The 284,902-nt window shown below is 46.7% G+C and overlaps 5 protein-coding genes and 1 pseudogene across 20 annotated transcripts; 4 read left to right on the top strand and 2 right to left on the bottom strand.

Annotated features, from left to right (window-relative positions):
* Window positions 1-117,067: 117,067 nt before the first annotated feature.
* Window positions 117,068-146,716, top strand: ARAP3 (ArfGAP with RhoGAP domain, ankyrin repeat and PH domain 3). 8 transcript variants are annotated; one of them, XM_074380933.1, is made up of 33 exons: window positions 117,068-117,152; window positions 118,835-119,378; window positions 119,519-119,580; window positions 119,687-119,798; window positions 125,608-125,811; window positions 125,954-126,023; window positions 126,259-126,400; window positions 126,492-126,676; window positions 126,757-126,863; window positions 127,116-127,315; window positions 127,420-127,505; window positions 127,649-127,831; window positions 128,005-128,140; window positions 128,778-128,894; window positions 129,340-129,487; window positions 129,598-129,700; window positions 133,050-133,269; window positions 134,306-134,369; window positions 134,598-134,761; window positions 138,124-138,336; window positions 138,590-138,695; window positions 140,094-140,241; window positions 140,540-140,608; window positions 141,369-141,443; window positions 141,543-141,657; window positions 143,150-143,278; window positions 143,359-143,492; window positions 143,721-143,803; window positions 143,898-143,933; window positions 144,065-144,128; window positions 144,239-144,376; window positions 144,595-144,633; window positions 145,455-146,715. In XM_074380933.1, exons 2-33 carry the CDS (start codon window positions 118,852-118,854, stop codon window positions 145,938-145,940), a joined length of 4,665 nt encoding a protein of 1,554 aa, XP_074237034.1. In that variant the 5' UTR covers window positions 117,068-117,152; window positions 118,835-118,851; the 3' UTR covers window positions 145,941-146,715. The 8 variants fall into 8 exon arrangements, with proteins under 8 accessions (XP_074237034.1, XP_074237045.1, XP_074237039.1 ...); XM_074380944.1 differs by having other exon boundaries at window positions 117,069-117,646; XM_074380938.1 differs by having other exon boundaries at window positions 117,069-117,679.
* A 1,984-nt stretch (window positions 146,717-148,700) lies between these two features.
* Window positions 148,701-161,487, top strand: FCHSD1 (FCH and double SH3 domains 1). Of its 4 annotated transcripts, XM_010338261.3 has the most exons (20): window positions 148,701-148,793; window positions 149,019-149,116; window positions 149,712-149,757; window positions 150,140-150,207; window positions 150,541-150,697; window positions 150,784-150,920; window positions 151,072-151,135; window positions 151,997-152,125; window positions 152,563-152,685; window positions 152,866-152,961; window positions 153,372-153,491; window positions 153,929-154,033; window positions 154,196-154,357; window positions 155,352-155,480; window positions 155,558-155,641; window positions 155,810-155,927; window positions 156,058-156,278; window positions 157,397-157,484; window positions 159,020-159,075; window positions 159,209-161,487. In XM_010338261.3, the coding sequence occupies exons 1-20, from the start codon at window positions 148,773-148,775 to the stop codon at window positions 159,272-159,274; spliced, it is 2,088 nt and encodes a 695-aa protein (XP_010336563.1). In that variant the 5' UTR covers window positions 148,701-148,772; the 3' UTR covers window positions 159,275-161,487. The 4 variants fall into 4 exon arrangements, with proteins under 4 accessions (XP_010336563.1, XP_010336556.2, XP_010336552.2 ...); XM_010338254.3 differs by having other exon boundaries at window positions 150,562-150,697; window positions 159,020-161,487; XM_010338250.3 differs by having other exon boundaries at window positions 159,020-161,487.
* On the bottom strand, window positions 159,711-163,834 carry RELL2 (RELT like 2). 5 transcript variants are annotated; one of them, XM_003920536.4, is made up of 8 exons: window positions 163,037-163,833; window positions 162,390-162,629; window positions 161,929-161,994; window positions 161,768-161,834; window positions 161,140-161,325; window positions 160,485-160,872; window positions 160,335-160,368; window positions 159,711-160,109 (listed from the first exon to the last, which is right to left on the bottom strand). In XM_003920536.4, the coding sequence occupies exons 2-7, from the start codon at window positions 162,571-162,573 to the stop codon at window positions 160,336-160,338; spliced, it is 924 nt and encodes a 307-aa protein (XP_003920585.1). In that variant the 5' UTR covers window positions 162,574-162,629; window positions 163,037-163,833; the 3' UTR covers window positions 159,711-160,109; window position 160,335. The 5 variants fall into 5 exon arrangements, with proteins under 5 accessions (XP_003920585.1, XP_074237001.1, XP_039333835.1 ...); XM_074380900.1 differs by having other exon boundaries at window positions 160,335-160,872; window positions 163,037-163,834; XM_039477901.2 differs by having other exon boundaries at window positions 159,711-160,368; window positions 163,037-163,834.
* A 68-nt stretch (window positions 163,835-163,902) lies between these two features.
* On the top strand, window positions 163,903-181,279 carry HDAC3 (histone deacetylase 3). 2 transcript variants are annotated; one of them, XM_010338240.3, is made up of 15 exons: window positions 163,903-164,028; window positions 164,135-164,217; window positions 165,746-165,888; window positions 171,818-171,899; window positions 172,030-172,086; window positions 172,208-172,263; window positions 172,663-172,796; window positions 173,307-173,387; window positions 173,757-173,830; window positions 173,976-174,040; window positions 176,249-176,338; window positions 176,461-176,519; window positions 176,754-176,833; window positions 177,152-177,339; window positions 180,663-181,279. In XM_010338240.3, the coding sequence occupies exons 1-15, from the start codon at window positions 163,974-163,976 to the stop codon at window positions 180,730-180,732; spliced, it is 1,317 nt and encodes a 438-aa protein (XP_010336542.1). In that variant the 5' UTR covers window positions 163,903-163,973; the 3' UTR covers window positions 180,733-181,279. The 2 variants fall into 2 exon arrangements, with proteins under 2 accessions (XP_010336542.1, XP_003920568.1); XM_003920519.3 differs by having other exon boundaries at window positions 163,904-164,028; window positions 177,152-177,309.
* Window positions 181,280-183,125: 1,846 nt separating this feature from the next.
* On the top strand, window positions 183,126-284,191 carry DIAPH1 (diaphanous related formin 1). The gene is made up of 29 exons (XM_074380862.1): window positions 183,126-183,314; window positions 216,831-216,857; window positions 217,882-218,037; window positions 221,829-221,930; window positions 222,438-222,568; window positions 222,761-222,847; window positions 223,684-223,747; window positions 225,123-225,262; window positions 226,476-226,584; window positions 227,049-227,159; window positions 227,644-227,762; window positions 228,399-228,515; window positions 229,093-229,208; window positions 230,000-230,064; window positions 230,824-231,003; window positions 231,734-232,519; window positions 233,649-233,763; window positions 234,255-234,263; window positions 265,639-265,737; window positions 271,239-271,333; window positions 271,662-271,763; window positions 271,980-272,219; window positions 272,331-272,460; window positions 273,231-273,356; window positions 274,208-274,371; window positions 274,495-274,630; window positions 276,372-276,458; window positions 281,731-281,792; window positions 284,063-284,191. The coding sequence occupies exons 1-29, from the start codon at window positions 183,198-183,200 to the stop codon at window positions 284,099-284,101; spliced, it is 3,831 nt and encodes a 1,276-aa protein (XP_074236963.1). The 5' UTR covers window positions 183,126-183,197; the 3' UTR covers window positions 284,102-284,191.
* On the bottom strand, window positions 205,038-209,137 carry LOC141581780 (small ribosomal subunit protein eS10-like; annotated as a pseudogene).
* Window positions 284,192-284,902: the final 711 nt, after the last annotated feature.

Here is a 284,902-nt window from a genome sequence, read left to right as displayed (position 1 = left end):
GGCAAGTTTTGTTTAGAGATTAACCAGATAGCTGCCTGCTGAGTCTCTGAGAAGCCAAGAACCCGTTGGACAAGTTCAGTATTCCCAGAACTGCCGCCCAAGCCCAGGTCATCAGCTTGGAAGGAAATGAAATGAGGCGAGTGGGGAGGGATGATGGCAGTTTAAACTGGCCTTTATCTATAGTGTCTTTATCTAGTACTTTATTTACATTATCCAGTGTGATCTTTATATCAACCCTGTAAGGAGGTCCATGTTTTACAGACAAGGAAACTGAGGTCAGAGAGGTGAACGCCTGGTCAGAGGCTGCCTAACTAGTGAGTGGCAGCCCTAGGACTCAAACTCAGAACTGTCCCAGAGCCTGGGCTCTGCAGTTAGCTCAGCAGTTTCTGAGCTTGGGGGAAGCTCAGAATGGGGGAAGCTATATTGAGCAGGATCCCCCCCATGCCCAATTCTGGAGGTCCAGAGGAATATGAAAATTGGACCTGACTATATTAGCAGCCCCCCTCCCCACCTCCCCATTCAGATGCTGTTGATCCAAGGACGGCACTTGGAGAACTCTGCCCAAGACCAGTGGGGAAAGGCCCAGGCTGGAGTCCAGCCTGCAAGGGCATTGACTGGACCTTGCAGCAGTGTGGGTGCAGCAAGGGCAGGTGATGGCCCCGCCCCTGTGTTCCAGATTCCAAGGTCTCTCCCCACCTGCCTGCCCACCCAAAGAAGTAGTCCAGGTGCTTTGAGATAAGGAGGAAATCCAGTCCCAAGCCTGCCAAGGTGGCTGCTTTGGGGTAAATATAAACCTGGACTTCCTAGGCCCTGGATCTCAGCAAGCTGGGCCCAAGGTGACCCCCTCATTGGTTGGTGGAGAAGGTGGAAATCAAATCAGTGGTACCCAACTCCCTGGAAGAGATGCTGACCTAGCTGCCCTCCCTCCAGCTCCAACACAGGCTTTGGAAGAGGAAGCCACGCTGCATCCCCAGAGCCCAGCTCAGTCAGCTGAGTACAGCAGCAAGAGCATGTGTTGTCATGGGCCTGGGTTCAAATCCCAGCCCTGTTACTTGCTGTGTGGCCTCAATCCCAGTTTTCTTCTCTGTAAAATGGGGATAATGGACTCTACCTCTGCAAAGATTAATAAAGAACATTTACAAGGAAAGCACAAGCATTCTGCAAATGTTTGTTTTCTTTCCTCTCTGGCAACTGAAATCCACCATTAGCAGCAGAGACGTCCCCAGACTCCTCTTTAAAATGCACAGAGCCAGGAAGAGAGGGACAGTTATTAAGTCCACCTGAGATGAAGCACGTGCAACGCTCTGACTTTCACAGCTGTAGGATGCAAATGATTATGTTGTTCCAGTTATTGAGTTACTGACACCTGAGAAAAGCAGGGAAAGCGGGCCTTAGAAAGCAGATTCTGGTCCCACTCTCTTATTTCATTTTATTTTATTTTTATTCTTTCCACTCCCTTATTTTTAAAAGGGGAAAGGCAGAGAAGAGGAGCTGCTAGCTCAAGGTCACTCAGAGTCAGGGACTGGAAGAGTCAGGCTCACATCCAGTTTGCGTGTGATTTTGCTTATGCGAGGATAGACAGGTCCTGGGAGGTGGGCCCAGGCCACTCTGGGATGGGAAGGGCCCTAACAAGGTAGCCCTGCTGCTGCTGTCCACTTCCCTAGCCCTTGGAACAATGCCTGGCACATAGTAGGTATTTATTGAATGAGGGCACCCAGTAGGCATTTATTAAATGAATAAATGAATGAATGTGGTGGTAGGAAGACGAAGGCGCCCTCCCAGGACAGGAAGGTGTCTCTGTGAGAGACTGTGGTCACCTTGATAAGGGGCCCTCAGGGCCTTCCCAGGGCTGAGCCCACATGTCCATCTCGTCTCCTCCAGATGGCAGCTATGGGGGCAGAGGAAGGAAGATTCCAAAAGGAGAGGACTGAAGCTGCAGCCAGGTGGATGGAGGTTAGACAGCAGGCGAGCTACGGGAAGGAGCACAGAACAGACCCGGGGATGGCTTCTTCCATCAGAGCTCTCTGGGGGAGGAGGAGGGCTGTGTCTGTGTCTGCAGGGAGGCAGGGGAGCTCTGTGAGGCTGTGGGCTGCCTAAGAGGGTCCTGAATCACACGCTCAGAGCCTGAAACACCTGGGGTCTCCACGGGCAAAGGCCACCTCCACTCCTCAGAGGCAGATCTAGCTCCGCTCTGGCTGCAGAGAATCTTGTCGCCATGGAGATGGGGAGCCAGCTCCTCTAAGAGCATTGGCAGCACTGGGCGTGGCCTGCCCTCAGCATGATTTGCAGAGGGGGTGGGCAAATTGGGGAAGCAAAGGGATTCCATAGGACCTTGGTTTTTTTGTTTATTTGTTTTGTTTTTTTTGAGACGGAGTTTCGCTTTTGTTACCCAGGCTGGAGTGCAAAGGCGCGATCTTGGCTCACCGCAACCTCCGCCTCCTGGGTTCAGGCAATTCTCCTGCCTCAGCCTCCTGAGTAGCTGGGATTACAGGCACGCGCCACCATGCCCAGCTAATTTTTTGTATTTTTAGTAGAGACGGGGTTTCACCATGTTGACCAGGATGGTCTCGATCTCTCGACCTCGTGATCCACCCGCCTCGGCCTCCCAAAGTGCTGGGATTACAGGCTTGAGCCACCGCGCCTGGCCTCCATAGGACCTTGTTAGGCACAAGGTTGACTGACACATGCAATGTGGCTGCTGCTGGCTTTAGAGTCCACCGACCTGGGCCTGAGTCCCGGTTACTAACTGATGGCCCTGAACAAGGGCCACAGCCTCTCTGAGCCTCAGTCCCAGCATCTGTAAAATGGGGTTGGCAGTATTGTTCACAGGGTAGTGGTGACATTCACTCAAGCCTGTCTGTGGGGAGCACAGAGCTGGGGCACAGTGAAGACTCAGTAACTGGTGACTATGACTTCTTAATTGGTGTTAGGATGGTGCTCTGCAGGAGCCCGCCCCAAGGCAGCAGCCTCCTGCCCTCAGCCTGCTCCCTGGGACTCCCAGGTGAGACTGGAGAGAGGTCTGACTCCTTCTCCACAGACAAAGGTGATCAGGAGTCAGGAGTTATGTCATCCTTTGAACATGGGCCTGGAGGCTCTGCCGCAGGCACATTTGAAAAATAAATAATAACAACGTGAATAATTCACAGAATCTGTGTGAATAATTCACCATGGCTTCCCAAGCACCAGCCGATTAGTCACCGCAGACCCGGCTCCAGTCTTGTCTGCCTCAGGCTGCCCCACTGGCCCTAGGGAGTGCGGCCTGGCCGCAGGGGCAGGAGGTGGAGGGCATTCGGGGACACTTGGAGGGGCCCTCTGGAGGCTGCAGGGTCCTGGGGGGCAGCCGGGAAGTAGGGCTGATGGTTTTTCTGGGTTTTACAGAGACCCACAGGCTGGGAAAGCCAAAGGGGACTAGCCTAGGGTCCCCAAGCGAGTGGGACCCTGCATCTGGCCATCTCAAGCTGCTTTCCTCTCTGGGCTGCATTTTGGAGACTTGGACTTACTATATTTTAGTAGCCAGTAACCAGCCCTGGCTGGGCAGTGCTAATGCAGCCCCATCTCTACAGGGACCCAGGCTGTACCTCTTAGCTCTGAAACAGATCTTGAGAAGCCCACACAGCCCTGCCATCTTTCTCTTGGGAGTTAGGACAAGGTAGGGGTGAAACGCCTCAGCTCAGGACTCAGACATCAGTTCAGCTCTCACTTGCCTGTTATGTGACCTGGACAAATGGTTCAAATATTCCAGGTCTCCATGTCCTCATCTGTAAAATGGGGACTAAAAAACACCCACCTCATAATATTATTGTTCTGCAGATGAAATGATGTAATGACCATAAATTGCTTTGTGCAATGCCTGGCACATAGTAAGTGCTAAAAAGCAGTGGCTGTTATAGATAGATATTTGTTATCTTTCCAAAGATAGCATATTGGGGATTCAGGATAAGAAGAGGGATGCTCAGACATTGCAGATGTTCATATAAAACATGATCTGCAGGCCCAAGAGATGGGGATAGGCTGCCAGGCTGTTTGTTAGAGTGTAGGGGACTCTGAGATCCTCCAAGTACACACTCCACTCAGAACACTGAGTCTCCTATTTCCTCTTGAGCACCTGCCACCTTTGTAATTCTTTTCTTATTTACTATTTTATGATCTGCCTTTCCCACTTGACTGAGCTCCACAAAGACAGGGCCCTCTTCTCTCTTGTTCTCCATTGTATCCCCAGTCCCTAGAATATGGCCTGGCACATAGTAGGTGTTCAACAAATATTTGTCAACTGAATGAATGGATTCATCAGGAGGCATAAGATCATGATGGGCTGCAGGAACAGAGTCTTCATCACGGTGGCAGGGTGGGCCGGTGGGGAGAGGGAGCAGGAGGGCCTCTAGGACAGTTGCTGGGTGTGCAGCTCAGAGAGGGGAAGGTGGTTCTGGGCTGGCCTCTGCCAGACTGGCTGCTGGTGATGCTGAGGGCTGTGGTGATGCCCATCTGTCCCCTTCTTCCCCACCTCCCAGGTAAGCTCTCTCAAAACCAACAGTACAAGGGAGGCTTAACGGTGGCACGGGCCCGCTGTGTCTTCCCCAGTAATGATTTAATCACTCGTTTAGAATTTCCTGTGGCATTAATGATTATCCCCCAGAACGAGGGGAATAATTGGCTGTGTTCTCGTGGTGAGTGAGCTCCATGTTAGCGGGGAGCTGAGCCTGTTCTTCTATATTCTTCCTCTCTCACCTACCTGCCACTCACTTGCTGGGTGATGGAGATGGATGCGCTCATGTGTGTAAAGGAGCTGGGAGGCCACCTGGAGGCTGCAGGGAGTGGGGAGAGACTGAGAAAGAGATACACAGAAATGCAGAGACCGTGGAGAAGTAGCAAGAAGCAGAGACCGAGAGAAAATGATATTGCGAGTCTGTGTTTTTAGGTCGAATAATCCCCAAACTGAGCTCATGGCTTCAGTTCTTCCTAGTAGCTTCACTCATTGTTTGCAAAACCTTCTGTGCATGGACGCATACTCTACTGTTGTGCACACGTGGGCAACTCTAGAGCAGTGGTTCGCAGAGTGTGGTATTTGGGCCAGCAGCATCAGCAGCACTTGGGTATGTGGTTGAAATGCACATTTTCAGGCTCCTCCCCAAACCTACTGAATCAGAAACCCCAGAAGTGGGGCTTTGCACTCAAATAGGCTTTCTGGTGATCCTGGTGCACCCAAATTTGAGAAGCCCTCTTCTGATGTATACAGTGTGTAGAGACGTGTGAGGTGGATGCATGTGCCATGTGGATGTGCCACGTGGACACACATGCGGGTGTCTGAGCATTTGGAGCTCTGTCCCAGCCAGGAAACTGCAGCAGCAAAGGCCCAGGCAGAAATCAGGCCCCCACCAGAGGGCTCAGGGCTGCCTGCTACTTGGAAGGAGGGGCTCAGGTTCAGCTTTCAACTCCCCCATCATAGCCACCTACCCACTGGTGGCCACAAGACTCCCCTAGCTGGGATAAGAGTGGACTGATGTCCCTGCCAAGCCTTCCATAAAGTTGGCCTGTCAGCAGGATCTGCGGGGAGCTGCTGGTCTCATCCCTGACACTCCAGTGTGGCTGAAAGAAGGAGCACATCCTGGCTCCCGTACTCTAGGGACTTAGAGTCCTAGGGACCGGTCTCGCTCCTCCTGGCTGCTGTTAGGCTTGAAGAAGCGAGTTTTCAGGGATTAATTAATTTAAGGAGGATTATGCAGGGCCAGGGGGAATGAATTATCAGTGGAGAGAACCGCAGCACCCACCTGCTGGAGCAGCGAGCAGTACAGCAGCACTGGGGCCTGTGGGTGACATTTCAGGAGGAGGAGGTAGGTGGGGTGAGAGAGACCTTGAGGCTCTGATGGTAGCTCCAGGGTGTGAAGGTGCTGTGTGGGGGAGGGGAGGGTAAAGGATGGGGAGGAAAGGAATCTGGGGAAGGAAGGGGCAGGCAGATGGAGGAGGAGAACAAAGAAATTGGTTAAGTAGAGTGGGAGGCCACAGGAGGGTGGACAGACGGATAGAAGGAAGGAAGGGAGGGAGGAAGAGGGGAGGGGAGGAGGGAGAGAGCCCAGAGGGAGAAGCTCTGGATGGAGAGGGGAAGATAAGGAGAGGTGAGGAGGCCAGGACAGCCGAATAATGCAGTGGGATCCCAGTGGGGTCTATGGCGGAGCTGGCTGGAGGGAAGTCACTAGGGAGTGGGGGCTCCATGCCCAGGGAGGAGGGGTCTTGGGGGCCTCTCCCACCCTAGGCAAACCTGAGGGAAGGGGCATGGGCTTGAAATTCACAATGAATTTGAAACAGCTGAGAAAAGTGAGCTGCTTCTTGAGTTTTGTATTTAACAAGACAAGTAAGTGAAAGGAATATGAATAATTAGGAAGTAACGAAGACTCTGCAAAAATAGCATTTTCTTTTAAAAAAAAGAGCAAAGAAAATACTGAGAACATGTGCAAACTGGCCATCTTGGGCAGGTGAGTGAGTCAGCAGCCCAAGACACAACCCCTGACAGCCCAGCTGGGCCTGGGGATGGCAGGAGAAAGCGGCCAGGCAGCCAAATCCTGCCAGGGAGTGGGCAGGGACGTTGACATCATTCACCTCCACCCTGCTTCCCAGCCTGCGGCTTGGCTCACTCTGCCAGGGCACCCAGGACTCATTTGGGGGAGACCACGGCCGTCCCCAGCATGATGCTGACCTCAAACGTCTAGGCCCAAACCCCCAGCATCTCTCGCTTCCTTTAATTACCACTGGGGACCTGTCATCCATTAATTTTGTGCAACCCTTTCTGAACTCCATTCTATTTTCAGCTTGTGAAGACCCCTTGGGGGTAACAAATTCCAGAAGTTGGACAGCAGCTGTGTAAAGCAGGACTTCCCTTTAGAAATCCTAAATTAAGTAACAACAGCTTTAGAAGGGACCTACTGGCTCTGGGCGGATGCTGTCTTAGCAGTAATTTGGGAGGTTTGGGTCAACACTGCCCCCTTGCTGGGCGGGGTGGCTCATGCCTGTAATCCCAGCACTTTGGGAGGCTGAGGTGGATGGATCACGCTGTCAGGAGTTCAAGACCATCCTAACCAACATTGTGAAACCCCGTCTCTACTAAAAATACAAAAATTAGCTGGGTGTGGTGGCGCATGCCTGTAATCCCAGCTACTTAGGAGGCTGAGGCAGGAGAATCGCTTGAACCCAGAAGGTGGAGATTGAGGTGAGCCGAGATTGTGCCACTGCACTCCAGCCTGGGTGACAGAGTGAGACTCCGTCTCAAAAAAACAAAAAACAACACTGCCCCCTCACCCCTTGGTAAGGGAGCCCCTTTGCTCCTACATTCCAAATGTTCTGAGCTTTGGGGTCAGACAGATTTAGGTCCAAACAGGGACACTACCACTTCCTGGTTGTGTGAACTTTAGCAAGTTACTTATCTTTCTGTCTTCAGTGTTTATATCTGAAAAATGATTAATAATTATATCCTCTACTTCCAAGATTGTTGGGACATGATAAAATAATGTATGCAAATCATCTCAAATGTTTCTCAGCACATGGTAAGTGGGATCTCTGTGGAGCACCCACTCTGTGCTGAAGGCCTTTCTAGGGGCAGGTGACAGAATAAGACAGGGAGGTCCCTGACCTCAGGGAACTTCCATCCCAGGAGGATGCTGGAATTGACCATAGGCCAGGAAGCAAATCAATGGGGGGATTCCAAAGAGTGATCTGAGGTATGAGGACAATGAAAAGGAGACGGGCAGGTAGGGGACAAATGGGGCTCATCAGAGAAGGCCTTTCTGGTAAAGCGACATTTGGGCTGAGACATGAGCTAGAAGCAGCCAGATGAGTGTGGATGTGGGGGAGGCATTTTTGTGAGTAGTCTCAGGATCTGTAGGTAGTTCAGAGCCACATGTTTTGCATCCTGCATGGTTTCATAGAATTTGCCTCCCTGCCCCTCATCCCACTCTTTATCTCAGGTTTCCCCTGTCTCTGAGTTTAGAGTCTTCCTGTCTGTTAATGGGTCCTGGGTCTGGGAAAGTGGTAGAGCAAACAAGGCTAAGAGCCCTGCCTCCTCCTTCCCTCACTCCCTCACTCCCACACTGTTCCTCCCGTGGTTCTCCCGCCTCTCTGGCTGCCCAGGGTGATGGATGCCTCCTAGTAGGGCTGAGTCATGTGCGCCTCTTGCAAGCTCTGGGCAACATCCCTGCTACTGCTGCACTCCCTGCTCCACTCCCGGTCCCTGTGGGAAGGCTGATTTATAGGGGCTTTCCCCGGGGAATGCACCTGCATCTGCTTTACCCTGGCTTGGAGGAGCAGGAGAATGGGCTGCTGCTGCTCAGATAAATTTTCTTCAATGCACAGATGGGGAGACTGAGACCTGGGAGGGAGAAGAGGCTCCTAAGGTTGTGCTGCCACCGAGTGGGGGCTGAGCAGGGGCTTGAGGCCAGATCTCCAGACTCGGTCCAGTGTTCTCTTTCCTGGCACACTTGGCTGTTTGCCCATACTTAGGTCTCTGTCGGGATCTTAGCTTCTCAAATTCCAGACCTAGGTCTGTGCAGCCCTCTCTAAGGAGCCCCAGCCCAGGACTCTGTGTAAGTAGCCTCCATGAGCAGTGATGGCCTGGAGTGCTATGTTGAGGTTTTTGATGCTGCATGGGGCTTCATAGGAAAGTGTTATACAGTATTCCAGTGCTTCTCAAACTCCAAGGTGCATCAGAATCACCTGGAGGACTTGTTAAGCCCCAGATTGCTGGCTTTCACCCCCAGAGTTTCCCATTCGAGGGGTCTGGTGTGAGGTCTGATGATTTGCATTTCTGAGAAATTCTCAGGTGATGTTGACGCTGCTGGTCTAAAGAACCGTACTTTGAGAACCTCTGCTATAATTGATTAGTGCTGTCTGCTCTGGGCATGAGAATAGGGCATCGTGACAAGTCGGACATATATTTGCCATCCTTCTTCCAGTAGGACTGTGGCATCTTAGTGTTATAAATCTATAATTAAATTATAAATCTTTATTCTGTAGACAGCCAGAGTAATTTTTTCAAAATGCAAACCTTATCGTATGACTTAAAATCCTTTGAGGACCCTGCAGACAAAGAGAACATGACATAGCATGGCTTACAGAGTCCTACCAGTGTGGCCACTGCCCACTGCTACAGCCCATCTCACATCCCAGGGCCGCTATGTCTCCCCTCAGTCCATCTCATTATCTAGTGTAGCTTTGGCCTCAAGGCATTTGCACATACTGTTCCCGCTGCCTGGAATGCTCCTACTGCCCACTTAGGCTCCTTGCCTAACAAACTCCAACTTGTTTAGAGATCTCAGATCAGTCATTGTTTCCTCACGGACACTGTCCCCAGCCTTTGTGGTCTGGTCAAATTCTCCCATCATGTGTTCTCACAACCCAGTGAGCCACTGCCGTGACGTGTTTAGCACAATTATAGTTACACGGAAGTGGTTATTTGGTTAATGTCTGTCTGGACCAGACTATGGGACCCCACTCTAGGAAGGACAGAGATCATATATTCTTTCCATTTATTATTGATTCCATAGAGCCCAGCATGGTGCCTGTGATATATTAGGGGCTCTGAAAATATTTGTAGAAAGAGAGCAAGAGGGGATGATGTGAATTTCCACTAGGCTTCTGTTTAAGATTTTGCTGGAAGGGGAAGGAGGGACGTGGTCAACCAGAAACCAGCAAATGTTTACTGAGCACTTACCGTGTTTAGAGGTATTTAGCCCTCAAGGCCTTGCGATTCCTTTGCCTTAGCCAGGAACAAGCTCCAAGGTAGACAGTGAGATGGAGGAAAAGAAACTTGAACTTACTGTACCCTCTCTGTGGGCTCATCTTTTGCTCTATATATGCTATTTTGTTGCATTCTCAGAATGGGTAAGCATGATTCCCATTTTCTAGTCGAAGAAACTGAGGTTCTGAGAGGAGAAGTGGATGGTGCGTGAGGCCTGTGCATGAATTCCCTTCTTCCTTCCCCCCTAGTAAAGTCTGAGGGGGCCCAATAAGGAAAAGCACAGATGTTAGGGTGGCTAAGAGGAGAGACTGTACGTTCTGGTCAAGCAGTTCAGGCTGTTCTTTTTTTTTTTTTTTTTGAGACAGAGTTTCGCTCCTGTTACCCAGGCTGGAGTGCAATGGCGCGATCTCGGCTCACCGCAACCTCCGCCTCCTGGGTTCAAGCAATTCTCTTGCCTCAGCCTCCTGAGTAGCTGGGATTACAGGCACGCGCCACCATGCCCAGCTAATTTTTTGTACTTTTTTTTTTTGGTAGAGATGGGGTTTCACTGTGTTGACCAGGATGGTCTCGATCTCTCAACCTCGTGATCCACCCGCCTCGGCCTCCCAAAGTGCTGGGATTACAGGCTTGAGCCATCGCGCCCGGCCTCAGGCTGTTCTTTCACCAACTTTACAGACCTTGTTGCTGGAGGCACAGGTCATTCAGCAGTGGAAAGCCAAAGCCCCTGCTCTCATGCAGCTTACATTCTAGTTACAGGAGACAGAGAACAAACAAACAGATAAACAAGGTACTGTCAGATGGTTTAAATTCTCTGAAGGAACTAAATTGGGATAAGGGGCCAGCAAGTGGATATGGGAGATATTATTGTATCTTTGATACAGAGTCTCACTCTTGCCCAGACTAGGGCTGGAGTGCAGAGGGGTGGGAATTGTAGCTCACTACAGCCTCAGACTCATGGACTCATGTGATCCTCCTGCCTCAGCCTGTAGCTGGGATTTCAGGTGCAAGCCACCATGCCCAGCTATTTTTTAAAAAATATTTTGAGGCCGAGGCAGGCGGATTGCCTGAGCTCAGGAGTTTGAGATCAGCCTGGGCAACATAGTGAAACCCTGTCTCTATTTAAAAAACAAGAAAACATGCCCACCCAGGAGATATTTTATTTTATTTTATTTTTATTTTTATTTTTATTTTATTTTATTTTTTTTGAGACGGAGTTTCGCCCTTGTTACCCAGGCTGGAGTGCAATGGCGCGATCTCGGCTCACCGCAACCTCCGCCTCCTGGGCTCAGGCAATTCTCCTGCCTCAGCCTCCTGAGTAGCTGGGATTACAGGCACGTGCCACCATGCCCAGCTAATTTTTTGCACTTTTAGTAGAGACGGGGTTTCACCATGTTGACCAGGATGGTCTCGATCTCTCGACCTCGTGATCCACCCGCCTCGGCCTCCCAAAGTGCTGGGATTACAGGCTTGAGCCACCGCACCCGGCGCCAGGAGATATTTTAAATGGGGGTTCCAAGGAAGGCCTTTTGGAGTAAGTCAGTGGTCCCCAACCTTTTTGGCACTAGGGACCAGTTTCATGGAAGACAATTTTTTCACAGACCCAGGGTGCGGGCTGGGTTGGTGGTGATGGTTTCAGGATGAGACTGCTCCACCTCGGGTCATCAGGCATAAGGAGTGCGCAGCCTCCATCCCTCACCTGTGCAGGTCACAACAGGGTTCCGCTCCTGTGAGAATCTAAAGTGTTCTCTGGCAGGAAGCAGAGCTCGGGTGGTACCCAGACTGTGGCCTGGGGGTTGGGGACCCCTGGAGTAGGTGACATTTAAACCCAGGCCTAAATTACGAGAAGGCTCCAACCTGGGCCAACTTCTCCATTAGGGACAGTAGCACAGCGCCCACAATACTTTTAGGGGCCCTCAAAATATTTTACTTTCTTTAAAATAGGAAGAAAACAATAAGCTTTTAGGTTAATGAAACTTTATGTTAAAATAGGTTCTTGCCGGGCGCGGTGGCTCAAGCCTGTAATCCCAGCACTTTGGGAGGCCGAGGCGGGTGGATCACGAGGTCGAGAGATCGAGACCATCCTGGTCAACATGGTGAAACCCCGTCTCTACTAAAAATACTAAAAAAAAATTAGCTGGGCATGGTGGCGTGTGCCTGTAATCCCAGCTACTCAGGAGGCTGAGACAGGAGAATTGCCTGAACCCAGGAGGCGGAGGTTGCGGTGAGCCGAGATCGCGCCATTGCACTCCAGCCTGGGTAACAAGAGCGAAACTCCATCTCAAAAAAAAAAAAAAAAAAAAAAAAAAAAAATAGGTTCTTTTTCTCTCTCTTTTTTTTTTTTTTTTAAGACAGAGTCTTGTTCTGTTACCCAGGCTGGAGTGCAGTGGTGCAATCTCAGCTGACTGTAACCTCTGTCTCCAGGTTCAAGCGATTCTCCTGCCTCAGCCTCCCGAGTAGCTGAGATTAGAATCACACACTTCAATGCCCAGCTAATTTTTTGTATTTTCAGTAGGGACAGGGTTTTGCCAAGGCTGGTTTCGAACTCCTGAGCTCAGGTAATCTACTCACCTTGGCCTCACAAAGTGCTAGGACTAGAGGCATGAGCCACCGTGCCTGGCCAAAATAGTTTCTTTAACATAACCATGCTTATACCAATGCAGTGCTAAAATATAATTTGTGTAGATTTTCATGAAGAAGGGACCCACAAAAGCAAAAGTGCCTAGGACCCACACAAATCACAGTGTGGCTCTTGTTCCAACCCTGGGGAAAGCCACAGAAAAGCATTCCAGACAGAGGGAATGGCAGGTGCAAAGATCCTGAGGTGGAAATGAGCTGGACATGTTTGAGGAAAAACAGTAAGAAGGAGCTGGAGGGAGGTAAGTCGCTTGGGGAGAGTGATGAGAAATGAGTTTGCAGGGTCAGATGGTGGAAGGTCAGTGCGCGGAGATGCAGGCCCGGGTGGGGAGGTGAGCTGACGACTGAGGGGCTGCCACTGACTGCTCTTAGGGACAGCGGGTACTGAGCTGCTTCTCAGTGTCAGAACAGCTAGGGCCGTACCTGGCCTTGCGAGGTGACCAATGTGTCCCCTTTAGGGGAAGGCTTGAATACAAACCTGCCTGCTGCATCTCTCCAACCAAGATGCAGGCCCAGGGAAAGCCTGTCTACTGACAACCCACAACCCCTAAGAGATTTCCCGGACCTGCCTGCTCCCGAGAAAAAACCTGAGCTGTGCCTCAGGCATAGTGTGGAGCAGGTATTGTTTGGCAGGTGTTTCTGAGTTGGGGGCTGAGCCCCTCTGTCTTGGCCTCATTTCTGGGGCTCACAGCCCCTTCCTGGGAAAACCAGTCTTGGAGGGGGGGATGGGACTTCAGCAAGTGAAATACAGTGAGGAGCTATTTAAAGCTGCCGGCAGCTCGCCCCTTCTGTTCGCGGCTCTGCTGGGTGGGAGCTGCCATCGTCACGCACCCACCGGTGCCTCAGGAACACAGCAGCCCAGCGCACCCACACAGAGACACGTGGGGAGGGTCTTGGTGCACCTCCACAGGCTGGCAGGGGTCCCGCAGCTTGTAGGGCAGGGCTGATAAAGCAGGAATAGACTCTGGACAGCCCATAACTCTCACCCCAGGTTTCTACCTACAGCCCAGAAAAGTGGCCTACATTTAGGTCACCTGCTCTCCGTTGGCTACAAGGGCACACAATTAATGCCTTCCTGAGGGTGCCGGTGGAGGCAGAGGGCTCCTTGGGCCTTGAGGGACTGGTAGGGCTTCTTGTGCCCTGGAGGTGTTCGCAGGCCTGGGAGGAGGAGCTACCAGCACCCAGCCATCCCAAAGCTGGAGCCTGGAATGTTCGGGACCGTCCCTGCCTCACTTCACACCTCCCAGGGCCCCACCCCAGGACATTGCACAGGGCTGCATAGGGCCTGCAGGGTTAAAAGTGCAAGCTGTGGAGGCAGGTGGGCCCTGTTATGAATCCAGGCATGCAACTTGACGTCTTTGAGCCTCAGTTTTCTTCTCTGTGAAGGGGGTAAGGGGGCATTGGGTGTGATGAAGGCGACCTATGAGCCTTTTTGTTCTCTGCAATATGGGTATAAAAACACTGTCCACTCAGATGGTTGGGGAGATTTTGAGTTAAAAATGTCCAGCCTTCTCGCAGCCTAGCAGAGTGAGCAATCAATGAGTGAAAGCTTTTACCTATAGTATTGTTGTTACGTGTATTTGAACTTGCTCTCCTCTCCCTCAAACCAAAGGTCATAGTGGTCCTCTTCAGGACCCTATGGATACAGACACGGGCTGCAGGGTGCTGGGGAGGGGAGGCAGCAGATGAGTTTGGCCTCCTGGTGATTGTACAAGCCGTCTGTGGCGGGGACACACACTGGCCCCTAGCACTTACTGGGACTCCCTGTGAAGTCATCAGCCTGCCCTGATGACTGCGGGAGGCTCCATGCCTGCTCTGATGCTTACCAGCAGGGCATCCCGCTCACAGACCCAGGTTCAGGAGCTACCGTCAGCTCCTCTTCAGGTGAGAACTGCTGATCAGCCAGACCAGGGCAAGGGGAAATTTGGGCTTTTCTTTTTGGACTAGAGAGATAGACAGTTCTATGCAGGGTCAACCCTGAAACACAGAGCCACCTGCAGGGCCAGACCACAGTGATAAGGGGATCTCTAAGGGGAATGTCCTAAACACGGGGGGGCTCTAGTGACTCAAAACTACACAGGGAAAGGAGAGATGGAGAAGCCTCGGGACTGGGAGGTGAGGGCTAGAAGCAGCAAAGTGAGTACCAGGAGCAGAGGCCTGGCATTAGGTGCAGTCGGGGAGACAGGTGAGGGGCGGGTAGACGGAGGTCCAAGGAGCCCCCCCAGTGGTCTGTCACCATATCCAAGTTTCTCCACCTCCTCTAATGACTCCTTCTGACCCATCCCCTTCGTCCACATTCACCATCCCTTGAATCCTCATGCAATGTCCCATCACTCCAGCCAGTGTCCCCTTCACCACACCCAGTGCTCCCTTCTCCCCTCCAGGCCATTTTCACCGAACCTCCTTCACTTTCATCCCATTCGATTGCATCCCAGGTGATACGACCCCCACCCAACCCCTCCATTATCCCACCCAGGGTCCTCTCCAGCCAGCCCCAAGTCCTCTGCCAATGTCCCAGGACTCCAACTCCAGCCCAGCTAGTTCCCTTTTCCGGGTCCTCATCACCCCCACCCCACCCTCCATCAGCCGCCCCGGAGCTGAATCAGAGCCATAGAACTAACATTTTGCACACGAATCTCTCCAGATGACAGGCAAGCTGGGCCTCCTGCCCTCGGCCCACACACACCCGTGCTCAGGAAGCACAGAGAGCCAGGGCTGCACCCCACATGAGTGAAGAAGAGGGCTGGTGTGGGGGTAGGGGCCCTTCCCAATCGGAGAGCTAGCCCGGCCCTGCCCCCTCGGGCCTTTGTTCAAGGCTTGGGACTCACCTTTTAGGGAGTAGAATGTGTGAGATGGAGAAATACACAGGGCTGGCAGACAGGCAGTGAAAGAGCGCCTATCAGAGACAGGGACAGGAGAGAGCAAGGCGTGACAGGGAAACAGGGAATGAGAGAGAGGCAGGGATGGAGGCTGAATTAAGACAGAGATCGGAAACAGACAAGGAGAGACAGAAATAGGAAGAGAGAAAAGGAGAGGAACTGAGGGAATAACCAAACCCTCACAGGGAGGGAATCCAGAGGAAAGGAAGCAGAGATGAACAAAAGGAAGAGGAGGCACTTATGAGCCTGAGGGAGGGAGAAGAAAAGGGGCCCTGAGAGAGATCGGCAGCTCAGATGGGAAGGAGCTGTCAGGAGCCTGAGCAGACCCTGAAGAGGGGCCTCGGAGAAGCTCAGGGGAAAACAGAACCCAGGGCTTCTGCAGGATGATCCAGGGCTGTGCCTGGAGCAGGAGAGCAGAGGCAGCTCCCAGGACTCAGAGGGGAGCTGCTGGCAGGTGAACTGAAGATACTGGGGAGGACCATGTACTCCCTGACCTGGCATAGCCTGGGCCCAGGGCTCCTGCCAGGAAGGGCTGGGCTGATCCCAGAGCAGGCCTCCTGACGCCAGCCAGTGTGCTGTTGCTGCCCAGCATTGCTGCTGCCCAGTCATATGGCTGATAGCACCCTTTACTTGAGAACCTACTATGCACCAGGTACTTACAGCCATGCTCTTGTCCAATCCTTTCACACAAAATGCATGCAAAACCAACATCACTGTTACCCACTCTTGACGGATGCAGAAACTGAGACTCAGAAACATGAAAAACCTTGTCTGGATCAGACTGCACCACGTTACCTATGAGCCTTTTTTTCTAGCGGGACCATGAAGTCCCATCCAAGCATTAACATTTTGTGAGTCTGCAGTTTCCCCATTCACCAGCACATATACATGGGTGGACCCCAGGAGACACACACATGCACACATACAAGGGTATCCCCAGAGGGGGACTCGGTATCTGTCCTTCATCTGTCCCATGGCTTCCCCACCCCCAGCCACAGCTCCTCTTGCTTTCCCTCCACAATATCTCAGATCACCTCCCTCTAGCTCAGCAGCTAAGGATGACGTCATTCCTTTTATTTAAAGAAAAGGGCTGGGCTGGAGCTCAGGATGGGGGACCATGTGGGAGCATGAGCCAAGTGACTGGCCTCCCAGCTCCTGGCCTCTTCTGTCACCCGACCTGCAGCCTGCTGAGCTGCCTCATGACCCCCACCACATCCCCTTGAGAGCACCCTGAAGAGGGCCCTGCTCAGCATGAGAGCAGTTTGGGGAGACCAACGGGTTAACAAAGAAACAAGGTGCCCGAGGTCTGTGAGGGTGCTAGCAGCTAGTGTGTTTGTCAAGGGTTCTCTGGAGTCCAGAGACATGCTTTTGTTAAAGGCATCAGGAGAAACTGAGGCTCCAGGACATTAAGCCATCCAAGGTGGTTATCTGTGCATGGTATTCCAGTAAGAGGGTGCCAGCGAGGAGGACTGAATAGAGAACTTATTACCAGAATCACTAGGTCTAAGTTCTTTTTCTTTCATGCTCTGCTGATCAGAGTCTAATCACCTGTTTCTTCCTGGAACACCCGAGGGGGGGCTTCAGTACAGAAAGAGCCCCTGGCCCAGGAGTGGGTCTGCTCAGCTACCATGGCCTGAGTTCTCATCCGTGCCAGGACCTCTCAGCAATATCTCCAACTCTTTCATGCCCCAGCCTCACTCCCTTCTGGAAGGTCCTTTTTTGAGGGGTATAGAGCATTTAGTACCTCATTTAAATCTAACAACATTGCTAAGAGATTGGTACAACTATTACCCCATTTTCCAGACTAGGTAACTGAGGCTTGGAAAGGGTAAGCAATCTCCCCAAGTCACAGAGCTGGTAAGCGGCAGAGCCGGGGTACAAACCCAGGCCTGTCATGTTCTAAAGCCATTGTCTTCTGCTTCTCACTATTCCGTAGGACTCTCCCCCAAGAAACCCTGCGCTCCCCTGCAATGGACTTAATGTTTGTCTCCTCCAAATTCATATATTGAAATCCTAACCTCCAAGGTGGAGCCTTTGGTAGGTGATTAGGTCAGGAAGTCAGAACACTCACAAATGGGATTAGTATTCTAATAAAATAGAGCCCAGAGAGCTCCTGCTCTCCTGCCACGTGAAGACACAGCACAAAGTCACCGTCTGGGAGAAGTGGGCCCTGATCAGACACTGAATCTGTCAGCACTTTGATCTTGGACGTTCCAGCCTCCAGAACTGAGAAATAAATTTCTTTCTTTCTTTCTTTCTTTTTTAAAGATGGGGTTTCACCATGATGGCCAGGCTGGTCTTGAACTCCTAACCTCAGGTGATCCACCCACCTCGGCCTCCCAAAGTGCTAGGATTACAGGTGTGAGCCACCGCGCCCGGCAAGCCTGAGAAATAAATTTCTATTGTTTTAAAACTACCTGTTTTATGATCTTTTGTTATAGCAGCTCAAACAGACGAAGACATCCCTCAGTGAGGTTAAGAGGTTTATCTGCAAGCCTTTCTTCTCTTCAACCTTATCCCAGCAAGAGTCTCTACACCAGGGGACTGGGACCACTCTTTTCTGTTCCCCCATCAGTTCCCAGAGTCTCTAACTCTGGCAGTCTTCAGTGAGTCCCTGCCAGAAACAAGCAGAGATGCTCGTTCTATATTTTATTTAGCCACTAATTGCCTGCATTTAAAAGGCATCACAGTGCCATCCACGTCCTCTGCTTCATGCCCTGATGCGTGTTTCTGCCTGAAGGGACACTGGGGCAGGGGAGTGAGGAGGAGAGGGGCCACAGTCTCCCCAATGACAGCTTTAAAAGCCTGACCCCAGCGCTGAGTGCTAGAGGATGTCAGGTTGTCACCCTGAGAAGTGAGAGAAGGCATGCAGGGGCTGGGGCCTCTGCAGAAAGGAGGAGAAAGGTCAGGGCCCTGGTGAGGGCCAGGAAAGAGTTGGGGAGGGCACTCCATGTCTCCACTCACCCCTAGGATGAAAGCCTGGCTGATAGAGAGCTACCCAGAATACCTTGTTTTCAGCTCCACTTTCCAGCCTGGAGGACTCTGCAACAAGCAGCTGCCTAGAAAAGGGTACGTAGGGTACGGGCCTCAGACAGTCTTGTCTGCTGCGATCTGTAAGGAGGCAGCATTTGAGCCTTGGCTTTGCCCAAGAACCAGAGAAGGAAGTCAGGGGAGACGGAGGTAAGGGTGGGAAGGTGGAGGAAAATGGATGAGACAGGTGATAGGTAGATGTCAGCTAACTTTTGAGAAGGGTCCAGTGTTCTCTCTTTGGGTTTTCCAGCTGCTCAGGACGTGCACACCTCGATAGATGAAGAGGAAACTTGCTTCCCACCCTTTCCCAATCATTTACAAGTCTAACTCTGAGCCTAATATAACCTCGCTCTGACACCAAGGCTCATACCAACAGCAAACCTACAATCAGCCACAACCCTATTGACCTTCTCCTTATCTCTAAATCCAAGCCTCATCTAACTGCAATTTCAACCCTAATCCCACCCTTTATACCAAAATCAAGCCAAAGTGCTCCAACTCAAACCCTAATAGCAATTATAATTCTAATATCATTTCCAACCCCAACCCCCCAATCTCATCTTTTTTTTTTTTTAAATGGAGTTTTGCTCTTGTTTCCCAGGCTGGAGTGCAATGAGGCAATCTCGGCTCATCACAACCTCCGCCTCCCAGGTTCAAGCGATTCTCCTGCCTCAGCCTCCTGAGTAGATGGGATTACAGGCATATACCACCACACCTGGCTAATTTTTGTATTTTTAGTAGAGACAGGGTTTCTCCATGTTGGCCAGCTGGTCTTGAACTCCTGATCAGGTGATCTGCCCGCCTGGCCTCCCAAAGTGCTGAAATTACAGGCGTGAGCCACCTTGCCTGGCCACCCAATCTAATCTTAACCAATCCATCACTCATCCTGGACTTCAACCCTAGTTCTTACTGTAATACCATCTCAGAGGGAAGTCTACCCCCAACTTCCTTCCCAGTCCTTATTTCTCACCTGACCCAACCCCTTCTCCAACAACAATTTGACCTCCAAACTGCCATTGATGCCCATCACTTGCCCTGGCACCCCATCTAGCCCCTGACTTGGCCCCATGGCACCTAGAAAAAGCTGATTGAGGGTTAGAGGACTGCCATCTTGAGCCAAGCCACCAAGCCATGGCAACTTCAGGGTGGTGTCCCCCTTTCTAAGTGCTCAAGGTCCCAGCTCTAAGGAGCTGGGCTCTTCCTGTTGTGTTCAGCTCCCAGCCACCAGCCCCAATGACACCAGCCGTTGGGCCAGAGCTAAGAAGCCATGCTTCTCCGGAGGAATGGCAGGAAATTAGCACTTGGCTGGGCTGCCCCACCACTGCTATTCCTCACACCTCGCTGGGTAATTTCTACAAGACCAGAGCCTGAGCCTAATGGGCTGCCTGCTTCCAGCCCAGTGGACACTCAGGGAAGGCAGCCCCCAGGGTCTCCTACAGACGAAGGGGCTCTGCACTCTGCTAAAAGGATGGTGCTTACAGTTGTCAGGAGAGAAGGACACTCTGGAAGCTTGGGATCCTACAGCTGTTGGGAGAGAAGGAGCAAGGTTAGAGGGCTCTGCTGAGACTAAAAAGCAGGAAGACGTTGTCTGTGGCGATGGAAAAAGGAGTCATATCTATTAGTGACTTGAGTGCCAAAGAACCATGTCTGGGCTGGGCACACACCAAGTGATGAAGCCTCCAGCATGTACAGACATCCAAGCAGCCCCACCGAGAACAGCTCTGTGTACCATGCCCTGTTCTTGGGCCCACCACCGTCCACCCTCAAGCCACCCGGTGACGAACACCAGCCATTGCCACCGCATGGGCTGGCACCCCACAAGTCCGCTGTCATCACCCACCCCTCTTCCTGGGGTCGGTCTGTCTGCTCAGATGGGGAGCTGGATGGCTGGGCTGGCCGCCAGCTCTGTGTTTCCTGCCGGGCCCAGTGTGCCGTGGTGGCTCACCAAAAGCTAACTGAACGGTCTGAACTTTCTCCAGCTTTGTTTCCCAGCAACTTCCACTTCCTGGGTGGGTGGAATGGTGACTTCTGCTCCATCCTACAAGGAAGGCAAGATGGCCTGGTGGTTAAGAGGCATAGCTCTAGAAACAAACAAGCATGCCTGAACACTAACCAAAACTCCAGCTCTATCATTTGCTATCTGGGTAGGCTTTGGGCAAAGCATCTTGACTTCTCCGAACCTCAGTTTTCTGTTCTGTAGAAAGAAGGTAATTATGGTACCTGTCTCGAAGAGCTGCTTTAAGAATTCAGGAAGGTAGCATACAATAAGAGTGTATGTGTGTGTAAGTGCTGAGTGTAGTGGTAGTGGCTGACACACAGTAGGTCACCAGTAGCCTAACTTTAAGACCAGGTCCCAAGAGGAGGCCAGCTTGGTCATTGTCCTGGAGGAAACCCTAAACTTGATATGTTTACAGTCTTGTTGGAAGCACCCGCTTTGCTTTCCCTACATCCCACCAGACATTCTCCTTTCCGCTGTCCCACCCTGGGCCAGGGAACCCAATCATTCCTTCATTCACTCATTCACACGTTCACTCATTCAATATCCAACACATATTTATAGATCGATTATTCTAATCTAGGGCCTGTGCTGTGAGCTGGGAGATAAGTAAACAGGTCATGGTTCCTACTTACATAAAACTCATGGCCTAATGTGAAGTGGGCTGGGTGCTTTATCAGTGCTAGGGTAAGGGGCACACAGAACACCCTGGTCTAAGGAATGGCTTCCTGGAGGTGGAGTTGTATAAAAGAGTGTCCCAGGCAGAGGAAAACAGCCCCAGCCAAGGCCTGGGTGGGAGAAGACATGCAGGCTGTGGGTGATGAGAGTGTCCCGAGTTGAAGTGGAGTTATAGGCAATGGTGCACCATGCAGGCTGGAGTTCGTTCTTCTTCCTGGGAGCTCTCCCTGCTGGGATGGTCCTGCTACTTTTCCTTCTCAGCCTCCACAAGGAGACATGTCCTGAGCCCCTGCCTGGTTGTTGGGGAAAGGAAGGAGAGAGGGTGAGACCCAGGAGAGGAATTTGCACCCTGGGAGGGCCCGAGATGGAAAGAAACCAGGAAGGGTGATTCCTCAGCTGGAGATAATATCTACAGTAACCAGCACCACTGAGGCATTCCCTCCATTTTCTTGTTCCATCTTCGTAACAGCATTACAAGGAGATACTCTTATTAGTTCCATTTTGCAAATGGCAAGACTAATGCACTGAGAGTTTTAGTAACATGCTTCACACCTACAGAATATGGACCTGGTGTCAGTCCCCAGAGCCTGTGCTCTTAACCCCCGGCCACCCTGGATATGGGCAGCACAGGGGTGGGGCTGGGGACCAGGGACAGGAGGGCAGTGGAGGGAATGGTTCTTGGGGTGACTCCTCTGGGCCTCTTGACCAGCCAGTCTCCTAGACACAGACCGGGAAACAAGTGCCTGCCCCAGCCTGACAGGACAAAGTCCCCCATTCAGAGCTCGATGATCTCCTCTCCCAGCTGCTCTGCTCCTTGCAAAGCATTTTCCCTTAATAGCCTCCCATTCAGCAGGATGGCTGCAGCCCACATCTGTGGAAACCAGGCCACAGCAACTCCTCCTACCAGGCCAGCAGGGCTGCCAGGGCCGTGGTCACCATGTCCTGAGCTTCTCCTTGTCCCTCCAAGTAAGGAAATTTTTGAGCCCCTTCCACTATCCCTGCTGTTTCCAGGACTCTGAGCTGTCTTCCCTCAGATCAGCCTGTCCTTAACTTTTCTCTGCACAATGATGTTCAGGGTGAGGTCGGAGAGCAGGAGGATGGGTAGAGCTCCTGGGTTCTCATCCCCCCTCTGCCTCTAACCTTGGAAAAGTCACTTCACCTCTTTGGGCCTCCCGTTTCCTCAACTGTAGAATAAGAAGAGGGCCCAGCCTGAATTCAGAAGCCCAGCTTTGAATCCTGGATCTACCACTAACAAGGTAAGACCTTTGACATACCTCTCTGAACCTCAGTTTCCTCTTCTACATAAACAAATCGACCCACCAGCTGAGAGGATTCAAAGAGATAACCCGTGTGAGGCACTTAGCATAGTGCCTGGCTCACAGTAAACAATCAATAAATGTTAGCTGTAATTATTGTTATTACCATGATCATAATTAGTGTTTGCCAAACTTTTTAGCTATAGACTTTTTTTTATGTCCAAATGCAAATTTTTAAGCAGAACCCCGATACCAGATGGAAAAGGTGACGTGCTGGAGGAGTTGCTTACCACCCCTTTTGCCAGCTCCTCCCAGCGCTGACGCGCAGGGGCCTCTGCTTTTGACCAGTAAGTCCAGACGGAGCTGATCACCAGACCATCCTGGGAGGATTGCAAAACCAAAATCCCAAGCCCCACCCCTAGATTCTCACTCAAGAAGTCTAGAGCAAGCCCAGAGAGCTTATAGAATCATCCAGGTGGTTCTAATGATCTCCCAGGTTGGGGCACCATTAAGGACCGCTCTGGATCTGACACCAGGACTTTGAGTACAAGGGCCTCCTTCTCTGTGGTCCTTTCTTAGGCTGAGAAATAGTCCACGCAGGCCCGGTGGGTTCTAGCTGTTTCTATGCCCTCTTTGCTGGCCTTCCATCCGGGTTCCCTTCTGCGAGTTCTTGCTCTTGGAGTCCTGACCAAAAGGAAACACAGAGGAAGGGCTCCTTGACTTCCCTCCAGGCCCAGCCCACAGCCACCAGGTTTCTGCTCCTCCTTCCCAGGCCGATCTGTCTTGAGGGCTTCCCATGTGCCAGGCACTGTGCCAAGTACCTTACGTTTGCCATCTTGCTAAGTCCTCCCAAAGCCCTGCGAGGTATGAATTTTCATCATCCCTGCTTGACAGATGAGAAAACAGAAGCAGAGAGAGGTGAGGCAACTTGATCAAAGCCACACAGCTATAAATAGTCAAGATAAAACTCTGCCCTAAGCCTGCTTGACCCCATAACTTATGCTCTTACCTGTTCTGCTGATGTCCTCTCCTCTGAGCCCTCAACTCCTAACCTTACTCTATTAGCCTCTACTGCCTGCTTCCCACATCCCCAGGAACCTGCGAAAGCTTCTCCCAAGGACATGGCTTCAGACCACAACTCCAATGGCAGGCAAGAGGCACCACAGCAGGGGCTGACCTAACTGGCATCTGAAAACACCCTAGGTCCCAAATAGGGCTAGAGAGGCCAGGCTCTTGCTTGGGAGATGAGAGATGAATGAGTGAATCCAGCCATCCAGGTAGTCTCTCCTAAGTGGATCTTCCATTTGCCATGTGCCATTCATCCGTCCACCCAGACACCAGGTCGGCCTGCATTTACCAGCCCTGGTCATCCATCAGTCTTCCTTCTGACATCAGAGGCACCCGACGGTTCCTCACTTGCCATGTTGCTCATCAATTGGTCGGTCCATCTTTACAGACAAAGGGCCTTGGTTTGTGAGATTCCTGGGTGGAGATCCCTGATCTCAGTGAGAACAGACCTAGCCACTGTTCCCACAGACCTCATAATCGGACACCCACAGAGCCAGCATCCATCCAGCAGCACCCCCAGGTCATGTGACGGAACAAAGTCTCCCTTTCTGCCCCTACCATCACCTCGTCTCCCCTGGGCTCAGCTGCCCCCACTGCTGGGGACCTTTCCCTTTGTGACCTGTCTTGGTAATTTGGAAGGTGATTAACAGCAATCACGCTTGAGTTTGACATCCAGGCACGGCCGCTAAATTGAGGCTCACAAAGCCTCCTTGACATCCAATATGTTATATGCTTTTCCCCTTAATTAGGAGCTAAAGTGGATAAATATGAAGTTGCCATGGCAACAGCCTCCCGGGTTGGTGGAGAGATGCAGCTCAGTTTCCGTCGGCTGGCTGGCTGACATGTTGGCTGATGGACCAAACCTGCTCCTGGGAAGGGTGGGATGGAGCTCTCTCCGGCTTTCCTGGAACATGCCCTCTTAGCCCCAGTACTAGTTTCTCTCCACATCACTGCTCATCAGACTTCACAGAGCCTGATAATGCCCCACCTGGTCCATAGATCTCAGCTGGTCTAACTTCCTCATGGAATAGCTAGGGAAACTGAGGAGGTTGGTTGCTGCCCAAGAAGTGAGAGGCAGTCAAGATCTAACACCCACATCTCCTGACTTCCAGACTAGAATCAGTAGTGGTTCTTAACTGTCTGGAGGACCTAGATCCCTTGAAGAATCTGTTGAAAGCTATGGATTTTGCAACATAGGCCAGAGAGCCACACAGTGGGGTTCCGACCCAGGACTGCAGTGAATCTGCTTTTAAAATTTCATTAACAGTTGAGCACTTACTGTGTGCACTTTCTCACATGGTCTAAATTAATCCTCAGCAATCCTATGAGGTAGGTACCATCATTATCCCCATTTTACAGAGTTTCAGAGAGGTTTAGCCATTTTTTCCATGTCACACAGCTAGCAGGCGGAGGAGTCAGGATTTGGATCCAGGCCTCTCTACTGCCACCGGGACGGCCTTTCTCTGACCCACAAGTAATGACTATAGCAGCTATGGGGATTCAGCCAAGGAGTCCTTCTCTTGCCTAGGGAAGTGAAAACACTCTGAAGAACTCCTCCCTCTCTTCTTCTAGTTCTACAAAAGGATGGGTGGAGGAGAATCTCTTGGCTCCTGTCTCATACAAGTCACCTGTTGAGGAAGGGCCAGCCCCAAACACTGCTAATAGAGGTCAAGATGTTTATATCTTGAAGGAAGAAGCCAGGGATCCATTCAAAGAACCTACAAAAGAAAGCAGCTCAGAGCTACCAAAGTCCTATTTTTGGGAGACCAAACTGGGTCTTCCTCCTTTCCCACCTTCTCCTTCTTTGCCAAAGAGACCGACTGCAGAGCCCTGTGTTTGGGCAGGGAAAGGAGGCAACATTCCCTCCCCAGCCCCCAGCCCACAGCATGTCCCCTTGCTTGGAGATCCATCAGGCCCAGGTCTTGCTGGCAGGTGGGAGGGGAGCCATGCCTGCCTCCCTGAGGAGCTGGGACTCGGGGCTCCTCCAGCACCCCCGCACCACGTGGCGTGGGTGCTGGCAGCGGGAGCTGGGGCTGGTGGCTTGGCCCCCGAACTTCCTTTCCTTCCAGTTCTGACTAAAAATAGAGACAGCAAGGACGCATCTCATTCTGTCAGACAGTGTAGGGGGGACGCCTGTGCAGACATAGGCCCCCTTCTTTCTGAGCATGTGAGATCCAGCCCCCAGTTCTCCCTACATACGCCCCTGCCTCACAGTCTGCCTCTGTAGCAGCAGCCTTTGCCCAGGATCCAGGGTTAGGGTAGGGGATCTGTCGCTTTCCCCAAAGTCTCAGCGAACATTCTCATTGGTCTCTGACTTAAGGGAGGGGTCTGGGTCAGGGCTGTAGCCCAGTGGAGTGGAAGGCCTGCCCTCATGGGTTTCCTCTCCCTCTCCCTTCAAGCCATGCAGGATGGGTGGGAAAAGCCTGTCAGGATTGGGCCTCTTCATACCTTTCAGTACTGGAATTAGGCACAGAAGTCCAGGCAGCTGAGTGGAGCCCTAGGGTGGTAGTGGTGGGTGAGAGAGAGCATGCGCCTTAAGGATGTCTTGTATCTTGCACTTCTCAGGGAATATGACTGTCAAGCCCCAGGGTCCCTCCTACCTCTTGGCTCCCTGCAGGTTCTCTCCCCAGGTGATTGAGAGAAACCACCGGTCTCCTGTTTGGGTGCTGGGTTCCTATAGGCAGCCCCACCCATCAGAGAGGCTCAGGTGGGGTGAGGAAGGAGTCTGAAATCATCTGCTGTCCTCTTCTACCCAACTTCCCACACCCAGCTGCCCAGTTCAGAGCTCTGCTCAGGGAGAATGCAGCCTCTCTGCAAAGTCCCTTTTTGAGATCAAAACATACACACACACACACACACACACACATACACGCACACACACACACCTCTTCCTGGGCACAGGATGAATTTATAAGACTATGCCAGGTCCTGAGGGCAAGAAAAGCTGAAGAGGTGGGGCTAAGCTGTGGGCGGGCACAAAAATGGTACCTCTACCATGGCTCCTTGTCACTCAAGGCGATGGTTTCTTCCTGGGGCACGAGCCAAGCTCCAGACCTCTTCTGATTCACCCCCACCCAATCCAGTCCAGGCACACAAGATTCTAAACACCTACTGGTTTAATCGCACAGGAGGTGGTGAGAAGCTGGAGAGAAGCAGTTTGTTGTTTATTGCTAGTGCCTGGACCAGTGCCTAGCACATAGTGGGTGCTTGAAAACCTTTGTTAAGTAAGTGAATAAAAGAATGAATAAATGAATGAATGGGATGCAGGCATGAGCAAAGACAGGAAGGGAATCATTAAATCCATCATTATGGTACTTTTGCCACGGGGCTGGACCGAGAAATTGAAGCCAAGGGCAGGCTAATAATTGAGTCTCTTCAAATCAACACTCTTTCAATATTTGTTCAATATTTATTTGGAAGAGAGGCTGTGCAGGGACTGTGAAGAGAGGGGGACATGCTTGCAGCCCGCAGCTTCTCCTCCACCTGCTGAACAATTCACTGCTGGCCCTAACCTCGCTGAGCCCTTTGGTTCTCCAGGACTCGTCCCGCTCAGAAGGGAAGGGAGTTTAACGTACAATTGTAGCCCAACTGCCCTTGTGGATCTCACCTCTGTACCTAGCAGCTTATAGAAGTGTTCCTGCCAACACCCTCCACCCCCACGGCAGCTTGTGCCTGGTAAATCCTCTTTTCTCCAATTCATTAAGTGACCAGTGAAGCTTTAGTACCCCTTAGAGATGAGTGTCCCTGACAGCTGCCTGGTGGGCCCCCCTCCATTAGGCCTCTTCTCCAAGTGACTACGGAGGGCAACGGCATGGAAGGGGATTTCCTCAATGCCTTCCTCAGCTCTTGGCCATCCCACTACCATATTTAGGAGGAAAGGTCAGGATGGGGAGGGGGTGTGTGTGCAGGGGTCAAACCCCGTTGCTTCTAGTTCGGAGCAGGTGAGAGGAGAGGAAAGTGACCAACTGGCTGCCAGAAAGAACTCCCACTTCCTCCCAGTGAGCTCTCAATCAGGCCTGTGGCTCTTGGTCCCCAGTGTGCAGGGGAACATCCTGAGCCCCATGAGCAGCAGCCAGCCTGAGGTAGATGGCATCAGAGCTGCTGAAGTAATACTGTCTGACTTCCATTCCCTGGGGATGCCCAGAGAAACCAGATGTCTGGCCAATGAGGCGCTCATCAGAGCAAAGTCTTTAAGTAAATATATAGCCACTCACTTCCGTTTCCTCCACGCTGCTCACCTCACCCTCCCCTGCTTTTTGCATGCAGGCCCCAACTCCCACCTCAGCCCACTGGCCTCCTGCGCCCACAGCCTCCCTGCAGCTATCTTCCCATCTCCCACCCCACAACCAGCCTCTCCATCCCCTCTTCAGCCCCCTACCACCTGAGCAGCCATAAAATGAAACCTCTGAGCACCTGTGCAGATGAATAAATAATAAAAACATAACACTACTTCTTGAGCACTCACTGTGTGCCAGGCACTAGGCTAAATACTTTGCTGCTGTTGTTGTTGAGAAGGAGTTTCACTCTTGTTACCCAGGCTGGAGTGCAATGGCACGATCTCAGCTCACCGCAACCTCCGCCTCCCAGGTTCAAGCAATTCTCCTGCCTCAGACTCCCAAGTAGCTGGGATTACAGGTATGTGCCACCACGCCCTGCTAATTTTGTATTTTTAGTAGAGTCAGGGTTTCTCCATGTTGGTCAGTCTGGTCTCGAACTCCCGACCTCAAGTGATCCACCCTCTCCGGCGTCTCAAAGTGCTGGGATTACAGGTGTGAGCCACTGTGCCAGGCTCTAAATACTTTCTTATGTGCATGATATCATTTACTCCTCATATATCCCCTGTCCCCTGAGATATGGGTACCATAGGCTATTCAGGGCAAGGCTCTTAGGTCAGACAGTCTCAGCCTCCCTGCCTACTAGCTGTGTGACCACAGGAAAAGCACTCAACCTCTCTGAGCCTGGTTCCTTGTCGGCAAAATGGGGAGATTAAGATAGAGTTGCGTGAAGACATAAAGAAATAAAGCCTGGACATGGTGGCTTAGGCCGGACATGGTGGGTCACGCCCTTAATCTCAGCACTTTGGGAGGTTGAGACAGGCAGGCCAGTTGAGCCCAGGAGTTTGAGACCAGCCTGCCTAACATAGCAAAACCCCATGGTGCCTGTAGTCCCAGCTACTGATGGGGTAGGCGGTGTGCTGAGGTGGGAGGATCACCCGAGTTGGGGAGGGCTAGGCTGCACTGAGTCTTGATCTTGCCACTATACTCCAGCCTGAGCAACAGCACCAGACCTTGTCTCAAAAAAAGAAAAAGAGAAAGAAAGTTCTTAGCACAGTGCCTGGCACAAAGGCTGGTTCATGCCAGCTGTTATCACTATTATTATCCTCTTTTTAGATGAGAAACCAGGGAGGTTGTCATATGCCGGCGTCACATGTGGCTAGAACACGGCAGTGTCAGGCTTCTAACCAAGGCCTCACTAGTCCCGTCTGAGGGGCTGCAGGTTGCGGCCACATCAGATATTCTCTCCCTCCCTGGCTCCCTCCTCCCCTCTAGGGTCACAGGCTTCTCTTTTTCCTTCCTTGACTGTGGAAAGGAAATCTCGTGGCTCCCTAGTGACAGCCAACATCCCACAATGCTCTCGGGAATGTGTGCACACGCCCACCTGCCAGGCCCAGAGGAATTCAGGCTTTAGATTTGAAAGGTAATTCAATCCCCCCGTGCTTCCTCCCCTCCCCCGTAGCACTGGGTGTTGGCGACAAAGACCCAGTTTCAGAGGAATAAGCCCGCAAGTGCAGAGCCTCAGGCACGCGCTCAGCCTGCTCACAGGCAGCCCCTTGGCTGTAGGCACACGCTCTGCACCTTGCAGCAGTTACTGGAGACACAGCCCACCCCTGTGCAGCAGTCGCCCACCCCTAACCCGCCCACCCCTGCCTCTCAAACCCACGGGCTCTCTGTCCCTCCACCTTGCCCCATCCTGAGGAAGCTCCCCTTTCCCTACCCATTTGTTTCTCTTCCTTCCAGGCCCCAGAGGCTACTTCTTGGAGTGAGCACTCCGTGACTGCCCCTTCACTGACAGTGGGGGCAGTCCCCCGCAACCCCACACCCCCACCCCTGTTTCTTTCCACCATTGGCTCAGCTCAGCCCAGGCTCTGAGATTGGTGCCCAGCACTTGGGGCTGGGGCAGGAGGAAGCCTGGAGCTGCTCAGCGCTCCTGTTTAATTAATAATGGGTAATAAGTCAACATGTAATTAGAGGATGAGGGCATGTGGCTGTGCTCCTCGGGCTCTGCCCAGGGGGAGTGAGCTGGAGCCTGGCCACACATGCCCCTGCACTGCCCCGTCCTCACCAGATTAGCCCCTTGTTTCCCCTTGCTTACGCTGGGTCCTGCTGCCAGGTGTCTCACCTGTGGTCCCTCCTTTATTAGCCTTCAGGGGCTTCTCCACTTACTCCTGCCATAATTTCCTCCCTGCCTTCCACACTGGGTGGAAGGAGCCCATTCCCTGAAGTCCTAGGGATCCCAATGTGTCTCTGGGTATCACAACTTCCTGAGGTGCCAGGCCAGTCCCTGACTCGAGTACAAGAAGTCCCTGGAAGGAATTCACAGCAAGTCGAGCCTCACACCTCTCCTGCTGACCCCATTTGGCTCCTGCGCTCTGTCCTCTCTGTCCCCCTCCATTGACATTCTCCCCCTTCTCTCCCACTCAGCAGGGACCTAGTGAGAGCCCTCCAGGTACCTCCCCGTCCCACCAGTAGCCTGTCCTCTTCCCTGCTCCAGCACCTAGAAAAACCTGTCGGGTGATGGAAGGCAGCTCCCTTTCTGGCCCTCCACACTCTACTGCCCACGGGAGAGAGTGTGTTGCCCTCCAGTAGCAATGGCTGGCAGCAGCCTAGGGAGGAAAGAGTGTCCAGGCTCCTTGGAGTCTCAGGTTCAGTCCACGTGAGGGTGGGAGGTGGGGAGAGAGAGCACCACCCCTGTCAGCTCACCTTTGTCCACTCACCACTTGCAGGTTGGGTTGCTGACTACCTTTCCCAGCAGCCTAGTTAGCTCTTACCCTGTTACTCTGGCCCTGTGGACCTGTGCTATCAAGTTCACCTCTGACCCCTTTCCCTAAAGTATCAGTGAATTAGTAAACGGCAATAAACATGATCAACACTCCTGGGTGCCAGGCAAAGGGATTTGCAAGCATTGGCCCACTCAGTCCACACAGCAATCCTGAGACAGGAGCAGTTGTCAATGCCATTTTACAGATGAGGAAACAGTTGCAGTGAAAACAGTTAGGAGGCTTTGAGCTAGGATTCTGACCCTACAGCTGGGCTCTTCCCCAGGAGATATTTGGCCTAGGGTTACTGGTGGAAGGCTGTAAGGAGGTGAGAGGGGGGTTAGGGATGGGAAAGGGGTGTGGTATGCACAGGGGTGCAAGGAAAATCCTGGGGGGTGCAGGAGTGTCAGGAGCAGGACAGGATTCCAAAGAGTGACTCGAGGGGGCACATGAAGCGTGGGGGAGGTGTGTGAGAGGTGGGGGAGTGTCAGGCATGTGAACAGGTGTAGAAGGTGGAGTGGATGGGGTGGTGGTGTTCCCAGAGCAGGTGAGGGGTCAAAGGGCAGGGCAAGGATAAAGTAGGAGGGGAGGGGAGTGTCAGGTGTGTGGGGTGTGTGAGGGAGAGGTGGAGGGGGAGGTGGGAGGGGTAAGCAGGGTGAAAGGCAGTGAGAGTGAGTAGGTGGTGGGGGTGCTAGGTGTGGAGGGGGTGTAAGAGTGCATGGAGTGGTTAGGGAGAAAGTGAGAAGGGCAGAAAAATGTGTGAGGAGTGAGCAGGTCCCTGAGGGCCGGGAGGACCCGAGCAGGGGAGGGGTGAAGGGGGGGCTGGGTGGCATGGAGAAGGGTGGATAGGCCTGAGAGGCTTTGACAGTTTGGCTTTCGTCCCTACCCACGTCCCCAGCTGCCGCAGCCCCAACCAGACCTGGCCTTACTGCCAGGCTCATTTCAGGGATGGGTGGAAATTTCCATTTCAGCAAAATCCATTTGTAAAGCCCTGGAGCTTTGAGCCTCGTTCTGCTCTGCCCGCCTGGCTCTGGCCTGCCCAACTAGCCCCACTCTCCACCCTAAACCTCTCTCTTCTCTCCCTCCCCAGCAGGCAGAGCTTGGGCTCAGAGCCTGGCCTCCTTCAGCCCCACTCCAACCCTAGCACTGCAGCCTACAAAGGACCACCCTCTCCCACCCTCCAGCTGAGCGTCTTGACATTATAGGGTTCCGCAAGGACCTGGGCAGAAGTGGGGGATTGATCAGTGCCTTGCCTCAGTTAGGGGACCATCAGCATGCAGTCTACCCCCCTAACCCAGTCCCAGTACAGAGGTTGGTTTCGATGTTACAACACAGCAAAATGGGAAGAGCCTTTCAAGACAATGCTATTTAGACCCTTTTGTTTTATAGATAGGGAAATGGAGGCCCAGAGAGGAAAAGGTACCTACTGGCCCAGAGCCACACAACTGGCTGGTGTGCAGAACCAGAATGACTATATTGCCTAGAGGAAGAGTTGCAGAAAAACAGAGCCAGGCAAACTTCAAACGGGCTCTGCTAAAGAGGTGTGTCTTCAACCTGTGATTTTACTTCTCTGTGCCTCGGTTTGTTCATCTACCAAGTGGAACTTTTGACCATTCTCCCAGGCTGGTGTGATGATGATGAGCTGATCACAGCCAGATGCAACAAAGCGGGGGTGAATCACAAAAGCCCCAGGGTTCTCGAGTTCATAGGGGAGGCAGGAGCAACATCAGTTCTAGATTCATCCTGCCATTAGCATCCAGATGCTTTTGCCTTGTCCCACTGCTTCCCAGGAACTACAGAAACATTAGGGAACAGCAAGGATGACATGGCTAGGGATTGAGGCACCGGGTGGGAGGTGAGCTTGTCTCCCGGGGTAGAAAATGAAGGCACAGTGTGGGCCATCTTACTCAGGCCTCTGGGCAATGAAGGCTTCTCTTCTCCAGCTTGGAAGGAGTGGCCACTCTGGCCTCAGGGTAGAAACATGGGTTGTCCGGGCCAAAGTCAAAGCCCTCATTAGGGGAAAACACTAAACTCTTCTAGGACAGGGGCAAGGTCTATCTTGCTCAATTCTGTATTCTGGCACAGCACCTGGCATGGAAGATATACCCCTCAGGCCTTGCCACAGCTAGAGGTAGCGCAGGACAGATTTTAGTAGCTGGTACCAGGGAATCACCTAGGACTATCTGACCTAGACGGCTCTCTGCCCAAGCCCCCTGTTTAGGCACACACTGTGGCACATGCTGGAGCCAGCCTTAGCTCTGGCACATGCCCCAGCATATCCTCCAGCTGCTGCCCTCCTTCCCCGGCCCCCACAGGAATCCCAGGCCCCATCTGCTCCACTTCTCTGAATTTCCCCTAAACATCTGGACTGCTCCAGAAATCTGGCTCCTGGTTCCACCCAGAGAGAGCTGCTGGAAGGAAGAGAAGACTCCTGGGTCCCATTAGTTCTGAGCTGGGGCCAGGGAAGGCCCTGCCTGAGCCCTACTCCCATCCTGCAGCTGCCAGAATGAACTAGCCTTACAGAACCCTGATTCCTGTCTCCTATTCTTCCTACCCTTGAGCAACCCCTCAGCTGTGGGGTTGTAACATGCAGCATACTCCATATAGCCTCCCCAACATCTGCCCGAGGGTCACATGGTTCTCTGGGCCAGAATCTGCGCATGTATTTATATTTGCACTCTGCACACAAAGTTATTAGAGCTTCCTGTCATGGGCTGTGCTCCAGAACCACACACTCTAAGGACAGGCTGCTCCTCTCCTTCCCCACCCTGTGGTGGTGGTGGTTGAGGCCGGGGAGTTAGGGGTATGAGGGAACAAAGGCCTTTGGTCCTTGGCAACAAAAATTCTGAGTCCTACTTCAGAGACATGCATCCTAGGAGGGCCAGGCTCGGAATGACCTTGGCCCATACCCTTCCCGTTTCCCCAGTACCCCTGCCTTACTTCTACTTCATCTGCTTCCTTACTCTCCGCAGGCGATCCAAGGTTCTTGTTTTGTTTTTGGAGAGGCTCGCGCCCCTGCAGGATGCTCTCCATGGTCCTGAACCAGAGTCCTGGGGCACAATTACTTCTTAAGCCTGAACAAGCGGTGGCTCCTGGCACGCATCTCGGAGGCATTCTGACCCGGGTTAGAAAGGAGATGATAGTGAAAGGGAAGTCGGTGGAGACAGACTGAGAGAGTGTGTGCAAGACACACAGGGGTAAAGAGACAAACGTGAGACTGCCAGGAGGAAGAAAAGGTGATTTTGTTTTTCCTTTTAAGAAAGGTGATCTTCCCCCGTACTTGATTTCCTCACTCTGTGCTAAGGCCAGCTCCTCGCTCCCGTTTGTCCCTGCAACTCTCTAGACGTCCCACTTTCCGTTTCCTTTTCTCAATCCGTGTCCCGCCTCTCCCTGACTTGGGGTCTGTGTGCTTGGGAACAACCCAAAGCCCCGGCCCTAAAGGCTCAGCTGTTTTTGCTTCCTCCTCGAAAATCTAGAGAAAGGACTCCCCTCCAGGTTTCTCTTATCCCACGCCCCTCTAAGAGCAGGTCCGGGGCTCAAGGGGCCTGCTCAATCGCCCTAAGAGCGGCCCCCGCCTCAGCCCGTTCCCCTTCCAGTCGCGGGATGCCCGCGGCGCTGCGGGGCGGGAGGGAGCAGGCCCGCACAGGCCGAGCCAGCCCGGGAGCCCCCGGGGCCGCGCTGGAAGGAAGGAGCTGGGGAAACAGAAGAGTGGCTAGCGGTTTCCCGCTTGGTTGTGGCTGTTATTATTTATTTATTCATGTGTTTTTTATTAAGGAGGAGTTGTCGGCCTAATGAGCGGGGAGCCTGGGTGGCTCAGAGGGGTGGAGCTGGGGGTAATGGGGCACTATCTACGCACGCAGGGCCTCTCTCCAGCTGCGGGGACCCCCTCTGAAGCCTCTGCTCGGCGCCCCTCCCTCACCCTCTGCACCTCGCTTCTGCAGTGCCGAGGGCCCCCAGCACACTCCTGCTTCCCCTTGGGAGGGATCTTCCTCTCTCCGCGTCACCTCCACCGGGTGCTGCCGGCGGCGGAGCCAGAGCTGGAGCCACGGAAGGCGCCTCTGCTTCTCTGAGGAGAGCCCCTTTCCAGCGCCCCACCCGGCCATCCTCTCACCCAACCGTCCCCTCCCAGGCTCCTTCTCTGACTACAGAGCCAGCTCCCTGCCTTTGACAGAGAAGGAAATAGTCCAGTCCTTGTCCCCTAGTCCTTTATCAAGGACCAGACTTAGCGTCAGCTTTCAGCCAAGAGCAAGCTTCTGACTGACCGAGGCACGCTTCAAGTCTTAAATCAGTTCTCAACATCGGGCTAGCCTCAGACCTAGACTAAATCTTCAGGTCCTGAAAGTGGACACAACTGCAGCCTGGTCCCAATTTTGAGGCTTTATCTGAGAAGCTAGAATCAGACTAAGAACTCCCTCCAATGGTAGGGCTAGCCTTAATCTCGGTTTATATTTGTGTAATAGCCTCAGACCCAACCTCCAGCCCCTAACCCAGGCCCAGAGTTTAGGGTAGTCAAGAAGCTGGAAGGTTTTGGAGTTCAATGGCAAAAACAGTTGGGTGAGTACGACCTGGGGAGAGGGGACAGCTGGTTGCTCTCTTTGGCTCAGACCACTACAACTTTACTTCACTGGTGGAGGGTCACTTCCTGCTTATTGCAAGGACCTAGCTGAGGGCACACTCTGGTTTTATGGGGGGGCATATGAAGGGGGGCTCTGGGGACCTACACCTATGTGAGCACAAGGCCGCAGTTTCCGTCATGCTTCCTTTGACGTCCAGCAAATGCTAGACCAATGGAAATAATTTCTCCAGCAAACATCAGTAGAGCCCTGCTATGTGCCAGGACCTGGGGACAGAGAGAACGTCTCTCTCTCTCTCTCTTTTTTTTTTTTTTTGAGACAGTCTTGCTCTGTTGCCCAGGCTGGAGTGCAATGGCTCAGTCTTGGCTCACTGCAACCTCCGCCTCCCAGGTTCAAGCGATTCTTCTGCCTCAGCCTCCCAAGTAGCTGGGATTACAGGTGTGCACCACCATGCCCAGCTAATTTTTGTATTTTTAGTAGAGACAGGGTTTCACCATGTTGGCCAAGCTGGTTTTGATCTCCTGACCTTGTGATCCACCCTCCTCAGGCTCCCAAAGTGCTGGGATAACAGGCATGAACCACTGCACCCACCCTGAGCCACTGCACCTGGCTGAGAACATCTCTAATAAGCCCACTCTGTCTAATGGTGGCTGGGGGTGGAACAGCATAAACATCTTAGCAGCTCCTAACTATTGAGCATGTACTTATGCCAGGCCACGTTCTTTGCAGCATTATCTCACTGCATCATTACAGCCCTACAAGGTACACAGTTATTGTTCCCATTTTATTTAATTTATTTTATTATTACAGAAGTAATAAGTATGCATTTTGCAAAATTTTAAAAGTACAGAAAGCAAAAATATAAAAATAAAAAGATCATATTCTTACCACCATTAACACCTTCATGCATATCCCTCCAGGTCTTTTTCTTACATACAAGTATCTTTTTACCAAAATGTGACTGAATTATACATACTGCTTTACGATCTCCTGTTTTTTAACCAACAATCTTTACCTTTCCTATTTCAGTAAAGTTTTATCCTTTTTAATACCCAAAACCTATAAAAATTTCCCCAAATGACCCCCAAGAAGTCCTTTACAGTTGGTCAGAATCCAATACGGGGATAACATCTGATCATTATGTGTATTAAATTGTTTAATATGGCACATTCCCTGGGTTTTTTGGCCATTAATGCATTGAAATATTCAGGTTAGTTTTCCTACAGAATATTCTTCCTTCCAGCTGCCTGGTTACTTCCTTGTACTGCTGTTGAGCTTGCGAAACTATCCCAGTGTTTCCTATAAACAGGAAGTTAGATCTAAAGGCTGGAACAATTAAAGGTCTACATTCTTGGCTAGAATACATGTGATACGATTTCATATAATTCACTTTGCACCACGTCAGAAGACATAGAACATTGAATTCATTCACCATAAGAAGTGCTCAGATGGACCCCGGCTGATGAAGCACATCTTAAGTCTTAAAGCAATTCTCAACAGGGGGCTAGCCTCAGACCTAGACTAAATCCTCAGGCCCTGGAAGTGGACACAATGGCAGCCTGGTCCTAGTTTTGAGGCTTTATTTGGGAAGCTAGACTCCCCATCTTCCCTCTAGTAAATTATGTTTGTGGGTTACTCTGACACCACGCAAATGTCCATTTCCCCATCAGCCATTCACCTAATGGTTATTAATACCAATACATAATCCTTGCCTGATTATTCTCATGTTTAAAGATGAAAAAAACTGAGACTCAGACTGGGGAACAAAGTCATTCAAGCTCTCACAATCAGCAAATTAGGATTCTGACTAGAAATCAAGTTTTCTTTCTCTTTTTCACTATACTAAGTTGGGAGCATGTTAGGTGCCTGGCACATATTTAAATGTGTAAAAACCTTCTGGGCAGGAGTATTTCCCCTCCTTATGGACTAGGCTGACCAGAGGTGGAAAAGGTTCTTGGTGAAGCCCAATCCACCTCCTGGTTGAGCGCTGATGGCACTAATACAGTTATCAGTGAAGCAACTCAACTCAGCAACTGCTATGTGACAGCTCATGCTAAGTGCTTTAAGAACATTAGCGTCTCGAATTCGCCCAAGAAACCTGCAAGGTATATATTATTACTAGGCCCTCACTCTTTTACAGATGAGAAAAATGAGACTCAGAGAGGTTAAGTATTTGCCTAAGGCTGTACAGCTAGTGAACAATGGAGCCAGGATTTGTTCTGACTCCAAAACTCAGGCACTTTACCATCTCAAGCTGGCCTCCCTCTCATTCCTAAAGCTGAAGAGTGAAGCTAACGAACAAGGCTTGGGGTCTCCTCCCTGTGGTTCTGACACTGCCCACAGCTCTGTGACTATCTGTCAGCAGCAGCAAGAGCATCACAGGGTTCTCTGGGTCCCCTCTGCTGGACTCTACTCCCCATATGGCTCTTGCCAGAATATGACTTGGTTCTCCAGCCTCGGCATCCCATTAATCCTTCCAAGCTCTGCTCCCACTGACCACATCCCTGGGCCTAATGCCTCCATCAGAGCTCCTCACACGTGCTTATGAAACCCTCTCCTTTGCTCACATGTATATAGTTGGAATCCCAAGACTACCCTTGAAGGAGGCAGAGAAATGTGTTCCATTTGATAGATGCAGACATTGAGGCTTGGGGTGAGGAAAGCTCTGGGCCCAGACATGCTGCATCCTGTCCAAATCAGCATTTTCAGGATGGGTTCTAGGAGGCCCCTTAGCAAAGTCAGGACTAAACCCAGAGTTGGTGCCTTGCTGCTATTAGGAATGTGAGGCTTGTCCTTCGGTGGGGCCTGTGACAGTGGATTTGGGATCAGCTCTGTATCGTCTAGCCCTGCCAGGGAGCAAGTCTCTGAAATGTCACAAGCACAGAGGGCATCCTGAGAAATGTCAACAAATGCTGATTTGGGTCCCTTGGCGGAGGGGTGGAGCCAGCATTCTTCTGCAGAGCCTCCCTCCACCATCTCCCTGTTCCCAACTGCAGAAGAGAGAGAAGCTAAAGAACCCTTTAAAGTTTGCCTGATTCAACCCCACCAACTTATAGATGGGAGAACTCAGGCCCCAGAACTCATAGAGCAAGGCAGCAGCTATTTTTTTCTCTTGAAACATCAAGAATTAGTCATGGACCTCCACCCACCCACCCTATTCCCCATTCCCCACCACGGTCTATCTTCCTCCAAGCCTTGGAGTCTGGATCCCCTTGAGTCAAGACTCTGGTTTCCAGAAGCCATGGGAGCAGTGGGAAGGCCTAAGGAGCCAGCTCAGGGCTATGGGCCCAGTGTTAGGGGCTGCAGGAAGGAGAACAGCCTGAGCCAGCCACCATACCACCCTCTGCCCTCCTCACCATAATACTAGATTGACACCTGGACCAGTTCTACCTGAACCTCCAAAACGGAGAAAATAAAGATCCTACCAAATGGTGGAGGCAGTGACACAGTAGCCTCCACTTGCTCTGGGAACCGAGTGCCTTCTCCAGGCCCTGTGTGGCTAGCGCGTCTACCGTTTTGCACCTCTTTCTGTGACAGCCCCTTGCTCCATCATCCTTCTTGCCCCAGCCCAGTGAGCCCTATCTAGACTCCATCCTTTCATTTTTTTTTTTCTTATTGTATGGAGAAAATATAGAAAACATCTTCATTCTAACTACTGGAAAAATAATGTGAGCCTTAAAGAAGAAGGGAATTTTATACTATGATAAATAAGGTAGATCATTCTCATTTCTGGAATCCTTTTTGGTATCCATTTTGTTTGCTCCAAAGTATCTGTATATGGCTTCTAATAGGTACACAACTAAGTTACAGATTGTGACCCTAATGGCCTGACCACCCCCTAGGCTTCATCTCTCCCTTATTTCACTTCTGTGCATACCTAAAGACTTCATGTTATCAACATACCACTTTATCTTTCCATTTAGGATATCTGTGAGTAATGAGAAGAAATGTGAGAAGAAATTAAATTGGAGGCTTTCCTAGTGAAAGGAGAGATACTCAGAGGTGTCCAGCCTAGGATTTTAAGAAGTTTAGAAAGATTGAGCAGGGCTCTTGAGAAGAATATATATATATATTTTTTAATAAGAAAAAGAATAAAGAAGAGGAAGAAAGAGAAAGAGGAAGAGGGAGAGAGAATGGGGGTATTGCTTTGCTGCCCGGGCTAGAATGCAGTCTAAATATGGGTATGCCTATAATTGTCCTTAATAATGGAGACATGAAAGAAAATGAGGGAAGAGAGTAACAAACAAGGAGCCAACCAACATTTCGTTTAAACTTCTAAGTTGATATGATGTGGTACTGATAAGAGTGTATATTTTGTGTAAAGTGGAGAGTTCTATAAATGTTAATTACGTTTACTTGTTCCAAATCTGAGTTCAAGTCCTGGATATCGTTGTTAATTTTCTGTCTCATCGATCTGTCTAATATTAATGTTGAAGTCTCCCACTATTATTGTGTGGGAGTCTAAGTCTCTTTATAAGTCTCGTATGTCTGGGTATTCCTGTATTGGGTGCATGTATATTTAGGACCTTTAACTCTTCTTGTTGTTGCATTAATTCTTTTATCATTATATAATGTCCTTCTTTGCTTCTTTTGGTCTTTGTTGCTTTAAATACTATTTTATCAGAGGCAAAAATTGTAACTTCTGCTTTTTATTTATTTATTTTTGCTCTCTGGTTGGTTGGTAAGTCTCTCTCCATCCTTTGTTTTGAGTCTTTGTGTATCCTTGAATGTGAGATGGGTCTGGATGCAGCATACGGTTTTGGTTTTTTGTCCAAATTGCCTGTCTTGGAATTTAGTCAATTTATTTTTATTTTTATTTTTATTTTTATTTTTATTTTTTTTTTAGACGGAGTTTCGCTCTTGCTACCCAGGCTGGAGTGCAATGGCGCGATCTCGGCTCACCGCAACCTCCGCCTCCTGGGTTCAGGCAATTCTCCTGCCTCAGCCTCCTGAGTAGCTGGGACTACAGGCACGTGCCACCATGCCCAGCTAATTTTTGTATTTTTAGTAGAGACGGGGTTTCACCATGTTGACCAGGATGGTCTCGATCTCTTGACCTCGTGATCCACCCGCCTCGGCCTCCCAAAGTGCTGGGATTACAGGCTTGAGCCACCGCGCCCGGCCAGAATTTAGTCAATTTAAATTTAGAATTGATGATGATATATGTGAGTTTAATACTGTCATTTAATATTATCTGGCTATTTTGCCCATTAGTTGATGTAAATTCTTCATTATATTGATATTTTTTACTTTTTGGTACTTTTTAGAAAGGCTGATACTGTTTGTTCCTTTCTATGTGTACTGGTTCTTTCAGAAGCTCTTGTAAAGCAGGCCTGGTGGTGATGAATTCTCTGAGTGCTTGCTTGTTCACAAAAAAACTTTATTTTTCCTTCACTTATGAAGCTTAGTTTGGCTGGATGTAAAATTCTTGGTTGAAAGTTCTTTTCTTTAAGGATGTTGAATATTGGTCCCCACTCTCTTCTGGCTTGTAGGGTTTCTGCTGAGAGATCTGCTGTGAGTCTGATAGGCTTCCCTTTGTGGGTAACCTGACCTTTCTCTCTGGCTGCCCTTAGTATTTTCTCCTTCATTTCAACCCTGGTGAATCTGACGATTATGTGCCTTGGAGTTGCTCTTCTTGAGGAATATCTTTGTGGTGTTCTCTGTATTACCTGGAGCTGAATATTATCCTGCCTTACTAAGTTAGGAAAATTTTCCTGAATAATATCCTGAAGCATATTTTCCAGCTTGGATTCATTCTCTTCGTCACATTCAGGTACACCTATCAAGCGTAGATTAGGTCTTTTCACATAGTCCCATATTTCTTGGAGACTTTGCTCATTCCTTTTTATCCTTTTTTCTCTAATCTTGTCTTCTTGTTTTATTTCATTGAGTTGGTCTTTGACCTCTGCTATCCTTTCTTCTGCTTGATCAATTCGGCTGTTAAAACTTGTGCATACTTCACGTAGTTCTCGTATTGTGTTTTTCAGTTCCATCAATTCACTTATTTTCCTCTCTAAATTTTGTATTCTTGTTGACATTTCGTCAAACCTTTTTTCAAAGTTCTTAGTTTCTTTAGATTGTGTTACCATAAGTTCTTTTAATTCACAGGAGTTTCTTATTATCCACGTTTTGAAGCCTGCTTCTGTAACTGGGGCACACTCGTTCTCCATCAAGCCTTGTTTCGTTGCTGATGAGGAACTGGGATCCCCTGCTGAGGGAGAGGCGTTCTGATCTTGGGTATTCTCAGCCTTCTTTGGCTGTTTTCTTCCCTTCATTGTATATTTATCCATCTATGGTCTTTATAATTACCGTCCCTGCATCCTTTCATTTTGACTGCTGTGGAGTACAAAAGACCCCATCTCTCCATCTCAGGCAATCATCCAAGGCCCTGAGATGTCTGGACCTCATGTTTTTTGCTACAGAGTCTGCATTCTCCACTCCTCTGGCCCTCCCGCTGTTGTCCATATAGTTGTAGTATAGACTGTTCAGAGTCATCTCTGTGCTTTGTGTGTCTCTGTGCTGAGAACAGGAGTTGAGTGAGGGGTGCTGGTTCCATCCTTACCTTCCATGCCTGCCATATCATAGGTGCACAGCAAATATTCATTGAGTAAATAAATGTGGAGGTTCAAGATCAGGCCAGGCCTGGCCTCAATAGTCTGCACTTCTACCTCGAAGCACTTTGAGGGTGATCTTCCCCATAGACTGTAAGCTGCTCCTTGAGGGTAGGGACAATGTTTTCTAGTTCATGTCTGCATCCTAGTGATTAATCCAGTACCTAGCTCATAGTAGATGTCTATTAAATCTTCATGGAAGGGAATATGTGAATGAATGAATGAATGATACATACATACATACATACATAAATGAATGAGCAACCTAGGCAGAAAAGGACTTTTATCCTATTATTATAATGAGGAAATGAGATTTAGGAGAGAACAGAAACCTGACTTTCACTTCCCACATGTTAAGTGGTAGAGCCAGGATTTTAATGTAGGGAATGCTGGCCCAGGAGGTTTGGAGCTACTGACCAGGGAGTAGGCGATAAAGGTGGGTGGAAGGTGGGATGGGCAAACCTCAGGGATGAAGTCCAAGCAGATGGAGTGTCTGCCCAGGAGGAAGGACTTTCCTAGAATTATCCTGCCTCCAGGTGGAGAAGCAGGGAAGCCTAATTGGTTTTTTCAGCTCCTGGAGCTGGATCCATAAATCATGGCTCCATTGAAGGCACAGGTGCCTCCTCTCTAGGGACCTGGGGTGACTTGATGTAAGTTCCCAGTGACATGAAGAGACTTGCAGCCTCCACGTGCAGGTCCCCATGCCACCCTGCTCAGAATAGAACGCTCTGCTTGATAAGGTCTGCCCATCAACTGCAGTGTTTGAGGTATGCTGGTACCCAACGGAGGAGCAGGGGAGGGAAGGGGCCCAGGAACAGCAGACGAACACAGGGAGGGAGAGTGAGAGAGTGATGAAGACCCAGATAGCCTTCCTTCAGTGAACTCCATCCCATTCACCATTTATTGAGTACCTACCTTGTGTCAGACCCTATACTGGGCACTGGAGACCCTGAGAGAGCTCAGATGCAGGAGAGAGAGGGGGAGAGGCAGCTACAGAGACAATGATCACAACATGGGTGATAAGTGCTTGAGACGGATGTACAAAGTGCTCTGGGAGCTCACAGCACCAGGCCATTAATTCTTCCTCTGGTGGGGAGGATTTTGGAAGACTTCGCTGAGGAGGAGGTGTTTCAGATGCGTTTGGTATGCTTTGAGGTTGGCGGAGGAAGGGAAGGGCGCTTCAGGCAGAGGTGAGCATGTGCAAAGGCAGTGGGTATGAAAGAGGAACTAGGAGATTTCTGTGTGGCTGAAGTCGAGGGGGAGGCAAGAGGAGACACTGGATGGGAGCCTCAGGCCAGTATTTGAAAGGCTATGAATGGTCCTACTAGAGAATTTGGATTGGATCCAGTCGTGGGCAAAGGGGAGCTATTGAAGAATTTTAAGCAGGGGTGTGTTTTAGAAAACCTTGTCCATGGGAGATGGAACGAACCAGGATGGTGGCCAAGGGGCAGAGAAAAGGGAATGGAATCCGGGAACATTTTGGGGGAAAAATGGACCAGACCTTCCCTGGCTCTGTCATTCTTTTGGACTTTTCTTGCCTTTCTAGGCAGGATCCAAGTTCCCCTGGGGATGGAGGCTGCTCCCTCGTTTCTCTGTGTCTGGTGCAGGCTTCTGCATACACAGAGCTGAACCTACAGGGTCTCACTGACTGACAACAACAGAGCAGCAGAGCTGACTCCCAGTGGTCAGGGAGTCCTGCTCTGCAGATGAACTGGTGACTCCTCTCCAACTCAGTCCACAAGCCCCAGAGCAGGATGAGGCTTAGCCCAGTCCTCTGGGGAAGGCCCGGTGGGTCCTCCCCTCCCTCTCTTCTTTTCTCTCCCTCTTCTCTCTCCCCCTCCTCCCCTGAGCCCAGGCTTTCTTGCTGGGAGGCTCTCAGAGCCAGCAGAGCTGGGGATGAAATGGTTCGGTGGCTCCAGCCCAGCTGCTGCCATGGAAACCAGGCTGCCTGCCAGACCTAGTCAGGAGCAGGCCCAGCCTTCCTGCTCAAGAACTACAATTCCCAGAATACAAAGCACCTGAGGCTGTGAGAGAAACCCACCTCCTAGATGGTATCCAGCCAGAGCCTTCCAGCTTGGAAGGTGCATATGGGCATCCCAAAGTGAGCACAGTATAGAACATGGGCACCTGTGTGTGTGAAGAGACCAGGGGATACTTCTCGAGGAGGCCTGAGAGCCCCTCCTGATGTTGGCCCACTAGACATATCAGAAGGAGGCCACTGGCTTCAGGAAGGGTCAAAGGCTGGGGATGGGTACTAGTCCTGCTTTTGCCACTAACCTGTGATGTTGCTTGAAAACTGTCTCTCAAAACTCCACTACCCTCAGTCTCTAACACCACCTTCACAGTCCAAGCCTAGATGGTTGCAATGCACCACTAATTGGTCTCTTTGCCTCCTCTAGACCCCCTCCCTTCCTTCTTCATGCTGAAGCCTAAGTGACCTTTTCAAAATGCAGTTCTGATCATATCACTACCTCTGATGCTCAGCCCCTGCTGTTTAAACTCCAGTGTTTAAACCTTCGCTCTTAAATGAAGAAGCAAATTCCCTATGTCAGCTGACAAGGCTCTGCATGGTCTGGTCTCTGTCTAGTTTTCAGCCTCCTCACTTGCTCCATACACTCCAGCCCTTCTGGACCTTCATTTCCCTGCAGAAGTCATGCTCCCTCCTGCTGCAGGACCTTTGCACAGGCTGCTCCCTCTCTTCCTCCAGAACACTTTTTCCTCCACTATTGCTCTACACAAACTTCTCTCTCTCACAAAAATAGCTTATTCTAAGGAAGCCTCCTCTAACTTTCCTGACTTAACCAATTCTCCTTTTATATATTAGTGTTGGCACCATGAACCTCTCCTTTACAGCACTGTCCCGGTTGCACTTTTACATTTATTTGTACAGGCAACCATGCACCTCCCCACCAGATAATAGCCTCTGTGAGAGGAGAGAGAGCGCCTTTTTGGATATGACTGCATCCTCAGGGTCTAACACCGTATGTGACACATAGCAGATGTTCAAGAGCCATTTATTGAAATAAATAAATCTTTAAGTCTCATTCTTCCCACCTGAGGGCCCCCCATGTGTCAAGCACTGTAGGGCGGGGCAGGGACACAGTAGTGGACACGACACACAGGCATGGTCCTTCCTATTATGGCACTCACAGTCTAGTGGGAGACAGACATTGAATATATAATGACCAGAGTGTTGAATGGTGCAAATGGCGAAGGATATAGAGCCACGGTGGCATAGAGCCCTGGGATCTGGAAAAGTCTACCAAGGAAGAGAAGAACGTGTCACCAGACAAAAGGGATGACATAATGTCAAAGAATGTTTCAGGCAGAGGGAATGGCACGAGCGAGGATACTGTGAGGCAGAGAGGGCTTGGATTGTTTGAAGCATGAACTAAGGACAGAGTCACTGGAGCCTAGAGTGAGTGGGAGGTGGTGGTAGCTCCATCGACATGCTTTGATTATCCTGGCTAGAAGTGCAGATGGGCTGTCTTTTTTATCTGGCTGGATCTTGTCTTCTATACTCCTACCCTTATTTTCAGACCAAGCTGAGGTCCAGCGTCAACATACCCAGGCTGACCCACTCCTAGGTATATGGCCTTCACCCCTGAGTACCCACTGCTATATTCGGGTGTCTGGTAGGGGCCCTGCCCATGTCCAGTCTGATGGGCCTGTGACATTTGTGTGTGTGTTAGAGGGTGGTATGCTGGGGTAGCAGTCAATCCTGTAGCTTACATTGCTGACAAGTCTAGGGGAGATCCCCTGAAAAGGGAGACTGGCCTGGGGCTTAGGGGTAAATGTGCAGCTTGCCTGGGAAATGAGGCATGACTTACCAGCTGCAGAGACTTCAATGGGTGGGGGCAGCAGAGGCCCCTGGGCACAGGGCAGGGAGAGCTCTTCTCACATCTGTTGCTGTCCTCCTCATTCTCAAGGGCCCTGGGTAGGGTGGGAAAACTCTTTCCAGCAGGTTTAACTCTTCCTTTGAACTTGGTGGCTCCCCTCCAAGTAGCCTGAATGTGTGTGTGTGTGTGTGTGTGTGTGTGTGTGTGTGTGTGTGTGGTGTGTAAAATGAAGTGGCACCTGAGGGCTAGAAATAATGGACTTTAGCTTTCTTTTCTTTCTTTCTTTTTTCTTTTTTGAGACAGAGTCTCACTCTACTGCCCAAGCTGAAGGGCAGTGGCTCGATATTGGCTCACTGCAGCCTCCACCTCCTGGGTTCAAGCAGTTCTCTGCCTCAGCCTCCTGAGTAGCTGGGATTACAGGCACACATCACCACACCCGGCTAAGTTTTGTATTTTTCAGCAAATTTTTGTATTTTTAGTGGAGACTGGGTTTCACCATCTTGGCCAGGCTGGTCGTGAACTCCTGACCTTGTGATCCAACCTCTTTAGCCTCCCAAAGTGCTAGGATCACAGGTATGAGTCATCACACCCAGCCAGCTTTAGCTTTCTTATTCCATTGCAGGTATTCCAACCACTACCCTTCTAACACACACACACACACACACACACACACTGCAGCCCAGATCCCTGATTTTGCTGAGGTTTCCCTGTGGGCAGGAGCCGCTGGCTTACTCATTTCTCAGAAGAGTGTTTTTCAAAGTATGAGCTTCAGACCCACTGCCTCAGAATCCTGTGGAATGCTTGTGAAAATTCAGGTTCCCAGTGGACTCTGATGCATGTAGTTCACAGATTACATTTTAAGAAGCACTGTCCTAAAGGATACCTAATTCTGCCCAAAATAACTACTGAAGCATACACTCCCCCCACCCCCAGAAGTGTCTCTCCATGGTGACCCATCCCTGGACTCTGCATTCGTTCACTCACCTCCATATCTCTGTTAGGAGGGCAAGCCAGCCCTGTCCCTTCAGACTCCCTTCCAGATCTATGCTGTATCTTGAGTTCTGTAAACATGGACCAAGAACTCATTATGTGCTGGATGCTGGGGTTCTGGGAAGAACCTGGCTGCCAGGATCTCTCTCTACACTCATGGGTCTTATAATTTGGCAGTGAAGACAAATACTGTAAAAGCAAATAAATAAATAAATAAACAAGATAATTGTGGCAGGTGCTCTGAGGAAGATAAAAGAGCTATCTGATAGAGTATGCCTGGAAGTGGCTGCTTAATTTGAGGGTTCAAGGAAGGAGGCCACCTTGGTGCCTGTGTTTTAAGGAAGGTTCTAGAAATAAAAGAAATAACCCTTCTCTCTCTTTGCTACTGTTTTTATCTCTCTTCTTTCTTTGGCTCAGCTTGGCTCTCTGTTTCTGTTTCAACTCCCTCTTTGTCTCATTTATTCTCTCCTCCACTGCTTCCCTCCCTCCCTCTCCCATCGCCTTCCTCTTCTTCCCACCCTACCTCCCTCTCTTCTGCTCCCTTCAGAGGAGCTGAAGAAACTAGATCTTCCTGCCTCTCAAGCTAGATAGCAGTAATTGAACTGTGGGCTTGCTCAGCAGCTGGACCTAAGAGTAGGGCTAGAGGAGGGAGCGAGGAGGTCAGAGGGGAGTTGGAGGAGTGAGAGCAGGGAGGGGCCTGGGAGGGCGAGGGCACTCAGAGGGGCTGGAGGTGGCTACTGAGCCAGGTAATCTAATCAGGGGTTGAGTCATAAAGATCACTTACTCCCGAGCACAGGACCAGCCTAGGAAATCACATTAATTTAAAAAGGGTGTAAAATCCACAGAGAATTCCCCTCTCTCCACCACACACATGAAGATAAACTGTCTTCAGCTTCCAATATGATCTTACAACAGCTTGTCAGTGACAAAACAGCCTCAAATCCTCCCATTTATCAAACGGCCAATCCTGTTAGCAGCTTAAAAGAGACATAATTACCTGCGGCCTTTTGTGTGATTCTTTATGCTAACACCGCTTCCTTCTTTCTGGCAGCATTCCAGAACGTGAGCTCAGAATTCATTTCTGGTGACGGAGGGGAACTTCAGAGATGTTAAAGTTGGGGGGCAACAGGGGTTGAGGTGAGAAGTTCCGCACTGTGGGCGAGTCTCGGGCAGAAATGTGGGTTAGCACCATGGACAGTGCCAAGGGCTGAGGGAACCTGGGAGCGGCTTTAAAGCGGGCGCCAAGCCCCACTCACGTTGGCAGACACCTGGGGATCAGCAGATACCTGCCAGAGGCTGGCAGGCATCTGGAGGGCTAGGTGCCAGTTGCCTTTAGCGAGAAGGCAGAGTGGAAGCCTCTCTGCCCAGGGTGCATAAGCACTGACAGTAGGGACAGATCGACGTGGCTTAGCCTGTAGATGGTAACTTGGGTAGAGTTCTCTACTCAGGCAGAGCCAGGAGTTTTTGAATCTGCCATGCTGCTACCAGGGAGAATGCTAATGTTCTCAGCTAATATTTACTGAGTGCTTGCTATGAGCCGGGCCCTCTGCTCAGCACTTTACACACACGATCTTAATTAATATAAACCTCATGCAACCCTGTTCTAACATCCCATTTTATAGATGAGGAACCCGATAGTGAGTGAGGCTGTCACACAGGCAAGGTCACCCAGAGGTGATTCAAACTTGTGGTCTATGAACTGGGCTGCCTCCAAGGCAGGCTGTGGTCGTGAGGAGAGAGCAGTTCTGTGATTCTCTGTTGGTCCCTCTCCCCATCTGCTCTTGTTCCTCAGGGAGCTTGGTTGGGGCAGGTCTCTGCTTTCACTACTTTGGGGAATAAGAGAACCCCATGGCATGACCTTGCCTTCCATGGAGAATAAGATTTCCTAAAAACTGGCTTCTCTCTGGCAAGAGCTGCTCTACAAACTCTCATCTGCATTCCCTCAGCTCCTCCCTCTCCTGGCTGGTCCAGGTCCCTGCTGGGCCTCATCCCTCCATTCCAGGAGGTCACCTTGCCCCTCTCCTCCCACTTCCCACTGCCATGGCCCTACTCGCTTCCAGCCTTCCCCACACTCTTCCACTTCCCAGGAGGCCCAAAGGAATCCTCTCCTAGGAAGAAACCATCAGAGTCCATTTGGAAGCCAGATAAAGAGGCAGACAGTGAGACAGACAGCAAGAGACAGATGAGAGACAGACTGAAAATGAAATGTGGAGCACTGTTGAGTCAATGATTATGATCAAACCCTGTTGAGAGACGAGCCCAAGATAAGCTATCCAGGGGTATCTCACAGGGTTTATAGACTCACTTTGACTCGGCTGGCTCCCCCTGCCCTCAGCCCTCCATCCTTGCCCCTCTCCCTCCATGGGCTGCCTCCCAGACCAGCATCATTCCCCTCACCCCACCCAGCCTCAGGGCATTCATCACTGGGTTAGTGATTTATCAAAGGCTCTGACAGTTGCTGTTTGGCAAAATCAATCTGTGAAGAATGGGACCAACCCAAGGCTCCCTGTTCTCCTGAGCCCCCACTATCAATCTGCCCCAAAGGAACTTCATGGCTTTGACATCAGCACTGCACCCACTCCTACCCCAGCCTTGAGTGGGTCTCTGGATCCCTTCCTGTCCCTAGAGAGAAGGGAAAGAAGGAAGGAGAGAGAGAGAGATTGAGAGTGTGTATGTGTGTTAGTGCCTTCTCTTAGATGTTTATTTTGTTGTTTTTAAGTGAGAAAGTCCCAGCTCTATTAAATGCAATCAATACTTGGCCCAAGAGAAGCTTCCCTTCTCTGAGACATTTGAAACCTGGTCAAATCATTTTGCCCCAATACAAAGTAATTTATCAATTTCAAAAGCTTTCTATTCAGTAGAGGCTGTGGAGTCCCCATTCCTGCTTGCCATCTTCTGCTGCAGGACGGCCACACATACATGCAAACACACACACACACCCAGAGTTGCGCATAAACTCCTTTTCTCTCTCTGCAAACACCCTCCCTCGTTCCCGCCTCCCAGAAACTGCAGAATGTCTTCCCCTCAGTTCAGCCTCCAGGCTAGGTGCCATCCTCAGCATCTTCAGCTCAGCCTGTGTGCTCCTAGCCCAGAGAGGTTGCAGGCCCTGCACGTCTGCAGTACTGAGCCCTGGGGAGATGGAGGCAGGCACAAGTCCAGCCACCGTGCACTAGTGAGTGTGCTCCTCTTCACCTGGTGTGTAAACAGTGGGGTGGGGCAGGGATGAGAACTCTGGTTCATAGGCAGGGTCCAGAACTGGGGCCAGGAGGCTGGAAGGAGCCCCAGTGCCACCAAAGTTGTCCCTTAGGACCTTGGACCAAGTCTCCAAGGGCCAAGCAAGATCGGCTAGCTGGAGTGAAATGTGCTGGCTGAACCTGAGGATGATGTCACAACACTCTCCTGCCTCTAAAGCTGCTATTTTTGCCCTCGAGGACAGGCTGTGTCTAAAGGGAGATGGTGACAGCAGCAAAATCACCTTGCAACTCACCCGCCCACTCCCAAGAAGAGTGGCTTGAGCCTTTACCGCTCCGTTAGATTAGCTTCTCGGCAGTATTCTTGGCAGGTCTTTTGTGGCTGCCAGCTGTGGTGGCCAGATAGGCCACTGACCTTTGAGGAGAGGCCACCCACTGAATGGCTAATTTAAATGCTCTCCTTACAATGGACTCTGCACATTTGGCCCTCAGAGAGTGACTGAGAGAAGTGACTCAGCAAGCCAGAGACCTGGCTCACAAGGGAACTCAGGAGTGTAGATGACATATGAACTTTCTGAAACCTCTACCCACAGAATAGTCAATCCAAGGGCCTTACCTTAGCATTCAAGGCCCCTTCATCTGACCTAACCTAAAATCTCCAGGAGACCTTTTATGCCTGCTGTTCAAAAGGTATTCTGTAAATATGTGTGCAATCAACGAATGGGTGAACATCTCTGTGTAGCTCTGTCCCCTATTTTGTGCCTTCCCTCCCCAAGTCTATCATAGCTCTTCCAGGGTGAGAACCAAGGACTTTGCATATCTTTGGAGCCCTCATAGCTCCTTGCCCAGGGCTCTGCACAAAGTAATATTAAACTAGAGTGAGCACAGTGCCCTGTGGTTTACAAGGTATTTTAATATTAACTGTCTAATTTAATTCCACAATAATGCTGGGGGATAGACATTATCCTGTTTTATGCTGAGAGGACCCAAGGTTCAGAGAGGTGAAGTCACTTGTCCTCCATTACACAGAAAGTAAACAATAAACCTGGGATGCCAATGCAAGTTATTCCAATCCAGATCCTAATATCTTTCCACTTCATTCCTTTGTTCATTTATTACATAAATAGTGAGCTTCTTCAGGCCAAATGTTAAGATTTCTTCATGGCAATCTGAAACTAGGTGACATTGTGCCCTATTTGTAGATTGGAAAATAAAAGTGAAGTGATTTGCCCAAGATGACACAGTAAATAAATAGGAGATGGAAGTAGATTGAACCCAGATCTTTTATTTCAAATCCAGAGTCTCCTGTTACACCTCACAGAACGGTTTTTTTGTTTTTTTGTTTTTGTTTTTGTTTTTTGAGACAGAGTTTTGCTCTTGTTGCCAGTCTGGAGTGCAATAGTGTGATCTTGGCTGCAACCTCCTCCTCCTGGGTTTAAGCGATTCTCCTGCCACAGCCTCCCAAGTAGCTGGGATTGCAGGCATGCACTACCACGCCGGCTAATTTTGTATTTTTAGTACAGACAGAGTTTCACTATGTTGGTCAGGCCAGTCTCAAACTCCTGACCTCAGGTGATCCACTCACCTTGACCTCCCAAAGTGCTGGGATTACAGGCGTGAGCCACCATACCTAGCCTCACAACATATTTTGTAGTAACATTCATGAAGAACCAACCAAGCACTATTCCGTTTAATATTCACAACATCTGACATGGGTTCTATGATCACTTCCTTCTTAGAGATGGAGAAACCAAAACTTTGAAAAGTCTGGTACCCAAGCGTGGTAGCTCGTGCCTGTAATCCCAACAATTTGAGAGGCCAAACGAGGTGGATTGCTTGAGTCCAGGAGTTCAAAACCAGCCTGGGCAACATGGAAAGAACCTGTCTATACAAAAAAAACACACAAAATTAGCTAGGTATGGTGGCGTGTACCTGTGGTCCTAGTTATTCAGGAGGCTGAGGTGGGAGGATCACCTGAGCTGGGGAGGTCAAGGTTGCAGCAAGCTGTGATTGTGCTGCTGCACCACTCTAACCTGAGTGACAGAGTGGGATACTGTCTCAAAAATTAAAGTTAAATTAAAACTGAAAAAAAAAGAAGAGAAAAGTCTAGTATCTAGTAGTCAAGCTAAGAGTTGATCTGTGTTTCTCTGACTCCAGATCTGAGCTCTAGGCTATACCAGCTTACTGATGGTAATAATAAACACTCATTACACATCCAAATAATAAATAATCAATATTTATTGATTGAATGACTGGTCACTGTAGATATTATGTTCATGGCATAGCTAGGGAAAAAAAGCTGTAAATTCTGGGCTTGCAAGCCAGCATCTAGCCCTTGGTCTGCATTGTGACTCACGAGCCCTCTGTACCTAATAATAACTGCTCCTACTTCTTGAGCAATCACTGCATGTCAAGTCCTGTGCTAGGCCCCTTACATGCACTCACATAACCCTATGTAATCCTCACATACGGCATAGGTATTACCTTCCCTTTCTTTTTTTCTTTTTCTTTTTTTAAGACGGGGTTTTACCATGTTGGTCAGGCTGGTCTTGAACTCCCGACCTCAGGTGATCCATCCACCTTGGCCTCCAAAATGCTTGGATTAGAGGCGTGAGCCACCACGCCTGGCCTACCTTCCCTTTCTATTTGAAGGATATAGAAACCAAAGCTCAGAGAGATTCAGTCACTTGTCCCCAGCCACACAGCATAGCAGAGAGATACTATTGTAAAGATGCTACCTCTTTCCTTGATCCTGCAAACCATCTCAGCACAGCTGCTCCAGTCCCAGCACCTCACCATGATTGCCAGTGGGGATTATAAACATCATTTCTCTGGGAGTTTGGGAAGAGAGTAAAATAGTGGTACAAGGGGCACTGCAGCTGAAAGTGGTCGCCAGTGCTAAGTAGAGAGACATACAGATCCAGGGCTAAACTCTGCTGGGAGACAAGTAGAAACCGGGAGCCAATGAGGAAGTGGTTGGGAGGGTAGCTGACTTCTGGGAAGACAGTGCCCATTACTAGCTTTGATCCTTCAACCCCACCTCTCCAGAGCTGAGAACTGCCCAAGCCTCCTCTTGGAGAAGACATCCCTCCCTTTAAGGAATGGCTGCAGTGCCACTTGGCCCCACCCCTGCATCCCACATTGATGGATGAATGTGCCTCTGCAAACTAGAGAAAGAGCTAATGTACTGCTCCTGGACCCTGCTGCCTACAGGTGGAGGGGGGTCTTCTGGGTTAACTCAAGAATGGGAAGGAAATCAGTTCCTTGAATAACAATCCAAAGCAGCAGTGGGGAGAGGCTTCCAGCCTGGTGGGGGTGGATTTACATTTCCTACAGGGTATTCTCGGTGTCACCTCTCATCACCATAATATTTACATCAAATGCAAAAGGCCTCCTCGGAATACAGCCCTGAGGTTGTAAATGCCAAATCCAAGAATGTCAGTGAATGCAAAAGATCAAGTTCTTTGAGCAGCAGTCTCCCCCTGCCAGGCAATGCCTGCTGCAACCCTGGGAGCAGGCAGGGTGGGCTCCAGAGCCACTGTGAACCTCACCCAAAAATGAAGAAAGGCTGCGAACATGTAGGGAGCCCGAAGACATACATCTCTGGTTCAGGAACACCAGGCAGCCTTGTCTCTTTCACTTGACTTCACTTGAAGTCTGAGGAAATGTGTTCACACATGTTCCTTGTGCTGGAAGGGAGGCCAGGCCACCTCACGGACAGGCAGACAGCTGGACGGATGGACTCTCTCTGATGAACCCCAGGGCCTCAGTGATCAGGCCTCAATGTGGTCTGTAGTCCAGGAGCTGACTCCTCTACCCAGCATGTCCTTGTTCCTCTCGCTGCCCCCTTGGGGCCTAGTGAAGCTTTTCTGAAGTCACTCATTCATCAAACATTTATTGAACACTTATTAAGCACCAGGCCCTGGGAATACAATGGTGAACCAAAGAGACACAGTTTGTACCCTGAAGGAGCTCATGTTCTAGTGGGCAAAACAGATAATGAACAAGTGAACAGATAAATAACTTCAGATGCTGTTAAGTACTGTGGAGAAAATAAATTGGGATGAAGGGGTAGAGAGGGAAGGAGGGAGGCTGCTGGTGCCTGGGCAGTCGTGAAAGGCCTTCTGGGAGGTGGAGTTTGACCTGAAGAATGAAAATAAGCCATCCTAGAAAGATTTGGAGGAAAAAGCTTCCAAGCAGACAGATCAGCAAGTGCAAGAGCTTTCAGAAGAGATGGGCACACGTGCTAGAGGAGCAGAAAAAGGCCTGGTGCTGGGGCAGAGTGAGAAATGGGGTGGAGGAGAGGGGCAGAGATGAGGTTAGAGAAGGGCATGGTCTTGCTGGCCTTGGAAAGGAAGAGGAGTTCTTGCTAAAAGCACTGGGAGGCCATGAGAGTGATTTGGGCAGAGGATGGTACTATCTGATTTGCATTTAAATTTTGCTCAGATTATAAAAATCTTGGTCTAGTTCTGGCCTCACAAGTTACTCACTGTGAGATCTTTAGCCAGTTGCTACATTTCATTAAACCTCAGGTTCCTTAAGAACTTATTGGGGTGTCAGAAGAACACTGTGTGTCTAGTTCAGAGCCCAGCATCAACAGCCGCACAACCTATGTCCCACTTTGTCTCTCTCCCCTCTGCCTTTCCTCTGAGCCCCAGCCTCTCCCCAGTTAAGTGCACCCCAGGGCCTAGCTGGGATCCTAGAGTGGAAGAAAGGGACTCATCCACAAGCATCAGGACCAGCTGAGGTGGCCCCAGTGTTTCTTTTACCAGTGCCCCAGCATTTGAAGAACCACACCTCAGGGTCCCAGGAGATCAGACCCTCATGGGTACACCCAGGGGTCGCATGCTGCCAGGGAAGTGGCCAGGATGTCTGGGCCCATTTGCATGCAGACACTCTGCATTTCCCTGTATTTCCATGTCATTTGCTACACCAAAATGGCAGGCTCAGCATGCAAGGGAAAGGTTATCACTGCTATCTGAGATCATGCTCCTCTACACTCACCTGCATTCCTTCCCTGTACTTTGCATTCAACCTTCGATCCTAGAAGTAGCCTGGGGGAGAAATGGGGGAAAAGAGATGCTGGAGGGAGCCAATGAGGAAGGCAGTTTGGAGACTAAGCCAGGGCTGAGAGCAGACAGGGTGACCCTCACTTCTCCCGGAAGCTGGGTCCACACTGCAGCCAGCTCCAAAGTGAGGAGGGGGTGGCTGCCTGAGAGAGAATCCCCCCGGCAGCTGCCTGGATAGCCACAAATCCACTTGACTGGCCTCAGGGGACAAGGCAATTCTGCCTCTGTCCTAGCACTGGGATCCACAGAAAGGATGTGATGAAGTTAATTAATTGCTTGTAGAAAGTTCTTTGGAAGGAAAAGAGCCATCATGTCTAGGAGCCAGAGGATGGCAGCAGCGAAGTCCTGCCAGTTACGACAGGGCTGCAAAGGGCAGGGCTGTGATGGTGCCAGGCAAGGAAGGGAGTGGGACAGCAGAAAGAAGGGACATGGGACAGGCCTCAGAGAATAGCCTCAGGGAAGACTCTGATCCTGGAAGGTTTGGGGAGCTGACAGGGGGCGAGAGTTTGGATGGGGAAGGGTAGTAAGGCCCAGGCTGGCTCGTCCCAGTACCTGAGATAAGAGGAAAGAAAAACACATCTGAACTAGGGACTCTTCCTTCTCCTCCTCACCAGGATGCTCTTCCTCTTCCTTCCCACCGGCTGAGTTTGAGCCAAGGGTCCCCTCAGCATGCCTCCTGGCCACCACCGCCCACCCAGACTCTGGAAGATCCTCTCCTTTCATTCTTTTGGGGCTCATTATCCCCTCACGACCCATGAGAGACCCTCCTCATTCACATCCAGCTTCTCAAAAATTCCTGTGGCCCCGACAAGGCCCCCAACTATATCCTGAACTTTATATGTAGGTTCACTGTATTCAGCACCTCCTCTATAGCCAGAGGCATTGAAATAGGGCAGTCTGGAAACGTGCAGAGAAAGCGGGTGCTGCGGAGCCCAGGGGGTGCTGACCAAGGTGCTGAACAGCCTCAATTCCTGCTACAGAGAAACTTCACAATGCTCCCTGGGGACTCTATTGTCCCATCCCCACCCACACACCCACCCTGGCTCCACCTCCAAGGCTTCATCCTGAATGTGAACCATTTAAGGGAGCTCCTCCAGGTTACAAGCCAGCCCTCCCTATAAAGCCGCAGCCTCTGTCCCTCCCTTTTTGTCCTTAACACTGGCTCTGTCTGTTCTACCAGTCCTGTCAAGGACAGCCCCTGCAATCTGACCACGCAGCAGCTGGCAGGGCCCGGGGCTGCACTTGACATCCTGATCCAACCATATTCTCAGAGAGGAAGCAGGTTGGGAGTTCCGCATGCTTGCACACACCTGCACATATCATGCACACGCTCACACTCTCAATGTCAACCTAGACTAGCGAAGTGCTTTTTAGATTTCCTGGGTCACAAACTATCTGGCTGTGATCTCCTCAGAAAAAAGGTGCATACGTACCCAACCCTTTGCACATCCCATCAGGAGGGCCTGGGATAGTGGTAGCCCTTCCTGATTCCTGCCCTCCACTGAAAACCTTGCCCAGGGAGTGGGGCTCTACCAAGAAGACATTCTCTGGGCAGATGCAGTGAGTTTGGGCACTCCCCAGGAGCTGTGCCAGTGGGGCTGGGCTGAGGGACAAGAGGAATCAGAACCATCTCCAAGGCCACCTCATGAGAACTCAGGGGTTCTCTATCACACATGCCTCTTACTAACCAACGCAGTCAAGACATCATCCACTCTGCCTGATCTTTCTTTCTTTCTTTTTTAAGATGGAGTTTTGCCAGGCTAAAGAGCAGTGGCACAATCTCAGCTCACTGCAACCTCCACCTCCTGGGTTCAAGTAATTCTCCTGCCTCAGCCTCCTGAGTAGCTGGGATTATAGGTATGCACCACCATGACCGGCTAATTTTTGTATTTTTAGTAGAGACAAGGTTTCTCCACGTTGGTCAGGCTGTCTTAAACTCCCGACCTCAGGTCATCTGCCATGCCTCAGCCTCCCAAGGTGCTGGGATTACAGGCATGAGCCACCGCTGCCGGCCCTTGATCTTCTTGAATCAAGACAGACTAGCTCTAAGCTACTGGTGTCTACCGGAGTCATTGCACAGTCTGACCAAGTTTTTGCCATTTACAATGAGCACCAACCCTATAGATGAGGAAACAGGGCTCTGCCTGGCTTCAAATCTTTCTGTGATAAAGCACAGACCAACTTCTTTGGGTTCAATGCACACACCTGTAGACTATGCATATATATGCACTGACAGGCAAGACACACACACAGGTCAGGACACACACACACAAGTCATTCAAGAGCATACAGAAACACATGAATCATAAAAACAGGCTGAAACATGCAAAACTCTGAAAAGCGCATGCATGTACAAACTATTCACATACGTATAATCACAGTCCTGCAAACCGTATGGACACACGTACATGCTCTAACAAGTAACCCCCCCCCCCCCGCTTCTCCACCTCCTAGGGACTATCCCAGCCCCACGGAACTTTCCACTTCTCTCTGCCATGGTCTCTCACACCCCTTGCCTTTGTGTAATCTGTTCCCTATGATGGAATCACTCTTCCCTTCTTTTCCTCACATGGTGGATTCCTAGTAAGCTTCTGTATGAGGTACCCGGGGCTGCCATAAAAAATTACTACAGACTGGGTGGCTTTAAAACAGCAGAAATTTATTCCCTCACACTTCTGGAGGCCAGAAGTCTGAAATCAAGGTGTCAGCAGGATTGGTTACTTCCTGGAGGCTCAGAGAGAAAATCTGCTCCATGTCTCTCTCTGAGTGCCAGAAAGGTTCTAACCTTTGTCTGAGTGCACTAGAAGAGGCGAAAAGCAGTCAACTGTGGTCTCCTTCCCTCAAGAGCTTCCGGTGGATGCTATCCTCAGCTTGTAGACATACCAACCCCAACATTGCCTCTGTGGTCACATAGCATTCTTCCTGTGTCTGTGTCTGTGTCCAAATTTCCCTCTTCTTAGAAGGACACCAGAGTCTTTCAATTCAGGTGCACATTAATCCAGTATGACTTCATCTTAACTTGATGACAGCTGCAAAGACCCTATTTCTATAAATGGTCACACTGACAGGTACTGGGAGTTAGGACTTGAATACATTTTGGAAGGGGTGGGACACAATTTAACCCTCAACAGACTAAGTCTTAGCAAACTTTTCCTTTCTCCATGAGTCCTCCCTGATCTGTCTCCCTAGACTGGTTAAAGTCAAGGCCCGTGGCATGTGCCACTCCATCATGGCACTTAGCTTACTTACTATTATTACTTCTTTAATGGTCTCTCTTCCCAGGTCTGAGGGGCTAGGACAGTCCATTTCTTACTCACCATCATATCCCCAGCACCTGGCATAGTGCCCAGCTGTGACAGGAGCTCAATAAATGCTTGTTGAATTAATTAAATCATGTATTTACATAGTGCAGTACATGAACCATAATTCACATGCATGAGCACACATACCTTACATATGTGTGAAAACATGCAAATCAAGGGTACATGCAGACACATGAAAACTACATACAGTATACACATACATGCCAGGCCCTGAATACAGTTCAGCAGATTCCAATTAGCCAACCAGTCCTGGATGAGTTCCAAGAAAGTCCAACCCTTCTCTAAGTGCACTGGGAGAGGCAAAAAGGGGTCACCTATGGTCTCTTGCCCTCAAGGGACTGATGGGCTAATCAGAAAAACAAGACTAATATATGATGAGAGATACTGTAGAATTTAGTTCTGTTCTGTGAGCTGTGAAGGCTCAGAGGAAGGTGTTCTTGTTGCAGGCTGGAGTAGTCCAGAGAGGTTCCCTGGGGGAGATGAGAGTTGAGCTCAGCCTTCCTGTGTGGGCAGGGTTTGGACAAACAGATAGAAGAGAGAGGGGCGAAATGGAGAGAAAAGGAGACATAAAATCAACACGTACTACAAAGGCCTGGGGGCCAGCTCATGGGATCAGTCTGATGGAAGGAACCCATGCTAGCAGCTGTGTAAGGAAGGGAGCTCTAGAGGCCAGACGCCCTCAGTGCCAGGTGGAGGTTCCCCAGCTTGTCACAACCCCAGGTCGTCCAGGCTCTTCCTGCTAGGCACGGGGAGCTATTTCTCCAGAGCTATGTGACTCTGGCTTCAAGGGGCTGGGGGAAAGGCAGGAACAGGCTGACTGTGTATCTCAAGTCATGGGAGCATGGGCCCAGACCCTCGCAGGACTCCTCCTCCCCAGGAAGCCCTGAGCGGCAGCAGTACCTGCTAGAAAGGCAGAGTCAAGCCCAGTGACTCCCTGCCTGGGAGAGGTATGTGACAAAAAACAGAAAGCTTCAGGGACACCTTTGTTGGCAAAGCAGCCCCTGTCAACCCCCAGTGACAGGGTGGGTGGGTGTCCATCAAGTGGAGAGAAAGCCTCTCAAAGCTCCTTCCCAGCCCCAGAGCCCTGACACTAGCAGGTCCCTGGAGACAGGCCTTAGAACTCCTGGCTTCTCATTACTGCAGCTCTCTGGCCTCAGATCCCCATGGTGACAGTGCCCAGCTAAATCACTGGGATGAGCTGGGAGAAGTGATAAGAGCCCTGTCTACGAAATATTTTGCAACATTTAAGAGCAGGAGCTCTGGATATTTGGATTCAAATCCCAGTTCCATGCCATTCTTGCTGTTTGTTCTTGGGCAAGTACTGAACAACTCTTGAGCCACAGTTATCCCCATTTTACAGCTGAGGAAATGCTGCATTTCCTCAGCTGTAAAATGGGGATAACTGTAGCTCTCTCCATCAAGATTATGACGCCTGAGTGACTCTCACTAAATTCAGGAAATGGGAGCTGTATGTATTTGCCTAAATACTTCAATTCCATCTGCATTAATATTCATGGCTGATGTGTACTCAGAGCTCAGGACATCCAATCTCAACTCAAATGGTAGATAGGAGAAGCTCCCAGGTTGCCCAGGCTGCAGAAGAGCGCCTTAGTGTATGGGCATCTCAGCACCCTTCTCAAGTCCCACCACAGAGCACAGCATTGTCCCCTGTCCCTCTCCCATGCCTCCCACAGCCCAGGAGCCCACAAGAAGACAACATAGTGAAAGCTGATGAGGTATCAGTTTCATGGCCATAGCATGCCCCGCCCAACTGGGCCTGAGCCTCTTCCTTACTAGGGTATATCCTGGGGCTTTAGCCTAAGCTCAGATAAGGCCAAGTAGAAGATGGTTAGCAAGGCAGAGGGGGCAGCAGTATCTGCCCCTTATAAGGGAGGCTGTGGAGATGGTGAGCTTCTTTATTTCAGTACAGAAAGATATGATCATTTGTCCTCTAGGTTTAGGAATCCTGCAGCAACAGAGAAGGGCTGAGTCTGGAGCTTGGGAAGCCAATATAAGGCCTCTAACAACCTTCAGGCCTCTGCCTGACCTTGAAATTGTCCATGTTCAGTGTCATGGGAAGTTCCCACGTTCTCAGTGTTATGGGCAGTTCCTGCTCAAACTTGGGCAGGGAACTTGGAGAAGCCCCCAGGAAGAGAGTGGAGACTGCAAGGAAGAGAAGAGGGGCCAGAGGTTCAAAAACAAAATTTGGCTTGGGCCTGGGACCTTCTTACTGTGGACACCACCTTCCTGTCCCTTCATGCACTGCTCAGAAAGGCCCCAGCAGTGAGTAGGGGAGAGGTAGGCAGTAAGTCCTGTGTTTGAAAGATGAAGTGATGTTCCTGAATCTATAGTGATGGGGTTCTGGAAAACAGTCCCTGATGCACCTGGGTGAGTCACTGAAGAACATCTGGGCAACCAGGTAGAGCTGGAGCCATGCGAGGGGTGATATTCACCAGCTCCTGGACATCTGTGGCTATTGCCTCTGCAAATGACACAAGTGACAGCCCTCCTACAAGAAGCAGGAGCCAAGTGAGTGGTCCGGCCCAAGTGAGCACTGGAAATGTGAGAATGGATGATCAGCCCTGCTGGAGGTCTGGCTGGCCAAGCAGGCTCAATGGAGAGGGAAGGACAAGAAGAAGCCCACACTGGACAAAAAGAACAGATGGAGGGGACGACACGAAGTGGGCCAGAGGATAAGGGAGGGGAGCTTAGGGAACTGGCAGACAAGAAAGATCTAGGGCAGGTGAACATGGGGTCATTCCCCAGGCCACAGGGACTCAAGGATCTCTTACCCACATCATCAGAAAAGACAAAGACAGCCTCACAAAGGGGTGACCAGGCTTTCCTGGCAGTTCCCTTCCCAGCTCTTCCTAAGGACTCAGTCTGCTAACTTGGTGCCATTTATTCAAGCTTACCCATGGCCTCCGCAAATCCTGGATTACGGAGGGAATCGCAAATCCTGGGGAATCGGAGGCCAAATTTCTGGGCTTGTTTTAAGGTGAAGTAAGGCACTCACAAGCCTCAGATAGACAAGCTCCCAGAAGAACTCATCCTAGAGTCGTGCACAAGCCCAGGAATGTCAGAGTCCACTCTCGACCTTCTCCTCCTCTCTCAACGACTAGTCCCCAGATTCCTAGCCAAGACGCAATGGGATATGCGGGGGCGGGGTGGAGGCAGTCCTAGATGTCTTTTTCTCTTCTTCCTCTGTGGCCCCAGAGAGTTCTGTCCTCCAGGCTGCTGGACCCCAGGGAGCCTCTGTGAAACCCCATTTCCTCTCCATTCAATGACAAAGTCCCTCCCCTCGGACTCTCTGACTTCTGTCCCACATCCTGAGCATTTCTAGGCCAGAACCTCCAGCCACCAGGATCACAGAAGCCTGTCGGCCCTGCAGCTCCAAGCAGGCAGAAACGCTAATTGGTGTTAACAGAGACCAGGCCAGAAACTCACAAAAGATCCCCTCTTCCTGACCAGAGCCAGGCCTGGGGCGCAGCCAGGCTGCTGGCTTCTGCCATCTGCTAGTGGGGGGAGGGGATGGTGTGGGGGAGAGGGCACAAGAGTGGGGCGCCCCTCTGGGGCTCCCTTCACCAGAGGCTCCTATACACTTAGTGAGAGGCTGGCTTTTCTTGCCACCCCTTAAAACAACTTCTCAGGTAGAGCAGAGCACCGTAGGGACTTTGCCCCCTCAAAGCCTGCCCCATATGCTTATTTTAACCTAATCTTGCTTGGAACAGAAAGCTCTGAAATCAGACTGCCTGTGTTGACATCCCAGTATCACACCTTAATACGTGCAACCTTGGACCAAAAATGGTGCCTCTATTTTCTTGTCTGTGAAAAGGGAGTAATACTGCTTACCTCACTGGGCTGTAGTGAAGATTAAATGCGATCCAGAAAAAGCTCCTAGCATAGTTCCCAGCATGTAGTAAGCACCCACTCAATGAATGGTAATTGTAGTTCTGTGATTATGATTATTATTTCTTAAGCTCAGTTCCCTTTGTTGTGGGAAGTTCCTGTTCCAAGACTTCAACACAGAACATAAAGAATGGAATAGAGCAGGCACCCCAGAGAAGTTTTTGAGTAGATGAAAGGAAGGGAGGGAGGGAGGAAGAGGGGGGAGGACGGGAGGAGGGAGGGAGGGAAAGAGGGAGAAAGGAAAGTGGATGCATTTATCAGAGGTAAAACCAGTCTTATAAGTAGACCCCCATTCAACCCTCCGTCTAATACACCGTCTGTCATTGTCTAGAATTTTACCAATGTTGACTAACTCCTTTGAGTAAAGCACTGCCCTTTTCCCATTGGATCGTTTTGAAATGCAAACAATCACACTTCAGTTTGAGTGAATTGTAAGATTGACTGAGAAGAGATGGTTTGAACGCACTAGAGCCTCCATGGGGAAGAAGGGAATTTTGACATGGAAAGTGCCAAAGAAATGGAACAATTTTACGGGAGGCTGGCTCGAATCAAATTGAGTGCAGGACACTGCAATTTCCCTTAGTAACAGTTCAGATGTGGCTGAACCTCATATTCAAGAATGTCTTTCCTTGTCTCTGTCCCAAATCCCTCACACTGCGGATTATAGGACAAAATGATCATCTATTTCTCCATGTTATGGGCCCAGCGCTGAAGGTATGACTATATTTGTTCCTGGAGATTTCTTTTTCTCATGGCAGGAACTATCCATATGCAATCTCAAGCCTAAAGTGATTTTCATTTGCTGGGGAAATTTGAAGACTATCTCTTGCCAGTCTGAGGTTAAACACAGAGGGAAATCTAAAGGCAATTTTCCTGTTTGAGAAGCAGTTACAATATTTTTAAGCAATTGAAGCTTCAAAATTTCAAATGCAATGTGCAGTTAGGCCTCAACTACAGGAACTACAGATTTTTCAGTTTACAAACAGTGGAATATCTCAGTGGCTTTTCCTTGAGTGCTGGGTCTTTGCTTCATAAACAGAGATGTTCTGGGAAACTTGGTACAGTTTTATTGGTGTTCGGCTTTTGGCTGGGGCCTTTTAAAGTAAATGTTACATGGGGAAAACGTTAAGAGGAAAGATGTTATAACAAAGTGTCAAAGCAATAATACATTTTTAATAGCATTATTTATAAACATTTGTTGGCATTTGGAGTTAACAAACACTCTGGTCCATCCCCAATGAGCATCTGCAGTAAATTTAAAGAACTTGTCTTGCCTTTGGCACAGTCAAGATGACCCAACTAGGATTCTCGTATCTTTTTACACAGATGGTCACGGGCACAGACCAGCTTTTGGAGGCTGGGGCAGAGAGCATACAGACACCCTCGACCAGTTCTCATATTTTCCCTAGTCCATTTTCCATGGCTGCAGAGCCCAGTTTCTATGGTTTAAATGTTTGTTTCTCTTCAAAATTCGTAAGTGGAAAACCTAATCACCAATGTGATGGTATTAGAGGCAGGGCCTTTGAGGGTGGTTAGATCATGAGGATTAGTGCCCTTATAAAAGAGTCTTCTTGGCCAGACACAGTGGCTTATACCTGTAATATCCCACTTTGAGAGGCTGAGGCAAGAGGATTGCTTGAGCCCAGGAATTCAAGACCAGCCTAGGCAACGTAGCAAGACCCCATGATATAGTTTGGATATGGGTCTCCATCCCAAATCTCAAGTTGCATTGTAATTGCCAGTGTTGGAAGTGGGGCCTGGTAGGAGCTGATTGGGTCATGGTGGTGTACTTCTCATGAATGATTTAGCACCATCCCCTTCTCGACGCTGTTCCCATGCTAGTGCATTCTCGTGCGATCTGGTTGTTTAAAAGTGTACGACACCTCCCTGCCTCCCTCTCTCTTGCTTTTGCTCTGGCCATATGACGTGTCTGCTCCCCCTTTACCTTCTGCCATGATTGTACATTTCCTGAGGCTCCCCTAGAGTTGAGCAAATGCCAGCATCATGCTTCCTGCACAGCCTGCAGAACCATGAGCCCATTAAACCTCTATTCTTTCTTAATTATCCAGTCTCATTACCTGAGGTCAGGAGTTCAAGACCAGCCCAGCGAACAGGGTGAAACCCTGTCTCTACTAAAAATAAAAATAAAAAAAAAATTAGCCAGGTGTAATGGCAGGCACCTGTAATCCCAGCTACTCGGAAGGCTGAGGCAGGAGAATCCCTTGTACCTGAGAGGCAGAAGTTGCAGTGAGCCGACATCACGCAATTGCACCCCTGCCTGGGTGACAAGAGTGAGACTCTATCTCAAAAAAAAAAAAAGAAAAAAGAAAAAGAAAAAATTATCCAGTTTCAAGTATTTATTTATAGCAATGCAAGAATGGCCTGATACAGAAAATTGGTACTGAGGAGTGGGGCATTGCTACAAGATACCTGAAAATGTAGAAGCAGCCCATATTCCCAGCACTTTGGGAGGCCAAGGTGGGCAGATCATTTTCCATCAGTAGATCAAAACCAGCCTTGCCAACATGGTGAAACTCTGTCTCTACTAAAAATACAAACATTAGCTGGGCATGGTGGTATGTGCCTGTAGTCCCAGCTACTCAGGAGGCTGAGGCACATGAATTGCTTGAACCCAGGAAATGGAGGTTGCAGTGAGCTGAGATCACCCCTCTGCGTTCCAGCCTGGGTGACAGAGTCAGATTCTGTCTCAAAAGAAAAAAAAAAAAAAGAAAGCAAAAGCAACTTTGGAACTGGGTAACAGACAGAGGTTGGAAGAGTTTGGAGGGCTCAGAAGAAGACAGGAAAATGAGGGAAAGTTTAGAACTTCTTAGAGACTGGTTAAATGGTTGTGACCAAAATGCTGATAGTGATGTGAACAATGAAAGCCAGACTGACAAGGTCTCAGATGGAAATGAGGAACTTAGTGGGCAAAGGTCACACATGTTATGACTTAGTAAAGAGCTTGGCTGGATTGTGTCCATGCCCTAAGGATATGTGGAAGTTTGAACTTGAGAGTGATGACCTGGGGGCTGGGCATGATGGCTCATACCTGTAATCCCAACACTTTGGGAGGTGAAGATGGGTGGACTGCTTAAGCTCAGGAGTTCGAGACTAGCCTGGGCAACGTGGCAAAACCCCATTTCTACAAAAAATACAAAAATTAGCTGGGCTTGGTGACGTGTGCCTATAGTCCCAGCTATTCAGGAGGCTGAGGTGGGAGGCGGAGGCTATAGTGAGCTGGGATTACACCACTGAACTCTAGCCTAAGCAAGAGAGCCAGATCATGGCTCAGAGAGAGAGAGAGAGAGAGAGAGAGAGAGAGAGAGAGAGAGAGGAGAGATGATATGATGACCTAGAGTATCTGGAGAAAGAAATTTCTTTTTTTTTTTTGAGACGGAGTTTCGCTCTTGTTACCCAGGCTGGAGTGCAATGGCGTGATCTTGGCTCACCGCAACCTCCGCCTCCTGGGTTCAGTCAATTCTCCTGTCTCAGCCTCCTGAGTAGCTGGGATTACAGGCACGTGCCACCATGCCCAGCTAATTTTTGTATCTTTAGTAGAGACAGGGTTTCACCATGTTGACCAGGATGGTCTCGATCTCTTGACCTCGTGATCCACCCGCCTCGGCCTCCCAAAGTGCTGGGATTACAGGCTTGAGCCACCGCGCCCGGCCTGGAGAAAGAAATTTCTAAACAGCGAAGTGTTCAACAGGTGGCATGGTTGCTTCTAACACTATGCTCAGATGTGGGAACAAATAAATGACTTGGACTTGGAACTTATATTTAAAAGGAAAGCAGAGCATACAAGCTTGGAAATTTTTCAGCCTGGCCATGTGACAGAGAGAGAAAAGTTTTTGTTTTGTTTTGTTTTTGAGAGAGGAATTCAAGTAGGCTGTGGAGCAACCACTTGCTAGAGAGATGGCACGACTAAAACAAAAGCCAAGTGCTGATAGCCAAGACAATAGGGGAAAGGCCTTGAAGGCATTTCAGAGACCTTCTGGCAGCCAGTCCCATCACAGGCCCTGAGGCCTATGGGGAAGAATAGTTTCCTGGGCCAGGCTCAGGTCCCCCATTCCCCTGCACGGCCTCAGGACACTGGCTGCTCGGGCCCAGCCTCTGCTCAAAGGGGCCCAAGTACCGTTCGGTCTACAGCTCCAGAAGGAGCAAGCCTTAAGCTTTGGCAGCTTCCATGTGGTGTTAAGCCTGCAGGTGCACAGAGTGCAGGAGTTGAGGCTTGGGAGCCTTCATCTAGATTTCAGAGGATGTATGAGAAAGCCTGGGTGCCCAGGCAGAAGCTTGCTGCAGGGGCAGAACCCTCATTGAGAACTTCTACTAGGGCAGTGTGGAGGGGAAATGTGGGGTTGGAACCTACACACAGAGTCCCTACTAGGGCACTGCCTAATGGAACTGCGAAAAGGGAATCGCCATCCTCCAGCCCCCAGAATGGTAAATCTAGTGACAGCTTGTACCCTGCACCTGGAAAAGCCACAGGTACTCAAGGCCAGCCTCTGAGAGCAGCCTCGGGGGCTGAACCCTGCAAAGCCACAGAGGCAGAGCTGCCCAAGGCCTTGGGAGCCCACTTCTAACACTAGTATGCCCTGGATGTAAGATATGGAGTCAAAGCAGATTATTTTGAAACTTTAAGATTTAATGACTGCCCTGCTGGGTTTCAGATTTACATGGGGCCTGTATCCCCTTTCTTTCGTCGGATTTTTTCCTTTCAAAAAGGAAATGTTTACTCAATGCTTGTACTCCCATTGTGTCTTGGAAATAACTAACCTGTTTTCTATTTTACAGGCTCACAAGTGGAAGGGACTTGCCTTGTCTCAGATGAGACTTTGGACTTTGGGCTTTGGAGAAAATGTTGGAACGAGTTAAAACTTTGGGGAATGCATGATTGTATTTTGAAACATGAGAAAGATATGAGATTTGAGAAGGGCCAGGGTGGAATGCTATAGTGCGAAGATGTGTCCCCGTCCAAATTTCATGTTGAATTGTAATCCCCAATATTGGAGGTGGGACCTGGTGGGAGGTGATTAGGTCATGGGGGTTGGATTTCTCATGAATGGGTTAGCACCATTCCCTTGGTGCTCTTCTCATGGTAGTGAGTGAGTTCTCATGAGATCTGTTGCTTAAAAGGGTGTGGCACCTCCAACCCCCACTCTGCTTCTGCACTGGCCGTGTGAAGTGCATATTCCTCCTTCACCTTCTGCCTTGATTGTAAGTTTCCTGAGGGCTTGCCAGAGGCTAAGCGGATGCCAGCATCACGCTTCCTGTAAGGCCTGCAGAACCATAAGCCAATTTAACGTCTTTTCTTTACCAATTACTCAGTCTCAGGTATTTCTTTATAACAATGAGATAATGGCCTTATACACCCTATCCCTTAAAAAAAAAATTTAAAAATGAGACTTTAGAGAGCTGCTTTGCCATTTCCACCATGTGAGGACTAGTGACAAGGCACCATTCTATGAACCACAAAGTGGGTCCTCACCAGACACTCAGTCTGTTGGTGCCTTGATTTTGGACTTCTTATCCTCCAGAATTGTGAGGAATGTTTCTGTTGTTGATAAGCCACCCAGTTTATGGCATTTTGTTATAGCAGCCCAAACAGACTAAAGCACTAGTCCACTTCCTGAATTACCCCTAGCCCTCAACATGAACTCCACCCACTACAGCAAGTGAACAGAGGGCTCTGAAGACACATGAATCATGCTGTCTACTCTGTCTACCATGGCTACCAAAGGGGTAGCCACGGGTGACCCATCTTCATGGCCACAGCTGATTGGGCCATTGCCTGGCACTTGGTGGATGAGTTGTGGCCTGGTAAGAGGAAAAGGATGAATTGACAATCCAGCGTCTTTCTAGGGAATTTAAGCAGGCAAGCATAAGGGGAATGGGGAGTTCACAGGGCGTGATGGACATGTGTTCTTTTTGCCTGCCTAGCACTTGTTTCACATTTTTTTCTGGTGACAGCACCCCAATATTTCTTGGGGTATAATCCTAGAGTTTAGATGAGCTAGTCTTACCTATGAGTTTAGGTGAGCTAGTCTCACCCCAGATTCTGAAATAGGACCCCAATTCCCAGGCCTGGCCCAGTCAGTAGATTTTATCCCCTTACCACAATAATGGGTTCAAGATGATGAGGAAGTGAATTAACTAAGATATTGATCAAGCTACTGTAACAAAGAGGCCCAAATAACAGGGATAAAGCAAGATTAAAATTTAATTATTTCTCATATAAAAGCTCAAGTAGATACAGTAGTTCTGTTCCACAGAAGTTCTCAGAATCCCAGGCTCCTTCTATCTTGTTGCTCTGCCCCCTCTGGTAGGGTGACACTTATCACCACCAGGACCACATTTCAGCCAGCCAGAAGGCAAGAAAAAGGAAGGGGAAGCACAACCATTTCTTTTAGGGGAACATCCCAAAAGTTGCACACATCATTTTTACTTGTGTATGATTAGCCAGAACTTAGTCTCAAAGCACAACTAGTTCCAAGAGAGGCCATCTTGCCAACTAAAATATTCTACCACATTGGAAGAAAAGGAGAACAGCTGTTGGCAGACAACCAGGGGCCTCTGCCATAGCAACCATTCCATCAACAAGCTGGGAACGTCTATCCAAAGATGGAGTTAAAATCGCAGAAAGAAGAGATGAGAGATGGCAAGAATATTATCAAGGCCCAGAGACCCAGCCATGCTGCAGGCCAGTTCTACTTTTGATTTTTCATACATGAGCCAAAAAATTCCTTCTTTTCCCTTTCACTTAAACTATTTCGAATTAGGTTTCTGGCACTTTATTCTAAAGAATTCTGGCTGATTAACGGCAAAATCAGAAGGTAAAAGTTCATAAGGGAGAAAGAGGGCAAAAAGACCATAAAGGGGAAGCCAGAGTCACGAGGAAACGAGAATCTCAAGACAGAAAAGCAGGCCAGGTGCAGTGGCTCATGCCTGTAATACCAGTACTTTTGGAGGTCGGGGCAGGCATTTCACTTGAGACCAGGAGTTTGAGACCAGACTGGCCAATACGGCAAAACCCCATCTCTACTAAAAATACAAAAAATTCACTGGGTGTGGTGACTCACACCTGTAATCCCAGCTACTCAGGAAGCTAAGGCAGGAGAATCACTTGAACATTGAAAACAGATGTTGCAGTCAGCCGAGATCGTGCCACTGCCTAGGAGACTAGAGTCTTATTCTGTTACCTCTCCAGACTGGGTGAAAGAGTAAGACTCCAGTCTCTAAAAAATAAAAAATAAATAAATAAATAAATTAGCTGGGTGTGGTGGCACGTTCCTGTAGTCCCAGCTACTCTGGAGGCTGAGGAGGGAGGATCACTTGAGCTCAGGAGGCAGAGATTACAGTGAGCCAAGATCACACCACTGCACTCCAGCCTGGACAACAGAGTAAAAACTCACCTCAAGAAAAAAAGGACAGAAAAGCAACAATACATTGAAAATGGGTGATGAGAGAAGAGGCGGACACAGAGAGAAGCTAACTTAATTGAGCTACTACCTCTTCCTGCAAAGGTCCTTCCTCTAAGCCATTCTGAGGTTCAAATAACCTAGTTCAGTTACAATGTATATGGAAAGTTATGTTATTGGTAAAAATAATTGCTGTTCCTCCCTTGGGTGCCCTTTCCGAAAGTGGAATATACTTCCCATTGATGACAGGCCTGGCCATGTGACTTGCTTTGGCCGATAAAATATGATAGAAAGGTTTAAGAATCAGTGTGCTCCTCTGTTGGGCTGGGCTCCAGAATGAAGAAAGCAGGGGAGCAGAGCTGCAGCTGACCCATGGAAGACATGTAATATAAGGAAGAAATAAACATTTGTCATAGTCCTCAGAGATTTGGGGGCTGTTTGTTACTGCAACATAATGTAACCCACACTGACTGATACACAGGGTCTACATAGCCTATGTTTATAGCAGTTCCTGCTCATCTTGTAGCCTGATTATACATTGTTTCCTAGGTTTTCAGGCACATATTTTTTTTTACAGTTTTCCCTTACCTTTTCTTATAACCAAGAAATAAGTCTTAAATAATCATCCTGATATGTAATAATGCTGGAGAGCACTACCCATTAAGCCAGGAATTACAGGACTCATATTTCATGATCAAGTATCCTTTTTTACCAGGTCTCTTTCCAACTCTTATTCTCCAATACTTCCTGTAGCCTCAAGAGGACATGGGATAAATAGATCTGATTATTATAAAATTGTGCAATTGCATGATTTAAAGTAATTTTCTTTTACTGAATTTCATATTTATAAATTTTAAATAATTTCTTTTCTTTTGTTTTCTTTCTTTCTTTTTTTTTTTTTTTTTTTTTTTTGAGATGGAGTTTCACTCTTGTTGCCCAGGCTGGAGTGCAATGGCATAATCTTGGCTCACTGCAACGTTTGCCTCTAGGGTTCAAGCAATTCTCTTGCCTCAGCCTCCCAAGTAGCTGGGACTAAAGGCATGTACCACCACACCTGGCTAATTTTGTATTTTTGGTAGAGATGGGGTTTCTCCATGTTGGTCAGTCTGGTCTTGAACTCCTGACCTCAGGTGATCCACCTGCTTCGGCCTCCCAAAGTGCTGGGATTACAGGCATGAGCCACTGTGCTTGGCAAAGAATTTCTTTAAAACAAAATCAGAAATGGTTCATTTTACAGATGCTGACTTCTCAAATTTAAGGGAGTCATAGATTTGAGTACATACTGCACTGCTGATGATAATGATGATAGAGACATAAATTTATGCAGAACTTTTATATTTCCAAAACATGTCACACATTTGCTTGCTTTAAATTCACAACAGCCTGCAAATATTATTCCCATTTTACATATATGGAGACTGGGGATGAGAAAGTTAAAGGAACTCTTTACAAATTATGAAAGTGGTACTGTATCTCCCAGCACCTTGTTCTCCTGCTGCTTCTCTTCCACCTGCTACATCTGTCATAGCAGGCACTTATAGGAAAAGGGGGCATCTACCTCCATGACAGAAGCTAGGGAGGGGTAGTCAGAGACACCCCTGAGTTGAATAAATAACTGAATACATGAATATATGACTAACGGAATGAATGCATGAATGAATGGGTGGATGATAGATAAATGGATGAGTGGATTGATGGGCAGATTAATGGATAGATGGGTGGGTGGATGATGAATGGATGGATCTCTTTTGTACGGATGAATGGGTAGATGGACGGATGGGATTCCTGTGGTCAGAGAAAATGCAGTTGTGTTCTCTCAGAGTCTAGAAAGTGTGTACAGACACTTATAATACTCTACCAGCCAGAATTCGTTATGTTTAGCCCATATCTTAACCCTGCCTGCCCAGGTATTTCAATCATCCTTCATCCTCAAGAAAATAGAACGTCTTTCAGCCACAAGTTTATCTATTTCTATTCTACAACTTACTAGCCATGATCATTGCACCACTCCCTACCTCAGTTTCTTCACCTGTAAAATGGAGATTAAAATAGCATCTCCTTCATAGAGTTGCAATACATAATATATAGATCGATCATTTAGTAAAGTACCTAACATATCACAAATTCTCAATAAATAATAACTGTCATCCTTATTATTCCCTAAAGTTCAGGATGGTTGCTGTGAAAATCAAGGTGAGTCCCCACTCACTAAGCATGCCATATTGTCATTATGGTCTTTAGCCCTTTTTCACTAGTGGTGGAATCTGCAATGATACAATAACCTTTATTTTATTATACAGCCCTTGGAAATTGAGGGTTTCAACTGTGTCAATTAATTCCTTCGCAGCCCACGTTGGCAGTGACAATCAGAATGTCAAAATGTCTCAGAGGATTCCTAGGAAATCTGTGGCACTTCACGAAGAGGCTGCCCTGGGTGAGAGACCAGCCAGAGTGAATTGTTAATATACTTTCCAGGAAGGGGGATTCTTCCGAAATGCTAATACAATCAACTGCAAGGCAAACTTCAAGCTCCTTGCTGAGTGATCAGAGAGGCAGTCCCAGAGCAAGGGCGTTCTCCACTGTGCAAGCTGAAGGCCCTGTTTCCTCACCCTTGTCTGGGTGAGGCCTGGGTCTGCTCCGGAGAGGAGCCACGCATCCCCAGCACATAGCAGCTGCCCAGCATGGGCTGCAGGTACTGTGTGTCCCCACCAGCCAGGGCAGTGCCCAGACTCTGGCTGCCTGGACCCAAGTCTGATCCAAGGAAGCAGCACGTTTCTGAAGGAGGCTTAGCCAAGAAACCATTATGGAGTGAGAGAGGAGATATCTGGCTACACGAGGGACTGCCCAACTCCTAGCATTTGTTCCTGGGACCCAGCCTGTAGCAACCTCTGGAACCAAACTGCCTCTGTTCAAACACTTGCCCCCGCACTCCCTCTCCTAGCCGTGCAGCATTGCTTGCATTACTTAACTTTGCATGCCTTACTTTTCCCATTTGTAAAATGAATATAATAACAAAACCTACCTCCTAGGGTTGTGTGAGGATTTAATGATTTAATAAATAAAAAGCGCTTAGAACAATGCCTGGCACATGGAAAGCACGTATAAAATGTTCGGTGTGATTATTCATTCTCTCATATATGCCCTCATTCATGCATTTATTAATCTTTCCACTCATCCAGTGATTCCTACACTCATGCATGCATACATCCAACATTCCTATCTGAACCCTTATTAACAGATGGGGCCATGTTAAAAATGAATAATAAATACCAAGGTTAGGGTTGAGAGACAAAGAGCTACCAAGGGTAGCCTGGGAAAGGTATTCTAAACCTCTGCTTTGTGCAGGTAACATGCTCAAAACCTCCAACCGCATGCCTTTGCTCATGTGGTTTTGTCTCCTCAGATGCTTCTCTCCCTCCTCCTGCCCCGCTAATCCCAGAAAACCCTTACTTATCCTTCAAGGCCCAGTTCAAGGGTTATCTCCTGGGTGAAACTTTTTCAACTCCCAGACATAACTATTCTCCATCTCCTTAATAAGTAAATGATTGATGGAATGAAGAAAGGCTCCCACAGCTCTGTGTTGGTGTTGATGTTACAGCCTGTATTACCCTGGATTATAATTAGATGCTCATGCTTCTCCTGCCTGGAACACTCCCCCTTAAGCAGGCTGCTTCTACTTACCCTTCAGGCCTTAGTTTAGATGTCACTTCTTCCAGGAAGCCTTCTTTGACTTACCAAATATAGTCTTGGGGCCTCTCCTGCAAGCCCCAACAGCCCCTGCTCCTCCCCCATCCCCACGCTGGCCACACTGTGGGGTCATTTTTGCCTCGCCTGACTGAGGCCCCTGTGGGACTCCATCCTCTGTGAGACAAGGGCCAGGTTGGTCTTGCTTACCACGACGTTCCAGCACCCATTCATGGTCAGATGCAGTGTCTACAATATGACTGGCACTTCCAGAGGGTTGTGCAGCATGCCACTGTGCATGGCAGCCCTGCCCTGGAAAGGTGCCTGGCACCAAATCGGCAGACAGTAAGTATCTGGTAAATTTAGAGACGTTGGCAAAGCTCAGAAATCCCTGGGTGCCTGTGTCAGGTGTCACTCCTATTGCCCCTCCAGTCTCCTCTGGGAAGAGCAGAAGTGTGGCAGGCTCTCTCCCTCCTCCTCCTTCAGGAGGTATTCTATGTTTAGGAAGCTCTCAGCACCTGGAGGTAAGTAGGGTGTCAATAACAGATGGTGTGGAATAGGATGGTGTAAAGGGAGGCCAGTGCCCTGAGCCTGAAAATAAGGAAGCCGCTTCTCTCACCTAAATAAGAGAAAACTGAGGGCTACCTGCAGATCACATAGGCTCTGCCTCTGGTTTCCCTCCAGGTCTGGCAAAAGACACCTGAAGCTCCTCCTTCTTAAAACATTTAGGTATCCCAGGACTGAACCATCGGAAAGCAGAAAAGGGAAGTGGTTAAGAGAGAGCAGGCCACATTTCTCATTCCAGCACCTCATTGTTAGCTGTGTGGCTTAAGGCCGATTGCTCTGCCTTTCTGAGCTTCACTCCCTCATCTGTTTAAGGATAATACTTCACAGGGGAGGTATGAAGATTAAATAAAACAACACATATAATATACCTGGCACAGAGTAAATATTCCAGGAATGTTTGCTATTATTATTATTTAACGTCTTGTCAGATTCAGATGGGAACTCGGAACAGATGTGTAATACGGCTTTGATCCATCCACACCTCCGTCTAGCCCTTCACTGAGGCCCAGAACCACATCTGGCATAGAGACAGAACCTTCCAAAATGATGTTCTTCCCGCCACATCATCAGTAAAATGTCACTGTTAAGTGAGAACTTACTTCATTTCTTTCCTTGGCATCCGAAGGCTACATACATGGCGTAGGATGAGCCTTAACGCTGCACTGAAATTCTGCAACTGTTTGAAACTTTCCAGCTGTGTGACTTTGGGTGAGTTGTTGAGTCTCTCTGAGCTTCATTGTCCTCATCTATAGGATGAGAAGAATCATAATAGTTCCTGCCTTAAAGTGAAGAATTGGTAAGATGATCAGGAAATATACAACAGCACTTAGTACACTGTCTAAGTAACTGGCTCAGAGTAACAGACTAATAATTGTTCACACCTATTATTTTATTAGCAAGTCTTAGTGTATATGGCTGTTGGGGAATAGAGAAATTTATGTCCTTGATTGAGGCTTTTATTCTTCTTGGAAGTCCAGGCTCTGGAGCTCCCAATATGGGAACAGCCCCATTCCTATCTCAGGCCTGAGGACCTCCCCTCTCCCCACGCTGGGACTCCTTCCCCATCCCCCTCCACGTTGGCCCTCCTACCCCTCCCAGGCAGCCACTCCTTTCCTGGTGTCTCTCACCGGGGAGCACATTCTTTCTCCCACATTCTGGGGCCTGTGAGCTACAGTTCTTATCAGTGTCAAAGGAGCCCAGGCTCTTGCAAGCTGGGCTGGCTGCACGGGCTTGCTCTGTCTCCTGCAGGCAGAAGAAACCTGCTCCCACGGTCTTGGATAGCAACACGCTGCTGGGTGGCTTCTGTGTGTTTTGCTCTACCTGTCTGCAGCCAGAGATGGTGGCTGATCCTTGGGGAGGTCTAAGTGGCCTGGGTTTTGTTCCCAAGTTGGCATCACCTGCCCTCAGTCTGGTGTCATCCAGAGAGCTGTTTATCTTCCTAGGTCCCAGAATAGCTGAGAAAGTGTGGGGGCCTCTGTGCTCTGTCATGCCTGGGAGGCAGTATCCCACAAGAAGGGACTAGGGGATTGCCAGAGAGAGGAGAACACCTGGTCCCACCCCGGCCCTCACACTTCCCACCAGCTTCTCTTCTAGAAGCAGATCTGGGGGCCCCCACCTCCAGGTGCCCAGAGGCCTGAGAAGTTGTCGAAACCGCTGAACCTGACATGTTTAACTGCAGGAGATGCCAGCCGTCTCCTCCAGATGCGGGCTAAAAATACAGAGGAGCAAGGGGCCTCGGTAATGGAGACTTTAAGAGCCTGTGACATGCAGCAACGGCTGTGCGGCCACTAATGAGCTCCAAGCTGATCGATGCCCGTGCCTCGAGTGAGTGTGTAGGCTGGGAGCTGGGATGGGGGTGTCACTCAGCATTTGTCCATCCTAGCTGAGAAATCTGGAATGTCGGTGTGGGCCAGGAGCTTGGAGACCAGCTCAAGTGAACCCTTGATGTTCAGATGGGGAAACTGAGCGAGTGACAGAAAGCAGGAAGGCACATCAGAAAGAGGTAGAGGCCTCAAGGGACTCCAGCCCAATCTCTGCAGTAGGCTCCCTGGCCTCTTCCCAGCTCTGTGCTTCAGAGCCCAGCACAGAATCTGCATGGGAAGACCCTGGCAAATGGGTGATAATTGACCGAAATTATGGATGAGAGTGAGTGAATCAATTAAATGTCTTCCTCACTTGGGCATGGCTTCCCAGTGATGGAGACTGTAACTTCATCATTCTATTGCCCTAGGAGCACCTGGCACAGAGTAGGCACTCGAAAACCGCTTGCTGCATGAATGAGCACCTAATCTACTTCTTGATCTACCCACTTCCTTCGGGTGGAGACAAGGAAGCCTGTAAAAATTGTGCCTGAGGTCTCTTTTCAGTGGTCCTACCACTCAAAAATGGTAGAATTCTACCTACCAGCGAGAATAAAAAACAACCCAGCAGACATTTATTAAGCACCCAGCAGGCACAGTATTAAGAATTTGCACAAAATACCTCATTTAGTCCTCACATCGATTTGTGAGTTAAGTTCAATTTTTATACCCATTTTAAGCAGGATAAACAGGAGGGAGCTCTGAAAGGTGGTGTGGCTTGCCCTGAGCCCTGCATGCCTCTAGGAAAGGAGGAGCCAGGATTCAAACCCATGCCAGCCTGCTCCTCCCTCCTTAACCACTGCACTACCCAGCCTCCCTTAAAGTATAGCAGGAGAAGAGAGGAGAATGGTGGGCCAGAAAAAGCCATGCAGAATGGAGTCAAAAAAATACCTCCAGGGCCTATAAAGTGTTTGATAAATTCCAGGAGAAGAATAGGAAGAAATAATGAGCATTTGTCAGAGCCTTTTATAGCATATAAGACACTTTTCCCTGCATTCTCTCATTTGATCTTCACCACAGGCCTGGGAGGAAGGTATTATCATTATCTACATTTTATTGGTGAGGAAAGTAAGGCTCCCACACCTCTCAGCTAGGGCTGGGCAGGCTGCACACCTAAGAGGGTAGTGGCTCAGCGATAAGGACTCGCTTCTCATCTCCTGGAGGCTGTCATAACCTCTCTCCAGATTGTCATTGGTTCCAAGGGAAATCTAGGTTGAGGCTCACATGGCATTTCTGTGCTCTCTATAACCACAGAGGAAAGGCCAGCAGTGCGCAGAGGCCAGACCAAATGCCACCTCCTTCAAGGAGCCTGCCTGGACCTGCCCGCCCTCTGACTCTCCTCTGAGCTGTCCATCTCTTTTCATTCCTTTGACAGCCCCTCCCAAGGCAGAGCTTGTTATCTCTGCATCATCACAAAAGGAATTAGCCAGCCAGTGACCCTTGCCAGTGGGAAGGTAAACACCGGGTGCAAGAGTTTGCTCAGGCAACAGTGTTAAACCGGCTTAAGAACAGAAACTATGTGTGGAATGAGACCAGAGTCCCTCACGCTCTCCAGGCCCCTCTGGCTCTCAGCTACTCTGTTGGCTCCTTGATCTTCAGAGCATGTGGCCAAGAGTGGGCACAAAGCAGGTGTGGCACTGCTCTTCCTAATGCTCCCCGAGAGAAACAGGCTGAACAAGGGCTGCAAGGAACTCCTGTCCCACAGTCAGTTCCATTTCTCAAAAGGGAATGGGAGTGTCAGGAAGTGAATGCCCTGTGTTTATCTGGAATTTCCTCAGTTCAGCACAGGGTCAGTGGTGTACAGCATGCCTCACCATCTTTGCTTTCTGTGCCAATTCAGATGGATGAAAAAGCATTGCTGGCCGGGCGCGGTGGCTCAAGCCTATAATCCCAGCACTTTGGGAGGCCGAGGCGGGTGGATCACAAGGTCAAGAGATCGAGACCATCCTGGTCAACACGGTGAAACCCTGTCTCTACTAAAAATATAAAACACTAGCTGGGCGTGGTGGCGCGTGCCTGTAATCCCAGCTACTCAGGAGGCTGAGGCAGGAGAATTGCCTGAGCCCAGGAGGCAGAGGTTGCGGTGAGCCGAGATCGCGCCATTGCACTCCAGCCTGGGTAACAAGAGCGAAACTCCGTCTCAAAAAAAAAAAAAAAAGAAAAAGCATTGCTGCTTCTCACTAACTATATGAAAATGAAAACCCAGATTTTATGGGATTGAATGTTTTGGACCGCAGTTACCATATATGATGGAATATGACAGTCCTTGTGACTGAAAAGGTGAAGCTAGGGTAGGAATGTGCTGTAGCAGGATGTTTGCAGGCTTTCAGCCCATGCGGAGCCCCAGCGAGGTGCCAGGCATGTGCTAGGATTTGAGGCTATAACAATGAACCAGGCAGACAGTCCCTGCTGCTGGAAATTTCCAGCAAAGGGGACAGACAAGCGGACTTCACAGGATGGTGGCTGGAAGCTCCTAACCCAATCGGGGAAAAGAGAAGACTCTGTGGGAGAGTGGCCCCTGGGCTGAATTCTAAAGGATATGCAGGAGCAGATGGGGCAGCAGTTATGACTCCAGGTCTGGAGTCAGGAACCTGAGCTGGAACCTGGGCTCTGCTACTTCAAGCTCATGACCTTGGACAAATTCCTTGACCACTTTGTGCCTCAGTTTCCTCATGTGTAAAATAAGCAACGTAATAGCAACTTAGGCCGGGTGTGGTGGCTCACACCTGTAATCCCAGCACTTTGGGAGGCTGAAGTGGGCAGATCACCTGAGATCAGGAGTTTGAGACCAGCCTGGCCAACACGGTGAAACCGTTGCCACTAAAAATATGAAAGTTAGCTGTGTGTGGTGGAAGGTGCCTGTAATCCCAACTGTATGGGAGGCTGAGGCAGGAGAATCGCTTGAACCTGGGAGGCAGAGGTTGCAGTGAGCCAAGACTACTCCCTTGCACTCCAGTCTGGGCAACAAGAGCAAAACAGCATCTCAAAAAATAATAAGAATGATAGCAACTTACTCCATAAATAATGTGGGGAGATAAATGAGTCAATACATAGAAAGCAATTGCAACAGTGGCTGGCCAATACTAGGGATCTACTGCATATCAACTATCAGTATTTTTACCTTGTAGGTTGCTATGAGGATTAAATAAAATAAAATTGGGTAAGCACCTAGCCCAGAGTAAGTGCTCGATACATGTAAGCTGCTTTTATTTTTGTTATTAAGTAGGCATGTGCCATTACTAGCCAGGTGGGTGGAGGCGAATCCAAGGCAGAGAGAACAGCATATGCAAAGGCCTGGAGGCCAGACAGAGCCTGGTGCATTTTGCAAAGTTTTGAAGTTCAATTAGACTGGCACAGAGCCTGGGTTCCAGGAGTGATGCAGGCTAGGACTAGAGAGGTGGACGCCAGGGCTGGAGCTGGAGGTGTTGGGAATAGTGAGCCTCCCTCACCCCACAGGCAGAGGGCCTCTGCTAGGAAGCCTTGCCTGGGGTAGCGGGGAGGTGGGCAGTATGAGGAGGGTTGCTCTACCCTCATCCCCACCCTGCCCAGTGCCACTCTGCTTGGAGCTGCCAGCTGTCAATTAGGCAGCTTCAGTGCAAGAGGCTCTCTTTCCTCTTGCAATACATGTCACATCCAGGAACGATCAAAACAGCTTTGCTTTGGCAAAACGTCTTGTGCTGCGTGTTTGTTCTTTGGAGTCTGAGCGTAACTCCTGTTGTTCCCGAGACACCTGTGATTTGCTGGTCTCTGACAGCCATTACCTGCTCAAAGTCTCTGCCTGCCACACGCCCCACCTGGTAGCACCCCCATTCTTTCTTCTGCCATCCCCAGAGCAGTAAATGCCTCTCCCGGCCACAGGGTTTGGGGCCAGCAGTGAATCAGACACAGTTGGCAAGGATGGCCAATTTTAGAAATCACCTCTACCATTTGGGAACATCTACTGTGCTCCAGGTGCTTCAAATGCTTGTTTTTAGTCTGCCCAACAACCCCATAGTTAGAGCTCATTATCTGTATTTAACAGAGGCACAGAGAGGTTAGGAACTGACCCAAGTCCCCCGTTGATAAATATGAGAAATAGGATTTGAATTCAGATCTCTGCACTGTAGGCTGCACACTTGCCACCATGCCAGGCTGCCTCTCCAGTTCACTTGCTCACAGCTGCTGATCCTAAAGGGAGGGGCTTGGGACAGCTGAAATTCAACACTGGGGTCAACTCATGGGAGTCAGTTCATCTGTCCCCAGGCCCTTCCATTCCTAGGACAGAAACCACCCTTGGAGGTACTAGATTCCCAGTGTTTGTCTCCAGAGCTTGGATCCTGACCGGCCCCTCACCTGTCTCTTGCAAACTCAATCCTCTTAAGCTCTGACACCTCCAAGCTCCTTCCTGGGGTGCTCCTTTGGCCTCCAACACTTACCCACCAAATCTCCACTTCGAGTCAGTGTATCAAGCATCCAATTCACTGTTACTATCATTACAATGGGGGAAGCAGAGCCTCACATAAAGCTTGAGGGCCCTTCCCTGTTCCCTGTACCCCTTTTCTTCCCTTTCTGGAGTCTCTGAGGGGATGGGAACTGAAGGAGATACAGGCTCTCCATTTCATGGTAAATTCCCGGACGGCAGATCCCTCTCTGACTTATTAACCTGTTTCCCTAGTGCTTGAACCAAAGTAGGTGCTCAGAAAATATATGCTAAGTAATAATATCCGCCGGTGCCCTCGCTCCTTGCGCTACACTGAGCATCTGTTTCACAGGATCCCACTTAGCTAAGACAGTAACCGATATAAAGTAGGTATTATTTTCCCCACATGAGGAAACTGAGGCTCCTAAATATGGAGCACTGTGCCATAGACCACCCCTAGGAGGCAGTGGGGCCAGGATTAAAAACCCAGGGTTGCTGGACTCTAAGCCTGTGTTTCTGAACCCCCATCCTACACAGCCCCCTTAATGCAATCCACGGATGAATGCTCTGTCCAGTTGGCTGCACCCAGCCTGACCCTCCCCACAACCTCCTAGGATGCTAGAGTCCTCCACCCATGCTGCCCCCTCTTCTGCCCACAGGCTCAGGGCAAAGCCTCTCCCAACAAGGCTTATTATTTCTTTTTTTTTTTTTTTTTTTTTTTTTTTTTCTTTTGAGACGGAGTTTCGCTCTTGTTACCCAGGCTGGAGTGCAATGGCGCGATCTCGGCTCACCGCAACCTCCGCCTCCTGGGCTCAGGCAATTCTCCTGCCTCAGCCTCCTGAGTAGCTGGGATTACAGGCCCGCGCCACCACGCCCAGCTAGTTTTTTTGTATTTTTAGTAGAGACGGGGTTTCACATGTTGGCCAGGATGGTCTCGATCTCTCGACCTCGTGATCCACCCGCCTCGGCCTCCCAAAGTGCTGGGATTACAGGCTTGAGCCACCGTGCCCGGCCAAGGCTTATTATTTCTAATCTTAGGAGAAAAACCTCAGTTCAAAGGCATTTTCAATTCCATTCAAGTCAAGGAACAGTTCTCACTTTGCCTCTCTGACCCCCTACCACCCCCGCCTCCTCCTCCAACTGGCGCCAATAACGCAAGATAAATCTTTCCTCAGAAATATAATAGTTGTTCTTCCTCTTCCCGTTGAAGCCTCTGCCAGGTAATTAGCATATGCTGACACCTTGATAGACGAAAAGAAAGGCATGAGATAATTCCCTTTTTCTTTAACCATTATAGTATGAAGCAGCCTTTCAATTTGCCGGTTACCCAATCCAGCATTCCTGAACGCAGCCCACCGTGTGACATGTTATTCTAGCTGATCCTACCATCTCTGGTATTCATCACCAACCCTGGGTCACACTCGATAGAGCAAACTCCCCCTGTTCACAGACACTTTTCTGGGAGGAGGGGCAGCCAGGGTTCAGAGGGTCTGGAAATTGTGGGGATGATGTGGTCATGCTTGGGCGAGCACCCCCAGCTGGCAGTCTAAGGCTTTGCAAGGGCCTGCAGAGGCCTAGGGGTCACTTTCAGAAGCCCTCTCTCCTTCTTCTCTTCCTCTCCTGCTCCCTAAAAGAAGCTAGCCTTTGATCAGACTTTGGGAGTCCCTGTATTTGGTGCAGCAGGAACCTCAGCTTGGAGTTAATGGCTTTCTGTCTTCTCACCAGCAAATGCACACACACAACATGCACAACACACACATACACACAAAACACGCACACACACTCCCACTCTGGGCTCATGGGCCTGGGGTCTCAGGGCTGTACCCAACCTCTTTGGAGGGACTGTCCCTCCATGGCCATTTATATGCTCACAGGATTGATTTTATCCTCAACGTTTTGGGGGGTGAGGGAGAAGAAGACGTTTAATTCCTTCATTTTACATAAACAGTGTAGTAAGCACCTACCAGGCACTATTCTAGACATTGAAGATACAGAGAACAAGACAGGCAAGGTGCCCGGCCTCATGGAGCTTATAATCCAGCCTGACAAAGCCTACAAGAAATAAGCCAGCAGAAGATATTTCAGAAGGTGATACGTGCTTTTCAGGAAGACAAAACCAAATAGGTGAGGCAACAGGGAGAAAACGGGAGGACTATTTTAGACGGGGTGGCCAGAGGGCCTGAGATTTGAACTGATGCGTGAACGCAGGCGAGCAAGCCAGCCACACAAGAGCCAGGGAAAACGTTCCCAGAACAAACAGTGCAAGCGCTCAGAAATGCACCAGGTCCTGCAGCTGGGTCGTTTCTTTAGAGGGGCCTGTTCCACCCTACGTAGCTTTGACTTTCTCTGGTACTACTGAGGGTGAGACCAGCAGCTTGCTCATCCATTTGCTGAGGGTAGAGAAGTGCTGCCTGGGTTTACCGGTCAGCTAGGACTTTCCAAGGCTAGGGACCATGCATGACGCAGCTGAGAAGAAACCAGAAACCAGATCCACCCTGTCATCCTGCCAATGACTGCCCAAGGAAACTTCTAGCCCTCCCATCCCTCAACCCGCTTCCTGAAAGACAGGTCCACTCCAGGCAGGAGGCTCAGTGGCCTTAACTTCTCTCTTTCCTGGTTTGCCCATCTGCTCCTCCTCTTGGCTGGGACAGGTTCCGGACACCCCCATGCTGGGCCCGGGGGATGAGTGGAGAGTGGGGAGACCGTGTGCCTGCCAGCCTCCACCAGTGCAGACACACATCCCTTCCTCTCAGTTCCGCTAAGACAAGGTAAGACTTTTTAAAGGAAACGTGTCAAGCAAACAGAGGGAAGAAAAAAGGGGAAAGAAGAGGGAAATGCAGATGCTGGGAAACAGGAGTCCGCAGAGCTGAGGTTCCTGACTCTGAAGGAACTTATGCCTGGCTACAAGCTCACTTGACCTTCTTCGGACTTAATCTTCCACCACCACCACCTCTGTGGCTCTAGACGCAGGACGATCTTGAGCCCGCACCTAGGTTGAAAGGTATGAACTGGTCGCTGTGTTTGCTATTGTGTTGTGGGAGAAGGGTCACCTTCTGGACATAGGCCCAGAGCCCAACTGAGCCTCCTGGAGCCTGTCCTTCCCCTGCTTCCCAGGGTTTCCTGTCAGGACTTCCACATGCTCAGCCTCAAACTGGCCTCCCCACCTCCCCCTCCCCCACCCAGTCTATTCTCCACTCACGGAAACTGGAGTGTTTTAAAAAATTATGTGAATCATATTATATCACTTATGGTTAAAAACTTTCACTGAATAAACACTATGATGTGTCAATAAAGAAGGGCCTGGATACACGGATGGACAGTACGAACTGCCACCCACAACCCTGTTCAGAGAAGCGCTGGTTGCCCTGGTACTGGCGCACAGTTGGGAAGGAGCCTCCAGCTCTCAGCGCCCCCGGGATTACATCAGCTGCAAAGAGCAGCCTCATCCAAGATCATGCCACGTTCTGGGGTCTCCACACCCAAGCCCTGACTGACGGGTGAGATGAAGGACAAGCCATCAGCCCAACTCCGGACAACTCCGCAGGGCCCGTCCAGCCTGCCGCCGCCAGACCCGCACTCATCCCGCTCTGCCCACTCCCGCTTCCTGCCCCTCTTCCACGAGCATGGTCCCCAGGAACTCCTAAATAAAATCATACACACAAAAACAAAAGGAAAAAGATTCTGCTGGCCTCCCGTAGCATTTTAGATTTTTAAAAATATAAATATGCGTATTTTTTACGAGGACCAGCAATGCCTTGCACGCCCTGATCCTGGCCTGCCGTTCTCACCTCGTGTCACCGAGGCCTTCCCTGGCTACCTTGTCTAAAATTTCAACTTCACGCCATTCCTTTTTTATCCTCCTTAGCATTTATCATTATCTATCATACTACATGATAAATACTAAATATATATATTTAAACTTATTTGTCTTGTTTATTTCCTGTCTTCCCATTAGATCATGAGCCTGATGAGGACAAGAGTTTTGTCTGTTGGCTCCTCTTGTACTCCCACAGGTTAGCACAGTGTCCGGCGCATAGTAGGTGCTCAATAGTTGTTGAGTGAAACAACAAATGAATCTTCTACCTATCACTATCTCACACAGTACTTGGACTACAGAAGACATGAAATAATATTTGTAAAAATAATAAACAGCCATGGCTGCCTGTGGGCCTCTAAGATCCGTTTTCGCTCTAAGGGGCTCCTTCAGTTCCCTCCAGGTTCCCAAGTCCTTTCTGTTGACCCCTCCAGGGGTCTGGTGACAGAATGGTCCAAGTCTGTCCCTGCCACGCATAAGCCCAGGATCACAGACTCTCTGACCATGGACAGCGTCATCAGTGATTACAGCTTTAGAGACAAACTATGTGGGTTCAAATCTCGGTCCTACCACTTACCAGTGGGGTGATCTTAACATCTGTGAGCCTCTCATCCGCAAAATGAGGATGATAGTACCTACCTCATGGCTTCCACAACGTATTTATTGAGTGCTTGGCTCCCTACTCAGCCCTGAACTCTCAGAGGGCAGGAACCAAGTCTACAAGTTCACAGTGACTCCTCGGCACTTAGCAGGTGCCTGATGAACATTAGCGAGTGAATTTCCATGTTTCCCGTTCTGTTTGGCACCAAGTATGGGCATGAGCAAAACCGGCTGGATGACGCAGCAGAGGCAGATCCCCACTGGCCATGCTCTGATGGTTTCTGCCCATTCTCTTGGATTCAATTACCAGCTGAGAATTACCACTGTTTTCTCATTGGGTAGGTGGAGATGGGAAAAGGAAGTCCGCGGTGGTGACCGTCATTTATCCTATGCCCAGGGTTCTCTGCCTACCCCCAGATCCCCAAGCTACCCCATGGCTTCTCTGCTTGTGAATCTCTGACCGAATCCCAACCGTTGCTCTGGTTCCCCCTCTCTCACTCCAGAATCCAGCTGAGTCCCCCTCCCACCTCCACACAGCCTCTAACAGCTTCGGTCACATTGTTCTTTCCCCTTCCTGACCACCCACTGCATATATCGACTAAATCTTGCTTCCTGGCATTTGCTTCCACCCAGGCTGGCATTTGATTAGATTCTGCTGCAGGTTCTCATTTTACCTCTCTGTCAGATCTCCCCAAGTGGACTTTAATAACAACAATAATAATAATAACGTTGCCTTACATCTGGGAACCCACTGGGCACTCATACAAAGGGATTCCATTTCTTTGACCTCTCTTTGTCTCTATAACCACCCCCAGAAAGTGGGCAAGACAGAGATCATCTTCCCCATTCCACAGATAAGGCAACCAAGGCTCAGAGAGGCTCACGTCAGTAACTCTTCACCCAAACCTGCTCCTCTTTCACCATCTCAATAACTGGTACCACTGTCCACCAAGTGTCTAAGCCAAAAGCTTAGGCATCACCATCATTCTTCACCTCATCCTTTCTTTTACAGCCCCCAATGAAACCTAAATTTCTCTCCAGACCACTTACTCCTCTCCAGCGCCACCATTTTGGCTCATAGGCAATGACGTCACCCCTGCCCTGGAAGATTGCAAAGGTCTCCCTCCCGGCCTCTGCTACTGTCCCACCCTACCCCATCCATTCTGTACATTGCATTACAATGGTCTTTTTGTGACGCATAGACATTCATTCATTGAACAAATAGTCATTGAGAGCCTATTCTGTGCCAGGCACTGTTCAAGATGCTGGGGGTATAGTCATGAACAAAACTATTGCCCTCGTGGGGCTTATATTCCAATGGGGAGGTGAGGGGTCAATAATAAGTAATCAAGTAAATGTATAGTATTAGATAGTGATCATTGCTATGGAAACATAGAAAGCAGAGGAGGGAATCAGGGAGTGCTGTGGCAGGATATGGGCTTGTTATTATATAAGGTAGGGAGAAAAGCCCTCACTTAGCAGACATCTGAAAGAAGTGAAGGAGTGAGGCTTGCTGATACCTGGAGTTATTCCAGGCAGATGGAACAGCAAGTGTAAAATCCTGAGGTGGGATGGCACTTGGCAAGTTCATGTTTGAGAAACTGCACAGAGACCAGCAAGGCTAGAGGAGTAAGAGGAGAGGGAGAGATGTGGCAGAAGGCCACACCTGGCAGGGTCTGTAGGCCATGATAAAGACTTTGACTTTGACCCTGAGTGAGACGCTGCAGCAGTGGAGGGTTTGAGCAGAGGCGTGACACAATCATTTTAATTGGCTTACATTTTAACAGGAGCTCTCTACCTGCTGTGTGAAGAACAAACAGTAGGAGCACAAGGGTAGAAGTGGGGAGACCAGTTAGGAAGCCACTGCAGTAACGCAGGGAAGAGACGACAATAGCTCAGACCAGGGTCGTGTCTTTGGAAGTGGTAAGAAGGGATTTGATGCTGGATGAGTTATGAAGGTAGAGCTGACAACGTTTGCTGATGAACTGCATGCGGGGTGTGAAAGAAAGGAGTCAGGAATGATGCCAGGGATGACTGCAAATTTGATGTTGTCGCTTCATCAGTTTTCCGTTGTTCTTAGGTTTGTACAAACCCCTTCCCGTGGATTATAAGGTCCTTCATGATCTGAACTTCCTACTCACCTCTCACCCTCCCAACACCATGGTTTCATCTTCAGCAACACTGAAGAATAATACTCTTTAACAGTTATTGAATGTCAACCTCATGCCAGGCCTGGGCTAAGCATTTTACTAATGGCATCTCCTCCATTCTCCACCACAATCCAATGAAATGGATATTATTATTAACCCCTTATTATTAATAGACCCATTTTACAGAAAAGAAAACTGAGGCATAGAGAAATGAAATAATTTTACCAAGATCACACAGCTAGTAAATAGCAGACCCAGAATTTGAAGCCAGGTATTTGATTCCAAAGCTGTTTCTTTAAACACCATGGGAGATGGAAGTTTCAGTTCTCCAATCAGCCCTGACTTCACTCTCATAATCTCTTTGCCCTCCCAACAGGCAATTTCTCTGGGCTTAGGATATTTTTCCTCCCATCCCTCATACATCCCTCACTCTCAATCTTTGGTTAAGTTGCCCTCCTCTGGGAAGTCAGGTCGGGCACCCCTTGTCTGTGCTCCCACAGTTGCCTGGGTTTGTTCTGTTACAGCTCTGCCCACCCTGTGGCCAGGCTGTTTATGGACCTGGGTCCCCTGAGTAGACATGAGTTCTCTGTGCAGAGAGACCAGGTTTACCTGTCTCATAGCTGTATGTATCCACAAAGTGAAGAACAGTGGCTGGTCCGCAGGCACTCAGTAATTATCAGGTAACTGACTAATGGGACAGAGCCTAAACTTAGACATTCTACCTCTAAGAGGGATGAACTTTTTAATCCGCCCTCTAATAATCTCCTAGGTCTGTGCTCCACACCACTCTGCCTTCCCATAGCCCCTACACTGCTACCTACATAGTAGATAATAACAGCTAGCATTCCCTGAGTGCCCTATGCTCTTTCATTTAATCCCCCCAACACATAATGAGATAAATATGATTACAATCTCCATTTTACAGATGAGGAAACGGAGGCTCTCCGAGGTTCAGTGAATCCCCCAGGGTCAGAATGTGGCACTGGAATGCTGAACAAACAGTTGTTGATTTGAACTGACAACATTGGCACTACCTTGTGCCTGCTTTCTCCGTGTCCACCGATCTCAGCACGAAGCCTGGTGCAGAGTGGGTGTTCACTCACCAAGCCAGCAAAACCCAGTCCAGCCGCGGAGGTGGGGGGAAACCTCCTCTCTCCTCTCCCGCTCCCCCAAAGCTCCCTCTTCCCATTCATCTCCCCTTCACACCCTTAATAAAAGCCCTGAGATTGACCGATTGAAGGGTGTGATTTCCCGGGGAGAGCAGCATCATTTACATGGGAACATTCAAACACGAACAGAATTCTTCCGCGAGGGCATGGGCTTCAGAAGGTAGCTGTGGATGGAGAGTTGCCGGAGGAGCGGGTGCTGTGGGATGGGGAGCGATCCCTTATTTATTTATTTCCCTCCAGGAGCCTTCACCTTTCATTAAAACAGCCTCCGGATGTAGGTGCAATCAAACATTCATTAGACAAGCAAGTTACATTTTTAAAAAACTAACAACGCCCAAACACACACACATCCACACATGCAGCAATAATCAATCTGCGAAATGAAACCGGTCCTTCGGGAGAGAAAAGCAGCCTGTGTTTCTCGGCACCGCACTCCCCAAGCCCTGCGTCCCCCCCCATAGCGAACAGCCGGCGTTGCCCCGGGACCCGCTCCCCAGGCCCCCAGCCAGCGGAGGAGCCTGACACGAGGGGTCCCTCCACGCAGGCCCTCCCACGCCTGTCCTCGGCAGGTTTCCCCACGGGTCTGAAGCGCACAGAGAGTTCTCTCATCTGTTCGCAAACCCTGACTCGAGGCTCCGAGTTCAGCACCGGGGGTCGTCTGCACAGGGCAGCGGGCACTTCCCTAAAGACCGGTGGTTGGGGGAACGGGGATAAGGGGCGCTTGACCGGCGAGGTTGGCACTCCTCCGCCCCTCAATCAGGACCGGCTTCCTGGAGGAGGGGACCGCGGCGGAGCCGGGAATGGGGGCAAGGAAGTGGCTTGACAGATGGGGAGTGGGAGGCTCTTCCCAGCATATGGGGCCGCGTGGGCGGCCGGAGTCTGGGCCTGGCGGTGGGGAAGGGTGGGCACGGGGCTGCAGAGACGGTCCCCGGAGCGGGGACGCGCGGAGAGAGGGTGGGCGTGTGAACGGGACGGAGAGGGGAGGAGATAAGCCCCCTAAAGGTGGGGGCGGGGAGTGGGGGCGGCCTTGGATGCGCTCACCGGGAGCCTGCGGAAGGCGCAGCACGCCCAGCGCCTTGCACAAGGGCGCCCCCTGATGGCGCCTCACGCGGCACACACGGTTTCCATTTTCTTCTGACATCACTGTAACAAAATCCTCAATTGAGCGCTTCCTAGAAGCCTGGCGCTGGGCTGAGATCTCCTTTGGAAGCCGCTACCGTGCCCATTTTACAGCTAAGAGAACGGAAGCCCAGAGAGGTCACACAGCAAGAGCCAGGATTCCAATCCGTGCATTCATTTCTTCAGCAGTTCTTAAGAAGTCCGTCTTGCAGGCTGGGGGCTGGAGGTACTGCAGCACACATACGAACAGGTCCCTGGCCTCGCGGGGCTGATAGTCTAGGTGAGGAAACAGCACACAAGTAAACACATAAATGAGCAAAATAATTTCAGTGCTGCGGAGGAAACAAACCAGGGTGTGGAGCTAGGCAGCAACTGTGCTCTCTTTCCCCCAGCCTGCCTCCCCCTCACTGCTCCCTGGGGACCGGGATTTGTCAGCCTTGGCTTCAAGGCAGGCAGCAAAGGAAGGTGGCTCTGGGGGTGGAACGAAGTGGGGGAGTGCAGATTCCCAAGGCCAAAAGCCGCTGTCATCTGAGTCCCCGCCACCCCCTCACATGTACTCCGGCTAGCACCTGCAGCCCTAGGCGTTCCCACTGTGGCCAAGCGGCTGAATTATTTCCTCATCTCAACCCGATGAGTTTTTAATCTGTCTTTATACAGCAGCCTGGCTGCCTGTGCTGGGATTATTACTGAGTTCTCCGCACATCGATCCTGCCTCCCCTGGCCGCTCTCTGACCAAGTGAGGCTCTGAGATGGCGGTGGGAGGGGTCTCGGCTCTGGAAAGATTTAGGGGAGTGCCAGTGCTTGCTGTGGGCTGGGGCCTCGGCTCTGGAAAGATTTAGGGGAGTGCCAGTGCTTGCTGTGGGCTGGGGCCTGCAGCACTCAGATGTCAGATGCCCAGGATTCCAGGAGCACTGCCCTCAAGGCTGGGCTGAGCCAAGGTGGAGGGGTATGGGTATGAAGAGGCAATGTTTATGATCTAAGCTCAGGAGATGGAGCTGTTCCGGCAGTACCAGGCTATTGTCTATTTGGGCAGCTTTGCAACTCTAAGGAGAGAGATGAAAGGAGGAAGGAGAGGCTAAGATTTCCCGGGACAAGGGCAGAAGGTAGGGAGAAATGGGTTCTAGTCCCAGTTTTGCTACTTACTAGCATGTAAGTGCATTTGCAAGCTTGTAAGTCCCCTCGAATGACTCATCTGTAACATGGGAGTGATTGCAGTGTGTGTTCCGTGAGGTAATATATGCACAGAGCCTTCATACAGTAAGCACTCAATAATGTCAGCTATTATTAGTAGTATCATTATCTGTAAAATGGGAGTAGGAATCCTGGCTCTGCTTCCTGAAGACATCTCTCATGAAACTCAAATGCACAGAGGCATCAGGCCCATGTGAGGGACTATTGTTACTGATCCGCAACCAGGTCAACAGCACCAATAATGACATGAGGAAGCATGAGGCAGGCACACATGTTCAGTCTCCACATTCGATCAGTGGCAGACACGCTCAGTCTCAGCCTTTCAGACATGCAGCCTAGATATAACCTCTCCAGCCTTCCGATCAGCCTGATAGTGTGGAATGTGGGGCAGAAGCTCCTACATGTGACTTTTCATCTGCCATGGTGCCAATGGATATTTGAGAGTGGCCTTTCAGGCAGGCAAATCTTAGCATCACACATGGCCCTGGACAAGTCCCAAACACCTTAGCGTGGCCTGGGGCTGTCTTCTGCCCCTGCTTTGTCTTTCATCTCTTGCCTCTCGCACTCTGAGCTCTCTATACTCCTGTGATACACTTGGCCTCTCTTGGCTCTGCCCTTGTATGCATAATTCCTTTTTCCTGGGACTCTTTTCCCTTCTAATATCTACCTCTTTGAGGACAGGGACTCTGTCAATTGGTTGATCAATAGTAAATGATCTATTAAATATTTGTAGAATTGACAACACCCCAGCTGACGCCCAATGGCCTCATCTGAAACCTCACTTCTTAGGAAAGTCTTCTCCTGCTGCTAAGGCTGGGTGGAGCCTCTAGTTTCACCTTCTACAGCCTCCTGTAACTCCTCTTTGAAATTCTCCCAAAACTCAACTTCACAAGGGCAGGGGAAGCTCCTTCTTGTTTACTGCTATATCTTCAGTGTTCAACATATACTAGGTGCTCAAGAAAGGTTTTGAATGTGGAAACAAATGGAGGAATGGTACTGGAACTCCATGTCTCCTGATTTAGTCCCTCCCTTCTACAGACCCTCTACGCCATCTTCAGAGGAATGACTTTGAATGTCCTGGGACCGGGTCTTTGCTCCCTTCCTCACTTTTCTCCATCTCTCCATCTCCTTCCTCCTTAGCCATCCACTCACAGGCCACATCTGGGCACTTTCATCGTTGGTTGTCCCTCGCAGGTGAAGAGCAGAGCCACCACTGCCCCTGAGCTGCGCTTCTGAGGGCAGGCCCTGGGCCCACCTCCTTTCTACTCTCCAAAGAGTATCATTCTGGGTCTCCAAACACAGGGAGGCTGGGCACCCTTCTCCCCTCATCAGCCAGCTGGGTTTAGCAAATGCCGAGTCATTGCCTGCCGCGCCTGTCTCCAGCTCCTCCAGCCTGAGGAGCTGCCAGGAGCAAACCCAGAAGAACCACCCTTGGCAGCAGCCAAAGCACTTCACACCTGAAGCCGAGGAGTTCCTGCCTCCCTTCCTGCAGACTCCCACCTCTGCAAAGATGGTTGGAGGTGCTAAAACGGGGGATCGGGCCAGGGTGGAACCCCAGTGCTGTCGCATCTCAGCACCACCTCCCCACCCCACCCTCTACTGCCAAGGTCCCCTGGAGACATGCTGGCAACTCCGCCTCAGTTTCTCCACACTGTCCTTTCTGCTAAGGAGCTGGCAAGGGAACATTTGCAGGGCCGCTCCAAAGCTTCAGTGCCCGTGAATGCTGACTAATAATTAAGCCCCTACAAACCGCCTGTAGATAACCATAATCCCTTTTATTTATACAGCACTGAGCACATTTCAAAGCATATTCACATATATTATCTCATATGATCTCCCACAATAATCCTATTGGGTAATTATTGGGGGAAGGAATTAATGTCCTTATTTCAAAGAGGAGAAAACCAAGACTCAGAGAGGAAGGAATCTTGTCTGAGGTCACACAGCCTGTGGGCGGGGGGCAGAACTGGGCCTCCCATGCAAGTTCCTGAAAGTCCAGGGTTCTTGATTGATCCCTGGCCCTGGATCTTGGGGCCAAAACCCAGAGTAACCTCCACAGTATAAACCCTTCCAGCTCTTATGCCCATTCTAGTCTCTTAACCACAATAGCAAATAATTGCTGAGTATGCGTATATGTACACAGCTTGAATTATCTCACTGAACTCCCAACACAACCTTATGATCTTGGCCATATTATTAGCCCCCACATTGCACATGAGATGGCCAAAGCTCAGAGAAGTTAAGTAACTTGCTTTGAGTCACACAGCCTGTTCAGACTCTGGATACATGCAATCTTAGTCTGAACAGTCTGAGACTTTAACTCCTACCCATAGGTTCTGTGGCTTAACTGAGGCTCCTACCGACATCAAACCTCCAGAACCTCTTCCTTGGAGTCTAGGATCACTGAGAATCTCCCTTTTCTGTGGCCACCTGCATTCCCACATCACGCATGTATTCACTCATTGATTTGACAAACATTCATGAGGCCACCTCTGTGGCTGGCACTAGGCATACCACGGTGGACAGTGGCACAATGTCTTGCTCTGAAGTAGCTAGCCCAGGCTGGGGAAACCTGGGAAGGCTTCCTGGAAGGGTACCCAAGATGAATCTTGAAGGATGAACAGGAAGCAGGCAGAAGAGAAGGAAGAGGGAAGAATGTTCCAAGCAGATGAAGCCAGAGGCAAGAGAGAATGGGGCCTGCTCAGGGACCCTGTACATGAGGCAGTTTGTCTGGGAAATAACAGGGAGGAGAGAGGGGAGGTGAGGCTTATGTAGTAGTTCGTGGGGGGGAGGATGTGGCAGGGAGTGACCTGTGTAAGGATGCTGTGAAGCCTGGGGAAGGGAAGGACACCGGGATGCTGTCTCTTCCAGAGCAGGATCTTTCTAGTTACCTCTGGTGCTAGACCCTTGAAGCTAGCCTGGCAGGCCATGGGGCTGTGGGGAGGGCAGCTTTCCAGGGCACCCTTGCCTGAGCTTGGGGGGCCTCTGAAGGCCTCCGGGAGGATTGTGGATGGGATGAGGTGTAAGAGCCAAGGGTTTCTCCCTACAGTGCCCAGTGAGGTACTCATGTGAAAGCAGACAGGAGGAAGGGCATTCTAGACAGTGGGAACAGCATCTGCAAAGGGCCAGAGCAGAAAGACAGCAAGACCATCTGGGAGCTAGCATAGTTTATACAGCTGAAGCCAGGGTGTGGGCTGGATGCCGTTGTTCCTGTGCAATGGACTGAACTCGGGCCTTAATGGGTAAGAGTCTAGGGATTCTGTTGCTGGTACCCCTAGGTTCAAAGCCCAGCTCCTGCGAGCTATGCATCTGTGGGAAAATTATTTAAGCTCTTTGGTTTTTAGTCTTCTCATCTATGAAACAGGGTTGTGGTGAGGATTAAGCAAAACAATGGGCAAAGTACTTAGCACATAATGAATACTCAATAAGCACAATCTATGTCATTGTCACTATCACTAACGTTATCATTACTAACAGCTTCACAGTGGGGAATCTTAGGTGGAGCACAACTTCATAAGGGAAGAATCTCATTTTAAAAAGTAAAAACAAGTTGCAACGTGTGCTTATCTGCAATCTCCACATTCACCCATACGTGTGAAATTTCATCTGCAACTGTTTTCACAGAGCGTCATCCCATTCCAAATCAAATGACGAATGTTGGATGTTGCAGGAATGGTAGGGGTATTACAGCAACCGACAGCGGGCTCAAGGTGGGGCTCATACGCAGGCGAGTGGAGGGGTCTCACTCAGTCTCTGGAGTGGTGACAACGCCCATGTTTCTAAACCAGAATGGTGGCGGACACTTTGGGGAGGAGAAGCGGCTCTATCTGCGCCAGTGAGGATGAGAGAGAATCAGCCAAGTTTTGTTAGAGTGAATGCTCTTAGCAGAATCTGGGATACAGCCCATGCCTCCACAAGGTTTACAGTCTTCAAGGTTTGTTCATTGATCTCTTAGAATTGGATTTTTTTTTTTTCTTGCTGTGTCAGCCAGGCTGGAGTGCAGTAGTGCAATCTCGGCTCACTGCAGCCTCCACCTCCCAGGTTCAAGTGATTCTCCTGCCTCAGCCTCCCAGAATATGAATTGTCTAAGCTTTGATATTACGATTTGCATGTGTTAACCATGAGACGTAGTTCCAACATGGTCAGACAGGTGAACCAGGACCAGGAAGGCTGTGCTCTGTGGTCCTACCAACCTGGTTCAAATTCCACCTCTACCTATAGAGCATAGGCCTTAGGCAAGGTGTTTCTCTGGGTTTTGGTTTCCTTGCCTATAAAACTGGACTGATCATTAGACCCACCTCAAGAACTGTCTGAAGATTCGATGAAGGCCGGGTGCAGTGGCTCACCCCTATAATTTCAGCACTTTGGGAGGTCAAGGCAGATAGATCACCTGAGGTCAGGAGTTGGAGACCAGCCTGGCCAATATGGTGAAACTCCATCTCTACTAAAAATACAAAAATTAGCCAGGTGTGGTGGCGGGTACCTATAATCCCAGCTACTCGGGAGGCTGAGGCAGGAGAATCACTGGAACCCAGGAGGTGGAGGTTGCAGTGAGCCGAGATTGAGCCACTGTACTCCAGCCTAGGTGACAGAGCAAGACTCTGTATCAAAAAAAAAAAAAAAAAAAAAAAAAAAAAGATTCAATGAAATAATTATAATGCACAGAGAGCACTTGGCACAATGCCTGGCACATGATCAGGGCTCAAAAACTAGTAGTTGTCAGAGCTGATATGATGTCTCCTCCTTCTGGAAAGTTTGACCAATTACACAGCCCCAGGTGGCCGGCTCACAGACTGGGATGAGAGGCAGGGGTGTTCTCCCTGGGGATGACAGATGTCCCAACCAGATTACTTTCCCTTCATGCAATGACAGGTGGGCGTTTGGGCACAGAAGGATCACTGTGCCTGGGAGGGTACAGTGACTCCTTCCTGTAACTGGGGAACAAGTTGGGCCTTGGCCTCAGCTTTGAAAACAAGTAAGGAGGCCAACTTAGCTACCAGACTGGGTGAACAAGAACCCAAGTGCCTTACTTTGCCCTGGAGCCACACGGGTTGAGGGGTGCAGAGCCTGGGTCAGGGTGAGATCTGCATGGGAGGTGCTGGTGATATGGTCTTGGTAAAGGCAGGGAGCAAGGCCTTTGAAATTCAGATACATGAAATTTAAAAAACCGCACACACAGAAAGAAATATTTTTTTGCAGCTGTTTTGGCATTTGGGGAGTAATTTACCAACTTCGAGTTCGACTTAATGAAGCTGGGGGTAGGCAGCTTCCATGGGAGCTCTGCTTCCTAGCAATCTTCAGCTACCCAGCCAGCAAAGAGGGCTGTGCGCGTGTTTGCTAGGGAGCATTAACAGTACGTTGTGTATTTGTCATCAGAATGGAGCCCCCGGGCACAGGGGTAGTGCCCATGGTTGCTCAATGCTTTATTTGTCATGTGGCCACTGACACAATCAATTGACCCCCTTACACACCGGTGTTTATTAGCCATTGTATAAATATTTCACCCCTCCCCGGCTGACACATAATCTCTTCTTTGCTGCCTCTGAAAAATGAACGTTTCTCTGTAGACTCTTAAATGAGTATGTGTCACAGCTATGTCACTGATTAATTTTTTTACCACCACGAACAACGATGCATAGAAATGCAACTTATATTTATTTCCCTGCTTGAGCCCAGCTGTCTAAAAAATTCCACCAGCAGCTACGACTGACAGACAGCTATCCCAGCGCTTGGGCGTGCTGATATGTGGTTGTGTGAGTGCCAGCTTGTTAATTACGGGCTCTCTCTTCCGGCCTGGCTGCCGAGTAACCAGCCACAAGGACCTTAATCACTGTTGGGGCCTGGAAGGGCCTGCTTCAGAAGGCTCCAGGGGCCAAATCTCAACCCGACCTAACCACACACAGTTTTTTTCCTCCAAGCATTGGCCACCTTTTCTCTTGGGCCTTGGTTTGGGAATGTCCCTGAAGTCACCTCAATAATACTTATTGTACCCTTAAACCCTTCACCCATTGATCTGTGAAGACAGGGACTCAAGTCTTGTTTGCTTAGCACAGGGTGAATGCTCCGTAAATATTCACTGACATGAAATCAGCTAAGGTGCAATTACTGCACAACGTAACAGCCACTCGACATGTACTACTCATTTCATAGTAGGAGTCCCTACTATGTGCTGGATACTTAGCCAACAAGTGAGACAGATAGACCTATAGACCTGGGCCCAGAGGAAAAGGTGACCATCAGCTAGAGAAAAAAAAATTGAGTGTGTGGTTAGACAGGTGGGACCCTGGAGTCTTCTGAAGCAGGCCCTTCCTGGCCCTGTCCATGATTAAGGTCCTTGTGGGTGGTTACTTGGCAGCCAGGCTGCAGTGAAGTTTAGGTTCTGGTGGTGAAGGACTAGAGGTTCTAGGGATAGAACTTCTATTTGTAGAGATGCTATTTGTACCCTGTTTGCAGCTGAGAAAACTGGAAGACAGTTCTTGCCTTTGACCACATAGCTCACGAGCAGTGGCACTGAAATAAGAGCCTGTGCCTTCTGACCCCAAAGCCTGCACACCTAACCCCTCTTGGCCAACCACCCTGACCCCACTCTCCTTTCCCTCAGCTGCCTCAGTTTCTTCTCCACTATAGCTCTCCTTCCCTCCCTCCCTCTTCCCTCCTTCTCCTTCACACTTTCTTCTTCCTGGCAGGCTCTCAAGTCACCTTGGGCTTCAGAGCCAATTCAGCATCCCTGTCCCCAGGTTGACCCTGTCCATCTGCTGCTCCCCGCTTCCCCATGCCTCCGACTGACACAGAACAGAGCCTTCAGCAGGTATCTAGGTTGCCCCTACCCCGCCCCCAACCACCATGCCCCTGTGTCCCATGCACCTGTGTCCTTTCCCTGATGTCATATAACCATGGGCTAGGAGCCAAGTGCATAACACCTGGGGATACTTTTGGTAGATTCACTAGCTCCACCGTTGCCCACAGGCTCTCAAGAGACTGACAGGAGAAATAGAGACCCCTCCCCATGTAAGGCCCAAGCAGACTTGAGCAGCTCTGGAGGCTGGGGCTGCACATCCAAGGAGCTGATCCTCCCCATGTCATGTCCATGGAGCCCACAGGAATCAAAACTGCAGATGTATTTGGCAAGGTAGCGAGTGTGGAATGGGAGTTGATCTGAATCCCAGTTTCTCTGTTTACCAACTGTATATCCTAGGGCAAGTTACTTCGTTTCATCTTGGGTTGTGTCTTGAAGATGCCAGTACCTGTTTCTCAGAGCTGTCGGGAGGCTGAGGAGAGCTCACATGGGACAGCGCCCACGCTGGTGCCTGGCGTATAACAGGTGCACAGCAAACCACAGCATCTTTCCTTCCCTTTTGGCAAGGCTGTGATTCTGACCTGTCTTGATTAATCATCTGATCAGAGAAGAAAAGCTGGATAACACATGTTCTTATTGATACCTTAGTCCATCCTGACCCAGGAGACCCCAGGCACGAAAAGCACTGCCTCTCTGCTTCCCTCCAGGCCTGAGTGGTGTGGAAGGAGGGGAAACTTCTGGGAAGGAGGTGAAACTGCTGTGGATGGGGCTGCCCTTCAGTCAGCATCATCCAAAATCATAGCCAAATCATAGCTACATACAAACATTCAGTCCATGCAGCACTGAACCCAGCACATGTTTTTTTTTCTTTTCTTTAGAAAAAAAAATTTTTTTTCATAGAGACAGGGTTTCTCCATGTTGGTCAGGCTGGTCTCGAACCCCCGACTTCACGTGACCCACCACCTCCACCTCTCAAAGTACAGGGATTATAGGTGTGAGCTACTGCGCCCGGCCTAGAGCGCCTGTTTATGTACATCATCTCACTGAAAAGTCACAAAACTTGTTGAGTTAGGTATGACTGGTTTCATTCTATTGACAAAGAAATTGAGGCCCAAAAAGGTTAAGAAAACTACAAAACGTCACACTGAAGCAGAGCCAGGACTTCAACCTGGGTTCACCTTATTCCCAAGACAGTGCTGTTAACTACCGTTGTGTGCCACAGTCACTCATACCATCTTCCTCGCTGCATCCACCAAGCTCCCAGGGCATTGCAGAAAGCGGCGGCAGCAGGCATCACCTCTATGACGTCATTGAGAGCCTGCTCTATCACCTCAATCGGCCTGCCTTGTCCCACCTGCTAGGCCTCAGTGGAGCCAGGGGCAGGGTCAGAAGAAGGAGAAGCTCAGATGACACAGCTGGGCTGGGACAGGGACAACAGCAAACCTGGGGAAGGGGTTGATGCAAGAAAAGGGTCCACACAACTGGCCCTTCAGCTGGCTGGTTAGCTGTGCCATCCGCGTACATTTCCTTGTTTAAAATGGAGCACTGAGCCCCGGAAATCAGGACAAAAGCACCACCCACAGCTCTGGTCTCGATGACTCAGATTCCACCTCCCACAGCCTCCTCCTGTGTGTGTTTCTGAATGCGTGTGTACCCGCGCGTGCGCCCCTCCAGCGCGTGAGGCTGTTAGCTGTGTGTATGTGCATGTACAGAGATGAGCACACATGTGCACGTGCCTGAGCTGTGTCCACCTGCATATCTGTCTCCAAGCCCGAGCTCTCAGAATACGATGACCCACAGGGTCAGTGAGCATCGTAACAACGATAGCCACATGCTTCCCATGCTCAGGCTCTGTGCCAAGCACTTTACACGCAGTGTAGCATAGTCTTTACCGCACCCTTATTAGGTGCCTACTATCACTATTCCCATTCTGCTGACGAGGAAACTGAGACTCAGAGAAGTTAACCTGCTTTTCCAAGGTACACAGCTAGAAAATGGTGAAATTCTCAGCTGTCAAAGTCCGTGCCCAGTAAAATGTGCTTTTCGCCTTGCTCCCTCTAGGGAATTTGGAGAGAATTCCCCGGGGTGCTTTGTAACCAGAAGCCAGCCAGGGTCCCTGAAGGAAAGGGGGCCAAAGCCTTGCAGGAAAGGGGGTGAATAGCAAATAGACACTGAGCAGGAGGGGGCAGGGCAGCTGTCTCCCAGAACAGGTGTCAGAGAAGCTGTGACAGCCACTTAGAACCACAGTGGCAAGCCTCCTTTACATGGCGATTTGCATATATTTGCATGCATTTGCATCATCAAATCTGTGGAATCGGCCTTAATGGTCCCTGCCTCGGAAGACTGGCAGAAGTTGAGAGAATGGGAGTGACAGGGAGGGCCTGGGGAATTCAGGAAGGGAACGAAGGGACAGGCAGTGCTGCGAAGGTCCTGGAAAGCGCTGGGCAGCGTTAAGAGACAGTTTCTAGGAGAAAAAAAGGAGGAATCTTTCCTAAGTACCCTGGGAAGCCTCCTCTCCCCGAGTCCATCTCCTGGGGGTAGCAGGGAAGGGGATGGGGAAACAGAAATCAGGGAGAGCGTCGGAGGATTGGGGACCTGTGCCAGAGGACAGCGGGGCGGGCCTCGCACTGCGTCCCCCTCCCCATTTGGGGGCTGCCCACTCGGCAGCTGGAGCTCAGTGGCTCGGTGTTGGGGCGCCACCTAGTGGAAATATGAGGTAACGCGCCCTCTTTCTGCCCGCTTTGGAGGCAGCCTCTTCCCGCTGCTGCTTGCAGGAGTCAGCCAGGTCGGCTTGCAGACGCCCAACAGCCGGCGGTCTGAGGGGACCCAGGGACCTGCGGTGTTCCGGAGGATCACGAGCAGGGAAACTTCCCACGGGGCGGCCAAGTTAAAGTGAATGAGCTAATACGGCTTAGTTGTGAAGGGCCAAATCTGGCTGTATGACCTTGGCAAATTGACCTCTGACTCAGTTTCCTCATCTGTAAAATGGGAGTGATAAGATTTACTTGTGAGAATAAAAGAAGATAATATCTATTAGTAGCTTCACAGAAGGGCCAGGACTTTAAGGACTTTCGACTTGTGCGACCTTGAGACCTCCTTACAATTTGTCGCCTAAGCGTTTAACCTCTTCACCCTCTTCCTGGCCCTGCTTATTAGCACAACGCCTGTCACACGAGGAACACTTCATCAGCAGGAGCTGCTGCGGTCGTTGCTATCATTGTTATCACTGTGAGGGTGCTAAGGCCTTGTGCAGGCAGCACCCCAGCCGCCCCACTCCCATCTGGCCTGGTCTGGTAAGGATATGAAGGGAGACGAGATGCTGGAGGTGAGGGGCCACTTCCCAATGAGTCAGGAATAAAGAGGAAGTCACAGGCAGATAGGAGTGAAATATGGCCACATCGGGTCACAAACTTTGTGGAACCTTCTCAAATTCCCTGTGGTCAACTGCTAGATAAGGAAGGGACTCAGCGTTGGTTCACAGATGGTCAGTGTGATATGCTGGTAAGAGTTAGGAGTGAGCTGCTGCCACATCACGGCCCTCTTGGGGCAGCCCTAAAAGGCAGTGGGGAAGGGAAGCTCCAGGGTGCAAAGCTTTGAGCAGTACACTTGGGCGTTGGCTTTGTCTAGATGAACAAGTAGCTGGAGGTATGGATACTCCCTGGCTCTTGTGGAATAGTGAATGTCCCCTGGTCAGGAGCCCTAAGGAACAAAACCAAAGGCAAGTGACAAAGTGGTCTAGGAAGGAGGCAGCTGGGTGGACTGAGAGTGAGCACCAAGTGTGCAGACCTCTGGGTCTCAGGTAAGCAACCTGCAGAGCATCTATTGCCAGGACCTGCTCCACAAAGAGACGGAATGGCTCTCCTGGTGAGTGAATCTCTGTCCCTGTCAGCCCTGAATGCCTGCTCAAAAGCCTTTGAACAGCATAGTCGTGCTGCCAGAGATGGAGGCTATATATGAGTCCAACAGCATGGGCTCCCTCTCACCAAGGATGAGCTAGTTCTACCACTTTGATTGCGCAACCTGCCTGCAGCCAAGACCAGTGCTGGGCCCTTAATGGCTCTCTTCCTCAGAAGACCAGCCAAGCCTCTGGTGGCAGATCAGTTACACTGACCCTATTCTTTCTACTCTGGAGGGGACAGTAATTTGTCCTTACTGGAATCAGTGCATGCTCCAGATTCAGGCTTGTCTTCCACAGTGTTTTGACCAAAGAAAGTACAATAATGCGGTCATCAAGGACTTCTACAGTTTCTGCTCTTACATTTAGGCCTTTGATCCATTTTGAGTTCACCTTTGTATGCTGTGTATGGGGTGCCAATCAGCAGATTCATTGGGCTCACTTGGTTGCTCCTCATCACCCAGAAGCCACCAGCTTGATGGGACAATGGGACAGCCTGTCAAATGCCCAGTGAAGATACTGGCAGGAACGTGACGCCTATGGGTTTGGGTCCTCAATTGCTTGACTTGGTATTTGTTTTGAACTGTACTACGTTCCTTATACATAGAAATAGCGGGTCCTGGAGCCTAACGTGGAAGTGGAAGTGGCCTATCTCACTCACATTTGTAGACTATTTGCTTTCTGCCCCCCAAACTGGAGGCTCTTCCAGTTAGAGTTTCTAGTTGCTAGGGAGGGAGAACTTACAGCAAAGAACACAGCAAAGTTTCCACTAAACTGGAAGCTGTGACAGCCACCTAGCCACCTTACGCTCCTCATGCCAGTGGACCAATAGACAAAGAAGGGCCTTAATGTGCCGGCCATGGTCAGTGATCCTGATGGCCACGAGGAACCAGGGCTGTAGATACAACGTGTGTAGATACAATGTGTGTAGATCAGATGAGTGTAGGTACAATGAGTGTAGGTATAGTGAAGGCAGGGAGTCTGGCCCCAGCCCAGAGGATTCGCTGTGCCATCTCTTGAACTTCCTACCCAGTAGCAATTGACAACGGACAACTTCAACAACAATTCTAAAAGGAAGGGCAACAAAGGAATCAGATCTCTTGGGGATGAAAGTCTGTATAAATCTCATCAGGCACGTAGCCCAGATCTGCAGAGGGCTAGCGGAGGGTCACAGAAGGAGGGAGAGAATATCAGTTACGGATTCAGGACATGCTACAGCAGGGGGATGGTAACTTACTTCATTAGCCCTCTCACCTTTATCTTCCTTAAGACCACACCTGGCACCTTCTGGAAGGGACTTGATTCCAGTAGATGGTACTTCTCCTCTTGAGGAAAGAGTAAAGGCCACTTTGTTCCTGTGGGAGACAATGCCGTGTATGGTGGTGTGGAAGTCAGTCATACTGGGAGGCCTTGCGTGGATTTCAGCAGCATAAGAAATGGGCTGCCCTGAGAACAAACCTTCTTCTCAAATTCTTTCACTACCTCCGTGCTGTCCCTGAGGCTGCTCCTCTACTTTCAGACTTAGCTAAAATGCCACATGGTACAGTGTGGAACCTGGTTTCCAAGTGCCACCAAGGGCTGGGTTACAGAGCCTAGAAGCATGGGAGGGTGACTCTGTGGGGTGAACCTTGATCCTTGGGAGACAGGTCATGGGTGGGAGCTGGGGACTGCTCCACGGTGTGTTTTCTCCTTACCTGCCGGAGAAGTCCCACCCACGTGCTGAGAGAGCACCCCTGCGGAGCAGCCTGCAGTGTCTCTGAGAGGAGAGGCCCGTCTGAAGCGGGCAGGACGGAGCCGTGTCATCTTGCCTTGCAGCCGCCCTTTCCTCTCCTTCAGCTCAGAGCTTCCACCTGAATCCTGACCACAGCCTCTACTTCTCAAAAACCTAAGACGAGAGGATCCCTGAGAGCTGTTTTCCCATCTGTGTCCCGCACTGTGGTCACTGCTGGAGCCTGACTGTGACCAGTCCAGCATCTCTGCTGAAGCCAAAGAAACCAACTACCTTCCAGATGGGAGAGAAAGTGGGTGGACATCTGAGAGATGAGGGACGAGGGGCAGGCAGGGTTGGGAAAGTCAGTGGGAGATCAGAGGGTAGGAATTTAAGTACCAGTGAAAACTCCCCGCCTGGAAATAGGTCTTTGCAGTGAGTTTTCTAGGAAAGAATGATTAGATCCTAGAAGTGAGAAGGAAGCACAATATTCCCATCCCCCCGCGGAGCAGGCACCCCCATCCATGCAAGGCAGGGAGTGAGTTCTGACACCCTCAGGGCTCCGTACCTGAGGTGGGGACAGTGTCTTACCCACAGATGCTCTGATCCAGAGAGTGAGTGGATGGTTGGCCATGCGGAGGCTCTCACCTATAATCCTAACACTTTGGAAGATCAAGGCAGGCAGATCACCTGAGATCAGAAGTTTGAGACCAGCCTGGCCAACATGGTGAAACCCTGTCTCTACTATAAAATTAGCCACACATGGTGGCACATGCCCGTAATCCCAACTACTAGGGAAGCTGAGGCAGGAGAATCGCTTGAACCTGGGAAGCGGAGGTTGCAGTGAGCTGAGATCATGCCACGCATTCCGGCCTGGCGATAGTGAGACTGTGTCAAAAAGTAAGTAAATAAAAAATAAATACATACATAACCCATTCTCTGGTATTTTGTTACAGCAATGCAAATGGACTAAGATAGCCCCCCACCCTCTGGCCACTCCCAAAGCCCCAGTTCATAATACTGCATACCAGGGCGCAACCCCTCTCTAGAGTACAACCTCACACTCCGACAGAGTTTTGTGCCCAAAACAGAACTGACCCAGCAGCAATTTGGTGGTTTGCAGGGAGGCAGGGCAGCAACTGAGCATGTCCAAAAATCTCTACTACTCCCCTCGCACCTACCCCTGCTTTCACTCTTTCGTCTTTCTTTCAATATGTACAGGGTGCACCAGAAGCTCAAAACTGTGGTCTGCTAATTCCCAGAGTCATCCCTATCATTCTCCTGCCGCCAGGCAAAACCCAATTTCTGCATTTTCAGTCGGAAAGAAGGGAAGGTGGGATGAGGGAGCTGAGCCCTAGCAGTCTACAGTCTGCCCTACCTGCCTAGGATTGGAAAGGTCCCCGTCCTTGATAGTTGGGTGCAGGGTGTTTTTCTAGGGAGAGATCCGCAGCTGTCATTAGAGTCTCAAAAAAGTTTAAGATCTGCCTGTGCTGTCCAATATTGGCAGCCAGTGGTTATTTAAATGTAAATTAATTACAATGAAATAAAATTAAATATTCAGCTCTTCTGGCTCACCAGCCTCATTTCAACCTCTCAATAGCCACCTGTGGCTATTGGCTGCCATACTGGACAGCACAAATATAGAACCGGGTCCATCATTGCAGGAAATTCTATCGAGTAGCACTGCCATCAACTTTATGTACAGAGAAACTGAGGCCCAAAGAGAGACGACTTGCCCCAAGCCCTAAGGGGAGTTATAGTAGCCGTAGTACTGGATACTCTTTACAAAATATTTTGCAGTAAAATTGCATTAAAAGTCTTATAATGACAGCTCATGTCAATAGCCTAGGGTGGAAGGAGACAGGGTCCCAGTCATGGGAGTGAAGATGCAGGGGAAGGGAGGTGTTCTGTGTTTGCTTCTTCCCTCCCCTGACCCCTGGACGGACCCAGCCCTCCAGGATAAAGAGGGCTTAGAGGCTGGAACTCCCTCCTCTCCACCGTGATGACTTCATCCTCACAAAAATGTGAGGAAGGCAGTGGGAGGGGGCTCGCGGAGGGTAGCTCTGGAGTCTAGAGGGAGATGGCACAGCCCTCAGGCCAGAGGAGTGAGGTGTAGGGAGGACTGTGCTGACCCTAACCAGCCTCCATGCAGCATCATCCTAAAATTCAAACCTCAATTCATGAGTCTATCGCCCCATGCTTAAACTCTTCCCTGGCTCCCCATGGCTCTTGGTATGGAGACCAAAGCCCAAACAAGACCTCCAAGGGCCTGCATGGCCTGGCCCCTGAGATCTCTTCAGTCTCAGCTGGTCCCAAGCTCCCCGTCTCTTTGATCTGTCTCCCTTACTCACCAGGCTGACTTCTACCTCAGGGCCTTTGCACTCGTGGTTCTTCCGCCTAGAACACTCCCTCCCACCCCACTTAACTCCTACCCATCTTTCTGAGATCTCAACTTAAGCAGAACTCCCTGGAGAAGCCTCCCAGACCCCAGGCCAGGTCACCCACCTCTGTTAGATGCTCTTATAGTGCTTCCCTTCAGAAGATTCATCTTGGTTTTAACTATACATTTACTTGGGGATTGTTTGATAAATCAATGTCTCACTTCCCGGACAGGTCATGCTCCCCAAAGTCTCCTGTGCATGTTGCTGTATCTCTAAACCCTTGAGCAGTTGTTGGTCCAGAAAAGATACTTAATAAAAACACGAGAAATAAATGAAGGGATTGAATGGGAATATTCCTTCCTCTAAGAAGCATGCTTGGCGGGGCTCGGTGGCTCACACCTATAATCCCAGCACTTTGAGAGGCTGAGGCGGGTGGATTACCTGAGGTCGGGGGTTCAAGACCAGCCTGGCCAACATGGCAAAACTCCATCTCTACTAAAAGAATACAAAAATTAGCCAGGCATGGTGGCGGGCACCTATAATCCCAGCTACTCAGGAGGCTGAGGCAGGAGAATCGCTTGAACTGAGGAGGCAGAAGTTGCAGTGGGATAATCACTTGAATCCGGGAGGTGAAAGTTGTAGTGAGATGAGATCGCATCACTGCACTCCAGCCTGGGTGTCAGAGGGGGACTCTATCTCAGAAGGAAGGAAGGAAGGAAGGAAAGAAGGAAGGAAGGAAGGAAGGGAGGGAGGGAGGGAAGGGAAAGGAAAGGAAAGAAAGGAAAGAAGGAAAGAAGGAAAGAGAGAGAGAGAGAAAGAAAGAAAGAAAGAAAGAAAGAAAGAAAGAAAGAAAGAAAGAAAGAAAGATGCACCTCAGCATCCCCCTGGACCCTGTCCTATCTCATCAGGACCAAATGTGGGTGATGGGTGTGCCCTTTACCATCCAGAGGGTAAGGGCAGGAAAGGAGTGTGACCTGGAGGCCACTGGAGACCATGGAGGCAATCAGGAGTTGCAGGGGTGACAGGAAATGCAGTAACGAAAGTGATGGAACTGATAAGGTGACAACTGGGGACCTTGGAGAAAATACAAGGGGTATAATGTGGTCTAATTTGGCAACAGGATGACACAGGCTGATTGATTAAAACAGGTAACGGGATATGCCAGAGTGATGGAGAAACAGGCAAGCTGGATGCATTCCAGAGTTACCGTGGAAGTAACTGCCAAAAATAGGAACAAGAAATGGGAAACACTTTGAGCACTTACTGTGCGTCAGGTCCTTTCCACACATTACCCAGATATTTCCATAGATTAATCTTTACAACCCTGTCAGTTAGGCACTATTATCTCTTCTTTTTTCAGAAAAGGAAACTGAGGCATAGAGGGCCAAATAGGGATAGATAATCTGCTCAAGTCACACAGCTGGTAGAGGTGGCATCAGGATTTTAGAGACTGTGTTTTTTGGTTGATTTTTTATTTTCGTTTTTTGTTGGTGTTGGTGGCGGTTTTTTGTTTTGTTTTGTTTTTAGAGACAAGGTCTCACTGTGGTCACCCAAACTGAATGCAGTGGTGTGATCTCGGCTGACTGCAATCTCTGCCTTCTGGGCTCAAGCAATCCTCCACCTCCCCATCCTGAGTAGCTGGGACTACAGGTGCACACTATTGCACTTGACTAATTTTTTGGGGGGACTGAGTCTTGCTCTGTTGCCCTGGCTGGAGTGTAGTGGTGCGATCTTGGCTCACTGCAACCTTCACCTTCCAGGTTCAAGTGATTCTCCTGCCTCAGCCTCCCCAGTAGCTAGAATGACAGGCTTGTGTCACCATGCCCAACTAATATTTTTGCATTTTTAGTAGAGACGGGGTTTCACAAATTGGTCAGGCTGATCTCAAACTTCTGACCTTGTGATCTGCCCACCTCAGCCTCCCAAAGTGCTGGGATTACAGGCATGAGCCACTGCGCCAGGCTAATTTTAAAATTTTGAGAGAGTCAGAACCAAGATGGCCGATTAGGAGCAGCTCAGGATTGCAGCTCCCAGTGAAAGTGCAGAGGGTGAGTGGACGCCACATTTCCAGATTGATTTTTATTGACCACAGACCAGGAGATTCCCAGGTGGAGGAGCCCCACAGGTCACCAGCATGACTTGTTTGGCTGGCACAGCTGCTTTGCCAGCGCCCTGGGGCAGCGGTTCTCCATACAAAATACACGAGCCCGGGCACCATTTTAGCTGGCGATTGGAGCTCTAGGAAGGCAGAGTCGTCCATTCATCTGATTAAAAAGGGGACTGAAACAGGGAGCCAGGCCAGGAGATTCCCAAGAAAAAAAATGCCTCAAATCTCAGTGACGCTGTTTCAGCCAGCACAGTGGGTTGCCGCACGGGAAATCACACAGATCCTGGTGTCTTTTCAACAGGTGACTGGAACACCTGGGAGAGAGTAGACCATTCACCTAAAGAAAAAAAAGGCTCTGAGTCAGGGAGCCAGGTGAGCAGGCTCAGCTGATCCCGCCCCCACAAAAAACAATTGCCTTATATATCTGGGTGCTCCTGTATTGGGTGCATATATATTTAGGATCATTAGCTCTTCTTGTTGCATTCATCCTTTTACCATTTGTCTCTTTTGATCTTTGTTGGTTTAGCAGGCGTCCCCAGACTGACAAAGAGACTTAGACTACCACACAAAAATAGTGGGAGACTTTAACACCCCATTGTCAATATTAGACAGATCAATGAGACAGAAAATTAATAAGGATATCCAGGACTTGAACTCAGACCTGGATCAAGCAAACCTAACAGATATTTACAGAACTCTCCACCCCAAATCCACAGAATATACATTCTTCTCAGCATCACATCACACCTACCACATTGACCACATAATTGGAAGTAAATCATTCCTCAGCAAATGCAAAATAACAGAAATCATAACAAACAGTCTCTCAGACCACAGTGCAATCAAGTTAGAACTCAGAATTCAGAAACTAACTCAGAACCCCACAGCCTCATGGAAATTGAACAACTGGCTCTTGAATATTGGCTGGATAAACAATGAAGGCAGAAATAAAGATGTTCTTCGAAACCAATGAGAACAAAGACACAACATACCAGAATCTCTGGGACACATTTAAAGCAGTCTCTAGAGGAAAATATATAGCAATAAAAGCCCACACGAGAAGCAAGGAGAGATCTAAAATTGACACCAATCATCAAAATTGAAAGAGCTAAAGGAGCAAGATCAGAAAAACTCAAAAGCTAGCAGAAGACTAGAAATAACTAAGATGAGAGCAGAACTGAAGGAGATAGAGACACACACACACACACACACACACCTTCAAAAAATCAATAAAATCCAGGAACTGGTTTTTTGAAAAGATCAACAAAATAGACAGACCACTAGCCAGATTAATAAAAAAAGAAAAGAGAGAATAATCAAATAGATGCAATAAAAAACAATAAAGGGGATATCACCACAGATTCCACAGAAATTCAAGCCATCATCAGAGATTATTACAAACAACTCTATGCACATAAACTAGTAAATCTGGAAGAAATGGATAAATTCCTACACACTTGTATCCACCCAAGCCTAAACCAGGAAAAAGTTGAAACCCTGAATAGACCAATAACAAGGTCTGAAGTTGAGGCAGCAATTAAGAGCCTACCACCCAAAAAAAACCCAGGCCCAGATGGGGTTACAGCTGAATTCTAACAGACATACAAAGAGGAGCTGGTACCATTCCTTCTGAAACTATTCCAAATAATCCAAAAAGAGGGAATCCTTCCCAAATCATTTTTTGAGACCAACATCATTCTGATACCAAAACCCGGCAGAGACTCAGCAAGAAAAGAAAACTGTGAGCATTCCCTTTGAAATCTGGCATTAGACAAGGATGCCCTCTCTCACCACTCCTATTCAAGATAGTACTGGAAGTTCTAGCCAGAGCAATCAGGCAAAAAAAAAAAAAAAAAAAAAAAAAAAAAAGAAAAGAAAAGAAATAAAGGGTATTCAAATAGGAAAGGAGGAAGTCAAATTGTCCTATTCGCAGACGACATGATTGTATATCTAGAAGACCCCATTGTCTCAGCCCAGAATCTCCTGAAACTGATAAGCAACTTAAGCAAAGTCTCAGGATACAAAATCAATGTGCAAAAATCACAAGCATTCCTATACACCAATAACAGACTTAAAGAGAGCCAAATCAAGAATGAACTGCCATTCACAATTGCTACAAAGAGAATAAAACACCTAGGAATACAACTAACAAGGAACATAAAGGACCTCTTCAAGGAGAACTACAAGCCACTGCTCAACAAAATAAGAGAGGACGCAAACAGATGGAGAAACATTCCATGTTCATGGTTAGGAAGAATCAATATCATGAAAATGGCCATACTGCCCAAAGTAATTTACAGATTCAACACTGTCCTCATCAGGCTACCAATGACCTTCTTCACAGAACTGGAAAAAACACCTTAAACTTCATATGGAACCAAAAGAGAGCCCGCATAGCCAAGTCAATTCTAAGCAAAAAGAACAAAGCCGGAGGCATCACACTACCAGACTTCAAACTATAGGACAAGGCTACAGTATAGTCCTATAATCAAAACACCATGGTACTGGTACCAAAACAGAGATATAGACCAATGGAACAGAACAGAGGCCTTGGAGGTGACACAACATATCTACAACCATCTGATCTTTGACAAACCTGACAAAAACAAGCAATGGGGAAAGCATTCCCTGTTTAATAAATGGTGTTGGAAAAACTGGCTAGCCACGTGCAGAAAGCAGAAACTGGACCCCTTCCTGACACCTTACACTAAAATTAACTCCAGATGGATTAAAGGCTTAAACATAAGACCTAACACCATAAAAACCCTAGAAGAAAATCTAGGTAAAACCATTCAGGACATAGGGGTAGGCAAGGACTTCATGACCAAAACACCAAAAGCATGGGCAACAGAAGCCAAAATAGACAAATGGGACCTAATTAAACTCCACAGCTTCTGCATAGCAGAAGAAACTGTCATTAGAGTGAATCGGCAACCAATAGAATGGGAAAAAATTTTTGCAGTCTACCCATATGACAAACGGCTGATATCCAGAATTTACAAAGAACTAAAACAGATTTACAAGAAAAGAAACAAGCCCATTCAAAAGTGGGCAAAGGATATGAAAAGATACTTTACAAAAGAAGACATACATGAGGCCAACAAACATGAAAAAATGCTCATCATCACTGGTCATTAGAGAAAGGCAAATCAAAACTACATTGAGATACCATCTCACGCCAGTTAGAATGGCAATCATTAGAAAATCTGGAGACAACAGATGCTGGAGAGGATGTGGAGAAATAGGAACACTTTTACACTGTTGGTGGGAGTGTAAATTAGTTCAACCATTGTGGAAGACTGTGTGGTGATTCCTCAAGGACCCAGAAATAGAAATTCCATTTGACCCAGCAATCCCATTACTGGGTATATATCCAAAGGATTATAAATTGTTCTGCTATAAGGACACATGCACAGGAATGTTCACTGCAGCACTGTTTACAATAGCAAAGACCTGGAACCAACCCAAATGCCCATCAATTATAGACTGGACAGGGAAAATGTGGCACATATACACCATGGAATATTATGCAGCCGTCAAAAACGATGAGTTTGTGTCCTTTGTGGGGACATAGATGAACCTGGAAACCAACATTCTCAGCAAACGGACACAAGAGCAGAAAATCAAACACCGCATGTTCTCACTCATAGGCGGGTGTTGAACAACAAGAACACATGGACACAGGGAGGGGAGCACCACACACTGGGGTCTGTTGGGGGGAAATAGGGGAGGGACAGCGGGGGGTGGGGAGTTGGAGAGAGATAACATGGGGAGAAATGCCAAATATAGGTGAAGGGGAGGAAGGCAGCAAATCACACTGCCATGTGTGTACCTATGCAACAATCTTGCGTGTTCTTCACATGTACCCCAAAACCTAAAATGCCATTTAAAAAAAGGGAAAAAAAAATATAATAAAATAGAATGATCATTTAAAAAAAAATTTTAGTAGAGACAAGGTCTTGCTATGTTGCCCAGGCCCTGGTCTCTAAGAATCCTCCTGCCTTGACCTCCCAGAATGCTGGGATCACAGGTGTGAGCCACAGTGCCTAACTGAGAGACCTTGTTCTTAATTACCATCTACCATCCACTTTTGGACAATCACTCCAACGTGATTGTGGCTTAATAGTATATCATTTGAGTGGGAGCAAATTGAGACATGGAAGTGACTACTGAAGAATTCCCTTCTACATCTCCTCATTGCTTGATTCTTCCCTTTCCCCTGCTAGCTGATGCTCCATCCAACCCCCCTCTTTTTTTTGAGACGGAATTTTGCTCTTGTTGCCCAGGCTGGAATGCAATGGTGTGATCTCTGCTCACTACAACCTCTGCCTCCTGGGTTCAAGCGATTCTCCTGTCTCAGCCTCCTGAGTAGCTGGGATTACAGGTATGTGCCACCACGCCCAGCTAATTTTTTATATTTTTAGTAGCGGGGGGGGTTTCTCCATATTGGTCAGGCTGGTCTCGAACTCCTGACCTCAAGTGATCTACCCTCCTTGGCCTCCCAAAGTGTTGGGACTACAGGTGCGAGCCACCTCGTCCAGCCACTAGTCTCCTTTTTGTCCCGTGTATTAAGATTAAGATTTAAGATGTACTAATGTCATGTTCCTTCCTATTCCTCCCTCCCTGCAAAATCCCAGAGAGGCTAAATTAAGCAATAAAAATCCCGGGAAAGAGAAAAACAGGGCTGGTTCTGGTTAGAACTTTAGAGAGATAGCCAGGCGCGGTGGCGCAAGCCTGTAATCCCAGCACTTCAGGAGGCCGAGGCAGGTGGATCCCGAGGTCAAGACATCGAGACCATCCTGGTCAACATGGTGAAACCGCGTCTCTACTAAAGATACAAAAAATTAGCTGGGCATGGTGGCACGTGCCTGTAATCCCAGCTACTCAGGAGGCTGAGGCAGGAGAATTGCCTGAACCCAGGAGGCGGAGGTTGCGGTGAGCCGAGATGGTGCCATTGCACTCCAGCCTGGGTAACAAGAGCTTAACTCCATCTCAAAAAAAAGAACTTTAGAGAGATAAGGTATTGAGGAGTGAGAAGTCCCAGACAATTAAGATTTGTGGGCTGGGCACGGTGCCACATACCTGTTATCCCAACACTTTGGGAGGCTAAGGCAGGAGGCAGGTGGATGGCTTAAGCTCATGAGTTCGAGATCAACCTGGACAACATGACAGAACTCTGTCTCTACAAAAAATACAAAAATTAGCCAGGCCCAGTGTCATGCGGCTCTATTCCCAGCTACTCTGGAGGCTGAGGTGGGAGGATCACTCGAGCCCCAGGAAGTTAAGGCTGCAGTGAGCTGAGATTGCCCCACTGCACTCCAACGTGGGTGACTGAGCGAGACCTTGTCTCAAAAAACAAAACAAAACAAAACAAAATCCAAAAGACTGTGAGCAACACAGAAATATTGGCCTAGGCTTTCAGGTCTTTTGAGAAATGAAGTGTTGGAGAAGCTGTTCACTCTTTTTGGTTTCCCTGGGTTACGTGAGCCCTGCAGCTTATATTTGGGTTACATCAGAGCAGGTAAATCAGTTGATGATGGTCAATAATGCAGTCTCTCTAGTCAGGGTGAACTGGGTCTGTGGGGTCTCAGGATTTAGGTTTGGAGAGAGTCCTTTCTTAGTACCCTTTGTCCATGAAGCTCTGAGGGAGCCACAGAAGGTACCCCAAAAGGTAAAAGCAGCTCAGCCTAGATTGCTACGCTAGCTCTGGAGTAAAGTGAGTTCCCTTGCCCAGCCTGGCACTGCTTATCTTGCTGTAAGCAGACTCTTTGACAGCGAGGGTGAGAGAGGTCTGATTAGGGAGTAGGGGCCCAAGATAGCCTCCTAGGGAAGAAACCCTCCAAGGGGTGCTAGCCACCCCTGCTACTCAATTTCAATCCCATTCCTATGACCTGGTTCACCTCTCACACTGCCATTACCCCTGCCTCTTATCTTAGATGCCTCAGCTCTTTCAGGACATGTGTGACCACTCTCCTTTCCTGATTTCTCAGACCAACAGCCCTCCCCCACCCAAATCATCTTGAAGGCATATATCCATCCAAGTGAATGACTGACCTGGTGCTCTACCTCATTTTTGAGTATTCAAAGATTAAGCCCCAGAAATCCATACTTTCCTCTGTTGAACTCACAGACCTTCCTTTTGCACATCTCCTAGGGGCCACGTCTGCTACAGACTTTGCCAGGTTCATGAATCCCTGTGCCCTCACATGAGACAGGGCCAGTGCTCTCCTAAGGGAAGGAGGAGAGCAGAGAAAAGCGGTGACACCTGGACCCCTCGGCTACAGCTCCAAAGAGAGGAGTTGGGGCAAAGATCTCACTGTATCCACATTCAGGTCACAGATGTCTTAGCTATTGTCTTCTGGGGCCTGGGATGCCTCTATACCCTGCAACCTGTTTCTGCCCTTATAAAGGCTAAGAATGAAAGAGAGGAGGCAGGGCGTGGTGACTCACACCTGTAATCCCAGCACTTTGGGAAGCCTAGGCAGGAGGATCACTTGAGGTCAGGAGTTTGAGACCAGCCTGGCCAACATGGTAAAAACCATCTCTACTGAAAATACAAAAATTAGCCAGGTATGGTAGCGGGTGCCTGTAGTCTCAGCTACTCTGGAGGCTGAGGTGGGAGAATCACTTGAACCCAGGAGGCAGAGGATGCAGTGAGCTAAGATTGTGCCATTGCACTCCGGCCTCGGTGACGGAGCAAGACTTCATCTCTAACCAAAAAATAAAAAATAAAAATAAAAAAGGAAAAAGAAAAGAAAAAGAAAAAAAAGAAAGAGAGGATGGGGAAGAAGAGACCTGTGCTTCCCAGGCCAAAGCCTAAGGCCCAGGATCACCTCCTCGTCTAGCTCCCAGGGACCTTAGAAGCAATAGATTCTCTTTGCTCCACTGCACCCAGGCTACCCTTGAATCTGTCCTATCCCTTCAGAGACAGATTATGAAGACAGAGAAAGGCAGACACAGATAGAGGCACAGAGAGAGAGAGAGACACAGAGGACATCACCAAGAGATTCAGAGAGTGATGAAAGATAGACGTACACTCAGGGGAAGACAGGAAAAGAAAGAGACAGACAGATATAGGAAGAGAGACAGAGCAATAGAGATAGAGGCAAACAGAGAGAAGAGAATAGAAACTGAGAAAGAGAGCCAGAGATGAAGAGAGAAGCAAGACACATGCCAGGGGCCAGAAGCCTCCACCCATCCCGTATCGATGAGCCAAAGGATGGAAGTGGGGCCTGAGGGAAGAAGCCAGGTGCCCCTCTCTGCTGCTTGGCCCCGTCATCTGGCGTTGGTGTCCTTAACTTGGAGCCAGTGGACTTGGATGAGAAAAGAATATGACTTTCACTAATCTCTAGCTGAAATTTAACATTTCCTTCTATTATGACAACAGCAACAAATCAGTCATTTTAGCCACAACTATGGCTTTGTCACCAGTAGAAGTCACATATATTTTTATATTGTATTACAGTATTGCGGATCTTTTCAAATATCGTTTATGCTCATCACTGAGTCAAAATTATGTGAAGTATCAACCTACCACTAGATCTTATTTAAAGCATTAGTAAAGAAGCACATATATTACTATATCACATTGGTTTTATAACTGTGTTACAACATAATTGGTTTTCTTCGTAATCCTATATATTTTATTTTATGGATTTTAAAATACTATTCTGAGATGGGGCCTCCATATACTTTACTAGATTGCCAAAGGGGAACATGGCACAAAAAGGTTCAGAACTCCTGCATCTAGCCCCTGATCTGGACTGCACAGCACCCATTCCTGAAATCTCCTGCTGCTCCCGTCTCTTGCTGGGTGTCCTTCAAGAAGAAGCTGCCAAGGCAGAATTTGAGAATTTGACTGGAGGAGATGCCTGTGAGAGAGGAGGGGGCCCGGAGCTGGGAGAGCTGTGAAGGAGAGAGGGAAGGAAGGAAGTTTGAGAGGAGCATCGGCAAAGCCATTGGGAAATTTCTTTTTCTTTTTTTTCTTTTTTTGAAACGGAGTTTCGCTCTTGTTACCCAGGCTGGAGTGCAATGGCGCGATCTCGGCTCACCGCAACCTCCGCCTCCTGGGTTCAGGCAATTCTCCTGCCTCAGCCTCCTGAGTAGTTGGGATTACAGGCATGCGCCACCATGCCCAGCTAATTTTTTGTATTTTTAGTAGAGACGGGGTTTCACCATGTTGACCAGGATGGTCTCGATCTCTTGACCTCGTGATCCACCCGCCTTGGCCTCCCAAAGTGCTGGGATTACAGGCTTGAGCCACCGCGCCGGGCATTGGGAAATTCTTGAACCAAAGTCAGCTGTCAAAGGAGTCCCCTATCTCCCAGGAATGGGCCTGCCTTAGGATCTCTGCTGAGCTCTGTCATTGGCTGGGAGCAGCCCAGTGAAAAGCTGGCCTTAGATTTCAGAGAGAAGCAGGTAGGGGCATTGGTTATTTTCTCTCTCTTTCTTTCCTTCCTTCCTTCCTTCCTTCCTTCCTTCCTTCCTTCCTTCTTTCCTTCCTTCCTTCCCTCCTTCCCTCTTTCTCTGTTTCTCTCTTTCTTTTTTGACAGTTTCGCTGTCAGTTGTTGCCCAAGCTGCAGTGCAATGGCACAATCTTGGTTCACCACAACCTCCACCTCCCAGGGTCAAGCAATTCTGCTGCCACAGCCTCCAGAGTAGCTGGGATTATAGGCCTTTTGGACCATGCCAGCTAATTCTGTATTTTTAGTAGAAACAGGGTTTCTCCATGTTAGTAAGGCTGGTCTCGAACTCCCGACCTCAAGTGATCTGCCCACCTCTGCCTCCCAAAATGCAGGGATTACAGGCGTCAGCAACTCCACCTAGCAGTTAATTTCACTCCTCACAGGGTAAAGTCTGCTCATAGTGTAAGGTCTGTGAGGAGCATTCTCACTGCCACCACAGCTGCCCATCCAGAAAAAAGGACATGGTGCAGGGGTCCTGTCCAGGGCGGTAGGTGAGCATGGTAGTTATAGGTGTAGACTTGGAGAGTTGGCTATTTTCTAGCTGCAGGGTCTTCAGCAAGTTAGCTAATGCTCCCTGTCTCCTTATCTGTAAAACAGAGGTGATAAAATTTCCTTTTTACAGGGATATTTGTGAAGATTAATTAAAGTTTGCAAAGCAATGTTTACATAGAGCCTGGGGCATAGTCAGCTCTTAATAATTGATAGCCCCTATTAAGGCCATTGCAATTATTAATTATTTTATTACTATCACTCTCTTTCTCAAAGGTAAGACCAGGGAAAGGGGGTTCCAAGAGGCTGAAGATGACAGTCCCTCTCCTAGCTGGGGCAGCTGGAAGAGGTGGGAACCACTTCCTCCCACTCCCCTCTTCTTCCCCTGAGGCAGGGGTCTTCCCCTTGCTACTGACAGTTCCTGTGTCTGCTGACTCACAGCCAACTTCCTCTCATACAAACAGGAAAACACAGCCGGCCAGCGCCCCCCCCCCCCCCACCTCCAACACACACACACACACACACACACACACACACACACACACGCAGGAAAACACAGCCGGCCAGCGCCCCCCCCCACCTCCAACACACACACGCGCGCACACACACACACACAAACACGGCCAAACACTGGCCCGGCTGGGAGGGGGAAGTGCCTGGGCCCCTGGGAGACAGGCTCCAGGACTGGCGTCGGGACAAGATGGGGGGAGGAGAGAGGAGCCGTTTCTCCTCAGGCCTCCCCCACATTCCCCCTGAAATTTTAGGGTGGGAGAGTGGGCTTCTCCCACGAATGAAACGGCTGCTTGCTTGGTCACTGCGCTTTCAGGGAACCGCCTGCCCCCAAACGGCAGCCTCAAACCTTGGTTTGGAAGTAGGGATGTTGCCTTGCAGACCCGACCGGCATCCCTCGGAGGAACCTAGGCTGGACCCTTGGGGATTGGGGTGGGGAGAAGCAGATGGGGACCCCTCTGCTGGGTGTCTGCGCTTGTTGCCCAGGCCAAGTCTCTGGGCAGCTTGGAAGGCTGTGGCTTCCCATGAATTCTGATGTCCAGCTTGCCAGGGTCCAGCCACCCTGCTGGGCGTGGGAGAGGTGTCCTAGGGGCTTAGCGCTTGACCCTTCCTCCTCCCTTTTGGCAGGACTGGAGGGCGTGGGAGCAGCGGAGAGGATGCAAAGCCGTCCCTGGCGCTCTCCCTTTCTCGGCTTCTACCTCCATCCCCATCTCCGTCCTGGTCTCTGCCTCTTTGTCCCTCTCCCTGAGGCTGTCTCGGTCCCAACGTGTTCCGGTCCCTTCTCGGCCTGCGAGAGGGCAGACAGGCAGACCCGGAGATAAGCAGGGCGGTTGGGCAAGGAGCCCAAACCCTTTGAAGGCCTGCGCTTGCACAAGGAGTGGCCGGGGCCCAGCGGAGGGAACCGGCCGGGCGGGGCGGGGCTGGGCCCGTCGGGGGAGGGCAGAGAGGAGGCGGGGTCGGCGCGGCGGGACCCGGAGCCTCGGACGCGCGGCGGGCACCCGCGAGCGGACGGCGGCCGCGTAGTGAGGTGAGGACCCCCGCGCCCCCCGGGTCCCTGCTTCCCAGACTCCTCCCCATCACCTTCTTCCAGGACCTTCGTGGGCTCACAGGGCCCCCTCGGCGCCGGCGGCCCTCCCTCTCCCCGCCACGACCCGCCCCTCCCTCCTGCTGCTCGGCCTCTGCCCGGCCTCTGCCCGGTCCCTCCTCGCCCCCTCCCTCGTTGCAGCCTGTGCTGCCCGCGACTGCCCGCCCCGCCCCCGCCACTCCTGTCCCGCGAGCACCTCGGCTCCCAGTCCCGTGCCCTCGAGCCGGGCCTGAGTCACCGGGAAGCCGAGCCCTGACTCAGGCCCCCAGGCTCAGCACCCTGGCCCTGGCTTGGGAATGAGGCCCAGCTGAAGAGTGGCAGAGGGAGGCCAGCACTGATGCTGGGACGGAGGGGGCGTCCTGGTCACCGACAGAGCACAAGAGCAGCAGGGAGAGAGCCGCGCAGGCAGAGGCGGACACAGAAACCCAGGCTCAGAGGTGGACAGAGACACAGATACAACTTAAGATCTGGTTAGAATTGGAGACTGAATCAAGGACAGGCTTAACAACAGAGAGCAAAAGAGGGTGGGACAAAGAGAGGGACAAAGATGGATTGAGAGGTTGAGTTGGAGTGGGGCAGGGACAGGGACAAGGCAGAGATAAAACTCAGGGGCCACAGAATTAGAGACAGGTATACGAAATAGACCAGGGTTAGGGTCAGGCTGGCGGGAGGGGACAGAGCACAGAGATCTGAGCCCAAGGGAATGGGCAGGGAAAAGACAGGCTCAGAAAAGGAAGGCTTGGAGAAAGCAGAGGTGGGGGGATGGCATTTCGCACTGCCGAGTCGCTACAAGGCATGTGCACACACATATGAACAGCATGTGAACATGCCGTCCGTGGATGGAGAGTCCAGAAGCCTCTGGAGTACCCCTGACCTCTGGTCTCTCATCTCTCTGGCCTGGTTCTCTGCCCCCATCCTTATTCTTAAAGTAGCCTCCACCCAGGGCTGGGACCCCACATGTTAGGACTGGTTAGGGCTCTCTGGGTAGCCTGACCAAGGCAGACAGGATGTGGGGGCGGCCAGGGCTGGAGGGACAGGAAGGAAGTCTGAGCAGAGACAATAGGTGGAAGGGGAGGAGGGACTGGGAACAACCAGGATTAGGATGGCAGGCCTGCATACCTCAGCTCTGGAAACAAGAGGGAGTGGGGTCTGCAGCTCCTTCCTCCTACCTAAGCGGCCCCTCTCCCCACCTTAGTCCACAGCTGATCTGGCCACATCATTCGCCCCTTCTCCACACCTCCCTACCTCACTCTGCCCCAGCAGCATTCTAGCATCTTGTCCCATGCTTACGCAGTTTGATGTACAGTCAGGTAGGGGCAGAGCTTTGACCTAGACCCAGGGTGGGCAGAAGCTGGGGGCCAACATTAGCACTGACTTGCTGCGAACCTGGGACAAGCCCCTTCCCCCTCTGTGGGCCTGTTTCCTCCACTTCAAATGAAGCCCCTTCCCTAAGTAAAGAGCCATTTCTGTTGTTCTGGGATGGCTCTGCTTCCAGATTGCAGGCCTTTCAGGATCTTTCTTTGGAGGAAAATTGGAGGCTACTGCTCACTGTCCAGGCCCCAGACTTTGGGGCAGGGAGGGGGAATCTCAGCCTGAGCCCTCCCTTCACCCTGCCCCTCCCTCAGCAATGGCCTGAGCCCCCATGGCTGCCCCTCAGGACCTGGACATCGCTGTGTGGCTGGCCACGGTGCACCTGGAGCAGTACGCAGACACGTTCCGACGGCATGGCCTGGCTACAGCAGGTGCAGCCCGGGGCCTGGGCCATGAGGAGCTGAAGCAGTTGGGCATCAGCGCCACAGGGCACCGGAAACGCATTCTGCGCCTGCTGCAGACAGGCACCGCAGAGGTCTCCCTGGATCCCAAATCAGATAGTGCCATGGAACCATCCCCCAGCCCAGCCCCCCAAGCCCAGCCCCCCAAGCCCGTTCCGAAGCCCAGGACAGTGTTTGGTGGACTCAGTGGCCCTGCCACCACTCAGAGACCTGGACTGAGCCCAGCCCTCTGGGGACCGGGAGTGTCCAAGAGCCCAGAGCCCAGCCCAAGGCCCCCTCCTCTCCCTACTTCCTCCTCCTCTGAGCAGTCTTCAGCCCTAAATACTGTGGAGATGATGCCTAATTCCATCTACTTTGGCCTGGACTTAAGAGGCAGGGCACAGGCAGCTCAGGACAAGTGAGTGGGGTTGGCTCCCTGGGGGCTGATGCTGGGGGGAGTGGGGAGCAGGGCTTGAAGGGGACGGAGGTGGGGAGCTGGGCATGAAGGCTTGTTCTTCCTCCTCTCTTCCTAAGTAACCAATAGATCTTTCTCTTCAGGGCTCCAGACAGCTCCCAAACCGCTGCCCCCATCCCTGCCCTTAGGCCCACAACAGGCACAGGTAACCCGGGTTATCGAGGGTTGCCGGGAGAGGGATAGTACCCTCAGGATCTCATACACTCCCAGCGATCTCCTCTTCCCCGTGCGTCCCTCTCTTCTCCTGCCAGTACACATCATGGATCCTGGTTGCCTGTACTATGGTGTCCAGCCTGTGGGGACTCCAGGGGCCCCCGACAGAAGAGAGGGCAGAGGTGTTTGTCAGGACAGGGCTGAACACAGGTGAGTACTAAGTAGGGAAGTGATGGGAGGGAGGAGCTGTTGAGTCGGCGGTGGCCATGATGTATCCACTCATAAAATGGAAAATTGGGAGAAGTGCTTTTCTTTTTCTTTTTTTTGAGCCGGGGTCTCACTCTGTCACACAGCACACTCCCTGAAGTTTTAAGCAGAATTATTCTGTGTGGGAGGTTTTCCAGGTTTAAATGGTCAGCTGTGCAAGTGGTCCGCAGAATTCTTTGTGATTTTTTGTTTGTTTGTTTGAGATGGAGTGTGTTGCCCGAGCTGGAGTGCAGTGGTGTGATCTCGGCTCACTGCAACCTCCGCCTCCTGGGTTCAAGTGATTCTCCTGCCTCAGGCTTCCTAGTAACTAGAATTACAGGTGCACGCCACCACACCTGGCTAATTTTTGTATTTTTAGTAGAGATGGGGTTTCACCACGTTGGCCATGCTGGTCTCGAACTCCTGACCTCAGGTGATCCTTCTGCTTTGACCTCCCAAAATACTAGGATTATAGGCATGAGCTACTGTGCCTGGTCAGGAGAAGTGTTTTTCGTTTGTTCATTCAACAAATATTTATTGAGTAACTATCATATGCCAGATGTAGATGCTTGGCATAGATCAGTGTACACAGAATTCCCTGCCCTTGTGGGAAGATAATCCATTAACAATAAACATAATATGCTAAATACTATAGAATGTTAAAAGACGTTAAGTGCCATGGAAAAAATAAAGCAGAGTAAGAGGGGTGGGGGACTGGCTGGGCGCAAGTGGCTCACGTCTGTAATCCCAGCACTTTGGGAGGCCGAGGCAGGCAGATCATGAGGTCAGGAGTTCAAGACCAACCTGACCAACATGGTGAAACCCTAGCTCTACTAAAAATGCAAAAATTAGCTGGGAGCACTGGTGGATGCCTGTAATCCCAGCTACTTGGGAGGCTGAGGCAGGAGAATTGCTTGAACCCGGGAGGCGGAGGTAGTAGCGACTCGGGGAAAAAAAACAAAAAAAAGAGCTGGGCGCAGTGGCTCACACCTGTAATCCCAGAACTTTGGGAGGCTGAGGCAGGTGGATCACGAGGTCAAAAGTTCAAGACCAGTCTGGCCAACATGGTAAAATCCTGGCTCCACTAAAACTACAAAAAAATTAGTTGGGCACAGTGGCAGGCACCTGTAATCCCAGCTACTCAGGAGGCTCAGGCAGGAAAATTGCCCGAATCTGGGAGGTGGAGGTTGCAGTGAGCCAAGATAGTGCCACTGCACTCCAGCCTGGGTGACAGAGCATGACTCCGTCTCAGAAAAAAAAAAAGGTGAAGGGAGGGCTGAGGAACAAAATGAATGGACTGCAATTTTTCATTTACAGTTAGCAGAGCATTAAGAAGATGACATTTGATTAAAAACTTTAAGGAGCTGAAGGAGTTAGCCATGAAGATATGTGGGTAAAGAGGGCTCCAGGCAGGGGGAGTGGCCTCCTCAATCCAGGAGCAGTGAGGAGGCCAGGGCAGCTTGGCTGGGGCAGATGGGCCAGGGTGGGAAGAATGGCAGGAAATGAAGTCAGAGAGGTTAAAGAGGCCAGATAAGGGCCTGGCACAGTGGCTCACGCCTGTAATCCCAACACTTTGGGAGGCAGAGGTGGGAGGATCACCTGAGGTCAGAAGTTCAATTCCAGCCTGGTCAACATGGTGAAACCCCGTCTCTACTAAAAATACAAAAAATAGCCAGGCGTGGTGGCACACACCTGTAGTCCTAGCTACTAGGGGGAAGCTGAGGCAGGAGAATTGCTTGAACCCGGGAGGCGGAGGTTGCAGTGAGATCATGCCACTGCACTGCAACCTGGGCAACAGAGTGAGACCCTGTTTCAAAACCAAAACCAAAACCAGCAAACAAATGAAAAAATTAAAACAAGGGGCCAGATAAGGTAAGAGCTTGTAGGGACTTTGGCTTTTACTCTATGTGAAATGGGAAGCCATTGGAGGAGTTTTGACTTTATAAAGGGATTCCCCGGGTTGCTGTGTGGAGAGTGGTCTGTAGGGGCAAAAGGAGAAGAAGCAGAGAGACCAGTTGGGAGGTTTTTGCAGTAATGGAGGTGAGAGACCTCAGAGTATAGTGTTAGTAGTGGATATGATGAGAAGTGGCTCTATTTTGAAGGCAAACTGTCAATTGGCCTCTCCATTCTTCTGTGAGAAAAAAGAGAAATGAAAAATGACTTTGAGGGCTTCCATTTGAGCTGGTGCTGACCAGTATGGTAGCCATTAGCCACACGTGACTACTGGGCCTATGAAATGTGGCTAGTCTCCATTGAGATGCACAATAAATGTAAAACACCTGCTGTATTTCAAAGACAATATGAGAAAAAGCAATACTGGATGAATATAACAAATATAAACATAAATTATCTTAGTAATTTTTATGTTGATTACATACTAAAATGTTAATGTTTAGGATATATTGGGTTAAATAAAATATATTATTAAAATTAATTTCACTTGTTTCTTTTAATTTTTTTAAACGTGGCTACTAGAAAATTTAAAATTACGTACTTGGTTCACATTGACTTCTGCGGGACAGCACTGTTCTGAGCACCTGAAAGTTTCTGGAGCTGCCATGGTCTGAGATGGGGAAGACTGTGCTAAGGCAGGTGGGAGGTGAGGGTAGATTGGGGGTGCAGTTCTGGACGTGTTGTTTGAGGTGTAAGTTATGCCTTCAAGAAGAGGTGAAGAATAGACCACTAGATAGACCAGTCTAGAGTCTGGGGAGAGGTCGGAGCTGGAGACCTAAACTTGGGAGTTGTCAGCACTTAGATGGGTGCGTAGAGCTGTGAGTGAGTCCAGATAGAGAAGAGGACCAAACTCAAAGCCCTTGTGCACTCCCATATCTAGCGGTTTGGGAGAAGAGGAAGAATCCGCAAAACAGAAGAGAAACAGACAGCAAAGTAGAAAGCCAGAGAATGTGATGTCATAGGAGAAGAGTGAAGAAAGTAGAAGAAGGGAGAGGCCAGCTATGTCCTATGCGGCTGAGGGGTCTGCTGCTATGTTTGATAGGACTTAGAATAAACCCTTGGAATTGGAGGTGACTGGGGATCTTGACAGGTGTAGCCTTGAAGTAATGGGGTGAAAGCCCAATCAGAGTGGGTTTTAAGAGAGAACAGAAATGTATAGAGAGTGTCTTTTGAGGAATTTTTCTGTGAAGAAGAGCAGAGAGTTGGAACGATTGTTGCTAGTGGAAGTGGAGCCAAGAAAAGAGTGTTTAATTGGGTGCAATGTTACATAGCTTTGTAGGTGAATAGGAATGATCTGGGAGGGAGGGACTGTTAGTTATGTAGGGGAGAGGAGAGTAGGGGGTGTCTAGAGTGATTGCGTAGGTGAGAGAAATAGGATTAAGTGCACAGAGGAGGATCTGGCTTTAGACAGGGGTGTTTATTATAGTCACAGGAGGAAGACAGAAGATGTATGTGAAATTGGGTAAACATGGCACTGGGAGTCTGCGGGGGTTCTCATCTGATTACTTCAATTTCTCAGTGAAGTAGGAAACACAGAAGTTGGAGTAGCAGTTCTCAACCTTACCTGTATCATAGGCTGGGGAACTTTTAAAGCTACAAGTGCCTGGGCTCTACTCCCAGAGATTCACATTTAAGTGTCTGGTGTGGAGCCCATGTACTGATATTTTTTAAAGTTTCCCAAGTGATTTTGTGCTGTTAGGGTTGAGAACCCCTGGAAGGTGATAGAGAATAATAGAGGAATCTACTCAGGGCAGTTAAGGGAGGCATCTCTGAAAAGATGACATAAGCAAAGACCTGAAGGATGAGAAAAAGCAGCCCAGGGAAGCATGGAAGGAGGCAAGTTCCCGGTAGAGGGAAGAGCATGTGCAAAGGCCCTGAAACAGGAAGGAGAATGTGGCTGTAAGCAAGGGGGGGGGCAACACTGAGTGAGGTCAGGGGAGTGGCCATGGGCCTCACTGTACAAGTTCTCACAGCCATTGGAATTTGGGTCTAACCTAAGTGCAAATGAGATGCTATTGAAGGGCTTCCTGGAGGGGAGTAAAATGGTCTCATCTGCATTTTTTTTTTTTTTTTTTTTTTTTGAGATGGCATCTCTCTCTGTTGCTGGGCTGGAGTGCAGTGGCATGATCTCAGCTCAGTGCAACCTCTGCCTCCCGGGTTCAAGTGATTCTCGTGCCTCAGCCTCCTGAGTAGCTGGGATTACAGGCACACGCCACCACATTCGGCTAATTTTTATATTTTTAGTAGAGACAGGGTTTCACCATGTTGGGCCAGGATGGTTTCGATCTCCTGAGCTCATGATCAGCCCGCCTTGGCCTCCCAAAGTGCCGGGATTACAGGCATGAGGAGTCACTGCAGCCAGCCTCATCTCCAGGTTTTGTTTGTTTGTTTGTTTGTTTGAGACAGAGTCTTACTCTGTCGCCAGGCGCTAGGCTGGAGTGGCGCAAGTTCAAGTTCAATGAGTGCAGCTCACCGCAACCTCTGCCTCCCAAGTTCAAGCAATTCTCCTGCCTCAGCCTCCTGAGTAGCTGGGACTACAGGTGTATGCCACCATACCCAGCTAATTTTTGTATTAGTTCAGTAGAGATGGGGTTTCACCATGTTGACCAGGATGGTCTCGATCTCTTGACCTCATGATCCGCCTGCTTTGGCCTCTCAAAGTGCTGGAATTACAGGTGTGAGCCACTGCGCCCGGCCACTTCATCTCCATTTTTAAAAGAGCACTCTGGTGGCTATGGGAGAATGATTATGGGAGGGAGGTCAAGAGTGAAAGCAGGTGGCCAGTTAGGCAATTTGCATCACCCAAGTTGATGGGAACTTGGTCCAGGGAGCAGTCAAGAACTTTTTGGAGAAAGAGCCAAGACATACTGATTAGCCACGGGCAACCATGACAGGGAGTCATTTACATAGCCCTTCCCAAACTTTTCCATCCAAGTCATACTACTGGCACAGGAAATGGGCTGAAATTTTCCCAGTAAAAATTCCAAGTATTCTCAGGGAAGCAGCTCCATGGTAATCTTTGGGTTTTGAACCTCCCTATTCTCCTGTTTGAAAAGCAGATCCAGGCTGGGCACAGTAACTCACACCTGTAACCCCAGCAATTTGGGACACTGAGGTGAGAGGATCACTTGAGCCAGGAGTTTGAGACGAGCCTTGGCAACATAGCGAGACCTCATCTCTACTAAAGATGAAAATTTTAAAAGTAGTCAGGTGTGGTGGCCTGTATATGCCTGTAGTCCCAGCTGCTCAGGGTGGGAGGATCCCTTGAGCCCAGAAGTTCAAGACTACAGTGAGCCATGATTGCACCACTGCACTCAGCCTGGGCAGCAGAGAGAGAGAGAGAGAGAGAAACCTTGTCTCAAAAGAGGCCAAGCACAGTGGCTCACGCCTATAATCTCAGATTTAGGAGGCCTAGACAGGCGGATCACCTGAGGTTGGGAGTTCAAGACTAGCCTGACCAACATGGAGAAACCCCATCTCTACTAAAAATACAAAATTAGACAGGTGTGGTGGTGCATGCCTGTAATCCCAGCTACTAGGGAGGCTGAGGCAGGAGAATCACCTGAACCTGGGAGGCAGAGGTTTCGGTCAGCCAAGATTGCACCATTGCACTCCAGTCTGGGTAACAGAGCAAAACTACATCTCAAAAAAAAAAAAAAAAAAGAAAAAGAAAAGAAAAAAAAGAAAGAAAAAGAAAAGCAGATCCAGTACCTGCCAGGCATTCTATTATTAGGTGACATGAGTAGGGTGGAGAAATTACAAAGAGGGTATCCAGGGTACTTGTCTAATGTGTGTCCCTCCCCGTCTTGGCCCCCACAAGGCTCAGCAGGCAGGATCTGGAGGCACGGGAGGACGCTGGCTATGCCAGCCTTGAGCTGCCTGGAGATTCCACCCTCTCACCGCCCACCCTGGACACAGAGGAGACCAGTGATGACCTCATTTCACCCTATGCCAGCTTCTCCTGCACAGCAGACCGTCCCATGCCCCTGCTCAGTGGCTGGCTAGACAAGCTCTCCCCTCAGGGGTGGGCGCTGGGAGGGGAAGGGAGGGAGAAGTGAAAGGCTGGGAGGTGGTTGTGGGGGAGAGGCTCCAAGTGCCTCCAGACCCTGTGATCTCCGTACCCCTGTGCAACCCCAAATACTGATCTTGGCTCCTTCCTTTCTCAGAAACTACGTCTTCCAGAGACGCTTTGTGCAGTTCAACGGGAGGAGTCTGATGTACTTTGGCAGTGACAAGGTGAGGGGGCTGGGATATGTGACATGGAGCTGAGGGAGAGGGAGGGCTGAGAGGGGCTCAGTATTGGAAGGAGGGAAGCCCATGGTGGGGAGGTGGTGACTGCATGACCGATGTCAGCATTTAAAGTAGCTGGCTTAGCAGCTGTACCCACTGCTTGTGTATTGAATGCCAATCTCATAAAAGCTGGTGCAGGACCCAGGGGTTGGCACACATGGCTCAGTTCCTGTCCTCATAGGTTATTGAGCTCTCTCTCCAGGACCCCTTCCCTAAGGGTGTGATCCCATTGACTGCCATTGAGATGACCCGCAGCAGCAAGGACAACAAGTTCCAGGTCATCACCGGCCAGAGGGTGTTCGTGTTCCGCACAGAGAGCGAGGGTGAGGGCCACAGCCCCCTGGGTCAGGGCAGGAGGGAGGGAGGGAGGCTGTGTGAGCAACAGCCACTGACCTGCCTCTCCATCCCCACCAGCTCAGCGGGACACGTGGTGCTCCACGCTGCAGTCCTGCCTGAAGGAACAGCGCCTCCTGGGCCACCCCCGGCCCCCGCAGCCGCCTCGACCTCTCCGCACCGGCATGCTGGAGCTTCGTGGACACAAGGCCAAGGTGTTTGCTGCCTTGAGCCCTGGAGAGCTAGCACTGTACAAGAGTGAGCAGGTGAGGAGAGTCGGGTCAGGGCTGAGGGGCCTGAACTCGTCCCTTCTGGGACTTCACGATACCCACCGTGACCCCACCAGGCCTTCTCTCTGGGCATCGGGATCTGCTTCATCGAGCTGCAGGGCTGCAGCGTCCGGGAGACCAAGAGTAGAAGCTTTGACCTGCTCACACCCCATCGCTGCTTCAGGTGGGGCCTGGACCAGTGGGAGGCAAGGCTGGGGGACGTTTTGGGGAGGACTCTTAGGGGTACAGAGGACTGGAGGCCTCCTCAGTAGGATGTCAGTGGGTGTGCAGGGATGGTAGTCCAGTGAACTGGGTCAAGATGTCACAAAGGTCTGGGCTGCCCTAGGTGTGGCCTGTGGTGGCTCCTGCAGGAAGGGCCAGGGGATGGGACATGGCAGCGAGGTCCAAGCCCATGAACTGGCTGTCCACCCCTCAGCTTCACAGCTGAGTCTGGGGGTGCTCGGCAGAGCTGGGCGGCCGCTCTGCAGGAAGCAGTAACCGAGACACTGTCTGACTACGAGGTGGCCGAGAAGATCTGGTCTAATCGGGCCAACCGGCATTGTGCGGACTGTGGGGCCTCTCGACCAGACTGGGCTGCTGTCAATTTGGGGGTGGTCATCTGCAAGCAGTGTGCAGGTGAGGACTGGCGTCGAGGCCCTGTGGGGAACAGGAGGGGCTGGGACTGGAGGGCTCAGGGCACCCATGCCTCATGCCCCTCACACCCTCACACACCCTCACAGGTCAGCACCGGGCCCTGGGTTCCGGGATCTCCAAGGTGCAGAGCCTGAAGTTGGACACGAGTGTCTGGAGTAATGAGATAGTGCAGGTGAGGGGGTGGAAGAGGGGGATGGTGGGAGGGGTGGAAGGGAGCATCCAGAGGCAGGCCTTGGGCCAGCCTGGGGACAGGAATGGAACATCTGAGGACTCTTGAGTTCCTGTCAGCTGCCTTTGCCCCTTGTCATCCCACAGTTGTTCATTGTCCTGGGAAATAATCGTGCCAACCGATTCTGGGCAGGGAGCCTACCCCCAGGTGAGGGACTGCATCCAGATGCGACCCCTGGCCCCCGGGGAGAGTTCATCTCCCGAAAGTACCGGCTGGGCCTCTTCCGGAAGCCCCACCCTCAGTACCCAGATCATAGCCAGCTTCTCCAGGTAGGAGGGACAGAGTGGGGCTGATCTGGGCTGGGGGTGGGGGGTCAGGAAATACTCTCTGAGTTGGAATGCCTAGATTTGGGTGGTGGGGGCTGTTTTCGGCAGTCATACAACTGTCCCCGGGGCTCTCAGGTTGGCTTTTGGGGCTAACAGAGGCCCCTCCTTCCCTGCAGGCCCTGTGTGCAGCCGTGGCAGGACCCAACCTGCTGAAGAACATGACCCAGCTCCTCTGTGTTGAGGCCTTCGAGGGCGAGGATCCCTGGTCCCCCCCAGCCCTCGATGGCAGCTGCCCCAGCCTCTTGCCCCCAGGTCACCCCCCCAAGTGCTTCCTCTCTCCCCTCTCCCAGGAATCCTCTGATCCAACCTGTGATTCCGTTCTTTCAGGGGGGCCTCAATTAGCCGATCAGAGTGGCCCAGCCTGGGCCATTTCCTAAACCCTCAGATCCGCCAGGGCCTATTTCCTGTTGTCATTCGATAGCTAATGATGGTTATGGCTGGGGAGGGTCTGCGTCTTCCAGGTACTAGTGCTGGTCCACCCTGACAGGCTGACCCATAGGTCAGGACTCATGTCCCTGGCGACAGTCTGATCTCAAAGAAGTGATCAACTTAGTGACACTCGTCTCCATTGGTCAGGCCAGCTGGGCTTGAGACCCTTACAGGATGGCACATGCCCTGAGGTGCCCACCCAGAGCTAACAGCCTGGTTGGTGGCTGGTGGGGAGAGGCAGTGGGCAGGGGCTGGGCCAGAGGCCTCCCTGTCTCATTACCTCCGGCCTCTCTCCTTTGCAGTCTGGGTAGTGAGGGATTTAGCTCCTTTGAGCTCTACTTGGCTGTGCTTCCGGTGGAGTCGGGTCCCACCGTCTTCCTCCATTTCATCCCTTCCCCAGAGGGGCTCAGGTGATCCCACTGCACTTGGTTCAGCTGACTGCTTTCCCTTCCCCTTGCAGACCCCTCCCCTGGTGTGTACAATGAGGTGGTAGTGCCTGCCACTTACAGCGGCTTCCTGTACTGCAGTCCCATCAGCAACAAAGTTGGACCCTCACCCCCTCGCAGGGGCCGGGATGGTGAGGGGGAGCCAAGGGATGGGAAGATACAGTGACAGAAAGTGGATGGATTTGAGTTTACTGTAGAGGGACAAGGAGGAGAGGGCTGGATTGGAAAACGGGGCCGTGCCTAGGAGTGGGATGGGGTCCTGGGGGTGAGAGAGGGACCATGCCAGGTGGCAGCATTGAGTGATAGTTCAGAGCGTCTGTTCTGAAGTCAGACTGTCGGAGTCACATCCCAGCTCTGCTACTTCCTATGTGTCTTGGGCAAGCTACTGAAACTGAGTCTCAGTTTCCCCATCTGCAAAACAGGACTAAGTATAACACGTCACAGGGTTATTGTGAAGATGACTGGGATCATACATAGGCAGAGGGCTTGGCACAGAATAAATATCTGGTAAATGGGAACTATGAAGGGGTGGGCCCAGAGGTCTGCTTGCCCCCTGACCATCTACCTCCACCTCAGCTCCCCCCCGCCTATGGTGTGTGCTGGGAGCAGCTCTGGAAACGTTTGCATCAGAAAACAGCCCTGAACCCCTCAGCCTCATACAGCCCCAGGATGTTGTATGTCTGGGCGTGAGCCCTCCGCCCACTGACCCAGGTGACCTTGACAGGTAACAGCCCCTCCGTGCTCACGGAGCTTCCCCTTTTCTCTTCCCAACCTCCAGCCTGACAGCCTCCCTCACTGGCTCCATTCGCCTCCCTGACCTCATCTTCTCTCCAGGTTCCCCTTTTCCTTTGAACTCATCCTCACTGGGGGGAGGATCCAGCACTTTGGCACAGATGGAGCTGACAGTCTGGAGGCCTGGACTAGTGCTGTGGGCAAGGTGAGACAGGAGAGCCCCCTCTGCAGCAGCTCATGACTTCCTCGTCCCCACAGGCTCCCATCTTCTCTCTTATTCCTACAGCCACTTCTTCCACTAACAGCCAAGGGTGACTGCGCACCTATTCTGTGCCAAGTCCTGTGTTGAGCATTGCCCACTTGATATCTCATTTAATTTTCACAACCCTCAGAGGTAAAGTTTTACATATAAGGAAACTAAGTCTTGGAGTTTACGAATTCACTTGGTCAAGGTCACAGAGCTAGGAGACAGCAGAGCACAGGACTAAAAATCGGGCCTCTGCAAAGCTCATGCCCGAAACTTCACTGTGCCGTGGCCTCTTCCCACACAGGAGCTACCTCTGATTCCCACTACCCACCTTCTGCTCCGGTTTTCCAGCAGGCCCAGAGACAAAGCTATCTTCCTATTTCCCAGCTTCTCCATTCTTAGATAAGCCCACATGTCCCTCCTGTATGCCGTTCCCAGAATTTAAAGTTCAGGCCCTGGAGTCAGACATCCTAGGATTTGAATCTCACAACTCTCAGCCTTGTGAGCTTTTCCACATCTGTAGAGTGGGCGTAAAAGACTCACCCCCTAGGGTTGAGGATTAAATGACATGTGAGGCCCACACACAGCAAGCCCTCAGTATGTGGGCGTTGAAATAATAATGATGGTAGTGACGATGACGATGATGATGACAGTCCCTCCCATCCTAAGACAGCTTTTCCCTAAGCTCTGTTCCGTCTTCAACTTTTCACCCTGGTGCCTTCCTTGCCCTCCTGAGAATGCGTCAGAAAGTCGCGTGCAGCCTGCAGTTCCCCTTTGACCCTTTGCAGCTGTCCTCCTCTGCCCATGCCCTCTTGAACTGCTACCCTGCAGGTCACCGGTGCCTTCCCATTTCCAAAGGCCAAGGCTGCCTCCCGGCCTCACCAGGTCACCTCTGCAGCATCTGGCGCTCCTCTGTGGGAAATGCTCCACTGCTCGGGCTTTTGACCCCCCTCCCCCAGGCCTCCTACAACTCCTCACACTAATACGTTGTCTCCATATCTTTTCAGGGCTCTGTCGTGGCCCACCCAACCAGGTTTAAGTCTCTTCTCATTATTATCTACACTTTCCAAAAAGCTATCCCATCCTACCCAGAGGGTGCTGTGAAGACTGTCACACCATACTAGTCCATGGACTATGTGTTATGGTCCATGACAGGATAAGCACAGAAATTGAGAGTAAGCATTTAGAATATTTTATAGCAATTTGACAGAGTAATTTTATGTGTCAAATCTAATTATTAAAAAAAAAAAAAAAAAAAAAAAAAGGCTTGGGCCACGCATGGTGCCTGTAAATCCCAGCACTTTGGGAAGCTGAGCCGGGGGGAGCACCAGGAGTTTGAGACCAGCCTGGGCAACATGGAGGGACCCTGTCTCTACAAAAAAAATAAAAGGCCCGGCGCGGTGGCTCAAGCCTGTAATCCCAGCACTTTGGGAGGCCGAGGCGGGTGGATCACGAGGTCAAGAGATCGAGACCATCCTGGTCAACATGGTGAAACCCCGTCTCTATTAAAAATACAAAAAATTAGCTGGGCATGGTGGCACATGCCTGTAATCCCAGCTACTCAGGAGGCTGAGGCAGGAGAATTGCCTGAACCCGGGAGGCGGAGGTTGCGGTGAGCCGAGATCGCGCCATTGCACTCCAGCCTGGGTAACAAGAGTGAAGCTCCGTCTCAAAAATAAAAATAAATAAAAATAAAAGAATTAGCCAGGCATGACGGTGCTCACCTGTAGCCCCACCTACTGGGGAGTATGAGGTGGGAGGATTGCTTGAGCCCCAGACAGTGAGCTGTGTCATGCCACTGTACTCCAGCCTGGAAAAGTGAGGCCCTGTCTCAAAAAAAGGGAGTGGGGTTGTCTGTCTTAATTTTTTAATCTAGTTTTTTTTAGCAATTCACTTTTAGTATTATTATTATTATTATTATTATTATTATTATTTTGAGTTGGAGTTTCGCTCTTGTCACCTAGGCTGGAGTGCAGTGGCAAGATCTCGGCTCACTGCAACTTCTATCTCCTGGGTTCAAGCGATTCTCCTGCCTCAGCCTCCTGAGTACCTGGGACTATAGGTGCATATCATCACGCCCAGCTAATTTTTGTATTTTTGGTAGAGACAGGGTTTTACCATATTGGCCAGGCTGGTCTCAAACTTCTGACTTTAGGTGATCCGCCTGCCTTGACCTCCCAAAGTGCTAGAATTACAGGCTTGAGCCACCAAGCCTGGCCACTTTTACTATTTTTAATGAAAGTACAGTATTAGCTGAGTGTGGTGGCTCATGCCTATAATCCCAATTTTTTGGGAGGCCAAGGCGGGTGGTTCACCTGAGGTTAGGAGTTTGAGACCAGCCTAGCCAACATAGTGAAACCCCATCTCTACGAAAAATATAAAAACTTAGCTGGGTGTGGTGGTGGGCACCTGTAGTCCCAGCGACTCTGGAGGCTGAGGCAGGAGAATCACTTGAACCCAGGAGGCAGAGGTTTCAGTGAGCCGAAATCACGCTACTGCACTCCACCCTGGGCAAGAAGAGCAGAACTCCATTTCAAATAAAAGGAAGAAAGAAAGTACAGTATTGGTTAGTGACACTGTGCGACTTTAAAAAGGAAAAAGGAAGAAAATCCTGGTCCTTTACTGCAGGTAGTTTGAGAAGCACTGCTTTACAATCGACCTCAAGCACCCTTTCCTCCATGAAGTTTCTCCCCAGCCCCCTGGGGTGGTGAGATTTCCCAGGGCATCATAAGTCTTCAGGTGTAGTATTGGCTATAAAGAATGAGTATGCCTTTTTAGCTGGGTGCAGTGGCTCAACTCTGTAATCCCAACACTTTGGGAGGCCAAGGCAGGAGTTCAAGAGCAGTCTGGGCAACATGGCAAAACCACATCTCTACAAAAAAAACCAGGTGTGGTGGCGTGCTCCTGTAGTCCAGCTACTCAGGAGGCTGGGGTGGGAAGATCACCTGAGCTGGGGGAGGTCGAGGCTGCAGTGAGCCATGATCACGGCACTGCACAAGAATAAGTATTCTTTCTTACACCCACACCTCAATTAAGAGTACAAAGCTGCCACACGGGGGTCTTCTCTATGTTGGGGAGAGTAAACTGAATTAAATTGAATTTCTTTCCTGTCTTTCTCCATCCATCTCATGTCTCCTCCTTGGCTCTTGCCTTTGCTCTCTCCCATCCCTTTTCATTCCTGTTTTTCTTCTGCTTTCTCTTCGTATTTTTCTATGCTTTTCCCTATCCTGGTCACTCTCATTTCTCTCCCCTACTCCTTGTCTCTTTCCCCATCCTCCTCTCTCCTGTCCTCCCTCTGACTCTACAGTGGTTTTCCCCGCTGAGCTGCCACCAGCTGCTGGGCCCAGGGCTGCTGCGGCTGGGCCGCCTATGGCTGCGGTCCCCTTCCCATACAGCCCCAGCCCCTGGTCTCTGGCTGTCAGGGTTCGGCCTCCTTCGTGGTGATCACCTCTTCCTGTGCTCAGCGCCGGGCCCTGGCCCCCCAGCCCCTGAGGACATGGTGCATCTTCGGCGGCTACAGGAGATCAGTAAGTGGGGAGGGAGGGGGGGACAGGGATGAAGGGTGGCCATGGGGGTGCATGGGAACAGACCTTTTTTATTTGGAGGTTCTTATAGGAAACAGCAGAACATAGTGGCTTCAGGTACAAGCTCTGAAGGGAAACTGCCCACCTTTAGACCCACCTCCATCACTTCCTAGCTGTATATCCCTAGACAGTTTACTTAACCTCGCTGTGCCTTAGTTACCTCATCTTTAAAATAACACCTTCCTCAAAGGGCTGTAGTGAAGTTCAGATAGGGTAATGCATCTAAAACACGCATTGTAGAGCCTGACAGGCATCTTTTAAGTGCTCAATAAATGTTATATGTTATAAATGTTATTAATATTATTATTATTATTATTATTTTGGAGACAGAGTCTCACTCTGTCCCCCAGGCTGGAGTGCAAGGGTATGATCTCAACTCACTGCAATCTCCACCTTCCAGGTTCAAGGGATTCTCCTGCCTCAGCTTCTCGAGTAGCTGGGATTACAGGCACCTGCCACCACACCCAGCTAATGTTTGTATTTTTAGTAGAGATAGGGTATTATTGTGTTGACCAGGCTGGTCTTAAATGCCTGACCTCAGGTGATCCACCTGCCTCAGCCTCCCCAAGTGCTGGGATTACAGGAGTGAGCCACTGTGCCCAGCCTATGAATGTTATTATTAGTTGGAGACACTTGCTGGTTGGGTCCTGGGAGAGGGAGCTGGATACCTTCACTGCTTTCCTTTCTTCTAAAAGAGGAACAATGTGAGATAATATTTTAGGCCTTTGGAAACAAAAGACCTGGGTTTGAGCTCAGCCTTGCCATTTTATAGCAACTAATCTGGGGCACGTTACTTAATCTTTCTGAGCTTAATGTGTCACCTATAAAATGGGAATAATAGTACATAACTCATAGGATTCAACTGAATATTTTTTGTAATGCTCCTAGCCTGGCATCTATGTACCTTAAACATTTAATTAATAATAGTCTCTATAATGAAGATGGAAATGATGAAAATGTCCACTAATTCTCCTCCCAGGTGTGGTTTCTGCAGCTGACACCTCAGACAAGAAAGAGCATTTGGTCCTGGTGGAGACAGGAAGGTAAATGTTGCCCCTGCCATTGACCTGGGGCTCACCTTCCTGGAGCTGAGCCCACACTCTGCAACCAGGTTTGCTGGGCCAGTGCCCACTTCCTCAAAGTTGCTTCCCCTGCTCCAGGATCAGCTGAGTTGGGTGTTGCTGCCCTCTGCTGGTGGCTCTGGGAGATCTGGTCCCCATGCACCTGGGCCTCTCAGGAGCTAGCTCTGATTCAGGCCTCTTGGGTCTCAGGACCCTGTATCTGCAGGGAGAGGGCCGGCTGGACTTTTCGGCATGGAGCGCAGCCATTGGGGGCGCAGCTGGTGGGGGCGGCACTGGGCTGCAGGATCAGCAGATGAGCCGGGGTGACATCCCCATCATCGTGGATTCTTGCATCAGTTTTGTTACCCAGCATGGTGAGTGGGCACTGGCTGATACTGAACAAATGGGGGCGGGGGATGGGAGGATAGGGGGTGGAGAATGTGGGCACAGCCAAGGTGGAGGATGAATTACGTGGAAGAGCTTTGCCTCTAGAGCAGGCGTCCCCAAACTACGGCCCTCATGCGGCTCCCTGAGGCCATTTATCCAGCCCCCCGCCGCACTTCAGGAAGGGGTACCTATTTCATTGGTGGTCAGTGAGAGGAGCACAGTATGTGGTGGCCCTCCAACGGTCTGAGGGACAGTGAACTGGCCCCCTGTGTAAAAAGTTTGGGGACGCCTGCTCTAGAGACTGCTGCTGGACCCCAGCTGGCCATGACTCTTGGCAGGCTGCTTTGCTTTTCTGAACCTCAGTTACATCATCTGTAAAATGGGGCCAATGGTCCTCATTTTCCAGGATAACTGGTGACAGTGAGACAATGCCTGCCAAGCCTTGAGCACAGGGCCTGGCATTTAGTAAGTGTTCAGAGGTTTCGTCAGAATGTGGAGGGTGAGAGCAGCACTGGAAATGTGACCAAGGAAACAGAGCCACGGCAAATAGCAAGCAGCTGTGAGGTGAGAGCTGAGCCGCACAGCACACTCCCTGAAGTTTTAAGCAGAATTATTCTGTATGGGAGGTTTTTCAGGTTTAAATGGTCAGCTGTGCAAGTGGTCCCCAGGTTTCTCTGTGTGTGTTCTTTTTTTTTTTTTTTTGAGATGGAATCTTGCTCTGTCACCTAAGCTGGAGTGCAGTGGCACAATCTTGCCTCACTGCAACCTCTGCCTCTTGGGTTCAAGTGATTCTCCTGCCTCAGCCTCCCAAGTAGCTGGGATTACAGGCATGCCCTACCACCTGGATAATTTTTGTATTTTTGGTAGAGAGGTGGTTTTACCATGTTGGCCAGGCTGGTCTCAAACTCCTGACCTCAGGTGATCCACCTGCCTTGGCCTCCCAAAGTGCTGGGATTACAGGCGTGAGCCACCATGCCTGGCCCTTTGTGAGTTTTTTATCCAGCCTAAGTAAGGACAAAATAGAATCTATCTCTTCTGTGAACCCTCTTTAGAAAGCTGGACTCTTGAGAAGGAAAATTCACAGGAAAGTAAGGTGGGCAGTACAGTCATCCCTCAATATCCACAGAGGATTTGTTCCAGGACCCCCGTAGATACCCAAATCCATGGACGCTGTCTCACATAAAATGGCATAGTATTTATTTGAAAATCACCTAGGCATATCCTCCTGTAATTCTTTAAATCATCCCTAGATTACTCATAATACCTAATACAGTGCAGGTGCTATAGAAATAGCTGTTATACTGTATTGTTTTATTTTTATTTTATTGTTGTTATATTGGTTTTTTTTTTGTTTTGTTGTTGTTGTTGTTGTTTGTTTGTTTTTTATTTATTTATTTTTTTTTTGAGACGGAGTTTCGCTCTTGTTACCCAGGCTGGAGTGCAATGGCGCGATCTCGGCTCACCGCAACCTCTGCCTCCTGGGTTCAGGCAATTCTCCTGCCTCAGCCTCCCGAGCAGCTGGGATTACAGGCACGTGCCACCGTGCCCAGCTAATTTTTTGTATTTTTAGTAGACGCGGGGTTTCACGATGTTGACCAGGATGGTCTCGATCTCTTGACCTCGTGATCCACCCGCCTCGGCCTCCCAAAGTGCTGGGATTACAGGCTTGAGCCACTGCGCCTGGCCTTATATTGTTATCTAAGGGTTTTTTCCCAAATATTTTTGATGTTAGTTGAATCTGCAGTTGTGGAGCCCATTGATACAGAGGGCTGACTGTAAGGCAAAAAAACAGCACCTCCACAAACCTACAGATAATTGTTAATAGTCTTGGGCAATGGATAAGTCAGTGGCTAGTAACATTTTCCATGCCTTGGCAGTGGCTTTGTTCAGTGACCTCCCCCACTGGCTACATCCTTATTTCTTCCCAGCCTGTCTTGTGTTTGAAGGAGGAAATAAGTCAGAGGCTCAATGAAAAAGCCCTGAATAAAGAATATGTGGCTGGGCACAGTGGCTCAAGTTTGTAATCCCAGCACTTTGGGAAGCCGAGGCAGGTGGATCACCTGATGTCAGGAGTTTGAGACCAGCCTGGCCAACACGGTGAAACTCCCTCTCTACTAAAATACAAAAATTAGCTGGGCATGGTGGCAGGTACCTGTAATCCCAGCTACTCGGGAGGCTGAGGCAGGAGAACTGCTGTGAGCTGAGGTTGCAGTGAGCTGAGATCACACCACTTCACTCCACCCTGGTCAAAAGAGCAAAACTCCATCTAAAAAAAAAAAAAAAGAAGAAGAAAAGAAAAAAAGAAAAGAAAGAATCTGGGTGTTCATCTCCTTCCCTCCAAGTTTTCTGCACCACCACTGTTTCGTCAGCATTTAGTTGAGCTGCTACCATGTGTCAGACACTGGGAATAAGGCAGTAAGCCAGGAGGGTTCTAGGAAGTTTATTTATTACCCATCTCTTGGATTATAAATAAGAAAAAACAGTCTGTTGTTATTATTTGTGGTAGTTACGTTCTGTGTCACTGCAAATATTTAATTAGTGAATACTGAATCACTGCCCCAGGGGAAATACAGGGTTAGGGTCCTGCTAGCCTCTGGTTACAGTAACATTTTTGTCAACTGATCAGTACGTATCCTTGTTTTATGTGTTTTCTGTTTAAAGACACCTTATTTTATATATGTTGTTTGATTTGCTAACACTGAACTCAAGGCCAACAGCACTGTAACTCGTGCCTGAAAAGAAGCTGATCTAACTCATGTATTTTTCTCTGTAAGGCATTTCACAGCTTTCTCACACATAGAAACACTAGACAGCATTCCAGCACTACACTTGGGCCATTTCAAACAGCAAAATCACCAAGAAAAAGTACAAAAATATGGCTCTAAATATACCATTAAAAGGATACACTTGTTTAGAGTAAGAACATGCACATGGGGGAGGGGACTCAAATTTTTCTTCACTCTGTTCATCAACGGCGATGAAAATGCCAAAAGTATTGATTTTGGGGTTACAAATAAATTTTAGCAAGTAGGAGAATGTGCAGATACGGAATCCACAGATAATGAGGATGGACTACAAAGTGATTTCAGACAGTGCTATTTAAAAATAGGGTGGTGAGGAGATACAGTGTGATGGGGGTTGTTATATGTGATAGTGAGGTCAGGAAAGACTTTCTGAGGATGAAGACTCCAGCAGAGACCTGAGAATCAGACTATGGAGGCATAGAGCTCCTCCTCTCTGAATCCCATGCCCCCTCAGCCACATACCACATAGGGAGGCCACGGATGGGCCGTGGTGGGCAGTGGTAGCCTTTGCACCATGGTGAGCAGAGACGGCTGGCTCTTCTCAGGGTTACGGCTGGAGGGTGTATACCGGAAAGGGGGCGCTCGTGCCCGCAGCCTGAGACTCCTGGCTGAGTTCCGTCGGGATGCCCGGTCGGTGAAGCTCCGACCAGGGGAGCACTTTGTGGAGGATGTCACCGATACACTCAAACGCTTCTTTCGTGAGCTCGATGACCCTGTGACCTCTGCACGGTTGCTGCCTCGCTGGAGGGAGGCTGCTGGTATTTCCAAGATCCCTGAGAACCAAAGCCCATCTGGGATCTCTGCCCTCCCCCACCAGAATCCATGGTTTGGCAGCCCCCTTCCCCATCACTTCCCACCCTGAGGGATCATCCAGAGACTTGGCTCAGGGGGAGGTGGGAAGCAGGCAGAGATACATCCGTCCTGCGTTTGTTTCTAAAAATCCCTCCCTCCACACCTGCTGCCACTCTTTCTTCCCGGGTCTTCCCCAGCCCTCCTCCATTCCATCCCCAGAGCTGCCCCAGAAGAATCAGCGCCTGGAGAAATATAAAGACGTGATTAGCTGCCTGCCGAGGGTCAACCGCCGCACCCTGGCCGCCCTCATTGGGCATCTCTATCGGTCAGTATGGCCAGACCCTCCTCATCTCAATCTGACCCTGCACTTTTGTTCATTCATTCATTCATTCATTCATTTGTTCATTCCACAAACAGTTGTTAAGTGAAGATGTCATAGGGTTAAGGTTCAGAGAGTGGATTTGGGGGGTCAGGCAGACCGAGGCTTTAATCTGGTGCCATCATTGTAGCTGTGTGACTTTGGGTAAGTTACTCATTCTCTCTGGGCCTCAATTTCTTCATTTCTAAAAGGAGGTAATGAATGATGTAATGACTCATATCCACCTCATAGGTTATGAGTGAGTTAAATGAAGGCCGGGCACGTGATGTCTCATACCTGTAATCCCAGCACTTTGGAAGACTGAGGTGGGCAGATCACCTGAGGCCAGGAGTTCGAGAGCAGCCTGGTCAACATAGTGAAACTCCGCCTCTACTAAAAATACAAAAATTTGCCTGGCATGGTGGTGCATACCTGTAATACAGCTACTCAGGAGGCTGTGCACAAGAATCACTTGAACCTGGGCGGTGGAGGTTGCAGTGAGCCAAGATTGTACCGCTTCACTCTAGCCTGGGTGACAGAGGGAGACCCTCTCTCTCAAAAAAAAAAAAGAGAGTTAAAATTCATAAAATTCTTAGTATAGTACATGCCAGTACATCTGGCATGTCATAAGCCTTGAGAAATGGTTAGCAATCAACATTATTTTGTTTTATTATGCTATGTCAGGGAAAGGGTTAGATATGAGAAACAAAGATGAATAAAATGCACATATACCTTTATCCATCTGTGAGGGATACAGGCGCCTTTGAGCAATTCTGGGGAGAAACCCTTTCTGTATTGCACTGATTATACTATATTACAGGGGCCAGGTGCGGTGGCTCACACCTGTAATCCCAACACGTTGGGAGGCCAAGGCAGGAGGATCGCTTGAGCCCAGGAGTTGGAGACCAGCCTGGGTAACATAGCGAGATATCCCATCTCTACAAAAAATAATAATTAATATAAATAAATAAATAATAAAAATATACGGATTGGTCAACTACAGGCCCATGGGCCAAATCCAGCTTATTGCCTATATTTGTAAGTAAAGTTTTGTACATAAAGTATAAAGCCACACCCATTCATGTATATATTTTCTATAGCTCCTTTCATGCTGCAACAGCAGAGCTGAGGAGTTACAACAGAGACTGTCTGGTGTGCAAGCCTAAAATGTCTACTCTCTGTTCCTTTACATAAAAAGTTTGCTGACCCTTGCCTTATCTGTCTCCCCTAGACTGGGAGCTCCTTAAGGCCAATATTATCTTACTGTCTTATCCCAAGCACTTAGCCCAGGCATACAATAGGGACTCAATAAATGTTTGCTGAATGAATGGCTACATTGATGAAGACCCTGGCACCCCTCTGCAGGGTGCAGAAATGTGCAGCTCTAAACCAGATGTGTACACGGAACCTGGCTCTGCTGTTTGCGCCCAGCGTGTTCCAGACGGATGGGCGGGGGGAGCACGAGGTGCGGGTGCTGCAGGAGCTCATCGATGGCTACATCTCTGTATTTGATGTAAGCTTTCCTGACCCCCAACCCACAACCCCTCTCCCCTACCCTTGCAGGACCCAGAGACTCTGATCCTGCTCACCCCAACAAGCCCCCAGCTGAGGCCTCTGGTGTCCCACCACACCAGGAACCACCTCCCAGAGCCCTGGGCCCTTTTCTCCCATGACCTAACTTCCAACATCCTCACCCCCTTGGTTCTTAGCTCTTCTGGCCTCCAACCCTCTTAAACAGGTCCTCCTTGGCCTTGAGATCTTCCCTGCAGATCCTCTTCCAGCACCCCAACACTCTTTTGGCTCTTTCACAGATTGATTCTGACCAGGTAGCTCAGATTGACTTGGAAGTCAGTCTTATCACCACCTGGAAGGATGTGCAGGTAATTCATCCTGATCTTAGTCTCCTGAATAGGGCAAGAGGAGACATCAGGACAGGAAGCTGACCATCTGCCCAGTTGAGGAAGTTTCCTTTCCAGCCTGTCCTTCTGGACACTAGCACTCAGTTCTCTGAGAGATGGGAAACCCAACGAGTGAACTGCTTTGGGGAGTGGGGTTTGGTTAGGGTTTGTTCCATTTGTTCCACCATGAGGATTCTTCCTGGTGATAATCTTGGCACTGGATAGTTGGTTTTGGGGCACTGTGGGAGCATCAAGCAAGACCTTACTTCTAAGTGTAAGAGATCCAAGGAGGAGTTAGTAAAGTCAGACAAAGCATGGAGAATAATAATAATAAATCTAATAGCAAACATAGCTGAGGACTTAATTATCTTCCAAGTACCTCTAATCTCATGTTAGTATCATACAACTCCGTGAAGTGGGTAGTCTCATTTTTTTCAAATAAAGAAACTGAGGCTCAGAGGGTCATTGATTCAAGGTCACTCTACAGCAAGTGGCAGAGCCCAGGCAGTCTGACTCCACATCTGTCCTCCCAGTCACTCTGATGCCTTGGGAAGCACATATGCAGCCTAAAGATGCGGTTCTGCCACTCCCAGAGTTCTCCCTTTTAAGGGCCTGAGTGACACTGGGGTTGGGAGGGGACCTTTGTTGGAAGAGGCGCTTCTGAGGCAACACGAGGAATCTTCTGACTTTGATTTCTTGTGTATCCTCTTTTGTCCTTCTGACTTTTTACCCCTCCCCTTAGCTGTCCCAGGCTGGAGACCTCATCATGGAAGTTTATATAGAGCAGCAGCTCCCAGACAACTGTGTCACTCTGAAGGTTGGTCCCGAGGGGACTGGAGGGGAGAGAAGAGAATAGTGAGGTGCCAGGGGCAATGACCTGACCAGCATGGGTTCTCTGCTCTTGCCCTGACCCCAGGTGTCCCCAACCCTGACTGCTGAGGAGCTGACTAACCAGGTACTGGAGATGCGGGGGACAGCAGCTGGGATGGACCTGTGGTTGACTTTTGAGATTCGAGAGCATGGGGAGCTGGGTGAGTATGACCATGCCTGTGTGTTCATGCATGTGTATATGCGTGTGTGTGGTTGTATGGTCAAGATCATCAAAGACTTCATGTTACCAAATACAGTGGACTCATCAACTCATTCATGCAAGGGGACATTCAACACAGTTGACTCATCCCCTCTTTCTCAGTATTCTTCCATCTTGGCCTTAGTGACCCCCATAAGCTCGTAGTTTACCTTCTACCTCAAAAGAGGCTTCTTTTTCTCTTTTGCCCAGACTCCAAATGTTGGAGAGACCCACAGCTCAATCCTGGGCCCTTTTCTCTTATTTATCTACATTTCTCCTTGGATGAACAAATCCATTCCCATGGCTTTAAATGCCATTAGTAAGCTGACACTCAAATTTATATCTCTGGCCCACATCTCTCCTCTCAGCTCCAGACTTACATATCCAAATGCCTACTCAACACCTCCACTTCTGGCAAGCAACTCAAATTTAAAACATCTAAGACCAATTTAGATGATTTCTAGCCCGCTTTCCTAAGAAAAAGCCTAGGCCATTCTCCAGTTTTTCCCAACCCAGTAAATGGCACCACAGTTCACCCAGTGATGAAGGCCAGAATCCTGGAGTCCTCTGGGATGCCTCCCTTTGCATCATCTTCATACTCAACTCACCAACTAGTCTTGTCGACTCCATTAGAATCGATCACTTCTCTCCATCTCCACTGCTACCACCATCCTAGTCAAAGTCACCATCATCTTTTTGTCTGCAACAGTAACCACTAAAATGTGTGGCCCCAGAAAGGGGATAGCTGGACAGCGTTCCATTCTTGCATCTTTACAACCCATTTCCACGCAGCAGCCAAATGAACATTTCAAGCATAAACCAGCTCATTCCTATGGTTAAAACCCTTCAAAGGCTTCCCATTGAGCTTAAAGTATCATTCCAGTTCCTTACAATGGCCTACGTGGCCCTGAATGTCTGGCCCCTGTGTCCTCCACGCCTCATCTCACATCACCTGTTCTCCTATCTATCCTCTTTGCTGTAGCTACACTGAATGTTTAGTTCCCCAAATACATCTCTTCTGATTCAGAGCCGTTGTTCTTACATCTTGTCATGCTTGAAATCTTCTATCACCCAATCTTAGTATGGTTTGCTCTTCCTAATCCTTCAAATCTCTGAGTCTCATCTTCATGTGCCACTTTTGAAAGGTCTTGCCTGACTACCCTATTTCAGTTGCTGTCCTGTTGCTCGCTCAGCTTATTGTTTCTTGCAAAGCAATTATTTGTCTGCAATTATTTTCTTGTCGGTGCCCTCACTAGACTGTGTGCTTTGCGAAGGCAGGCCACATGTATCATGCTCACCACTGTATCCCAGGGCCAGCACAGTGCCTGGCATAGAGATGGTGAAAAATAAATATCTGTGGTTGGATAGTTGAATGGACGAATGAATGACTGGTGAGAGTTGGGGGCTTGGTATGAATATTCTGACTGATATATACCCTCACCTTACCCCTTAAGAGCGGCCACTGCATCCCAAGGAAAAAGTCTTAGAGCAGGCCCTACAATGGTGCCAGCTCCCAGAGCCCTGCTCAGCCTCCCTGCTCTTGAAAAAAGTCCCCCTGACCCAGGCCGGCTGCCTCTTCACAGGTAAGCCTCCTTCCTCTGCCCAACATCCGTCAGGCCTCTTCCCCAGCACCCTCCACCCAGGATTGTTCATCTGCGCCCAGGTATACGACGTGAGAGCCCAAGGGTGGGGCTGCTGCGGTGTCGTGAAGAGCCACCTCGCTTGCTGGGGAGCCGCTTCCAGGAGAGGTTCTTTCTGCTGCGTGGCCGCTGCCTGCTGCTGCTCAAGGAGAAGAAGGTGAGGCCCTGGGGCCAGAGGCGTGGGATGCTGGGTGGCCATGGAGAAGGAGCCATGACTGCACCCACCCTCTGACTCCACAGCCCACACTCTTATCAATCTCATTGTTTCCATGCCCCCGACTTCTGTGACTCCGTGACCACAGACCCCCTTGCTTCTATGACTTCTTGACCTCATTTAGCACAATCTCTCATCTCTCAACCTCACTGACTCTGTTTCTGTTCTCAGAGCTCTAAACCAGAACGGGAGTGGCCTTTGGAAGGTGCCAAAGTCTACCTGGGAATCCGCAAGAAGTTGAAGCCTCCAACACCGTGAGTTTTCTTCCCCAGCCTGCACTTCTAGGGCCTTCCTGCCTTCACCCCTCTGCCCTTTCTGACTGCCCCATCACTGTTCTTTGTCTCCCAGGTGGGGCTTCACATTGATACTGGAGAAGATGCACCTGTGAGTACCTCCTGCCCTGGCTTCTCCTCTGGCCCAGCTTTGCACCCTGTCTTTTCTCCTCCCTCTTTCTATCCTCCATTCCTATAGCTGTGACCCTCTCTTTCTCTCTGATTCCACTCTGATCACCCCAGCTACTTGTCCTGCACTGACGAGGATGAGATGTGGGATTGGACCACCAGCATCCTTAAAGCTCAGGTGAGGGGAAGGAAAAGGCTGAGGGCTGGGTCTGTGGTTCCCCTGGAGCCCAACTATCCCCCTCAGTGCCTTTCATGCCTATTGGTGCCAATCCCTCACGTTCTCACCAGCACGATGACCAGCAGCCAGTGGTCTTACGACGCCGCTCCTCCTCTGACCTTGCCCGTCAGAAGTTTGGCACTATGCCTTTGCTGCCCATCCATGGGGATGACAGTGGAGCCACCCTTCTCTCTGCTAATCAGACCCTGGTAAGGCACCCTGCCTGCCCCAACCCCTGATTCCTACCGTAACCCTTGTTACATTGCAGTAGGGAGTGGTGTGCCTGCCAGCCTGGTGCCACCCTATGCTCACTGTCCCCCTCCCTTCTGCCTTCTCCGCCCCATTGCCCACCCCTGTCTCCTGTTGCTAGTCCTCACTGTGTCTTTATGTCTTTCCCTCCCCTTGTCCTCACCCCACCTGTGCCCAGCGGCGACTACACAACCGGAGGACCCTGTCCATGTTCTTTGTGAGTATTGTGCCTGCTCCAGCAGTGTGCCTGTCAGCCCTGTGTTCCTCTGTGCTGCCTGAGCCCTGGGTGTGCTCTGTTTCCCTCATGTAGGCCATCAGGGTGTGTGTATGTTGGGGGCAGGGAGCAGGACAGAGAGAGAGAGGAGAAAGAGAGAGGAGGCCATAAAGAATGAGGACAATGAGGGATGTAAGATGTGGTAATAAAAGGAGAAATTTGGCCAGGTACAGTGGCTCATGTCAGTCATCCCAGGATCTTGGAAGGCTGAGGCGGGTGGATCACCTGAGGTCAGGGGTTCAAGACCAGCCCGATCAACATGCTGAAACCCTGTCTCTACTACAAGTACAAAATTAGCTGGGTATGGTGGTGCATGCCTATAATTCCAGCTACTTGGGAGGCTGAGGTAGGAGAATCGTTTGAACCTGGGAAGCGGAGGTTGCGGTGAGCCGAGATTGTGCCATTGCACTCCAGCCTGAGTGACAAGAGCGAAATTCCAACTCAAAATAAAAAAGGAGAAAGGTGTCAGAGAATCTGTGAAATAGAAGGCAAATGATGAAGTGAATGCATTTTGGAGTTGGACAGACCTGAGTTTGAACTCCAGCTCTACCATTTACTCATTATGTGATGCTGGGCAACTTACTCAACCCCTTTGCACTTCACTTGATTCTTTTGCAGTAAAACACTGCATAGGGTTGTTTCAATATCATACATGCCAAATATTTTGCAGCATCTGGCCCAGAGGAAGAACTCAGTAATGTTAGTGATTAATAATCTGGTAACCCTAACTCTGTGTCCACTCCTGCCACCCCATTCCAATCCAGCCAATGAAGTCATCCCAGGGGTCTGTGGAGGAGCAAGAGGAGCTGGAGGAGCCTGTGTACGAGGAGCCAGTGTATGAGGAAGTAGGGGCCTTCCCTGAGTTGACCCAGGACACCTCCACCTCCTTCTCTACCACACGGGAGTCGACAGTGAAGCCAGAGAACCCCCTCACCAGCCAGAAGTCCTTGGATCAACCTTTTCTCTCCAAGTCAAGCACCCTGGGCCAGGAGGAGAGGCCACCTGAGCCTCCTCCAGGCCCCCCTTCAAAGAGCAGTCCCCAGGCACGGGGTTCCCTGGAGGAACAGCTGCTTCAGGAGCTCAACAACCTCATCCTGAGGAAGGGAGAGATCACTGCAGGCCTGGGAAGTCCTCCCCAGCCATCCAGTCCCCAGTCCCCCGGCCCCATTGGCCTTCCAACACAGACACCTGGTTTCTCCACCCAACCCCCCTGCACTTCCAGTCCACCCTCCAGTCAGCCCCTCACATGACCCTAGGACCAGCAGACTGAGAGAGTAGGTACCAGAAGACTCAGAAGCTCTTATCATGGCACTGCTGGCAGCTTCCTCTGCCCTGGCTGGAAAGACTCCAGAATCCAGTGTGGTGCTGTGGAAGGAGCACCAGACTGAAGGCTTCAGTGGCTGCATGTCCCAGGACAGGTCATGGCATTTTTCTGTACCATGAGGTAACTGAAGTAAGGAGAGCAGTGAATATCAAACTGTGTTTCTCAGAGCCATAGCCTCACATAGTTTCCCTCAACAAGGGCAGCTCCTGCTTTATATGTTTGATATATAGGGGTTCTATGAGACATTTTGGGTTTTAAAGGAATGGTTTTTATCTGCATTAAAGAAAAAATGCTTTGGAAACCAGAGGCCTGGATGATGTTCAAGTCTATCCTGCCCGACTTCCTACATTCTGGAACTACAAAGAAGCCTCGAGTAGGGAGACTGATTGAGATTGAGGGGCTGGGATCGGGGGAGCCAGAAATAAATGAGTCATTGTCAATAAACCTTGGAACCAAAAGACTACCATTCTCATCTATTCATTCATTCAACAAATATGTATTGTGCACCTAATTGGTGCCAGGTCTGGGGATATAGCATAAGCAGAGCAAACAGGGACCCTGCTCTTGTGGATCCTCCATTGTGGAGGGGAATAGAACACAGCAAATAAACACATAAACCAGTACTTGAACAAGTGAGTTGAGTGCTATGAAGAAACTAAACCAAAGTGATTGTGGAGGCTGGGCGCAGTGGCTCATACCTATAATCCCACCACTTTAGGAGGCCAAGCTGGGCAGATGACCTTAGGTCAGGAGTTCAAGACCAGCCTGGCCAACATGGTGAAACCTGTCTCTACTAAAAATACAAAATTAGCTGAGTGTGGTGGCATGTGCCTGTAATCTCAGCTATTTGGAAGGCTGAGGCAGGAGAATCGCTTGGTCCTAGGAGGCAGAGGTTGCAGTAAGCCGAGATCACACCATGGCACTCCAGCCTGGGTGACAGAGTGAGACTCCGTTCCCCACCCCTCCCAAAAAGAGTGATTATGGAGATGGCCTTTGTGCTGGGTAGGAAGGCATCTGTGAAGCGCTGCAAAGTAAGGGAAAGAAGCTGTTGGAGGAGAGACGTAGAATGCTGGAAGGAGGAACTTCTGGAGAAAGAAAGCAGGCATGAAGAATGCTCTGCACTGGAAGGAACTTGATCTACTCGGGAAACAGCAAGGAGGCTGGAGCACAGTGAACAGGGTCTTCCATGCATAGCCTTGAAGGCCATGGATTCTATTTAGATTTTATTCTGAAGCAATTGCATTTTAAACAAGAAAGTGATGAGATCTTCTTTCCTTTTAAAAAAGAAAAAAAGATTGATCACTCTGAGTGCTGTGTGAACAGTGGGTTGGGGTGGGGGCAGTGTGGAAGCAAGGAGACCAGATATTAGACCCGAAGACTAATAATGGTGGCTTGGACTAGGATGGTGGTCTTGGAAATCAAGGGAAGTAGATCAATAGGTTTTTGTTTGTTTGTTTGTTTGTTGTTGTTTGAAATAGAACCTACAGGACTTGCTGATGGATGGATGGAGGGGTAGGAGAAGGCACACTGACTCTGGGTTTCTGACTTAACTAACTGGAGGAAATGTGGTGCCATTTAAAACGTTACCTGGGGGAGGATCAGGTTGAAGGACTTTTAAAAGCTTTAAAAGTTGAGGTTCCTGGGCCGGGCACGGTGGCTCAAGCCTGTAATCCCAGCACTTTGGGAGGCCGAGGCGGGTGGATCACAAGGTGAAGAGATCGAGACCATCCTGGTCAACATGGTGAAACCCCATCTCTATTAAAGATACAAAAAATTAGCTGGGCATGGTGGCACGTGCCTGTAATTCCAGCTACTCAGGAGGCTGAGGCAGGAGAATTGCTTGAACCCAGGAGGCGGAGGTTGCGGTGAGCCGAGATGGCGCCATTGCACTCCAGCCTGGGTAAGAAGAGCGATACTCCGTCTCAAAAAAAAAAAAAAAAAAAAAAAAAGTTGAGGTTCCTATTATATATACTAGTAGAGATGTCACTGGGGAGTTGTAAGTGTGAATCTAGAGTTTTGAGCCATGTCAAGGGTCCAAGACAGGTGCCTGAGCCAAAGGAGCTTAGGTGAGGAGGATGAGGAATGGGGTGAGGCTCCTCAGAAATTACTGCTTGGGCTGGAAGATCCTGAAGGTGGCAGGGGCTTCCTGCACATCTCCCAGCTCTCACCGACTCACTGGTATCGTTTAGTTTTCAGTGGGGCCCAGTCTTTTTTCCTCTGGGCCTGGTTCCTTCCTGGCTCCAGGCATCTTTCCCACCCTGCTCACGCTTGCTTTTCCAGTTAAGCGGGAATTAGGAAAAGGTCTGGGACCAGCCCTCTCTTCGTCAGATGCATCTTTGCTCAGGTGCCCAGTGACTCAGTGTCCCTGGTCACACATTGAGTTTCTCGTCATTCCTCATCATTAGCTTGGGGACTGGTGATCTACATATGCAAATGAATAATTATCACTAATTACAGGCTGAATCAGTGGTTATACTACAAATAGAACTCAGGCGTCTTGAGTCAGAAGCCTGGGGTTCTCCCCACCGCCCAGCGGACGCTGCGTCTGCCCCGTCGCCCGGACCCTTCCGGGGTATTCTCCGTAGTAACAGGATTAGTTCTCTGCGGCGCCCTCTCGCTTCTGCGCCCTGCGCCGTCGCCGGACGAGGCGTGGGCGGGCAGAGGGCGGGGCCTGGGTAGGCCTGGGGCGGGGCTCCACAGTGGGCGGGGCTTCCTCGAGTTCCGGAGTCCAGTCGCTGGCCGCCTTGCTGGATCCGAGATGCAGCCGCCGCCCCGAAAAGTAAGCTTGGCCCTGAATGGGGGACTCCTGGTGGGCTGGGGGAACAGAGGGAGCTAAGGGGGCACCCGACTTGGGGTGGGGGACGGGAAGTCGGAAGGGGTCAACCCAGAAGTAACAGAGGAAACAGCTCAGCCCCTCCCCGGCCCCGCCCCCTCACCGCTCCCTGCGCGGAGTGTTTTTTTGGGCCTCGCGCCGGGGGTCTTCATCCTCTCCTTGCCCCCACAGGTGAAGCCGGCCCAGGAGGTGAAGCTTCGCTTCCTGGAACAGCTGAGCATCCTCCAGACCCGGCAGCAAAGGGAGGCGGATCTGCTGGAGGACATCAGGTAGCCCCTAAGCCCCTTCACTTACACTCATCTTTGTCGTTGCACGCCTTTTCTCCCCAACATACATCTGCCCGGGTGGAGGAACGGGCCAAGAGCTCCCCAGCCGACCCATCCACAGCCCTCACCCTAGGCCTGGCCTGTCCAGATACTAAATAGAATGCTCCCCCACCTAACCCCTCACCCCACACCCTCGTAAACACACAGGAACCCTCCCTCAAAGCCCTTGACTCTACACCACTGCCCCCACCCCCACAATCAAGCTTAGGGCAAAATCCCTCTCCCTCTTCCAGACCTGTTGGAAAGCTGGCAATGTACCCAGGCCCCCATCAGTCTTCACCCCTAAGCCCACAGTTGAACCTCCAGGGTGGGGAGGATCCTGCTGGGGCCCTGAGCAGTGAGATGAGAGTTTCCTGTGTTGCAGCTGCCCGAGGTGATCTCAAGGACTCTTATCAGTCCCATTCCCACTGGGTGTAGTCACACTCTAGAAACCTGGCTCCCCTGCTTCCTCCTGCCCAGAGTAGAGGACTGAGGATGGGAGAACAGGACCAAACATAGCCTTATCCCCCACCTCACCCCCCACCTGCAATCTCCACAGATCCTACAGCAAGCAGAGGGCAGCTATTGAACGGGAGTATGGGCAGGTATGAAACTTTTCTCTGGTCTTGTTCCAGTCTCCTTTACATCACCAGCAATGTCTGTCCATACCTATCCCTACTGTGGTCAAGAGCAGATGCCTAGAGTGAGACAGACTGGTGTGTAATTATAGCCGTGTGACCTTGGACAAGTTACTTAATCTTTCTTGGTCTCAGTTTCTTTCTCTGTAAAATGGGAATAATAATGATACCTTCATGTAGTAGGGCTGTTGTTGCAAGGATTAAACAAATTAATGACTATAAGGCATTTAGCAAAGCAAGTGGCACGTAATGTACCCAAAGAATGGTATGATTATACTCTGATCTCATATTCTCCCAGTTGGGGTGGGTCTTTGAAAGGGAACTTGGTCTGTGATGGCTTTTTCACCAGGCACTCCAGAAACTGGCTGGCCCATTCCTGAAGAGGGAAGGGCACCGGAGCGGCGAGATGGACAACAGGTGGGCCCTATGGAGGCAGTGGGCCACAGGGGCTAAAAAGTGATGGGGAGCTCAGCCCCAGGAACCTGTGGGGATGAAGGCCTAGCAAGTGGGGAGGGCATGTGAGCTGCAGGTATAGCTGACACAGCAGCAGCAGAGGAGCTGACCCAGCAAGGACACTGTGGGTTGGGTGGAGGGCAGGAGTGAGGCTTGTGGCTGAGCTAATGGGCTGATCGATTGATGGGCTCCCAGACAAGGGAGGACTGGAAAGCACTCTACCTCCCATGCTGTTGGTCAGGGGGCGGCGGGGGGCAGGTCTCATGAAGCTCTGGAGTGCTCTCCTCCTCAACACAGACCTTCTTTGGGAACGGGCAGGACAGTGTTTGGTGCCTGGCGCTGCCTGCTGGATGCCACCGTGGCTGGGGGCCAAACCCGGCTCCAGGCATCCGACCGATACCGTGACCTAGCAGGGGGTACAGGGCGGAGCGCCAAGGAGCAGGTGCTTAGGAAGGTATGGCTCAGAGGATGGGGTGAAGGAAGAGCTGGCTTGGGACCAGAGGTGGCCTAGGTCAGGACTTTGTGTATGCATCCCGATAGGGAACAGAGAACCTCCAGAGGGCACAGGCTGAGGTGCTGCAGTCTGTCCGGGAGCTGAGCCGAAGTCGGAAGCTGTATGGGCAGCGGGAACGAGTGTGGGCCTTGGCACAGGAGAAGGCAGCTGATGTCCAGGCCAGGTGGGGTCATGGAGAGTGGGGAAGCCCAAGGTGGGAGAACAGGGAGGTGGGGCTGTGTGGGGTTGGAGCCAAGTCACCAAACCTGGGCCAGACTCTGGTCTCATATTCTCCCAGTTGGGGTGGGTCTGACTCCTTTCCCTCATCTGCACAGGCTAAACCGAAGTGACCATGGGATCTTCCACTCTCGCACCAGTCTCCAGAAACTGAGCACCAAGGTTTGAGGGATGAGGGCATAAGTGTGGGGCAGGGAAGCGGGGGGCAGAGTAGTCTAGTGGTTTGGAACCTAGATGCATAAGTATGAGAGACTGGGTAGAATCCAGGCTCCCCTGCTTCCTGGGTTGGTGACCTTGGTTAATTTACTTGATCTCTCTGAGCCTTATTTTCATCTATAAAATGGAAAGAATACCTTTTTTTTTCAGTCCTTTAATATGCATTTATTGAGGATCTATATGTAGTAGCCACTGTTCTAGACACTATGGATACAGTGGAGAACACTACCAAAGGAGTTCCTGCCCTCACAGCCTGCTTAAGAAAGACAAACAGCAAATAAATACTTACGTTAAGATGAAAATAAAACAAGGTACTATGATAAAGAATAACAAAGGGGTAGAATTTCGAGGGAGGCCTCTCTGAATAGGTGGCCTAACTGTCAAGAAGGAGCTGGCCTTGCAAAGATCTAGGGAAAGAATATTCCAGAGAGAAGAAATGGCAAGTGCAAAGGCTCTGAGGTGGGAATAACTTTGTAAGCTTGAGGAACTGAGAGAAGGCCGGGTGGCTGGAGTACTGTGAGCAAGGGAACAAGCACTTGAAAAGAGGTCAGAGAGGTTGCCGTGGCCAGCTCATATTGGACCTGGTGGACCATAGTGAAGGAACAGTGGATTTTATTTTAAATATGTGCAGAAGGCACCAGAGGATTTTGACCAGGAGTTATGAGTATGGAAAATTTTTAGTGTAGTGCCAGGCACATAGTAAGCACTTAATAATGTGAGAATCCCTTCTGGATCTGGCTTCTCAATTGGTCTTGGAAGGACCCTGGGGGTCGAGGGCTTCCTACTGACACCAGTTTACCCTCCTAGCTGTCCGCCCAGTCAGCCCAGTACTCCCAGCAGCTGCAAGCAGCCCGCAATGAGTACCTGCTTAACTTGGTGGCTACCAATGCCCACCTCGACCATTACTACCAGGAGGAACTGCCAGCTCTGCTCAAGGCCAGTCTTAACCCAGATACCCATTCCTCAGCAGGGAGGGAGAGAAGGACCTTCCCCTGTTTCTTGATGCCCATGACGCTGGGTGGTGCAGGGGATCTTGTCTGCTTAGAGTGGATAGATGACAGATACTTGGGCTCTGGTTCTGCTTCTAGCTGGCTGCATGGCATCGTTCAGTACACTTAACCCTTCTGAACCCCAGATTCCTCATAAGGGATAACCCCTTCTTTGCCTATCTTAAAACACTAATGGGGCTCGAAGGAGAGAATGAATGTGAAGTAAACTGCTAAGTGCTCTGCACACATGAGGGCCTTTCTCACGAGTGTCTTCTTGCCTCCTTCCCATACCTCATGCCCATCACCCATCAAATCTGGAATGAGCCTACTGTACAGTAGAGGTCTGGGGGAAGGGTGGTGTCAGTATCTTCGGGTTTTCTCTAGGCCCTGGTCAGTGAGCTGTCAGAACACTTGAGGGACCCCCTGACCTCCCTGAGCCGCACTGAGCTGGAAGCCGCAGAGGTCATCCTGGAGCATGCCCACCGCGGGGAGCAGACAACCTCCCAGGTGTGGGCTTCAGCCTGTAAGAGCTCCCCAGGGATCCTTTTTACCCTTCCCTCCCAATGCAGACCTTCCCATTGCACATCTGTCCCTTTCCTTTACCCGCTCTCTTTCTTCCAAGAAGTGCTAGGGACAGGGTTGGAGAGTAAGCCAGTGAATGAGTGACTGACTTTTCCCATCCCCTAGGTAAGCTGGGAGCAAGACCTGAAGCTGTTTCTTCAGGAGCCTGGCATATTTTCCCCCACCCCACCTCAGCAGTTTCAGCCAGCAGGGACTGATCAGGTGAGACTTCCTGCTTGTTGAAACCGGGCCACATATAAAGGGGACTATGGTTGAGGCCTCCTCCTTCATTATCCTTGTCTTTGTGTTAACTTACTGCATGTTACACCATAGAGAGGGGGTTTCAGAACTCCAGCTCACCTCCCCCTCCCACCAGAACACAAAAACACACCTCGGTCTACCTTTCAGTCACTTGACTGCACCTTCCTTTTCATTCAACCTCTGTCCCGCGACCTGGATCCCGTTTCTGAAGCTCTGTGTCTCTGTGTTCACATTACCTGTGTCCATGCCATAGGCATGTTCCCCTTCCTCTTTGTCCTTGTTCGCGGAGGTCAAGACAGAGTGGAAAAAGGAGGGAACTGGAGAGAAGGAGCAGCGTCACGTCCTCTCACAGCACCCCCTGCCCCATGCAGGTGTGTGTCCTGGAGTGGGGAGCAGAAGGCGTGGCTGGTGAGAGTGGCCTGGAGAAAGAGGTTCAGCGCTTGACCAGCCGAGCTGCCCGTGACTACAAGATCCAGAACCATGGGCATCGGGTGAGGTGGGGGGCACAGGTGTCATGCGCACCTTCTTAGCAAGAAGAGCTGAGAGGGGATCCTAGAGCCATTGGGGGTGTCATGGAGCTACAGAGGGGAGGGAGAGGTTTGTTTCTTTTTTTTTCTTAAATGGATGAGAGGTATTTTAAAGGAACAGTGTGGCACAGTAGTTAAGAGCAGAGTTTTTGGAACTAGACCCATATAGGTTCAAATTCTCTTCTCTTGCTTCCTAGTTCTGTAACCCTGGGTAAGGGAGTGACTTAACCTTTCTGGACTTCAATTTCCTCATTGCTAAAGTAGGGCCAATAATAGCGCCCACCTCACAGGGAAGATTAAATGACATAATGTGTATGATGCAACTAGCAAAGTACCAGGCCCACAGCAAGTCATGCCCAACAGTATCTCCACCCACCCCTGTTCTCTGCCTTTCCAACCAGGTTCTGCAGCGACTGGAGCAGAGACGACAGCAGGCTTTAGAACGGGAGGCTCCAGGCATAGAACAGAGGTTACAGGAAGTGCGAGAGAGCATCCACCGGGCACAGGTGAGATACAGCCCTGGGGTTACAGCCCTGAGATCCCACCTTCTCAAGCAAGCCTCACTCCCTTTACTTCTCTTTCCGATGGTGGGAAGGAGAGAAGGGAGAGGCAGAGAACAGACACTGCCATGGGCCAGGTTCCACTAACTTCCTTCCTCCCTATGCCAGGTGAGCCAGGTGAAGGGGGCTGCCCGGCTGGCTCTGCTGCAGGGGGCGGGCCTAGATGTGCAACGCTGGCTCAAGCCAGCCATGACCCAGGCCCAGGATGAGGTGGAACAGGAGCGACGGCTCAGCGAGGCTCGGCTGTCCCAGAGGGACCTCTCTCCAACTGTGAGCTCCTCCCGCGACACTACCCGTACATACTTAGAAGGGAAAAACTCCAGTGGAAGACAGACCTTATAAAACTGGAATCACAGTTGTGCTTAACTCATAGGGTTGTTGTGAGGCTTAAGTGAAATCATTCATATATAATTCTTTTTTTTTTTCCTTTTTCTTTTTCTTCTTTTTCTTTTTATTATTTTTATTTTTTTCACTGTTCTTTTTATTTTTTTTGAGACGGAGTTTCGCTCGTTACCCGGGCTGGAGTGCAATGGCGCGATCTCGGCTCACCGCAACCTCCGCCTCCTGGGTTCAGGCAATTCTCCTGCCTCAGCCTCCTGAGTAGCTAGGATTACAGGCACGAGCCATCATGCCCAGTTAATTTTTTGTATTTTTAGTAGAGACGGGGTTTCACCAAGTTGACCAGGATGGTCTCGATCTCTTGACCTCGTGATCCACCCGCCTCGGCCTCCCAAAGTGCTGGGATTACAGGCTTGAGCCACTGTACCCGGCCATATATAATTCTTTGCATAATTTCTAGCATAGAGTCTTCAGTACATTTTTATTATGAGCATAATAGAATGATTAAGAAGTAGGGCTCTGGGTCGATCTGTAAGGGCTTTAAGTACCAGCAACTCTGCTTATGAGCTGTGCAATCTCGAAAAGTGACTTAACCTTTCTGAACCTCAGTTTCCTTGTAAGTAAAGTGAGGTTAATAGTTGTGCAAAATAAAACTGGCTCATTATGAGGATTAAATGAGACAGTATACATAAGATACTTAGCGTTGAGTGTGGCACATAGTACGCACTCAATTGCTGTAATGCTGCTATCACTGTTAGTATTATCCTGCTCTGTGGTGACTGTGGTTGTGTACATAATGAGTGGATGGGTGCTACTACCCTGGAGGGGGATCCATGGTGTCCTTCAGGGGGAAGATGGAAGAGTGGGAGATATAACCAGTGCTTGAGAATGGGCCCCATATGAGGTCTGTTCTTTGCCCCTCCAGGCTGAGGATGCTGACCTTTCTGACTTTGAGGAATGTGAGGAGACAGGAGAGCTCTTTGAGGAGCCTGCCCCCCCGGCCCTGGCCACCAGGACCCTCCCCTGCCCTGCACATGTGGTATTTCACTATCAGGTATGAATTGTATGGGGACCTCTGATGGGCAAGGGTCGGGGGACAGCCAAGTCCTTAATCCTTTGTGTGTGGCCCAGGCAGGGCGTGAGGATGAGCTGACCATCATGGAGGGTGAGTGGCTGGAGGTCATAGAGGAGGGAGATGCTGATGAATGGGTCAAGGTGGGTATGGGACCCTGGGCTCTGACTTTGGTTTGGGGGCAGTGGGAGGGACTTCTCTCTGGCCCCCATGGACCCAGCCAGGCAAAGCTACAAGCCTGAGTAGAGGAGAGCCAGGGTCATGGACTGCTGAGGTAAGTCTGATATCTGTTCCCATTGCTGGGTGAGCAGGCTCGGAACCAGCACGGTGAGGTAGGCTTTGTCCCTGAGCGGTATCTCAACTTCCCCGACCTCTCCCTCCCAGAGAGCGGCCAAGACAGTGACAATCCCTCCGGGGCAGAGCCCACAGGTAAGAAAGAGAAATTTGGGATCAGGGGACCCCTGGTATGGAGAATTGTTAGGGGCTATAGCCCTGGGGTGTCAGGGTCCTGGGGCACTGCCACCCGCCTCCCTCTCACTGTCTCTCTCGGCCTCTGTAGCATTCCTGGCGCGGGCCCTGTACAGCTATACCGGACAGAGTGCAGAGGAGCTGAGCTTCCCCGAGGGGGCGCTCATCCGTCTGCTGCCCCGGGCCCAAGATGGAGTAGATGATGGCTTCTGGAGGGGAGAATTTGGAGGCTGTGTTGGGGTCTTCCCCTCCCTGCTGGTGGAAGAGCTGCTTGGCCCCCCAGGGCCACCTGAACTCTCTGACCCTGAACAGGTGAGGCTTACCTTCTCTCTGAACTCCCCAGGCACTTCTGGATTGACCCTTCCACCCCAATAAAGCCTCATATTCATCTTAATGCCCTCTTTGCTCTCCAGGTTTACCTATAGTGGCCTGGGCCTCCCCATCTCCTATGGCTGGGCAGGGGAAAGGGAAACCAAGGCAGCCTTCATAGGAGTTTGGGGGTTCTACTTTAGTGCTGGCTAGATCTGGGTTCAAATTTCTATTGCATGACTTGAACAATGATTTAACTTCTCTGAGCTTGTTTCTTCACATGTAAAATGGGGATAATACCTACTTTAGCAGGCTCACTGTCATAATTAGAGATAATCGAGGTAAAGCCTTTAGCACAGTGGAATGCAGAAGGTGCTTCAATATAAGAATGCCTGTTGTTACACTGTGTTTACATACAGCAGAAGAGCATAGGAGTGGGCATCAGGAGAGCTGGGTTCTAGCCAGCACTCTGCCAATAACTGGCTTTGATTTTGGACAGCTGGCTTAACCTGGGTCTTACTTCTAACATAGGAGTCATATTAATAAAAATGCCTACCTTGGCTGGGTACGGTGGCTCACGCCTATAATCCCAGCACTTTGGGAGGCTGAGGCAGGTGGATCATGAGGTCAGGAGTTCAAGACCAGCCTGACCAATATGGTGAAACCCCATCTGTACTAAAAATACAAAAATTAACTGGGTGTGGTGGTACGTGCCTGTAGTCTCAGCTACTTGAGAGGTTGAGGCAGGAGAATCACTTGAACTTGGGAGGCAGAGGTTGCAGTGAGCCAAGATGGCACCACTGCACTCCAGCCTGGGCAACAGAGTGAGAGTCTGTCTCAAAAAAAAAAAAAAAAAATGCTTACCTCATGGGGTAAAGGTGAGGACTGAATGTATTAGTACATGTGAAGTGCCAGCAGAACACGTGAGATGATAAATGTAAACATTCAATACATATTGGCTGTTGAAATATCTGTCAGCTACAACCCCCACCTGAATACAAGCATTTGGCCACTACCTGTATTGAGAAGTGATAAGGAAGGAACTGAAAATGGGATGAGAGGAAAAGCTGGTAAAACCTCCCCACCTGCCAGGAATAACTCTGTGCCCACCCCACCTCCAGGTGCTGCCGTCCCCTTCTCCTCCCAGCTTCTCCCCACCTATACCTACCTCTGCGTTGGATGGGCCCCCTGCACCTGTCCTGCCTGGGGGTAAGTGGAGGGAATTGGGGGCCCTGGGAGGCTAACAGACAGGAAGAACAAGGAAGCCTGGCTTCCTAGGTCACCCTCCCGTCCTCTCCGTGCTCCCAGGCATCTTGCAATAAGGTCTGTTGCAGCTTGGTGGACAGCACTTGCCTGGGCTCTGGAGCCAGGCTGACTGGTTCAGGTCCTGATCTGTCACTTCCAAGTATGTGACTTGAGGTGGGATTCTGAGCCTGTCTGGGCCTCAGTTTATGTTCTTTATGAAGTAAGGAAAAGGTACTAGCTCACTGAATTGTTATGAGAGCTAAAAAAGATGCCTGTGGACTACACAGCATTGTGCCTGGCACAGTAAGTACATAGTCACTGTTACTATTTTAAAAATTAGCGGGCTGGGGCATGGTGGCTCACACCTGTAATCCCATTACTTTGGGAGGCTGAGGTGGGTGGATTACCTGAGGTCAGGAGTTCAAAACCAGCCCGGCCAACATGGCAAAACCGCATCTCTACTAAAATAGAAAAATTAGCCAGGTGTGGTGCCCACCGGTAATCCCAGCTACTCGGGGGGCTGAGGCAGGAGAATCACTTGAACCCAGGAGGCAGAGGTTGTAGTGAGCAGAGACTGTGCCACTGCACTTCAGCCTGGATGACAGAGTGAGACTCCATCTCAAAAAAAAAAGCTAACTTTTCTCACTGTGCCCTCCCAATGTGCGGTTTTTTGCTCCTAGTATACAGATACCTACCTTTAGGTCATTATTTTTTCTCTTCTGATGCTCACCTTTTTTTTTCTTTTTAAATGTCTATAGCAGTTTTATTATTTATTTTAGATTCAGGAGGTACATGTGCTTGTTTGTTATGTGGATATATTATATACTGGTGGAGATTGGGCTTCTAGCGTACCTGTTACTCAAGTAGTGAGCATTGTCCCTGATAGGTAATTTTTCAACCCTCACCCCTGCCTCTACTCCCACCTTTGTCCCCTTTGGAGTCCTGGGTGTCTGTTATTTCCATCTCTCTGTCCATGCGTACCTGTTGTTTAGCTCCCACTTACAAGTGAGAACATGCAGTATTTGGTTTTCTGTTTCTGAGTTAGTTCTCTTAGGTTAATGGCCTCCAGCTCCATCCATATTGCTGTGAAGGACATGATTTCATTTTTTATGGCTGCGGAATGCCTGCCTTTTCTAAAACTTCTGGTACTTCCACCTTGTCCACAAGGAGTCTCCCTCCCTGGAGTTAAACCACCATCTCCACCACCCCAAGTTCACTTGGCGTAACTTAGCACTTAGTCATTTATTGTGTTTGTTGAGGTTTCATTATCGGTTTCTTGACAGCCATTGGGGGTGGGAGTGCTGTGTATCCTATCTCCCTTTGTTTCGTACCTTGAGCAGAGCTGACTATACAGCAGTTGCCCAGTAAATGTTGAGGATAGTGCATGGAGTGATGGTGATCATTAATTTAGCAAATATTTATAGAATGGCACTGTCCTAAATGCTGGAGACACTGAACAAAACAAAGTCTGAAGACTGACTTGTGGTTCTTATTTCCAGACAAAGCCCTGGACTTTCCTGGGCTCCTGGACATGATGGCACCTCGACTCAGGCCGGTAAGGGCCCTTGCCTCGGGGAAGAGTGTGTGTAGAGGGTCATTCCACCCAGTCCTGTTGTGTCTGCAGGGCTGTGGGAATAGGGATAACTTTAAGGGAGGACTCTGGAGAACTAACTGTGTGTTCCCTACAGATGCGTCCACCACCTCCCCCACCAGCTAAAGCCCCAGATCCTGGCCACGCAGATCCCCTCACCTGAAGGCCAGGGAATCCCTGACCCCCAGTGATGCTGCTGCCCCTATCTTCAAGCTGTCAGACCACACCCTCAGTGATCCAGAGCAACACAGCCAAAAGCTGGAATCTCCCTTATTTCCACCCTCACCTCCAAGGGTAGAAACTTGCCCCTTCCCACTTCTGGGGCTGGAACCCACTCCTTTTTTTCCAATTGTTCTATCATCTCTAGGACTGAACTACTCCTTTCTCTTCTGCTACCACCTTACTTAGGGTGGTGAAATGCCTGAAATCTCTGGGGCTGGAAACCATCCATCAAAGTCTCTAGCGGTCCTGGCTTACCTCTGTCTCCACCCTGGCTCTGTGACCCACCCCACTCTGGATGCCAGGGTCACTGGGGTTGGGCCCGGGAGAGGAACAGGCCTTGGGAATCAGAAGGAGCTGGAGCCAGGATGCAAAGCAGCTGTAATGGTCTAAGCGGATTTATTGACAGTGAATAAAGGGCACGAAGGCCAGGCCAGGGCCTGGGCCTCTTGTGCTAAGAGGGCAGGGGCCTACGGTGCTATTGCTTTAGGGGCCCACCAGGGGCAGGAGCCTACTCCCAGCTGCCACGCTCTATCATATAGAGCGAGGTGTTGGGGAAGGCGGGTCAGGCAGCCTGTTGCAGGCAGGGGAAGGAGAAGAGACTGAGGGGCCATGACCTCTCCTGAGGCCCCTCAGCCTGAGACCATGCAACTCCAGGTGGAAGTAGAGCTGCTCCCTCAGCTGGAGGGCAGTGCTGTCCAGTGGAGGGGAGGGCCTTCACGCCCACCCACCCCCTGGCCCTGCCAGCTGGTAGTCCATCAGCACAGTGAAGAAGGAGACTTGGAGAAGAGGAAGAGTAACAGTGTTGCTTCCTATTCAAGCTGTGTCCAGCTTTTCCCCTGGGGCTGCAGAACCTTCCCTACTCCCACCACCAAACCAAGGGATTTATAGCAAAGGCTAACCCTGCAGTTTACTCTGTGGGTTCAGGAAGCTGAAAGGCTTAAGTAGTTTAAGTAGGTGATGGGAAGGCAAGATTACCTCATTTAGGGCTCAGGCAGACTCACCTCACATACCCCCTGCTCCCCGTGGTAGAGACACCTGAAATAAAGGGGAGGGTCAATAATCAGATAACAGGAGTAGGTCCTATCAGTGCCCCCCCAGAGTAGACAGCAATAATTGCTGAGCCCAGTGCAGCCCTGGCTGTGTTTTCCTACCTGGTGATTGCAAGTGTCCGGTTTGCTTGGCTGCCCATTTTCCTCTTCAGGCAGCCCTGGGCTTGTGCCCCTCCCTCCGGCCCTCAGTGTTGGCTCTGCAGAGGCTCTGGGGTTCCCTTCAAGTGCACGAGGGGCTAGGCTACTGTCTCTGAGTCTTCCATTCTGCACTGAGGGGCTGGCTAGGACCTGGGGCTGTGGCCTCTCGGGGGGCAGCGGCCTCTCGGGGGGCAGCCGCTCCATGGCAGGCATCCCTGCCTTGGGCTGTCCTCCAGACCCCTGACCACCCCCTGGGTCCTGTCCCCCACTGGAGCCCCAGCTCCTGTCCGTGGGGGAGCCATCACGGTGTTCATGCAGTCCATAGCGCTTCTCAATGTGTGTCACCCGGAACCTGGGAGGGGAGGGAACACTGGGGTTTAGGACAACTCAGAGGCTGCTTGGCCCTCCCCTCTGACCAGGGACATCCTGGGTTTGGTGGCTACTTCCCTCAAGCCTAAGGTAAGGGGAGGCCTTCTAAGATTGTAGGGCACACTGTATGCCTGACTCCTGCTGGAGCTCCCAGTCCAGGCGGAAAGAGCCAGGGCCCACTTTTGGGATCAAGTGCCTGATCTCTGGGCCTCCTACCTCAACCTCCCTTTCCCTGGAGCACCTGCCCCACCTGCCCACAGAGAACACAGTGGTCTCCCCTGTCCGGGGGCGGCTTTTTCCTTCCTTGGACCGTCCCTGGCGGACAAGCGGAGGCCTCTTGCTGCGGCTGCAATGGATGCAAGGGGCTGCAGAGCCCAGGTGCACTGTGTGATGATGGGAGGGGGCTCCGTCCTGCAGGCTGGAGGTGGCATCCACACTGGACAGCAGGGAGGAGGGGAGCAAGGGGTAAAATTTCCATTTCCCTTCATGTTTTGTTGCTTATGTTCTTTCAGCATGCTCCTTAAAACCCCAGAAGCCCCAATTTCCCCAGACCCTGACATTTTTTCATGTCTTTAATAAACTCAACATTAAGATGTTAGTGACCACGTGTTCTTCCTCCCAGGGCTGTTTGCTAAAAAGAGCATTGCTTAGCCCAAAGGAGTGGCACTAGAGGTGAATGTTGGACTTGACTATATCTAGATGAGACATACGGTTTGAAGGAATCGAGATTTCTATGAAACTTCTTTCTTCCTATAAGTTAGCCAGCCTTGCCCTTCCCCCAACCCCATACATGCAAGGAGACTGGGAGAGGATTGTGCTGGAGGAGAGGATACTCTCCAAGGCAAGCTAAGTCATGCTGGCCCTTGTTTCCAGCTCACCTGGACAGCTGCACTGTCCCTTCTCCTTCACTGTCCCCCAGCATCTCCTTCAAGGCCTCAGCATTGGCTGAGGAAGAAGGAAAAGAGGGAGTCAGTGGAGGTGGAGGTCAGGGCAAGAGAAGGCTAGAGAAGGAGGGAGCAAGGGGCTAGGCTAGACCCACCTTCATTTTGGATGATGCAGCGAACAATCCTCTCCACTGTGTCCTCATTCATGTCATCATCCTCAGCTGAAGGATGAAAGAGATTGGCAAGGAAGCAGGAATGAGTCAGCTTTGGGGGAGCATTACCTGGTGGCCCCCATCATTTATTGCTCAGGACATCCCTTTTACCTACTTGCTATCATGCTGGACCTCAGCATTTCAGGGACCAGAAAAGATGGGGACACCAATGGGAGCCCAAGACTACCATCGGAGGACCCTTCCTGCCATGCTGCCTTTTCTAGTTTTGCTTTCAGAGTGGTGTCACCCTACTTGCTGACTCAAGAGTGCATCACTAGGCTTCCTGAGCAGGCTTGGTCAGGATTTGGCCTGGGTCTGTTGGTCAGGGAGGCAGAGGTGAGGGGCAAAGGTGTGGGGAGAAGGGCGAAACGTGACTGAGCCAGGGTTCCAGGCTCTTCACTCACGGGGCCGAAGCTGGGCATCGTCAGGCTCAGAGCCCCTCGACGTGCGGCAGCGGTAGCCCTTCTTCTTGAGCACGTGGCAGATCATGAAGCCTACCAGGCCCATGAGGAAGAAGACCAGCACAAGCAGGAAGAGCATGTACAGCCCATGTTGGGGCGGTTCCAGGTCAGGCTGTGGTTCCGACATGAGGCCCTGGGGGGCGAGCGCGGGCCAGGGCGCCTCCTGGGTTTAGGGGGCTGCAGCTGGGAATGGGGGAGGGGTAGGAATGCCTTGCTCAGGATCTGAAACAAGCTAGTCTCAGCGGTCCGGCTCCACCCCCTACCCAACCAGGGAGCTGTCCGGGCCAAGGGTGCTGGTTCGCCAATACCGCCCGAGGCAAGAGGTCAGCGGCTACGCAAGCTCTCTACCACAACCCGACGCCCCGAGCGTTCCCCTTTCCAGCTCATTCGCGCTTCTGTCCCTCCCAAGGACACTGCAGCACGAGATGGGACGGAATTCTTAGGCGGCGGGAGCAGAAATCGCGCCTGAGTCAGCGCCCTCACCTCCGCGCCGGCCTGAGCCAGGCCTCTGCAACCCCCTCCTCTCAGTACTCCCGCACCCCTCTCCCTTTTCGGTTTCTCCCACCCTGACCACCTGGCCCACCCAGTACCGGTGATTTGGTTCTGGTTCCGGCTTCTGCTCGGGTTCCGGCTCCAGGGGCGTCCTAGTGCGGCTCAGGGCCCCCGACGCCCTCCCGGCGCTCATCCCTTGATTCCTCCCCTCCCCCTTCGCCGCCTCACCGGCCCCGGGCTGTGGCTGCGGATACCGGCGCCGTGGCAGGCGGGGGGAGGGAAGGACAGAGAAGGATGCGGGCTGGCTGGGAGCGGCAGCAGGCTTCGAGCAACTCCGGCCCTGGATCAGGGAGATGGGCGCCTCCGCAGCCGCCCTGGCTTCCCAAATGCCTTCGCCCGTCGCGGGCCCAGGACCAGGGGGCGGAGCGCAGGTGTACGGGGCGGAGAGCGTGAGCCTTGCGCGCGCGTGACTGCGCCGGGCCCCCCCGGGGCAATGTGCGGCGCGGAGTCTGGGTCCGGGTGGGGTACAGGCTGTCCGGTGTGGGTGTTGTCCACTATCCGGCACGCCTGGCGCAGCTCCTGTCCTCAGATGCCCCGACCAAGGGGGGGAGTCAGGAATCTTCCCCGAGGGCTGGGGGAAGCCGGTTTTCCGCACCTTTGAGGGACGGAGTGGCGGGACCTTCGTAGCTTCCTAGAGAAATGACCACGGCCTGCGCCCGGTTTGGGGCAAGCGGCTGGATGGGATGGCTCGGCTTTCCGAGGCTCTGACCCCCGGCCGGAGAGAAATGGCCCTTGCATCCTAGGAGCGATGCTACCAGTTCCCCGCCCAAGCCTGGACGCTCAAAGCCCCAGATCCCGGGAGAGCGGAGACAGGCGAGGGGCGGAGCTCCTCCAGGGGCGTGGCCTGGGTGTGGTTGGAGGCGGGCCCGCACCGCCCAGTTCCGCAGAGGCAGGCTACGTGCTGGCGCAGCACGCACGGCCGGGGCGGGGCTGGCGGCGGGCGGCGGAGGCGCGGGGCCTGCTCCCGCCGGCACCATGGCCAAGACCGTGGCCTATTTCTACGACCCCGACGTGGGCAACTTCCACTACGGTGAGGAAACAGGGATATGCACGAGGGGTTGGGACGCGGGGGTTTGGAGGTGGGGGTTGCAACTCCAGGGGTGAGAGCTGACGAACTCTCTTCTCCCCACCCCCAGGAGCTGGACACCCCATGAAGCCCCATCGCCTGGCATTGACCCATAGCCTCGTCCTGCATTACGGTCTCTATAAGAAGATGATCGTGAGTCCCGCTGCCTTGGCCGTGGGTTGGGGGGTGGGGAGAACTGTGGCCGTAGGGATAGGTGGACTGGACTGAGTGCATTGAATGCGACCCGCCCCTAAAGTAGGGGGAAGCTGGATAGAAGACACCAGGAGTACCTTGAATGTGCACCGTGTTGGGGGCGGCGTGTTCTGCTTAATTGAAAGTACTTTCTCACTTCAGGTCCGCCACCCTCTGACTGTAGATAGACTAGCCCTTGGCCTAGGGTTAGGGTGATGTGGGACTGGTTTGAAGACAGAAGGTGTGTTCCTCCTCTGCGTTTTAGAGTGTGGGTAGGGCCTAAGCCTCAGGAATTGTAATGGGGGGAAGCATATCACTGTATTGGGGTGTGAGATTTACTCTCAGTCCCCACTCCTCATTTATCATCTTTCTCTACCTCCGAGAAGCTGGGGCTCCAGGGTGAAACAGTGCTGCCATGTTTGTAAGTGTGTATGTGCGTGTGCAAGAGAGGAGATATCTTAGGTATTGCGTTTTCAGCCTAGGATACCTCTACGTGGTTCTGCTTAATTGCTATTCAGTTTTTCATCTCCGGACATACACATGCTATCCCACAAGCTTGCAATTTATGGCTGTGATATGGGATAGTAACAGTTAAACCAGGCCAGGTGTGGTGGCCCATGCCTGTAATCCCAGCATTTTGGGAGGCTGAAATGGGAGGATCGCTTGAGGCCAGGAGTTGGAGACCAGCTTGGGCCACAGTGGGACCCACATCTCTACAAAAATAAAAACAAAAGTAGCCGTGTGTGGCGTGTGTGCCTGTAGTCCCAACTACTTGGGAGGCTAAGGTGAGAGGATGGCTTGGGCCCAGGAGTTTGAAGTTACAGTGAGCTATGATCATGCTGTAGCACTGCAGCCTGAGTGACAGGGAGGTGTTGCTAGGGAATTAGTGAACAATATGAATGAGTGTTCGTTGCTTGTGCCAAGGCACAGACGAATGGATTGGTCATAGAAAAGACTGAGGTGATGTTAGTGCAGGAATCTATATCCCTTGAGATTGTTTGCCTGTATGTACCTGTGTGCATTTTCTGGGAGAAGAAAAGCTCTTTCTTGTCCAGTTTTCAAAGAGGCATGACACATCCCCCTCACCTTCCAGAGGTAATAAGTCTTTGATTTTAATTAGAAAGTTGACAGATATCCCATACAGTTGACTCCAGAAAGAAGAATCCAGAGGAAAGAGGACAGAATCAGAGCATGGAGAGAAATGGGAATAGGAAAGCCAAGGAACGGGGCAGGTGGATCAGGGCTCAAAGTTGAGAAGGTGTGATAGGTTGAGCTGGAAGTGGAAAGGAAAAGAAGTGGTCTTCAGGGGACTCAATAGCACTAACCTACCTGGTTAATTGGAGTCTCTCTCCTGACTTAAGGATTGTGGGATGAGGGTATTGCTATGTTTGGTTTCATAGAATCTCCAGGACTGGGTTCAGTATGGGTGGTCTGAGCCTGTGGAGTGGGGCTGACCCTGCCTAAGTTCATCTTGTGTCTCCATCCTGAGGTCTTCAAGCCATACCAGGCCTCCCAGCATGACATGTGCCGCTTCCACTCCGAGGACTACATTGACTTCCTGCAGAGAGTCAGCCCCACAAATATGCAAGGCTTCACCAAGAGTCTTAACGCCTTCAATGTAGGCGATGACTGGTAAGGAAGGACTGGGACTTTTGATGTCCAACAGTTTAATTCCAGTCCCTTCAGTGAGGTCTTTTGGCACCAGTGGGAACATCTGAAGGGGGGCCTGCTTGTTAAAGAATCATAATTCACTTATTTGTTTATTTAATACATATTTATTGGTCATTTGCTCTAGGCTAGACCCTGTGCTAAGTGTTGGGAATGCAGTGATGAGCAAAACCAAAATTTTAATATTGTATTTTTGCTAAGTCTTATGAAGAGGAGATAAATGACAGATTATGAGAATGTATACATGGTGAATTTTCTAGCTTGGTGGAGTGACTGGCTTCCTAGAGGAAGTAAAGATTGAGCTGAGATCTGAAAAAAGAGTAGAAGTAGTCAGATCAAAGGTGGTTGGAGGGTGAGGGGAAGAGTATAGCAGCAGTAGGGACATGTGCTGAGGGTCTGTGGTAGGATTGAGTATGACTCATTTAAGGAACAGAAAAAAGGCCAAGTGCAGAATATGAAGAGGCGGTGTACTGAATTGAGGCTAAAGAAATGGGACCTTTTATAAGTAAACAGCTCTATTATGAATTGGAGCTTTTACCCCTAGAGTAGAGGGAAGTTATCAAAGTGTTTTAAAAAGCAAGAGATCTTAAGAGGACTATGGGCAGTTAAAACAAACAAAACAAACAAAGGAGCGGTTTGATATCATTAGGTTTACATTGAGCTTGTATTATCCATAGAAGAGTCAGGGTTATGCTCTGTGGGGAAGGGAGTGGACAACAAAGATAAGCCATGATCTTTTCTTACACTCTACATCCATGAAAAAAATAACCATCACAGCTACTGTTTACTCAATTCTACTTATTTTTGTTTTTAAACTTTTTACAAGGGAAAATTTCAAAAATTTCTGAAAGTGAAATGGTGTGGTAAACTCCCATACATCAACTGGCTTCAACACTTATGAACAAATGGTCACTTTTTTTTTTTTTTTTTTTTTTTGAGATGGAGTCTTACACTGTAACCCAGGCTGGAGTGCAGTGGCACGATCTCAGCTCACTGCAACCTCTGCTTCCTGGGTTCAGGTGATTCTCCTGCCTCAGCCTCCCGAGTTGCTGGGATTGTAGGTGTGTACCACCACATCTGGCTAATTTTTGTATATTTAGTAGAGACAGGGTTTCACCATGTTGGCCAGGCTGGTTTTGAACTCCTGACCTCAGGTGATCCACCAGCCTTGGCCTCCCAAAGAGCTGGGATTATAGTTATGAGCCACTGCGCCCGGCCAAGCAAATGGCCACTCTTAACTTCATCTATACTCCTTTATGTTAGATTGTTTTAATGCAAATCCTAGATGTCACATCCTTTTATCCATAAATATTTTATTATGTATCTCTAAATGATACTCTTTAAAAAAAAAAAGTATCATTATCAAACCTAAAAAATTAACAGTGATTCCTTAATATCATCAGATATACAATTAGTATTCAAATTTCTGCAGTTGTCTCATAATTATTTTGCAGTTAGTTTAAATTAGGATTTAAACAAGGTCTACACATTGCACATTTGGTTGATATGTCTCTTTTTTTTTTTTTTTTTTTTTTGAGACAGAGTTTCACTCTTGTTACCCAGGCTGGAGTGCAATGGCGCGGTCTCGGCTCACCGCAACCTCCGCCTCCTGGGTTCAGGCAATTCTCCTGCCTCAGCCTCCTGAGTAGTTGGGATTACAGGCACGCACCACCATGCCCAGCTAATGTTTTGTATTTTTAGTAGAGACGGGGTTTCACCATGTTGACCAGGATGGTCTCGATCTCTTGACCTCATGATCCACCCTCCTCGGCCTCCCAAAGTGCTGGGATTACAGGCTTGAGGCACCGCGCCCGGCCCGATATGTCTCTTAAGACTTTTAATTTGTAGCTTTTCTCTCACACCCTCGAATTTATTTCTTGAAGAAACCAGGTTGCGGATCCTGTAGAGTGTCCTACGATAGCTACCATTTATTGAGTGTTTACTCTGCTAGGTATTATGCCAAGGGTTGCTGGTAAATCCACTTAATTCTCATACCAAGCCTTAGATGTATTATAATAGACCTTTTTCTGATGTTATACATAAGTAAACTAGAGTTTGGGAATATTTAGGTAACTTGGCCTCAGTCACATAACTGGTCATTGAAGGGTGTATGATCCATATCCCAGGTTTTTAAGCCACTAACCTGTTTTCCTGAAAGATCTTAATGACAGAAGCAGCCAGGGCTAGAGGATAGAGGCCAACTCATTAGGCTGGCGTTGGCACCTTTCCAGCCTTATCCCTACACTTCAGCTGCACGGGTTGCCTTTCTGCTGGAATGCCCTTAGTTTTCTTTGCAACCTCTTCAAGGCCTTCTCAGCCTTCACACCACCTCCATGAAGCTTTCTTGACCATACCAGCCCACAGACCTCTGTCCTGCACATACTGCCCTGCTCATTTGGTGTTCAGTCATGGGCTCTCTGGGGAGTTTTCTTGTTTTTTTTTGTTATTCCTGTTGCTATTTCTGAGCTCACTTTCTAGGTCTGAGAATACAGGGTCAGTCCTTAAGCCACACTAGGGTCCTGTAGATGTTCTTTGTGCAATTAGGGAATGCTAATTAGAATGCTCCCTCTGGGTCATTTGCATTGCATCAGTCTCCCTGTCAGACAAGTTACATGTGTTCTTATCTGTATTTCAGAGAAGAAACAGGAATTTTTCTTCTGTTTAATGAATTTCTGATTGTTTTCAAAGTGATCTAACATAAATAGCCAAATTGTACTACAGGCCTTTAAATGAAAATTTTTTTAAAAAAAGCAATTCCAGGCCGGGCCTGGTGGCTCACACCTGTAATCCCAGCACTTTGGGAGGCTGAGGCGGGCAGATCACCTGAGGTCAGGAGTTTGAGATCAGCCTGGCCAACATGGCAAAACCCTGTCTCTACCAAAAATGCAAAAATTAGCTGGGCATGGTGATGCACGCCTGTAATCACAGGTATACCTGGATGCTGAGGCAGGAGAATTGCTTGAACCCAGAAGGCAGAGCTTGCAGTGAGCCAAGATCATGTCACTGCACTCTAGCCTGGGCAACAGAGTGAGACTCTGTCTCAAAAAAATAAAAAAAAAAAAAAAGGCAATTCCAGACCTCTCCCTTTTACCCATAAATCCTTCTCCCTAGTGACAGTAACTTTCAGCTCCTTTCCCTAAGTCTTCTGGTATTTATCTTTGGATTTTTAAATAATAATAATATGAATCGACTATTATTACTAATTTGTAATATAGAAGTAATACCTGTTATATACTAGGTACTATTCTAAGTGCTTTAAAACCATTAGCTCATTTAATCTCAACAGCCTCTATGAAGCAGGGTCTATAATTGTCTCCCATACAGATGGTGAGACTGAGGCACAGAAAGGTTAAGCAGTTTTGTACAACCTCGCTAGTATCATTAGCAGGTATTTTGTTGTTTTTTTTTTTGAGATGGAATCTTACTCTGTTGCCCCGGCTGGAGTGCAATGTTGCGATCTTAGCTCACTGCAACCTCCGCCTCCCAGGTTCAAGCAGTTCTCCTGTCTCAGCCTCCTGAGTAGCTGGGAGTACAGGCGCACGCCACCATGCCTGGCTAATTTTTGTATTGTTAGTAGAGACGAGGTTTCGCCATACTGGCAAGGCTGGTCTTGAACTCCTGACCTCATGATCTACCCACCTCGGCCTCCCAAAGTGCTGGGATTACTGGTGTAAGCCATCATTCCCGGTCCGTAGATGTTAAAGAGCTAGAATTTGAACCTAGGTAGTCTGGCTTCAGAATCTGGGCTTTTCAATTCAATCCCGAATTGTCACTCATTGCTATTTCTTTGTCAGTTTTAGGCATTATCTGATAAGCTGTTAGTATGGGATATGAGCATCTAGTCTTCTTAGAATCACATTGGCTTCCTTTCCCCTCCCAGCTTCATAGTAATTTAAAAATAAATCAGTATTCTATGTTTACATTATTATAACTCTGAAAGATTCATTTATTACCAAGCCAAATGGTGTAGTGTGATTTAATCTATTTTCTCCTAAAGCTTTTTGTTTTTCCTGAAGCTGACAATTGCATTATTTTTTCATTTGCTTAGTTCTAGATATTAGTCACTAATTCTTTCCAAACCTTTTGAGAGACTGTAAAACCCTACAATTCTTGCTTGAACCTGGGAGGCCAAGCTGCAGTGAGCTGAGATAGCACCACTGCACGACAGAGCGAGACCCCCATCTCAAAAAGCAAACAAATGGTCTGGGTGTAGTGGCTCACACCCGTAATCCCAGCACTTTGGGAGGCCAAGGTAGGCGGACCACCTGATATCAGGAGTTTGAAACAAGCCTGACCAATGTGGCAAAACCCTTTCTTTACTAAAAATACAAAACTTAGCTGGGCGTGGTGTTGGGTGCCTGTAATCCCATCTACTTGGGAGGCCAAGGCAGGAGAATCGCTTGAACCTGGGAGTTGGAGGTTGCAGTGAGCTGAGATTGTGCCATTGCATTCCAGCCTGGGCAACAGAGCAAGGACTCCATCACAAAAACAAACAAAACCTACAGTCCTGTTTTTCACATGGTCAAATGTGTCAGCTGCACTATTTTTATATTTATTGTTTGAGACCTAAAACTAGGGATTGCTTAAGCCTTTCTTTTTTACAAAGTGAGGTTTATGTAGGTATAACGTGCATACAGTAAAATTAACCTTTTTTAGGTGTAACAGTTCAGAGAGTTTTGATAGAATATATCAAGGTGTAGGGCCAGTGCCGATGGCTCACGCCTGTAGTCCCAGCATTTTGGGAGGCCAAGGCGGGAGGATCACTTGAGCCCAGATGTTCGAGACCAGCTTGGCAACATAGTAAGACCCTGTCTCTACCCACCCCCTCCCCACCACCAAAAAAAAAGTATCAAGGTATAGGAAATTTTCATTACCCCACAAAGGTCAACTCATACCCTTTTGTAGTTAATCCTTTCTCTCCCAACCTAGATCCAGCCAACTATTGATCTGATGTCTGTCCTTATATTTTACCTTTTCTAGAATGTTATATAAATGGAGTTATACAGTAAATATCCTTTTGTGTCTGGCTTCAAGCCTTTGCTTTTTATAAAGAATAACAATGGGCCGGGCACGGTGGCTCACGCCTGTAATCCCAGCACTTTGGGAGGCGGAGGCGGGTGGATCACGAGGTCAAGAGATTGAGACCATTCTGGTCAACATGGTGAAACCCCGTCTCTACTAAAAATACAAAAAGTTAGCTAGGCATGGTGACGCGTGCCTCTAGTCCTAGCTACTCAGGAGGCTGAGGCAGGAGAATTGCCTGAACCCAGGAGGTGGAGGTTGCGGTGAGCCGAGATGGCACCATTGCACTCCAGCCTGGGTAACAAGAGTGAAACTCCGTCTCAAAAAAAACTGCAAAAAACCAAAAAGAATAACAATGGTAATAATTATAGCTGACATTTATTAAAGGCTTACCAGATGTCATATACTGTGCTACAGGCTTTTTGTGGGTTATCTGATCACCGTTTTATGTGTGTAGGTATACAGTTCTTTCTTTAAACGTGTGACTATGAAGAATATTATTGAACATTGTGTTAAAATGTGTTACACTTAGAAGACTAAGAAAAACAGAGCTCATGTTGTCATCCAACTTACTTCCTTTTTATATGTGTACTTCAGTACCTGGAAGCTGCTTGCTTCTTTCCCCAGCTGGGATGCAAACTCCCTGACAATTAAATGCTTCTTGATTTCCCATCCAGTGCCTTGCACAGGGCTTGGTACATGGTTTGGTCCAAAATATTTGTTGAATAAATTTGCAGGTAGCCCAGGTGTATAGGAGGGGGAGAGAAGGCTCTTGAAAAATGGAGATTGGAGGAGTCTGGGGTAGGGAGGGAGGTATGGCAAGGGCCCAGACAGAGACAGGAGGGTTCCAACTTGTTCCTCTTCCCTGCAGTCCAGTGTTTCCCGGGCTCTTTGAGTTCTGCTCCCGTTACACAGGCGCATCTCTGCAAGGAGCAACCCAGCTGAATAACAAGGTGACATAGTCTCGAGTCCTGTTCCTCCTTTCCTCTGGATCTCCGGACTTATGGGTTTAACCCTGACCCTGGGCTCCTAGCTTGAGGGGTGGGCAGGAGGAGGACTGTGACTTGGGTGTTTGTCTTTCAGATCTGTGATATTGCCATTAACTGGGCTGGTGGTCTGCACCATGCCAAGAAGTTTGAGGTGAGTCAGGAGGTGGTGGGAAAGACTGTGGCCACCCTCGAGTAGGTGTTTAGGATGATGGTTGGGGGCAGCTGGGTAGAGGAATTGCTCCTCTCTTCATGAGACCACTGTCTTGCCATAGGCCTCTGGCTTCTGCTATGTCAACGACATTGTGATTGGCATCCTGGAGCTGCTCAAGTAAGTAGCCTAGGAGGAGTTGGGGGCAGTTACGGGATTCTTAGCTGAGAAGGTCTCTCAGACTCAGCCCTGACCTTGATCTTCCTCCTCCCTGACTAGCTTCTTCTAAGTTTTTGATGCTTTATTCAGGCTGCCTCTTCCACTGCTGCAGATTCCCTGCTGCCTGCTCACATTTCAGCCTTCTCTGCATATCTGCCTCTTGTCCCTGCCTCTAGTCTCTAGGCTGGAGCCCCCAGTTGCTTTAGGGAACTAGTGATATTAAGTTTAGGGAACTAGTGATATTAAGTTTCAGGCGACCAGGGCAGAAGCAGACTCTTCATAGTTCTAGATCTGGTGTTGGGGAGGATTGGGTCGGGGGGTTCACTTCTAGCTCAGACCCTGGCTTTGCCTTCCCTCCAGGTACCACCCTCGGGTGCTCTACATTGACATTGACATCCACCATGGTGACGGGGTTCAGGAAGCTTTCTACCTCACTGACCGGGTCATGACGGTGTCCTTCCACAAATACGGAAATTACTTCTTCCCTGGCACAGGTATGGGAATAGGGATTACTTTCCCCTTCCCACCCTTCAGCTCTTTACTATGAGTGCCTCCTTCTCAGCCTTCTGGTCTCAGCTCAGGTGTCCCCTCCTCAGAGAAGCCTTTCCTGACCACCCCAGTTATAATCACCTTCCCCATTACTCTGTCACCTCAGCCTCGTTTCCCTCAGAACGCTCACTGCTATTTGTGTTTATTGTAGTTTTTTGTTTTGTTTTGTTTACTGTCTCCCTCCTCCTTACGCCTGTTCCCTAAGAACATAAGCTTGGTGGTATATCGTTAATTTCTTCAGTTCCATTCATTGCTAAATCCCCACCACCTAATACACAGTTGACTCAGAGTGGATACCCCAACACTATTTGTTGAATGAATGCAAGCTGCAAGAGACTTAGTGGCTCTAGGGAGTTTATGATGAAGGTGCATAGATGCAGTGAGAGGCTCTCAGAGTGCAGACTGGAGTTGTGGGTGCTTCCCATGCGTGGCTACCACCACCCACTTCCCTATAGGTGACATGTATGAAGTTGGAGCAGAGAGTGGCCGCTATTACTGTCTGAATGTGCCCCTGCGGGATGGCATTGATGACCAGAGTAAGTATGGAAGTCTTCCCCCTGTTCCTTAGGTCCCTTCTTTTTCTCCTTGAAATAACCTCTTCTGCCTGGTATTGTCTGCTGTTGGGTCAGGTGTCCTTAAGGATGAATGGCCTTCAGAGGGACCATGAATCCCTGGAAATCGTATGCAACATATCATGTGTATGTGCATTTTCTGGGAAAAGTCATTGGCTTTCATCGTTTACTCATAGCAGTCTGGGATCCCTTCCAGAAGTTTCAAACCAATGATTTGGTTCTTTGGGTTGCCCCTTCCCTGGGCTACATGCTCGCTCAACCCCCTTTTTCCTTTTGTTCCCTGTCTCCCCATCCCCTTGGGGTGCCAGGTGCCCATCTTTGGCCCTCTCCCAGGTTACAAGCACCTTTTCCAGCCGGTTATCAACCAGGTAGTGGACTTCTACCAACCCACATGCATTGTGCTCCAGGTAATACTGTCAGTGCCTCCTCAGGAGTGTTCTGGCTGGGCTTGGGGGAAGAGAGCAAGGGAAGAGGAGTTTCTTTAGGTTGGTTGGGTTAGGGGTATCTGATCAGTTATCTCACTGCACTTGCCTGGGGTTTTGCTTTTGGCAGTGTGGAGCTGACTCTCTGGGCTGTGATCGATTGGGCTGCTTTAACCTCAGCATCCGAGGACATGGGTGAGACCTGCTCTTCTTCTTTTCCCCAAGGTTTTTAAGTGGTCTTGGACTTTAGTACATGGGTGGGGGTAGTTGGGGAATGGGCCTTACCTCTACTAGGAAATCAAAACTAGCTACAAATTGTACTTGAACTAGAAATGTCATCTTGTACAGGATTCCCTAAATGGTTATTCATTCACAATATATTTTTAATTAAGCACCTGTTATGTTCCAAGCATCATGCCACATCATGGGGATGGAATGAGGAGACTCCCATGAAGTTTACAGTTTAGGAAACAGACAAAAAATAAATAATCAAATGAAATAGATTGTTATAAATTCTATGAAAGAAAGAAAGCTGAGGCACAGGATGCAATGGGGGCCCTACTTTTTAGATAGCATGATTTGGAAAAAATTTTCTAAGAAGTAAAATTTGAGTTGACACTTGGTGACCAAGAAGGAGTCTTTTTTTTTTTTTTTTTTTTTTTTTAATTGAGACGGAGTTTTGCTCTTGTTACCCAGGCCGGAGTGCAATGGCGCGATCTCGGCTCACCGCAACCTCCGCCTCCTGGGTTCAGGCAATTCTCCTGCCTCAGCCTCCTGAGTAGCTGGGATTACAGGCACGTGCCACCATGCCCAGCTAATTTTTTGTATTTTTAGTAGAGACGGGGTTTCACCATGTTGACCAGCTTGGTCTCGATCTCTCGACCTTGTGATCCACCCGCCTCGGCCTCCCAAAGTGCTGGGATTACAGGCTTGAGCCACCGCGCCCGGCCAAGAAGGAGTCTTAAGGAGACTTAGGGGGAGCAGAGAGAAGCCTGTCCCAAGCATTGACAAAGGTTCACAGAAGGCTCTGAGGGGTGGGCCCAGTGCATTCACCTATAATCCTAACACTTTGAGAGGCCAAGATGGGAGAATCGCCTGAGGCTAGGATTTTGAGGCCAGCCTGGGCAACATAGCGAGAGCCATCTCCAGAAAAAAAACAAAAACAAAATTAGCCGGGCATGATGGTGCAAGCCTATAGTCGTAGCTGCTCAAGAAGCTGAGGCAGGAGGATCACTTGAGCCCAGGAGTTTGATGTTACAGTGAGCCATGATTATGCCACTGGACTTCAGTCTGGGCAACAGAATGAGATACTATTTCTTTAAAAAAGAAAAAGAAAAAGGCTCTGGCAGGAATGAGCTGATGCAGTAGAACACAGGGAGCAAGCTGGAGGTAGTTTGAGCTGAGGTCTGAGAAGCTGACAATGGTGAGATTGTGTAGAACCTTTAGACTCTGGTAAGGAATTTGAATTATATTCCAAAGATGATGGGAAACCACTGTAGTATTTTTAAGCAGAAAAGTGACATGATCCAATTTGTGTTTGAAAGTGATTATTGTGACTGCTGAATAGAGAAAGCTTTGGGTAGAGGAAATGGGGATGAAAGTGGGAAGACCAGTTAGGAAGCCATGGTGTTGGTTAGGTACCCAGACCAAGGTGGAGGAGGTGGCAATGGAGACATATAGATGCTCTGGGATATTATATATACATTATGGATATTTAGATGGAGGCATATATATGTATATGTGTGTGTGTGTATATATATATATATATATATATATATTTTTTTTTTTTTTTTTTTTTTTTTTTTTGAGATGGAGTCTTGCTCTGTCATCCAGGCTGGAGTACAGTGGCATGATCTCAGCTCACTGCAAGCTCTGCCTCCTGGGTTCAAGTGATTCTCCTGCCTCAGCCTCTCGAGTAGCTGGGACTACAGGCATGCACCACCATGCCTGGCTAATTCATTTTGTGTTTTTAGTAGAGACAGAATTTTCCCATGTTGCCCAGGCTGGTCTTGAACTCCTGAGCTCAGGCAGTCTACCTGCCTCAGCCGCCCAAAGTGCTAGGATTACAGGTGTGAGCCACTGCACCCAGTGTAAGTTACATTTTGAAGGCTAGAATCAACGGAACTTGCATTGATGAGAGTAGTTGATTAACAAGCAGGGTGACAGGAAGGCTGTTGGGCAGAACAGAGATGGGACTGTGCTTTATTTTAAAATTTTTATTGAGACACAGAATATAAAGTATACACAAATCTTAAGGGTATAACATAATGAATTTCACTATCCAGATAAAGATTTAGAATATTTATAGTTCCCTTGTGCTCCTTTCAGGCAATACCTAAAGGTAGGTACCATGTCTTTTGATAACCAACCTCCTTCACTCCTTCCTCTGGTTCCTTTTTACAGGGAATGCGTTGAATATGTCAAGAGCTTCAATATCCCTCTACTGGTGCTGGGTGGTGGTGGTTATACTGTCCGAAATGTTGCCCGCTGCTGGTGAGCACCCTCCTGATTTCCTACCCCGTCGTCCACTGTGAGCTAGGGGGTCCCTCAGTTATGGCCACATGGGCTTGTCAGCCCATTTGGTCAGCCTGCTCCCCTCTGCTGGTTGATTTCAGGACATATGAGACATCGCTGCTGGTAGAAGAGGCCATTAGTGAGGAGCTTCCCTATAGTGGTAAGGACCACCCCACAACAGGGAGGCCATTCTCACTAGATTTTAGAATGACTTGGTTTGAAGGCAGATGGGAAATTTTACACTCTTAGAGCTCTGCAAACTAAACCCCTGGCTCAGAGCAAGGAAGATTGGGCAGCTATTATGTAGGGGCTCTGGATGGGAAGGAAAAAGACTGGGAAGTCTTGGTAGCTGCCTTTCTTAGTCTGAGCCATACTTTCTCCTCTCCTCCCTAAGAATACTTCGAGTACTTTGCCCCAGACTTCACGCTTCATCCAGATGTCAGCACCCGCATCGAAAATCAGAACTCACGCCAGGTCAGCAACTCAGGAAAGCTGAGCACAAACTTTTCCTGAAAGGCGGAGCCCAGGAGAGGTCAAAGATGTGGGAAGTAGAAAAAAACCAAAGAGAAGGAAGTTCTAAGTCATCACTGTCACTGTTATTGGCTAGGAGGCAGTAGGTTAAAGCAGAAGCAGTTGGGGTTGGTGGGGAGGGACAGCTATCAGTTGCGGGACCTAAACTTGAGGTACCACTGAGGTGAAAACCAGGATGGTAGGGGTCAAAGGCAGCTGGGAGAGTGCATGCCCTGGAAATCACTGGGAACTGCTCACTCTCTATTCCTCATCTCCAACCAGTATCTGGACCAGATCCGCCAGACAATCTTTGAAAACCTGAAGATGCTGAACCATGCACCTAGTGTCCAGATTCATGATGTGCCTGCAGACCTCCTGACCTATGACAGGACTGATGAGGCTGATGCAGAGGAGAGGGGTCCTGAGGAGAACTATAGCAGGTCTGGGAGCAAGGACTTCAGGGGGTTCCGGTAGGCTTGCAGGGGAGGCTTAAAAGGGAAAAAAGTAAATGGGAAGGTATAACCTTACTGCCCCTGGCTTACCTCCATGTCTGCTACAATTTCTCCGCTCTTTTCTTTGCTATTTTTAATGACAAAAGTAACACATACTTAAATTGTAAAATTTTAAAACAGCACCAGAATATGTTGTTTGCTTTCACACAATCCTAGACCCATTCCACAGGAGTAACCACTGTTAATAGTTTCTATTTTTTTGGATAGGACTTTTTCTATAGATTGCAAGTATACTGTTCTGTATGTACATATAAACAAACACATACTCATTTACAGATTGTGTGGTTTTTTGCTTTTTGTGGCTACAAATAGGGTCATTCTATATATGCTGTTTTACATCATATAGCTGGTTCCATGTTAGCCAATGTAGCTCTGCTTCAGCATTTTATCAGCTGTATAGTAATCTATCTTGTGGATATAGCATAAAATGTAACCAATTACTATTGATAGACATTTACATTATTTTCCATTTTTTTGATATTACAATAATAATATGTCAATGAATCCCCTTACATATACATCTTTGCATGCTTGTTTCAGTGGGTTAGATAGTAGAATGGTTGCTGCTAGGTCAAAGGCTGTGTGCACCGATTTTTAAAATTTTTTTGAAACAAGATCTCATTCTGTCACCAGACTGGAGTACAGTGGCATGATTATAGCTCACTGCAATCTTGAACTCCTGGGATCAAGCGATTCTTCTGCCTCAGCCTCTCGAGTAGCTGGGATCGTAGGTGTGCACCACCACACCTGGCTAATTTTTAAATTTTTTGTAGAGATGGGGTCTTGCCTTGTTGCCCAGACAGATCTCAAACTCCTGAGCTCAAATGACCCTCAGACCTCAGCCTTCCAATGTGCTGGGATTACAGGCGTGAGCCACTGTGCCTGACCGAAAAAATTTTTATATTTACTGCCAAATTGCTGTCCAGAAGTCTGTAGTGGCTTATAGTCTTGCCAGCATTTTCCTCAGTCTTTCCGGGTCTTGAGTTGGACAGGTCACTGCCTACATACTGCTCCCTAAGGCTCTTTGATTTAGTTGCTCTGTTAATTTTTTCAGGTGGGATAATCGTATTTTGGTTACTATTTTTTTTTCAAAAAAAGTCTTTATCTTTCTGAGATAGATATTAAATATTTGTAGATGGAATGAATTAGGGGAAAAAAGGATAGGGTAGAATTTTTTTAAATCCCAAAACTTTGCTGAAAAATGAAAGGAAAAGACAGCAGAACCCAGAAGTGCAGAAACAGATGCAGTTAATAGAGAACAGATTTTCTTATGTGACTGAGGGATAACCACAGCTGGACTTGTGGGACACGCAGTCCTGCTCCCACGTAGTGTTATAGGTCTGAGCCGACTCTGCTGCAAAGCCTGATGGGCTTCTTAGCCCCTTCCAGAATCTGCTTCTCTGTATTAGAGTTCAGGCCTCTGTATCTCTCCTCTGGACCTGGGCTTTACTGCTCTGACTCTTGGGGACCTCTCTAACTCTCCTCCATGAGTATCCCCTGATCTCCTCTCCTGGGCGAGGAAGTGTCTGAACATCTGGCTTCAGGGCTTCCATGACTTCTGAAAATTGCTTTTCATTGTCTGGTTTGGTTGGGTAAAAGCTGTTTTAAGTTCTTCTTTTGTAGAGGTTTGAGTTTTTTTATCAATAGCTCCAGGCTAGAATCTGGGCCTAGTCTCTGTATTATAATACCACCCACTTTCAACAGCCAGAAGAAGCCTCAGGCTCTTCCTTTTCTTAAGCCCTACCCCTCTGTCAGACCACCCACTGAGTTTCTGTTCTTTGATGCCTATAGCTCCAGCTTGCATAAGACTTGCAGAGTAGTAATAGGAAGAGTTAACACTTTTTGTGGGTTTGCCAAGCACCAGACACACTACTAAATGCTGTCTGTTAAAACATATATAGCATCATCCTGTTGCCATCAGGCAACTCCGGTGGCTCTTATTCTGAGATTAAAACAAGAGCAATCTAAGGCTCAGAGAGACTTAAGTAACTTTCTTTCTTATTTTTTTGAGATGGAGTTTTGCTCTTGTTGCCCAGGCTGTAGTGCAATGGCGCGATCTCTGCTCATCACAACCTTCACCTCCCACGTTCAAGTGATTCTCTTGCCTCAGCCTCCCAAGTAGCTGGGATTACAGGCCTGTGCCTTCACGCCTGGCTAAATTTTTTTGTATTCTTAGTAGAGACGGGGTTTCTCCATGTTGGTCAGGCTGGTCTCAAACTCCAGACCTCAGTTAATCCACCTGCCTAGGCCTCCCACAGTGCTTGAATTATAGGCATGGGCCACTGTGCCCTGCGAGACTAAGTAATTCTCTGAACATCACATAGCTAGTTAAATATTAGGGCTGAGATTCATCCTGAGTCTCTGACTCCACACCTTTAACCTTCGTACACTTAGAAGTAACTGAGACATTGCTCACCAAGCAGATAAGGCTTTTCCTGGCTTAGTTCCTCAGCTTCTCTTTGATGACTTTCTCAATTCTCTCTGTCCCAGAGAATACTTCTTCAAAAAGAAAAAAACCAGTATTGAGTACCTATTGGGTCCTGTCTTGCTTTCCTATCCCTTCTTTCACTATGGGTTTATAATACCACGTCATTCTTCTTAAAATTAAAACTCTCCTTTACCTAGCACTTAGAAGAAAATCCAAATTTTTGAATGTGACTTGAAAAGGTCCTGCATGCTAGCCCTTACCTACATCCAGGATCTCATCTCTACTCTCCTCCATGCACAGTGCCCCAGCAGTCCTGGCCTCCTTGTTCTTACTGGAATATATCAGTCTCTTTCCATTTCATGACCTTTGTACTTGGTTTTCTTGGAGCTTGGAATGGCCTTCCTGAAGTCTTTGCCTAGCCAGCTCCTCCTCAGACTTTAGGTCTTATGTGCATAAGGTCTTATGTCTCTAATACTCCTCTCTGAAATTTCACCCTTTTCCTCCCATCACCTTCAGTCATATCACTTCATTTTATTAATTGTATTCTCCATCATCTGAAATTATCATATTTATTTGCTTTGTTAGTTATTCATCCCATTTATTAGGTAAGCTTTTTGAATAGACAAACCTTGTCTGGCTTGTTATTCTCTACTGTATTGCTAAGGTTTGTGACAGTGTCTGTACAGAGCAGTTCCTTAATGTTTATTTGATAAGTGAATGGGTGAATAGCAGTCCCTGCCAAAAAGAGGAGGAGTGGTTCTCAATGGGGCCTGAGAAATGGCTTTGGAAGAGGGTGCTGGGAGAAGATTGGAACTCGGAGTGACATCTTGACCTCTCTCCCTTTGCTTTGCAGGCCAGAGGCACCCAATGAGTTCTATGATGGAGACCATGACAACGACAAGGAAAGTGACGTGGAGATTTAAGACTGGCTTGGGATGCTGTGTCCCAAAGGATTTCTTTTTGCCTCCTGGTTGGGCTGGAGGGAAAAGGAGTAGCTCCTGCAGTCCTGGAATGGTCACGCCAGGGCTTTTGCTGACTCTGGGAAGGAGTCTGGAGACCACATCTGGTTCCCGAACCATCAACCCCATTTCCTGTCTCTCCCAAGGCCTGACAATGGTACCTATTAGGGATGAGATATGGACAAGGATAGCTATCTGGGACATTATTGGCAATGGGCCCTGGAGGCCAGTCCCTAGTCCCTCTTGCCCCTTATTCCTTCCCTGCTTCCCTCCAACCCATGAATGGTAGACGGGGACTGAGATTGCCCTGGACTTCCTCCTCCCCTTGCTTCCAGGGAGGGTGAAGAGAGAGGGATTTGGCAGGAGCTCTGGCTCCCTAACACCTGAATCTCAGATGATGGGAAGTAATGTTTTCAAGTGTGGGGAGGATATGAAAATGTCCTGTTCTCACTTTTGGCTTTATGTCCATTTTGCCACTGTTTTTATCCAATAAACTTAAGTATTTTTTGTACCTTTTGCCTTTCTAGGAATGTTAATTCTTTCTAGTTTCCTATTTATGAAGGGAGAGGGAAATGAACGCCATGATGCATGTAATAAAAAGCATAGTTAACATTCATTCAGCACTTACCCTATGTTATGCCCTGAGTATGTATTCTATTTTGATTATTACATCTATAAGGAGTCAATAGAGCATTTTGGTTAAGAGTTGGACAAACCTGGGCAGATTGAGAGAAGCAGATGACTTTGATTTTGAATGTGGTTGTTGAGAGTAGTGATGCTAGTTGGTGAAGATACACGGAGATAAAACATGTTAAGTGCTTAGCACAGTGCCTGACATAAGAAGTTGCCGATTATCTATGTGAACAACAATGCTAAGTACTGTTAGTAGCCACAAACATGGACCTTTCTCTGGAAGAGTTTACAATCCAGTCAGTAGTATGATAAATATTATAGCAGATAGAGACTGGCATAAGAAAGAGGGGTGATAAATGGATCACTTCCTCCCCTCCATCCTCTGATTCTGTCTGTTCTCAACACTAGCTTTGAAAGTAGCTTTTGAACTTTTTGGACAAAAGGTCTGGAAAGGTCAGCACTAAGTCAAGTTTGAAGTATGGGATGGACAGCTCTGTGTAACATTCTATCAGGTCACCGTCAGAAGCTCCGGACCACAAGAGAGACGAATGCCAAATTTAGGAGACAGCCAGCTTGGCAGAGTCCCTGGTATATCTCAGGCCCTTGACTAGGCACTGGGGCCCTAGAGTGAGTAAGTCACTGACTGCCCTTGAGGAACTTACACTTGAAATCTTGCTAGCTGTGGTCAAGAAGATGATTCAGTCCATATCGTGAAGGCCAACTGGTAGCCATATAACTGTCACACAGGGACAGATGTAGCTAGGAGAGTGGATGAAATTGCTCAGGGAGAAAGTCATGCTAGAAAAGCAAAGAATGTATTTTTGGAGAATACCCATTCTTTCATGTTTGGTTTATGTCAGTGGGGAATCCTGGTTAAGCATAGGGCTTGGCAGCAAATCAGACTAAGCTGGGTTTAAATTTTATATCAATTATGCCTTCTGGGCAAGTCACTTCAACTCTCAAAGTCCCCAAATTTACTATTTATAAAATGGTGAGCCTAGCGGAATCTATCACATGGGACTGTCGGGACTTAGAAAAATACATGTAGAGTGTTTTGCATAGTGCCTAGAAGACAGCAAGGGCATGGTTAAGTGGTAACTGTTATTGCTGTTTAGGCACATGTTGGCAATAATTAGTTTGTCTTGTAGGAAATTAAACTCCAGAGCGAGTCTGGTTTAGTCCAGTGCTTGCACTGGACTGAGCTCTGTTCTTGGTACCTTGCTTTTAAAACATGGTAGCTGTCACTTTCATAATTTTTTCATGTGTTCCATGGGTATTGCACACATTTAAAAACTGCATTCTTATGCAAAGCCTGGCACTACTTTTCTGCCAGGATAATGGTCTCATGCGACTTTTGGTCTGGGCTGTGACAGGGTCCAAGCTGTCAGGCTTTACAGCCACGTGGGCGCACCGTGGGAGCAGAGAGGCCTGCCCTGCTCCAACCGCCAGGGGGCGGTGCTCCCTGCCGCGGCCGCAGAGAGCTGCACCGCCCACTTGCCACCCCGCGACGTGGGTCCAAATGGTTAGGTCCGCCGGGCAGGTAGCGCGCTTTCGCGGCTTCCCTCCACCCCTCTCCCTTCCCCCATTGGTAGGGGCTGCAGGTCCGGGCGGAAGTGGGGCAGGCGGGCGGGAGCGAGGCGTCATCGTTGTATATTCATGAGGCGCGCGCAGCCCGGCATGCTAATGAGGCGGGGCGCGGCGGCTGGCTAAAGAGTGGCTGGGCGGTGGCGGCGGGCGCTGAGCTGCCGGGCGGGAGCGGCGTAGGCGCGGGGTCACTGGCCAGCGTGAACCGGGACATGGAGCCACCCGGCGGGGGCCTGGGGCCCGGCCGCGGTACCCGGGACAAGAAGAAGGGCCGGAGCCCAGATGAGCTGCCTTCGGCGGGCGGCGACGGCGGCAAATCTAAGAAATTTGTGAGTGTCCCTCCCACCCTGCTCCTGCCCGGCCCCGTAACCGCCTTCTGGACCCCTGCAGCCGGCCCCAGGGGCGCCTGCCCCGCTCTGGGGTGCCGCCCCCGCGCCTCCCTTCCTCGTTTCGCTGGTCTGCGGCTCCGCAACCCGACATCCTCCGCCTCCTGGACAGCGGGAAGCCCCGGAGTCTCACCCTGCTCCTGCCCTGGCCACCTCGGGGCTTCCCTCGTTCCCCAGCCAGCACGTCTGCTCTCCCGCCCCCATAGCCCCTGCCGGCTCTCAGCCCCATCTCCCCTCTCAGCCTCACTTCCTTTCTTCTTCCTCTAGTACCCGAACACGCCTCCTCTTTTTTGGTCCCCTCTTCTGGGTCCATTTTCTCGTCTTACTCTTACCCCTTTTTTGGTATTCTCGTATTTCCTTCTCCTAAAGGTCACTTCCTTCCCCATGATTGATCCTTTTTACCTGCTAACTTTCGTCCCGCCCAGTCCCCCTGGGCCCTCAGCCCGGTGTCACCTGATAATCCTTCCCCTCAGGAATGTTACCTGACTTGAGCCCTACCCCCCCTCCTCCTTTGGACGTTCGTCCTTGCGATTACAGGCACGGGTTCCTGCCCAGGTCTTACAGCCACTGGGGCATGGCGTTTATTTGCCTAACAGTATTCCTCTATCCAGAGAACCTGTCTCTTTGCCCTGTTGCTTGTCACTTTTCAGAAGGTTAGAACGCTAAGCCCTTCTTGACCTAGGATGGTGATAAATCTCTCCTGTGGGAAGAAAGTTGGACTGCGAGTTCAAGAAGTTTGAATTGCTTTTTATGCATTTCCCATGATAACCATCTCCTCAACTCCTTTTCTACTGCTTCTTGTTCCCCAAGGCGACTACTGGTATCCCTTTGCGTACCTCTAGAAGAGTAAGCTTTCCTCAAGTGCCAGTTAATTTCAATTCGAGTCTGAAGGAATATTGATATTCATGGAACCCTATCATATTTCCTTACCTTTTGCCCACATCAACGCCTCTCTCCAGGGAGCCGTTTGGTTGCTTTTTGCTATAAAAGCTTTGGAAGATACGGAGCACTGTCCAGAAGAGGAAAAGAGTCTTGGATATTGATGATCATTATAATAGCTAGTTGTAACTGTAGCTCTTTTGTCTCTTCTTCCAGGTATTTATGCCCTTACCCTAGTGCATCTTTCTACTAAACAAATGGCTTGTAACTCTTAACCCCTTTCTCTTAGTCCTACCTCCCAACATTTTGACCCAGCTCCACAAATTTGGGAAGAAAACTGATAAAGTGATAGAAACTGGAAGAAAATGTTGTTTCGTGACCTAGAGGGTTGAGATGTTAACCCTGGAGGGTTAGGTGTTTAATTTTAAACAGAATTAAAATAGTGACTCATCTCTTCCTATTTCTAGCAAGACCAAGTGCTCCTGGACTGCCCCCAGTGACATCTGAGCTGTTAGTAACCACCTGTTTTTATATGATGAACACCTTTTTTCCCCCCTAGAAATAATAGGGTTAAGAGTATTCCACCCCTTCCTTTTTTGGTGACTAACACAGCATTGACCCCCACCCCTTCGGTTAGGTTTCCTTCCAAAATTTAAGTTCTAGGGCTCATGTTCCTTCTATTTCTTTATCTTTTTGTTTAGATTTTGTTTCCATGGGTACTGTTTGACCTTCCTCACCCGAATTCCAGCTATTGCTGCTGATTTGTGGTGACCTCTGTGACTTGTTTTCCAGTCTTGAGTAGACTTTTCTGTGTTTTATTTTATCTAACAATTCTTTATTTCACAAATTGTGTAGTCTACTATGTGTGTGGTGCTGCAAGGTGAGAAACCTGAGGAAGCTGAGCCTCTTTTCACCTGTCTTTTGGAATGTCCATGGAGTCTTCTGTATGCTTAGGGGATTTGGCTCAGGGTTGTTGGTATTTGCTCTAGAGAGGGTGGAGCTGAACCAAGTTCTCTTTTCTTTCTGCGATGTTAGTCTTAACCCTTAATCTGCTGAAGTTTTAAAACCAGATAGCTCAGGTAATGAGGAAAATTACATTAGTAGCTAGGATTTGGAAGGTTTCTAGGACAGTAGTGCTGCTTAACCCTTGTATTTTCAAATGTAACCTATCTCAAGGCATCAGAATATTCTGTCTTACTCGTTGCTCTTTTTATGAGAACTCTGTGGAAATGAAAGAGAAGGAGGAGCATTGCAATCCACTTCTCTTTATGTCTGTGTATGTATATGTGGGTGGGTGGAGTGGGTGAGACTGCTGGTGTGCTTTTGTTACCAGTAGCTTAGTTTTCTTGAACTATAGGCTAAAACTGAACTCAAAGCTCTTTCGCCTACTCCACCTTTTCTAAAGTATGTGTCCTCTAGAACTCCATTACTTTATGAATGGAGTTTATGGCCGGGCGTGGTGGCTCACGCCTGTAATCCCAGCACTTTGGGAGGCCGAGGCAGATGGATCACGAGGTCAAGAGATCGAGACCATCCTGGTTAACATGGTGAAACCCCGTCTCTACTAAAAATACAGAAAATTAGCTGGGCATGGTGGCGCGTGCCTGTAATCCCAGCTACTCAGGAGGCTGAGGCAGGAGAATTGCCTGAACCCAGGAGGCTGAGGTTGTGGTGAGCCAAGATGGTGCCATTGCACTCCAGCCTGGGTAACAAGAGTGAAACTCCGTCTCAAAAAAAAAAAAAAAAAGAATGTACTTTATAAAACTGCACTAGTTTGGACTAAGTGTGCCCTAAGGTTGTTTGCATTTGAGGGGTTATAATTCCTTTAGCTGCTATGTACCTTTCCTGGCTTATGCAGGTTCTAAATATGGATTAACTGAAGAGAACTTAGAGCTCACAAATTGTCTAAGATCTGCTCTTACCCTCTGAGGCATCTTGTGTGGAAAGGAGATGGAGACTCAGTTTTAAAATGATTGGGCATAATCTTTTTTTTTTTTTTTTTTTTTTTTGAGATGGATTCTTGCTCCACCGCCCAGGCTGGAGTGCAGTGGCAGGATCTCAGCTCGCTGCAACCTCTGCCTCCCAGGTTCAAGCAATTATCCTGTCTCAGCCTCTCGAGTAGCTGGGACTACAGGTGCCCAGCACCATGCCCGGCTAATACTTGTATTTTTAGTACAGACAAGGTTTCACCATATTGGTCAGGCTGATCTCAAACTCCTGACCTCAGGTGATCCTGCCACCTCAGCTACCAAAGTACTGGTGTGAGCCACCACACCTGGTGGGCATCATCTTTTAAAAACACAGGATTGTTAGAGATGCTGACAGTGAGTGGCTGAAGCCAGGGTGCCTGGTATATTACCTCTTGGTTTTTCATGAGTTTGTCTTCTCCCAGGTCATGAACATACCCACTCTCCAGCATTATTCCTGTTCCTTTCAGAAGTCCTTAAGATGAAGGAAGATAAAAATTCTAGGTGAACAGAGGGTTTTGACTTTTCAGCAGTGATGAATGTAGATGTCAAATAGATTTCTGAAATATATGTAAGGAGAGTAAGTAGAACCGGGCTGTTAGGAGGCTAGAGTATTCCTGCATTCGATAGACTTTACGTGCATTCTCATATGATTGAGAAATTGATGCATTCTAAGAGAGAATATTACTTCCTGATTTAGCGAGGAGCATAACTTTGTAAAACATGAATTTTGGTGTGGGAGTAGAGAGAATCTTTTTTTTTTCTTTTTGAGAGGGAGTCTCTCTCAGTCCCAGGCTGGAGTGCAGTGGCATGATCTCCGGTCACTGCAACTTCTGCCTCCTGGATTCAAGCGATTCTCCTGCCTCAGCCTTCTGAGTAGTTGGGATGATAGGCACGTGCCACCAAGCCTGGCTGATTTTTGTATTTTAAGTAGAGACAGGGTTTTACCATGTTGACCAGGCTGGTCTTGAACTCCTGACCTTGTGATCCACTGGCCTGGGCCTCCCAAAGTGCTGGGATTATAGGCAAGAGCCACCACGCCCAGTCAAGAGAATAGTTTTTAAAATTTTGTTTAATTTTGGGTGCCTATATTGAATTATTGTCATGTTGCAGTTACACACTCTTCTAAACACAAAGTAATCAAGTGTCAATGTTTAGTTTTATACCCCTATCCAAAAGGAGAGCAAGTAAAAGTAAAGGTAAAGGATGTCAGGTGGAAATTTTTTTTTTTTTTTTTTTTTTTTTTTTGAGACAGAATCTTGCTCTGTCTCCCAGGCTGGAGTGCAGTGGCTCGGTCTCGGCTCACTGCAACCTCCGACTCCCAGGTTCAAGCAATTCTCCTGCCTCAGCCTCCTGAGTAGCTGCGATTATAGGCGCCTGCCGCCATGCTTGGCTAAATTTTGTGTTTTTCGTAGAGGTGGGTTTCACCATGTTGACCAGGCTGGTCTTGAACTCCTGACCTCGTGATCCACCTGCCTCGGCCTCCAAGTGCTGGGATTACAGGCGTGAGCCACTGCTCCTGGCTCCAGGTGGAATTTTAAGCAGATATTAGGAAACAGAACATGGAAGAAGTAGAGTTGTTCGTGCAGATTTCTGCTTATATTGCCTTAAAGAAAACATTAATTTTAATCCAAAAGTTTGCAGAAAACTGAAAAATATATGGAGAACTTTGTATACACTTTTTAAAAACAGATGATAAATGCAAGGATTATTTGGTTTGCAAAGAGGGAGGAGAGCCTACAGGAATGTTAGTGAGATGTTTGAGATGACAGAATGATAGCTTAAAAATTTCTGCTATTCTTCCTGCTTTGTCTTAAAGACAGACCATGACTCTGCTTGATATGATTACCTGTACTTTCTCAAAGAGAATTCTCCCTTACAGAAGGTGAAAGTGAGGGAATGCCTTAGAATTAAAATCTCGCTTTGGGAGAGTTGGTAAATGTTGAGATAATTTTTTTTAAAAAGAGCTGAAATTTTTATGACCTGTAAATTATGTTTTGTTATGAAAGCTAGGAAAATAGTGAGACAAGATTTAATTTTGTTGATGGGTGCATGGGTCAGAATAGACTAATTTTATTTCCTGTGTTGTAGAATAACCTTTTGTTATTGCCCAGGGCCCTCGGTGTTTTATAAATGTATTGCCAGTTTATTCTCGGGGAGTGTTATCTTCAGTGAAATGTAATAGAGATTTAAAAGATAAAGTTATATGTCACATATGATCTAGAAGAACAGGTTAAAATAATTTTTATTGATAAATACTAGATGTTATAGAGAAGCAAAGAGTTTGTGCATGCAGGTGAATATATCCTTCTTTCTGTCTTAGTAGCTGAAACATTCATGGCTACAAAAAACCATCTCCATTTTGAAACAAACTTAGTGTTACTTAAGTGTTTTTTTTGTTATTGTTGTTGAGCCTTCTATTCTTAATTACCTTTGTTGGAAAGCCGTAGGCAAAAAAATTCATTTTGTGCTACCAGCAAAGCAATGGATGTTTGCCCCTTCTTGGGGTTAAGTGAGACAAAGCCACACTCTCCCCTTGTCCAGCTGCCTGTCACCTCCTCCCTCTGTTTTTATTCCTTTCCTACTTCTGTGGGGGCTGATTTGAGCCCTGTGAATAGCCAGGCCTTTGGAGAATTAGGGGTAGTCAGAAGCTGTTAATACTAAAATTTCTTAAAACCTTGAAGCTAAAATTGAAAAACAAAGACTACTTTAATTGCTATGAACATATTTTACTGTATTTTCTCCCTTTTTTTTTTTTTTTTTGAGATGGAGTTTCACTCTGTCACCAGGCTGGACTATAGTGGCATGATCTTGGCTCACTGCAATCTGTGCCTCTGGGTTCAAGCAAGTCTCCTGCCTCAGCCTCCCGAGTAGCTGGGACTACAGGCAAGCACCACCACACCCAGCTAATTGTTTTATTTTTAGTAGAGCTGGAGTTTCACCATGTTGGCCAGGATGGTCTTGATCTTTTGACCTTGTGATCTGCCCACCTCGGCCTCCCAAAGTGCTGGGATTACAGGCATGAGCCACTGCGACTGGCCTGTTACTGTTTTTTTCACAAATTTCTTAGAATCAAGGAATGCTTTTTTTTTTTTTTTTTTTTTTTTTTTTTTGAGACGGAGTTTTGCTCTTGTTACCCAGGCTGGAGTGCAATGGCGTGATCTCGGCTCACCGCAACCTCCGCCTCCTGGGTTCAGGCAATTCTCCTGCCTCAGCCTCCTGAGTAGCTGGGATTACAGGCACGCGCCACCATGCCTAGCTAATTTTTTTGTATTTTTAGTAGAGACGGGGTTTCACCATGTTAACCAGGATGGTCTCGATCTCTTGACCTAGTGATCCACCCGCCTCGGCCTCCCAAAGTGCTGGGATTACAGGTGTGAGCCACCACGCCTGGCCGGAACCCTTTTTAAGGAAGTTCAGTAAAAGAATTACTGAAGGAAAAGAGAAATGACCAATATTTTAATGAATTTCACCACCGATTACAGTGTAACTCTCATTGTTCTTTCAACTTGGAAATTCTTACTTCCATTCATTATTAAATCTTACTGTGAATGGTACCCTTAAAACTTCAGAGTTGGAAGGGACTTTAAATGTCAGGTCCAAACACCCACTCAGTGCAACAGTCACTTCTTGCAGTTGTAGGTTGGAAACATCAAGGGGCTAAGAGGTGGAAATTGGATGGACAAATGGAGGAGGAGCAGCAGATATTTTGGATCTTGGGAATGGCCCCAGTAGTAGAAAGAGATTATATAAAAGGAACAGATATACTAAAAGCTGTGGGATTGAAAGGAAAAAGACTGAAGAATCTGGCTCTCTAGTGCTTGGCTCTGTAACAACAGTTAGGGAGAGTCAATTTGCAATATTTGTTTAACTTTCTTTCCTCCAAGGTGGGGGATAGAACAGATAAGGGGATACAAAGCATAATGACATTGAATTAAAGGAAAAATATGAGAATAAGCATAATGACATTGAATTAAAGGAAAAATATGACATTCTTATATGGAAGATGGGAAAATTCCATCCTTGGTGATGGTTATGACTGGTTCTTAGTAACTATCTGGGCATTTTGTTAGGGTAGCAAATACAGGTAGAGTTTATGGTGTCCTGTATTATTTTCTGGATTTCTGATTTTGTAACTTATTTCCTGTCTTGTGAGTAGTGTCATCTGAAGGCACTGGATTTGTAATTTAAGATTTAAAATCCTGCGAGGACCCAAGACAGATTGATTTATAAACCATTTTTGATACTGAAGGTCACAGAAAACCAAAGAGCATGTATTGGTAGTTGGCCTTACATCTCAGATAGATCTGTGTTTTAGTTTCAATGCCAGAACTTTAGCATTAAGTAGAAAAGACCCTTCATCTCTGTTTTTACAACATTATTCATGTTGTAATTAAAATACAATAAACTGCATATTTATTCATGAAACCATAGTCGTAGTCAAGATGATGAATATACCAGTCACCTTCAAGTTTTCTCTTTCCCCCTTTGTTATCCTTCCCTCTCACCCATCCCTGTCCTCCCATCTCCAGATTACCACTGATTTGCTTTCTGTAACTATAGTTTGAGTTTTCTAGAATTGTATATACATGGAATCTTACAGTGTGAACTCTTTTGCTGGGGGCTTTAGTGTAATATGTGGTCTTGCATATATCAATAGCTTATTCCTTTATATTGCTTATTCCTTCATATTACATTGTATGGATTTATATAATTTGTTTATTCGTTTACCCTACTGTTGGACATTTGGGGTGTTTCCAGTTTGGGGAGTGCAGTTTTTTGTCTGTGAACGTTCATGTACAACTTTTGGGGCTGGACATAGGTCTTCATTTCTCTTGGGTAAGTACCCATCAGAGGAATGACTGAGTCATATGGTAGTAGGTCTATGCTTAATTGGGAAATTGCCAAACTGTTTTCCAAACTTGTTGTTCATTTTACAGCAATGTATAAAAGTTCCAATTTCCTGTCAACTCTTAGTATGATCAGTCTTAAATTTTAGCCATTCTGGTGGGTATGTGGGGATATCTCAGTATGCTTTATTTTTTATTTTTTTAGACAGAGTTTCACTCTTGTTGCTCAGGCTGGAGTACAATGGCACGATCTTGGCTTACTGCAACCTCTGCCTCCCAGGTGCAAGCAATTCTACTGCCTCAGCCTCCTGAGTAGCTGGGATTATAGGCGGCTGCCAGCATGCCCAGCTAATTTTTCTATTTTTAGGAGAGAGGGGGTTTCACTATGTTGGCCAGGCTGGTCTTGAACTCCTGACCTCAGGTGATCCACCTGCCTCGGCCTCCCAAAGTTCTGGAATTACAGGCACGAGCCACTGTGCCTGGCCTCAGTATGCTTTAATTTGTCATTCCTTAATGATGTCAAACATCTTTTCGTATCCTTACTTACTATTTATATGTCTTTCTTAAGAATCTGTTCAAGATTTTGTCCATTTGCTATCTATGTATTTTCCTTAAAGAATCTGCTCATGATTTTCCCATTTTTCTCTTTATTTCTTTTTTTATTTTGAACTGGTAGTCTCACTCTGTTGCCTAAGTTGCCTAAGTTGGAATACAGTAGTGCAGTCATGGCTCACTACAGCCTTAATCTCCTGGGCTCAAGGAATCCTCCTGCCTCAGCCTCCCAAGTAGCCGAGACTACAGGCATGTATCACCACTCTTGGCTGTTTTTTCATTTTCATTTGAAGAGCCAAAACACTTATTTTATTTATTTTTTTTTTTTGAGGCAGAGTTTCACTCTGTCGCCCAGGCTGGAGTGCAGTGGCACCATCTTGATTCACTGCAACCTCTGCCTCCCGGATTCAAGTGGGTCTCCTGCCTCAGCCTTCTGAGTAGCTGGGATTACAGGTGCATGCCACCACACTTGGCTAATTTTTGTATCTTTTTTAGTAGAGACAGGGTTTCACCATGTTGATCAGGCTGGTCTTGAACTCCTGACCTCATGATCCGCCCACCGTGGCTTCCCAAAGTGCTTGGATTATAGGGGTGAGCCACCATGCCCAGCCCCCAGAAACTTAATTTTGATGGAGTCTATTTTTTTTTTTTCATTTTTGTTTTGTATGTCATATTTCAAAAACCTTTGCTGAAATTATAGTCACTAAGATTTTCTCCTCTGTTTTGTTTTTTGTTGTTGTTAAAAGAGATGGGGGTCTCACTTTGTTGCCTGGGCTGGAGTGCAGTGGCACAATCATAGCTCACTGCAGCCTTGAAACTTCTGGGCTCAGCCTCCCCTGTACCTGGGACTATAGGCATGCACCATCATGCCTGGCTAATCTTTCTTTTCTTTTCCTTTTTCCTTTTTTTTGAGGCAGGGTCTTAGTTCCTGATCCAATCTGGAGTGCAGTGATGCGATCACGACTCAACTGCAACCTCAACCTCCTGGGCTCAAGCAATACAACTGCCTCAGTCTCCTCAGTATCTGGGACTACTGGCATACATCGCAATGCCTGGCTGATTTTTTTATTATTCATTTTTTTTAAAATAGTGGTGGGGTTTCACTATGTTGCCCAGGCTGGTCTTGAACCCAAGTGATCCTCCTACCTTGGCCTCCCAAAGTGCTGGTATTACAGGCATGAGCCACTGCACCTGGCCCAATTTTTTTTATGTTTTAATTTTGTAGAAATGGGGTCTTGCTAGGCCGGGTACGGTGGTTCATGTCTATAATCCCAGCACTTTGGGAGGCTGAGGTGGGTAGATCACAAGGTCAGGAGTTTAAGACCAGCCTGGCCAAGAGCCCAGCCTGGCCAATATGGTGAAACCCCATCTCTACTAAAAATACAAAAATTAACCAGGTGGCGGGCATCTGTAGTCCCAGCTATTTGGGAGCCTGAGGCAGGAGAATTACTTGAACCCAGGAAGCGGAGGTTGCAGTGAGCTGAAGATTTCATCTTTGCACTCCAGCCTGGGAGACAGAGCAAGACTTCTACTCAAAAAGAAAGAAAGAAAGAAATTGGGTCTCAATATGTTGCCCTGCCCAGGCTGGTCTCGAACTCCTGGCCTCAAGTGATTCTCCTGCCTTGGCCACCCAAAGTGCTGCGATTACAGGTGTGAGCCACTATGCTCAGCTGCTCTCATTTATTCTAGAACTTGTATAGATTTAGCTTTTAAATTTGCCTCTTTCCTATCATGTGTATGTGAGTTCCACACATTCACCTTGGGATATAAATTTTCACTTGTTGACAACCCAGAACATTTCTGATACTCTTAGGGTTTGAGGACTTTCAGATTCCATGTACCACGGAAGCATTTTTTTCTTGTTAAGTGGTGGTGTTAGCAACCTTTTGTTTTCCTGTATTCAGTATGCTACAGATTGTATAATGCCAATCTTCCTGTTTATAAATATTAATGAATGTTTAGCATCTTTGTAAATAAAGATAATTCATTCATTCCCGACCAGGATAGGGAATAATAACAACAGTAGCAGTAATAAAAGCAGTTGTTTGTTGCGTACTTAACTGTATCCCCAGTGCAGTGCTAAAGAGCCTTAGATTCATTATCTCAATCTCTACATTGACCTTATAAAATAGGTACTGTACTGTTATTATTCCCATTTTATAGGTAATTAATCTGGAACTCAGATCAAGCAGCCTGCTTGAGGATACAGAACTAGTTAGTGACACAGCTGGGATTCAAATGTAGGTATAGCTCAGGCGTCCCCAAACTTTTTACACAGGGGGCCAGTTCACTGTCCCTCAGACCGTTGGAGGGCCACCACATACTGTGCTCCTCTCACTGACCACCAATGAAAGAGGTGCCCCTTCCTGAAGTGCGGCGGGGGGCCGGATAAATGGCCTCAGGGGGCTGCATGCGGCCCGTGGGCCGTAGTTTGGGGACGCCTGGTCTAGCTGATTCAAAACTCATGGACTAATTCACTTTTGTACTGACAGTTTGTGTGTGTCCAGTTTATGTGCCTGCAGTATAAAAGGAGTATTCACTGCTAGGAATTTCTTAGAAAATTTTGGTGATATTCCCTTAGAGTTCTTTGGTCATCTGCAGTCTATTAAAATGAACTGGATTCTCCTAGATTTCAGTTGGCAGGACAAAAGTACAAGGTTTAGATGTAAAAAGTATAGTGGCTAAATGAGTTTTTTTTGCATTTAGTAATTTAGACTTTGAAGCCATTGGAAGAATCTTAATTAAACCTTTTGTAGGCATGAAAAAGTAGCTATTACAGTACTTGCAAAACCTATGTTTCCCTTGGATCATGAGTTATTCGGATGATGCCTAAATTATTATTTTTTAATGTAACTTTCTCCTTTGTTAGTAGAGCAGCTCTAACAGCATCACCTGCAGGAGTTTTAGTTGTTTAAATTGCTGAGAGCAGCAAGTAGTGGTAACAAACAGGGAGGGGGAAGCTGTTACTAGGCCCATCTCTATAGTTATCCTTATTATTTATTTATTTATTATCATTTTTTGAGACAGAGTCTCGATCTGTTGCCAGACTGGAGTGCAATGGGGCGATCTTGGCCCACTGCAACCTCCATCTTCTGGGTTCAAGCGATTCTCCTGCCTCAGCCTCCCGAATAGCTGATATTACAGGTATTCGCCACTATGCCCAGCTAATTTTTGCATTTTTAGTAGAGACAGGGTTTCACTAGGTTGGCCAGGATGGTCTTGATCTCTTGACCTTGTGATCCACCTGCCTCAGCCTCCCAAAGTGCTGGGATTACAGGCGTGGGCCACCACACCTGGCCAGTTACCCTTTTTATATTTTAGAGTTGACATTTGGTAGTCTTAAAGACCTCTGTGCCCCTGAAACTTGACTGTGTAATGATTGCAAATAGCTAATAACCAGGATCACTTCAGAGTCTGGGAACTGCTGAAGTTTGTTCTTTAGACCTGGCAGTTATTTGTCAGTGGTTAATAATTAAGACATTGCCACAGAGGTCCAAGTGCCTGGAACTGGGATTTTTTTTTTCTGGTGACTGATGGTGAAGGGTAGGGAGTAGAATTTCTTTTGATTTCCTCAGTCTATGTATATCTACGCTAGACCCAAAGACTGACCAAGAAGTCATGAGAGTGTCCTATCAGGTTCAGGTCTCACTAATAGATTGTAATCTCAACCACCTCTATAAAAGAGGGGTGGAAAAAGCTCTAGGGCTGTGATCTTAGACTTAAATGCTGTAGAAATTCAGAGAAGCGAGGGAATTAAGTGGAAAGGTTACTGGACTGACAGAAGACCTAAGGTTCACAATCTTACAATGCTGGAGTCAAAAGGCTGCTAACAAGTATCGAATTCAACCCCTTTATCTTTAATTTCTTGAGTGTCTGAGTCTTACTGTGCTGCCCAAGCTGGAGTGCAGTGGTGCAGTCATGACTCACTGCAGCCTGGAACTCCTGGTAACTCAAACAATCCTCCCACCTCAGCCTCCAGAGTAGCTGGGACTACAGGCACATGCCACCAGGCCCAGCTATCAACCCCTTTATTTTATAGATTAAGATATGTTGACCTAGACAAGTGATCTGTCCAAATTTACATCTAGAAATAGATCCTTTATCTCCTACTCCCTCTGAATTATTCTTTCCGTATGTAGCTGCTTAGTTGTGACTTTACTACTAATTAACCGTGTGAATTCTAAGCAAGTTATTTTACTTTTCTTTTTTTAATCTCTTGTAAAATTAGGGGGTTATTGTGAATTATTTCTTTTTTTTTTTTTTTTGAGACTGAGTTTCACTCTTGTTACCCAGGCTGGAGTGCAATGGCGTGATCTCGGCTCACCGCAACCTCCGCCTCCTGGGTTCAGGCAATTCTCCTGCCTCAGCCTCCTGAGTAGCTGGGATTACAGGCACATGCCACCATGCCCAGCTAATTTTTTGTATTTTTAGTAGAGACGGGGTTTCACCATGTTGACCAGGATGGTCTCGATCTCTTGACCTCGTGATCCACCCACCTCGGCCTCCCAAAGTGCTGGGATTACAGGCTTGAGCCACCGCGCCCGGCTATTGTGAATTATTTCTAACATCTCTGCTAATGCCCCAGATTTTGTAACTTACCCAAAATGTAATTGCAAGGAGTGTTACTTAGCTTCCTAGAAGATGGGAGATATGATTGGCTCTTGAATGAAATCCAAGATTTGGCAGAGTAGAGAGGGAAGGGATTCATGAGATGGGGAGCAGTATGAACAAAGGCTTAGATGTGAATGTGTGGCTGTAGTAAAGAGAAATGGCCTGATTATAGCAATCATGAGGGTTAGTAGAACCATTTAAGAAAGATAAAGCCACTTCATAGAGATTATGTTATCCCTGGCAAGGGCTTTTAGGTTCTCTTTCTATAAAAACCTGCAGAAAGCAGGATTGAAAGTTAGCATTTTGTAACAGGTTGTAATGCATGTTGATGTCAATTTTTGGCCATGTGATATGTGGTGGGATAGTAAGTAAATTAGTATATCCAAGAACGAATAGTGTTAAGGTCGGTGTTCAGCAAGTTATTTCCACTACTTAGATGGAGTTTAGAAAGTTAAGTTTATTTGATTTTCAGTCCTTATCAATTTTAATACATCAATCCTTTTAGACTTTCAGAAATTAATCTAGATTTTAAAAGATGTGATTCTTCAGCTGGATCTCAAGGATATATAAGAAAATTATGGGCTCAGATGGGTAATGCCATTGTGGAAACAATCTATCTTTGGGCCCTGTTGTTTCTTCTAAATGTACTCTAATACAGTTCAGTTTAGCTTTTGGTTGCATACTTATTTGAAGTATTATGTTTTTATTGAATGCAAAAATACATGTTTATATCTAATTTTGGGGTCTTATCTCCCATCTAGATTGTAAGGTTTTTAAGAGTGGTAGTATTTAGCTCATATTAGTTAATGGCTTTTATGTATTTCATATTTTAGTTTTAATGTTAACCTTGGAAATTTTTTTTTCTTTTTTCTCATCTTAAGATTTGCTTCCTTTTTTTTTTTTTTTTTTTAAATAGCCTTGAGAATCTTGATTATTTTCAAGACTCTCTGTTTCTGTGACTTAATATAGGAGACTGACAGTTTTGAAAACATTAATTCTCTCTCACCAAAGTAACTATGGGGCAGAGAGAATCACTAATGTAACTATACCTGACCAGAAGAACTCTATGTCAAGAAGAGATTATTATTTATCTCCAACAGTTTTGACTTGTGTTTAATGAAAGAACATGTGTCTAGGATTTAAAAAACCTCTACATTGCTTTATGTAGTATAGGCTATCAACTTTTATTATTAAAAGTGAAAGCAAGCACTTTGGGAGGTTGAAGTGGGCCGATCACCTGAGGTCAGGAGTTCGAGACCAGCCTGGCCAACATGGTGAAACCCTATCTCTACTAAAAATACAAAAATTAGCCAGGTGTGGTGATGTACACCTATAGTCCCAGCTGCCCGGGGGGCTGGGGCAGGAGAATTGCTCAAACCTGGGAGGCAGAGGTTGCAGTGAGCTGAGATTGCGACATTGCACTGTAGCCTGGGCAACAGAGCAAGACTGCGTTTCAACAAATAAATAAAAATGAAAGCAGGATTTGACTCAGTGCTCTTAGAGATTGTTAACATACATTTAAAATGAATAATTGCTAAGTTCCCATATCATTTGAATCTATTGATACGAACTTTAATGACTATAGAAAGGGTTACATTAAATATTAAATAAATAAAGAGAACAAGGATGAGTTTTCAGGTCTTCAAGATATGTCTGGATAGCCACAAAAAATACTAGTGGCAGTAGGAGTGCATCACTTTTTTCTTAAGCACATGTACTCCCACCCAGAGCTATAAGAATTCCTTCAGTTCCTTCATTTGGCCGTAGAAGCAAAATAGTTTTGGACTATTCTAAAATTATTTCATCTTGCATGGGGCCTACAGGGATATTTTTAGTTTTCTTAGTTTTTGTGAAAGTTGTATGTCAGGCTTAGAGGTCTCTAGTGATTTCTTTCTTGATTCTTGTATTTTTAAAAGATGGGAGTTGGTCTTAGTTGGCAGCTCTTTGCATCCGCCAGGGCTGTTCGTTACTTACTTCTAGGTCTGTGGGTGACGTCTGTTTCCTGTGATTGAAACCGCAAGAAGAAGTGGTGAGAAGCCACTATAGGATATGTATTATCAGGCAAGCAGCAGGCATTGGGCTGCCCTCAAAAAGAGCAGTAGTACTTAAGTACAGTCTTTAAGGAGTTGGAAGAGACCCTAGAAGTGATCTGACCCAGCCTCTTAAAATGAGGAGGATGCTGAGGTCTAGCAGTATTAGGTTGCTCAAAGTTATGTAATTAGGTGACCTAGGTTTTAGACTCCATTAATATTCTTTTCAGTATTCTTTCTCACATTGCATTGTCATACCTAAACTTCGTAACTGCCTTGTTTCCTTAAGCAAAATACCACTGGAGAAGAGTGAATACTGATAGGCATTTTGCGTATGAGTATTGGATGATGTTTTGCTTTTAGATGATATGCTAATGATTTTGTGTGTATGTGTGTGTTTTTGAAAACATATATATATATATTTGAAACAATATGTAAGAACCCCAAATTTTCATTTTTCATTTTTGTTTTACATAGTGTTTGTATATTTTAGTCATTAGCTATGCGCAAATATTTTTACAACATTGCCTTTATAGTTTACAGATGTTTTTTGCTTTTAAAATAGTGTCATAAAAATTTTCCAGCTTTCTAATCTTTGAAAATTGCTAGCTTAATTTGAAATGGAAATGTATATTTATCATAAAAGTAATTTTTTTCTAAGAAAATACAAATGTATATAAAAGGAGTAAAATAGTCCCCTACTTTTTCAGAAATTAACTTTTTTAAATGGTTAGAACCAAAGAAAACAATACATGATACATGGAAGTTTCTTTGGATCCTAAGTACTTTGGCGTGAAATTCTGTGTGTGTTTGTGTTAGAACATAGTTTAACACAAGTACAATTGCTGAAGTATTGGAACCTTGTTTTAACACTTGCGTATATTTCTGGTGATAAAGAACTAAGATTTCATCTTCATGCTCTTCTCCCCTCCTCCCTAAGATTTTTTAAAAAATCTTTTTCTGGATGTGTACCAGTCCAGAAAATATTTACTATGGTTTCATGTGATCAAGTCTGGCCTTTTGAATAGTAGTATAATTTTTGGATTAATTAAGTGGTTGTCAGTAGGACTAGGATTATTTTTGGGTATTCAGGAGTGGTGTGAGGAGAGAAAAAAGAGATTATTTAGAAATGAAAGGACTTAGGGAATGATATTTAAAACAGGGTATCCTCATACTTTGTGCCTCTATGTAGAAGTGGTAGCAGTTGCAGAAACTTCCTGCTGTCTGCTAGGCCTTGGGTGTGTCACACACATGCCCACCGCGAGGAAGAGTAGATGTCCTGCTACTCACATCATAACATGGGAGGAGAAGACAGTTGCTACGGCGATTGGGAAACAGCATTCCTGAGTCACTGACTATTTCTAAATGAATGGACAACACCCCCACTTTTTTTTTTTTTTTTAAGGAGCGATTGCAATCTTCTCTTAAGCTCAGGCAGCAAAAGGAGAGGCCTAGTAAGAAAGGAAGAGCAAATACCAGTATTTGGAGCTTGAGAAATACGTTGAAATTTTGGAAAAATAGCTTAACAAATTGTTTTGTTTCCTATATATGTATTCAAAAGTTTTATCAGAACCTTAGAATGTTTGAAAGGAAGGAAGATTTGCTGATTGTTCTCTCACCAAATGACAGAATACTCATGTTGGCTTTCACCTTCTGGACAGCAAAGGATACAGGTGTGCCTGTTACACCTTGTGATACTTGATAGGAAAGTAGGACTTCCAGACTCTGAGCACTTTCTCTGTTGGCAGCTTGTTTGCCCAAACCATGTGTGCTTTGTAGTGCAAGGGGCTGGCAATTTGTATGGATGGTCCTGGAGGAATGCAGCATCCTCAGCCTGGTTTCCATCCGCTCTGCTGTGCTGGAATAGTGAAACTGGGGTGGCCGTTCCCCCTTCCCTCTGTCAACGGTCTAGGATGCAGGCTACCAGTTGCAGGGCTTTAGGATGAGCTGAGCTGAGCTGTGGGCAAAAAGTTACTTTTCCCCTTTCCCCAAGATACTTGCCTTCTTGACCTATTAGAGAAGTGATACTTTGGACCTGTTGGAGGATCCACTTCTACTTTTCAGATAGTTTTCCCCTCATTATAATTATAATTGAGAAATAAGGTTTATTGGAAAGCAGACTCACCAACAGTTTTAGACAGTTGTGCGTCTAAAGCAACAGTTTTCAGTTAGTTGCTTTAAATTTATAAGTAAATTATTGAAATACAGAATGAACTATAGTTACTAAATTTTTTTTTTTTTTTTTTTTGAGATGGAGTCTCACTCTTGTTGCCCAGGCTAGAGTGCAGTGGCACGATCTCGGCCCACTGCAACTTCCACCTCCCAGGTTCAAGTGATTCTTCTGCCTCAGCCTCCCAAGCAGCTGGGACTACAGCCACGTGCCACCACGCCCAGCTAATTTTGGTATTTTTAATAGAGGCGGGTTTCACCATGTTGGTCAGGCTGTTCTTGAACTGCTGATCCCGTAATCTGCCCGCCTTGGCCTCCCAAAGTGCTGAGATTACAGGCGTGAGCCACTGTGCCTGGCCCAGTTACTAATGTTTTTTATGTGGCATTTCTGACTTGTACTTGACATGGGCCACTGCCTGGACTCTTTCTTTTTTTATTTTTATTTTTATTTTTTTTAAAGATAAGGTTTCACCATGTTGGTCAGGCTGGTCTTGAACTCCCAACCTCAGGTGATCCGCCCGCCTTGGCCTCCCAAGTGCTTGGATTGCAGGCATGAGCCACCACGCCCGGCCTGCCTGGACTCTTTCTTTGCTCCCAGGTAGAGTTAGGAAAAAGATGCTGATTTTGGAAGGCAGGGGTAGATTGATACTCTTTTAATTAGGAGTAAGAGATCTTGGACTGTCTTCTATGTTTCCTTTGTTGGCTGTTGTATGAATTCTGACAATTTTATTATTTATTTATTTAATGTTTTATCTGCTTTATTGAGGTATAATTAACATACATATTGTTTATATTTAAGGCATACAACATGATGTTTTGATATATGTATACATTGTGAAACTAAGGAGTTTAACTCTCCAATGCTTAGTTTAGCTGTGGGGCTGCTGAGGCAGTGTGAACCAAATTCTTCGGCACTTTTCCTCAGTGATCATGGAGAACATGAGCCTGTCATTTCCATTTCTGGGGACTGCTAGGTAGTCCTCAGCCTTCTTTCCCTTAAACACATTTAGCTTTTCTAGGTTTATAGTTCATATTTTAAAATTCCTGGTCATTTTGTGCCCTTCTTCTAGACTTCCTTTCCTCTCAGGTGCCCTTTTTCTTTCCTTGTTTTTTTTTTTTTTGTTGTTTTGAAGTGGGTACTCCAACTCCACGCAACTCCTATGTAGGCTGTGGGCACCAATATAGTAGTGATGTCAGAATCTAGTTTGTTTCTCTGTAAATGCTAGATGAAATATTGATTCAATTGCTGTTGTCTTTGGGCCAGTCCTAGAAAATGGAAGGGAAGTTCTTCTCTGCGTTTAAAGTTGTCCATTATTTCCTTTTCTCTATTTCTAATTGACTTCTCTGTAAGGAGTGGGAATCGAAGAAAGGAAGCTAGCCAGTTCCATTGGTTCCATCATATATTATTTAACTTTTACAAAGTATTTTGCAAAACAAAGAGCTTTATATTTATTTTATTATTTATTCTTTATGCTAGTCCTCTGAGACAATGCAGCCCTAGAGATTGGAAGACTGAAACTGGTAGATTTTTAAAAGCTCACCCTGACTTTACATTCCTTTAGTGGAAATGTGATAAATTTTGTGGCAAAGCTAGATAAGGACTCAGTGATAATTGAATTCAAGACCGTATTATGACCTTCTGTTGCCTCAGTACCCTATGGAACTATGTCAGTCCTCTGACAGAATAAAGAAATTAATCAGAGCTGGACCCTGATCTCTGCATAGTTCTAAGCGACATATACCTTACCTTAACTTACCTGTTCTTTCTGGGTAGGTAGATTAGGATATGAAAGGAAATTATTTTTGGCTGTAGTGATACTTATTTCCCATTTGACCCACAGGTAGACTTTGTCATGATTGAGGGTTTACTGTTTTTCAAAGGAGGTAGAAGACGCTTCTAGTTGACATGCTATCCCATAATTGAATATTTTTGCCGAAGACAACTCACAAATATGTCCTGTGGGCTCCAGTCAAGGTTCCCTGGTCTTATTCGTAGGGAAAGACATTACTCTTGAAGGTTTGATCTGATGGTCTACTGAGCTATCTGTAACAATCAGAGTGTACTGTCATAGACCTTGACTTGAAACTTTTTCTTACTTTTCTCAATTTGAATAAAGTAATGAAAGAATAAATATACTGTGTTTTGGATGATGCTTCCAAACCTAAAGTGATGCTAATTTTAAAGTGTATTTATTAAAATGTGGGGCACATCATTTGAATAAGATGATTTTGCCCTCATGCAATTTAGTCTGGTTCACAGAAACAGTTACAACAAATGTTTTGTTAAGAAGGTTCTAATATAGCTCAGGTGTGGTGGTTCATGCCTGTCATCCCAACACTCTGGGAGGCCAAGGTGGATGGATCGCTTGAGGTCAGGAATTCAAGATCAGCCTGACCAGCATGCCAAAACCTCATCTTTACTAAAAAATAATAGAAAAATTAGCCAGGTTTAGTGGTGTGGACCTGTAATCTCAGCTACTGGGGAGGCTGAGGCAGCAGATTGCTTAAACCCAGAAAAGGCGGAGGTTGCAGTGAGCTGAGATCACAGCGCTGCACTTTAGCCTGGGTGACAGAGTGATCCCTTGTCTCAAAAAAAAAAAAAAAAAAAAGAAAATAGGTTCTAATATAAAATATTTAGAACCTGACTAAAGTGAGTCCTTTAGTTATTTTTGTGTAATAATTGTGGCTAAGTATATAATTTATAGACAAGGAATAGATTTTTCCTTATGCCATACTGTTGGAGTAAAGCGTCAACTAGTCTATCTTCAGGTGTGTATTTTACAACAAGTCTTGTAGCACATTTGTCTTTACAGAATGATCTCTCACCACTCCCATTTTATTTATGACCTCAGTGGTCCTAAGGGGTATGTGTAGGGGTTTAATATATGAGGGAACTGAAGCATTAAGAATTAAACTGGTTTGCTCAAAATGATACTTGTAGTTTTCTAGGAAAACAGAAATAAAAATCAGGACTCATGAGCCAAGCGAAGTTCTAGATAAATTCCAGAGTTCAGCAATTTGCTTAATATATTAGTTTCCTATTGCTTGTAGCATCACCACAAACTTAACAGCTTAAAACAAAACACTGGCCGGGCACAGTGGCTCACATCTGTAATCTCAGCACTTTGGGAAGCTGAAGCCAGTGGATCACGAGGTCAGGAGTTCAAGACCAGCCTGGTCAAGATGGTGAAACCCCGTCTCTACTAAAAATACAAAAATTAGCCGGGCATGGTGGTGGGTGCCTGTAATCCCAGCTACTCAGAAGGTTGAGGCAGAGAATTGCTTGAACCCAGGAGGCGGAGGTTACAGTCAGCCAAGATTGTGCCACTGCATGCCAGCCTGGGCAACAGAGCGAGACTCCATCTCAAAAACAATAAAAAAATACAAAACACATTTATTAGCTCATAGTTCTGCTGGTCAGAAGTTTAGCATGTATAGTGTATCTGGGTTCTCAGAATATTACAAAGCTGAAATCAAAATGTCAGGCTGGGCTGAGTTCTCACCTGGAGGCTCTGGGGGGAATCTGCCTTCAAGGTTATTCAGATTGTTTGCCAAATTCAGTTCCTTGAAGTTGTAGGGCTGAGGTTCCTGTTTCTTTGCTGGCTGTCACTGGGGGGCTGTTCTCAGAACCCAGAGGCTGCCTACAATCCTTGCCTTTTGGCCCCCTCCACCTTCAAGCCAGAAGTGGTGTGCTGAATCCCTGTGTCTCTGACCTCTGGATTTAAAGGGTTCATGTGATTGGGTCAGACCCACTTAGATAATTTCCCTTTCTTAACAGTCAGTTGTGACTGAGCCAGGCATGGTGCTTTATGCCTGTAGTCCCCACTACTTGGGAGGCTGAGACAGGAAGATTGCTGGAGTTCAGGAGTTCAAGAACAACCTGGCAACATGGTGAGACCTCATCTCAAAAAAAAAAAAAAAAAAGTTAATTGTGCCTAAAATGTAACCTAATCACAGGAGTAATATCCTATCATATTCACCGTCTTGATGATTATACAGGGTATGTTCATCAGGCTAGCAATCTTGGGGGACATCTTAGACTTCCACCTGTCAACATTTAACATGTTCCTCACAATAAATTAGCCCAGTAGCAAGGGTAGATGTCAGAAAAGAGAGAAGTAGGAGTGGAGTGTATACTGAAGCGGTTAGTGAATTGTGTTGGGATTACACATATTATAAGAGAACCTACAGTTCCCAGGAATCCTGGGCCTCCCAGAATCATCAGAGTGTAGGGACCAGGTGGCATTCAGCTGTGCTGTTCTGGTGGTAGTCCATTTAGCCAAGAACTCAAATATAATTGTAGTTGTCTATTACAAGTTAGCCTTAACAAAATCTTTAGAAAGTAATGAGACATAGGCTTACAGTGTGGGTTTATATTTCCTGTGTGCTAGCCACATGGTTCTTACAATTACTGTCCATGATTAACTGTCCATATGAAGCACAGAGGTAGGAATTAGAAACACTTTTTGTTATGTAAAATGTACTCTGTGTTCAAAGTAATGTTTAGTCATATTCTCTTTTTAGATCCCTGCTAACCTCTCTGCTGCTAGGAACTACCGAAGTACCTTTTGCTTGGCTACATGAGCATCCTATGCCAAGAGACCATGCTTAGTTGTCTGAGTATTCTGGGCCCTTTTTCTGATTAAGTAAAGATTCAGAGAATCAAGTAGAAGTGAACCAGTCTCTTGGATGAGTTTTTTTGTGTCCTGAATTTACAGTAGGTTCAATTCTGTTACTAAGCAAACAGAGGGAGCCTGTGTGCAGAAGACTGCCATTGGCCTATTTTTAAAAAGCTGAAGTATTAATACACACAGCTACCACCACCTCAAAAACAAATCCAGATATGCAAAACAAGTTTTAAATTTCCTTTATGTTTGTTGATAATAATTAATCAGAGTGTTTCAAACTTGTTAAGTCATTAATTAGCTAGGAATAAATACCTCAGGGTCTTTTGATTTTTAAAAAATTTATTACAAACTATAAAGTAGCTAGGAAGTTTCTTATTTCCTGTAGATGGTAACCAAAAGATTTATCTTACCACATATTACATTAGGATGTGGTAACTGAATCAGAACTTGAATTACTCTCTGGAAGGGGAGTAAAGGGACAGCTTTTTATTTTTATGTTGATGGATAGTCTTAGTGCAGAGAAGTACCCAGCCAAATATGTTTATATTTGATGCTGTTACTTTTGATGTACTGCACCTTTGAGCAATTTGCATTGATTTAAGTAAGATTTGACAGCATTGAGTATCTTTTGGAGAAGAGAAGCTCATTTTAATAAACGTAATTCTATGAAATTATTTTCCTTTACCAGCTAATGACCTTTAGACATTTATCTACTCATCTAATTCTATTGCATAAAAATTCCTATAGAATAAATGTTTTCCTACCCCTTTAAAAATATTTTATGTTTTCATTAATAATTACTTGCATATAAGTGAAAGATATAAAGCTTAAGTAACAAAAATCTAACGTGTGTATAAAAGGTAGCATTGCCACTATTAGATGGAGTCTTCTAGGCAGAGAAAAACTGAATACCATCTCAGAGTCATAGCCCGTCTTCAGATTCTCTGAGGGTTTACAAGTGTGCGTAGGTTCTAAGGCCATTACTTGGCCAGGACGTGAGTAAGGCCTGGGAAACGGGGCTCGCCACAGTTGAGCATCTGGCAAGGCTGCAGTGAGGGCCAAGTACTAGACATCGAACAGGAATAAGGTTGAGGGAGTACACTGCTCTGTATTTTCTGCTTCTGAGCTTACCATATGCAACGTCCAGGTCTCCTGAATAAGTCAAAGCAGGAAAATTCTGTGGGGTGGAATGAGTATCCTTGACAGTCCAAGTAGTAGAGTAGAAAAGGAAAGAAAGTGTTAACATATGGTCCAGGCAGGCCAACCATCTGGGTCAGGTTCACCCAGGTATTGTCAGTTTTAAAAGCCAGAACAAAAGCAGATGATGGTGATGACAGGCTTCAAGGGTCTGGCTCAAGTCTCATTGCTTTAACTGGTGGTTCTCTGTAGCTGGCACATACAGTCACCCTGGGAATCTTTATCCTGGGGATTACCTTCAATTTCCTCATGTGTCAGGTTTCATTTCCTGTATTTCAAGTCTTGCACTTTCTTGGTTTGTGTTCTCATTTTGGTGGAGCATATCCTACAGTAGCTTCCTGGGTTATATGGGAACAGATTTCTTTTAAAGCTTAAATGTCTGAAAATGAAAATTCTAAGCTGACATTTGATTGATAGCTTTTTGTTGGGTATAGATTTGTAGATTGGAAATTCTTTTTCTTCAGATTTTTGAAGGCCTTGTTCCATTGTCACCCAGCTATTGATATTATTGTTAAGAAATCCAGAACTGCTCTGAGTCCTTTGCATTTGACCTGTTTTCATCCTTTCTGTGGAATGTTGTAGGATTTTCTTTGATTTACAGTGTTTTGAAATTTCATCATGATATGCCTTTGAATAATCTATTTTTGTCCTTTGTGCTAGAGACTTACCTTCAATACTGGGAAATTTTCTTTATTTCCTTGATAACTTGCTCTCTATTTTATGTTTTCTCCTATTATTTGGATATTGGACCTCCCAAACTGGTCTTCTAATTTTCTTATTTTTTTTTTGTTGTACTTTTTGGGGAATTTCCATAATTCTTCCAGTCCTTTTATTGAGTTTTAATTTCTGTTCTTATATTTTTAACTTCTAATAGCTCTTTTTCCTCTGAATGTTTCTTGTGGATTTAATGACTTTTAAAACATCTTCTTGGCGGGGTGTGGTGGCTCACACCTGTAATCCAAGCACTTTGGAGGCCAAGGCAGGCAGATCACCTGAGATCAGGAGTTCAAGACCAGCCTGACCAACATGGTGAAACCCTGTCTTTAAAAAAAAAAAAAAGAAAGAAAAATAAATCTTGTTGCTTACTGTTTATATGGTAAGTTCTGTCCCCCACCCCCCTTTTTTCTCATGTTAGGAGCTTTCCTCAGTTGTCTGAGAATCCTGGATTGTCTACTTATGTTTAAGAATGAGGGATTACAAAGCAGATTGGAAACTTTAGATTCAGGGGTAGGATTTGAAAGCTGGGTGCTTTGCTGTAGGACTGCTCAATAGGAATCTAGTGTGAATCACATTGTAAGTTTAGATTTTCTAGTTTTAGAGACATGTGAAATTAAGTTTGATATAATTTAATCTATCTAAAATTACTTCAATATGAATGAAATATAAAAATTATTAATGAAATATTTTACTTTTTTATATTGTTATGAACTCCAGTGTTTATTTTACATTTACAGACATCTCAATTGAGATGCTAATTTTTTTTTTTTTTTTTTTTGGCTATAAGTTTATTCAATGCAAAATAATCCTCTCCAGTTTTACTGAGGTGACTGACATGTCCATGATCAAATCTGTCTCTAAACTGGAGTTGGGCTGCTGACCCAGCCCCAGCCTCAGCTTTCTTGTCGGCACCAGGGGCACAGCACTCCATTTGTAAGTGTCTCTGTTGGCTTCCCCTCTTGTGAGTCTTGTAGGTCACTCACCCTCCAGACCTTTAGGCCGAGGCCTGCCAGTCTCTGGATGGCTACGGTGTAGGATGGCAGGCACAATCTCCAGGGGCAAATGAAGATAATCACGGAGATACTGGATACCCTCATTGGTAAGGCACCAGTAGAAATGTCTCCAAGCAAACTGTTTCTTCACATAGCCTCGGAACTTGAGCGACTGCACGACCTTCATGACAGGAAGGTTGAGCACATTCTTGTCTGCCAGCTCCGGGTGCTTAGGCATGTGGGCATCCTTCTTGGCCACCATGACTTTCTCCTTAAAAAGGAGTTTATAAATGGCAATCCAGTTCTTCTTAGGCATCAATATCTCAGCGGCTGTAGGGTCTAGGACCAGGGCTGGAAAGCTGAGGCGCTAAATTTTTATTTATTTGTTTATTTTGATACAGTCTTGCTCTTTTGTTCAGGATAGAGTACAGCGATGCGATCTCAGCTCACTGTAACCTATGCCTCGGGGGGTCAGCTGATGCTCCCACCTCAGCCTCCTGAGTATGTAGGACTACAGGCAAGCGCCACCATCCCTGGCTAATTTTTAAATATTTTTGTAGCGGGGGTTGTCGTATTGCCCAGGCTGGTCTCTAACTCCTGGACCCAACCCTTTCACCCAGCTCTGCCTGCCAAAGTGCCGGGATTACAGATGTGAGCCACAGCACCTAGTCCCTAAAATTTTTTTTAAGCCTTTTTTTTTAGAGCAGTTTTAGGGTCACAGGATAATTGATATGAAGGTACAAAGATTTCCCATATCCCCCGCCCACACACATGCATGGTGTTACCAGTTCATTCTCACACTGCTATGAAGAAATACCTGAGATGGGTCATTTATAAAGGAAAGAGGTTTAATTGACTCACAGTTCTGCATTGCTAGGAAGGCCTCAGAATACTTACAATCATGGCAGAAGGCAAAGGAGAAGCAGGCACCTTCTCCTTTGCCTTCAAAGGGTGACAGGACAGAGTGAGTGCAAGCAGGGGAGATGCCCGATGCCTGCAAAACTGTCAGATCTCATGAGACTCGCTTGATATCACAAGAACAGTGTTAGGGAGACTCCCCCCATGATCCTATTTGCCTCTACCTCGTCCTGCCCTTGACATATGAGGATTACAATTCAAGGTGAGCTTTGGGTGGGGGACACAGAGCCAAACCGTATTGCATGGTCTCCCCCATTGTCAGCATCCCCCACTGGAGTAATAAATTTATTGCAATTGATGAGCCTGCATTAACACATCAGCATCACCCAAAATCCATAGTTTATATTAGGGTTCACTCTTAGTGTTGTACAATTCAAGAATGACATGTATCCATCACAATAGTATTATACAGAGTATTTTTCACTGCTCTGAAACCCCTCTGTGCTCTATTTATTCATACCCTGCCCACCCTACCTGCCTCCCCCAACCCTTGGCAACCACTGTTCTCTTTACTTTTTCCACGGTTTTGCCTTTTCTAGAATGTCGTATAGTTGGAAACATAAAATATGTAGCCTTTTTATTTATTTATTTATTTATTTTTGAGGCGGAGTTTAACTCTTGTTGCCCAGGCTGGAGTGTGATGGCGCAATGTTGGCTCACTGAAACCACCTCCTGGGTTCAAGTGATTCTCCTGCCTCAGCCTTCCGAGTAGCTGGGATTACGGGTACCCGCAAACATGCCCAGCTAATTTTTTGTATTTTTAGTAGAGACAGGTTTCACCATGTTGATCAGACTAGTCTTGAGCTCCTGACCTCAGGCAGTCCACCCACCTTGATGCCCCAAAGTGCTGGGATTACAGGTGTGACCTACTGCACCCAGCCTCCTTTTTCTTTTTTTGAGACAGGGTCTTGCTCTGTTGCCCAGACTGGAGTGCGGTGGCAAGATCTTGGCTCACTGCAACCTCTGCCTCCCAGGTTCAAGCAATTCTCCTACCTCAGCCTCCCAAGGAGCTGGGATTACAGGCACCCCCCACCCCCCACCACGCCCAGCTAATTCTTGTATTTTTAGTAGAGACAAGGTTTCGACATGTTGGCCAGTCTGGCTTCAACCTCCTGGTCTCAAGTGATCCACCCACCTCAGCCTTTCAGAGTGCTGTGATTACAGGTGTGAGCCACTATGCCCGGCCATATGTAGCCTTTTCAGGTCAGCTTCTTTCATTTAGCAATATGCCCTTAAGTTCAGCACTAAGACAACAAATAACATTCTGTTGTCTAAATGTGCCACAGTTTAGTTATCTGTTCACCTACTAAAGGACATTTTTGCTGCTTTCAAGCTTTGGCAATTATGAATAAAGCTGCTGTAAACATTCCTCTGAAGGTTTTTTTGTGTGGACATACGATTTCACTTCCTTTGGAAAATAAATACCAAGGAATGTGATTGCTGGATCTTATATTAGAGTATGTCTAGTTTTTTAAATTTTTTTTATTTTTATTTTTTAGAGATGGGGTTTCACCATATTGGCCAGGATGGTCTTGATCTCTTGACCTCGTGATCCGCCCGCCTCGGCCTCTGAAAGTGCAGGGATTACAGGCGTGAGCCACTGTGCTCAGTCGAGTATGTTTAGTTTTATAAGAAACTGAAACTCTTCCAAAGTGGCTTTACTATTTTACATTCCTACCAGCTATGAATTGAAAATTCTTGCTCGGCTGGGCATGGTGCCTCACACCTGTAATCCCAGCACTTTGGGAGGCCGAGGTGGATGGATCACTTGAGGTCAGGAGTTTGAGACCACCCTGGCCAACATGGTGAAACCCTGTCTCTACTAAAAATACAAAAATCAGCCGGGCATGATGGCATGCACCTGTAATCCTGGCTACTTGAGAGGCTGAGGCAGGAGTATTGCTTGAATCTGGGAGGTGGAAGTTGCAGTGAGCCAAGATCGCATCACTGCACTCCAGCTGGATGACAGAGTGAGACTCCATCTCAAAAGAAAAAAAAAAAAAGTTCTTCCTCCACATCTTTGCAAGCATTTGGTGTCATCAGTGTTACAGATTTTGGTTATTCTAGTAAGTATGTAGTGATATGTTATTTTAATTTACACTACCCTGATGACATAATGACGTTGAGCTGCTTTCATAAGTTTATTTGCCATTTAAATTTTGTTAAAATTGAGTAAAATGTAATAAATTCCTTCTCACGTGCACTAGCTGCCTTAGTAGTCCTCTATAATTATATGTGCCTAGTGGTACATGTTGGACAGTGGAACTCTGGAGTGATCTACTTGGACTGTGTCAGAAGCTTTAAGTTGATTCCCCAGAGAAGACTCTTCTTCCAGCCTTCTGACTCAAAGGGAAAGGCCAGGCTGCTGGAGCTCTAAGAGACTATAGAGCAGGCGTCCCCAAACTGCGGCCCCCGAGGCCATTTATCCGGCCCCCCACCGCACTTCAGGAAGGGGCACCTCTTTCATTGGTGGTCAGTGAGAGGAGCACAGTATGTGGCGGCCCTCCAACGGTCTGAGGGACAGTGAACTGGCCCCTTGTGTAAAAAGTTTGGGGATGCCTGCTATAGAGGGAAAACTGCTGGGTGTCTCGGTATATACTATGCATAGGTTTACTTTTCTTTTTAGTGTAGGGTCCCTGGCGTCCTCTAATCCAGAGACCCTTTGTTTTACCCTCTTCTGAGAACAAACTTCAGGCCTCTGCTGAAGGAAGGGAGGGTAGTCTCCTGGTGGCATGGTTGAGGGGTTGGGTAGGATCTAGGGATCTAACTGCTTCTTTAACAGCTTTCAACCAGTCTTCTTTTTAGCCTCCCCCTCCTTTAACTCCCGCTTCCATAGGTGTCTGATGCCAGTCATTTCCGAGCCTTTTGAGGATCCTCAAGTGTAATTTGGGCTGGTTTTTCCTTTTTCCAGTTTAGGACTCAGCTTTCTGAAATCTGTTGGATTTAATGCCTCTAGTTCTTCTAGTCCCAATCTTCAAAATTTGCAGTTGCTTTTTTGTTCTTGCCAACCTTGTAGGCTCTTTCCTTGCATCATTTCTTATTTTCTAAACCCCTTTTCTGTAGATTTAGTGAGGTTTCAAGGAGAGAAATTAGATGCTTTGGTTAGGTCTGACATCTTTTACCTGAAAGTTCCTGTTAATCTGGATTTATAAGCCAGATTTGGATATTTAAAAAAAAATTTATTCTGTATTTATGCCTCCTTCAGTATCTATATTTGTAGTTAAAGGTTTAAGTGCTAATGTTTAGTGGAGGACTCAATAGAAGGGCCAGGAAGTGAAATATTTACCACAGCCAGGCTAGGACAGTAAGAGTTTGGCTTGGGAGCAGAAGATAAGTGACAGCAAACAAGGAGATTGATAAAAGTGAGGTAGGTAGGATGATGAGAGACTTAATTTTAAAAAGCTTGGACATCTGAGACATATTGCATAAATAAAGCTCCAGTAGCATTTATCTTCTTGGACTCAACTATTTTTTAGATTTTTTTTTTTTTTTTTTTTACTTGTCATGATCTAGGAGTTTATTCTACATTTCAGAGAATGCACATAACTAATAATACAATTTAAAAATGACTACTGAACAAAACTGTTTGCCAACATAGTATACATAGAATCTGTAAAAAGAACACACATAGTATTAACTAACTAAGCAATGTACTCTTAATATACTGTAGCAGCATGTTTCTATTTTAATAATTGAGCTTGCTGTTTTAGTGTTCTATTGGATTCTAAGAGTTTTACCTGTACTGACTGTGATTCACTTTGTTGGTTGTTGCTGCCCTCTGATGGAGTAGCTGAGGAAATGCAGCTTTTTTCATTCATAGATTATGTGCTTCCCTAAATTGAACACTAAAACGTGGATAATTTTTTTTTTTTTTTTTTTTTTGGAGAAGGAGTCTTGTTCTTGTTACCCAGACACGATCTTGGCTCACTGCAACCTCCGCCTCCCGGGTTGAAGCGATTCTCCTGCCTCAGTGTCCTGAGAAGCTAGGATTACAGATGTGAGCCACCATGCCTGGCTAATTTTTGTATTTTTAGTAGAGACAGGATTTCACCATGTTGGTTAGGCTGGTCTTGAACTCCTGACCTCATGATATGCCCACCTCGGCCTCCCAAAGTACTGAGAGGCTTGACCCACTGTGTCTGGCGGATAATTTTTGTTTTAAAGGATAAAATCTGTTTCTGATGATCCTCCAGGAAAGCAAGGGAAACTGGCATCTTCCTTCTTATAAAGAAGAAAATCTCCCTTCCTTTCTTTTCTATCTAAAGGCAAGACTTAGTGGACATTGAATAGGAAAAAGGCAGAAGAATTTGGGGAATGCAAAGATTTGGTGGCTTTGGAGTCTGGATGCCTGAGTTTCATATCCATCTCAATCTCTTATGTGACCTCAGTGATTTACTTCACCTGGCTGGGCTTTAGTCTCTTCATTAATATAATGAAGAGGTAGAGTAGACTTGGAGGGTTTCTCCAGGGATTGACATTTTAGGATAGCAACCCTAAATTATATAGTATTTGTTCATAAGAGATATAATGTCTTAAGTTTCAGGCTCTGCCATCAAGTAACTTAGTCTGGAAAGGGGTAAGGAAACAGACATCAAAAGAGAATTGTAATCCATTTTTAGTGCTGTGAGGCAGGCAAGTACCTATTACTGTGGAAATACAAGGAAAGGTACATAACCATTTAGAAGAGGGATCATTCTATAGGGCCTGTTGGAGTTAGCCTTGAAAGCACAATCAAGGCTGAGGAGGCAGCAGCCAAGGGCAAGTTTAGAGTGTTGAGACGGTGTCATCTATTTGGAGATGAAGATGGAGTTTGAGGTGGAGGGTTTGCTGAGAGATGAGGCTGTGGGGAAAAGCTAGGAGAGTCATATGTCATGCACAAGAATTTGGATTTCAACATAGGGCAGTGGAGAGCTATTGAAGGCTTTTAAATGGGGAAATAACATGGACAGCTTGGCATTTCAGAAAGATTACTCTTGGATATAGTATGGAGAATGGATGCGGTATGGGGCAGATGGGACTGAAGGCAGGGAGATCAGTTAGTAGGCTGTTAGAATAAATCAAACAGGAGACAATACTGGTGTGAACTTAGTGCTAGAAGACATGGATGGAAGAGAGATGAATTGAGTCTGTAGGCAGAAAGAATAGGTTCCTGGTTCCCCACCCCACCACCACCATTTTTTTTTTTTTTTTTTAACTTCAGCTGCAGCTATGACCAGTTCGTCTGCCATTAATTCTTTAGACCCAGATTCTATTATCTACATTACATTCCTCCCAGAGTTGATTGCTTATTGCTTGGTTCGGAGGGAACTCATTGAGTTTGGGGGACAAAATTTTGAAAGCAATTGCTCTGAGAGAAAATAAGTTTAACCTGGGCTACAGTAAACCAAATTTGTATGCACTCATCCTTTTTGTGCTTGTTTCACCTTCTGTATGCCAAGGGACTTAGGGTAGTGACAAAAGGAACTGCGTTGTTGGTCATTTTGGGTGGTGCTTTCTGCCTTATCATCCTTCTGCTTTGCTTCTCATAATCAGAACACATGAAATAACTGTACATTCCGTGGACACTTTTTCATGGCAAGATTCTCATGGTTTGGGGTAAGTGATTATCCCTCAGCCAGTAGAAGCTGTTGTGGACCATGGACGTCAAAGTTTGTTTTATTTCAAAAGCACCAGGTTGGTGGAAAATGGACCAAGTATAGATTCACAGTTTACACTGGATTTAATGGAATTGTGTGCTATGGGGAACATGAACATAGTATTGTCAATTTTTCTTGTCCGTGGAAGAGGAAAAATAGCTTTGTGGCAGAAATGGAACTAGTTTTTCATTAGTTGGGGAGGGTTAGTCAAGAAGCATTTACCAAGTGGGTGTAGTGGTATGCACCTGAAATCCCAGCTACTCAGGAGGCTGAAGTGGGCAGATAACTTCAGCCCAGGGGTTTGAGACCAGCCTGGGCAACACAGGGAGACCCCACCTTTAAAAAAAAAAAGACAGAGAGAAAGAGATTTACTATACTCTTCTAAGGACATTAATGAAAAAGAAATATTGTTTAAAATTAGGCAGGATGAAGAAAAATTTCCACTTTCCCAGACTTGCTCATTTAGACTTTTTTTGGGGTGGTGGCGAACGGGGTAAAGTATAATATGTATACAGAAGAGAATGTAAAACATACAGAATAATTATAAACTGGACAGTTGTGTGATTCATGTCAAGAGACAGAATATTGTAAACGCCCCAAAAGCTGCTTTGTCCCCTTCCTCAGTCACAACCCCCCCATCCCAAGCAACCACTGTTTTGACATTTATGGTAATTATTCCATTTATGTAATAATTTTACATCCCAAGTAATATAGTGCTACATGTTTTTAAACTGAATATTAATAAAATAATTCAATATTATGTTTATCGATAGCTGTAAGTTCATTCACTTTCTCTGTGAAATTGCTTTCCTTGTACTAATGTACCAATTTGTCCACTCTGCTCTTTTAGTTCACATCACTCATTAACTCATACACAATTATTTGTCTTCTGGTTTGTTGAAGCAATAAGCCAGACAACTTTTGTCACAGTAATATCTGTCAGAGTGGCCAGCCATAAACACTGTAGCACAACATCCATCTGAAGGACACTCCCAACGAAGGTGACTACTTTTGCCATTCTCATTGGCCTTAGGGTATTTCCAGACAGCCAGCTTCACCTTCTTTCTCTTGCTTTTTCTTCCTGGGAGTAGTGTAAAACTTTTTCGTAGTCCCACCACTAAGTCTCAACACAAGATGAAGAGCGGACTCCTTTTGAATGCTGTAGTCAGTCAAAACACATCCCCTTCTAATTGCTTGCCAGCAAAGATCAGTCTTTACGGGTCAAAAGGAATTCTTCCTTATCTTGGATCTTGGCTTTTACACGTACTGCTGTATCCAAAGGTTCAACCTCAAGAGTGATGGCCTTCCCCATAAGGATTTTTTTTTTTGAAATGGAGTCTCACTCTTGTTACCCAGACTGGAGTGAGTAGTGCAATCTCAGCTCACTGCAACCTCCACCTCCCAGGTTCAAGCTATTCTCCTGCCTCAGCCTGAGTAGCTGGGATTACAGGCACCTGCCACCACACCTGGCTAATTTTTGTACTTTTAGGAGAGACGGGGGTTTTGCCATGTTGGCCAGGCTGGTCTTGAACTCCTGACCTTAGGCGATTGCCCACCTTGCCCTCCCAAAGTGCTGGGATTATAGGTGTACACCACTGTGCCTGGTCCCCCGTAAGGATTTTTGTGAAAATCTGTGTTTTGGTGGTGGTTCCAATACATCCAGTGGCAGATCAGAAAGCCCATTCTACTCTTGATGGCCATTTGCATTGTTCTCTGTTTTACAAATGTTATTGTGTTATTATGAACATTCTTGGTATACACATTCCACTACATATGTGCACAATTCAGCAGGGTAGATACATAGACATTTTTTGCTTGTATTGTACTACGTGTGCATATTTAACTTTACTGAATAATGCCTTACTGTTTTCCAAAGTGGCCATAGCATTTTACAGTACCACCAGGAGTTCCTGTTGGTGTGTGATTAAATGAACATGAAAACTTTTTCTAGTCTTGGGAGTGTGAATTAATATCTTGCTGTGTTTTTAATTCGCATTGCCTTGTTTACTATGAAGTGGAGCATTTCTTATACATGTGTCGATCATCAACTTTAGATTCTGTTTAGTTCTGCATCTTCTTTTTTTTTTTTTTCCTTCTTAAGAGTCATATGTTAGTGACCTTAAAAGTCTTCCTGCTCCTTACTTGAGGGAATGTGCTAAGGACTCCTTCCACAGAAATCATTAGCTTGTGGAAAGTAGCCTAGAGCCTTTCAACTTATCTCCCTTTTTTCCCCAACCCGTGTGGTGTTTCAGAGGTTTCCTGGTACTTCACTGATTTCTCTTCTTTCTTCTCCTTCCTTTTTCCTGTTCCTAGACTCTGAAGCGGCTCATGGCGGATGAGGTAAGGACGTTTTGTTTGGCATGTGCATGTTCTAGCTCATTGCCTACACTGTGATATTTACCAGTTTCTATAACTTTGACTTTCTGTAACTTGTAATGGTGATATGGCTTCTACTCAGAGTATCTCAAGGCTTTTTTCCTAACTCTTTACTCTGTGTTTGGCCCATTGCATGCATTTTCCTGGACGTTCATTGTCTTCTTAAGTTAGGCATGCTCTTTAAACTCCAAGCTGACTTGCAGTCTGAATGCCACTCATATCACTTGAAGCCCTATAATACTTACAGATAATTAACAATTATTTTCAAACAGGGAGAGCTGATAGGCTGTAGCTTATTGGTGACTCTTTGATTTGAGCATCAGTATTTGAGATTTGAGGAATGGTTTGTTAGCATTTGTTTGGCAGAGAGATGGCATATATACCCCTGAAGTACATTGTATTCTTTGCTGACTGGATGTCATGGAAAGGGGATTTTGAAGAATAGATATTGAACTTTTGCTGCCTACATCACACAAGTGCTGTGGAGTGTACAAATTAAAGAGAAAGGAATGGATCCTGATTTTAAGGATAAATTTATCCTATGTGGCTTGTATCTATTAAAATCTATGGTAATACTTCCTGAAGGGAGGCATCCTCTGGGGTCCTAGCCACATTTATTATTGGGTAGCTAGAAGAAAACAAAGAGCATTTTATTGATAAAACTCTGTCATGAGAGGCTTTCAGTTCTGTACTGCTACAAGGCTTAGAAATGGCAGGGGAGATCAAGAACAATGTTTCTTCTATTTTAAAGAGGTTTGAAATCTTAATGCTTTGGTCCTCTTTGAACATAGATGAGAGTACAGGGTCAGTATGCTAAGTTAGATAGGAGGAAGACTGATTTCTTCTTTTCATGTCAGAAGAGTCTTGAACTGCTCGTGAACCAGAGGAACCATGCATGTGTAAGAGGTTAAAGGGGTAAAGAATTTGCTGTGTGGTTTGTTTTGTAAGTCAAAATGGATCACTGCTAATGCTTTTTTCTCTTTCTCAGCTGGAGAGATTTACCAGCATGAGAATTAAGAAGGAGAAGGAAAAGCCCAATTCTGCTCATAGAAATTCTTCTGCATCATATGGGGATGATCCTACAGCACAGTCATTGCAAGATGTTTCAGATGAACAAGTTCTGGTTCTCTTTGAACAGATGCTGGTAAGTTTTCCATTCCCAAAATGTTGCTTCTTCCTGTGCATTTATGACCATGGTTGGCTCTTTTTTGTGCATAGTCCCCTAGCTAGCCCTTTATTACAAAGAATTCCAGGCTTAACATGGAACTTTTAAAATGTTAACCCTATCATACCATAATTAGGGACTAAATATACAAATACCAGTTCATAAGATTGGAATCTGTGCTTGGAAACATCCAGTCACCATCTTGTTTTTTTTGTTGTTGTTGTTTTTGTTTTTTGTTTTTTTTTTTTGAGACGGAGTTTCACTCTTGTTACCCAGGCTGGAGTGCAATGGTGCGATCTCGGCTCACCGCAACCTCCGCCTCCTGGGTTCAGGCAATTCTCCTGCCTCAGCCTCCTGAGTAGCTGGGATTACAGGCACGTGCCACCATGCCCAGCTAATTTTTTGTATTTTTAGTAGAGACGGGGTTTCACCATGTTGACCAGGATGGTCTCGATCTCTCGACCTCGTGATCCACCCGCCTCAGCCTCCCAAAGTGCTGGGATTACAGGCTTGAGCCACCGTGCCCGGCTTAGTCACCATCTTGTTAATGTCCTTCTGCCCAGCAACACTTTAGCCACAAAGACATAGTGGGCCATCTCACCCTGTGTACCAAAGATGGTAATATGGAAACCACCTTTGGGTTAAGCCAGAGCAGATAGAGTGTCGAAGTATTCAAAACAAACTCTGTATAAAGGAGAAACTGAGGATGGAATATTATTTGCTGATTTAGTGGTGAAACTGGAAAGAAAATACTTAGAATTGCTAGAAGACCTTTAAAGATTGTGTCTGAAGTGAGCTAAGTAATGAAGTATATGTGCATGTAACTTACTTCGCTGTCCTCAGTGAGGAATACCGAATAAGGAGGACATTCAGTGAGTGTCCATTAGTGGTAAGTCTTGGAAAGTTTTGATGAATACAGGATTTCATAAGACCTGTATTTTGCATGGATATGTGATCTCAGATTCAAATAGAGACTAGTTGCAGGTGTACCTTACTTAAAAGCATAGGTTTAAAATCCTTAGCACAGGGCCTGGTACATAGTAAACACTCAACTGGTACTAGTGTTATTTTTTTTTAATGAGTCTTTTAGTTTGTCTCTTAATATTCCAAGTGATTAAGAGTCTTAAGAGTATGGCCGGGCGCAGTGGCTCACACCTGTAATCCCAGCACTTTGGGAGGCCGAGGCGGGTGGATCACAAGGTCAAGAGATCGAGACCATCCTGGTCAACATGGTGAAACCCCGTCTCTACTAAAAATACAAAAAATTAGCTGGGCATGGTGGTGCGTGCCTGTAATCCCAGCTACTCAGGAGGCTGAGGCAGGAGAATTGCCTGAACCCAGGAGGCAGAGGTTGCGGTGAGCCGAGATCGCGCCATTGCACTCCAGCCTAGGTAACAAGAGAGAAACTCCATCTCAAAAAAAAAAAAAAAAGTCTTAAGAGTATGATATGTCAAGATAATCTCTTGGCCTTGAATTGCAAGTTTAGATGCCTCTTGGGCCAGGCAGGTAGTATAAATAAGGGGTAAGCAAGCTAGATAGAAGATGGCCAAATAAGTAGGGAATGTGGCAAATTGAAGAGAGGCTTTGGTATTTTTGTTAGAAAAGCCAGCCACACTCCGGTCTAGTAGGTGGTGGCATTCCAGTTGGAAATGCTTGCCTAGTAGTGCCAGATATTTCTATTTTTCAAAAGAAGTTAAAAATCTGTAATTTAGGAAAAAAACAATAAATCTTGAATAACATCAAATATCCTAGCTATTTGAATTTCCTCAGTTAGTTCTTTTCTTTTTTTTTTTTTTTGAGTCAGAGTCTTGCTGTGTCGCCCAAGCTGGAGTGCAGTGGTGCAGTCTTGGCTTACTGCAGCCTCTGCCTTCTGGGTTCAAGCGATTCTCCTGCCTCAGCCTCCTGAGTAGCTGGGATTACAGGTGCCCACCACCATGCCCAGCTAATATTTGTATCTTTAGTAGAGATAGGGTTTCACCATATTGGTCAGGCTGTTCTCTTGGCCAGGCTGAGCTCAAACTCCTGACCTTGTGATCCGCCCTCCTTGATCTCCCAAAGTGCTGGGATTATAGGCATGAGCCACTGTGCTGGGCAGGTCATTTTTGAAAAACCGGTTTGTTCAAATCACAATTCCAAATATAGTCCACTGTACTGATACTCTCAATTTTCATTTAAACTATAGGTTTCCCTTCCTTTTTTTTTTTTTGAGATGGAGTCTTGCTCTGTCACCTAAAATGGAGTACAGTAGTGTGGTCTCAGTTCACAGCAACCTCTGCCTCCTGGGTTCAAGCAATTCTCCTGCCTCAGCCTCCTGAGTACCTGGGAGTACAGGTGCACAGCATCATGCCCTGCTAATTTTTGGGTTTTGAGTAGTGGTGGATTTCATCATGTTGGCCAGGCTGGTCTTGAACTCCTGACCTCATGATCCACCTGCCTCGGCCTCCCAAAGTGCTGGGATTACAGGCGTGAGTCACTGCACTCAGCCCACTTTTTCTTTTTATCCTTACTATTGGTACATATTTAAAAAAACTTGCCGAAGAAACCATTTGACCTGTAGAGTTTCCCACAACATGAAATTTGATGGTTGCATCCTCTGGTACTGTTTTACTAGAGATCTGTATTTTTATGTAAGGTCCCCCAAATTAAAAGTGTTGAGCTAGCCAAGTGAAACATTTTATCTTTGGGTTTGATTTAACTTGAGGGCCACCTTTTTGTAACTTCGATGTTCAGTTTATCTGCAAGAGGAAAAAAGCACCTGGCCGGGCATGGTGGCTCACACCTATAATCCCAGCACTTTGGGAGGCTGAGGTGGGCGGATCATGAGGTCAGGAGTTCAAGACCAGCCTGGCCAACATGGTAAAACCCTGTCTACTAAAAATACAAAAATTAGCTGGGCGTGGTGGCAGGCACCTGTAATCCCAGCTACTTGTGAGATTGAGGCAGGAGAATCACTTGAACCTGGGAGGTGGACGTTACAGTCAGCTGAGATTGCACCATTGGACTCCAGCCTGGGTAACAAAGCAAGACTTCAACTCAAAAGGAAAAAGCACCGGGAATTAAGTTCCAAAATCTTCAAATTAATTTTGCTACTTGCAGAAGAAACAGAACAGATCCCTCCACCCCATGTTTTCCTCAATTCAAATAACATTCTGGAATTATTAGGGCTAAATTTGTGCCCTCCAAGGTACTAGGTTTGGACACATGGTTGTTACGCATGTAGAAGTATCAAGCAGAACCTTTCCCCAAACATACATCAGATTATGTCTGTTAAGGGACCTCTGCTTTATCATAGAGTTTCCAGTTCTTTCTTCATGGGAAAGGAGTTTGTACAGGGACTGAATTAACCAGGGATAATGGGTTTATAGACCCTAGAGTTGGTGCAGTTGATTTTGCAGGTGTTTGGATTATGTCAGTCATCCAGTGCTTCAGTCTGAAGAGATTTTTAAGGTCCGTCCTTGATGCAAAAAACATTATCTGTGGTTTTCTTCCAATGATACAGAAGAAATTTTTCATTTATATTGAGACCATTTTTCTTAGAGATAAAATATGTATTAAAATGTCTGTAGAGATTTATACTAAAATGTTAACTATACTTATCCTTGAGGAATTTTCATCAGCTGTAATAGCTTAAATTTCTAGGGATCAAGAATTTATTTACTCAATAAGCATTGTATATGCACAACTCTTCACTAAGTATACTAATGTTAAACACAAAATGTATAAGGAATTTGAGACAATTTTGTTTTTTCTCTTTTTTCGCCCTCTCCTAGCTGGATATGAATCTGAATGAGGAGAAACAGCAACCTTTGAGGGAGAAGGACATCATCATCAAGAGGGAGATGGTGTCCCAGTATTTGTATACTTCCAAGGCTGTGAGTCCTGGGGCAGGTGTCCATGACATGGGAGACTGTGCCCTTGTCTTGGACCTGTTTGTTTTGCCAGTTTTATGTAGCATTTTATGTCTGCATCAATTCTGTTTCACTCCACTATATAAACCCAATTACTTTTTACTGTCTTATTGAATTACTGTTCTTCCACACTTTTTGCCTGGTTAAATCTTCATGAAGTATGTAAATATAGGGAATGAGATAGGCAGTTTTAAGTCTCACATATTTTGGTAGTATGTGTGATGGGTATCTGCCCTGATAAACTTGGCCCGATGTGGTGGCTCACTCCTGTAATCTCAGTACTTTGGGAAGCTGAGGCAGGAAGATCCCTTGAGCCCATGAGTTTTGAAACCAGGCTGGGTAACATGGTGAGACCTTGTCTCTACTGAAAATTAAAAATAAAAACAAAATATAAACTCTATTGACTAATACTAGTCCCTAATTTATGACTGGGTCCACTGTTACTAATCTGTATCTATGCCTTCTGTCCAGGGTATGAGTCAGAAGGAGAGCTCTAAATCTGCCATGATGTATATTCAGGAGTTGAGGTCAGGCTTGCGGGATATGCCTCTGCTCAGCTGCCTGGAGTCCCTTCGTGTCTCTCTCAACAATAACCCTGTCAGGTGAGGATTCTGAGGAGATAACAGGAGTAGGAGCCCAATGTTGGAGCTCATTGGTGGTGACTGAAGATCAAAGGAGCCGGTGAAGTATGAGAATAGTCTGAATTAGAAGTAGAAAGTTGTCAGGATAAACTTTGTTTGGCAAATAAGTATTTATTGATTTGATATTGCATTGTCTCTGTCTGTTCCTTACAGTTGGGTACAAACATTTGGTGCTGAAGGCTTGGCCTCCTTATTGGACATTCTTAAACGACTTCATGATGAGAAGGAAGAGACTGCTGGGTAAGGACTTCCAGATCTTTGCAGCTTCTACTTGGAAGGTCATAGGGGACTTGGCTATTTGCTCTGAAGGAGAAAATAGCAGTTAAATGTAAAGTTTTGGGCTAGGGGAATGTACTGTTAGCTGAGAAAAGGTTTATCATAGTGGTGACTAGAGGATGAATGATGATTATAGATACAGGAAAGGGAGGAGGAACTTAAATTTCATGTTGAATAACTCTAATATATACTGCATAATATTATTAGTCTCCCAGCACTGGTTCTTTTTCAATCTGGAAATAAAATCTGATTTAGTGCTGCCCTGTAATCTGGTCTGGGTCATATCCATTTGGAAGTCTTACAATATACTTGGGACTAGTATTGTGGCAATCTTCAAGGTTGGAATAATTTTTAGGTGTATCTTACACTGTCTTAGGCTACCTTGAAGCCAGCCTGAAGCAAAATACTTCCTGGATTCTTTCTGACACAAAATAATACAAGGCCAAGACCTGTATATACCTTCTCAGAGCTGAAACCTGTGAAGTAGCGAGGCAAACAGCAATAGATGGGATGTTATCCTGATAGAATTTAGCACTTAGGAGCCTAGAGAGAGTTAAAAGGAAGGTTTTAATGTAATACTAAATTCCTGGATTACAAGAGGATCAGCCAAACTTCTTTGATGGTGAGGATCCCTCTTTAGTTACCTATTTTCATCAGTGTTTCTGGGCAAAGTGCCATGTGCTAGAATTTACTCAGCTACTAGTTGAGGTTATTATTCCTAAGAACCTTGTTTGCAAGATTAAAAATGGGAAAGTGGTAGAGAATAAAGGGACCTCACTGATGATGTGTTCTATGTACAGGAGTTACGATAGCCGGAACAAGCATGAGATCATTCGTTGCTTGAAAGCTTTTATGAACAACAAGGTGAGATTCTTTTCATTCTCATTCCAAACCCCATCTGGATCCCTCCTCTTTCTCTTCTATTGGCAAACTCAAAATAGGAGCTAAGAATATGAGGTTCAAGACTTCTAGCTTTCTCTTTTAGTATCAACTGTTTTTCTTTTTTTCTGAGACAGAGTCTCACTCTGTCGTCCAGGCTGGAGTGCAGTGGCGCAGTCTTGGCTCACTGCAACCTCCACCTCCTGTACAGGCACATGCCACCACACCTAGCTAATGTTTTGTTTTTAGTAGAGACGGAGTTTCACTATGTTGGGCAGGCTGGTTTTGAACTCTTGCCCTCAGGTGATTTGCCCGCCTTGGCCTCCCAAAGTTCTGGGATTACAGGCATGAGCCACTGTACTTGGCTTCATAACTGTTTTTCATTACCACGCAGACATGCTTCTATGGACATTTTTTTCTCAGTTCTAACTTCTGTTGCAGAGAACAGGCTCAATTTTGTTTCTCTTTCTTTACTTTCTTTTGCTAATTCTTGAATTTCCTGACCTGTAATAATTGTTTTTGGAAGATTTACTTTATTTTCTGTGTCTTTTTTCTTCTAGACTGTTTCTACTTTAGAATTTTTTTATCTTCTTTTTGTCTGTTTAGTAATTCAACCCAGGGAGCCCACAATCATGTGCCTCTAAGTGCACATCTGTCCTCTTCACTGTTTAATTTTATTATAATTAACTTATTCCATTCGATTAGGAAGGAGAGAATTAACAAGAAACATAAAAGTCAGAAACTTTTATTCTCGGAAGACATAGAATTATTTTGTGTCTCCTAGAAAATTATTTTGGTATGTTCATCTCTTAATTATTTTGGGAAAAGTATTCTACCCTGTATTAGTTTGCTAGTGTACCACAAAATTAGGTGTCTTAAACAACAGAAATTTATTATCTCACAATTCAAGAGGATAGAATTCCAAAATCTAAGGTATCAGCAGTGTTGGTTCTTCTGAAGGCTGTGTGTGATCATGTGCTCCATACCCCTTCTAGTTTCCGGTAGCTTGCTGGCAATCTTCAGCACTCCTTATCTTGTAGATGCATCATCCTGATCTCTGCCTGTGTGATCACATGATGTTCTCCCTCTGTATGTATCCATATCCAAATTTCCTATTTTTATAAGGACACTGGCCATATTGGATTACGGACCCATTCTACTCCAGCATGACTTCATTATAGCTTGACTAGTTTGCAACGAGTATTTTTCCAGATGAGGTTACGTTTTGAGGTGCTGGGGGTCAGGACTTCAGCATATGAATTTGAGAGACTACCATTCAACCCGTAACAACCCCTAAACTTGTCCCCCATTAGATGCTGTCATCTTTCATTACTCCTTTCTTTGTTCTTGGCCCTGCTAGTTTGGAATCAAGACCATGTTGGAGACAGAAGAAGGAATCCTACTGCTGGTCAGAGCCATGGATCCTGCTGTTCCCAACATGATGATTGATGCAGCTAAGCTGCTATCTGCTCTTTGTATTCTACCACAACCAGAGGACATGTATGTGACTGGAATCATTTTTCTTCTTCATTTTCAGTTTTATCGTTTTCTTAGTTTAGAGGACAATTGAGTTGATTGGGTGTCCCCTTGGTCATAAATACTAGGTAAGATTGTATTTCTTCCCAGAAGTGAACACTAAGAATCTTAACATTTAAGAACAATTCCTAAGTGATTGGTGCTATCCTGAATGTTCCACTGGTTATCAGAGATATAGCAAGATGTCTCCTAATATCTGTATTGTCTAGGATGAGGGTTTCTTTTTACTGTTTTATTTTTTTAAATTCAGAAGTGGCACAATGTTATTTTTCAAATTCAAACATTATAGAAGTGTATAAAGTAAAATGTAACTGCCTCATCCCTTTGCTAAATCTGATTCTGTGGAGAGAACAACTGTTAATGGGATAATATAGTCTCATAGAATGTTTTCTAGGCATAGACACACATATTGCATTCCCTTGATTCTAGACATCTGCCACCCCAAGGGATAGTATCTTAAGAGCTGAGGAATGTCACTTATGCCTATAAAACCAACTGCATATATAGGATAGATTTTTATTAGTGTAGAGGGATTTGGTTTAATGAAAGTTAAATCATTCTTCTCAACTTGTTTCTTTTTATAGTAGATCTTGGACATTTTTTCTATGTCAGTACTTACAGATCTACCTTATTATCTTTAGTCGCTGTTTAGTATTCTGTATGCATGTATGTAGCCCTATAATTCATTTAACAATTGCTCTGTTGCTGTACTTACAGATACTTTTTAAAGCAGATTTCTATACCTGTTCCAGGTGATAATTTTTACAGATGATACTGCAATGAATGTCCTTGGCCTATCTTCTCTCACATTTATGCATACATGTTGGATACATTTCTGGAAGTAGACTCTATGTTACATGCATGCAGAATTGACTAGTACTGTTAAATGCCCCTCCAAAAGTTGTATCAGTTTATACTTCATGGAACAGGGGACTTGATTAGTATTTATGGATAGAAGCCTAGGGATGGGTTTTAGGGAATGCATTTCTCTGAAGAGATGATCCTTAGTTTTCAGCAGTTTCTGGAAACTGGGTGGTGAGAATAATAACGTGAGAAATCTGTAACACTGATAATGTCCTTTTCCCTAACTGGTCTGTGCCCCTGTGTAATCTACTCATTATACATGTCTGCGTCAGAATACCTGGAAAGTTCTCTCCCTTTCCTTTCTCTTGGGCAGGAATGAAAGGGTTTTGGAGGCAATGACAGAAAGAGCTGAGATGGATGAAGTGGAACGTTTCCAGCCACTGCTGGATGGATTAAAAAGTGGGACCTCTATTGCACTGAAGGCATGTATATCCCCTGAAACTAGGCCCAAGAATAGAATTCAAGATGTTCAGACTTAAATTCATTTGACCTTTTACTAGAATACATGGAGTGGCTCCCAACTATATATTTTACATTTCACAATCTGTTCTGAAAGGAAAATGATTAACCTTCTCTCTAAGAAGATAAAGAATGAACTGTTTTCCTCATTATGAGATGGAAAAGGGCATGGTTTCTGTTTGTAATCTAGGAAAACTGAGACCTACAACAACATACACTGTCAAATCCTTGGAATCATTTAGAGTTTTGGGCTCGCTAGATCTGTACTCAAACCAGGTTTCATTGCTGTAGTAGAAAAGTCATTTTTAGAGTTTTTGTATTGTATCTTTCAGGTTGTATTTGGGGACCTAAGAATGTATGTAAAGAAAATGGATTCTTGATATCCAGGAGTTAGCACTGACATAGCTGCTGAATTTTCGCATTTTAGGTTGGATGCCTACAGCTGATTAATGCTCTCATCACACCAGCTGAAGAACTTGACTTCCGAGTTCACATCAGAAGTGAATTGATGCGCTTGGGGCTACATCAGGTGTTGCAGGTAAGTTACTACACTTCATTAGAAAGGCTAGCCTGGTTCCTTCCTGCTCTATGGTTCAACAATCCCTGGGACAACTCTGGTTTTCAATTAAAAACCAGGTTGAAAAGCTTAGGTTTCTTTTTTTTTTTTTTTTGAGACGGAGTTTCGCTCTTGTTACCCAGGCTGGAGTGCAATGGCGCGATCTCGGCTCACCACAACCTCCGCCTCCTGGGTTCAGGCAATTCTCCTGCCTCAGCCTCCTGAGTAGCTGGGATTACAGGCATGTGCCAACATGCCCAGCTAATTTTTTGTATTTTTAGTAGAGACGGGGTTTCACCATGTTGACCAAGGATGGTCTCGATCTCTTGACCTCGTGATCCACCCGCCTCAGCCTCCCAAAGTGCTGGGATTACAGGCGTGAGCCACCACGCCTGGCGAAAAGCTTAGGTTTCTAACCACATAGGATACTTTTGGGTTCCCTAACTTCTACTTTTGTTGTTAACAGGACCTTCGAGAGATTGAAAATGATGATATGAAAGTGCAACTAAATGTGTTTGATGAACAAGGGGAAGAGGATTCCTTTGACCTGAAGGGGCGGCTGGATGACATTCGCATGGAGATGGAATATCCTTTTACCGACTCGTTTCAAGACAAATGAGACATTCATTGTATTTGGTTCCCTGATCCCTGTGTGGAATGTTTTGGGGGATGATGACTCAAAACAGTATTAGGCTTATGTGTCTTCTCATTAAATAAGGCATGTGTATTTTTATTGCTGCTGGCTTTACTTACCTTATTATAGACCAAGGAAATCAGTAAAGGTGATCTGAGGGTTGTTGAGCATGGAAGCCGTCAAAATCATTGTAAACTTCCTAGAACGTGATAGCTTAGCTGACTAAGATGTAGAACTGAATTTTAGAGCTGTTTGGACTGACAGAAGGAGTAATTTAGTTACCTGTTAATACTTTCCATAAGTAACTTTGAGGCAGTTATCTCTTAGTTTCTATCTACTGCCTGATCTTCAAGCCAAGTACTTGCTAGAGATCCTCTGTGTGTATAGTACCACCCAACTCACTGGTCCCTTGGCAAAAGGATGTTTTAGAGAGCTTAAAGCTTCTAGTGATGTTTACAGGAAGAACAGCCAGTAGAATGGAAGTGGTATCTTGCTACTTTTCCCTAGCTTTTCCAAGAGTTGAATAAACCACTTGTCAAACATCATTTCTACATGTTTGTTTTCCTTAGCTTATTCCCCTTTTTCACTGACTTTAGTGAAGTCTTCCAGATTCTCTTAAACACAGTGAAGGATTCAAAGGCAGAGCCACACTTCCTTTCCATCCTGCAGCACTTACTCTTGGTCCGAAATGACTATGAGGCCAGGTAAGATGGTTTGCTTATGGAAGTTTTGAATTTGAGCCTAAAAGGGGAGAGTGAATTCCTTAAATTCAAAGATTGTTCTGTAAAGGGAAAAAGTAAAGACAAAGACCCAGGAGTAGGGTTCTTCAGTCACAGATATAAAGGAAGTTGCCTTCTTTTTTTAATCTAACTCAAAGGCATCCCTGTGGAAGAGGTCAGAGTATGTAAAGTGAAATGCCTGTCTGTTTTTGGAAGGAAGTAGGTAAATAGGATGAAGATGATAGCAAAGAGAGGTGGCAATTTTAAATTCTTTCTAGTTTCCTCGAAGTATAGATTTAGCAATAGCACTATCCATCACAGGAAGGATCAAACCCAAATTTTTAGATGGAAAGTATTGGCACTAGGAGGCAGATGGCAGGTAGATGGGGTAGCTGATGTGGAAAAAGAAGTTTTCTTAGCATGGCAGTGATACTTGTGTTGTCTTTACAAAAATTTTTCCAGGTCTCTCAGTTGTCAGAGCAGTTAAGTTTTCTTGGTCCTGAATACTTCTGAAAGTTATATTTTGATTTTCCTTTGATGACCCGGTTTTATTTTCTTGTAGACCTCAGTACTATAAGTTGATTGAAGAATGTATTTCCCAAATAGTTCTACACAAGAATGGGGCTGATCCCGACTTCAAGTGCCGGCACCTCCAGATTGAGATTGAGGGATTAATTGGTAAGCACATTCTTCTATCTGGCTTCTCCAAGTTTAGCTTTTTTTTTTTTTTTTTTTTTGAGACGGAGTTTCAATCTTGTTACCCAGGCTGGAGTGCAATGGTGCGATCTCAGCTCACCGCAACCTCCGCCTCCTGGGTTCAGGCAATTCTCCTGCCTCAGCCTCCTAAGTAGCTGGGATTACAGGCACGCACCACCACGCCCAGCTAGTTTTTTGTATTTTTTTTTTTTTTAGTAGAGACGGGGTTTCACCATGTTGACCAGGATGGTCTCGATCTCTCGACCTCGTGATCCACCCGCCTCGGCCTCCCAAAGTGCTGGGATTACAGGCTTGAGCCACCGCGCCCGGCCAAGTTTTGCTTCTTCTTTTCATTTTGCATCTTTTTTCAGTGAAAATGTCAGAGAAGATACCTTTCCAGTCCCCAGATATTTCTATTTTTGTCCTTTCTTACATCATAACCAGCATTTTTGCTAGGAATCTGTAGGTCTTTAGTTTATTTCTACATAAAACACACACCAACACCTTTTGCAGGAACTCCTGCTGGTCTCAGAAACTCAAAAGTGTCACTCATAGGCATTCTTCATGCTACCAGCATGGTAGCCTTACCACATACCCAGAGATCACATGTTGAACTTAACTGAAAGTTTCATTTCTTTGTCTAGTGCAGAACATTAAGAAAGATAATAAAAATAATCAAAAAGATAAAAGACTGTTCTTTGAAAGGGCTTGGGTATAAAAGAAATAGACTAAGAGAATTGGGAGCTTTACTTACTGACTCTTCCTCTTTTCAGATCAAATGATTGATAAGACAAAGGTGGAGAAATCTGAAGCCAAAGCTGCAGAGCTGGAAAAGAAGGTGCATATGAGACCAAAAACATGTGTTTGAGTATATCTTGCTCTGAGGATTATTATTTTTCTGACCTGTGAGACACTTTTTTTCTGTGGTATTTTGGAAGCATTTAGCACCTGATGTATAATTCCCAGGGGAAACCATTCCAGTATAGGTTAGTCATTAGAAAAAGTGATATGGATGTCATTATGAGGAGCTTTCCTGGTGGGTTTGCAGTTCTTGGGCTACTAGGCAGGAAAAGAAAGACAGATGATACTTATATAATAGTGATTGGACTCTCAGGTTTGCTTGGCATTTTAGCCTCTTAACCCTAGAACATTAGGAACTGGGATCCTTTGAACAGTAGAAGTGGAAAATGTCTTTGAGTTTTCTTTTTCTCTTCAATTGTTAAGGAGTCCTACTGTGGTTAATAGGTTTTTTTATCCTAGAGAATATTGGGATTTTACTACCATGGCTGTCCTAGTTAAATACCTTTAAAATCTTTGTTTTGTTTTTTACTATAAAAATAGGGAATCTATGGAAATGAACTGATTTCCTTCTCCTTTAATCTTGATTTTAAGAATCATGGTGCTTTTTTCCCCAATCATAGCCTGAATTTGTGAGCTCTGTAGATCAACTATTGGCCCGAAACAGGAGATGGGGGTGGGGGCCAGATTCCAGCACCCCCAGGCAAAAGAGGAGGTGAGGGGAATTATGGGTAATAACACTTGTGCTTCTTACTGAGATGGAGAGCTTACTGGGAGTCTGATTCATTTTTTTCTCTAGCTGGACTCAGAGTTAACAGCCCGACATGAGCTACAGGTGGAAATGAAAAAGATGGAAAGTGACTTTGAGCAGAAGCTTCAAAATCTTCAGGGAGAAAAGGATGCACTGGATTCTGAAAAGCAACAAATTGCCACAGAGAAACAGGATCTAGAAGCAGAGGTGTCCCAGCTCACAGGAGAGGTAATGTCTGAGCAGGGAAGGCAGAGTGACCTGTAACCTCAAGATGCACATGGCTTAGAACAGGAGTCAATCATCTCACTCCTAGGGAGGGATCAGCTACTAATAGGCAATCTAGTTACATGGTGCATATTTTAAAAATAATATACTGGTTTTTGGTTTGTGTTGGGGGTAAGTAATACATAAGACAGAAAATATGGAAAATACAGAAAAACATTAAAAATGAAGGTGATCAGTCTTCCAATAAATTAGGAATAAAAACTAAACTGTTACAGATTAGCTGATTTTCTGTTAGTTTAGTCATCTCTGCACAGATTTATCCTTACACACTCCCTGTGCAGTAGTAAATACTTAAATGATCTTTGATACCTGATAACTTGATTACTTATATGGTTATATAATCATCTGTGTAGCATATATATTAGTTATATAACTAGAACATTTGATTTACTTGACCTTTACATTTTCTAATCAAGGGAGAGTTTAACATAAATGTTGAAATTGTCTTTTTAATACAAAGCATTCTGAACTAAGAACATGAAGACCTGAATTCTAGTTTTGTCTCTGCTGCTAAGCAGTGTGACTTTAGGGGATGATGTGATCTCTCTGACTTCTCTCAGTTTCTCCATTGGTAAAATGAGAAGTTTGGATTAAGTCATTTGTCAGATTCCTTCTAGCCCCCGTAGTCCCTCAAGTGGGGTGAGAAGTACTCACATTGATGTTATTTCTGTAGGTTGCCAAGCTGACAAAGGAACTGGAAGATGCCAAGAAAGAAATGGCTTCCCTCTCTGTGGCAGCTGTTGCTATAGCTCCTTCTGTTACTAGCAGTGCTACTGTTCCCCCTGCCCCTCCTTTACCTGGTGACTCTGGCACTATTATTCCACCACCACCTGCTCCTGGGGGTAGTACCATAGTTCCTCCGCCTCCTCCACCACCACCTCCTTTGCCTGGGGGCGTTTGCAGCACTGCTATCTCTCCACCCACTCCTTTGCCTGGGGGTGCTAGCATCCCTCCACCCCCTCCTTTGCCTGGGGGTGCTAGCATCCCTCCACCCCCTCCTTTACCTGGGGGTGCTAGCATCCCTCCACCTCCTCCTTTACCTGGGGGTGCTAGCATCCCTCCACCCCCTCCTTTGCCTGGGGGTGCTAGCATCCCTCCACCCCCTCCTTTGCCTGGGGGTGCTAGCATCCCTCCACCCCCTCCTTTGCCTGGGGGTGCTGGCATCCCTCCACCTCCTCCTTTGCCTGGTGGTGCTGGAATCCCCCCACCACCTCCTCCCTTGCCTGGAGGAGCAGGAATGCCACCTCCTCCTCCCCCTCTTCCTGGTGGTCCTGGAATCCCTCCACCTCCTCCTTTTCCTGGAGGCCCTGGCATTCCTCCGCCTCCACCCGGCATGGGTATGCCTCCACCTCCCCCATTTGGATTTGGAGTTCCTGCAGCCCCAGTTCTGCCATTTGGATTAACCCCCAAAAAGCTTTATAAGCCAGAGGTGCAGCTCCGGAGGCCAAACTGGTCCAAGGTAAGAATCTCTATTTCTTCACCAGTAGATCTTTTTTTTTTTTTTTTCTTTTTTAGTTTTTGAGACGAAGTCTCGGTCTTGTTGCCTAGACTGGAGTACAGTGGCATGATCTTGGCTCACTGCAACCTCTGCCTCCCAAGTTCAAGCGATTCTCCTGCCTTAGCCTCCTGAGTAGTTGGGACTACAGGTGCTTGCCACCACACCCAGCTAATTTATTTTTTTTATTTTTAGTAGAGATGGGGCTTAACCATGTTGGCCAGGATGATCTCAATCTCCTGACCTCGTGAGCCACCCACCTTGGCCTCCCAAAGTACTGGGATTACAGGCATGAGCTGCTGCGCCTGGCCTCACCAATTGATCTTAAGAAACCATTTTACTACCAATTTTCTACTTTGTATTTTGTGCATGGATGGGCTGCACCTCCCTTATGGCTTACATCTTTCCGTCTTCAAGTTTCACTCATGCTTATGTTTATTCAGCAGATATTGGGCATCTTCTATATGCCGTACATCACCATGGAGAGTTCTGTGAACCCTGTACTCTGAATTTAATCTTAACTAAACTTGTACTTAATGTTTTTTGCCTTTTTTCTGAGGCTATCAATACCATGGTAACACACAGTTTGATAACGGTCATTCACCAGTCTGCAAGCTACTGATAATTGTGCTGATCCAAAAGTCATGGATTTATGAATCCACTCTACCCCAGTTTCACAGGATATAAATTACACAGCCCATATTTGCATGCACAGTATTGTTCCCATGATGTGCTCATAAAATGAGCAAATTTGGCAACTGGTGGGGAAAATATGATGGAGAGCAAGAGAAGATGTGAAATAAAGCCTTAATGCTTCTGAAGCTAGAGGATTTGGAGTTAGGAGGAAGATACGTAGTATACATGAATCTAATTCTTAGATTTATGAATCCATAAACAAATAAACTGGAAGTATTCTCTAATACTAATCCCTTTCCTAATCCCACCACACTATTCTGTGCCTCATGTTAGTCTTATTCTAGTAAGACATTGTTGATAATCAGCCAGCCACTTATTTTACAGACTCATTTGTTTCTTAGGATGGAAAGTACAGGGCTCAGTTTACTAATTTTTAACACCCTGCCTTTATCCACAGTTTGTGGCTGAGGACCTCTCTCAGGACTGCTTCTGGACAAAGGTGAAGGAGGACCGCTTTGAGAACAATGAACTTTTTGCCAAACTTACCCTTACATTCTCTGCCCAGACCAAGAGTGAGTCCCTTCCTCTTTGATGCAAAGGTCCAGTGTAGGGCTTAGAATATTTTTTCATCAGGTTTCCTACTCCCTTTCCTTCCCTGGGTGAGGGTAGAAAGGGCATGTTGGATGGAAGGCAGATGGATTTCCCCATTCAAAAGAAAGAAAATATGTTATTATATTAAATATTATGGAGGTACATGGTTGGGAAAGAGAACTGTTGTATGTAGGTGTTTTGTATCAGTATAACTTGTAGGAATAGGAGATTAAAGTGACACAGCTTGATTTGGGCTCATTTTGATGATATTCGTGAACAAATTCTGGCACTGCCTTAAGGTGCAATTTCCAGTCCTAAGTACTTAATTAATAAGGATTGGATAGAGTCTTTAACAGTTTGGGTGGCTGAGTGACTGTGTACATTAACAAAGAACCGTATGTGATTCCTTTTCTTCCTTCCGTTTCTTTCCAATATTGGATGCCTTCTCCCTCCTGGCACTTTGCTCCTGAAGCTTCCAAAGGTAAGAAACAAAAGAGCCTTTTAGTTTGGTCTCTTGAATATTAGAGAAAAAGATGAAATAGATATAAAGGAATTTCTCATTAGAAAACTGAGACTAGAGATTGAGGGTTGATTTGTCTTTGCTAGGTTTTCTTTTCTTTCTTTTTTATTTCTCTCTCTTGGACTTCAAAAGGACTAATAGCTTTGATATTAACTAACAGGGAATAAATTTTGTTTCACGTTAAACTACCACATACTTATCTCTTTAGAAGGTGAGGGACAACGTAAGTAATAATACTGTTGCCTTACATTTGTGTTGTTTTACAATTTTTATAGTGCCTTAACATGTATTACCCTATTTGACATGCAAAGAAGCCTTACAAGACAGGCAGGATGTGTATTATCTCCACTCTGTAGCATATATAGACTCTGAACAGTTAGGTAGCTTTCCCAAGATTATGATCAGAACCAGGAGTCTTGACTTCTGGTCCATTTTTTTCTATATAAATTTTTGCTTTTCTTTTTTAACGTTCATATGTTTCCTTTTATTTTAGAAGAGCTGATTTACTTTGCCCTCTTCTTTCTTCACTTTTAATTCTTGTGGTTTTGTGCTGCCTTGTGATAGGGTACTTGTTAGTTATTTCCCTGAGATAGTATTTCAAATATCTTGTCATGTATAATGACAATTATAGCCCAATAATTTTGTATTTTCATCTTCTTCCAGCATTTTTGTTTGTTTAGAGGTTTATTACAACCTTAGTGATGAAAATTAAGTGCAACTTTGGAGCATTTATCCCCCCCCCAGTCAATTAGTATTTTTAAAGGTGATTCCTATTTTTTTCCTTAAGTGATCTGATGGAAATAGGCTGCACTTTGTTCTAATAAGGAGTCTTAACAGATTGCGAGGTGCCTTGGTGGCCCCCTAGTTGTTTGTGTGTTTGTGTGTGTGTGTGTGTGTGTGTGTGTGTGTGTGTGTGTATCTAGGAGTATAAGACCATGATGCTCAGGTCTGTCTTGTTTCCCTATCATTCAGGACAAAATGGCCTTTTCCTCTGAGAAAACTGTCACCTTCCATGCCAAAGTCCAGCCTAAGGGATTACTTCCACTCTCCTAATTAAAATACTGTGATGGTGACCACGTATACTGTATTAGTGTATCCATAAAGACTAGTTGACAAAGTCAAAATTATTTGATTTTCTAATTTGTAAGTTCACAGAATCCCTATGTTGACCTCTGGCATAAGTTTCTTTGTTGAGTCTGGGCTCTGCACTTTTAGTGCCACTGCAGATGAACACCCAGTGGGCCCCTTTTCTCCCTTCCCCCCATCTTCATTTTTAAATTCTATTTGTATTCCTATTCTAGCTGGGTTTTATACAGTTTAGTGGTCTTCTTGGGCCTTATATTCTCATTATGAAGTGGGAAATAGTAGTATTTTTAAAATACCAAGGTGGCCCCTTTCTTCACAAAAGGCCAAAAATAAATAAATAAATAAATAAAAGAAAACTTTAGTAAAAAGTCTTTGTGCTTCTTATTTAGGGTTTAGGTTTTTGTCAGATAAGGAATTTCAGGCTCTCAAAACTTCAGAAGTAAGCACTTAGAAAACACAGATCAGCATGACAGCAAGTTTACTTCCAGGGCTTTAAGCATCTCTAGTATTTATATTTCAGAAAAAGACTTTCATCCTTACTACTTTTTAAAAGTAATTCTTGAGTACTGAATTGAATACTGAACCAGTTTAGCGTTGAGTACTGAAGCCAGTGTCAGTTGCCAAGTCTCTCATTCGTAGTCTTAATATTGATTGTATAATTAAATGATAGATAATATTCATTATCAACCTTGTAAATAGTTCATCTTCCAGATGAAGAAGCAACATAGATTAAATAACTTTTTCCAAACTATATAAAAAGTGTCAGAGCCAGAGTTCAAACTCTAAACAATGACTCCAAAGTCCCAGGAGTGTACATACTTGCCCCAAGAGCCCCTGAAAGCTTAGATCCAGACAAAAGCTGCAAGAAGGGGATATGCTGCCTTCAGGAACCGCTTCATTCATTCAGATGCAAATGTCCTTGAATCGGCAGTGACTGAGTAGGAAAAAGGGAACAATAATAGATTAGGGAAAGTAAGTGAGATACTGGATATTTAGGGTTATAAAGGAAAAGGCATGTTCAACTCGAGCAAAACTAATCCAGTTGAAGAAATGAGACATGTTTCTCTCTTTGTTTTTTTGTTAAGACATTCATCTAGTAGAAGCACTGCTTAGCTGATTTTGGCCCAGTGGTTGCCAGTGTTGATGAAGAAGTTATTTGAACACTAGGTCCTCACATATTGCATTATTTCCTCTCTTGCTTGATAAACACAGCTCTACTATTTTTAAACATGCCTGTATCCCCCTTATGTTTTACTGATACCTAAAACCTTCAATATACCTACTGGCCCCTCCAAGAATGGGCATTGAAGAAAGCACATGCCTCACTCTGCACATCTGCCTTCTGTAGTGAAGTCTCCAGTTACTGCTTTATTAAAGTTCAAGAATATGTGTGCCTTTTTACAAGACAAGAGCTAAGGGACAGGTATTGGTCCTAAAATTTTATCCTTCAGATTCTTTTACCCATTATTTTTCTTTTAAAGATGAGTGTTGTGTTTCTGAAGGCTTTATTTCCCATAAATGAGGAATTTACTTACTCAGTTAACTTATTCTCTACCAGGGAATATTTTGAATTTACATTTGATAGACAATGCCATAAAACTTCTAGTCCTTTTTCACATTCTCACTTTCCTTATTATAGTGATCAGCAAAGAGTCTTCTATCATGGACTCTTTGTCAGCTCTTTCTGAATTTCTTGGAAACATGTCCAGTAGTTAAATTTTTTTTCCCATCTTCTCCAAGGGATCATTTTCATTGATACAGTAGCCTTAGGCAGTTCATTATTTGTATGTACAAGATAAACCAATTTTCATTTTGCATTTCTTCTCTTATTCTCTTTTGTTATGTGATTATTATACTATCACCTCTTGAATCATAGCATGGTGAATAACTCATGTCCTACGTACAGTGACTTTTATTTTTAGGTTTATTCCTTCCTTCCAAAAACAATACGGAACATTAGACTTGTTAGAGCTGCATTATGGGAACTGTGAGCATCAGAACAGTTCTCCAAATATTTAGTGGCAGTAATTTAGAAAAATCTCTGGCTAAAAGTAAGATCTTCACTAAGAGCTGAGAATTTTATTAAAAAATAACAGTATTCTAGTTAGCATTTGACTGTTTGGCTCTAGTTCTATTGTTCCAGAAGTCAGAACTGTTAGCCGCAACAGATAGGTTTACTTGTCTGCTTCTCTGACATAATTTTCTTGCTTCAGGCTTCAGCAGGAGCCCCTTTCCCAAAGAGAATTGTAGGGTCTTTTTTTTTTTTTTCCCCCTGTTATTCTTTTCTGTCCACTAGGTGGCAGTCACCCAGTTGCATCTTTTTATTAGTGAATCCATAGCTTCTGCAGCTTTAACATTTAGCAGCAAGATTTTGTGAGAGCTCAACCTGCTTTACCTTGTTCAGTGAGTCTCTTGGCAGAAAGATGTCTGTTTCTTCAGTTCCTTATTCCACTCAAGTGTGTAGGATTAGGACTAGAGCTACTAGTCAAGTGAACATTTGTTGGGATTCTTACCTTTTAATTACTTAGCTTCTCTTGAGTTTTGAATAGGGTCAGACTACTAGCACAAAGAAATTGGGAAGTTCTGTGATATCAAGTGATAGTCCCTTGTGATTTAAAAACATAAATCTGTCCCTATCATCTGGGGTTGCCGGAAGTCCTTCACATGGAAAAAGTACCGTACCTCCTCCAGGTTGTCATCTTACTGTCACTAGTGGCATAAAAAAGGTACCTAAACTACCCCCTCATATGCGCCTCTACACCCCAACCTTTCCATCACCATTTGCTTTTAATCCACTGGATCTAATATTAAGCCATTTATCTTGGTTTATGTCATTTACCACAGGCAGCCCCAGACTCCTAGGTCATCGTTCATTTCCCATGGTTTAATCGCCATAAGGTCCTGTGGGTTTCCTGTTCTGTCTCCTTCCATCCCACCTAAGCTCCTGAAACGGGTCCACTGTGCCTTTTTGAATTCATGGTCCATTACTGGCAAAACCTTTTTACCTTGCTCTACTGGAAACCTGGTTTTCTCTCAATACCGCTTTACCTTTTGCTTGCTCATGTGGTTGTTTTTCTTTGTTCTCATAAACCTCACTCCAGTGGGCCTTGGAGATGGGGTAGATGTCATCTTTGTTCTTCATTGCCACTTTCAGATCATTTTGCCTTTCTTTTTCCTAAAAGGAAACAGTTTCTAAAACCAAAGATTTCAAATCTTTTGACATAAAGTTATGTCACCCATTTTCTCTCTTCATGTTGTCATCTACTGCCACCCACATTACTCCTCATTTCTCAACCAATCTATACTCCAATACTACCTGTAACTTAATTCTTAGGAATTTTTATACAAAAAGGTCACGATCCTACCAATATTCTGGCCTTTCAGTTCCTTGAATTCTACAGATTTTGTCCTCTATCCTACCTTACCCATTTCACACTATGGTCATTGCAGTGAGTGTAGCCCTTCTAGGATCTCATTTCATACCACCAGGATTCTATCTTTTTACCTTATTCTCTTTGGTATCCTGACCCCAACAGTCCTCCAGCCCTGCTGAGACCTCTAATCCATTCGCTGTCCTTCACCTTCTTGATGACTTCACTCTTTCCCTCAGCTAAAATTCCTTGGCAAATCATTATAATCATTCCCTTGGGTATTATTCTTCCATTACCCCTCTCATTTCATACTTGATTGGCAAAACCACAATCCTGGTTAATTCCATTTCTGTCTTTGTCCTGCTGCTGTAGGTGTGCAACTGAACATGGCTGGAGAAAACCACACAACTGGGCCCTCCTTTGATAGACTTTCTTCTCTGAGCTTTCAGGACAGGAAACACTTTTACTTTTCCTGCTAACTCACTGGCTATTCTCCCAACTCTCCTCTGCTTAATTTACGAAGTTCCTTGGCCCTTGATACTGCCAGGCAATCATATTTTGAGCATTTCAGATTCATTTAATTTCCTGCTCTCCTACAGGTTATTTCACACCTTTTCTTCCTCCTCAACAGCCCCAAATTCCCTCATCCTCATTCTCAGTTGAGGATGTTTTCTTCCTACTTCACTGACAAAATTTAAGCTGTCAGAAGAGGAACTTCCAGAGACTTCCATCATTACTTTTACCTACCTTCTGTCTTCCTCTGTTACCATGGTCCTGTCTAAAGCCAGTTCCTGTACTAATTTGTTATCTTCCTTTTAACAAGTATGTAGAATACACTGGAAATGTAAGGTAAAAACATGTCTTGTTAAATCATACTTTTTGTATGCATATGTTACTCAAATAAAGGAATGGGAAAATCCTTTTTAGTTCAGGTTTTTTGTATAAAACTTTACTGGAAAATTATGGGGCAAGGAAATTAAACTTACAGAAACATGCAAGTATATATACTTCTTTTTAAATGCAATTGGTGTGATCTCATACAGTTATATAGTGTTTTGTATTTTGCTTAACATGTTTCAGCATCTCAATGTCCTTACATGTAGATCTGCGTCATTATTTCAGATAGTTGTATTCTGTCATATAATACAAATAAGTTTTCCATTTTTTTATATTACAAGCAGTGCTTTAGGAAACATCTATTTCTAGTTGTCTTTGCCAGCTTGTATTTCTGCACAGTAATTTCTCAAAAATCAGATTTCTGGGCCCAAGTTTCTAGGTACAAGATTGTAGCAATTTATACTTCCACCAAAAGTAAAAAAACTATTTATGGTAATGTCTAGTAGGGGAAAAGTGGTATCTTGTTTTAATCAGACAACTAATAAGATTGCACCAAAGGTTATCTTTCATACCTTGACTCTATATATAAAGTGAGATACATGAACCTAAAAGATACCTTTCAATTCCTAACTTCTGTTTCTGTTACTCTGTTTGTTTTTTTTTTTCCTTGCAATAAGCTGTCTTTGGTGTTATCTGTCATGTCAAACTCTTCTTTTGCTTTTGACAGCCTTCTAGGTCCTTTTGCTATTTTGTTTGTTTTAGTCTAAGTTTTATTCTCTTATTCTGTGCACCAAAGTTCAGGCTTTAGGAGCTGCTGCTTGTTTACAACCAGTGTTTAGGAGTATAGAGCTAAACTGGGGCAAAACTTTAAAGCTATTGCATGAAGTCTGCTGATGTAGTTTCCACAGAAGACTTACTGGTGAAAGTTTAAGGGACAGCGTCATCAGATAAAGGAATTAAATTTTAATTTTCTTCTCGACTTGGGGAATTTGAGATTTTATTTGCAGCAGTGTGCTTTTCTGCTTTCTGCCACCAGATGGCACATGGAACTCTTTTATTTTAGATGTGTCATTGTTACGTTTGGTAGTGATGTCATCACGTTAGAGAGAGGCAACCTCTGTCCTTTCCAAATACAAGCTGCTTAGTATACTGCCCTCTACCTGTCAGGAAATTTATCTGGAGGACTGATCAGCTATTAAATTACGCAGAAAGCTACAGCTTGCCCTTTTACAAAGGATCTTGTCCTGTTGCAGCTAGTATTCTCTGCAGTAGCAATATTAATGCTCTTTTTCGGGTCCAGAGACTGGAAAAGGTTTTTGTTTTTTATCTGATGCCTTCATGAAAGCATAGTCTTCCTTTGAGAGGGCTCAAAGAGAGGACTGTATTTTATCAGCTTGGTAGCTCATTCTAGCCTCATTATATATACACTCATAATCCCATCTCTGTCTCAGTTTCTGCTGAAAAGGTACTTTAAGCACATAATAGAACCTACTCACATTGTATATTGATAACTAGCCAGAGGTTATATACTGAATCCATTTTTTCAGGGAGTTCCCTGGTCTAACTTAGATAGAATATGCTGGTGCAGAAAGTTTCACAGTCAAAAGGCAACCCTTTGTTTCATTTGTTAACTCCTAATTATCCCCAGCTAGTCTCATTTTTAGAGCCTCTTTCTTTCTTTCTAGTCATCCTAAATTTAGTGTATACCTTTATCACACTTTTCTAGAAATATATAGACTGAAATGGTAACTTTTAAATCCAAGGTGCTATCTGCCATTATCTGTGGATTCCAGATTTTATTTCTGACCAAATGTCCTTTTAAATGTCATTGTCTGAGACACAGACCATCTAGTTGGGGGATCAGTATTACTTAAACTTCTAACATCTTGGTACAGTCAGTCCCTAGCCTTAAATGTCTGTTGATACCAGTAAATCTCAAACTTAAGTGTAAGGATTACATGAGGAGCATGCTAATGGTATGAATTAAGCCACTCTTTACCTTTTCTCTTAATAATATTTTGATATCTGTATCTGAATAGGTATTATATAAGTACCATTCCTGTTCTTACAGAGGTCATGTGAGACTGATTAGGAAACAATTCAACATCTTCTGTTGACTTAGCAGTCAATTTTGGAGCCACTGTTTCAGAGGCACTTTAAAAATTATTTTCTTTTCTTGCCATCTTCCAAACCAGGTCTCAGTAACTATCTTAGAAGAATGTTTAAAGAAGTCCTCTGTGGTCAGTGAAGTAGCTGGGAACCACTTAGAGACTGACTCAGCTGGAGAGGCTGGATGGAGGGCAGAGTGATTAGGGCAGAGTATTGTGCCAGACTCAGGCTTGTATAACACAGAAGGAGCTGTGAGAAATTGGAGAAGGGAGAGATCAAAATAAGAATGTTACAGCAATACAGACATAACTTTTGTTCAAGCTTGGTTATTCTCTTGCTATGGAGACCTGGAGTTGGTAGAGATTAGAGATGTCTTTAGGCGAAGAAATGAGATATCCAGCAAGTGTCAAAGCAGAACTAGGGTTTGGGGTGAACAAAAGAGTGATCCGGTCCTCTCTTAGTACATTACTCAAAGCTGTTGCCTCAAGGAAAAGGCACTGTTCTGAGGATCCCTTGACATTACACTATTTGGTAGTTGTTGGACCTGAAATGACTTTGCTGCTGTTGCTGAACAAGTCTCCCTCCAAACATAAGGTTGTAGACAGGTTAGTTTGCAAGGAATACTAAGGCTATCTCCATATAATGCTTCCTCTGGGGCTTTTCTTTGAGCCTGTTACCTGTTTTTCTGCATGGATAACATAAGTGGTTCAGAAGTAAAAACATTATAAATAAAACTCTTATTCCTACCCTAGTATTCATCCATGCCATCCTTCTCCTTCTTCCCTCTAGAGGTAACCATTTTTATTAATTTGATTATCCTTTCAGACTTAAAAAAAATTATAAACAAATACTGATACAGATTCTTATCCTTCCTCCTCTTACCAGAAAAAAGGAATGTACTATCTATACTGTTTCTATACCTTGCATCTGTATCCTGGAGATTCTTTGTATCAGTATGTAGAGACTTTACTCATTAAAAAATTTTCTAATTTTCTAATAAGAAGACATTACTTTTATAATGAACACAGGATAAAACAGAGTAATGAAATAATCTGTCCCCATTTTTTTGAAATAGTAGCTATAGTAACCCATTTGATCTGACTGCATCTTAGCATGTGTATGTGTCCTTTTGATCTTCCTTAAAAAACTCTTACATAACAATGAATTGAAGAGTTAGTTATCCATATCAGCTCTGTAAATGTATGGCAACTCACACCAGAGTTTATAGCCATTATGATATGGGGAAGAGAGGCTTGCAAAGTTCTGTCAGGGAACCTTCCAGATTTCACTTGAGTGTGACACTCGAACAGGGATAGATCTTTGTACTGCTAGCAAAGGAATGCCACTCTATAAAAGGTCTTTAAAGGAGAGGAGTGGCCTACCTCATTTGTTTTCTTGATTCTATTTCAGTTTTTGTTCTGGAGATTAATTGCTCTAGAACTTAGTGTCCTGTAACTGTCCCATGTGTTAGAACTCTCGCCCATTGCCTTGGGAGCAATGTGGAAGAATGCTTGTGATTCATTGTTTGGTGTGAAAAGCAGGAAACAGATTATGTACACCTTATTATAATTGTTTTGCATTAAAAACAAATGCAGAAGCAAAAGATTAGAAGGGAATTTACCAGAATACTGTCAGATTTTGATAGGGTACTAGTTAATTTTTCTTTTGATTTTTCTATTATGTGGTTATATTGTTTTTATAATGAAAAAGACAGGGTTAAAAAAGAAATTTCAGTGTCTGGGATGCTTGTAGAAGATTCTAGAAGACTTCTAGATTTCTAGAAGTACTTGGACCTGATACTTCATCTGCCAAGCTGAGTGCTAGCATTCAGTTTTATAAAGCAAGTAACAGCATCCTTTACTTCACTCGTAATAGTTTCTTTTTGAAAAAAACAGATTGCAATATAAAAAATTCTTTCATCTCTAAGTAACATTGGGCAAAGGACCCCAGTAGTATAACAGAAGGGCTTTCGTAACACCATTTCTGCAAGATGGGATGGAACCATTCTTTCCTCCTGATCCTACAATAATCCCAACTCTTCTTAGAGTCAGTGATTTCTTCTTTTAGATCTATTAGACGGGAAGATACAGCACTCTCCTGTGTGTGTGTTTGCATTTCTCTTAGCAAGAAAAACTGTAAAAATCCTTCCCAAGAGTTTCCCCTTTCTTATTCTGCTTGCATTTTTCTTTTCGGCCACGGGGTGTGCGCAGTTGAGCTATTTTGGCTCAGGTTCCAGATTGTGAGGTCAGAGACTAGGGATTGGTGGAGAAGATCAGGTGACTTTCAGTAACAGAGATGGCCGTCCTGCCCTCATCTCCACCCCTTCCCCCCTCCTCTTTCCCCACCCTTTCCTGGCTTCCACCTCAGGAACAAAGAAGGGAAAAAACCAGCAGTATGACGAAAGCCAGCAGCTGTCTCTGCAGACTCAGGCTGGGGGCTGGGTGTTTATTCCATCTGTTTTCTTTGTTCTGCTCTTACCCTGTTACTTCCCTTCCCAACCCTGAATAAAACAGAGAGTATTTCTAGAATCCTTTGTTATAGAGAATGGTTTAGAAATCTGCAGTTTACTCAGTATTTATTTAGGTTAGTGTGGGTGAGACACAGCAGAGATTAAAACTGATCTGGAACACCTAAAAAAAAAAAGATGAAGGTACTTTGCCTTCTCATTCAGTCTTAAATTGTGAATAGCTATTTAATGTCAGATTTGTGACAGAGGATTACCGCCTATTATTTCCAGTTATTAAAACATTATTTCCATAATGCCCAATTAGTATTATCTTTGTTTTATAATTGAGGGATGTGAAATAGAGAATTAACATGTCCTTTGCTTATTAAGATTTTATAGCAAGTAAACACCAAGCCAGAATTTAAGCCTAGATATATTGGGCTTAGAATCCAGCACTTAGTGAAAGGGAGTGGCAAGAACGCAGGCATGTTGAGAGAAACCTCAGGTGCTTGCTTCCAGTGTCTGTGTAAAGTCACTGTGCTAGTGCTCCTTGCTTTTTACCAGTGATTAGTGTCCTGATTTCTTCAACAAATAGATTTCAGGAGAAAACATGAGATGGAGAGGAACATATAGAGAGAATTTTAAATTTTATCAACCAGTATAAGATATAGAACTTATTTAGATCTTGATCCAAATGAACTAAACAAAACACTTGACATTTGAGACAGCTGGAAATTAGTGTGATAATGGTTGCATGGCATTTTTTAAAAAGTCATCTTTTAGAGACGCATACAGAAATAATTGTGGATCATATATGGGATTTAGAAGTGGGTTAGGGTATAGATGAAACAGAATTGTTCATGAGTTGGTAACTGTTGAAACTCAGTGATATATACATGGGGATTAATTATTCTGTTTTTTATGTATAATTTTTCTGATAGTAAAACATTTTTCAATCCAGGAAGAGTTTTATTCCTAGTACCTTATTTCAATGCCTTTTCTTCTGCCCTCTAGCCTGTTGTTTCCTTGCATAAAACCTATCCTATCTCTATGCTGATATACCTGATTTTTTGCTTGGGACACTGCCTGTCCTTCCAGTCCCTTCTCACCCACATCTCAGAAGCAGATCTCTTTTTAGCATTCCCTAATTGAGTCACCATCCTGGGTGTGCTGGGAAAGTATCTGGGAAACTTAATGACTGTATTCTGAATGACCAAATGCTTGGTGAAGTGCCCACATTTTTAATACTGCTTTTCTGCTACCCTTTCAGACTTAGATCTGTCCCCTTCTTTATAACTCTCAGTGTCTGGTTCTTCCTTTGGGATTCTGTCTGGCTTTGTTCTTGTCCTTCAGGTTTGTTCATTAATGCCAGTTTGCCCTGTCCCTCCTTACAGCTTGCACATCTGTGACGGTCTGGTTCTGTGGGATTTTGCAGCTAAATGTATGTTTTGGCCGGGATATCAGTGACATGGTTACCTTTTGGCAGGCATAAGGTAACCATGTTATTTATGGCAGGCACAAGGTAACCATCTCTGCTATTTGGTTGGCATGATGTTTTTTCCTTCATAATGTATACCTTAGTAATTGTTTTAAAGTGCTGACTTTATCCCTTATGTATATTACAACCATGAAGAATATAAATTAGGAATTTTCCATCTGGGCAGTTTCTTATATTAACACCCAGTGGGACCCTTTTGCTCTCTCCTCTTCCCGGAAGTAGAGTTGGTGCAGTGCTGAATAGATATGGTTTATTGTATGCTAGGTGAACTTGGCGATTCCAAAGCTATGCTACCCTCACAGAAAGTTATTTTCTAGAGAGATTATTAAGTGTTCTGATCTTTCAGATATGCCTCAGAGATCTAAGATTCTTCCACAAAGACCCTATTTCTTCAGAGAAAACTATAGTGATGCCAGAGTCTGCCTATTGGTTTTTTTTTAACTTCTTGTGATTTTTGTGTACCTGTGTTGTATGTGTTGCCATTATCTCACTTTAGGGATGTTGGATAAACTGTCATATTTGTGCAGTCTTATTTGACCAGTGGCAACCACTAGTGACTTGTACCCATGAGTTTTTCCAGTTGTTTCTTTTTTTTACCTTTCTTACGTGTTCTCTTTTAGTCACAGGCTTACTCAAGGGAGGTATAGTGTAAGATAATGGAGGGTGTTGCCTGTAGAATAGGTACAAATGCTGCAGGCTTTATCTTGGTCAGAGCAAGTAGTGTTATGATCCTGAGTGAGTGAGTGAGGTTGGGTGGAGCTGCTATATGGCTCAGCCTGTCTTCCAGCCCTGCGGATATAACTGGCTTTAGAGTCAGTCTGTGTTCTCAGCAGTGTTCTTGCAAAGTCCATTTTTTTATCCCACTTACTTACTCCCTCTTGCAGTTCTTAAGAACTTAGTTTCCAGGATGTCAAGCAATCCCTGCTCCTCCATTTCCTGTTTGTGATCTTCATTGAGAGTCACCTGCAACAGGAATTCCTGGGGAAGTGAAGGCTATAGCTGTGGGGTTCCGGGGGGGTCATTAGTCCGTTATTGAAGTTGGGAATCGTGTACTATAAAAGGACCTCCCTTCCGTTCTGTTGTCTCCTGGAAACTATTACTAATCATAACCAAGCAGTAACTGGGACCTAGGGCTGCTGACTTTGTGCCCTTTGTATTTAGAGACTGCAAATTATTTTCCCTTCTTGTGCCTCAGTTTCTATTCTTTGAATTTTAGAGTTCAAAAATCATGATTTGTGACAAAATTGATCTGGACTCTGTGCTACTGATGGTTTTTGACAAGCAAAGGTAGTGAAGAACATAAAATAGGCTCCCTGTGTTGGACGGCAGGGGGTGCCCTTTCCCTTTGCTTTACTGTCTGGCACTCCCTACTGCATTCAGCCATTTTAGACAGATTGTTTTTGCTCCCAGCTAACTCCATTTTGTGTTTGTGACGCAGGAAAAAAAAAAGGAGTTAGGCAAAGGAGGAGTCTGATTTGGGGAGGGAGGAGACAGGCTGAGGCACAGCTACTGACTCTTTTACTCAGCAGTTGCTCATCAGGGACACACCTAGCTGCAGGCTGCCTGCATCATGAGCAATCGATGCAGCAAGTCCCTGCCAGCAGAGCACAGAGCAAAATGGTTTGGCTGCTGAACACCTACTAACAGTGACAGCGTGCTGGCTTTTGAGGCAGCAAGCCGGGACACCCTCTGCCTCATCTAGACTCTAAGCCTGGGTTTAGGTGTTTTTGCTACAGAGATGTTTAGGGCAGTATTCCTAATTATAGGATCAGATAAGAAGGCAAGATACCCCCCCAAAAAAGAAGAAAAGGAACCCCTTTCACTCAGCTGTCTTGGGAAGAATCAAATGCCCTAATGACTCCAGGGAAATGATCTTGATTTTATTTTTGAAACCATGAAAAAAAATGCATACACACAGACATATGTAAAGAGACTAGTATGAACAACTATGTGTCCATCACCCATTTAAAAAACTTACCTAACAGCCAGTCTTACTTTCATATACCTGTATCAGCTTTGTCTGTGCCACCCCTTATTTTTGCATGTATCCTTGTTCATATGAAATAAATCCTTAAGTAGTTCAGAATGTGTGTCAAAAATTAGGACTTTTGAAAGAAGATAATTACTACCATTTCACATCTAAAATATTTTTTAATATCATCAGATAACCAGTTAGTGTTTAAATTTCCCAAATTATCTTATGATAGTTGTTTTTAAAAAATAGTTTATTTGAATCAGAGGCAAATAAAGTCTACACATTGCAGTTGGTTGATGTCTGTATAGATTCCTTTTCCAGCTTGTGTTGTCTCTCTTTTATTTTTTATTTTGGAATTTATTTACGGACTTAATTCTTTTAAAAAGAAGATCTGTCAGGTTGGGACTGAGAAGATACAGAACCAGACTTCTCTGCTTCCCAGAGCACAGCCTTTTATCTTAAGGATTTCCCCCAGAGACTATTGGAGATGAAGTGAAGGAGCAGTGCTCTGCCACCTTCAGAGGGAGAAAGGGCCCGACTCTCCTTTTCTCCTGACGTGATAGTCTGTTACCCTCTCTTGAGAAAAGTTTCCAAACTGCTTTTAGCAGAGAACATGGTCACAGAAGTGGACCTTACCCATTCGAAGAATTAAAGGAGAGCTTTTAAGCTTTGGGACAACTGTGTTTGGCAACTATGTAATAACTGCATCCCTATGGTGATTCTAGAGCATCCGCTTTTTTTCCCAAATACTTTTTTACTTAAGTAGCAGCTTTCTCCCTGAGAAGACCCAATTAATTAACAGCACTTCATGACTTTTACAGAAAGAAAAAATATAATAGGGGCAGTGGGTGAGGTTGTGGTGAAAAGTCCTTTATGGCTTTAGGATTATATCATCTCTACTCCTCCCCTTGGCCTTTTTGGAGATATTCCCTGAGACTGACTTAGATACAAATGATCAGATGAAAGCTCTTGCTTAATATTCTTTCTCCCCCTTCTGAAATGGGTCAGTGACTGACTTTCAGCAGCCACAGCAAGCAGTCTATTTCCTTGCCCAAGGGGAGGGCGCAGGTTATAGAAGGGAATTAGCAAGGTCTGGGTTCTTGGCAAGGCTGGCAGGACACTCGTGAAGTCTGGTCCATGGAGATTAGATTGGCCCCATGTCTAGTTTGGAAGCTATAGTTCTCATTAGCAAAGGGCTTAGAATCTGCCGAAAAAGTCAGAATTGCAGTAACTAGAAACATGGATCCTGCCATGGCTAAAAAGTGGCCACACTTTTTAGCCACATAGCTAGGTGTAAGGATCTCTCTTTTCTACTGTTGTCTGTAGAGAGTCACAGTCTTTGCAGATACAGTTTTCCTCCTTTCCTTTGTGCTAAGGTTCTATCTGTCCCCACCTTTTTTTGTTCCTTATTTCACACAATTCTGTAAACTGAAATTACTCAGCCCTTGATACTGTTTTTTTGGGTGAGACACAGCATGAGGCCTTTGTTCTGGACTTCTCATCTTTGCTCTTGTGAAAATGGCGGCTGGAACCCAAGCATTGATAAGGCTGTATAATAGGTGCTTTACCTGCAAAGGCATATAGACCCCCACTTAAAATTTGGTTTGGATGTTAAGACTAATGATGTCACGTGCATAACAAGAAGGTGTGAAAAGATTTGTTAACTTAAATAATGAGGTCCAGGTGAGCAGGGCAGTCCTCTAAAGCAGGTTTGAAATGGCTTTAGAGAACAAGGGAAGGATAGCTAGGTATTCCTAGCTACTCAGGAGGCTGAGGTGGGAGGACTGCTTGAGCCTGGGAGGTAGAGGTTGTAGTGAGCTGAGATTGCACCACTGCACTCGAGCCTGGGCAATAGAATGACACTCTGTGTCAAAAAAAAAAAAAAAAGAAGAAAGGACAAAGAAAAGAGTGGCTTGGGCATTTATTGTGGTTAGGGGCTTGGGCTAGGGTGAGAGTTCCTGCATAAGAGCAGACTTTGCCTAGTTTGAATTTCCTGCTGGTTCCCAAGGAAGGAGCATCCAGACTTTCATATCATCTTGCCTGAATATGGGGCATAGAGGAAGAGGTGAGGTGTACATCCAGTTTATGACAGGATATAGGACATAAGAGAAAGAGGAGTAGGTGAGCTGTCAACAGTTAAAAATGAAAAAATGAAGTCAGACTTTTTATTTATTTTTTTTTTTTGAGACGGAGTTTCGCTCTTGTTACCCAGGCTGGAGTGCAATGGTGCAATCTCGGCTCACCACAACCTCCGCCTCCTGGGTTCAGGCAATTCTCCTGCCTCAGCCTCCTGAGTAGCTGGGATTACAGGCACACGCCACCATGCCCAGCTGATTTTTTTGTATTTTTGGTAGAGACGGGGTTTCACCATGTCGACCAGGATGGTCTCGAACTCTCGACCTCGTGATCCACCTGCCTCGGACTCCCAAAGTGCCGGGATTACAGGCTTGAGCCACCGCGCTTGGCGAAGTCAGACTTTTTAATAGTTCCTCAGTCTTTATCTTTTATGACCTTAATATGTCCATCAGTTTGAACTTTTCTCATATGTCCTCATGATTAGGTTATACATTTGGGGTGCTTTATATATCTTAAGATAATGGGGTTTTTTTGGTTTTTGTTTTTGGAGCTGGAGTCTCGCTCTGTGGCCAAGCTGGCGTGGTAGTGCAATCTTGGCTCACTGCAATCTCCGCCTCCTGGGTTCAGGTGATTCCCCTGCTCAGACTACAGGTGGGCACCACCACGCCCAGCTGGTTTTCTTGTATATTAGTAGAGATGGGATTTCACCATATTGGCCCTCACCTCAAGTGATCTGCCCACCTTGGCCTCCCAAAGTGCTGGGATTACAGGTGTGAGCCACCACCCCAGGCCAAGATGTTATTAGGTGCATATAAATTTTAAAATCCTATATTTTCCTGGTGAACTAAACTTTTTATCAGTATAGAAGGTCCCTCTTCTATACAGCTTTTTGTTGCCTTAAAGACTGTTTTCATCTGATGTGAATATAACTTGGGCAACTTTCTTTTAGTTAGAATTTGCCTGGTATAGTTAATACTTTTTCTTTCTTTCTGTATCCTTGTTCTAGATGTCTCTTATAAACAGCATATACTTGGACTCTTGTTTTTTAATCCACTTGACACTATTGTTCTTAACCAATACAGTGTGTAGTCTGTTTATAGTTAATGTAATTACTGAAATATTGGGGTTTAAATCTACCATCTTATTTTGTGCTTTTTTTTTTTTTTTTTTTTGAGACAGAGTTTCACTCTTATTACCCAGGCTGGAGTGCAATGGCATGATCTTGGCTCACTGCAACCTCCACCTCCTGGGTTCAGGCAATTCTCCTGCCTCAGCCTCCTGAGTAGCTGGGATTACAGGCACGTGCCACCATGCCCAGCTAATTTTTTGTATTTTTAGTAGATACAGGGTTTCACCATGTTGACCAGGATGGTCTCGATTTCTTGACCTCGTGATCCACCTGCCTCGGCCTCCCAAAGTGCTGGGATTACAGGCTTGAGCCACCGTGCCCGGCCCAACTATTTTGTGCTTTTTATGAGTCCCATTTGTTGCATATGATGTGTTGATTTTCATTACATTCAAAATATTTTTTGTTTGTTGTGATTTCTTACCTGACTCCACAATTATTTATATATTTGCTTAATATGCAAATAATTGGGTATTTTTAAGTTATCTTTTTACTGATTTCTTTTTTTTATTTGTTTTGTTTTGTTTTGAGACGGAGTCTTACTCTGTCGCCAGGCTGGAGTGCAGAGGCACGATCTTAGCTCACTGCAACCTCCGCCTCCCGGGTTCAAGCTATTCTCCTGCCTCAGCCTCCTGAGTAGATGGGATTACAGGTGCCCACCACCACACCCGGCTAATTTTTGTATTTTTAGTAGAAACAAGATTTTACCAGGTTGGCCAGGATGGTCTCGATCTCGTGACCTCATGATCCACCTACCTTAGTCTCCCAAAGTGCTGGGATTACAGGTGTGAGCCACCATGCCCAGTCCTTTTTACTGATTTCTAGCTTAGTACTTGAAATTATTTCTATCCTTTGAAATTTGTTGAGGCTTGCTTTTACCCATATATGATAAATTTTGGCAAATATGCTATGTACATATGAAAAAGAGAGCTAAGTTATTATTATTGGGTACATTGTTCTAACTTGTCAATTAACTTTGTTAGATATGTTCAGATTTTCTGTATCCTTCCCAAGTTTTTATCTGCTTGTTTTATTAGCATTGTGTGAAGGGTATTAATTCTTCCACTGTGTTTATGGATTTGCCTTTTTCTGCCTTTAGTTTACTCAATTTTTAACTTTATATGTTTTAAAACTAAATTATTGGATATGTTTAGATTTAGAATTATTATATCTTCCTCAAGGATTGACCCTTTATTATGAAATGTATGTATTAATGTCAGTTATTAGAGATGACATCTCTGTCTGATATTAGTATAGCTATACCAGTTTTCTCTTGGTTATTGTTTCTTTCTATTAGGTATCTTCTTCCACTATTTTACCATCAACGTATCTGTGTCTTTATTTAAGGTGTGTCCCTTATAAGCAGCACATATTTAGTGAGCATGTTTTGTAACTCCAGTGTGACAGTTTTAGTCTTTTCATATATTTAATCCATTTGAGTTAATAGATACCATATTTCTATTTGTTTTCTGTTTCATTTTCATGATTTTTTTGTTTTTGCCGTCTTATGGATTAATTTAAAACTGTATTATTTCACATTTCTCCTATTACATACCTTTTTACTACTCTCCTAGTGAGTACCTTAGAAATTACAACATGCATACTTGACTTGTTATTATTATTATTATTATTTTTTGAGATGGAGTCTCACACTGTCGCCCAGGGTTGGAGTGCAATGGCGATCTCTGCTAACTACACCCTCTGCCTCCCAGGGTCATGCGATTCTTCTGCCTCGGCCTACCAAGTAGCTGGGATTACAGGCGCACACCACCACACCTGGCTAATTTTTTGTATTTTTAGTAGAGATGGGATTTCACTGTGTTGGCCAGAATGGGCTTGAACTCCTGACCTTGTGATCTGCCCACCTCAGATATTTGACTCATTCTAGTCTAATACAAATTATAATTGTACTACCCTCCAGATAATGCTAGACCTTTACAACATTTCTTTATTTTTCTTTTTTGAGGCAGGTCTCACTTTGTCACCCAGGCTGGAGTACAGTGGCATGATTATGGCTTACTGCAGCCTCAACCTCCCCAGGCTTAGGTGATTCTCCCACCTGAGCCTCCCAAGTAATAGGCTCATTTATCACCATGCTTGCTAATTTTTGTGCTTTTTGTAGAGACAGGGTCTTACCTTGTTGCCCAGGCTGGACCATTTTAACTCTATTGTATACCTTCCTTTTGAGTTATTGGTGTCATGCATTTTGATTCTGCATGTGCTTTAAACTCCACAAATATTTTTACTGTTATTATGTAATACCAATATTCACCTTAAAAACACCTTTCTAGTGTTTTTGCTTCGTGTCTGCATTTTTGTATTTCCTTTGGGATAATTTTTTCTTTCTTCTGCCTGAATAAAATACTCCCTTTAGTATATTAGTTCAGGTCTGCTGGTAAGGAATTCTAGTTTTGTGTGGATATAGCTTTATTTCATCAATATTTTGGAAGATGTTTTTGTCTTTTTTTTTTTTTAAAGAATTCTACTGTCTGTCTTATTGTTCTTCATTTGAAGATAATATGTTCTACTTCCTGCTATTTTAAGGTTTTTTTTGTTTTTTTTGTTTTGTTTTGTTTTGAAACAGGCTGGTGTACAGTGATGCAATCACTACTCACAGCAGCCTTGAGCTAATTTTTCTGTGTGTGTGTGTGTGTGTGTGTGTGTGTGTGTGTATGTAAAGATGGGGTCTCACTGTATTTCCTGGCTTGGTCTTAAACTCCTGGATTCAAGGGATCCTCCTACCTTAGCCTCTCAAAGTTGATTACAGGTGTGAATCATCTGGACCACCACGCCCAGCAAGGATATTTTTTTAACTCTGATTTTTAGCAGTTTTACTATGATGATATGCTACACTGTGGTTTTCTTTTTATCTATACTCGAGGTTCTCTGAGCTGCTTGATTCTGTGTGTTGGAGGCTGATTGTGTTAATCTGAAAAATACACAACTATTTTTCTCTTCAAATCTTGCTCCTGTCCAATTTTTCTTCTCTTTCTGGGACTCCCAATTGTACATATGTTGGACCATTGGGCCTTTTCACTGTGTCTCACATGTCCATTAATTTTTAGTGTCTGTGCTTTTAGTTTGGATCTTTGTTATTATCTTCCAATTCACCCATTGCTACTATGTCTACTGTTATCTTTTGAGTTTTAATTTTAGTTATATTAATAACATTTTTTAGTTGTAGAATATACATAGATTTTTAAAAAGTAAATTCTACTTCTCTGATGAACTTCTTCATCTTCGTTTATTTTTATGTTCTCCTCTATATTCCAGAACATGTTAACCAGAGTGGTTTTAAAGTCATTGTTGTCAAACTGTAATGTTTGAGTTGTAGGTGAATCTGTTCTTGTTTGTTCGTTCCTTGAACCTTGGGCAAATGGTCCTCCCTTTTGACATTTTTAGTAATTTTGATTAAATGCCCAGGCATTACATATAAAAACGGTGGAAACTCCAGGTGATATTACCTTTCTCTGAAAAGAAGTCACACTTCCCTCTCTGGTCACATAATAGTGGAGGCTGATTGTATTAATCCAGTCAGGAATTGAGCTATGCCAAGACTTGGTTGTGGTTTTGGAAAAGCTCAATCTACTTCTTTCACCCTGTTCCTAGAGTGTAGTCTTTCTAAGGCTTTCAGCGTGAGCCTGTTATATTCAACTTTAAGGATGTAGCCTTTTGTGCTCCCAGCTGAAGGAGGAGAGTTTCATATTTTTGTTTGTTTGTTTGTTTTTTGAGATGGGGTTTTGCTCTTGTTGCCCAGGCTGGAGTGCAATGGCACCATCTCACCTGATTGCAACCTCTGCTTTCTGGGTTCAAGCAATTCTCCTGCCTTCGCCTCCCAAGTCGCTGGGATTACAGGCATGTACCACCACGCCCAGCTAATTTTTGTAGTTTTAGTAGAGACAGACAGGGATTTGCCATGTTTGCCAGGCTGGTCTCGAGCTATTGACCTCAGGTGATCTGCCCACCTCAGCCTCCCAAAGTGCTGGGATTATAGGCATGAGCCACCATGCCCAGCCCCAGAGTCTCATACATTTTTATGCCTTGATTTTGTGTTATTCTTAGGGAAGTTTTCATTTAATCAAGATTATATTTCTGTTTTTTATAGTTAGATTTTTAATGTATCTGGAAGTTAGTTTTGTGAATATCATAAAGTTAGGATCTTACTATACTTCTTTAAAATGGAAACCACTCTTCTCAACACTATTGATTAGACCAGGAGTCAGCAAACTGCGGCCAACCTGTTTTGATAATAAGGTTTTATTGGAACACAGCCATTCTATTAGTCCTTGTCAGTGACCATTTTCTATTATGCCAGCAGAGTTGAGTAGTTGCAACAGAAACTATTAATATTTGGCCCACAAGCCTAAGATATACGTCTATTTATGGAATTTCTTCATTTGCTTAATGTGTTCTTTTCTCAGGCTCACACTTTTTTGTTGTTGCTTTTTTCCTGAGACAGGGTCTCACTCTGTTGCCCAGACTAAGTACAGTGGTACAATCACAGCTCACAGCAGCCTTAGCCTTCTGGGCTCAGGGGATCCTCCCACCTCAGCTTCCTGAGTAGCTGGGACTATAAGCATGCACCACTATGCCCAACTAATTTTTTATTTATTGTAGAGACAGACTGTGTCACCTTGGCTGGTCTTGAACTCCTGGACTCAAGCCATTTTACCACTTGGCCTCCAAAGTGCTGGAATTACAGGCATGAGTCACTGTGCCCAGCTGTTCTCATACTGTTATCGTTATTTTAGCTTTATAGTACTGTATTTTATTGGCCTTAAAGATACAATTTGTTTAGTCAGGTTTGCTGAGGTGTAATTTATCTATAGTAATATTCACCTTTTTATACGTACAGTGTTATATGGCTGACAAATGTATATGGCCATATAATCACAATCACTCCAAAGAGTTCCTTCATGTTTGTCAGTCCTCCTCCTTATTGCCAAACCCTGGCATACCACTGATCTGTTTTCTGACAGTTTTGTCTTTTCCAGGCTATCATATAAGTAGAGTCATACACTTAGTAGCATTTTCAGTCTGGATTCTTTTGATTTTAGCATAAGGTACTTGGGATTTCTCTATGTTGCATGCATCTTCATTCATTTTTATTGCCGAGTAGTAGTCCATTATATCCATTCACTGGCTGATGGACATTTGGGTTGTATCCAGTTTTTGGCAATTTTGAATAAAGCCAATAAAAACATTTGTATACAAGATTTTGTCTAGACAAATATATTTTCATTTTGGAGGGATAAACACCTAGGGATGAGATTGTTGGGTCATATGGTATGGTAAATACATCTTTAACTGTATAAGAAACTGCCAAACTAGATTCCAAAGATTCATTTCCACTGGCAATGTATGAGAGTTGCAGATGCTTTGCATCCTCGCCCGGACTTAGTCTCGCCAGTTTTGTTTTGTTTTTAGTGATTTTAAAAGGTTAGACATTGTAGTTAATTCCTAATTAGTTTAATTCCTAATGTAGTTTTAATTCCTAATCAGTTTTCCGTTCATCAGCTATCCTACTACATAGCTTGCATGACTTGCTGATGATATTGAGCAGCATTCTCTGTGCTTAGATATAACTCTTTGGTAAAGTGTCTTTCCAAATCTTCTGTCCATTTTTAAAAATTGGGTTGTTTTATTATGATTGAGTCAACTTTTTATGTTTTGGATACTAGTCCTTTGTCAGATAAGTCTTTTGCAGATACTCGCCCAGCCTTGTCTTCTCATTTCTTAATAATGTCTTCCAAAGAACAGAAGTTTTTAATTTTGATGAAGTCTACTTCATCAATTTTTGTTTTTATGTTTTGTATTATTTCCTATTGCTGCATAGAAATTCACAAACTTGGTGGCTTAAAACAACGTAAATGCATTATCTCACAGTTTCCATGGGTCTGTTGTCCAAGTTAGCTGAATTCTCTGTTCAAGATCACACCAGGATAAAATCAAGGTTCCAGGTGGGCTGCATTGCCTTCTGGAGTTCAGTGTCCTTTTCCAGGCTCTGCGGTATTTGGCTGAATTTAGTTCCCTGTAATTGTAAAACGCAGGTCCCTGCTTTCTTGCCAGCCATCAGCTAGGGCTATTCTCAGCTCCCACAAGCCACCTACCATTTCCTGCTACATAGCATCCTCCTCAACATGACAGTTGGCTTCTTCAAGAACTCCAGGAGAGTACCTGCTACAGCTTTGAATCTCTTTGAGTCTCTGACCTCTAAAACTTCATTTGAAAGGGCTTACTACCGTAGATCAGGCCCATCCATACTCAAGAGGAAGGGTTATTTAGGGCGTGCACACTAGGGGATAGGAAACCTGGAGGCCAGCTTATGATTCTGACTACTGTACGGTTTATACTTTTTTGTGTCTTATCTGAGAAATTATCACCACCTTAAAGCTGTGAAGATTTTCCCCTATTCTCTTGTAGATGTTTGGTAGTTTTAGGTTTTCCATTTAGATCTATGATCCATCGTGCATGCTTGTCTATATGCATATATACATTTATTGATTGATTGTATTGGCATTCACATATCATAAAATTCATCTTTAAAGTATACAATCCCATTTTTTTCTGTGTGTACAGATGCTTCTTGACTTACAATAGAATTATGTCCTGAAACCCATTGTGAGTCAACAATGTTAAGTTGGAATGCATTTAATACACCTAACTCACCAAACATCTTTCTCAGCCTACCCTACCTTAAACATGCTCAGGACACTTATATTTAGCTTACATTTGGACCAAATAATCCAGCAGAAAGCCAGCTTTATAATGTTGATAGTGAATTTTGAATCAAAATTTGAAGTACAATTTCTACTGAATGCATGTGGCTTTTGCATCACCATAAGCTAAAAAAAAGAAATAGTTAGGTTGAACCGTCTTAAATCAGGAATAGTCTGTATTCAGAAAGTTGTCCAACCACTGCCACTATCTTAACTCCACAGTATTCTTATCACACTTATAAGAAACCCTGACTCCACTAGCAGCCATTCCTTACTTCCCATTCTGCCCAACTTGGCAACTGCTGATTTACTTTCTGTCATATGGATTTGCCTGTCATGGACATTTTGTGTCGATATAATCAATAGAGTATTTGGCCTTTGTATCTGGCTTCTTTCACTAATCATGATGCTGCAAGGTTCATGTTGCAGCGTGTATTAGCACTTCATTCCTTTTTATGACACCACATTTTGTTTTTCCATTGATCAGTTGATGGACATTAGGATTGTTTTCACTTTTTGGCCTTTTTTTTTTTTTTTTTTTTTGAGATAGAATCTCACTCTGTTGCCTAGGCTGGAGTGCAATGGCACAATCTCAGCTCACTGCAACCTCTGCTTCCTGGATTCAAGTGATTCTCCTGCCTCAGCCTCCCAAGTAGCTGGGACTACAGGCACCTGCCACCACACCCAGCTAATTTTTGTATTTTTAGTAGAGACGGGGTTTCACCATATTGGCCAGGCTGGTCTCGAACTCTAGACCTTGTGATCCACCTGCCTCGGCCTCCCAAAGTTCTGGATTAAAGGCAGGAGTCACTGTGCCCGGCCTACTTTTTTGGCTATTTTAAATAATGCTGCTATGAACATTTTCTTTTCTTTTTTTTTTTTTTTTTTAAACTAAACTGAGATAAAGTACCAACATCATTAACTTTTACCCTTAAATTCTTCAGCATGCATCTTCTAAGTACAAGTTTCATAACCACAGTGTAGTTATCACATTTAGAAAATTGATCGTTGATAGGATACTGTTATCTAATATACAATCCATATACAAGTTTCACCGAGTGAATTAGTTTTTAAACATGTAAGACAACTACCAGTTTTATTGAGGTGAAATTCACGCTATATAAAATTAACCAGTTTAAAGCAAACAATTTAGTGGCATTTAGTATATTCACAATGTACAACCATCATATCTATTGTTCCAAAACATTTTCATCACTCCCGAAAGAAATCCTTTACCCTTTAAGCAGTTGCTCCTTATTCCTCCATCCCTTCAGCTCCTAGCAGTCACCAATCTATGCCTTTTCTGTAGATTTACCTCTTCTGAATATTTCATCTAAGTGAAATAATACCTGTGACTTTTGTGTCTGGCTTCTTTCACTTAGCATGTTTTTGAGATTTATCCACACTGTATGGTGTTATCAGTAGAGCATTACTTTTTATGGCAGAATTATATTCCATTGCATATGCCACAGTTTGTTTATGCATTAATTGACAGACTGTTTCGTTTTCTTTTTTTTCCAAGATGGAATCTTGCTCTGTTGCCCATTCTGGATTGCAGTGGCGCGATCTTGGCTCGCTGCAACCTCCTTCTCCTGGGTTCAAGTGATTCGCCTGCTGCAGCCTCCTGAGTAGCTAGGATTACAGGCATGCATCACCAGGCCCAGCTAGTGTTTTGCACTTTTAGTAGAGACAGGCATGTTGGCCAGGCTGGTCTCAAACTCCTGACTTCAAGTGATCAGCCTGCCTTGGCTTCCCAGAATGCTGGGATTATAGGCATGAGCCGTGGTATGCAGCCCTTCATTTCTAATATATATAAAGAAATATAATTTAGAGGGTAGTGAGAGCAAACATCACCTTGTTTTTGGTTTCTAGTGTCTCAGCATTCCATCTTTCACTATTAAGCATAAAGTTACCTGTAAATGTTTCATAAATGTACTTTATTAGGTTGAGGAAGTTCCCATTAATTCTAAGTTTACCTAGAAGTTTAAATCATGAATAGGATTTTAAATTGTGTCAAATGCTGATATGATTTTTTAAACATCTCTGAAATCGTGATGTTTCTCACAATGGATGTCATAGTTTCATTGGCGGGACTCTTTCATTTTTAATGGTACATAAAATAATGTGTATTTTATAATTGCTGCCATCATGTATACGATGAAATAGCCCAAGCTGGAGTGCAGTGGCATGATTTCGGCTCCTGGCAACTTCCCCCTTCCAGGATCAAGCCATTCTTGTGCCTCAGTCTTCTGAGTAGCTGGGACCATAGGCAAGTGCCAGCATACCTGGCTAATTTTTTTGTATTTTAGTAGAGATGGGGGTTTTACCATGTTGCCCAGGGTGGTCTTGAACTCTTGAGCTCATATAATCTGCCCACCTCCACCTCCCATAGTGCTGGGATATTACAGGCATGAGCTACCACGCCCAGCCTGAAGTGGCATCTTTTGATAGGTGATAGTGCAGGTGTTTTATCTGTTAAAAAATTTTCCCGAGACAGGGTGCAGTGGCTCACACCTGTAATCCCAGCACTTAGGGAGGCCAAGGCGAGTAGATCACCTGAGGTCAGGAGTTTGAGACCAGCCTGGCCAATATGGTGAAACCCCGTAACTATTAAAAGTACAAAAATTAGCTGGGCATGGTGGCGTGTGCCTGTAATCCCAGCTACTCAGGAAGGAGGCTGAGGCAGGAGGATTGCTTGAACCCGGGAGGTGGAGGTTACAGTGGGCTGAGATTATGCCACTGCACTCTAGCCTGGGCAACAGAGCAAGACTGTGTCTCAAAAACCAAAACCAAAACAAAACCAGAACCTTATGCCTTATGGGATATACAAAAAGCAGTAGTTAGAGGGTAATTTATACCCATAAATGCCTATATTAAGGAAGAAAAATGATCTTAAATCAATAACCTAACATTCAACCTCAAGACACCAGAAAGAGAAGAGCAAGCTAAATCTAAAGCAAGCAGAAGGAAGAAAATAATAAAGATTAAGGAGGAAATTAACAAAATAGAGAACAGGAGAAAAATAGAGAATATCAATGTAATCGAAAGCTTATTCTTTAAAAAGTTAAACAAAATTCATAAAACTAGCCAAACTGACCAAGAAAAAGAGAGACTTAAATCAGAATTAGAAAGAGTAGACATTACTACCAACCTTCCAGAAATAAAAATGATTACAGAGAATACTGTGAACAATCGTACACCAACAAATTAGATAACCCAGATGAAATGGCAAATTCCCAGAAATATACAAACTACCAAAACTGGTGCAGGAAAAAGTACACAATCTGAATAGACCTGTAACATGTGAGGAGATTGAATCTTTAGTCAAAAACTACCAAAAACAAAAGGCTCAGATATCTTCACTGCTGAATTCCATCCAACATTAAATGAAGAATTAATAGAATTAATACTAATTTTTTACAAACTCTTCCAATAAATAGAAAAGGAGAGAATATTTCATACCTCTTTTTTTTTCTTTTTTCTTTTTGTTTTTTTTGAGACAGGGTCTCACTCTGTTGCCCAGGCTGGAGTGCAGTGGCACAATCTCCACTCACTGCAACCTCCGCCTCACAGGTTCAAGTGATTGTTGTGCCTCAGCCTCCCAAGCAGCTGGGATTACAGGTGTGCACCACCATTCCTAGCTAATTTTTTTTTTTTTTTTTGTATTTTTAGTAGAGATGGGGTTTCACCATGTTGGCCAGGCTGGTCGTGAACTCCTGGCCTCAAGTGAGCTGCCCTCCTGAGCCTCCCTGAATGCTGAGATTACAGGCATGAGCCACCATGCCCCACCCACATCTCATTTTATGAGGCCAGTATTACCCTAATGGCAAAATCAGACAGTGACATCATAAGAAAAAACTATACAGCAATATTTTTAATGCCTATGCTAACAAAAATCTTTAATGAAAAACTATTGACTGGGTGTGGTTGATCACGCCTGTAATCCCAGCATTTTTGGAGGCTGAGGTCAGTGGATTGCTTGAGCCAGGAGTTCAAGACCAGCGTGGGCAACATGGCAAAACTGTGTCTCTACAAGAAATATAAGTTAGCCAGGTAGGCTGGGCACGGTGGCTGACGCCTGTAATCCCAGCACTTTGGGAGCCTGAGGCAGGTGGATCACCTGAAGTGAGGAGTTTGAGACCAGCCTGACCGACATGGTGAAACCCTGACTGTACTAAAAATTCAAAAAGTAGCTGGGCATGGTGATAGGTGCCTGTAATCCCAGCTATTTGGGACACTGAGGCAGGAGAATCACCTGATCCCAGGAGGCAGAGGTTACTATGAGCCGAGATCATGCCACTGCACTCCAGCCTGAGCTATAGAGTGAGACTCTGCCTCAAAAAAAAAAAAAGTTAGCTAGGCATGGTGGCTCATGCCTGTAGTTTCAGCTACCTGGGAAGCTGAGTTGGGAGGATTGCTTGAGCTCAGGAGGTTGAGGATGCAGTGAACCATGATTGAGCCATTGCACTCCAACCTGGGTGACTGACTGAGTCAGATCCTGTCTCAAAAAAAAAAAAACAAAAAAACAAAAACAAAAAAAAAACCTTAAAAACAAAGATTCTGTTTTGATTTATTTACAGTGTTTGAGTATATTGCTTTGTATAGTTTTCTTAGATGTTGTTGTAGGTATTACAATACATGTATATAACCTATCCAGTATTTTACCAAGTTGAGTGAAATGTGGAAACTTTTTTTCCATGTAGGTCTCTTTGTCCTCCTCACTTTAAAAATATAACTGTCTTAAGTATTTCCTCTACATGAAGCTACTTCATTTTGGTAGTATTGGAAGTGTATATGCTTGTCTTTTATCTGTCAGACTTACTAAATTATTAATTCTTGTAATTCTTCCTTGGGTTGTCTTGAATTGCTATATGTAGTCATATCTTCCACAAAATGACATTTTTATCCCTTTCTTTCTTATGTCTATACCTTTTATTTTTCTCACTACAAGCAGAAAAAAATTGAGTATGGTTTTGTGTATTTTAATATCAATAATAAATGTATGTATATTTTTTCACTTTTCTTATATAAAATGAGATATTTACATTTTTTCTCCTTCCCTGCTTCTTAGTTTTTGTGATATAATCCAGATGTATTATGTCTCTATTTTTATCTGACCATAATTTTCATTTTTTATATGATTTTCTTTTTTTGGAGACAGGGACCTCTCCCTGTTATCCAGGCTGGAGTGCAGTGGCACAGCCATGGCTCACTGCAGTCTCAACCTCGTGGGCTCAAGTGATCCTCCTACTTCAGCCTCCTGAGTAGCTGGAACTACAGGCATGTGCCACCACGCCCAGCTAATTTTTTTTTAAATTGAGACAGCATCTCACTATGTTGCCCAGGCTGATCTCAAACACTGGACTCAAGTGACCCTCCCACCTCGGCCTTCTAAAGTGCTGGGATTATAGGCATGAGCCACCATGTCAGGTCTATTTTTTAATATGATCTATCTTTGCCTACTTCTCTCACTTTATGTCCTGCTCTTCCCCTCATTCCATCTACTTTTAGCCTTAGTGGTGCTTTTGCTCTTCCTTCAACAACGAATCCAACATGCTGTATCTCAGGGCTTTGCATTTGTTATTGCTTCTGCCTTAAATGCTTTTGCCCCTTCCCCCTGGATATTTATGTGGCTTTCTCCCTCAATTTCTAAGAGGTCTTTACTCAGATGTCTGTTTTACAGTGAGATCTTCCCTGATCATCCCCCCAAAATTGTAACCTGTCCTGCCACCGATCAAATCCACCATTCTTTTTTCTATTTTTCTTTTCATAACAGCTATGAAAATATAGCATATTATTTTATCTATTAACTGGTCTAGTTTATTTCTTTTTATTAGAATGGAAGTTCCGTGAAGGCAAGAATCTTTCTCTGTTTTGTTTACTTCTTTTACTTCCATTGCCCAGAATGGAGCCTGGCACATATAGGTACTCAATAAATAGTTATGGAAATAATTAATCTTTGTGTATTTAGTATTTTTCTTCCTCAGATTGGTACTACTGAGCTCCAAAACAGTGAATTTTTTTTGAGACAGGGTCTCATTCTGTCAACCAGGCTGGAGTGCAGTGGCACGATCATGACTCACTGCAGCCTCAACCTCCTGAGCTCCGGTGATTCTCTCACGTCAGTCTCCTGAGTAGCAGGGACTACAGGTGTGTACCACCATGCCTGGCTAATTTTTGATTTTTTTTTTTTTTAAATAGAGACAGGGTTTTGGAACCATGTTGGTCAGGTTAGTCTCAAACTCCTGAGCTCAAGTGATCTGCCCTCCTCAGCCTCCCAAAGTGCTAGGATTACAGGTGTGAGCCATTGTGCCCAGCCAGCAGTGGATGTATTTCATAGTTCTTTATACCTTTTGTATGTAACTTTTTTGTTTTAATTCTTACTTATTTGTACCAGGTAATACTTTTCATATGGTTTAAAATTCAAATGGTTTAAAAGGGTTGTGTTCAAAAGTATTCCTTCCACTGTCATGTTCAAACGCCTCATTCCTCTGCTCAGAAGCAGCCAGCTTTGTCAGGTTATTTACTCTCCTTTCAGGGATATTCCCATATGACTTTCTGAAAAGTTGATACCAAGTTACACTATAGGGCAAAGTATTCTTACAATTATATATGTCCAGAATAGTTTCTTGTTTTGTTTTTTGTTTTTTGTTTTTTTTTTCTATGTACTGCTCAACCCTTCTTGGATAGCCGGCATCAACCATTGTTTAGAGAATGTTTCTATCATACGAGCCATCAAAGGAGTGCTATAATGAAATACTGTTTTGCCCTTGCCCTTGAAGTTCAAAATCTAGGTGGGATGAGAAAGTATCCACACTTAATAAGTAACAGAGGCTTTAAAAAGATGAAGATAATAACTATGAAATGTCACAAAACATTGAATAATTCATTGTTGAATGAGATATAGGTAACCAGGAAAGTTAGTTTATCAAAGCAAAGAGCGAATATCATCTATCAGTGAATGTTTCACAGAAAGAGAAGACTATGATGGCTTTGGATAGTCTGAAAAGAATGTGGAAGGAAAGAAGTATATTTTACCTTCTGTGTGTTTGCCAAGGTGTGATATTGAGCAATAAGATCCTACAAGAATATATTTTTATGCCATAGGATTTGATAGGTGTATAACAAAGCCTTTGTCTTATAGAACAGAGACTATATATATTTATAACAGAGTTGGAAGAAATGCTATAAAGAGTTACTAGGTTCAATGAGGGTTCAGAAAGCAGTCATAGGCAGTTGGGAAAACAAAATTTTTTTAGGGAAAGTCATGTTGAAAATGGAGCTTAACGTGGGGCACAGTGGCTCATGCCTGTAATCCCAGCCCTTTGGGAGGCTGAGGCAGGCAAATGGCTTGATCCCAGGAGTTCAAGGCCAGCCTGGGCAACATGGTGAAACCCCATCCACCAAAAATAAAGCAAAAATTAGCTGGGTGTTGTAGTGCACACCTGTAGTGCCAGCTCCTTGGGAGGCTAAAGTGGGAGAATCATCTGAGCCCAGGAGGTGAAGGCTGTAGTGAGCCGTGATTGTGCTATTGCTCTTCAACCTGGGTGACACCATGAAATGCTGTCTTAATAAAAAAAAAGATGGAGCTTGAAAGAAGAGTCGGGATTTTTAATGGGCACAAATGGAAGGATAACATGGTGGAAGGGAACTACTGCCAACCAACTGTTTTTGTGAATAAAGTTTTAGTGGCACACAGCCATGGCCATTCATTTATGTATTATCTGTGTCTGCTTTCATGCTACGGTGTCAGAGTTGAAAAATTGAGACAGACTATATGGCCTGCAAAGCCTAAAATACTATCTTGCCCTTTACAGGAAGTTTGCTGAGCCCTGCAAGTAGATAGGATGTAAGTAGGAAAGCATTACTAATAAATATTGAAGAAAGGAAAATGAGATATTTATTAGAGTTGAGGAGGTTCGGTAATAGAAGGGTGGTTGGTTGAAGAGGAGGTTAGTTTTGAAGGAATACGATAGGGAGACCATTATAATAGAGAGGAAGTGAGGGGCCATTCCAGGCTGGACAGTAGTAGTTCAGTAAGGCACAGAGGTGGCTTACTCTTAATCATGCTTTTCTGATCTTTTCCCTGCTAGCCAAGAAAGATCAAGAAGGTGGAGAAGAAAAGAAATCTGTGCAAAAGAAAAAAGTAAAAGAGTTAAAGGTGTTGGATTCAAAGACAGCCCAGAATCTCTGTGAGTATCTCTTGATCCCAACCATTTGAAATGTGAAAGAGTTCTTTTAAGAACTTTTAGTTCCCTTGAATTTGTGGTCCCTTGATATGGAACTTTAATTTGCTGAATTCCTGCTATATGCCAAGCATTGCACAGTGAATATTCAGTATCTTATTTAATTTCTTCAGTAGCACTGTAAGATTTTTAAGCATCCAGTTTTATGTCAAGGAAACAAGCTAAGACTTTTAGGAATTTGCCTAGTCATAAAGCTAGTAAGAAGGAGGTCTGGGATTTGAGCCTTTTTTTTTTTTTCCCCACTCTGTTGTTGCCCATGCTGGAATGCAGTAGTGCAATCACAGCTTATTGCCACCTTGGCTTCCAGCGCTCAGCTGATTCTTCCACCCCAACCTCCCAAGTAGCTGGGACTACAGGTATGCACCACCACACCCAGCTAATTTTTTGTAGAGATGGGATTTTTGCCGTGTTACTCAAGCTGATCTCAAATTCCTGGGCTCAGGTAATTCGCCTAGCCGAGCCTCTGACTTTCTTATTTCAAAGTCCTTACTATGTCCATTGCATTCACAGGAAGTCTACCACAGATGGTCTAGCCACTCTACGTTTTCTCTTTCCCACTTTTGCTTTTTCATGAAATAGAGAAGGTGTCTTGCTATGTTGCCCAGGCTGGTCTTGAATTCCTGGCCTCAAGTGCTCTCACCTCAGCCTCCTAATATGTTGGGATTACAGATATAAGCCACCATGCCCAGCTTTCACTTTCTTTTTTTTTTTTTGAGACGGAGTCTCGCTCTTGTTACCCAGGCTGGAGTGCAATGGCGCGATCTCGGCTCACCGCAACCTCCGCCTCCTGGGTTCAGGCAATTCTCCTGCCTCAGCCTCCTGAGTAGCTGGGATTATAGGCACGCACCACCATGCCCAGCTAATTTTTTGTATTTTTAGTAGAGACGGGGTTTCACCATGTTGACCAGGTTGGTCTCGATCTCTCGACCTCGTGATCCACCCGCCTCGGCCTCCCAAAGTGCTGGGATTACAGGCTTGAGCCACCGCGCCCGGCCAGCTTTCACTTTCTGATAAGTAAAGGTACTAGCTTGGCTTCAATTAAATCTAAAATTACTTTGTAATTTAAAGTAACTAAGGTAAATCTTGTACTTCTCAGAGTAGGATCTGTAACTCCAGAACGGAGTTCTGTTCTGAACTTTCCACCTATATTCATAACTGTTTGGTAGCAAAATTTCAAGTAAGAAATTCTTCTGCAAAGTTGATACAGGCAGTACTTATTTGATGATCAGGACAAATGTTAAATTTTTGTTAATTTCAATTATTCATCTACCTACTTCATACTGAGTAATATAGCCTTAAATATTCATTTGACAACTATTTCAGGATCTGCTATGTTACAGGCTCTATTAGGCACATACTAGGTATGTGTTCCAGAGATGAAAGGGTATGTTCCAAAATACCCACTCACCGTCTTGTAATGCGGTTATTGTCCGTTTCTCCAAATGAGAAAACCAAAGTTGAAATGATTTGAAGTGCCCAGATCACACAGCCAATAAGTACACATACCCATAAGTAAAGTCAGTGATATAATGAGAGCAGTAAGCTGTCACATCACTCTTGACTACATAATCTTAAATTATAGGCAACAACTATTACTAAATAGTGTCTGGCCGGGCGCGGTGGCTCAAGCCTGTAATCCCAGCACTTTGGGAGGCTGAGGCGGGTGGATCACAAGGTCAAGAGATCGAGACCATCCTGGTCAACATGGTGAAACCCCGTCTCTACTAAAAATACTGAAAATTAGCTGGGGCATGGTGGCGCGTGCCTGTAATCCCAGCTACTCAGGAGGCTGAGGCAGGAGAATTGCCTGAACCCAGGAGGCAGAGGTTGCAGTGAGCCGAGATCGCGCCATTGCACTCCAGCCTGGGCAACAAGAGCGAAACTCTGTCTCAAAAAAAAACAACAACAAAAAAAACAAAAACAATAGTGTCTGTGGTGAAGTCCTTTTATGGAGACTAAAGTAGTGTGAGTCAGTTCCTCTTCCCAAGTGTATCTCTAGGAGCATAAGTTATGAATAATTGTTGTGAAAAATGATACAAGGAAGACTATGGTGTAGCACATTATGATTTCTAGTGGAATGATACTGATACGGAAAACAGAATTCAAGAAAAGAAAACCAAAAGTAGTGTAGGGTAGGATGGTCTGGAAGTACAATTTTGTGATTCAGTGATGATTAAATGTCTCTCATGTGCTAATGATACAAAGCTAAATAAGACATCGTCCCTATCTGCATGAACCATGTGCCTGGTAAAGACAGAAAGGCAGATGATAACAGCACAGATTGATAAATGCTGTGATGGAGGTTTGCTAGAATGTTTATGAGAGTACTGGGAAAGGAGGCATCTAAATCAAGTGGGGGCAGTGTTGGAAGGGCAAATCCCAGAAGATATTCTAAAGAAGGTACTACTAAAAGTGAGTTGAAAGAACAATTCAGGATTTAAGGAGGCTGGGTGTGGTGGCTCATTCCTGTAATCCCGGCACTTTGGGAAGCCGAGGTGGATGATTGACTCCAAGAGTTTAAGAACAGCCTGGGCAACAAAGCAAGACCTCTTCTCTACAAAACATAAATAAAAAAATATTGGCTGATGCCAGTGGCATGTGCCAGTAGTCCCAGCTACTCAAGAGCTGAGGCAGAAGGATCACTTGAGCCCAGGAATTTGAGGTTGCGGTAAGCTGTGATTGTGCCACTGCACTGCAGCCTGGGCAACAGAGTAAGACCCTGTCTCAGAAAAAAGAATTAAGTGAAGTCGGGAGGGTTGGCTTCTTTCAGGAGAGGGATCAGCATGTATGAGAGCATGAGATAACATTGTGCACTTCAGGAACTGCAAGTTGTTGAATACAACTGAGTATACCTATGGAAGTTATAAAGGGAATTTTAATTGGGAAAGTGAGTGAGATTGTCCTGTGTAATTTTTAGGAAGGCTGCTTTGGCAGTGATTTTGAGGGTGGATTGCTAAGGTCAGGGGATACTATAGGCAGAGGTGAGTTATGTCAGAGGTGAGACGTGATCAGGGACTGAAACTAAGGTGATGAGAATAAGAGAGGCAGAGGATATTAAGAAGGTGGAATTAAGCTAGGTACAATGGCTCATGCCTGTAATCCCAGCACTTTGGGAGACCAAGGCAGGTGGATCACTTGAGGTCAGGAGTTCAAGACCAGCCTGGTCAACATGGCAAAACCCTGTCTCTACTAAAAATAGAAAAATTAGCTGGACATGGTGGAGCGTGCCTATAATCCCAGCTACTCATGGGACTGAGGCAGGAGAATCTCTTGAATCTGGTAGGCAGAGGTTGCAGTGAGCCAAGATTGCACCACTGCACTCCAGCCTGGGCAACAGAGGGAGACTCTGTCTCAAAAAAAAAAAAAAAAAGCCAGATGTGGTGGCACATGCCTATAGTCCCAACCACTTGGGAGGCTGAGATGGGAGGAGGATTGCTTGAGCCTGGGAGGTTCAGGCTGTAGCGAGCTATGATTGTACTACCGCACTCTAGCCTGGGCAATAGAATGAGAAAAGATAAAATTAATGGAATTTAGTGATTGACTTGGGATAAAGGAGAAGGTGTTTTGAAATTTAGGTCACTCTGCAGAAAGTGGTACCATTTACTGAAATAGGAAAATTCAGCAAGAACAGATTATCTTTTTGAGGAGGTGGATGCGAGTGAGAGGTAGCAGGATCATATCTTACCTAAAGTATACACTCTTTAAGAGGCTGCCATCTTTTCATTGGCTTTGTGGCAATGGAATAAATCAGTCGTGTCAGTGAGAGATAATAGGCTATTTTAGATTGCTATAAAGTGAAAGAAAGAGACACGGGTAATTTAGAGAGGAACATGGAACATAGAGTAAGATAGGAAAACCTTGTTTATGGAGATATGCTGAGGGGAAAGGTGTGTGGGGCTGCCTCTTCTGTTGACACATGAGGAAAGGATGAGTACATGAGGGTATATATACTTACACGCAAGTCCCTATATGAGCACACGTACCAATTAGCTTACACAAGTGTTGGCATGGTTTTCTTCCAGGCCATTCTAGAAGGCTTATCCAAGTCTTTTCTAGTCTGACTCTAACCGAGAGCCCTAGTGCTTTATTTTTAAGTAGCATAAGAGAAAGCTGAGCAAGTAATTTGACCAGTGGCTTCAATTTTTCTCAGTGAAGATGAGCAGGGTCTTTTTGGAACAAACAGGGAGGTGGTGGGGCAGTGGGGAAAATGAGAATATGTTGAAGGACCTGCCAAGAAGGGTAGGAGAAAGTGCAATAGGGACACATGGAAGAGAGTTTCTAACAGCACTGAGGCCCCAGTTATCATTGGTGCTACTGCAAATTCATAGACTCCAGTCGATATCAGCCCAGGTGTCAGAGTGGAAAATGAAATGGCTAGACTGACCAGGGACTGGAAGGTGAAGGAAGCAAAAGAACCATAATAGTAGTACTAGTCGTAGTACTAATGGGAATCTTAGTAGAGAGCAAACGAAGTGATGGTGTAGAGGGTCCTGATGAAATAGGAAAGGCAGAGTAGAACTGATGTATTCACAGAAAACAGAACAGTCAGGAGACTGGAAAGAGACATCCTAATAGGGTTGAAGAGTAAAGCGAGAGATTAGAAAGGGAGAGCTGAGGGCTGGGCACAGTGGCTCATGCCTGTAATCCCGGCACTTTTGGGAGGCCAAGACAGGTGGATCTCTTGAGGTCAGGAGTTCAAGACCAGCCTGATGAACAGGGTGAAATCCCATCTCTACTAAAAATACAAAAATTAGCCAGGGATGGTGGCACACACCTGTAATCCCAGCTACTCTGGAGGCTGAGGCAGGAGAATCACTGGAACCTGGGAGGTGGAGGTTGCAGTGAGCCAAGATCATGCCACTGCACTCCAACCTGGACCACACGAGACTGTCTCAAAAAAAAAAAAAAAAAAAAAAAAAGGGCAGGGGAGCTGAAAAAATAGGATGTGTTTGTTAGGGAATAGGGTATGGCAGTTTAAGGTCAAGGCAGCTTTGAGGATCAAGTCCTGAGACTGGGAAACTAAAGTAGAGCGGGGTGAAAGTCTTTGATGTATGTAGACTTTTTTGAGGTGGGTCTCACTTGTTGCTCAGGCTGGTGTGCAGTGGTACAATCACAGCTCACTGCAACCTTGACCTCCTGGGCTCAGGTAATCCTCCCACCTCAGCCTGCCTAACAACTGGGACTACAGGTGCACACTACCATGCCTGGGTAGTTTTTGTGTTTTTTTGTAGAGATGGAGTTTCACCATGTTGCCTAGCCTAGTCTATCTAGAGACTGAAGTGATCCACCCACCTTGGCCTCCCGAAGTGCTAGGATTATGGGCATGAGCCACTGTGCCTGGTCTAAAAGAGCCCTGTTAGGAAGATTATCCAGCGTAGGTTTGCAGGATGGGTTGGAAACAGGAACAGACCGAGAAGAACATGTCTTAATATTTCATTTTCTGGCAGCAATCTTTTTGGGTTCCTTCCGCATGCCCTATCAAGAGATTAAGAATGTCATCCTGGAGGTGAATGAGGCTGTTCTGACCGAGTCTATGATCCAGGTAAGGAGCAAGGTGGTTCTGCTGGAGCGGGTTCTTCTGTGTAGCTGTGCACTGGCCTCATCTCTGGGGAGATGAAGAGGATCCTCCTCCAGCATTGCTGACTTATGAATGCTGTCTTTTAGAAACTGCCTTTTCTCTGATGGTCAGGTTATTTCTGGTGTATTTTGCAAAAGTCCTACCATTTCAGTGCTGCCTCTCCTCTCCCACCATGTTTCCTTCGTAATGGTCCTTGGACAGTGTGTGGGACTGACAGCAGAGTAAAAATTTTGTTTAGCATTGAGTTGTCAGCAAATCCCCCTCCAACTGAGATGTCTCTTCTCTCTTTCAGAACCTCATTAAGCAAATGCCAGAGCCAGAGCAATTAAAAATGCTTTCTGAACTGAAGGATGAATATGATGACCTGGCTGAGTCAGAGCAGTTTGGCGTGGTGGTGAGTGAGGCCCTTCTCCGCCTCCCGTATTTCCCTCCCCTCTAGAGAGCAGCCTGGGCATTTGCTCCTTGCCTCTTGCCTGTTTCTGAACCTGTCTTAGTCTCTCTCTTCTCCCTGCTCTGGAGCTCTGATCCTCCCGTAGGAGGCTCAAGCCTGTATCTTTTTCTTGCTTTTCTCTCTTTTGCTTTTAATGGAACTGCCTGTGTTCTCTACCAGATGGGCACTGTGCCCCGACTGCGGCCTCGCCTCAATGCCATTCTCTTCAAGCTACAATTCAGCGAACAAGTGGAGAATATCAAGCCAGAGATTGTGTCTGTCACTGCTGCGTGTGAGGAGTTACGCAAGAGTGAGAGCTTTTCCAGTCTCCTAGAGATTACCTTGCTTGTGGGAAACTACATGAATGCTGGCTCCAGAAATGCTGGTGCTTTTGGCTTCAATATCAGCTTCCTCTGTAAGGTGAGCTGGAGTCGGACAACACAAAGCAGGCTACAGCCTCTAGGAGTTCAGTGTTGGCAGGAGGCCATCTTAGGCATGTCAGGATTTAACAGTTTCTCCTCTCGTTCTAAGCTTCGAGACACCAAGTCCACAGATCAGAAGATGACGTTGTTACACTTCTTGGCTGAGTTGTGTGAGAATGACTATCCTGATGTCCTCAAGTTTCCAGACGAGCTTGCCCATGTGGAGAAAGCCAGCCGAGGTGGGGCAGTTGGGGATGAAGTTAGAAGGTGGTTCTAAGCCCAAAAATCTCTGCATGGGGAGGGAAATAAGACACAGTCTAGATTTTAGAGCATTTTCAGTTCAGACTATTTCAAGTGGATATGGGATAGGATTTAGGCATGGTGCCTAAGCCACAAGGGAGGAGCATAGGGCTGAGGAGACATCTTTATGTGTAGAAATGGGAAGAGCACTCTTTCTCTTCCTAGGGGAACACCAAACACCAAAACACAGCTGGAAGGGCAAGTGTTTTTAGTCTAGGTTAACAGTTCTCATTAAGAAAACAGACTAGAGTCACAAAAATTAGGCCTCGCTGTCCTGGAACTAGACAAAGAAAAAGCAGCATTCATTGGAAATCAGAACAGATTTCTGCCCTGCCTCTGTATTTCTATGTATATCTCCTTCCTCCCAAACCCTGTTCTCTAAAATAAATGAGACCAAGATCTCAGGGGATTTCATAGATTTGTGTTAAATTAAATGAAGCTTCTCTTCTGTTCCTAGTACTGCATACCTTGTGAAGGCTGGAGGTTCAATGATCAGATAATTTATAGTCTCACTAGAAAGGTGAAAACTTATGTGATACAACTAAAGTACATAAGGGAATTAAAATTAAGTTCCTAAATGTGTGTATAGACTGAAGCTGTGCTCCAAAGGGTGAAACTAAGGGTATTGAGGCCGGGATTATTAGTAAGCTCTTGCTCTCTGTTTTTTTTTGTGTGTGGTGGATTTTTTTGTTTGTTTGTTTGTTTTTAGTTTCTGCTGAAAACTTGCAAAAGAACCTAGATCAGATGAAGAAACAAATTTCTGATGTCGAACGTGATGTTCAGAATTTCCCAGCTGCCACAGATGAAAAAGACAAGTTTGTTGAAAAAATGACCATATCCTCTCTTGAAAGGAGGGAGTTGTTCCCTAGGAAAGGAAAGAAACCTTCCTGTAGTTGGGGGAAAACAGGATAGATAGGGCAATATACAACTTTTTCTCTCTTCAAAAACTCTTTTTCATTAAATACATAGTTTTTTTGATTTGTAAGTATTTTGAAACAGGCTTTCACTGTGTCATCCAGGCTAGAGTGCAGTGATGCCATGATGGCTCACTGCATCCTTGACATCCTGGGCTCAAACGATCCTTCCCCCACCAGCCTCCGTGGCAGCTGGGACTACAGGCATGTACCACCAGGTCCAGCTCAACTTTTTTTTTTACATTTTTTTCTTTAGAGATGGGGGTCTCCCTTTTGTTGTCCAGGCTGTATAGTTCTTAGAGCATTCCATTATTGTGGAGTGGAAGCAAACCATGCAGATCAACTGCAAGTCCCCCCAGTTCCCCTGCCTGTACCCCATCTCCACTACACACACACATGCCTCCATCTCCTTCCCTCCCCAAAGGTAACCGCCGCCACTGGGCTTCATTCTGATTGCACCTCATACATTTATTTTCAACAAAAACTGCATTGTATTGCTTTTTGCACATAATGCATCTTGGCCATGTTTCCGTAGTAGTATTATTTATAGACCCCTTTTAAACAGCAGCCTTCTATTTTATAGGTGTACCACAGTTCATGGTTTACTATTCCCCTGTTTAGGGTACCTACCTGGCTTTGTTTTTTGCTGTTAGAAACAGCGCTGTATTGAACATCCATCCCCATGCATGCCAGTACTCCTCTTTGAGTAATTCCTCGGGCTAGAGAAGTGGGTCTGCTTCTTGGTCTTGGTCCTTTACTCCTTGGCCGCACAGCTTTGTGAAGGATGCCCAGGAACAGTATAACAAGCTGCGGATGATGCATTCTAACATGGAGACCCTCTATAAGGAGCTGGGCGATTACTTCCTCTTTGACCCCAAGAAGTTGTCTGTTGAAGAATTTTTCATGGATCTTCACAATTTTCGGAATATGTTTTTGGTGAGCAAGGGACACTTGCTGACTGAATTTTTTGTGGGCATTTCTCACTGTCCACTGGGCTCCTGTTGACTGGTGGTAGGTGTACAATGCCCATGTGTTCCTTCCTCCCCTTCCCTGCCCCAGCAAGCAGTCAAGGAGAACCAGAAGCGGCGGGAGACAGAAGAAAAGATGAAGCGAGCAAAACTAGCCAAGGAGAAAGCAGAGAAGGAGCGGCTAGAGAAGCAGCAGAAGAGAGAGCAGCTCATAGACATGAATGCAGGTGAGGAGTGAAGAAGGGTTGATGGGTTGAGATAGGAACGTTTGGAAGACTTCTCTGCCTAGAGTCCAGAGGCCGGAGAGAATAGCTCATGTTGGAACTCACCTCCTGGCAAATGATTTTTGGCTGTCTTCTACCTCCAAGATCCTGATGCTGGACTTTAACCCAGTTCAGATACATACACATTCCCACTTGCCCTGCTAAAATCCTTCTCTCTCCTTTGCTGGCTCTTGCATTCTCTCTTATCTCTACTGTGATTTTAGTATTGCTATGATACATACTCTTTTCCTTCTGCCTGTCCCAAGTTAGTTCTGGCCTGTTTTCATTCCCTCCACTAAATCTTTTGGGTTTTTTTTTCCTCTAAAATATTTTCCTGACATGCCTCCTATCTTTTAATTATGGTGTGTCTTCCCTTTCTGCTTATGGCACAAAGTACTATGTCCCTAATACCTTAGCCCAGTTGTATACACAATTAGACTGTAAACGAATTGAACTTTGGGAGGGGGATGGGGAGCCGGCCACCCTCTTCTCTTTCTTCAGCAGAATCTCTATTTCACTACTAGAGCGTGTCTTTGTTGAAACATATGGTTTCAATTACTGGCCCTCTATTTCCTGTCTCTGCTTCTTTCCTGCTGCCGATTCCCTACCCCTTCGCCCCCACTGCTCTCTCTGTGGGCAGCGGAAATACAGCATATGCTGCTCACACAGCACTGAGCTGATGCCACCCTCCTCTGAACCTGAGGGGCCACGAGTCTTCTGCAAATGGTGTTTACAGAGCTGCTGAGTTTGTATTTTACAAAGCAGAGGCACAAGGGCTCCTCTGGTACCTCTTGCTACCAGGGACTTTTCTTTGTACTTTTCTGGAAAGCAATTTCCCTGCCCTTACCCTAGTTGTAAGCCACAGCTTTGTAATGCTATTAAAGTCCACACCAAGTACTCTTCACCTTCCCCTGGGACTCCAGCATTTGTACCCGGGTACTGGCTCAGATGTAATGGGCTGACATGTGCAATAAAGGCTGCACCCGGCCAACAGGTGGCGTAATGGACCGTGCCGAGTTTCCAGGACCCAGGTCAAGAAAATGAGGGTAGAATGTAGGTCAGATGCTCTGGTGATGCTCAGCCAGCAGGTGGCGCTGGGAGCAGTGAGCTCCAGCCTTGGAGCTGGCAGCCTATGGGCTTTTTGGGATTTCACAGTTTCAGATTTCAGGATCCTAAGCTGTTGCTATGGAAACTGAGCCAGGCTAGAAGAAGGATTCTACATTAACTCTTTGTATTCCAGCCAGGCTGCTCTTCTTAGATGCAGAGGACTTAGACATTCAGGAAGACATAGCTACTGGAAGCAGTACTTCAGGAAAGTGCCCTCTTGATCAGTGGTCTTTCCTCAGCCCTGCTCTGAAGCCTAACCAGTCTTCATAACTGGTCTTGGAGTTAGACAGTTCTGTAATTCTGTTGCTAGATACTTTCTGCAATTAGGGATGGGGTGAGGAGGATGGCATTGCAGAAAAATATTCCAAGGTTTGCATTGGATAATAGACAATAAGATCTTTTGTTTTAACCATTTGTAAGCAGATACAAGGAAACATGGGCTTGTGAGACTTCAGGTAGAGTTTTGTCTCTTCTTAGCTGCCAGCTGCTATGCGAGAAGGGAAACCAAGCAATAGCAATGCATTTAGTGTGGGGCTTGATGTTTGCCACGCTGCTCTGGCCGAAGAGTTCACATCTCCATTTTGTTCTTTTATAACAGAGGGCGACGAGACAGGTGTCATGGACAGTCTTCTAGAAGCCCTGCAGTCGGGGGCAGCATTCCGACGGAAGCGAGGACCCCGCCAAGGTGAGTAAGCACGTGGAGCTCAACCTGGGGATCAAAGGGGGTGAGGCCTCTACTCCTGGCAGAAGTTGAGGACTGTCTAAACTGCTCCACAGAAGATGATTACATCACTATTAGTCCCTGCATCCAGAGCGGATTATCTAGTCCTCTTCCTCCCATGCTCAGAGTAGTGAGTTAGAAAACTAGGGTTCGAGGGACTGGCAATAAATCAGTTACATTGGATTATGGCATTTTTCTCCCTATTCTTGAAGCAAATATTTGGAACAAGGGAACTGTGCTGCAGGACACAGGGACTTGAGTCGGCATTTGTGTGTATAAGTAAAAGTTGATCTAAATACAAAATGTATGTTAGGTATAGATTGAAATTCAAAGACAAAATAAGTCAGAGTCCTTACTCTGCGCTTCACAAGCAGAAGACATACATAGAGAGAACTAATAATAGAAAGTATAAAATTTTGTACGGAGGTTAGGCACCATTGTTCCCAGGTAGAAAAATGTAGAGGAGCATCTCGTTGAAGGATTATGCTGTGTCTGAAAACTCCATTTTTTCTTAAGTGCAGTTCTTCTGTTGCCTTTGCCTTCCCCCCATCACTCTCCTGCAACCTCCTTTCACGTGCTTTGGAAGATCTAAGTGGATTACACTGAGCTAGAGATTCTAAAAAGAATTATGGAGCTAGGACAGATGATCCAAGCATTAGTATGGGGAAAGATTAATGAATGAGTTTTCCTTGAGAGCAGCTTATAGTGGCCAAGAGACTAGTTCAAAAGAAGATATAGCCAAGGCTGCCCCTCATGTAGAGTTGGCCTGCATCATTATGTCTAGTGAAGGTCTTTTGGGGCTAGGAGTGGTGGCTTCTTTCCTAATTTGAAGAGTGGGAATTACAAAAAAGGTGACATTAAAGGTTTCTACTTCAGAGGGACTTAAATCTGTGTTCTGTTTCCTGGCTGTTGCACTGTATAGGCCCATTTGATGAGTTTTACTTTGAGATTATTGTAAAGAGAGGGAGTTATATAGCTTGCTTTGGCCAGTGCTTAGCTATTAATTCAGTGGTATCTGTAGGGCCTGTAGTACATGCCACAGCCTGGAAAGGGACCTTAGAGCACGCCAGCCTATATAAAGTCATATCTTGGCCCAACTGTTTCGATCACTGTGAGTTTCATTTGTAATGGCTGACTACCCATTTCTACCTATACTCTGAATAACCAGAGTGATGCTTCCCTTCTGAGGGTTCTCCTGTAGGACTTCAGAACCTTCCCCAAACTGAAAGCTCCCAAGTCAAAATTCTTATCCATTTTCTGTCATTCTCTGAGTACAGGCTTTATAAAGGGGAGGAGAAGTAGATATAAGAGCTGAATACTCTGAACTAGAGCACCTAGTCTTATAGATAGGTGTTTGCAAGGAGAGTACAGCTAGTCGTACTATTACTCCTGTATTTAGTCTTTGTAGTTCTCATAGCATTGTTTCCTACCAGCCATATAAGGTGATGTGGCCTTAACATTAAGCATTTCTAGCCTTACAAAAGTACATTGCATCTCATTGTTTTTCTTGACCCCATCAACTAAGTGCTTTTATCAGACTTCTGGTGGGGAATTCCCTTTTAAGCCTCTTCCTGTGGAACTAGAATCCCAGATGCTTCCTGTACACAGATAGCCAGACATCAATGGCTTCCCTCTGCTGGGGAAGCCCCATTCTTCACTCCTTTCCATGTGAAAAATCAGAACTCACGGGCGGAGGAGGGAGGGATTTTGTTGGAACCTAACCTTCTAGCAGAGGACCAGAATTCGTCAAAGTACTCTTTCCCATGCAAGAGGGAATAGGAGGAGACTTATACTGGGAGATGTTAAACTGGAAAGTAGATGAAATGACAATTACATATCTTTTAAGTAGCTCCAGCCTATAAGCTTAACTTTCTAGGCTCTGGGTTCACTAAATACACTTGAATATATCTGGGAGAATCTCAGGGGAGACGTTCATAGTTGTCCAGTAACTCTTTAGACCTTGGTGCATTCACATCATGTAAAGTGATGTGATGTGGCCTCATACTAACCTAAACAGGAGGATAGCCATCAGAGTAGATTACAAAGAACACAGGACTAGGTAGGGATCAAAAGACCCAAAGTCACATCTAGTTCTGATGCTGTCTGTGTTAGCCTAAGCAAGTCACTTAATGTTTCTTTGACTCAGTTCCTCAGGTATAAAATGAGTTCTGGACTAGAATGAATGGTCTCCAGGGTCCCTTCCAGCTCTAACATTTTTTTATGCAGTGACGATACGACTAAGAGAAGAAGAGGAGAGAGAGGCTGGACTTAGATGGCCCCATTCTCTAACTACAAAGGCCCCAGTGGCTCTAGGTTTCTCTCTGTGGCTACTGGATTTGGCTGTTCCACCCCTTGCCTGGCTGTCTCTGACTCTTCCTCCTGACTGATTGCTTTGGGCCAAAAAAACCGAGGCACTGTCAAGCATATCTGCCTCACAGCCCTCATTATTTCCAGAGAGGCAGCTGGCCCTATTCAAAGACACTAGCTTTTTACCTAGAATGTAAAGGAATGTTGAAATCTTCCGGTCTCTGGAGACCTCGGGGAGTGACCAGTATACAAAGACTCATTGAGGAGTTGGAAGAGGGGAGTTACTATCAGGGTCAGTTCATTAAAAGCAACATGTAAACTGCTGTGATCTGCAGGGTGTGGGAGAACAATGGTTTGAGTGTCAAGGGGAAGAATCCCTGTGATTGTATTACGGCTACTATTTCAGGCCCATGATTGAGTCAGCTTGTGGTTTTAATGACTCAACTTTATCTCCATGTCTGAATTGTGGCCTCTTGTATACAAGCCATTTGCTCACTGGGATAAAAGCCAAGGGAAGAAAGAAATTCATCTCTTTCTTCCTTTCCTTCCCTCTACCATTTCCCAGCTTCCCTATAAGCTCCATCCATCTAATAAACCATGGAGTTGAAAAGACTCTAAAGACTTCTGGTGATTAGTATCTAACCTGCTCATAGGGGAAAGGAGTTAAAACCAGATAAGGTCTTGCCCAGGTCTACACGGCTGTCTAATGACTGAGCACTGCAGCCCACTTTTGTGACTCCCAGTCCAGGGCTATTTCCACTCAGCCTGCATGACTGGAGAGGAGATGGAGATGGCAGTGACCCCTCAGTGTGGGCCAGAAATATTCTTTCATACCTTCCAGCAAGGAGCATCTTGGACATGATGACATTGCTTCAGGGAGGTTCTCTGATGACCACTGGTGTTAGTCCGTTTTGTGTTATTATAAAGAAATACCTCAGACTGGGTAATTTATAAAGAAAAGGGGCTTATTTGCCTGACAATTCTGCAGACTGTACAGAAAGCATGGCACCAGCATCTGAAGGTGAGGCCTCAAGAAGCTTCCAATCATGGATCCACCCAAATAGGGAGCAGGTGTATCGCAAGGCGGGAGAGGAAGAGAGATGCCAGGCCCTTTTAAACAACCAGTGCTCATCTGAGCTCATTACTGTGGGGGCACCAAGCCACTCATGAGGGATGCACCCCGTGACCCCAGCGCCTCCCACTTGGCCCCACCTCCAACATCGTGGGTCACATTTCAACATGAGGTCTGGAAGGGTCATACATCCAAACCATATCACCTCCTACCTAGAGAAGGTTGCTAAGAATATTTCCTGTACCGCTACTTATTCTACCCCCACTTTTGTAAAAATAGGACAGGACGCATAATTAGGAGAGTTGGAGACAATAACGAGTGACTGAATGTGGCAGTGATCGCCCCTTCTGTCCTAGTTTCCTCTTCCCTGAGGAAGCTTATTAACGAGAACACTTCCTCTTCAGTGATCGTTCCTAGCCTACGTTTTATAAAGGTCTTTTCTCAAGTCACTAACCTTTTTAAAATTCAGCTACACGTACATTATATGGTTGATTTTGCTGGTGTTTTTGTCATAGCCCACCACTAACTTCTAGGAATCTGGCCTCAGAGAGCTTTCACCAGTATCTCAAGATGGTTCCCTTTTCCCTGCCGGCCTGTGGGACTGTTCTTTTGGAGTTAATTATCCTCTCTGATCGCATCTAGTCAAAATATTTATCTGGTTCTATGGCTACTTTTCAATAGTCTTAACAAGTGAGTAAGTTAGGGGGAAGGGCGGGAGGTCAGTTTTTCTTGATTGTTCAACCTGCTCAGCATAATGGTGACTGAGCAGAAAGCTGGGAGACCTGCTCCAGCAGGAGCTTTCTCATCTCCTGACTTAGGCCACATCACATCCTTCCTGGTGTACCGGCTTTCAAGGCTTAAAAGAGAGATTTTGATCTTCTCCCTACCTACTCTCTGCTCCTGGTTCTATGAAGTTTGTAATACATCAGAAGTTTTTTGAGCCCAGAAAAGTCTAGAAACACCACTTGGTAAAGCCGGGTGTGGTGGCTCACGCCTGTAATCCCAGCACTTTAGGAGGCTGAGGCGGGTGGATCACAAGTTCAAGAGTTTGAGACTAGCCTGGCCAACATGGTGAAACCCCACCTCTACTAAAAATGCAAAACTTAGTCGGGCATGGTGGCACGTGCCTGTAATCCCAGCTACTTGGGAGGCTGAGGCAGGAGAATCACTTGAACCTGGGAGTTGGAGATTGCAGTGAGCCGACTTCACGCCACTGCTCTCCAACCTGTTGACAGAGCAAGACTGGGTCTCAAAAAACAAAGAAAACAAAGGAAACACCACTTGGTTAGGTACAACTGGTATCTTCCTATTTTGGGGGAAGAAACCACAGAAAGCAGCAGCTTAAGACCTGCCACATGGGAACTCTGCTTTCTCCTGTGTCGCTCAGGACAAGTGGCCCAGTGTTCCTGTTCCCAAGGTCTGGAGTCAGGAGTTATTTCAACATATGTGCACCACTAGAGTCACACACACACACAGAGTTGCGGTGTCTTCTCAACTGCTGGAGACTGAATTCAAAGAAATAATAAAATGACATGAAACTATTACCCTTCTGGACATGAGAAGTAGGGTCTAGAGTGGGAGTCCTTGAGAAGAGAGTGGGAGCGTTTGCAGGAGGCCCGAGGAAGATTCTGGTGGTAAGGACAGTGTGAGGAATGTACACAGTTAGAACATCATAGTCACACTCAACGTGGTCCCCTTTTCCCCTCTTGTCAGTCACAGAGGCAGTAGTTTATCTTCATAGTCCAATAAGGGGTTTTGTAAAATTCCCACAGTCTTGGTCACATACTTCTTATCTATAATTAGATAAGTGCTCTGGCTGTCAGTCAGGGTCTTCACTATTTTTTCTCCTCTTAGTAGACAACCTCTTGTGCCCCTGGGAAATAGAGGAGGAGGAGGAGGAGGAGGATACCTTTAAATTGGTAACCTGTGTGCACGCTGTGTGTTCCCTGCTTGAGCTATGGGCACCCTCCCCTGGGATGAAAACAGTAGCTGTGGGTCATGACTCCGCAGGGAGAGAAGGCCTGGTTAAGACTTGGGCTTTGGTGGGGCGTGGTGGCTCGTGCATGTAATCCAAGAACTTTAGGAGGCCAAGGTGGGAGGATTGCTTGAACCCAGGAGTTCAAAACCAGCCTGAGCAACATGGGGAAACCCCATCTCTGCAAAAAATACAAAAATAGCCAGATGTGGTGGTGCATGCTTGTAGTCCCAGGTACTCAAGAGGCTGAGGTTGGGTGGATTACTTGAGCCCGGGAGGTCGAGGCTACAGTGAGCTGTGATTGCGCTGCTGCACTCCAGCCTGGGTGACAGAGTGAGATTCCATCTCAAAAAAAAAAAAAAAAAAAAAAAAAAAGGAAAAAAGCCAGGCGCAGTGGCTTACGCCTGTAATCCCAGCACTTTGGGAGGCTGAGGCAGGTTGATCACCCGAGGTCAGGAGTTCCAGACCAGTCTGGCCAACACAGTGAAACCCGTCTTTACTAAAAACACACAAAAAATTTGCTGGGCATGGTGGCATGTGCCTGTAATCCCAGATACTTGGGAGGCTGAGGCAGGAGAATCACTTGAGCCCTAGGAGGTGGAGGTTACAGTGAGCAGAGATCGCACCATTGCACTCCAGTCCGGGCAACAGAGCGAGATTCTGTCTCAAAAAAAAAAAAAGCAGGTTGGGTAGGGGGCTGTCTGATCCCGTTTGGCTTCTGCCTACCTAAGGCTTTCCGCTGGTCCAAAGGCGCTTTGTTCCAGTTCTATAGCTGCCCCAGTCTTGGTCTTCACTTAGGAATGCTCAGCTCTTTTATCTGGTCCTGCTTCTTTAAGGTTCTGGTACTGCTTTCTCCACTTCAGCTTTCCCAGATCTCCAGGAAATCTTTTTTTTTTTTTTTTAATTGAGATACCATTTACATGCCTAAAATTCACCATATTAAAATGAACAATTCAGGAGTTTTTACATTATCCACAAGATCATATAACCATTGCTACTATCTAATTCCAGAACATTTTCATCATCCCCAAAAGAAAAACTCCATAATACCCATTAGCAGTCACTCCTGACTCTCTCTCCTTCCCTTGCCTCTGGCAGCCAGCAGTCTGTTTTCTATCTCTGGATTTGCCTGTGCTGGACATTTCATAAAGCTGACCCATAACATATGGCCTTTCGTGTCTGGCTTCTTTCATCCCAGACAGCTCTTTATGTATACACAGTCGCTCCTGTGCTGTTCTGGGACATGGGAGGAGGAGACATCATGAGATGGCATGGTCCCAAAGAGCTGCCTTCCTGCTGCAGATACTGGGGCCACAAGCCTGGATGCCATAAATGAATATGAGAGTCTTGGGGCTGAAACGCAGCAGTTAGAACAGAGACTCATGGATTGATTTGCTGCTGCTTTTCCAGTCTGTGATGACAGCCAGAACTTGACCATCCCTTAGCCACATGGGCTGAGATTTCTTTGTAGGGGTCCTCTCCTGACCATACTTGATTCCAGTTCTCCTTCCCTTGACATAGCTTTTATTACTACCTCCCCACCCTACCCCCAACATATTCTGCACACCTTGTAGGGCCCTTGGCATTTGTATCACAGCTGCTACCTTTGAAGAAATGGGAAAGAGCTAAGGTGTGTGGGCATCTGTCGTTGGAGGAACACGTGGGAGTGCGATGCCCGCATGTAGCCGCTGTTCCTCTTTGCAGGAGTCCCTCCAGCCACCTACTGAAGGCCGCCTTTTGCTAGGGACAACCCTCCCAGGGCTGATTGAAAACTGTTTTGGTCTAGAAGTTTCCTGGGACCTGTCAAGAAAGCAAAAATAATATTGTGTACTAAGCTTGAGCCTATTTAATTCCAACATCCCTGTGAGGAGAAAAGACTTGGCGTACTTCCTCTCTCCCTAAGTCACATGGCTAACACTTCAACCCAGTTCTGTCTGTCTAGCTGTGTTCAAATTTTTGTGCTGTTTGCACACAGAGAAGCAAGGGAGAGAGGCTTGCTCTCCTGTTGCACCACACTCTCTTATATTCTTTGCCACCCAAAAGTATATTCCACATGCTGGATCTCTGCCCCTCTTTCTTCAAAATAAAGGCCTCTGTGAACTGGGCAAGGCAGCCACATCTGCATGGCTTACAGCTCATTATCTGCTGCGGAGTTTGAAAGAAATTAGAAACGAGGCCTTCCATGGACAGAGTCTCTCGTGTCTTCTCTTGCAGCCAACAGGAAGGCCGGGTGTGCAGTCACATCTCTGCTAGCTTCGGAGCTGACCAAGGACGATGCCATGACCTCTACTCCTGCCAAGATGCCCAAGAAGAGTGAGGCAGTCCCCACAATCCTTGAGGAAGCCATGGAGTTGGTTGGCCGTGCAAGCTAATATGAGTCCTGTGACCATGGCAGCTCCTCAGTGGAGCCCCAGACTGTCCTGCCCTGCAGCATGTGCCTAAAGGCTCAAGGGGATATTCCTCTGGGGCGGCCGCTCCCACCACCCTGACCCTGTCTTTCTCTCTGGCCTGCTGCTCTCTGAACATCACATACAGCTTCAGCTTGCCTGGAGGCCAGAAGGAAAGGGCAGTGTGGGGGAGGCCTGAGACCAACTCAGCCAGCCCTGGCTGTTGTATTACCAAAGCAGGGTCCCTGTTTGCTGCCTTAACCCTGTCTCCTGTCTGATACTCAGAGGGCCTCATCTCAGACAAGGCCCAGCCTGCTTTTTTTTAGCCCTGACTTTCTCATGGGCTTTCTCCCTAGGTCAGTCTCGCTGGATTTGTGCTTTTCTTTTGTGGTTTCTCTGGCCCTGAGAACAGCATGGGGCTTGTAAACCTTTGGGCTAGATCCTGCCTTTCATTGCTGTCGTCTCTGCTCTTCCCTCTCCTGGCTGTGGTTATTTATTATTAGTGGTGTCGCACTGGGAGATGCTCCTAAGGAAGCAGGGAGCAAATCCCACCTTTACCCCACCTTCCTGGGAAAGGCCTCCAAAACAAAGGATCAGGACCACTTTCCCTGTTGTTCTGTGGCCCAGGCTAGAGCCTGTGGGCGGGCAGGCAGGGCATAGCGACAGT

This window comes from Saimiri boliviensis, chromosome 1 (genome assembly GCF_048565385.1).
Source record: "Saimiri boliviensis isolate mSaiBol1 chromosome 1, mSaiBol1.pri, whole genome shotgun sequence".
In the NCBI taxonomy this organism is placed as follows: domain Eukaryota; kingdom Metazoa; phylum Chordata; class Mammalia; order Primates; family Cebidae; genus Saimiri; species Saimiri boliviensis.
Note: the sequence above shows the minus strand (reverse complement) of the source record. Positions and strands in the feature narration are given on the sequence as shown.

Coding starts and splice junctions, on each gene's coding strand:
- ARAP3 (XM_074380933.1), top strand. CDS start 118,852: ATGGCTGCCCCTCAGGACCTGGACATCGCTGTGTGGCTGGCCACGGTG. Junction 127,316..127,419: donor CATCTGCAAGCAGTGTGCAG/GTGAGGACTGGC, acceptor ACACCCTCACAG/GTCAGCACCGGGCCCTGGGT. Junction 144,377..144,594: donor TCTCTGCTAATCAGACCCTG/GTAAGGCACCCT, acceptor ACCTGTGCCCAG/CGGCGACTACACAACCGGAG.
- FCHSD1 (XM_010338250.3), top strand. CDS start 148,773: ATGCAGCCGCCGCCCCGAAAA. Junction 152,126..152,562: donor AACTGCCAGCTCTGCTCAAG/GCCAGTCTTAAC, acceptor GGTTTTCTCTAG/GCCCTGGTCAGTGAGCTGTC. Junction 155,481..155,557: donor ATGTGGTATTTCACTATCAG/GTATGAATTGTA, acceptor TGTGTGGCCCAG/GCAGGGCGTGAGGATGAGCT.
- RELL2 (XM_074380903.1), bottom strand. CDS start 162,573: ATGTCGGAACCACAGCCTGACCTGGAACCGCCCCAACATGGGCTGTAC. Junction 161,995..162,389: donor CGATGCCCAGCTTCGGCCCC/GTGAGTGAAGAG, acceptor TTCATCCTTCAG/CTGAGGATGATGACATGAAT. Junction 161,835..161,928: donor CTGCATCATCCAAAATGAAG/GTGGGTCTAGCC, acceptor CTTCTTCCTCAG/CCAATGCTGAGGCCTTGAAG.
- HDAC3 (XM_010338240.3), top strand. CDS start 163,974: ATGGCCAAGACCGTGGCCTATTTCTACGACCCCGACGTGGGCAACTTC. Junction 165,889..171,817: donor TTCAATGTAGGCGATGACTG/GTAAGGAAGGAC, acceptor TCTTCCCTGCAG/TCCAGTGTTTCCCGGGCTCT. Junction 174,041..176,248: donor CTCAGCATCCGAGGACATGG/GTGAGACCTGCT, acceptor TCCTTTTTACAG/GGAATGCGTTGAATATGTCA.
- DIAPH1 (XM_074380862.1), top strand. CDS start 183,198: ATGGAGCCACCCGGCGGGGGCCTGGGGCCCGGCCGCGGTACCCGGGAC. Junction 225,263..226,475: donor CTACCACAACCAGAGGACAT/GTATGTGACTGG, acceptor TCTCTTGGGCAG/GAATGAAAGGGTTTTGGAGG. Junction 229,209..229,999: donor TGAGATTGAGGGATTAATTG/GTAAGCACATTC, acceptor TCCTCTTTTCAG/ATCAAATGATTGATAAGACA.